Source organism: Saimiri boliviensis, chromosome X, assembly GCF_048565385.1.
Source record: "Saimiri boliviensis isolate mSaiBol1 chromosome X, mSaiBol1.pri, whole genome shotgun sequence".
NCBI classification, from domain to species: Eukaryota; Metazoa; Chordata; class Mammalia; order Primates; family Cebidae; genus Saimiri; species Saimiri boliviensis.
In genome coordinates, this window is record NC_133470.1 from 63,614,302 (window position 1) to 63,902,659 (window position 288,358).

General features: G+C 39.1%; 1 protein-coding gene across 1 annotated transcript; it reads right to left on the minus strand.

The window, feature by feature from the left end:
• Positions 1-30,537: 30,537 nt before the first annotated feature.
• NEXMIF (neurite extension and migration factor) lies at positions 30,538-235,897 on the minus strand. The gene is made up of 4 exons (XM_003936861.3): positions 235,020-235,897; positions 42,457-42,582; positions 37,104-41,478; positions 30,538-36,514 (listed from the first exon to the last, which is right to left on the minus strand). The coding sequence occupies exons 2-4, from the start codon at positions 42,533-42,535 to the stop codon at positions 36,421-36,423; spliced, it is 4,548 nt and encodes a 1,515-aa protein (XP_003936910.1). The 5' UTR covers positions 42,536-42,582; positions 235,020-235,897; the 3' UTR covers positions 30,538-36,420.
• Between the last annotated feature and the right edge of the window lie 52,461 nt (positions 235,898-288,358).

Sequence of the window (288,358 nt, forward strand, 5' to 3'; positions counted from 1 at the left end):
TAACGATCCTAAATATATATGCACCCAATACAGGAGCACCCAGATAAATAAGGCAAGTTCTTAATGACTTACAAAGAGACTTAGACTCCCACACAATAATAGTGGGAGACTTTAACACCCCATTGTCAATATTAGACAGATCAACCAGACAGAAAATCAACAAGGATATCCAGGACCTGAACTCAGACCTGGAACAAGCAAACCTAATAGACATTTACAGAACTCTCCACCCCTAATCCACAGAATATACATTCTTCTCAGTACCACATCACATCTACTCTAAAATTGACAACATAATTGGCAATAAATCACTCCTCAGCAAATGCAAAAGAACAGAAATCATAACAAACAGTCTCTCAGACCACAGTGCAATCGAGTTAGAACTCAGAATGCAGAAACTAACTCAGAACCGCACAGCTTCATGGAAACTGAACAACTTGCTCTTGAATGTTGACTGGATAAACAATGAAATGAAGGCAGAAATAAAGATGTTCTTCGAAACCAATGAGAACGAAGACACAACATACCAGAATCTCTGGGACACATTTAAAGCAGTCTCTAGAGGAAAATATATAGCAATGAGTGCCCACATGAGAAGGAAGGAGAGATCTAAAATTGACACCGTATCATCAAAATTGAAAGAGCTAGAGGAGCAAGATCAAAAAATCTCAAAACCTAGCAGAAGACAGGAAATAACTAAGATCAGAGCAGAACTGAAGGAAATAGAGACACAAAAAACTCTTCAAAAAATCAATAATTCCAGCAGCTGGTTTTTTGAAAAGATCAACAAAATAGACAGACCACTAGCCAGATTAATAAAAAAGAAAAGAGAGAATAACCAAATTGATGCAATAAAAAACGATAAAGGGGAGATCACCACAGATTCCACAGAAATCCAAACCATCATCAGAGATTATTACAAATAACTCTATGCACATAAACTAGTAAACCTGGAAGAAATGGATAAATTCCTGGACACCTGCATCCTCCTAAGCCTAAACCTGGAAGAAGCCGAAACCCTGAATAGACACATGGTCTGAAGTCGAGGCAGCAATAAAGAGCCTACCACCCAAAAAAAGCCCAGGTCCACATGGGCTCACAGCTGAATTCTACCAGACATACAAAGAGGAGCTGATACCATTCCTTCTGAAACTATTCCAGACAATCCAAAAAGAGGGAATCCTTCCCAAATCATTTTACGAGACAAACATCATCCTGATACCAAAACCCGGCAGAGACTCAACAAGAAAAAAAAATTTCAGGCCAATATCCATGATGAACATAGATGCAAAAATCTTCAATAAAATACTGGCAAACCGATTGCAACAGCGTATCAAAAAGCTCATCCACCATGATCAAGTAGGATTCGTCCCGGGGATGCAAGGCTGGTTCAACATACGGAAGTCCATAAACGTAATTCACCACATAAACAGAACCAAAGACAGAAACCACATGATTATCTCAATTGATGCAGAGAAGGCTTTCGACAAAATTCAACAACGCTTTATGCTAAAAACCCTCAATATACTAGGTATTGACGGAACGTATCTCGAAACAATAAAAGCTATTTACGACAAACCAACAGCCAATATCATACTGAATGGGCAAAATTGGAAGCATTCCCTTTGAAATCTGGCACTAGACAAGGATGCCCTCTCTCACCACTCCTATTCAATATAGTACTGGAAGTTCTAGCCAGAGCAATCAGGCAAGAAAAAGAAATAAAGGGTATCCAAATTGGAAAGGAGGAAATCAAATTGTCTCTATTTGCAGATGACATGATTGTATATCTGGAAGACCCCATCATCTCAGCCCAACGTCTCCTGAAACTGATAAACAACTTCAGCAAAATCTCAGGATACAAAATCAACGTGCAAAAATCACAAGCATTCCTATACACCAGTAATAGACTTCAAGAGAGCCAAATCAAGAATGAACTGCCATTCACAATTGCTACAAAGAGAATAAAGTACCTAGGAATACAACTAACAAGGAACGTAAAGGACCTCTTCAAGGAGAACTACAAGCCATTGCTCAACGAAATAAGAGAGGACACAATCAGATGGAGAAACATTCCATGTTCATGGTTAGGAAGAATCAACATTGTGAAAATGGCCATACTGCCCAAAGTAATTTACAGATTCAACGCTATTCCCATCAAGCTACCAATGACCTTCTTCACAGAACTGGAAAAAAACACCTTAAACTTCATATGGAACCAAAAGAGAGCCCGCAGAGCCAAGTCAATTCTAAGCAAAAAGAACAAAGCAGGAGGCATCACACTACCGGACTTCAAACTATACTACAAGGCTACAGTAATGAAAACAGCATGGTACTGGTACCAAAACAGAGATATAGACCAATGGAACAGAACAGAGGCCTCACAGGAAATACAACATACCCACAACCATCTGATCTTCGACAAACCTGACAAAAACAAGCAGTGGGGAAAGGACTCCCTGTTTAATAAATGGTGTTGGGAAAACCGGCTAGCCATGTGCAGAAAGCAGAAACAGGACCCCTTCCTGACACCTTACACCAAAATTAACTCCAGATGGATTAAAGACTTAAACATCAGACCTAATACCATAAAAACCTTAGAAGAAAATCTAGGCAAAACCATTCAGGACATAGGTGTAGGCAAGGGCTTCATGACCAAAACGCCAAAAGCAATGGCAACAAAAGCCAAAATAGACAAATGGGACCTAATCAAACTCCACAGCTTCTGCACAGCAAAAGAAACAGTCAGTAGAGTGAATCAGCAACCAACAGAATGGGAAAAAATTTTTGCAGCCTACCCATCTGACAAGGGGCTGATATCCAGAATTTGCAAAGAACTAAAGCAGATCTACAAGAAAAAAACAAACAAGCCCATTCAAAAATGGGCGAAGGATATGAACAGATACTTTACAAAAGAAGACATACAGGAGGCCAACAAACATATGAAAAAATGCTCATCATCACTGGTCATCAGAGAAATGCAAATCAAAACTACATTGAGATACCATCTCACACCAGTAAGAATGGCGATCATTAAAAAATCGGGAAACAACAGATGCTGGAGAGGATGTGGAGAAATAGGAACACTTTTACACTGTTGGTGGGAATGTAAATTAATTCAACCATTGTGGAAGACAGTGTGGCGATTCCCCAAGGACCTAAAAATAGAAATCCCATTTGACCCAGCAATCCCATTACTGGGTATATATCCAAAGGATTATAAATCATTCTACTACAAGGACACGTGCACACGAATGTTCATTGCAGCACTGCTTACAATAGCAAAGACCTGGAACCAACCCAAATGCCCAACGATGATAGACTGGATAGGGAAAATGTGGTACATATACACCATGGAATATTACGCAGCCATCAAAAACGATGAGTTCACGTCCTTTGTAGGGACATGGATGAACCTGGAAACCATCATTCTCAGCAAACTGACAGAAGAGCCGAAAATCAAGCACTGTATATTCTCACTCATAGGCGGGTGTTGAACAATGAGAACACATGGACACAGGGAGGGGAGCACTACACACTGGGGTCCATTGCGGGGAAATGGGGCAGGGGCGGGGGGGTAGGGAGGTCGGAAGAGATAGCATGGGGAGAAATGACAGATACAGGTGAGGAGACGGAAGGCAGCAAACCACACTGCCATGTGTGTGCCTATGCAACAATCTTGCATGTTCATCACATGTACCCCAAAACCTAAAATGCAATAAAAAAAAAAGAGTTAGATATTTATTATACTATTTGCAGTTTGGACTTGTACCTGTATTTTTTGAAATGTCTTTCCCTGAATTTGAAAGAAATTTGGTATTGTGATGTAAGCCATACCAAAGGCACATAAGTCCAATAATGCTGTGGTTCTTGCAGACATTTAGAGGAACCTCCTTAATGGTGTTGGATAAGATCAGCATGATCTCCTTGGATAACCAGGCAAAGATTCTTGTTCTCTTCCCTTACTTTCTACCAAACAGTCTCTTTCTCTCTCTTTTCCGAACCACCTGGAGGTACGAGTGGCATGACACTAGCACCCCTGTGACCACCACCGCTGTGACTGTGCTTGGTTAGACCTGAAGCCACCACAGCCCTGGGTCTTGCCCAACACCTGGTGTAACAACTACCTAGCTACTGCTTATGTTCAGTCAAGGCCCTGGGGCTCTACAGTCAGCAGGTGGCAAACCCAGCGAGGATTGTGTCTTTCCCTTTAAGGTGATGAGTTTCCCCAGGCCCTGGACATGTACAGAGGTGCCTTCAGGGAGCCAGGGACTAGGGTCAAAAGCCTTAGAAGTTTACCTGGTGTTCTACTGTACTGTAGTTGATCTGACACTCAAACCAAGAGTCACAGTTTTTCCTTCTCTTTTCTTCTTTTACCAAAGGCACAGTTGCCTCTCCTCAAGGTCACTTCCCCCACAAATGCACAGGGAGTATTGCCAGGCTACTGTTGATTTTCCCTTAAGGCCCAAGGGTACTTCAGTCAGCTTGTGGTAAATATCACCTGGCCTAGGACTCACCCTTCAAGGAAGCAAACTTCCCTCTGGCCCAGATCAGGCCCAGAAGTGCTGTTTAAGAGCCAAATCCTGGTACAAGGGATGCCAAGAGCCAGCTTGGTGGTCTATCCCCCTGTGGCCAAGCTGGTACCTAAAGTGTAAGACAAAGTTCCCTTTACTTTTCCCTCCACTTTTCTCATGCAGGAAGAGTCTCTACTTGTAGCTACCACAGCTTGGAATGTGTTGAGTCTCACTTGAAGCCAGCAAGTCTTGGAGTCTTACCCAAGTCCCATGACATACTACTTGGATATTGCTGCTAGTTATTCAGGACCCAAGGGCTCTTTAGTCAGTAGGTGATAGGTCTTGCCAGAACTGGGTTCTTCTCTTCAAGGAGGTAGGTTCCCTTCTGGGTTTGTCTAGAAATACAATCTGGGGGTTAGGATCTGTGACGCGGGACTCAGGACTCTGACTAGTACCCTATCTTACTGTGGCTGAGCTGGTATCCAAGATGCATGAAAAAGTTCTCTTTACTATTCTTTCTCCTCTCCTCAAGCAGAAGGAAGGCTGTCTTTTTTGGAGCCCTGAACTATGAAGCCTGATGTTGAAGGAGGGGTGGTTCAAGCACTCCCTTAGCTGCCTCAGTTGGTGTCTCAGTAGGTCATGTGCCCCCTCAGTTCATTGGCTCTGAGCCCAGCTTGTTACCAGGATTTGCCTAGTAGTTGTAGTCCTTGTGGCCTAGACTGACTTTCAAGTTTATTTAGAACCTCAGAGCATTTTAGCCTGTGGTGACAAGGCTTGCCAGAACTCAATTTCTCATCACTGGGTTGAGTGATTCCCTTCTGGCTAAGGATGCTTTAAATAATCCTTCTGTGGGTGAGTGTTAGCTGGGTTCTGCCCAGTTTTGCCTTCTGCTATGACAGAGAACCACTGAGGCAAATGCAATGTCTGGCAATTGCTGCACTCTCCCAACCACACAGATTCTCTTTCTCCACTGCATGGCTGCTGCCAGGGCATAGGACATGGGTGGTAGCAGTGATTCAAGACTGTCTCTTACCCTCCTCAGTGCCTCTTTCAGCCATTTGAAGCTAAAGCCAAGTACTTTGATTGCCATCTGATTTTTGGTTGTTATGAAGGTGCTTTTTTGTGCATAGTTGTTAAATTTGTGTACTTGTAGGGGGACAATTGGCACATGCTTCTATTCAGCCATCTTGTTCTCTCCCTGCCTGTTTTCTTTCTTTCTTTCTTTCTTTCTTTCTTTCTTTCTTTCTTTCTTTCTTTCTTCTTTCTCTTTTTCTTTCTTTCTTTCTTTCTTTCTTTCTTTCTTTCTCTTTTCTTTCTCTTTCTCTTTCTTCTTTCTTTTCTTTTTCTTTTTCTTTTTTCTTCTTTCTTTCTTCTTTTCCTTCCCTCCCTCCTTCCTTCCTTCCTTCCTTCTTCCCTTCGTTCCTTCCTTCCTTTTCTCTCTCTCTCTTTCTTTCTTTCCTTATCTTTCTTTTTTCTTTCTTTCTTTCTTTTTTTTTTTTTTTTTTTTTTTTTTTTTTTTTTTTTTTTTTGACAGAATCTTGCTCTGTTGCCCAGGCTGAAGTGCAGTGGTGTGATCTCAGCTCACTGTAGCCTCTGTCTCCCAGGTTTCAGCTATTCTCCTGCCTCAGCCTCCTGGGTAGCTGGGATTACAGGTGCATGGCACCACCCCTGGCTAATTTTTGTATTTTTAGTAGAGATGGGGTTTCACCATGTTGGCCAGGCTGGTCTCAAACTCCTGACCTCAGGTAATCCACCTGCCTCAGCCTCCCAAAGTGCTGGGATTACAGTTGTGAGCCCCCGTGCCTGGCCCTCCCTGCTTGTTTTCTAATGTAAGCATTTACTGCTATAAATTTCTCCTCTTACTGCTGCTTTAGCAGCATTCCACATATTTTGATATTTTGTGTTTTCATTTGCACTGCTTTTTATGTATTTTATTTTCCTTCAAGACTTTCTCTTTGACCTGTGGGTTATTGAGAAGTGTGTTTAATTTCCTTACATTTAGAGATTTTCCTATTGTCTTTCTAATATTGATTTCTCATTTGATTCCATTAGAGATTACACTCTATTATTTCAGTTCTTTCCAATTTGTTAAAATTTGTTTTATGGCCCAGAATATGGTCGATCTTGGTGAATGATTCATGAACACTTAAAAAATACATATTCTTCTGTTTTTGGGTAAAGTGTCCTATAATGCTAATTAGATCCTCTTGCTAGCTTGATATCCTGGCTGATTTTCTGTGTAGTAATTCTATCAATTTCAAGTTCAATTATTGAAATCCTTAATTATAATTATGAATTTGTCTATTTTCCCTTCTAACTCTATAAATTTTTGCTTAACACATTTTGAGTCTTGGTTTGTTTGTTTTTGAGATGGAGTCTAGCTTTGTTGCCAAGTCTGGAGTGTAGTGGTGCGATCTTGGCTCACTGCAACCTCTGCCTCCTGGGTTCAAGCAATTCTCCTGCCTCAGTCTCCCAAGTAGCTGGGATAACAGGCACACACTGCCACACCCAGCTAATTTTTCCATTTTCAGTAGAGACGGGGTTTCACCATGTTGGCCAGGATGGTCTCCATCTCCTGACCTCATGATCCATGCACCTCTGCCTTTCAAAGGGCTGGGATTACAGGCTTGAGCCACTGCTCCCGGCCGAGGCTTGGTGTTGATGTGTAGACTTTTGGGATCATTAAGTCTTGTTGGTGAATTGATCTTATTATCATATATAAAGATTTTCTTTGTCTCCAAAGTATATCATTTTTTGTATCTACCTCTCCTCCTTTTAAAATTAATGCTTGCACGATATATTTCTTTCCATCATTTTCTTTTAACATATCTATGCAATTGAATTTGAAATGAGTTTCTTGTAACTAGTATATAGTTAGGTTGTGTATTGTTGGTTTGTTTTTGCTTTTATAGATTTATTTGGACAATCTTTGCTTTTGGAGTGGTGTGTGTGTTTAGATTACTTACATTTTAGGTGATTATTGATGTGTTAATGCTTAAGACTTCCATTTTATTATTTGTTTTCTGTTTGTTCCCACTGTTTCTTTTTCCTCTTAGTTTCTCTCTTCTTGCTGTACTGGCGGCTACTTGACTGATATCCAGAATTTTATCCTGATTTATTTATAACATTTTTGGACATATTAATTTGTATAGCCTTCTTAGTGGTTGCTGTGGGCATTACAATATACTTATGTGTTTTAATACAGCTGTCTGGTAGCAAAGCTTTACCACCTGGAGTGAAATGTGGAAACTTTACTTCCATTTAGGTCTCTGTATTGTACTTGCTTTAAAATATTGTCTGGAGTATCAGATGGAGTCTTATTTTTTTTTGTTTTAATTATCATATATGTTATGGGTTGAATTGCTTCCCCTTTCCAAATGTTGAAATACTAACTCCCAGTATCTCGGAATGCAACCTTATTTGGAAACAGGGTCATTGTAGATGAGGTTATATTGGTGTAGGCTGGACCCTTAATCTAATATAATTAGTGTCCTTAGAAGAACAGAAGAGAGACACAGAGACAGACACACACACAGGGAGAATGCCATGTGATATTGAAGACAGGGATTTAAGTGCTGTAGTTACAAGCCAAGGAATATCAGAGTCCAGAAAATCATTGGTAGCCAGGAAGAGACAAGGAAGGATTCTTCCCTACCCATTTCAAAGAAAATATGACCCTGCCAACACCTTGATTTTGAACTTTGATCCTCCAAAACTGTGATATAATCAATTTCTGTTGTTTCAAGACACACGGTCTGAGGTACTTTGTTATGTCAGTGCTAGGAAACTAATTGCCTGCTGGGAGTAAAGTACCCCACTCTCTATTTCTCCTCTCCTCTGAGACTGTAATGATATGTATGTTGGATATTTTATTACTGTCCTTCAGTTCTCTGAAAGTCTGTTTTTGGGTTGAGAGTGATAAGAGGAGCAAAAGAGGAAGTTTGAAAAGAGAAGACAAAGTGAGATAATTATTTTGGAGTATGGGAGAAAAAAATTATTAGGGGAATAGAGTGGATTGCTAGGAATGAAGTGGGGTATTATTAAGTATGCATTTGGTATTGTGGTCATGAAATTAGTGAAAGACCATATCCTATACTATGCATCCTGTACAGTATGTCACATATTATGTATGCGGTGTTTGTATGTATGTGTGTAACACTTCAGACCCATGCACAACTAAATACTTCCAGACTTAGAGCCATCTATGTTGTTTTTCTTTTAAATAACTCATTTCAATCCAAGTCAACCATAATTTATTAAGGTCTGTATTATTTCTTACAACCCTATTTTATTTCATTTCCCAGGTGAAAGGTAGTAAGAACATAATCTTTTTAAACTTCTCCACACTACAGAATGGAAAATAATTTTAATAATATCACACTATAGTAAAAGTTACCAGAGCCTCTTAAAATGTGTGATTCTTGATTCCCCAGACCTAGCTTTTGATTCAGTCTCACAGACCATTTTGGTTAAAGTCAGATCATCCGGTCAAAATGAGTCTTTGCAAAGCTCTTAATTGGTCATTAGTGAGCTATCATCATAGAAAGTGGGCAGGATGGCTAGATAGTTAGATGCTATGCTATGTAATTGGACAGTCTTACCTCAAATCTTGGCTCTGTCATTTATTATCTTTGGGACCCTAGACAGGTTACTTAACATCTCTATACCTGTTTCAGCATCTGTAAAATAGAGATAATGATAGGCCTGACCTCATAAAGTGTGTGAAATTAACTGATATATGTAAAGAAGTTAGTATGAAGCTTGTAAAACAGCTTGCTGGTCATATTTAGTTTTCAAGGCCACTTTTGTGTATTTTTTTTTCTTTATTTGAGACAGAGTCTCATGCTGTCATCCAGGCTAGAGTGCAGTCATGCGATCTCGGCTCATTACAACCTTCGTCTCCAGAGTTCAAAGCAATTCTCCTGCCTCAGCCTCAGGAGTAGCTTGGATTACAGGCATGCACCACCTCACCCAGCTAATTTTTGTATTTTTAGTAGAGACAAGATTTCGCCATGTTGGCCAGGCTGGTCTCGACCTCCTGATCTCGTGATCTGCCTGTCTCAGCCTCCCAAAGTTCTGGGATTACAGGCGTGAATCATCATACACAGCCTTGTGTATTTCTTGGAGAGCCTACCACTAAGAATCTATGAGTAGCTCACCTGATGGCAGTGACTATTCTCAGGCAGCCCACTTCTTATTCCCTTCCTCAGCCTCAGTCCATTCCACATAAATGCTCTTTTGGGCTTATTTCACCTCTCTTGGGCACTATTACTTTTAAAAGTGATCCCTGTCTAGCTCTCTAACTCCTGGACAATGTCTGTTTCCTGGAAAATCACACCTTTCAGCTCTGCTGTGGATCAGGCAGGGCAAACATGGCCCTGCACCTCTAGTCTTCCCACATATGAATTAAATACTAGTCTTTATGTTTTCTGTACCTCGGGGGATAATTGTTTTTGAAATGCTCCACCTTTTGAGTCCCCTCTCACTTGGCTGAAGTGAGAAAAAAATATCCCATTTGGTCCCCTACAAGAGACAGAGAAGGGAAAAAGTACACCAACAATTCTCCAAAGAAATCCTCCAACTATGGCTCTCCAACCTCAACTCCTTAACTACATGGGAGTTGAGTGATGGGCTAATTCTGTTTCACTGTTCTCTTAGCATGTCTTTTCGGGTGGCCTGGCACTTCACTTAAGGATATTTGGGTTGGTGATAATAGTCATCATGTTCTTGACCAGATCTTTCCTCTTACTTGGCACAGAATAGGATTACATGTCTTTGCCTATGATGAGGTCAGATAAAGCTAAGTGATTTGTTTTGTCCAGTGAAATGTGAGTAAAAAACTTTTGGCCAGAAACTTTATTTTATTATGTATTTATTTTAAAGAAAAGGTCTCGTTCTGTCACCCAGGCTGGGGTGCAGTGGCATGATCACAGTTCACTGTAACCTAGAACTCCTTAGACAGAAGCTTTATAAGTCACTGTTGTAGTGGCCATAACAGTGTTGAAAAAATCCTTCATAAGCATGGGACTCTAAATGACCAGGATGAGCAAGGTGTCCTTGCTGATATGTATTGGTAATGTTGTGTGAATGAGAAACATACTTTCGTGTGCCAAACCACTCATATTTTGGGGTTGTTTTCGTAGCAGATCCTAGTACCCCCTACAGGAATGTATTTGACATTTATTTGTTCTAGTCTTAAGGTTCTCTGTAAAATTCAAGAAAACTTAAGTGATAACATTTTATATTCTTACTAAATTATTATTAATATTATAATTATTATATTTACATTGGAACTTATGTAATTGTTCTGTGTATGGGAAAGTGACTAATCAGAGAAACAAGGAGATAAAAAACCTGATTTCGCACCCTAGTTCTAACACTAATTTTGTATAGCTAATCCTTCTAAATTTTCCTCAAATATAAAACAGAGATGTATACCTCCCCTGCCTGCTTCACTGAGTTGTCTTAAGAATCAGTGAGATCCTGGATAAGAAAGTGCATTGAAAACTCTAAAGCAGACCGCAAACATAAGATAAACTTGTGGTTCATATCCCAGGCTGTGCATCAGAGCATTTAGTCAGATATTATTTTTGCATTTCTTTGCAGTTATTTGTGCAGTGAAATGTATCAATCCCTCATTGGACAGAATAATCTATAGCTTTCTAGTAATCAAAAAGTCTTCCAGACATGTCCATTCTATGTTCAGCACTATACCATGCCACTGGAGAAATGTTAAAGAAGTCTAAGGTATGGCTAATAGCATCAATAGTATATTCATGAAAAATGCTAAGAGTGTGACTGTTTCTATCACAAAATGATAATCAGTTGAGGTAACGCGTGTGTTAATTAGTTAGATTTTGCCATTCCATAACATGTATACATTTCACAACATCATGTTGTACACAGTAAGTGCATATGATTTTATCTGTCAGTTAAAAAATAAATTTTTTAAGCAAGAGGAATAACAAGATTTTTAAAAACTCCAAATGAAACAAAACCTACAATTCAGGTAGAGTGAGAGCCTTGGCAAATTTTCTCCCTGCAAGAATAATGATAGGTTTGGCATGGTGGCTCATACCTGTAATCCCAGTGCTTTGGGAGGCTGAGGCAAAAGGATTTCTTGAGGCCAGGAGGTCTAGGTTATAGTGAGCTATGACTGTACCACTGCACTCCAGCCTGGGTGACAGATTGAGATCCTGTCTCAAAAAAAAAAAACTGTGAGAAACGGATAAAATTATTAAAACAACCATTTCAGATCTCTGAACATTAAGCAGAGGGATGCAATAAACTGAAAAGCATTTATTTAAGAAAAACGACTGAATCTCAGTAAAAACAGTGGTATCTTTTAACTTGAGGTTGCTCCTATTCCTCCTCTCCCTACTCCACCTTCCTAATTCTGTGCTGCAGTATCTATAAAGACCATCAGCTTGGCTGCTGGCTGGAGGTGGCTGACCTGATTTGGAGCTCTGCTGAAGTCCAAATGCTCAAGAGTATTACTGAAAACAATAGTGATCAGTGTCAAAAAATTAAAGGCTAATGCCATAGCTGTCTGAGGCTATGATACTGGTTGAGTAAACTAGAGACCAACCAAAAATATTAAATGGAGATCTGGGCAATGAGATAACTTTAGATGGTTTTGAGAAGGCTGTCATATTCTTGAGGAATCTGGAAGTCTGTGTGCCTATGCAAGGCCAAGAACATACTAAGCAAAGATCAGAGAGAGCCCTAGTTATCTATTCACACCCAGATGATGGGGAGGCTCTGCATAAACAGAAAGTAAAAGCCAAGGCAGTTCAATTAACTGGATTAACTATGAATGCATGCCCCAACTCCAAAATCATCTCAGCAAAAAAGTGCAAGCTTTATTTGCTCAAGGTCTTTAAGTACAACCTATTTAATATTGACCAATATTTGTGGGCCACTAATCAGTGCTGATCCAGGGATTACACCTAGGAAGCTGTCTTAGTCCATTTGGGTGATTGTGACAAAAATGCCACAAAACAAAATGCGTAACAAAAATGCCACAGTCTGGGTAATTTATCATCAACAGAAAGTTATTGTTCACAGTTTCAGAGGCTGGGAAATCCAAGATCAAGAGACCAGCAGATTTGAAGTCTGGTAAGGGCTCACTTTTTGCTTCAAAAATGGTACCTTCTCACTGTGTCCTTTCACAGTGTCCTCACATGGCAGAAAGGCAAAAGGGCTCCTGTAAGCCTCTTTTATAAGGGCATCAGTCTCACTTATGAGGGTAGAGCCCTCATGACCTAATTAACACAAAATCCTTCTTAGGCCGGGCGTGGTGGCTCACGCCTGTAATCCTAGCACTTTGGGAGGCTGAGGTGGGTGGATCACCTGAGGTCAGGAGTTCAAGACCAGCCTGGCCATCATGGTGAAACCCCATCTTAAAAAAAAAAATTCTCATCTCTTAATACCATCATCTTGGCTGTTAGGTTTCAGCATGAAATTTTTTGGGGTAACACAAACATGCAGACCATAGCAGAAGTGAAGCTTAAATATAAGAACAATTAAGAAAAACAATAGATTAGACAATTCAGTGGTTGCACACTGGAGGGAAGACAGGCACAGTATATTTAGTCCAGGCAAATTACTAAATATACAAACAAAATATAACAACATTAACAACAACAAAATTCCCCAGTAGCAACAGTAATCCCTGGGAGAGGTGGGGAGAAGAACATAATCTATAGTGGCTACAATATTTTAACTAAAATATATTCAGTTTTCAACAAAAAATTATGAGACATGCCAAGAAATAGGGAAGTGTGGCCCATACACAGAAATACAAATCTATGAACAGAAACTGTCTCTAAAGGAGACCATATGTTGAACTTAGTAAAAAAAAAAAGACTTCAAGCATGTTTTTATAAATATGTTCAGAGAAGTAAGGGAAGCCAAGCTTTAAAAGTTAGGGGAAAGTATTACAACAATAACTCATAAAATAGAGACTATCAATAAAGAGATGGAAATTAAAAAAAAAGAGCCAAATGGAAATTCTGGAATTGAAAAGTCAAATAACTGAATAAAGAAGTTCACTACAGTGGTACAGCAATAGGTTTGAGCTGAAAAAGAAAGTAATCAGTGAACTTGAAGATAGATCAATAGGGATATACAACCTAAAGAACACAGAGAAAAAAGAACAAAGAAGAATAAACAGAGACTTAGAGAAATTTAGTACACTTTTTGTGATGGCTAATATTAGGTTCAACTTGATTGGATTGAAGAATGCCTAAACAGCTGGTAAAGTATTGTTTGTGGATGTGTCTGTGAGGGTGTTGCCAAAGAAGATTGACATTTGAGTCAGTGGACTGGGAGAGGAAGGCCCACTCTCAATGTGAGTGGGCACCATCCACTTAGCTGCCAGCATGGCTAGAACAAAGCAGGCAGAAGAAGATGGGATAAGCTAACTTGCTGAGTCTTCTGGCTTTCATCTTTCTTCCATGCTAGATGCTTCCTTCTGTTCCTCCTGTCCTTGGACACGAGACCCTAGGTTCTTCAGCCTTTGGACTCTTGTTTTGCTAGGGGCTCTTGGGCCTTTGGTCACAGACTGAAGGCTGGATTGTTGGCTTCCCTGCTTTTGAGGCTTTTGGATTTGAACTAAGCCACTACTGGCTTCTTTTTTTCCACAGCTTGCAGACAACCTATTATGGGAATTTGGCTTGTGATTGTGTGAGCTAATTCTATTAAACTTTTTCATATATACATATATCCTATTAGTTCTGTCCCTCTGGAGGACTCAGACTAATACAACCATTAAACACACTAACATATGCATAATGGGAGCAACAGAAAGGAAGGAGAAAAACAAAAGGAACAGAAAAAAATATTCAAAGGAATATTGGCTGAAAACTCCCAAAATATGGCAAAAACATTAATTTACACTTTCGAGAAGCTCTACAAACTCCAAGTCGTGTAAACTCAAAGAGATCCACACCTAGACACACCACAGAAAAACTTGGAAAACAATCTTGAAAGCAGTAATACAAAATGACTCACAAAAATGCCCTAATAAGAATAGCAGCTAACCTCCCATCAAAAACCATGGAACCAGAAGGCAATGGGATGATATTAAAAGTGTTGAAAGGAAAAAATTATCAACCAAGAATTCTATCTTTCAAAAATAAAAATGAAATGAAAACATTCCTAGTTAAAAAAAGACTGAGAAAATTTACTGCTATCATACCTGCCTTACAAGAAATTCTGAAAGAGGTTTTCAGGCTGAAAAGATATAAAACCAGATGGTAACTTGAATCTGTATGAGGAAATGAACACAGGTAAAGTAATTCCATTAGTAAATATAATAGAATAAATATATATTTAAATCTTTTCTTAATTAGTTTTCAAAACATTGAATAAAATAATTAAATTGTGTAAAACAATTTAAAACTGTATTGTTGGGCATATAACATATAAAGATGGCTGGTGGGGTGGCTCACACTTGTAATTCCAGCACCTTGGGAGGCCGAGGTGGGTGGAATACCTGTGGTCAGGAGTTTGAGACCAGCCTGGCAAACATGGTGAAATCTCATCTCTACTAAAAATACAAAAAATTAGCCAGGCATGGTGACAGGCATTTGTAATCCCAGCTACTTGGGAGGCTGAGGCAGGAGAATCACTTGAACCTGGGAGGCAGAGATTGCAGTGTACTGAGATTTTGCCATCATTGCATTCCAGCCTGGTCAGCAAGAGCGAAACTCCATCAAAAAAATATAAAGATATAATTTGTATAAAAACGATAATATGAAGAAGAGATGGAAGGGAGCTACTGTGGAGCAGTCTGTATATACCATTGTAGTGAAATTAGGGTTAATTAAAAGTAGACTATTTTAAGATGGAAATTGTAATTCCAACAACAACCCTAAGAAAGCAACTCAAAATATATTAAAAACAACTACAAAGTAATTAAAATGACATATTAGAAAATATCTATTCCATAAAAATAGATAATGAAGAAAAATGCTAAGACTAACGAAGGCATGAGACATGTATGGAAAAAATACCCAGATAGCGGACATAAATCCAACTACATAAAGTTGCATTAAATAAATAAACAACCCAATCTAAGCATAGATTGTCAGATTGGATAAGTGAAACACAGGATTCAACTATTTTCTGCTTGCAAGAGATACAGACTTAAAGCCACAAACAGGTTGAAAGTAAGTGGATGGAAAAAGATACACCATGTGAACAGTAACCATAAAAGAGCTGAAATTGCTATGTTAATATCACACAAAACAAGCTTCAAGACAAAAATTGTTACAAGAGACAAAAAGAAATATTTTGCCTTGATAAAATTGACAATTTTTTTTTTGAGACCGAATCTCACTCTGCTGCCCAGGCTGGAGTGCAGTGGTGGAATCTCAGCTCACTGCAACATCCACCTCCTGGGTTTAAGCGATCCTCCTGCCTCAGACTCCTGAGTAGCTGGGACTATAGGCATGTGCCACCACACCTGGCTAATTTTTGTATTTTTAGTAGAGTCAGGGTTTTGCCATGTTGGCCAGGCTGGTCTCAAACACTTGACCTCAGATGATCCACCCACCTCAGCCTCCCAAAGGTCTGGGATTACAGATGTGAGCCACTGCATCAGGCCAAAATTGACAATTTATCAGAAAGGTGTAACTATTATAAATTTGTATCTGACAACAAAGCCCTAAAAATACTTAAAGCTGACAGAATTGAATAAAACAGACAATTCGATAAAACAGAAACTAAGAAATTAATAGAACTGCTAGATGGTTATTCTGTAAGTATTAAAACAACTTGAAGAACACTCTTAATCAGTTTTACTAACTGATATCTATAGAAAACTGCATCCAACCACAGTAAAATTTACATCCTTTCAAAAGTGCACATGAACTATTCCCCAGGATAGACCATATGCTATGCCTATATATGTCTCAACAACGTAAAAGAATTGAAGTCAGGCAAATTATTTTCTTTAACCATAAGGAAATTAAATTATAAATCAATAGAAAGGCATTTGAAAAATCCAGAAATACTTGGAAATTAAACAATGTATAACCAAATAGTCCATGGATAAAGAAGAAATCACAAAGAAGATTAGAAAGTATTTTGAACTGAATAAAAATGAAAATACAACATACCAAAATTTATGGGATGCAGCTAACTTAGTGCTTAGGACAAAATACATAGCTTTAAACACCTTATAAAAGAAGTTCTTAGTAATCTAAGATTCCACCAGCAAAATCTAGAAAAAGAAGAACAAAATAAACCAATGACCAAGATAAAAAAGGAAATAATAAAGTTAGAGCAGACATAAATAAAATACAAACAGAAGAACAACTGGGAAAATCAATGAAACAAAAAAACTTGTTCTTTGAAAAGATCAACAAAATTTGACAAATCGGTGAAACTGACCAAAACAAAAGAGAGATGATACATATCGCAAAAATCAAGAATAAAAGAGGGAACATCAGCACTGAACGTACAGCCATTAAGAGGATTATAAAGAAATATCATAAACAAATTTATTCCAACAAATTAGAAGACTTAGATGGAATGGACAAATTCCCAGAAAGGCACAAATTCCCAACACAGACTATAACAGAAACAGAAAATCTGAATAGATCTATAACAACTAAAGAAATTGAATATATAATTTAAAGTTTCTCATAAAGAAAACTCAGATGTGTGTGGCTTCCCTGGTAATTCAAACATTTAAAGAAGAAATATTGCCAATATTTCAAAATTGTTCATTACTAAAAGTCTCCTATTACTGTATTGTAATCTATCTCCCCCTTTAGATCTATTAAGGTTTGCTTTATATATTTGGGTGCTCCAGTGTTGAATGCATGTAAATTTACAATTGTTTTGTCTTCTTGCTGAATTGATCCCTTTATCATTATATATTGACCTTCTTTCTCTCTTTTTATAGTCTATGACTTGAAGTCTATTTTATCTGATATGAGTATAGATAATCTTGCTCTTTTTTGTTTCCATTTGCATGGAATATCTTCTTCCATTCCATTACTTCCCATCCATGTATATTTTCATAAGTGAAGTGAGTTTCTTATATGCAGTATGTGATTGGGTCTTGTTTTTTGTCCAAGTGCTTCAGAACATTGTTCTGGGCAAAGACTTTTTAAGTAAGATCTCAAAAGCATAGGCAAAAAATGCAAAAATAAACAAATGAGATTAAGTCAAGATAAAATATTAGGTTGGTGCCAAAGAAATTCTCTTTTTTGCCATTAATGGCAAACAACTCGATAGCAAAATAACAAATAATCAAATTTAAATATGCTTAAAAGATGGCCGGGCGCGGTGGCTCAAGCCTGTAATCCCAGCACTTTGGGAGGCCGAGGCGGGTGGATCACGAGGTCGAGAGATCGAGACCATCCTGGTCAACATGGTGAAACCCCGTCTCTACTAAAAATACAAAAAAGTAGCTGGGCATGGTGGCGTGTGCCTGTAATCCCAGCTACTCAGGAGGCTGAGGCAGGAGAATTGCCTGAACCCAGGAGGCGGAGGTTGCGGTGAGCCGAGATCGCGCCATTGCACTCCAGCCTGGGTAACAAGAGCGAAACTCTGTCTCAAAAAAAAAAAAAAAAAAAAAAAAAAAAAAAAAAAAAAAAAAAAAAAAAGATATGAGCAGACATTTCTCAAAACATGGCATACAAATGGTCAATGGGTATATTAAAAATACTCAATATCCCAAATAGACAAATGGGACCTAATCAAACTCCACAGCTTCTGCATGGCAAAAGAAACAGTCATTAGAGTAAATCAGCAACCAACAGAATGGGAAAAATTTTTTGCAATTTACCCATCTGACAAAAGGCTGATATCCAGAATTTACAAAGAGCTAAAACAGATTTACAAGAAAAAAACAAGCAAGCCCATTCACAAGCGGGCAAAGGATATGAACAGACACTTTACAAAAGAAGACATACATGAGGCCAACAAACATATGAAAAAATGCTCAGCATCACTGGTCATAAGAGAAATGCAAATCAAAATCACTTGGAGATACCATCTCACGCCAGTTAGAATGGTGATCATTAAAAAATCTGGAGACAACAGATGTTGGAGAGGATGTGGAGAAATAGGAACACTTTTACACAGTTGGTGGGAGTGTAAATTAGTTCAACCATTGTGGAAGACAGTGTGGCAATTCCTCAAGGACCTAGAAATAGAAATTCCATTTGACCCAGCAATCCCATTACTGGGTATATATCCAAGGGATTATAAATCGTTCTACTATAAGGACACATGCACATGAATGTTCATTGCAGCACAGTTTACAATAGCAAAGACCTGGAACCAACCCAAATGCCCATCGATGAAAGACTGGATAAAGAAATGTGGCACATATACACCATGGAATATTATAAAGCCATCAAAAACGATGAGTTCGTGTCCTTTGTAGGGACATGGATGAACCTGGAAATCATCATTCTCAGCAAACTGACACAAGAGCAAAAAATCAAACACCACATGTTCTCACTCATAGGCGGTTGTTGAACAATGAGAACACATGGACACAGGGAGGGGAGCACTACACACTGGGGTCTGTTGGGGGGAAATAGGGGAGGGACAGCAGGGGGTGGGGAGTTGAGGAGAGATAGCATGGGGAGAAATGCCAGATATAGGTGAAGGGGAGGAAGGCAGCAAATCACACTGCCATGTGTGTACCTATGCAACAATCTTGCATGTTATTCACATGTACCCCAAACCTAAAATGTAATAAAAATATACTCAATATCACTAATCATTAGGGAAATGCAAGTCAAAACTACAATGATGTAACATCTTACCCCAGTTAAAATGGGTTTTATTAAAAAAAAGAAAAATAACAGCTACTGGTGAGGATGTGAAAAGGAACACTTGTACCCTGTTGGTGGGAATGTAAATTAGTACAGCCACTATGGAATATATATATCTATATATCATATATTTACATCTGGAATATATATATATATATATACATATATTCCATATATTTATATCATATACATATGTTCTCTCTCTATATATATTCCATAGTGGCTGTACTAATTTACATTCCCATATATATATATATATATATATATATATTCCATAGTGGCTGTACTAATTTACATTCCCATATATATATATATATATATATATATTCCATAGTGGCTGTACTAATTTACATTCCCACCAACAGGGTACACATTTCCTCTTCTCTACATCAATATATCAAAGAAATGTCTGTACTCCCATGTTTATTGCAGCACTGTTGGCAAAAGCCAAGATATAGAATCAACCTTAGTGTCCATCGACAGGAAAATGAATAAAGAAAATGTGGTATGTATTCACAACGGAATGTTATTCAGTCATAAAAAAGTGAAATCCTGTCATTTGCAGCAACGTTGATGGAACTGTAGTTCATTACATTAAGCAAAATAAGCCAAGAACAGAAAGACAAATATCACATGTTCTCACTCATCGCTGAAAGTTAAATCAGATCTCATGGCGGTAGAGAGTTGATTGGCAATTTCCAGAGGCTGGGAATCATAGAGAGGAGGGGAAATGTATGTTAATGGGTACAAAAATACAGTTTGATAGAAGGAATAAGATCTAGTATTTGATAGTACAATAGGGTAACTATAGTTAACAATAATATATTGTATAGTTCAAAATATCTACAAGAATTGAAATGTCAACACAAAGAAAGATAAAAGTTCGAGGTGATAGATATCTCAATTACACTGATTTGATCATTATAAATTGTATGCCTGTATCAAAATATTGCATATACCCCCAAAATATGTACAAATCATGTATCGATAAAAAAAGAGAAGTAGATAATCACTGTACAGGGTAAAATTTTGTAAATCATATTTCTTTTTAAAATAATATTTCTGAAAAAGAAGTTGCATTTAGAACATAAAAGAATTGGCCGGGCGCGGTGGCTCAAGCCTGTAATCCCAGCACTTTGGGAGGCCGAGGCGGGTGGATCACGAGGTCGAGAGATCGAGAGCATTCTGGTCAACATGGTGAAACCCCGTCTCTACTAAAAATACAAAAAACTAGCTGGGCATGGTGGCGCGTGCCTGTAATCCCAGCTACTCAGGAGGCTGAGGCAGGAGAATTGCCTGAGCCCAGGAGGCGGAGGTTGCTGTGAGCCGAGATCGCGCCATTGCACTCCAGCCTGGGCAACAAGAGTGAAACTCCATCTCAAAAAAAAAAAAAAAAAAAAAAGAACATAAAAGAATTAAATAACGAAACAAATAATCCAATTAAAAATGGGAAAAAATATTGGAATAGACATTTTTCCAGGGAAGATAGAGGAATGGCTAATAAGCACATGAAAAGATACTCAGTGCCAGTATGGAATACTACTTCACAACTGCTGGAATGACTATGATCAATACAACAGACAAATGTTAATTACAATGTGAAGAAACTGAAACCCTCAATCATTGTAAGAATATAAAATATCACAATTGCTTTGGAAAACAATGTGGCAGTTTCTCCAAATATTAAACATAGAGGTCCTAATGACCAAACAATTCCACTCCTAGTAATCTACCCAAAAGAACTGAAAACATATGTCCACACAAAAACTTGTACACAAGTGTTCACAGCAGCACTATTTACAATACTCAGACAGCGGAAATGACCCATTTGACTCAGTTAATGACTGGATAAACAAAATGTGCCACCAGGCACAGTGGCTCACACCTGTAATACCAGCACTTTGGGAGGCCGAGGTAGGCTGATCAACTGAGGTCAGGAGTTCGAGACCAGCCTGAGCAACATGGAGAAACCCCATCTCTACTAAAAATACAAAACTAGCCAGGTGTGGTGGCACATGCCTGTAATCCCAGCTACTCGGGAGGCTGAGGCAGGAGAATTGCTTGAACTCAGAAGGCAGAGGTTGCGGTGAGCTGAGATTGCGCCATTGCACTCCAACCTGGGCAACAAGAGTAAAACTCTGTCTCAAAAAAACAAACAAACAAACAAACAACAACAAAAAACCCCAAAATGTGCTATAGCCATACAATGGAATATTATTGAGCCATAAATAAGAATGAAATAATGATACATGCTATCACATGGATGAAACTAAAAAACATTATGCTGATTGAAGTCATACACAAAAGACTACATATTATATGATTCAATTTAAATGAAATGTGATGTAAAGGCAAATCTATAGAGACAGGAAGTACATTAGTGGTTGCTCTTATATGGAGCTGGAAACAGGGATTCAATGTAAATAGGGATAAGATATCTTTTTAAAATAAACTTTTATTTTATGTTCATGGGTACATGTGCAGGTGTGTTGCGTAGGTAAACTTGTGTCATGGAAGTTTGTTGTACAGATTATTTCATCACCCAGGTATTTGGTTTTCTGTTCCTGTATTAGTTTGCTAACGATAATGGCCTCTAGTTCCATCCATGTCCCTGCAAAGGACATGATCTTGTTATTTTTTTTATGACTGCATAGTATTCCATGGTGTATATGTAGCACATTTTCTTTATCCAACCTACCATTGATAGATATTTATTTAGGTTGACTCTATGTCTTTACTACTGAAAACAATGTGGCAATAAATATATGTCTGCATGTGTCTTTATAATAGAATGATTTATATTCCTTTGGATATATATACTCAGTAATGGGATTGTTGGGCCAATTGTACTTCTGTCTTTAGGTCTTCAAGGATTTGCCACACTGTCTTCCACAATGGTTGAATTAATTTATACTCCCACCAACAGTGTATAAGTGTTTCTTCTTCTCCACAACCTCACCAGCATCTGTTATTTTTTGGCTTTTTAGTAATAGCCATTCTGACTGGTGTGAAATGGTATCTCACTGTTGTTTTAACTTACATTCCTCTGATGATCAGTATTGTTGAGCTTTTTTTCCATAGGCATGTAGGCCACATGTATTTCTTCTTTTGAAAAGTGTCTCTTCACGTCCTTTGCCCACTTTTAAATGTTTTTTCTTTCTTGTAATTTTAAGTTCCTTATAGATGTCAGATATTAGAACTTTGTAGGATGCATAGTTTGCAAATATTTTCTCCCATTCTTTAGGTTGCCTGTTTACACTGTTGTTTCTTTTGATGTGCAGAAGCTCTTTAGTTTAATTAGACCTCAATTGTCAATTTTTGCTTCTATTGCAATTGCTCTTGTCTTCGTCAAAAAATTTTTGTCAGGGCATATGTCCTGAATGGTATTGCTTATGTTGTCTGTTTTAGTTTTGGATTTTACGTTTAAGTCTTTAATGCATCTCAAATTAATTCTTGTGCATGGTGTAAGGAAGGGGTCCAGTTTCAATATTCTGCATATGGGTAGCCAGTTACTCTAGAAGCATTTACTGAATAGGGAATTCTTTCGTCATTACTTTTTTTTGGTCAGGTTTGTCTAAGATCAGACAGTTGTAGGCGTGTAGTCTTATTTCTGGATTCCCTATTCTGTTCCATTGGTCTATGTGTCTGTTTTTGTATATCATACTCTTTTGGTTTCTGTAGCCCTGTAGTGTCGTTTGAAGTTAGGTAGCATGATGCCTCCAGCTTTGCTCTTTAGCATTGAATTTATAAATTGTTTTGGGGACTATTGCCATTTTATTTTATTTTATTTTTTCAGTTTCTAAAAGCAGAGAAAGTATGGCCATTTAAAAGATATTAATTTTTCCTTTCCATGAGCATGGAATGTTTTTCTGTTTGTTTGTGTCATCTCTGATTTCTTTGAGCAGTGGCTTGTAGTTCTCCTGTGGAGATCTTTCACCTCCCTAGTTAGCTGTATTCCTAGGTATTTTATTCTTTTTGTGGCAATTGTGAATGGGCTTTCATTTTTGATTTAGCTCTCGGTTTGACTGTTGTTGTATAGAAATGCATGGAATGCTAACAATTCCTGCACATTGATTTTGTATCCTGAGACTTTGCTGAAGTTATGAGCTTAAGAAGCTTTTGGTTGAGACTGTGGGATTTTCTAGATATAGGATCATGTAATCTGCAAATAGGGATAGTTTGACTTCCTCTCTTCCTATTTGGGTGCACTTTATTTTTTTCTCTTGCCTGATTGCCCTGGCCAGGACTTCCAATACTATGTTGAATAGGTGTGGTGAAGAGAGGGAATTGTTATTTTGTGCCTGTTTTCAAGTGGAATGCCTCCAGCTTTTGCTCATTCAGTATGATCTTGACTGTGGGTTTGTTGCATATGTCTCTGGAATAAGATATCTTATGGGGGTAATGAAAATATCATAAAATTGGATTATGGCAATCGTTAAATAATTTGGTAAATTTACTAAAAATTATTAAATTTTACACTTAAGTGGCTTAATTTCATGGTATGTAAATTATATCTCAATGCACGTTTTAAGAATCTATCATTCAGACCTCCATTTTTCAATCATCTAGCCAACAGGCAGAGTATACCATAACTATGAGGTTATGAACAACTAATTCCTCCAATTTTTAATTTTATCCATTATAGAATCATGGGGAAATCACTAACTTCTAAAATAATTCGTTCCAAAGAATCAATGCAAAAGAATTTATTTTAAGAAAGGCAAACTCAGGAGGCTGAGGCTGCAGTGAGTCGTGATCATGTCACTGTGCACCAACATGGGCACCAGAGTGAGACTCCGTCTCTAAAGACAACAACCAAAAAGGCCAGGTGTGGTGGCTCAGGCCTGTAATCCCGGCACTTTGGGCAGGTCATCTGAGGTCAGGAATTCGATATGAGCCTGGCCAACATGGTGAAACCCAGTCTCTACTAAAAATACAAAAAATAGCTGAGTGTGGTTGTAGGCACCTGTAATCCCAGCTACTTGGGAGGTTGAGGCAGGAGAATCACTTGAACCTGGGAGACAGAGGTTGCAGTGAGTTGAAATAGTGCCATTGCACTCCAGCCTGGGCCACAGAGTGAGACTGTATAAAAAAAAGTAAAAAAAAAAAAGGCAAAAATTTTAGAGTTTTATACCATAAAAAGGTATAAATATTTAGGTGTTCTGATCAGCAGGACATATTGGGGAAGAGTTGGTAAGCAGATGTAAAGTTACTGATTTGCAGAAGAGCGGATGCTGCTTGATTTAGTTGATCTATTGTAAATCAACTTTCTCACTTTGGTAGTTTCAATACTTTAAAAATATTTGTAAGCAGCTTTAATTTAAGCATGTGATAAAAGCTTTAGAGAGTTGCAAAACCATACCTGCTTAACATGAGTTTGTGTAGTGAGAATATAAATTTTCCTTGTTTAATTTTAAGCTTAAAACAGTAAAAAGGAAAAGTGTATTTGTTTTCTAAGAATCTGAGGCAAATTTAATTCCCAATGCGCACTTTCCTGTGGGGATCCAGTGACTGAGTTGTTAATTGAGTAACTCTCTCATAAAATGCAAAATGATGGGTTTGTTTCTTTTCTAGAACTTACTAAGAAAATGTACAGAAACATGCATATTTTAAAAATTTTATGCTTCAGAATAGTTTGGCATATTTAGTTACACTGATATAAGTTACTGTACATTAATATTTATGTATTTTATGGTTTGAAACAATGCCCAAGCTGAGCAGAGTCTTGAAGGTCCAACTATCAGGGGATCAAATTAGGGCCATTGAGATTAACTCAGAGCCAAAGATAAGTGAGGCTTGTCTGCATTTTATTTAAAGATCGTGTCCATAAATAATTTTCATAATCCAAAGTTAGTATAATACTGACAAAAGACAGAAGGTATTTCTATTTAATGACTAAAGTGATACCAAACTGTGGCAATAGCATAACACAGCTTATCTTTTCACATACCTGCCCACTTTGAAATTATGTTCTTCCTGATGAATTTTTTTGCTTGAACGATTTCAAAAGTTGCATGCCTAGTCAAACTTTCAATATTTTGTATTGTATGATCTTAAATTTGCATAGCTAAAATTCCATAAATTTTGAACAAATTGGAACATGTAAAGTAGTACTCTCTGATATCATCTCTCTACTCCTTTGCAGCCATGCTGGCTTCTAGTTCCTTGAGTACTGCATGCTTCTTCCTGACAAAGGACCTTCACATGTGCTCCTTCTGGGATGTTACCCACTCTCATCCCCGACTTCTTCACCTATGTAAATCCTACTCATGCTTAAGGTGCCATTCTCAGTATCAGGTCAAGTTTCTTTATCAGCGCTTCTCGTGAAAGTATATTATTTTAGAGTCCTTATTTTGGTTTTAAATTATATGCTCATAATTGAAGTGCGTTTTGATTAAGTTTTCTGAGGAGAGAGTCAAAGTCCCATTTTGTTTACCATGCTATCCTCAGTAGCTAGCATGGCTGCTGACACAGATGGTGCTTAAAAATAATTTGTTGAATGAATTAATTAAATAATGAACAAATATCCATAGTTGCTTCATTAAATTCTAATCAGCCATAGCAGCCCAGATAATAAAATGAATCATGGGTTTTATTTATTATTTATTTATTTATTATTTTTGAGATGGAGTTTCACTCTTGTCCCCATGCTGGAGTGCAATAGCGCAATCTTGACTCACTACAACCTCCACCTCCGAGGTTCAAGTGATTCTCCTGCCTTAGCCTCCTGAGTAGCTGGAATTATAGCCGTGCACCACCATGCCCAGCTAATTTTTGTATTTTTAGTAGAGACAGGGTTTCACCATGTTGGCCAGGCTGGCCTCAAACTCCTAACCTCAAGTGATCCACCTACCTGTGCCTCCCAAAGTGCTAGGATTATAAGCATAAGCCACTGCACATGGCCCATGGGTTTTAAAACAAAGGGAAGGACCCTTCAATACAATGATAGGTAATATTTATTGAGCCTTTTATACATGCACCAGTAACCCCTATTTTAAATGCTTTTTGTGCCTTATCTCATTTAATTCTCCCTCAAATCCTGTGAGATAGGCATCATAATTATTCTCACTTTACTGGTGGGGAAGTTGTGGTAGGTCTTGCTGTTAGCAAGAAGAAAGCTTGGATTCAATCTGGGCAGTCTGACTTCATTCACACTTTATGCTCTTAAATGTTATCTAGCCCAACCTCGCCATTTTATAGATGAGGAAATTAAGGCCCAGAAGGAAAGTATCTTGTTTAAATTCTTAAATAAATATCATGGCAAAGCTAGGAGTAGAACCCAGGCAATCTGGATTAATAATGTATAGATTTAACTAGTTTATTCAGCTACTGATAATAAATTAACTCTAATACTAAATGTTTAACATAATGATTCTTCTAATTTTATCTTTAACATGTTGTCTTTCTCCAAATGAAGATCAATGGCTTTTTGAACCACGAGTTTACTAATTTTCTTAGATGAACACCTAATAAAAGGAGAAATATTTGGGGAAGGGAGATGAAGTTATTTCTAAGGAATCAAAGTAAGAACTATTAGTTAAACACTTTACATCTAGTAAACAATTGTTAAGTATGACCTGACTGCTCACCTGGTGCCAAGGCTTTAATACTAGGTTTGTTGTTATTGTTGTTGGTGGTAATTAAAGGGTCTGGGATATAGAGAGATTAATGTAATTGGTCCCAAATCACATAGCTAGTAAGTGATGAATCTAAGCTTACTCTCAACTCTGATTACAAAATAAGGAGAAGAACAGAAGGTGAAATATTGGCTACTGGCATTTCGTAACATTGGTCCCTCCATAACAATGGACAGAGGTTCTTTTCTACTAAGGTACTTAAGGACAGCAAATCATTAGTTATTTTATATGTGATTATTTATCTTAAATTGGCCACTGCATGTTCTCACTCATAGACGGGTGTTGAACAATGAGTACACATGGACACAGGGAGGGGAGCACTACATACTGGGGTCTGTTGGGGGGAAATAGGGGAGGGACAGTGGGAGTTGGGGAGTTGGGGAGTTGGGGAGAGATAGCATGGGGAGAAATGCCAGATATAGGTGATGGGGAAGAAGGCAGCAAATCACACTGCCACGAGTGTATCTATGCAACAATCTTGCATGTTCTTCACATGTACCCCCAAACCTGAAATGCAATAAAAAAAAAAGAAAAAAAAATTGACCACTGTGTGTTTTTAAGCTATTAAATTATACCTGTCTGTTTTGTCTATGAGCTCCTAGAGGGAAACACATGTGCTTTATATTTCAATTTAATTTAAAACAATTCTTTGTTTTCCTAACATCTAGCACAATACCTGACACAGAGTCAACTAATTATTGAATAATGGCTATAAATAATAATATTTATCATATTTTTGACATGGTATAGTTAATATGGTTATGGTAGGAAATGAATTTTGAGTTACATACATGGGATTGTGATAAGACATAAAGGGTTTTGCCAGCTCTGGTGAAAGTCTTTGAAGATTATCAGTTGTGCAATATTGAGGAAGTTTACTGCACCTCTCTTTGTCCCAATTTTCTTATATGTAAAATACAAAAGATACATCCTTTGTAGGGTTGTTGTGAGAAATTATAATTCAGGTAAAGTAGCTAGGACATAGTAGACAATAAATAAATGAGTTATCATCTTGGGTCAGTAAAGAGGAGATAGACTAAGAGATTTCATTATGATGTAGGGAAGATGTTTCAGGGAATTCATGCCCCTAGTATAGCAGTTTTTATTTTGTGACTTCCCCAAAATTCTATGTAAAATTCTGAATATGTTTGTTTTTCTGGGGAGAAGACCCACTGATTTAATTTATTTCTTAAAGTGGTATGTGGCCTAAAAGTTTAATAACTATAGCGCCAATTACTTTTAAGTAGAAATATATATTAAAACAGTGCCATAATCACCCCTCCCCAAAATTAGGTCCATCAAAAGCTCAAATCCAAGACAGATCAAATGTCTTTAGACAAAGGATTTACCATTTTCCCTCTAAACTCTGGTATATTGCAAATTTTGCCAGGGAAGAACAAAAAAGGAAACCACAGGGAAAAGAATGGAACCACTCCCTTACCCCAACCCTACCACTAGTTTAGTGCAAGAAGAAACTTTATCTAAGCCATGTTCACCAGAATATACCTGTGAATCCTGCATAGAGTGAAGAATATGCATTTGGAATCTCTATCACATGTGAAACTTCTAGAAACTGGGAGAAATGAAGACTCAGAGCAATAAATAGGTCTGATCATAGGGGCTTTAACTGCTTTGCCCCTCATTCTCCATCCTTTCCCACCCCATTAGCCCTGAAATTCGAAACCTCCTTTACTTGTTATATTAATGAGTTGGGATTTGGTTTCAATGTCTGATGGTCCACGGTGAAGTGAAAAAGACAGTACAGTGCATATTAAACAAAGGAATGATTGTCTTTTGGTATTAAGTATTCTGTGATTTGACAATAAGTAGTTTTGTTTTTAAATACTCCCTACTGAGCACAATAAAAAGTTGGCTACTCTGAAGACTCTCCTTTCCATTTTTCTCATTAAAAAATTTCCAGGTCCTGCCTGGGTAACATAGTGAAACACTGTCTCTACAAAAAATACAAAAATTAGTCAGGTGTGGTGGTGCACACCTGTAGTCCCAGGTCCTTGGGAGGCTGAGATGGGAGGATCACTTGAGCTGGGAGGTGTAGGTTTCAGTGAGCCAATGTTGTGCCACTGCACTCTGCACTCTAGTCTAGGGAGCAGAGCGAGACACTGGCAAAAAAAAAAAAAAAAAAAAAAAAATTCCAGGTGTGAAATCCAAGTTCAAAAATCACTGAATTAGGGCAATATTGCAATAGTCCAGGTGAAATACCATGAAAGCTTGAATTAAGGCAGTGGCAGTGGTGATAGAAAGGGAGGAGAATTGAGAGTGACCAGTTGGATGTGAGGTTGGAAGAGGCATGAGTTGCTGGCTTGGATGGATGGCAGCATCATTCAATGAGCTAGGGCACATTCAGAGGGTAAAGAGCTAGAACAAACTCAGACTTGAATAAATGTCTGAGGATGTTGCAGAATGTCAAACTAAAGACAGCCAGCCTACAAATGAAAATGTAAGCCAGGAACATGGGGGAGATTTGTGGACATCTAGGTGGCAGCTGAAGTGGTAGAAGTGGATGAGATTATCTAGTGAGAAGAGAGACATTTCCTCATGCACGTTTTCCAATTTCTTTGAGTAGTGGTGTTCAAAACCAAGGAAGTGACTGTTGGCTCATGTTTTCCTCAACAACCTTGCTATGGTTAGCCAGAACTTCAGGCTCTGATGGGTGACTCAAATAGTTTGGGCAGTTGAAAACAAAGATCAATTTTTCTAGACATAACAAATATTTTGAAATACCAGGTACTGTAGGGACTCAGTTTGGAAAAGTCCTGAATAAAGGAAACAAGGTCCATGAGTGAGTGGTAAGTGACATGATGTAAGAACTGTAGGGAATTATGGAAAATCTGACATCTTTTGGGTACCAGGCAAATCAGCATTTATTACTTTCAATAAACAGCTTTAACATTTTGAGAGGACTGCATCTCTGCAGATTCCATCTGGATCACAAAACAAAGACACAATTTGTTTTAAGGTCTTTGAAGACTGGACACACTAGAAGATGATTCCTCAATTTGAGGGGCAAAAGAATCCCCTACACAAAACTCTAGCCCAGTGCTTCTCAAACTTCAACATGCACACAAAACACCTAGGGATCTTGTTAAAATTCAGATTCTCATTCAGCAATACTGGTGTAGGGCTTGGAATTTAGCATTCCTAACAAGTTCCCAGATGATGGTAATGCTGCTGGTCTGTTCAAAGTGTTACTCAAAGTATTATTAGAACCTTCTATGGCAATTTGACATTGATGAGTGGACTTGTCTCCAACAGGGTACCAACATTTTGCAATTCGTTTATTTCCCCTTATGTTATGTTTGTCTTGAAATGTAATTTTACATATTAAATCGAATACATTTGGGCTTTTATTTTGCATATCTTTTATTCCATTTAACTTTCTTAGAAATTCATTTTTATTGTGTTTTATAATAGTATTGGTCTGTGATGGATTGCAAAAATTATTGGTCCCTCGCCACAGATAGTTTGAGAAACACTGCTCTAGATGATAAAGAACGTTTTATTTGGGACACAGACGTAATTATAAATGGTTTGATTTCTATTACATATGATTCTAAAGCAGTATTTTAAACTTTTCTTTTTATTTATTTCATAAACAATAACAAAACTCAGCTAGGTAACATTATGACAGTTTCACCGTACATTCAGTCACAAATATTTGAAACCTTCGCAACAAGAACAACAAAACCAGAAGTGTTACAAGAATAATTTACAAGAAAATCTATAAAACAGCAAGAAGCTCACAAATGTTCATTTTCTTTTGCACAAGATCACTACACTCTTTCACAACATGTTTTGCGTTACAAAATTTTCAACAAAAGTGTATTTTTTTCTTTGTATTGTGGTTTCTAAAACCAGAAACTTTGAAGTAAATATCCTTTTATTAGCACCTAGTGGTGCAGAAAAAGGAAAACTCTCACATACAGACACTTCACAGCACTTTTCTAAGAAAAATATACACTTACAAAATATGTTACAAATTGGCACACTTAAAAATATACAAGATTTTGTAGGCGTCTTAAGAGTGATCCTTAAGCTTTATACTTCAATTGACTCTACAGGTTATTTATAAAGCTTAACTCTAAAAGAAAAAAAAGGCAAATAATTTCCTAACATTTTTAAGTTGCAGTGTCATATGTCAAACAGAAACTTAGGTTACATTCATAAAAAGGGCTTCTAACGCTTTTGTTTTAAATTTTCTTAAATGCTTAAGGGGCTTGGGGAAGAAGAAAAAAATGGGATTAATTGTTTTCTTTAGCACCATAAATCAGCAACTTAACTAAAGAGGTGCATTCAATTTTATGGAAACTAAGGACTAGTACATTCAAAACTCTGTAGGCAGCAAACTCCAGTCAGTGCTACAGGTATCCCAGTAGAGCATCTTAAGATTTCTACCCTCTTCACTGGGAGTGAAAAACAAAAGGCCTCTTCTAGTTTTCATTCTAAGCCTTTTTTTCTTTTGTGCTGTAAATAACCAGTCATCTCTCAAAGAGGCAGAATGTTTTCAGTATCTCTTTTCTTTTTTTTGAAATGGGATGTCATTCTGAGACTCAGAACCCCTGAGCTTGTTAGATGGACAGACATCCTTTCCGTCTTATGTGTATGAGTATTTCTTCAGTGTCTTTAGTATCAATTTACCCAGATACTGATTTTGAAAACCTCATTCACACCCTGAACTTTGTACTAAACCTCTATCTTTTACATTGTCCTTCTCCAATGTCTTACCTCTTAGTTACTTTCTGAAACCAAGAGTACATCTCAAGTATCATGTAGCTGCAATAGGAGATCTGCTTCACGACTGTAGCTAGTGTTTAATGCTGAGTAAAAAATGTGCCTTAAAGGGTAGCCTGAGTACTGTCATCAAAATAATCACATGCTGGTTGAGGACCCTCAAGCTGATGACAGTGTTTCCCAAGTTAAACAGCCCAACTAAAATTTTTTTCTCCCTTATTTGAGTCTTTGAGAAACCTTTACAAAATCCCTGGCCTACAATGTGTTGACAGGATTCCTGTGTGTTACTAAAAGTTTGATTTTGGTACTAAATCTTCCAAATATAACTACAGGCATAGTAAATTTTATGATTCGAAAACAAACCAACCTCACATTAGTTTTATTTTATAAAAAGAACATGTTTCTTTAGTGATGGGCAGTCATTAAAAAAAATCCCTAAATGAAAATGGGAACTCCTTAAATTAGATAATTTCTCAATAATAAAGGAGAAAACAAACATTTCTATTTCTAGCAATAGTTAGGACTAGCTAGTGCTCCATGCTCCTCTTCAGCATAGAAACTTAGCTCTCTTCAATTCTTGGAACTGTTCTGAGAGCATCTGTAAGCTGAAGACATGTTGGATCTACATCACACTGGTCCATCTTGTTAATAGCAAGCATGGCTAAAAGTCCTTGGATATGGTTTTTCTCCTTTAGGCAGTAAATACTATTAAAACCTAAACTAAAACAGAAACTCACTAGAACTGCAAAACCTCACATAACAGGACTTAGGATGCTTGCTAGGGTTGTTTATAGCTTTCGAAGCATCCTTTTGCCTCTCTCTTACAGACACATACTCTCCTTCCTTGCCCCCTCACACACGCAGATGCTTCCCAGCAAGGAAAAAATTCAGAGAAGGTGAAAGTTGTCACAAAAGCCCACCTAGCACCAAGGACTTCAGTGAGATGGCTGAAGAAGTGATGGTCAAAGTAATGCAGGAGGTTTGAAAACATTAGGAAAAGGTAAGGCCTTGACACATAGTTGCACAGAGTAATAAGAAGTCAGAAGGGAAAGCTGGGAGGAAGCAGCATATGTGAAGAAGCTGGTATAAGAGACCTTGGAGAGGCAGAGGGGATGGTCACTGGTTCAAGCCAGTTATCACAGCCCAAACATGACCCTCAAAGTCTCATTTCCCTGCTCCATATAGTATAGCACCTAACCAGGGCAGGAGATGAGACCTATTCTTACAGATGTTCAGGGAAAAGGAATTTCTAAGTTTCCTAGTCATGTGATACAATGTGTCCATGTGTGGATGAATGTGTGTTTAAGATTATATTTGAGGGATGAAATACCACCTATTGGGTACAATTTACACTATTTGGGCAATGGGTACACTAAAAGCCCAGATTTGACCACTAAGAAATATATCCATGTAACACAACTGCCCTTGTACCCTAATCCATACAAATAAAAAATTAAACAATTAGATTTGAAAATAGACAAAGCAATTAAAGGCAATTAAGAATGAGAAGGTTTCCCTCTGAACTTCCAAAGAAAGCAGCCTGACTAAGGTTGTTGAGCCCTGACAATTTTGGGCAGGTAGGATATAAGACCATAAAAGAAGAATTCTAAGAATTTTCTTAAAAATTCCCAGAATTTCTTGGTCCTAAGAAAAGATCAAGGTCTGAGATTAAGTAAGAAGAATAAGGGAGATTACTATTTCCAGGAAAGTAAAGATTAAATGGAACTCTGTTAGAGAGGCAATACTAGGAAACAGCTTCTCAGAGAGGCGAGGTTAGAAGGGAGTGGTAATCAGGAATTTCAGAGCAAGGATAATATATATTTCTGACTTGAGATATCAGTGATAGAGCAAAACACTATTTTTATACTCGACTAAGGCAGCTGGTTATGACAGGAAGAAAAAGAACTGTGAGAGCAGAGACAGGACCAACAAAATGCTAAATGATAAACATCTCAGAACACAATGTACTGAGAGGGATATTAAATGCAATTAAGAGAATAAACATCTTCTGCCTTGGCCTATTGCTCATTTCTCAAACTCTGTTTCTTGTTATGCTTCAGTACAAAGTGACTGGTTATGTGTCACCAATTTATATGTTAAAAACATATAATACACTGCAGGCCAATTAAAAAGGTGCTTTAAAATAACAATTCTCTTTGGAGAAAGGGATGAGCTATGCCCTAGAATTGGCCCTTAACGGGCTCCATAGAAGCAACGGAAAGAGTTTCCATTCCAAAGGACTTATGATAGCAAGTTCTCACAAGGAAATTGTTTCCAACAGTTTCAGGCTGTCATTCTACCCCACTCACACCCCATTCTCCAAAGCTGAACTGATACTGAAAAAAAAAACTGGGACAACTGCTCCCATATTTATTTTTATAAAAACACATTGCATTAATGGAATCTTTTCTTTATTTTTTCATTAATTGCCACCTTTTGATTACATAGACAGCACTCCACTCTTCTAAACCAGCAGGTGACTTTCAGGTCTAGAGTCCTGGGGATCACAATACAGGCAGAGTTGGTGATTCCAAGCCAAAACTCAGCTGCAAAACAGAAAAACAAAAACGAAAACAAAACAAATACCAGTTCCTAGGGACTGGCCATAGCATTTAGTACAGCTAGCTATCAGAGCAGAGAAATAGAAGAAGGTTTTCCAGTTTGACTATTTTCCCTTTTAGATAGTAGCTATAGGGCAGGAGAGATGTTTCATCTGGTGCCTTTCCACTAAGTAATTTTCCAGGGCTCACTGCACATAGAGCATCAAAGCCTAGGAATGGGCCTCAACAAGCCTCACAGAATGCTCCTCAGCCACTCATCCCCACAGACACAAGAGACTGACGCTAGGAACACACACGATCAAGAACACAGGCTTGTTCATTTTAAGATCCAGCTGTAAGGAGTAGAGCAGGCTGGTGAAAGGAATCATGGACCAGGAAGTGTATATGCTTATGTACATGGCAGGCTTCCTTCCATTTCTCTCTGACTACTTTCAAATGTTGCTTCTCTGTTTGTGAATACATTTAGGTGGCATTGACTAGGTAGGTTCATATTTTGCTTAAAATTTTCCTTTTGAAACACCTTCCCTTTTTTGTTAAATCCCCTTTTTCCCTTCCCACTTATTCTCCTCCCTCCCACCCCAGCCTATATATTCACAAGTTAGTAGGTTAGTAACAATATTAATAAGAATAGTAACAACGACAACAACTAACAATATTAATAATATTAATCCCCTATATCTGTATAGCACTTTATGATCTACAAAGCGCTTTCACATCCATTATCTCATCTGTGCCATAATACATCAATCATGATGCATAGGCCTTCAATTGTGCAAAAAAAAGAGATCAAGTGTTAGAAGTCAACTGGTGAATAAAAGGGAAGAAAAATTAGTAGTGAGGAATGTTAGAGATGTGAATGTTTTTTAAAAAGTATGGGGAGGACTAAATTAAAAATATGATTTAAAAATTTGTACTAAAAATTGAGATTTAAATTTAGTGTGTGGCATCAAATACTGGTTGTCCTCAGACTAAGTATATAAGGCCAAAATCAGTTGTTGCCACAAATTGTTCACCTTATCTAATAGTAAATGTACTTTACTCATAGGAAGAAAAATTTGGTTGAACTGGGATGCCTTAACATTTTCTTTAAATGACATTGGCATTGCAAGATTAAACACTGAAAGAACACTAAAGCCATGATATGAGTGCACTTTTGACAAAACTGGAATAAAACATTTAGGAAACTATTTAAATAAAAGCATTCTATATACTTCATTTATCATTAGTGTTGATTTTATAGCTATTTTTATAATTTATCCCAGACTATTATAAAATATATAAAACTGAGATATAAAGTATCAGCTATATAACTTTGCACTTTAAATAATTTTCAGCTACAGATTTTGCTTTTAAAAAACAAACTTTCAAAGCAGCTGTTTTGTCTCCTTGTAAAAGGTTCTGTAAATGCATATACTTGGGTCCCTGATGGACTTAGCTGTTGTGGCCTTCAGACTTTTCCAACATTTTAACCCTTAGACAATGGAACAAACAAATCTTTATTGTGCCTTGTTTAGCTGTTCATGTTTCCACACAGGACAGTAGAGTTTAAAACTTTAAAAGAATGTATGTGTGTGTGTGTATACATACATATATATATATACACACACACACACATATATATATATATATACATATACATATATATGTTTGGGTGTGTATATATCCATTTAAAAATTATTAATGAGCTTTAAACTATGGGTGAATCTGTGAGATGAGGTAAGAAAATTTGGCACATTTCAAACAGTATCCTCTACATTTTGGTAAATTGTGTAACACAACATATTTTTCCACCATGATCTACAGGTGCTATCCACATAAGTGGGGGTTGTTAATAGCAAGAATCACTGGAATGTTTCTAGTAAATTAACAGGGACAAGTTCCCCAAACACAACCAAATGTTGATATAGAAATAAAAATATATACAGTACAGTCACTTGTTTGTAGTTTGGCACAATGTTTTCCATTTTTTCCTTGTGAGTAAATAGTGCATAAACTACTTGTGCAACTGTATGACTTTTTAAGTCTTTTACATAGAACATGAGATTAAAGTTTGCTCCAAAGACGTATTCCCACAATGTAAAATTCTTTTCTTTAAGCACTTACATATTAACATACATACCACAAGGCATATTTTGAAAGAAATAAAACACAAACATCAAATGTCTTTCTGGAAAATGCGAGTCTCTTCTTCAAAGACAGGTAAAACCCAAAAGGTTGTTTCTGCTTTTAGGAGATTGTAGTTAGAATCCCTGCAGAAAAATCAAACAATTTATGCCATCTTAGTTAGTTTTAGTGTATGTCCCACAAAGGGATCATATAAGCTAAATTTGTTAACATCATAGATGCCATATGATGTAGAAAAGATACAAATAGCACGGGGCACTAGAAAGCCCTCCTGATTGCCACATGTCCAGATTTTGTTTTCCAACTAATGCTCTTTTTGTTTAAATGATCTTGGTTTTTTGTCTACATGATTTTAAAATTCTATTTTCCAAAATCTGTCTTACTGCAAAGACTTTCATTTCCAAAAATCATTCAAGAGCATATTTTAGTTCTGTTTTCTTAATATGTAATAACTAGTGATGAATAGCAGAAGAAAAAATAGCTTTGTTAGAGCTTATCCCTAGCCAAGCCACAACAAAATTGCCCAATCTTTTGGGTGGCTTAAAGGTATAGGGATTTTCATGCACTTTAAAATTTTCTTTTTAATTTTAAAAATAAGGGAATGGGACAGTCTCTTTCATGCAAATTTTTGCTTTTAAGAGGGAAAAAATGAGGGACTGCCGGCTTAGTAGGTAGTAAGGGTGTATCATCTCAGCCATATTGGTGCAGTATTACCTCAGTTTTTCAAAAGAAGCTGTCCCAGATTCATCCTTGTGGACCTGCTCTCGCTCCATGTGCTTTCCCTTACATTTCTCATCTCTCAGGGCCTTGGAACTGGATTTGTGACGATACAACTTTTTGTGTGTCGGTCCGTTATTGCCTAAAGTGCTCATGTTACTATACTTTTTATCAAAGAAGGTAGAGCGAGAGTCCTCGTTATAACCAGGCATGTTTGCACGGCCGGGATCACCTGTTGCTGCTTTCCCATTACTTTTGCTGACACCCTTGATTGACCTGTGATTCTTAGCGGCTCCTGGTGACCCACTGTTGATCTTTTTCTTAGACTCCAGTGGTGTCCCAGCCAATATTTTGAGGGTTTTTAATTTTAGACTATTGGACTCAGGGGAATAGAATATGTTGGGATCCCCATGGTGCTCCATGGGTTCCCAAAGGGGCTCTATGGAGGCCATCATGAATCTCTGCACATCTGCCATACCAGAGGCAATGTTGGACAAGATATAGGAAGGCTCCTGAAATTCCCGTTGGTCATCATCCAGAAGGCTGTTGGTGTTGGTGCTCATGCTCATTTCACTCCAGCCTGGGCTGCTTTCCTTCCCCAAGGCCCAATCTCCACAAAGTCCCTTTTGACTTGGCATCTTCATAGAGGCCATAGGGCCGTCATGTTGGATACATTCAGCCAATGTCTTCCCAGTGGAGGATATGCTGTTGGTTTGGCCTCCTCCACGGCCAACGCCAATTTGCATTTTCTCACCATTGATGGCAGCCATATATTTCCCTTTCTTTGTGGACTTAGGCACCTGGCGGGAGTTTTTTCCAGGTGGCTTTTCAATCCCCTTGTTGCCTTTGAGGGACTTTTTCCTGGTGTTTTTCTGAGAAGAGCTTTGGTTCACAGCCCCATTCTTGCTGGGTGAACTTTTCTTTCTTGATTTTGACACTTTGTTGTTGGTACTAGTTTGACCAGATGGATCATTAAATGTTGACAGGCAAGGGTTTTTTTGGAGCAGGCTGACAGAATCCTCATCATTAAACATATGGAACTGAAACTGGTGGTTATTTAAAGTAAATCCATCCTCTATTTGGACCTGCCGTGAAAGAGTACCACAGTCCCACTTGATTTTTTCCACACTGTCCAGTGGTCCTGGGACACCCTCTTGGAACCCCTTCAGTGTTCCTAGTGTCTTGATACTCTCACATCTGGTAATTTGAGGGGAAAGACTAGGGGTGTCCGGTGGGGACATCTCTGAAAGGGAAGAGTGGCGGAATTTGTCAGGGGTGAAGTTGGATATATCCAGGAGGTCAGTGGACTCCTTTAGTGGTGCTATCTCATCAATGCTCTGCTGGATCACCAGCTTAGGGCTGCAATGGGCCAGGAAATCATCAGTGATATCATCATCGCCATCCTTTTCACAGGACTTCAAGCTTAAGGAGCAATAATTACTTGAGCTGACAGAGAGTGGGGCCATTGAATCAAAGCTAAAGAGCCGACCATCATCCATATTGACTGGCCCCTGCTGGAAAGGAAAGCAGATCTCTCCATTATTAAAGTGACATAATTGGTAAGAATCATCAGATGGGATCTGGGTGTCTTGTACAGAGTCATACAGGACCTTGTTGCAACTACTGCCACCACCATTGAGGCAGATTGGATTGTATGTCGTAGGTGTGAGATTATTTTCCATGGACACTACTTGGGAGGCTCCAAATTCACCGGATTGGGTTGGAGCTATCTCCCTTGAGACTTCAGCCATGAATTCCTGGGTGCCAGAAGTAGTCTTGTTGGGCCATACATTTCCATAGTTGCTTGATTCCATTTTAAAGTTATGAGATGACCGCTGCAGCTCAGAATCAGAGGATGAGGTGAGCACACAATCCTGGGTAGGCTGGAGAGGTACAAATGATTTTTCGGTTTGAGTGAGGTTGCCTTCATTTTGGTCTGGAGAATGGTGGCTGAAGTATGAGATACTAGTGTTATTTGACAAATCAGAGGCATCTAACAATGTCTGCAGATACCCTCCAGGGATAACAGGTAAATTAGTGGTAACATTAGCAGATGATAAAGGCATTTCAGAAGAGCAGGTCGTTGGTAGAAAAGTGGAATTCTTAGTAACCTTTCCCTCATGAAATTCAGATAGATGGGAACTGTTTGAGATCCCAGTAATAATTTCATTCTTTAAATTGGCCTTAGAGGATTGGTCTTCCAAGAGAGGGCTCATTTGAACAATTGGCTTGCTTTCTTGCCCAGCAGCTTTGACTTTCTTAGATTTTAACCTAGCTTCACTTTTAAATTTGATTTTGTTGAGCACTTTCCTCTCTGGCCCCTTGAACTCTGTGTCTTGGGCTTTGACTTTCACTGATTCAGAACCTGTGATGTCATTTAAATGTGATCCATTTGCACAGCTAGGGGAAGCCAGAGTTGCTGACTTCAGTGTACCTTTTAGGCCTCCATCTTCTTTACGATTGCTAGCTTGCCTCTGATCATTGCATAATGAAACCTGTTTACTACTTGCTGAAATTTCAATGGATGGGATTCTTTGAATTCTGTGCCTATTTCCAAGTTTAGATTTTCGTTTCCGAGCAGGTGGCAGAAATGACACCTCAAAGCTACCTGGTTCAAAGCTTTGCTTTTGGGAAAAAGGTGTCTTGATGGAGTCCATGTTGGTGTTTCTCTGCTTCTTCTTCTTTTGCCAGAAGCCTTTCAAGGGTGCCAGCTTGGCATATTTGTTAAGCTGATTCTCACTCAAATTCACTGTTGTCTCACTGGCATCCACCTTACCCAACTTCACCAGCATGTTCTTCTCACCTTTAAAGCGATTAATGATGATATATTTGATAATAACAGGGGGCTCCTTACGGGTTACTTTTCTTCTCTTTTTGGGACACCATTCATCATCATCTTCCTCTTTGGAACCAACTGGCAGCCATTCCTTCCTCTCATTTACTTTTTCACCCTCTAGTGAGTCAACATCATATAGATAATCTTCACTGTATCTGACTTTTCTCTTGGCTCGCAGCCCATAGTTTTGCTGGGAGGAGGAGCTGCCAGAGTTAGTGTCCCGAGCCATATAGCGACTACAGTCCTTGATCTCACCCATAGCATCATATGAGACCTCAATGAAGGAACTATCATCACTGAAATTCCCTGATGTCTCCAAGGAATTGACAAGATGGCCCTGCTTTGGATTCTTAAGTTGCTCTACTTCAGTCCCACTGCATGGTTTATTTAAGGCAGATTTTTCTCCATTATCCTTTCCATTTTTCTTCTCTACACCTTTGTCTTCCTGTCCTTCCTCTTTGCCTTTCTTCTTGTCCAAGTTTTTATCTTCCTCCCCCAAGATGATGCTCACATCAGGGACCTTGAATTGGGAAAAATCACTGCTCTGCTTCAGGGCCCCACTCTTAGACTCTCGCTTGGGGCAAGTAGTAAAGACGCTGGGGAAAAAGTTGAATTGAGCATCTTCCTGCATCAAAAGAGTAGTCTTGTCTCGAACATTGTCCTGAAAGGACTCATATCGAATTTTCAGGGAGCAGACATCACTGCCTAGTGTTGATTCATCATCATCAAACATGTAGTTATCCACGTCTTCTTCAGAGAATAGGTTGACAGACAGCTCATTCTTGGAACAGAGGTCAAGCAGTTCAATCTTACTTTCACTAATGAAAGTCTCAAAGTAACCCCAATCCTGATTGGAATTTGCAAGCAAAGCTTCTTCTGTGTTGCACTTGTCTAATAGTAATGCCTCATAATAGCTTTTCTGAGCTGGATCCTCCAAGTCAATGTCAGGTTTTTCAGTTTCTCGTCTGTCTCCTACCCTTGATTTATGTAAGGGGAAGCCTAGGAGCTGGTCTGAGAGCAGCTGCTCTCCATATTTCATATTTTCTCCAGCATTAATACACTGAATCCCTATATCAGAGACTGCACATGTTTCATAATCCCTGTTTAGATCACCAACTTTCAGACTGATCCCTGGCTCAGGATCTACTGCATCCTTGGATTCCATGAAACAGCCTAAGCAAGTCCGACTTGGCTGCATGAGGCAGTCCCCATTCAGAGCTGACATGCCTGCAGGCTCCATTATGGCAAATGGAGTTTTCTCACACTCATTGGGAAGTGACCATGTGTTCAGGCCTTTTGCAATGCCAGATGTGAGGGAGATGGCATTCACAGAGGCACTATTAGCAGCATGCTCGGGTGCTTCAATCAGGCCCAAAGGAGAGGGTGGGCTCTGCATACAGGGCTTCTTAGAGGGTAGAGGCAGAAGACCTCTGGGATACATCACGGTTTCCTTTTGTGCCACCGGTATAGGCTGGATAGGTGCAGCAGCTTCTAGAGCTGCAAATGATTTCATTGCCACATCTTGGTCTTCTGAGTCTAGAGAAAAGGGAAAGAAATGACAGGAATAAAATTAAGGGTCTTAGACAAGACTCATTAAATCTCTTTCCCTTGATGAGTTTGGTACTTGATCTTATTATATAAGCTAACCCTTCACATCTCTAGCTTTACAAATAAAAACTACAATGTTAAAGAACAATGCTGATTTTATATTGAACATTCATGCAAGTGAAAAATAATAATTATTTAGGCCGAACTTCTTCCTCAGAGAAATACAGAGCTCTCCTCAGAAATGAGAAAAGAACTGGACTACATGATCAATTAGAAAGTAAAGGCTTTCAAGGAGAAAATGCTCAGATGGCACATTAATCGTTTTGAGCTATGAGGCTCAGGCCTGTCCTTTAGATCCATGTTCTGGAAGCTCCTAGTGACTCTAGAAGTTCTTTTTTTCTTTTTTTTACACTGAGTCTCACTCTGTTTCCCAGGCTAGAGAGCAGTGGTGTGATCTTGGCTCATTGCAATCTCTGCCTCCTGGGTTCAAGCGATTCTCATGCCTAAGCTTCCCGAGTAGCTGGGATTACCGGTGCCTGCCACCACATTCGGCTAATTATTTATATTTTTGGTAGAGATGAGGTTTCACCATGTTGGCCAGGCTGGTCTCAAACTCCTGACCTCAAATGATCTGCCCACTTCAGTCTCCCAAAGTGCTGGGATTACAGATGTAAGCCACTGTGCCCAGCCACTCTAGAAGTTCTAAGCCTTACATCAGAGCAGATTTCTAATTCACTAGGAATTTTGAGAAACTTCATCTGACGGATATGATTTGGGAGGGTAAAGGGGTCAAATTCAATGCTTCTTAAAGACTCTTATAGCCCAGTAAGATATTTGGCGGAATAAAGTTTACAATTAACATTCATTTCAGAGGCATCCTGGACTCAACCTGTCCCAACTTTGTGGGCATTGAAAATCCATAGTAATAACAGAGAGATATTATATACTATAATTAAATTTTCTTACCATTTTCTTTGACCCCATTAATCAGAGTGTTTTCTCCGTTGGCTGAGGCAACAATAGCCTTATCTTGCTGGTTATCCATGAATGTAACCTCTTATTGTTTCATTCCAAGTCCAAATGCTGTCCAACCTGCATATTTCAAATATATAATATCAGTCATTAAATTTGTTTTATTTTGTGTTTTATAGGTTATTTCAGCTAGAGGAGTCTTAAAAGGCTTACTGGGATTTACCTGTTTCCAGACTGACTTCATCACTGCTATTGTTTTTGTTTCACAATTTATACCTACCATATAAAGTCAATTTGGAAACTCACTTCATTCATACATCCTAGATCCTTCCATTGCCTCTGGACTACCATATTACTCAAAACTGAAATCTGAGGAAGCACACAAACTTATCCCTTCCTCCAAATAGTAACACATTTAACCTAATCATGGTTGCCTGATTAAGAAGAACACAAAGCACAGATTAACCTGAGATAAGGTGTGTTTGTGTGTGTGTGTTTGTGTGTGGCAATTAACTTTATTTTTATTTGCCTCATTTCTATTTCAAATGATCCGATGCTCTTGAAAAACAAGGCAATTCATACATATACACACACATACATCATATTCAGATTTTCTCTTTCTGTGCCTTACAATTTGACTGCTAAGAGTGAAGGAGGTAGAGAATTTCTTGGTTTCTCAACTTTCAGAACTTTAACTTGAACACTGACAAGTATTCTTCCAAACCCACAGCAAGATTTTTTAAAAATGTGATTACAAAGAAGATTAGATTTTCTGAAAAGTCCCTAGCATGGTCTGACATTTTTAGGGCATAGTACATATATCTATCTATAGCTCCTCAGCTCCTGCCCACCTACTTGAGTGGTATTTACATGGAAAATGATAGGCAATGAGAAGGGGAAATCTGCCACATGTCACTGCAATATCCAGCCCACCCCCTGTCCCTAGACCTTCTCCTCAGCTGAGCACTAATGCTACTAATGCTACTATGCTACTAATAATCAAGCATCTATTATAAGAATCTCAATTGTATAGTCATTTATCCTAATGCATGCATATACTATAAAAAGTAGGTCCAGCATCGAGAAACAAGAAGCCATAACAGTTTCACATGATTCAATCTATAAGATATTTTAGCCATCTGGGCTTATTTCCTTATCTATAAAATATGAAGATTGTATTAGGCAGTCTCTCAGTTTTAAAAATGTTAGATGACTCTGGGTTTCCCTTAACACTTATATACAGTATTAGAATTGCCACATTTCCTTCTCATTTTATATGAGATCTGATTTGATGCATAGGCAATAAACCATGAGTGCCAGGGAAAAGAGAAAAAGTATGCTTACTTGTATTTACACAGAAAAGGGATAGAGAGTTTTAAAAGATGGAGAGGAGTGGCTAGCAATGTTCAAGTCCCCATTCGTTGTCAAGGAGGGCTCATTTGTAATAGAACTGAATGAACAGATTGGATAGCTGCCTCTGCTTCAAAGAGGACCCTGTGAGTCAGATGGAATCATACTGCCATCATGTGCATTTTTGTTTTGGAGTTCAGTAGAACTTCAGGTATCATTTACCTCTCTTTTTCCCCTTCACTAAGTCCATTTTGGCAGGAACTTGATAAGTGGTAAATTACCTTTAGATTTCAATAATCTAATGTCTTCTTATCCTTTATGTCTATAGTTAACTACAAGCAAGTCCATTTTTTATCATCAGAAGACCAAGATATGGAAAGACAGACTGTGACAGCCAAGGTTGTAAAACAATATAATGATAGATCTATGAAAACCCCCCCAAGTCTCCTGACCAAGAAACCAGGTGTTTTTTCTTAAAACACAAAATGCCATCTCCATAACTCTTGCCATTTCCAACCCCTGACTAAAACAGGGCTAGAGAAATACAAGTTTCCACATGTTACTGATTTGTACTTCTATAACTTTTCAAGCAGAAAAATAAAGAACAGTTGCTACATATAAGCATTAGTTATTAGTAAAAATTAATGTATCATGAAATATATATAGGAACAATATGCATAGGTATCAACAATTATCTAATTTTTTTTTTTTGAGACAGAGTCTCATTCCATCACCAAAGAGGAGGAAGGCAGTGGCATCTCCAGAGTTCAAGCAATTCTTGTGTCTCAGCCTCCCAAGTAATTGGAATTAATGGGTGTGCACCTCCACGCCCGGCTAATTTTTGTATCTTCAGTAGAGAGGGGGTTTCACCATATTTGCCAGGTTGGTCTTGAACTCCTGACCTCAAGTGATCCACCTACTTCAGCCTCTCAAAGTGCTGGATTACAGGCATGAGCCACCATGTCTGGCCAATTATCCAATCTTTGGAGACAGGACAAGAACACTACATCTGGGGACATATTAGTGCCACTGTAACTTTACTCTGGGATGTTATTTCTCTAAGAAAATAAATTTCCTCTAATGGAAAAATCTGGCCAAGCACCCAGAATTTATGACTCTGAAGTAAAAGGAATCTTATAGGGCTGAGAATAGAGAGGAGATATACTTTGGCAAGAGAAAAAGAAGAGTTAGAGTGGGGGCATGGGAGCTTGGATGTATAATTAATTACCTCATAAGTGTGGTTATATTAGGTTCCCATTTTATTGGAAAGAGGAAAACTGAGTATCACAGATATTAACTTAGACATTATCGATAATTTGGGCCTTTGTTCTCCAGAATTAGTAGGCTAGACCCTGAGCAGACAATCCTTTAGTGCTTTCCTATAACTTTTCAAATCTCAGCTATAAACAGGACAACTAAAGGTACATATTTTCCTACATATATATTTACTAATTCCTTGGCTGTTTATAAAAATAATTTTGTGGGGGAATTATGATTTCTTACAGTTACAATACAAACAACTCTGGACTTGCTTTAGCTTTCCCCCACTGATCAGCATTTTAGGACAGTAAATTAGGTGGGGTTTTAACATCTATTTTGAGCTAAAATTGATTAACACTTTTGGAAGAATGTACAACAAATTGCTTTGCTGATCACAGTAAATTGCACAGCATAATGGCATTAAAATAACATTAGCATGGAGATAGTATTTTGAAGCAAAGAAATGCTCCATTAAACTGGAAAAGCAATCTCTCCTATTTGCCCTTCTCCTCAGTTGGGCCTGAGAAAGGCTCATAGATCCTGTCCCAATAGGCTGCTATCCTCTTTCCTAGAGGCCTTGAAGTCTCAGGTCTCAGAGTCTAGATGACCCACACCAGCATTTGTGTTGAGGCTGTCCCTGGCTTTTCCCAACTGGGGAAAAAAAATCAAGGCAAGAAAGTAAGTCATGTTTTTGCTTATGGGCACAGGGCAATATAGCCTTTGGAGTTTGATTAGAGCCAATCTCTGGGATGCCAGTTTAAATCAATTCATCAAAATTATTAGTACAACCTGTGATCATGGTACTGTATCAGGTACGGCATAGAAAAGACAGATAAATGAAGCTACATCTCTGTTCTCAAGATGCTCAGAGTCTAGAGGAGAAAAGCAAGCCATAGACAAATTGTAAGTATAATACATTGAAAGAGAGGCAGAAAGTTTCTATGGGGATCCAAAATAGACGGAAATTATTCCAATTATAGAGAAGAGGGAGATTTGGGAAAGCTTTACTAAAAGCAGCAACATTAAGGTGGACCTTGAAGGATGATCTTCTGGAGGTGAATATGGGGAAGTTCAGTAGAGAGAAAAGTGTTCCAGGCAGAAGGACCTTCATAAAATGATAAAAGTCTCCCTCCCACACCAGTCTATCTTCTAAACAACTGCTATAGAATCATAGCAAGTTGACAAGTTACCTTAAAACTTTCTGTTTTGTTTTACAAAATATTCTCCTCAATCAATCCTCACCTTCTCCAGTTGTATCCTCTTTTCATTTTGTTCACTTCCCCCTATGCTCCCAAATATTCTAATGCTCTCTGCTCCCTTAATATTATACCACTTGTTTTTGCTTCTGGGTGTCTTGCACTTGATATTCTCTTTGTTTGGAATGCCTGTCCCCTTTTCCCATTCCTTCCTTTCCTTCCTTTCCCAACCTCCGTTCACCTCTCTGTCCTCTTCCCTACTCAGTTTTTCCTTGACACAGTCCTTGACTTCCTACTCCAAACAAAATTAGTCTCTGTCATTCTCTGTATTCTCAAATACTTTTAATCTCCTCTGTGTTCATCATATTATACAAGTTTTACTACTTTGTATCTGATGCCCCCCAAAGACTAAGCATCAACACCCCCAACTCCATAGGGCCTAACTCACATAGTGCTTATAACATGATATGTACTTTGTAAAAATTGGTTAAACAATGATGTTTAATGGTAGGAAAAGATGGGAGATAATTTAGGGAATAGTAAGTATTTGGCTGAAATAGGTACAAACAAGAAAACAGAGTGGAAAGATAAACCGAAGTATACTGTGGAGGCCAACTAAATTGTAATTCAGGAAGATGCTGAAGGGTTTTGAGTAGTGAAGAATACTAGGACCAGTGAAAGTAGGAGAGACAGAGGGTAGGGAGATAGGAAAAATATTAAGGTGTTAGATGTCAAAAAGATTAGAATTCAGGAGGAGGACATAGGAATGAATAGGAGATATTAGACATAAGCAGAACTGCATAAGTGTGCTGTACAGACCTGGAAAATGATTTAGATGTGACAGGTAGGGGAGCAAAAGTCAGAATATAGAGAGAAGCAAGAGATGAAACAGTTAATAGATTATTGTGAAGGAAGAATGGGTGGTTGGATTCCAGACCAGAGTAGCCTCAGATATATTGGTGTCAGGATATTCTTATGAATAAAGGAAGGCCAATATGAAGACCAACTGTCAGGTCTAACATGTCTAATGAAGCTGACCAGGACCTTAGCTGTCACGCTGGAAAGAAGGCAACTGAGCAGCAAACTGTTACAGATGGGGAATCTACAGGTTGGGTTAGGGACTGTAATGAAGCAAGGAGATGGTACTGCTATAGGAAATAGAACCACAGACAGTTTTCCAAGCTAGTCCAGCTAGCTCTATGTAGTCTGATTTTTCCCAGTCTTGCTATAGTCAGTATAATGGATGGCAGTATCAGCAACAGTACAGAGAACACATTCTGATCCATAATTCTGCTTGGCTAATTCTATTTTCTGATACATACCAGGATTTTAAGACCCTAAGCTAGAATTACAGAGGTATGATGATGTTAAGTAGAGAAAACATGCTTAAATGAGCAGCAATACAAGTTTTTAAAATATTGAGGATGAGAAAGACATCAAAAAGATATTACCACAGCTACACTCTAAAGTATTTGATATATTTCTTAAACATAAGACCTAACTCCATAACAACCCTAGAAGAAAACCTATATAATACCATTCAGGACAAAGGCATGGGCAAGGACTTCATGACTAAAACACCAAAAGCAATGGCAACAAAAGCCAAACTTGATAAATGGGATCTAAGTAAACTAAAGAGCTTCTGCACAGCAAAAGAAACTATCATTAGAATGAACTGGCAACAAACAGAATGGGAAAAAAATTTTTGCAATTTACCCATGTGATAAAGGGCTAATATCCAGAATCTACAAGGAGCTTAAATTTACAACAACAAAAAACCCAATCCCATCAAAAAGTGGGCAAAGGATAGGAACAAACACTTCTTAAAAGAAGACATTTTTGCAGCAAGCAAACAAACATTAAAAAAAGCTCATCATCACTGGTCATTAGAGAAATGCAAATCAAAACCACACTGAGGAAGATGGCTGAATAGGAAAAGCTCTGGAGTGCAGTTCCCAGCAAGAACAATGCAGAGGGTGAGTGCCCACTGCATTTCCAAGCAAATTTTCACTGCCCACAGACCAGGAGATTCCCAGGTTGAAAAGTGCCACTAGTTTTCAGCATGGTGGTCTCAGCTGGCGCTGGGTTGGCAGCACACAGAAACTCACACAAATCTGGGCAGCCATTTCAACTGGCGCCTAGAATGCCTGGGAGACAGAGCCACCCATTCAACTGAAAGGGAGGGTGCAGAGACAGGGAGCAAGGCGATCTGGCTTGGCAGGTACCACCCCCACAAAACAAGCAATTTGATACACTCTGAATTGAGGATTTCACAGCAAGTGCAGCTGGACCCAGGATGGTCCAGCTCAGTGGCAGGAAGGGCGACCACCACTACTGAGGCAGTCTGCCACTACCAACACAGTTCACACAGCAGCTGGGCAGAACCTGCAGCAGCACAGCAACACCTCTGTTGGCAGACTGTGACTAGACTACTCTGTGTGGGGCAGGGCAGGGCATCTATGAAAAAAGGCAGAATGACAGGAACTTATAAATAAAGCTGACTTTCCTAGGACAGAGGACCTGGGAAAAGAGGCAATTATGAGTTTCACTGCAGCAGACTTAAACGTACCTGCCCAGCAGCTGTGAATGAACAATGGAGCTCACAGCTCAGCACTTGAGCTCCTATAAAGGACAGACTGTCTCCTCAAGCAGCTCCCTGACCCCCGTATATCCAAAGAGTCACCTCATAAAGGAGAGCTCAGACTGACATCTGGTGGGTATCCTTCTGGGATAAAGATAGCAGAAGAAGAAACTGGCAGCAACCCTTACTGTTCTGCAGCTGCTGCAGGTGATCCCCAGGCAAGCAGGGCCTGGAGTGGACCTCAGAAGTCCTACAGCAGAGGGGCCAGACTGTTAGAAGGAAAACTAAGAAACAGAAAGAAACAACTTCATCATCAACAAACAGGACGTCCACTCAGAGACCCAATCTGAAAGTCAACAACTACAAAGACGACAGGTGGATAAATCCACAAAGATGAGAAGAAACCAGTGCAAAAAGAATGAAAACACCCAAAACCATAACGCCTCTCCTCCTACAAGGGATCACAACTCCTCATCAGCAAGGGAACAAGGCTGGATAAGGAATGAGTGTGATAAATTGACAGAATCAGTCTTCAGAAGGTGGGTAAAGAAACTTCTGTGCGCTAAAAGAACATGTTTTAATCCAATGCAAAGAAACTAAGAATGTTGAAGAAAGATTTGATGAAATGCTAACAAGAATAAACAACTTAAAGAGGAATATAAGGGCATTGATGGAGCCAAAAAACAAAAACAAAACAAAACAAAACAAAACAAAAAAAACCACAACTTCCAAAGCATACACAAGTTTCAACAGCTGAATTGACCAAGCAGAAGAAAGGATATCAGAGGTCGAAGATCAACTCAGTGAAATAAAAAGAGAAGGTAAGATTAGAGAAAAAAGGGTAAAAAGGAATGAACAAAGTTCATATTCAAGAAATACGAAACTATGTGAAAAGACCTAATCTATGTTTGATAGGTGTACCTGAATGTGGTGGAGAGAATGAATCCAAACTGGAAAATACTCTTGAGGATATTATCCAGGAAAACTTCCCCAACCTAGCAAGGCAGGGCAATATTTAAGTCCAGGAAACACAGAGAACACCACAAAGATATTCCTCAAGAAGAGCAACCCCAAGGCACATAATCATCAGATTCACCAGGGTTGAAATGAAGGAGAAAATGCTAAGGGCAGCCAGAAGGAAAGGTCAGGTTACCCACAAAGGGAAGCCCATTAGACTCACAGCAGATCTCTCAGCAGAAACCCTACAAGCCAGAAGAGAGTGGGGGCCAATATTCAACATCCTTAAAGAAAAGAACTTTCAACCCAGAATTTCATAAGTGAAGGAAAAATAAAATCCTTTGCAAACAAGCAAGTACTCAGAGATTTCATCATCACCAAGCCTGCTTTACAAGAGCTCCTGACAGAGGCACTAAACATATAAAGGAACAACCAGTACCAGCCACTCAAAAAACATACCAAATGGTAAAGAGCATCAAAACAATGTAGAAACTGCATCAACTAATGGGCGTAACAGCCAGCTAACATTAAAATGGCAGGATCAAATTCACACATAACAATATTAACCCCAAATGTAAATGGGCTAAATGCCCCAATCAGAAGACACAGACTGGCAAATTGGATAAAAAGCCAAAACCCATTGGTGTGCTGTATCCAGGAAACCCATCTCACATGCAAAGGCTGAAAATAAAGGGATGAAAGAAGATTTGCTAAGCAAATGGAGAGAGAAAAAAAAAGCAGGAGTTGCAATTTGCATCTCAGATAAAATAGACTTTAAACCAACAAAGATCAAAAGAGACAAAGAAGGACATTAGTAAATAGTAAAAGGATCAATGCAACAAGAAGGGAAAGTATAGTAAAAGGATCAATGCAACAAGAAGAGATAACGATCCTAAATATATATGTACCCAATACAGGAGCACCCAGATACATAAAACAAGTTCTTAATGACTTACAAAGAGACTTAGACTCACACACAATAATAGTGGGAGACTTTAACACCCGATTGTCAATATTAGACGGATCAACGAGACAGAAAATTAACAAGGATATCCAGGACTTGAACTCAAACCTGGAACAAGCAAACCTAATAGATATTTACAGAACTCTCCACCCCAAATCCACAGAATATACATTTTTCTCAGCACCACGTCATACCCACTCTAAAACTGACCACATAATTGGAAGTAAATCACTCCTCACCAAATACAAAAGAATGGAAATCATAATAAATAGCCTCTCAGACCACAGTGCAATAAATTAGAACTCAGAATTGAGAAACTAACTCAGAACCACACAGCTTCAGGGAAAATGAACAACTGGCTGTTGAATGTTGATTGGACAAACAATGAAATGAAGGCAGAAATAAAGATGTTCTTCGAAAGCAATGAGAACAAAGACACAACATACCAGAATCTCTGGGACACATTTAAAGCAGCGTCAAGAGGAAAATTTATAGCAATAAATGCCCACATGAGAAGCAAGGAAAGATCTAAAATCGACACCCTATCATGAAAATTGAAAGAGGTAGAGGAACAAGACCAAAAAAATCTCAAAACCTAGCAGAAGACAAGAAATAACTAAGATCAGAGCAGAGCTGAAGGAGATAGAGACACAAAAAACACTTCAAAAAATCGATACATCCAGGAGCTGGTTTTTCGAAAAGATCAACAAAATAGACAGACCACTACCCAGGTTAATAAAAAAGAAAAGAGAGAATAATCAAGCAGATGCAATAAAAAATGATAAAGGGGATATCGCCACAGATTCCACAGAAATACAAACCATCATCAGAGATTATCACAAACTTCTCTATGTACATAAACAAGTAAACCTGGAAGAAATGGATAATTTCCTGGACACTTGCAGCCTCAAGACTAAACCAGGAAGAAGATGAAACTCTGAATAGACCAATAACAAGGTCTGAACTTGTGGCAGCAATTAAGAGCCTACCACCCAAAAAAGCCCAGGTCCAGATGGGTTCACAGCCAAATTCTACCAGACATACAAAGAGGAGTTGGTACCATTCCTTCTGAAATGATTCCAAACAATATAAAAAGATGGAATCCTTCCCAAATCATTTTATGAGACAAACATCATCCTGATACCAAAACCCAGCAGAGACTCAACAAGAAAAGAAAACTTCAGGCCAATATCCATGATGAACATAGATACAAAAATCTTCAATAAATACTGGCAAACCAATTGCAACAGCACATCAAAAAGCGTATCCAACATTATCAAGTAGGTTTCATCCCACTGATGCAAGGCTGGTTCAACATATGCAAGTCTATAAACGTAATTCACCACATAAACAGAACCAAAGACAAAAACCACATGATTACTTCAATTGATGCAGAGAAGGCCTTTGACAAAATTCAACCGCCCTTTATGCTAAAAACCCTCAATAAACTAGGTATCGACAGAACGTATCTCAAAATAATAATAGCTATTTATGACAAACCAACAGCCAATATCATACTGAATTGGAAAAAACTGGAAACATTCCCTTTGAAATCTGGCACTAGACAAGAATGCCCTCTCTCACCACTCCTATTCAATACAGTATCAGAAGTTCTACTCAGAGCAATCAGGTAAGAAAAAGAAATAAAGGGTATTCAAATAGGAAATGTGGAAGTCAAATTGTCTCTATTTGCAGACGACATGATTGTATATCTAGAAGACCCCATTGTCTCATCCGAAAAGTGCCTGAAACTGATAAGCAACTTCAGCAAAGTCTCAGGACACAAAATCAATGTGCAAAAATCACAAGCATTCCTATACACCAATAACAGACATAAAGAGATCTAAATTAAGAACGAACTGCCATTCACAATTGCTACAAAGAGAATAAAATACCTAGGAATACAACTAACAAGGAATGTAAAGAACCTCTTCAAGGAGAACTATAAACCACTGCTCAACGAAATGAGAGGACACAAACAGATGGAGAAACATTCCATGTTCATAGTTAGGAAGAATCAATATTGTGAAAATGGCCATACTGCCCAAAGTAATTTACAGATTCAGTGCTATCCCCATCAAGCTACCAGTGATCTTCTTCACAGAACTGAAAAAAAAAAAACCACTTTAGAGTTCATATGAAACCAAAAGAGAGCCCACATAGCCAAGTAAATTCTAAGCAAAAAGAACAAAGAGGAAGACATCACACTACCGAACTTCAAACTATACTACGAGGCTACAGTAATCAAAACAGCATGGTACTGGTACCAAAACAGAGATATAGACCAATGGAACAGAACAGAGGCCTCAGAGGCAACACAACACATTTACAACCATCTGATCTTTGACAAACCTGCCAAAAACAAACAATGAGGAAAGGATTCCCTGTTTAATAAATGGTGTTGGGAAAACTGGCTAGCCATGTGCAGAAAGCAGAAACTGGACCCCTTCCCGACACCTTACACTAAAATTAACTCCAAATTGATTAAAGACTTAAACATAAGACCTAACACCATAAAAACACTAGAGCAAAATCTAGGCAAAACCATTCAGGACATAGGTGTAGGCAAGGACTTCATGACCAAAACACCAAAAGCATTGGCAACAAAAGCCAAAATAGACAAATGGGACCTAATCAAACTCCAGAGCTTCTGTACAGTAAAAGAAACAGTCATCAGAGTGAACTGGCGACCAACAGATTGGGAAAAAATTTTTGCAGTCTACCCATTTGACAAAGGGCTGATATCCATAATCTACAAATAACTAAGACAGATTTACAAGAAAAAAGCAAAGAAGCCCATGCAAAAGTGGGCGAAGGATATGAACAGACAGTTTACAAATGAAGACATACATTAGGCCAAAAAACATATGAAAAAATGCTCATCATCACTGGTCATTAGAGAAATGCAAATCAAAACTACATTGAGATGCCATCTCACACCAGTTAGAATGGCGATCATTAAAAAATCTGGAGACAAAAGATGCTGGAGAGGATGTGGAGAAATAGGAACACTTTTACACTGTTGGTTGGAGTGTAAATTAGTTCAATCATTGTGGAAGACTGTGTGGTGCTTCCTCAAGGACCTAGAAATAGAAATTCCATTTGACCCAGCAATCCTATTACTGGGTATGTATCTAAAGGATTATAAATCATTCCACTATAAGGACACATGCACACAAATGTTCACTGCAGCACTGTTTACAATAGCAAAGACCTGGATCCAACCCAAATGCCCATTGATGATAGACTGGATAAAGAAAATGTGGCACATATACACCATGGAATATTATGCGGCCGTCAAAAATGACGAGTTCCTGGCTGGGCTCGGTGGCTCAAGCCTGTAATCCCAGCACTTTGGGAGGCTGAGGCGGGTGGATCACAAGGTCAAGAGATCGAGACCATCTTGGTCAACATGGTGAAACCCCGTCTCTACTAAAAATACAAAAAAAAAAAAAAAATAGCTGGGCATGGTGGTGCGTGCCTGTAATCCCAGCTACTCAGGAGGCTGAGGCAGGAGAATTGCCTGAACCCAGGAGGCGTAGGTTGCGGTGAGCCGAGATCGCGCCATTGCACTCCAGCCTGGGTAACAAGAGCGAAACTCTGTCTCAAAAAAAAAAAAAAAAAAAAAATGATGAGTTCCTGTCCTTTGTAGGGACCCAGATGAACCTGGAAATCATCATTCTCAGCAAACTGACACAAGAACAGAAAATCAAACATTGCATGTTCTCATTCATAGGTGGGTGTTGAACAAAGAGAACACATGGACACAGAGAGGGGAGCATCACACCCTGGGATCTGTCAGGGGGAAATAGGGGAGGTACAGCAGGGGGTGGGGTGTTGGGGAGAGATAGTATGTGGAGAAATGCGAGATATAGGTGATGGGGAGGAAGGCAGCACATCACACTGCCATTTGTGTACCTATGCAACAATCTTGCATGTTCTTCACATGCACCCCAAAACCAAAAATGGAACTAAAAGAAAAAAAAATCTTGTCCTAAACCAATGCAAAGAAACTAAGAACCTAGAAAAAAGGTTAGATGAGATGCTAACAAGAATAAAGAGCTTAGAGAAGAGTATAAACAACTTGATGGAGCTGAAAAACACAGCACAAGAACTTTGTGAAGCATACACAAGTTTCAATAGCTGAATCAGCCAAGCAGAAGAAAGGATACCAGAGATTGAATATCAACTCAATGAAATAAAATGAGCAGGCAAGGTTAGAGAAAAAAGAATGAAAAGAAATGAACAAAGCCTTCAAGAAATATGGGATTATGTGAAAAGACCTACTGTACATTTGATAGGTGTACCTGAATGTGATGGAGACAATGCATCCAAGCTGGAAAACACTCTTCAGGATATTATCCAGGAGAACTTTCCCAACCTAGCAGCAAGACAGGCTACCATTCAAGTCCAGAAAATACAGGGAACACCCAAAGATATTCCTCAAGAAGAGCAACCCCAAGGCACATAATCATGAGATTCACCAGGGTTTAAATGAAGGAAAAAATGCTAAGGGTGGCCAGAGAGAAAGGTCAGGTTGCCCACAAAGCCATCAGACTCAAAGTAGATTTCTCCAGAAAAGCCCTACAAGCCAGAAGAGAGTGGGGGCCAGTATTCAACATCCTTAAAGAAAAGAACTTTCAACCTAGAATCTCATATCCAGCCAAACTAAGTTTCATAAGCACAGGAGAAAGAAAATCCTTTATTGACAAGTAATTGCTGAGAGATTTTGTCACCACCAGGCTTACCTTATAAGCCTGGTGGTGCTCATGAAGGAAGCACTGAACAAGGAAAGGAACAACCAGTAGCAGCCACTCCAGAAATGTACCAAATGGTAAAGATGATTGACACAATGAAAAAAATGTGTCCACTAATGGGCAAAACATCCAGATATCATCAAAATTGTAGGATCAAATTCACAAATAACAATATTAACCCTAAATGCAAATGGGCTAAATGCCCCAATCAAAAGACAAAGACTGGTAAATTGGATAAAAGTCAAGACCTATTGGTGTGTTGTATTCTGGAAACCCATCTCACATGCAAGAACACACATAGACTCAAAATAAAGTGATGGAGGAAGATGTATCAAGAAAATGGAGAGCAAAAAAAAGCAGGAGTTGCAATCCTAGTCTCTGATGAAATGAACTTTACACCAACAAAGATTAAAAGAGACAAAGAAAGACATTATATAATGGCAAAAGGATCAATGCATCAAAAAGGGCCAATGATCCTAAATATATACTCACCCAATACAGGAGCACTCAGGTACATAAATCAAGTTCTTAACGACCTACAAAGAGACTTAGACTCCCACACACAATAGTGGGAGACTTTAACACTCCACTGTCAATATTAGACAGATCAACAAGGCAGAAAATTAACAAGGATATCCAGGACTTGAACTCAGATCTGGACCAAGCGGACCTAATAGACATCTACAGAACTCTCCACCCCAAATCCATAGAATATACATTCATCTCTGTGCCACATTGCACTTACTTTAAAATCAACCACATTGGAAGTAAATCACTCGTTAGCAAATGCAAAACAACAGAAATCATAACAAACAGTCTCTAAGACCAGAGTGCAATAAAATTAGAAATCAGAATGAAGAAACTAACTCAGAATTGCACAGCTCTATGGAAACTGAACAACTGGCTCCTGAATGTCCACTGGATAAACAGTGAAATGAAGGCAGAAATAAAGATGTTTCTAGAAACCAACGAAAACGAAGAAACAACGTACCAGAATCTCTGGGACACATTTAAAGCAGTGTCTAGAGGGAACTTTATAGCAATAAATGCCCACATGAGAAGCAAGGAAAGATCTAAAATTGACACCAGAACATCAAAATTGAAAGAGCTAGAGGAGCAAGGTCGAAAAAACTCAAAAGGTAGCAGAAGACAAGAAATAACTAAGATCAGAGCAGAACTGAAGGAGATAGAGACATAAAAAACCCTTCAAAAAATCAATAAATTCAGGAGCTGGTCTTTTGAAAAGATAAACAAAATAGACAAACTGCTAGCCAGATTAATAAAAAAGAGAAGGCAGAAGAATCAAATAGATGCAATAAAAAATGATAAAGGGGAAATCATCACAGATTCCATAGAAATACAAATTACCGTCAGTGATTACTACAAGCAACTCTATGCACATAAACCAGTAAACCTGGAAGAAATGAATAAATTCCGGGAAACTTGCAGCCTCCCAAGACTAAACCAGGAAGTTGCAATCTTGAATAGACCAACAACAAGGGCTGAAGTTGAGGCAGCAATTAATATCCTACCAACCAAAAAATGTCAAGGTCCAGACGGGTTCACAGCTGAATTCTACCAGATATACAAAGACGAGCTGGTACCATTCCTTCTGAAACGATTCCAAACAATACAAAAAGAGGGAATCATTTCCAAATCATTTTATGAGACCAACATCATCCTGATACCAAAAGCTGGCAGAGACTCAATAAAAAAAAAAAAACTTCAGACCAATATCCAAGATGAACACAGACGCAAAAATCTTCAACAAAATACTGGCAAACCAATTGCATCAGCACATCAAAAAGGTTATCCATCACGAACAAGTAGACTTCATTCCAGGGATGCAAGGCTGGTTCAACATATGCAAGTCTATAAATATAACTCACCACCTAAACAGAACCAAAGACAAAAATCACATGATTATCTCAATAGATGCAAAGAAGGTCTTCGACAAAATTCAACATCCCTTTATGCTAAAAACTATCAATAAACTAGGTATTAATGGAACCTATCACAAAATAAGAAAAGCTATTTATGACAAACCTACAGCCAATATCATACTGAATGGGCAAAAACTGGAAGGATTTCCTTTGAAATCTGGCACTAGACAAGGATGCCCTTTCTCACCACTCCTATTCAATATAGTACTGGAAGTTTTAGTCAGAGCAATTAGGCAAGAAAAAAAAAAAGCGCATTCAATTAGGAAAAGAGGAATTCAAATTGTCTCTATTTGCAGACAATATGATTTTATGTTTAGAAGACCCTTTCATCTCAGCCCAAAATCTCCTGAAACTGATAAGCAACTTCAGCAAAGTCTCAGGATACAAAATCAATGTGTGGAAGTCACAAGCATTTCTATACACCAATAACAGGCTAATAGAGAGCTAAATCATGAGCAAACTCCCATTCACAATTGCTACAAAGAGAATAAAATACCTAGGAATACAACTAACAAAGGATGTAAAGGACCTCTTGAAGGAGAACTACAAAGCACTGCTCAAAAAAATAAGAGAGGACACAAACAGATGGGGAAACATTCCATGCTGATGGTTAGGAAAAATCAATATTGTGAATATGGCCATACTGCCCAATGTAATTTATAGATTCAGTGCTATCCCCATCAAGCTACCAATGACCTTCTTCACAGAACTGGAAAAAACCACCTTACACTTCATATGGAAACAAAAGAGAGCCCACATAGCCAAGACAATCCTAAGCAAAAAGGACAAAGCTGGAGGCATCACACTACCTGATTTCAAACTATACCACAAGGCTACAGTAATCAAAACAGCATAGTACTGGTACCAAAACAGAGATACAGACCAATGGAACAGAACAGAGGCCTCAGAGGCAATGCCACACATCTACAACCATCTGATCTTTGACAAACCTGACAAAAACAAGCAATGGGGACAGGATTCCCTGTTTAATAAATGGTGTTGGGAAAACTGGCTAGCAGTGTGCAGAAAGCAGAAACTGGACCCCTTCCTGACACCTTAAACTAAAATTAACTCCAGATGGATTAAAGACTTAAATATAAGACCTAACACCATAAAAACCCTAGAAGAAAACCTAGGCAAAACCATTCAGGACATAGGCATAGGCAAGGACTTCATGACTAAAACACAAAAAGCATTGGCAACAAAAGCCAAAATAGACAAATGGGACCAAATTAAACTCCAGAGCTTCTTTACAGCAAAAGAAACAATCATTAGAGTGAACCAGCAACCAACAGAATGGGAAAAAGTTTTTGCAATCTACCTAATCTGACGGAGGGCTAATATCCAGAATCTACAAAGAGCTAAAACAGATTTACAAGAAAAACACAAACAAACTCATCCAAAAGTGGGAGAAGGATATGCACAGACACTTTACAAAAGAAGACATACATGAAGCCAACAAATACATGAAAAAATGCTCAACATCACTCGTCATTAGAGAAATGCAAATCAAAACCACTTGGAGATACCATCTTATGCCAGTTAGAATGGTGATCATTAAAAAGTCTGGAGACAACAGATGCTGGAGAGGATGTGGAGAAACAGGAACGCTTTTACACTGTTGGTGGAAGTGTAAACTATTTCATCCATTGTGGAAGGCAGTGTGACACTTCCTCAAGGACGTAGAAATAGAAATTCCATTTGACCCAGCAATCCCATTACTGGGTATATACTCAAAGGATTATAAATCATTCTATTATAAAGACACATGCACACGTATGTTCACTGCAGCACTGTTTACAATAGCAAAGACATGGAACCAACCCAAATGCCCATTGACGATAGACTGGACAAGGAATGTGTGGCACATATACACCATAGAATACTGTGAAGCCATAAAAAATGACGAGCTTCTGTCCTTTGTAAGGACATGGATGAACCTGGAAACTATAATTCTCAGCAAACTGACACAAGAACAGAAAATCAAACACTGCATTTTCTCACTTATAGGAGGGTGTTGAACAATGAGAACACATGGATACAGTGAGGGGAGCATCACACACTGGGGTCTGTTGCGGGGGTCAAAGGAGGGACGATGGGGGGTGGGGATGTCACAGAGTGATAACATGGGGAGAAATGCCAGATGTAGGTGACAGGGGGATGGAGACAGCAAACCACATTGCCATGTGTGTACCTATGCAACAATCTTGCATGATCTGCACATGTACCTCAGAACCTAAAGTACAATTAAAAAAAAAAAACACCTTGAGATACCATGTCACACCAGTTACAATGGCAATCATAATAAATCAGGAGACAACAGATGCTGGAGGGGATATGAAGAAATAGGAACACTTTTACACTGTTGGTGGGAGTGTACATTAGTTCAACCATTGTGGAAGACAGTGTGGCAATTCCTCAAGGATCTAGAAATGGAAATACCATTTGACTCAGCAATCCCATTACTGGGTATATACCCAAAGGATTATAAATCATTCTATTATAAAGACACATGCACATGTACGTTTATTGTGGCACTGTTCACAAGAGCAAAGACTTGGAACCAACCCAAATTCCCATCAGTGATAGTCTGGATAAAGAAAACGTGGCACATATACATCATGGAATACTATGCAGCCATATAAAAGGATGAGTTCATGTCCTTTGCAGGGACATGGATAAAGCTGAAAAACAATATTTTCAGCAAACTGACACAAGAACAGAAAACCAAACACCACAAATTCTCACTTGTAAGTGGGTGTTGATGAATGAGAACACGTGGACACAGGGAGGGGAATATCACACACTGGGGCCTGTTGGGGGTGGAGGGGTTAGGGGAGGGATAGCAGGGGGTGGGGGATAGGGGAGGCATAGCATTAGGAGAAATATCTAATGTAGATGATTGGGTGATGGATGCAGCAAACCACCAAGGCACACGTATACCTATGTAACAAACCTGCACATTCTGCACATGTACCCCAGAACTTAAATTATAATAAAGAAATCTAAAAAAAGAAAAAAAAGAATTCTATATATCTGAAAAATACAATATGACTCTATTAAATATTTCCTCTTTCATGATAAGGATTCCAAAATTCTGGCTGGGTATAGTGGTTGACATGTGTAATCCTAGCACTTTGGGAGGTTGAGGTGGACTGATTGCTTGAGCTCAGGATTTTGAGACCAGCCTGGGCAACATGGTGAAACACCGTCACTACAAAAAAGACAAAAAAATTAGCCAGGCATGGTGGCACATGCCTGTAGTCCCAGCCACTTGGTGGGTTGAGGCAGGAGGATTGCTTGAACACAGGAGGTTGAGGCTGCAGTGAGCTGAAATAGTGCCACTGCACTTAAGCCTGGGGGACAAAGTGAGACTCTGTCTCAAAAAAAATTCAGAAATTTAACAGACATGCACACAAAACTCATATAGAAGTGGGGATACTGTATAATGTACAGAGTACAATCATTAGCAAGGTGTCCTCAGACAAGCTCCCTCCCCTCTTTGGTACTTACTTTTACTAGCTATACAATAAGGGAAAAATACTAGATTATATCTAAGGGTTCTTTTTGTTCTGAATGCGTTTATATAAGGACTGTATCCTAATCTATAATTCATTTCTTTCTTTCTTTTCTTTTCGAAACAGAGTCTTGCTTTGTCGCCCAGGCTGGAGTGCAGTGGCACGATCTCAACTCACTGCAACCTCCGCCTCCCAGGTTCAAGCTATTCTCCTGCCTCAGGCTCCCCAGTCAGGCCTCCATCACCACATCTGGTTAATTTTTGTATTTTTAGTAGAGATGGGGTTTCGCCATGTTGGCCAGGGTGGTCTGGAACTTGTGACCTCAGGTGATCCGCCGGTCTCAGACTCCCAAATTACTAGGATTACAGGGGTTAGGCACTGCACCTGGCCTATGTTTTCATCTTTAAAATTGAAATTAATTATATGTACAAGAAAAATTGACCTGCAAGAAGAAATTCTGATTTAAGTTTTGTGTGATACCAAGATGAGCCTGAGGAACTATTTATTTCCTTCCATCTCATGTCCCTTCCTGTATCCCTCTGATTTGTATACATTCATACCCCAATCCTGTCAGGGGTAGCAAGTAGGGTGCTGCTGGTGGTAACAGGGCTCTGTATGTTTCACCTACCTTCATTTTTGGCAGCCACCAATCTAAGAGGAACCCTATTTGCCATCATGTTCCTTGGCAGAAATGGTAGTGGCTGCATTTTTGTCCTAGCTCAGTGCCTAAACATTTGGGTCTCTCTTCCTCTTCTTTTCTTCCTTACCCTTCCAGTTTTATCTGTACCGTCTTTGTGACATCACTCTAAAGAAATTTTCAAGAAGACCAGGTGCATAAGGCCACAAATCGACAAGAAATCATGTACAAATGCATTGTATATATTAAAGCACTATACAAATGCTAGAAAACAATATTCATTAAGACCCGAATTAGGGCTAGAAAGAACAAGCAGAGGCACTAATAGGTTCAAGATAAGAATAGCCAGTCTTCTCACTAGTCTTAACTTTTAAACCTTAAAACTATACGTAGCTCAACTTCGCTGGCATATCTGAGTCCCTTTGCCTTTGTGAAAGAATTTTATTTTCAGGACTTCTGCCTGCTTTCTTTCTCAAATCTGAGGAAAGAGTGTTAGAAGAGTATAATCACTGTTTTTCAGGTGGGGTATTTCTTTCTAAAGAAAGTCACTTTCTCCTTGACTCTAGACCCATATAGGCGGTATAACGGCATAGTAGGAACATCAACTTGGAAGACCCATTGGTGTGTGGAAGATGATGAGTACTTTGAAGAACGATGCCACTGTAGCCTGGGTCTTTTTGAGAATGCATATATATAAGGACTGTATCCTAATCAAAGAGTGCTTTTGTTGCCAGGCAGCACTGAGTTACATTTAATGCTTGAGTGCAATAAATTTAGGCTAAATTATCTTTTGGCTTTCTCCATATGGTTTCTAATCTATTTTCTTATTACTAATTTATCCTGTTAATTGCATTTTAAAATGTTATTAAGTTCTTTTCAGAAATATCACCAAACCACAGGGCTGGAAGGATCTTGAAAGATAGTCTCATCCCAAACTCCTGACTTGACAAATGGGGTAATCAAGTTGACACCCTTCAGGAAGATGCTGAAGATGCCCAGCTAGTTTTTGTATTTTTCATAGAGACGGGGTTTCAGCATGTTGGTCAGGTTGGTCTCCAATTCCTGATCTTGTGATCCGCCTGCCTTGTCCTCCCAAGTGTTGGGATTACAGGGGTGAGCCGCCACACCCGGCCTAAATTTTTAATTTTTGTGAGTACATAGTAGTTATTGCCTATTTGTATATGGGGAAAATACTTTAAGGTAAGTTTGACAATCTGTCAAATAGTTTTACACCTGCTGTATAATTTTTATTCAACACATGAAAGGAAAATTTCAATAATCCCACAAAAGCACCCAGGAACCCAAACACATGTATTAATAAGGCCATATCCCCCCACCCTATTAGAAGCATTTTCCTTATACTCCTTTTATTTTCTACATGGGACAAGGAATGGGCTATCCAGAAGGAAGGGAAAGGAGAGAGGCATAAGAAGAAGGGTGGAATATCAGGAAAGAAGAGGGGTTGGGCCTAAGAACAAGTATGTTGCCATTCTAGTTAGAATTCTGTAATAGTCTAGCAATCATCTATTGCCATTAGCTCTCTATTCTGAACCCTCACAACTCATTACTGTTATCCATATCCAAGGGAGCAAAAGAGTCCACAGAGCACCATAGTTTGAAATAGTACACTAGGTGGCATCCAGCTCAAGCCAATCCTGGCTGATGCCCAAAGCCATACACATGGCGTTCTGGGGGTGCTGTGCTCATTAAAGTCTGCATAGGAAACACCCATTGCACCTTCAACTCCGAAGCCCCCATTTCTTAAACAATAGTCAGCTCTGCAGGACTTCTCCCAATTCTAACAGTCAAATCCACAGTAGGAGAGAACTTGTAAGGGCCAGGCTTCTGGAAGTTCAGCTATTGATGGGCAAAACGAGTCCTGGAGAGGGCAAGGATGAACACTGTTTCCTGTAACTACAGCGACCATTTACCTTTCCTGTGCCAGGATCTGTGCTCATTTACAACATCCAACCTGCCCACTCCAATACAATAGCCACTAGTCATACGTAGCTATTTAAATTTAAATGTAAATAAATTAAAATTAAAACTTCAGTTCTTAAAACAACATGTGGACACATATTGGACAGAGAAGATACTCAACATTTTCATTATCACAGAAAGTTCTACTAGACAGTATTGTTATCCTTACTTCCTAACTAACTAGGCACCTTGTCTATTTGGATGGGCTGGCCTAGGGTTTTATTATTTTATTTTATTATTTATTTTATTGGTCTCAAGTGCAGAGGATTGATGTCATCATATTCTGTAATTCATCAGTGATTCAAGAAAAGCTTCCCTTTTGCCATTATTCATTTATTCTGGTTTATTTCCACAGTCTGTCTTAGGTAATCATTCTAATGTGGTAAATTGCTGGTATCTTAACTCCATGGAATATAGAGTCTTGTCCTGTACTTCAATATTCTAACTTACCAGACTTACTCTTTGCCTGTAATTAACCGTTGTCCTTTTTTCTTTTTTTCTTTTTTTTTTTTTTTTTTTTTTGCTTGGCTCTGATCTTGCATGAGGTTTGTTTCTTACTCTTAATTTCAAATAATACGTTTCCATTAATCTTTGGTCTTGATTATCTAGACTCAGGTTATTAGCTCCCAAAGTCCCTTATCTCTTTTGTTTATTTCTGACTCTTTCTACATCTTTTCTTTACCTTGCTGCCACTCAAAATTCAGTGTTAAGGGTAGTTTCTTGACTAAAGTTTTCTCGGCAGTTGGGGGTTGGGAATTTAATGGAGACAATGTTGCTATACTGACAGCTGGAGATGTCCAGGGCCTGATGGGAAGTTTCATGTTCTCTGTTAGCTTGACACACTAGGGAAATAACCTTTCAATCCAGTGCAGCATGTTTCATTTATTGTCGTGTTATCCAGTTCGAAGATGTTATGAAAAACATCCCCAGAGAGACTTAACATTTGAAAGACCTCCTGAGTTTGAACTTAATGCAACTATTTCAAAAGGCTGAAACAATGGAAGATGACCTTTTAGGCAATTCGTATGCCAGGCACTGCTAGGACAGATAATGTCATGCCAAATTAGAATGTTTGTCTCTGGGGGAAGAGGAGCATGGGTGGGAAGAAGGGGTTGTGGGTATTATTTTAATTAAAATCATCTTTCAGTGCTAAGGATCTAACATAAAAAATTAATAATCTACAGAGACACAAAGACAGGATTGAGCAGGGGAAACATGATGTCATTAAGATGGCAGAAACAGAATGAATGTATGTTCTAATCAACTTTGATAAGTGATATAGACAAATTGGAACTCATTTAGATGAAAAAGTCTAGAACAAGAGGACTCAAAATTGATTTTTTAGAAACTTACATTAGGTTCAGGGATACATATGTAAATTTGTTATATAGGTAAAGTCATACTATGAGGGTTTGTTGTACAGTTTATTTTGTCACCCAAGGACAAAGACTAGTACTCAATAGTTACTTTTTTTGATCCTCTTCCTCCTCCCTCCCTCCCTCCATTCTCAAGTAATCCCTAATGATGTTACCCTATTGGCATCCATGTATTCACATCATTTAGCTCCCTCTTCTAAATGAGAACAAGTGGTATTTGATTTTCTGTTCCTGCATTAGATTGCTAAGGATAATGGCCTCCAGCTCCATCAACGTCCCTGCAAAGGACATGACCTCATTCTTTTTATGGCTACATAGTATTCCATGATGTATATGTACCACATTTTCTTTATCCTATCTGCCACTGATGAGCATTTAGGTTGATTTCATGTCTTTGCTATTGTGAATAGTGATGCAATGAACATATGTATGCATGTGTCTGTATAACAGAATGATTTATATTCCTTTGTGTATATACCCAGCCATGGGATTGTTGGCTTGAATGGTAAGTCTGTTTTTTTTTTTTTTTTTTTTTTTTGAGAAAGAAAAAAAGAATAATAAAAAGAATAAAGAAGAGGAAGAAAGAGAAAGAGGAAGAGGGAGAGAGAATGGGGGTATTGCTTTATTGCCCGGGCTAGAATGCAGTCTAAATATGGGTATGCCTATAATTGTCCTTAATAATGGAGACATAAAATAAAATGAGGGAAGAGAATAACAAACAAGGAGCCAACCAACATTTCGTTTAAACTTCTAAGTTGATATGATGTGGTACTGATAAGAGTGTATATTTTGTATATTTAAAGTGGAGAGTTCTATAAATGTTAATTACGTTTACTTGTTCCAGATCTGAGTTCAAGTCCTGGATATCATTGTTAATTTTCTGTCTCATTGATCTGTCTAATATTAATGTTGAAGTCTCCCACTATTATTGTGTGGGAGTCTAAGTCTCTTTATTAGTCTTATATGTCTGGGTATTCCTGTATTGGGTGCATATACATTTAGGACCTTTAACTCTTCTTGTTGTTGCATTGATCCTTTTATCATTATATAATGTCCTTCTTTGCTTCTTTTGATCTTTGTTGCTTTAACAACTATTTTATCAGAGGCAAAAATTGTAACTTCTGCTTTTTATTTATTTATTTTAGCTCTCTGTTTGGTTGGTAAATCTTTCTCCATCCCTTGTTTTGAGTCTTTGTGTATCCTTGAATGTGAGATGGGTCTGGATGCAGCATACTGATGGGTTTTAGTTTTTTATCTAAATTGTCTGTCTGTCTTTGGATTGGGGGATTTAGTCAATTTAAATTTAGAATTAACAATGATATATGTGAGTTTAATACTGCCATTTAATATTAGCCGGCTACTTTGTCCATTAGTTGATGTAAATTCTTCATTATATTGATGCTCTTTTTGGTATTTTTTAGAAAGGCTGATACTGTTTATTCCTTTCTATGTGCAGTGGTTCTTTCAGAAGCTCTTGTAAAGCAGGCCTGGTGGTGATGAAATCTCTGAGTGCTTGCTTGTTCACAAAAAACTTTACTTTTCCTTCACTTATGAAGCTTAGCTTGGCTGGATGTGAAATTCTGGGTTGAAAGTTCTTTTCTTTAAGGATGTTGAATATTGGTCCCCACTCTCTTCTGGCTTGTAGGGTTTCTGCTGAGAGATCTGCTGCAAGTCTGATAGGCTTCCCTTTGTGGGTAACCTGACCTTTCTCTTTGGCTGCCCTTAGTATTTTCTCCTTAATTTCAACCCGGGTAAATCTGACGATTATGTGCCTTGGAGTTGCTCTTCTTGAGGAATATCTTTGTGGTGTTCTCTGTATTACCTGGAGTTGAATATTATCTTGCCTTACTAGGTTGGGAAAATTTTCCTGAATAATATCCTGAAGCATGTTTTCCAGCTTGGATTCATTCTCTTCGTCACATTCAGGTACACCTATCAAGCGTAGATTAGGTCTTTTCACATAGTCCCATATTTCTTGGAGACTTTGCTCGTTCCTTTTTATCCTTTTTTCTCTAATCTTGTCTTCTTGTTTTATTTCATTGAGTTGGTCTTCGACCTCTGATATCCTTTCTTCTGCTTGATCAATTCGGCTGTTAAAACTTGTGCATACCTCACGTAGTTCTTGTATTGTGTTTTTCAACTTCATCAATTCACTTATATTCCTCTCTAAATTGTGTATTCTTGTTAACATTTCGTCAAACCTTTTTTCAAAGTTCTTAGTTTCTCTGGATTGTGTTAGAACAAGTTCTTTTAATTCACAGAAGTTTCTCATTATCCACATTTTGAAGCCTGCTTCTGTAATTGGAACACACTCGTTCTCCATCAAGCCTTGTTCCGTTGCTGATGAGGAACTGTGATCCCCTGCTGAGGGAGAGGCGTTCTGATCTTGGGTATTCTCAGCCTTTTTTGGCTGTTTTCTTCCCTTCGTTGTAGATTTATCCATGTGGTCTTTATAATTACCGTCTTTGTAATTGTGTTTCTGAGTGGACGTCCAACTTATTGATTCTCAGCACCGAAATCTGAGCAACGCACTGCGCCGACTAAATCAGCGGCGTTAAGATTGATGGTGCTTTTCTGACTCTGCACCAAGAACCGACGCTCCGAGGCGCCGGCAAAACCGCCTCGCCGGTCACAAGAGTCGTGCTGGCGACCCGTGGGGCTCCTCCGCTGGGAATCTCCTGGTGCGTGAGCAACAAGAATTCATGTGAAGGTGTGGCGTCCTCTCCTTCTTTGCGCTTTCACTGGGAGCTACAATCCTGAGCTGCTAGTGATCAGCCATCTTGGATCTCTCTCCAAAAGCAGGATTGTCAATTCTGTTTTTAGCTCTTTGAGGAATTACGACACTACTTTCCACGTTAGTTGAATTAATTTACCCTCCAACTAACAGTGGATAAGCGTTGTTTTTTCTCTACAACCTCACCAGCATCTTTTATTTTTGACTTCTCAACAGTAGCGATTCTGACTGGCATGAAATGGCATCTCACTGTGGTTTTGATTTGCACTTCTCTAATCATCAGTGATGCAGAGCTTTTTTTTCCATACGATTGTTGGCTGTATGTATGTCATCTTTTGAAATGTGTCTATCCATGTCCTTTGCCCACTTTTTAATAGAGTTTTTTGTTTGTTTTTTCTTGTAAATGTGTTGAAGTTCCTTAAAGATGCTGGATATTAGACATTTGTCAGATGCATAGTTTCTAAAATTTTTCTCCCATTCTGTAGCTTGTCTTTTTACTCTGTTGATAGTTTCTGTTGCTGTGCAGAAGCTCTTTAGTTTAATAGGTCCCATTTGTCAAATTTTGCTTTTGTTGTGGTTGCTTTTGGCATCTTTGTCATGAAATCTTTGCCCGTTCCTTTGTCCAAAATGGTACTGCCTAGGTTGTCTTTATCCTATCCAGGGATTTTATGGTTTTGGGTTTTCAATTTAAATCTTTAATTCATCTTTAGTTGATTTTTGTATATAGTGTAAAGAAGCTGTCCAGTTTCAATCTTTTGCCTATAACTAGACAGTTATTCTAGCATTATTTATTGAATAGGGAGTCCTTTACCCATTGCTTGTTTTTCCCACTGTGTTGAAGATCAGATAGTTATGTGTGAGAAGGCTTACTTCTGAACTCCCTTTTCTGTCCCATTGGTCTATGTCTCTGTTTTTGTACCAGTACCATCATGTTTTGGTTACTGTATCCCTGTAGTATAGTTTGAAGTTGGGTAACCTTGGTGCCTCCAGCTTTGCTCCTTTTGCTAAGGATTGCTTTGGCTACTTGTGCTCTTTTTTTGGTTCCATATGAATTTTAAAATATATTTTCTAGTTCTACGAAGAATGTCCCTGGTAATTTGATAGGAATATTACTGAATCTATGAATTGCTTTGGGCAGTATGACCATTTTAATGATATTGATTCTTTCTTTCCATGAGCATGGAATATTTTTCCATTTGTTTGTGTTATCTCTTTTTCTTTGAGCAGTGTTTTGTAATTCTCAGTGTAGAGATATTTTACTTCCCTTGTTAGCTGTATTTTTAGGTATTTTATTCTTTTTGTGGCAATTATGAATGGGTTTGCATTCCTATTTGGCTCTCAGCTTGGATGTTGTTAGCATACAGGAATGCTAGTGATTTTTGTACATTGATTTTGTAACCTAAGATTTTGCTGAAGTTGTTTAACAGCTGAAGGAGTTTTTGGCCTGAGACAATGAGGTTTTCTAGATACAGAATCATGTCACCTGCAAGTATAAATAGTTTGACTTCCTCTCTTCCTCTTTGGATGCCCTTTACTTCTTTCTCTTGTCTGACTACTCTGGCCAGAACTTCTAACAATATGTTGAATAGCAATAGTGAGAGAGGAGATCCTTGTCTTGTGCCAGTTTTCAAGGGAAATGCTTCCAGCTTTTGCACATTCAGTATTATGTGGGTTGTGGGTTTGTAATAGATGGCTCTCATTATTTTGAGGTATGCTTCTTCAATATCTAGTTTATTGAGAGTTTTTAACATGAAGGGATGCTGAATTTTATCAAAAGCCTTTTCTATATCTATTGAGATCATGTGGCTTTTTTGTCTTTAGTTGTGTTTATATGATGAATAACATTTATTGATTTGTATATGTTGAACCTACTTTGCATCCCAAGGTAAAGCCCAGTTGATCATGATGGGTTAGCTTTTTGATTGCTCCTGGATTGTGTGCAAGTATTTTGTTGATCATTTATGTATCAATGTTCATCAGGGTTATTGGCCTTAAGTTTTATTCAATTATTTATTTGAGACAGAGTCTTACTCTGTCACCCAGGCTGCAGTGCAGTGGTGTGATCTTTGCACACTTCAACTTCCACCTCTTGGCTTCAAGCGATTCTCCTGCCTCAGCCTCCCTCAGGAGGCTGGAACTACAGGAATGCACTACCATGCCTAGCTAATTTTTTTTTTTTTTTGTATTTTTAGTAGAGACAGGGTTTCACCAGTATGGTCAGGCTGTTCTTAAACTCCTGACCTCAAATGATCCACCCATCTTGGCCTCTCAAAGTTCTGGGATTACAGGCATAAGTCACCATGCCTGGCCCAAAGTTTTATTTTTTTGTTTTGTCTCTGCCAGCCTTTGGAGTAAGAATGCTGCTGGCCTCATAGAATGAGTTAGGGAGGCATCTCTACCCCTCAATTTTTTGGAATAGTTTTGGTAGTAATGTTACCAGCTCTTTTTTTGTATATCTTGAAGAAATTGACTGTGAATCCATCTGGTCCTGGGCAATTTTTCAGTTGGTAGGCTGTTTATTACTGATTCAATTTTAGAGCTTGTTACTTATTCCCTGTTCAGAAAATCAATTTCTTCCTGGTTCAGTCTTGGGATATGTGTTCAGGAATTTATTCATCTCTTCTAGGCTTTCCAGTTTGTGTCTATAGAGGTGTTTGTAGTAGTATCTGATGGTTGTTTGCATTTCTGTGGTATCAGTGGTAACATCCTTTTTGTCATCTCTCATTGTGTTTATTTGGATCTTCTCTCTTTTATTATTTGTCTAGCTAGTGGCTTATCTATCTTAATAATTTTTTTTTCAAACAACCTACTCCTGGATACATTTCTCTTTTGAGTGGTTTTCTGTGTCTTGATCTCCTTCAGTTCAGCTCTGATTTTGGTTATTTCTTGTCTTCTGCTAGCTTTGGTGTTGGTTTGCTCTTGCTTCTGTATTTCTTTTAGTTGTGATGTCAGGCTGTTAATTTGAGATCTTTCTAACTTTCTGATGTGGGCATTTAGCACTATAAATTTCTCTTTTAACACTGACTTAGCTGTGTCCCAGAGACTCTAGTATGTTGTATCTTTGTTTTATTAGTTTCAAGGAACTTCTTAAATTCTGCCTCAATTTCATCATTTACTTAAAAGTCATTCAGGAGCAGGTTGTTTAATTTCCATGCTATTGCATGGTTTTTTGTGATTTTTTTTTTTTTTTTTTTAGTCCTGATTGCTATTTTTGTTGTGCTGTCATTTGAGAGTGTGTCTGGCATATTCTGGTTCTTTTGCCTTTGCTGAGAATTGTTTTATGTCTGATTGTGTGGCTGATTATAGAATATGTGCCATGTGGCAATGAGAAGAATATATATTCTGTTGTTTTGGGGTGGAGAGTTCTGTAGAGGTCTATCAGATCCATTTGGTCCAATGTTGAGTTCAGATCCTAAATGTCTTCCTTAACTTTTTGCCTTGATGATATGTCTAATACTGTCAGTGGTGTGTTAAAGTCTACCACTATTATTATGTGGGAATCTAGGTCTCTTTGTAGGTCTCTTTTTTTTTTATGAACTATTTTAAACTGAACATTTTGTGACATTTAGAACATTCACAGTCTTGTACAGCCACCACTCCTAATTCCAAAATATTTCCATTGCTCCAAAGTAACATTTCCATTACTCCCTTACCCATTAAGCAATTTCTTCCCCATCCCCCAAATGTCTGGCAATCACCGATATGCATTCTGTCACTATGAATTTTTCTATTCTGGATATTTCATAAAAAGGGACTCACACAATGCATGGCCTTTTGTGACTGAGTTCTTTCCCTTAGCATCATGTTTTCAAGGTTCAGCCACATGGTAGCTTGTGTTAGTACTTTATTCATTTTTATGGCTGAATAATATTTCATTGTAAGTTTATACCATATTTTGTTTATCCATTCACCTATTGGTGGACATTTGGGCTGTTTCCATTTTTTGAGCATCGTGTGCTAGGAACATGGATGTTACATGCTGGGTCGCATGTTCCCTACTTTGGATACCTCTGGTTTGGGGGTAGGATAGGTCAAGTGTGCTAAAGTTATTAGGAAAGGTCTCAGAAGAGGAATAGGAGGAAGGAATGAGTCTGAAATGGTTTGGAGGAAGAAGAGACATGCCATGATGTCAGATCAGAGGAGGAAAATAGGCCGGGAGCAGTGGCTCACGCCTGCAATCCCAGCACTTCGGGAGGCCGAGGCGAGTGGATCACCCGAGGCCAGGAGTTCAAGACCAGTCTGGCCAACATGATAAACCCTGTCACGACCGAAAATACAAAAGAGAGAGAGAGAGATCCAAGATGGCTGATCACTAACAGCTCGGGATTGTAGCTCCCACTGAAAGCGCAAAGAATGAGAGGACGCCACACCTTCACATGAATTCTTGTTGCTCACGCACCAGGAGATTCCCAGCGGAGGAGCCCCACGGGTCGCCAGCGTGACTCTTGTGACCGGCGAGGCGGTTTTGCCGGCGCCTTGGAGCGCCTTAGAGACCTTTGTAGGTCTCTAAGAAGTTGCTTTATAAATCTGGGTGCTCCTGTGATGGCTGCATATATATTTAGAAGTGTTTGGACTTCTTAATTAAACTTTGTACCATTATGTAATGCCCTTCTTAGTCTTTTAAAAAGCCTTTGTTGGTTTAAAGTCTGTTTTGTCTGAAATTAGGATTGCAACCCCTGCTTTTTTTCTGATTTCCATTTGCTTGGTAGATTTTCCTTCAACCCTTTGTTTTGAGCCTATAGGTGTCACTGTGTGTAAGGTGGATCTCTTGAAGACGGCATATCACTGGGTCTTGCTTTTTTATCCAGCTTATCACTCTGTGCCTTTTAAAAGAGGCATTTAGCCAGCCCATTTACATTCAAGATTTGGATTGTGGATTTGATCCTGTCATTATGTTGTTAGCTGGTTATTATGCCTACTTGTTTGTGTGGTTGCTTTATAGTGTCATTGGTCAGTGTACTTAAGTTTGTTTATGTATTGGCAGCTAGCAGCCTTTCCTTTCCATATTTAGTGCTCCTTTCAAGATCTCTTGTAAGGCAGTTCTGGTGGTAATGAACTTCCTTAGCATTTACTTATCTGAAAAGGACTTTATCTCTCCTTTGCTGAGGTAGCTTAATTTGGCTGGGTACGAAATTCTTGGTTGAAGATTGTTTTTTTCTTTAAGAATGTTGAGGCTAGGTGTGGTGGCTCATGCCTGTAATCCTAGCACTTTGGGAGGCTGAAGTGGGCAGATTGCCTGAGTTCAGGAGTTCGAGATCAGCCTGGGCAACATGGTGAAACCCTGTCTCTACTAAAAATACAAAAACAAAAAAATTAGCCAGGTGTAGTGGTACACACCTGTAGTCCCAGCTACTCAGGAGGCTGAGTCAGTAGAATTGCTTGAACCTAGGAGGCAGAGAAGGCAGTGAGCCAAGGTCGCACCACTACACTCCAGCTTGCGTGACAGAGTGAGACTCTGTCTGCAAAAAAAAAAAAAAAAAAAAAAAAAAAAGAATGTGTAGGTCCCCAATCCTTCCGGAGGGATCTCCTATTAGCCTGATGAGGCCCTCTTTCTAGGTGACCTGCCCTTTATCTCTAGCTGCCTTTAACATTCTTTCTTTCATTTTGACCTTGGAAAGTCTGATGACTATGTTCCTTGGGATGATCTTCTTGTGTTGAATTTTGCAGGGATTGTCTGTAGTCCCCAAATTTGACTGTTGGCATCTCTAGTAAGGCTGGCAAAGTTTTCATGTATGATATCTTGAGATATGTTTTCAAGTTGTTTGGTTTCTCCCCCTACCTTTCCAGAATGCCAATGATTTGTAGCTTTGCCCTCTTTACATAACCCCATATTGCTCAGAGGTTTTGTTTTTTCCTTTTTATTCTTTTTTCTTGATTTTTGTCTGTCTTATTTCAGAGAGCCAGTCTTCAAATTCTGAGATTCTTTCCTCAGCTTGGTCTATTCTGCTGTTAATAGTTTCGAGCTATCACGAAAGAGTGAAACGAAATGTGTTTAGTTAGACTACAATGAAAAGTAACTTGAGGGAGGAAGACTGTAGCTCAACAGATTTGTCCAAAGATGAATTGGATACTATGAGAAGGGCATAGGGAAAACAGTGAGCTCCCCATCACCAGAAGTACTAAAGCAGTGGCTGGGCAAAACTTCAGCAACATTAAAGAACAGTTTTAAACACTGGATGAAGAAGATGAACTATATAATTTTAATTCTATGTGACAGTGAGAAAATCATGTGTACAAATCTTAAACTAATTCAATGAGTTTTAAAAAAAGACATAAAAGAAAACACAGCAAAGCTAATAAAACTGGGTCCCACTCAGGCTACCCAGCCTGGTGTGTGACAAGCAGAAAAACAGAAGACATTCCTACACTCTGACACAAAGTACAGTCTTTATTATGGGCCTATAGCAACAAGGTGCATGGTCTTTGTATGGACTCAAGCCATGTTGGGCATGTTTTTATAAAGCACAGAGAGATTTTTGTCAGGAACAACAGGCATAGGGCACTGGAAGAATGCTGTAGCTTTTAAAAAATCTTAAAGAACTGATCTATAGTTTTTTATTTTTTTCTCAGCCAAAGTCATGGTAGTGTCTCCAAAGCAATTAAGATACATGTAAATTGGCCTAGGCAGATAAGTGTTCATGCCTTTAGCATCTTGGCACCACCTCTCTCCCATCTAAACAAAATAAAAAAACTAACAAAACACACCTGTGTTTCCTCCCAGAAGGCTATGCCACATATCTCCAGGACTCTGTATGAGTTTGAAAGCTGGATAAAATGACACTACTTGGCTGGATTTTATTGCTTGCTGTACTCTTCAATTTTTCTTATGGCCCAGATTTGATTATAATCAAAGTATGCAGAAGGCACACAACATGCAACGAAACTGCCACAGTGCCAATTAAGTGCAAACATACCCTGAAAATTAAAATGAAAATCAAATGCCAACACTATGAAAATAAACTAAAAGCTTCTACAGAAACTATAAAGAAATAAAGGCAAAGAGGACTTCCAGTGTCACTTGCACTCCAGAGCACTGGCTCTGCCGGCACTGAGAAATAGACCAATTTTGAAAAGATATAGTACGACAGCGTGTCTGACAGGAGATATTCAGTCATGGCATCTGAACTTTTTAAGATGATCTCTGTGGCAAGGCTGGAAAAGTACAAGAATTTGTTCTTAAATTATAGAATCTGCACCATTTTCCATCAGAATTACTGAAAGGTGAAAGACTGCAGTACTTGGAGAGATTGTAAATAAAAAGGAACTCTCTGACAACCTTGGTACAGTATTATACTACAAAAAATCATTTATAAATGTGGTCCTGATCAAGATACATTTTACATACCCTAAGATATTCAATCCAAGACTTATATCCCCTGTATATATATATATATATATATATATATATATATATATATATATGTGTGTGTGTGTGTGTGTGTATATATGTAATATAAATACACACACAGGGGTTTCTTATTGGCTTTGAATTTGTTGTCCAAGTCCTTGCTATTATGAGGTTGAAGGAGAAATTGTGTAGGGAAGCAAAATATTTACTCTTATACTATTTATAAAGTTAGTACCTGTTCATAAACCTCTCTTCATTTAGTGTGTGAATCTGACCTGACTTGTAATCTGTATGTTAAGCTTCTGAGGTGATATTTGGATGTTATGGCATTCACCAGACCAGTTAAAAAGTAAACAAGATAAAGAACAACAATGCCTTTGAGTTATAGGCATTAAAAAGGGAATGATTTGAAAATTAAAGCATTAAGAGGGGAATTTGGGAAGTTTAATTTAAACTTTGAGAGTTTTGAAAACAGAACCTTTAAGATTGCCCTCTGAAAATCCAATTATTTTGAATTGAGTTAGGATACAATGTGTTGGAAAAAGTTTTGCCAGAAGAGGAACATTTAATTTGTTCTTTTTATGTTCTAAGGATAAGCACATAGTTTTCATTATAACCTGAATTGTATAAGATAAACTATTTAAAAGTTTTTCAAGATAATGTCCAAATCAAGCTTTTTATTGCCACTATTTATTATAAAATTTGGTCTCTGTATTAAATGGATTTACTTTGTATGGCCTTCTCTGGTTATCACTTAATCTCATTTGAATCTTGTATTGAATTCTAGTTCTTACTCATTTTAGATGATTTATGATATCTTATTACCTTGTGAATTCACCCATTCTTCATTCCCTTCTCTATATTGGACTTTCCTAAATATGTGTGAAGTATATCTTATTGGCTTCATGTATATGGCATGTTTTCCTGGAAAAGTTTTATTTAATCTGTGTACAATACCTATAGTAGGTAGAAAGCATTACAAAATTAGTTTATCTTTGCTATGTCTGGAAATACAAAGTAAATAGATATGTATGTTTCTTTTTTGTGATTGGCTTATTGATATATATGTTGAGTGCCTACTTATATTTTTGAAATTAGATTTTTCAGTTTTCCAACTTGGAAAATCTATGTACAGTTATATGGATCTTTTTTGCAAAGTCAGTATTGCATGATGTGCAACCATACTAGTACTTTTTTAACCCTTTAGGCAAGAAGTGGTGTAAGAAATATCTTGTCAAGGATTATGGCCCAGATTTTCCCATGTTTGCTCTTCATGTATAAAGAAAAAATTGCAAGTGGATTACTTATTAATTATCAGTAATAACCCAATGAGATAGACTTTGTTCAAAGAATTGACCTTTGCTTGTAAAAGTTAAAAAAACTTTTGGTCTTGTGGTAGTTTCTTAGCTTCAGTTTTTTATTTATGAAAATAAGAACCTACTATACAGTAAATTGATGTTTATAATAGCTTATGCAAATACATTTTAATTCTCTGCAACCTTTCTAATTATCAGAGATTAAATTGTACATGCTTTTAAAAAAGAAATAAAGGCAAAGAAAATAAAAGAATCTTCTTTTAGCCTAGCAATGCAGCTCCAGTCCTGTTATATAACATTCTATCATTTCACACATCTGCATACTCTATACCTTTATCAAATTGGTTATGTTTTAGTATATTTATAAATATACCTATAAATTAAAAATAATCTTATAAAGTTGATTTCATAAATTTATTTAGTGGCACATGGCTGCTCTAGGTTTCTAAGACAACAAAGGTACTTTACCCCAGCCACCCAGTATATCATGACTGGTTGCAATCTTTAGGTCTTGAACTTGGGTGTTGACAGGACAGAGATATTTTTTGGCCTAGGGAATGGCTCTAGAATGAAGGTGGTGGTGTTGGCTAACATTAGAATTGGTTAGTTTGAAATCCTTGATTTCAGCTGTATAAATCTGGGTTGTGGAATAAAAAATCTTAAATCAACCTTAGGGATATTGTCCAAAAGCAGTGTCCTGTTACTGCTATACATCCTCTCAGTGCCCATTACAGGGTGTAGTAGTTTAGTTTCTTTCTCTCTACACCTATTTTGGTTCCGAAGGCACAGGGTACATGATATAATAATAATAGTGAAAATAATAATAATAGCTAATATTTAAGTAGTGTCATCTTCTTTTGGAGCTGGGTAGAAGTGAGAGTGGGGAGAAAAAGAAATTAAACAGTATTGAATGAAATGAGTAGGCTGCTTTCTAGTCTCTGTTTGACACTTAGTAGCTATGTGATGCTGGATAAATCGCTTAAACTCTCCAAACTCCAGTTTCCTTATCTGTCTAATAAAAGTAATAGTTTTTATTAAACTATTTATTTAAATGTCAAAGGCTTACATGGTTATACAATTTTTACATACAAATAAAATTTAACTCTCTCTGCGTGTGTGTGTGTGTGTGTGTGTGTGTGTGTGTAAAGAAATACAGCACTTGGCTCATAATAGATCCACAAAAGTAGTAGTTCTTATCTTCCTCTCTCTCCTTGCCCTCAGAGTACCATTTAAAGAATTCCTGATAGGACATTCTTAAATTGCAAAGTGGAATCTCCAGGATCTTGAGGTAATGCAAGGAGGGAGACACAGAAACCAGTGTTTAAAGCAATTAAATGGAACTACCTGAATGGGGAAAACTACCTGAATGGGACAATCTGGTCCTTCCATCATCTTTTCTGTTGATGTCTAAGATGTTTTGTGATGACAAAACAATGGGATTGATAAAGTTCCTACAACTTATATGGTGTCTACAAAGTATTTGCTGAATGGAGACAGGGCTGTGGAACATTATGGGACACGGTTTATGATAAACTGAAAAATCTTGCCTTCTGTCATGCAGTAGAGCTCCTCCAGAGCTACAGTGTGGATAGTTTTACATGACGCTAGTATAATCCTACTTTTTATCCCTCCATCTTCTAGCCTCTCTCCACCAGGGTTATCCTGGAAGACCATACTTTGCCTTTCCCCAACGTTGTAACAAACTTATGCTATCAACGTTCAAAACAGCCTGAAGTAGAATCCAGAATCTAGTCAGGTTTTTACGTAGAAAGGGAGGACAGAGGAGAAAGGAAACAATGGTTTCTGCCCCAGAAAGTTGATGACAAAAATCTCTGCTACTTTTTCCCTCTGGACCTTCCTTGGGGAAAGAAAGAAACACCTTAATTTCCATGACCTACTCTATTTAGTCTCCTTTAACCAATGACAGATTCAATCTTGGTTATTATTCCATCCAGTTATGCAACAAGGAGAAAGTAGGCTTTGATGTGATATCTTTAGAGTCATCTGCTCCTTGCAGACATGATGGAAGCAGGAACTTCTGAAAAAAAGATATTAGTCATTAAAGCTTTTACTTTAAAGTCCCCAACTTCTTACCTCTTCAGGTATCCACTGTCCTCATGTCTTTTAAATGCTTATTCAGCTTCTTATTCAAATTTTTAAAAGGCCCCTTTTTTTTGGGAAAATAGCTGGGGGGGGTTGGGGGGAATCAAGCTACAATTATACCTTTTAGCAATGAAAAAAAGAAATCAGATGGCGACAAAATCTCAGGAGAAAACATAGATTAAAGTCTGCACTTTCTAAATCTGTTACTCAACTAAACATAGCTGTTAAAAATGATGTCTGTGCTGCACATGTATATCTATAATGTGCTGGCACTAGTATTCAAATAGGATATAGGTAACCTGCCCCATTTTACAGATATGCTCTCAGAAAAACTTTCTCCCAAAGTTGGGGAGTGGGGGATTCTACAAGGATCCATCCATAAGCTCACCTAGTTACACAGTATGTCCACAATACAGGAAGGAAAGATTAACATTTATTAAGTGATACTCTACTAAGCACATTAAATATATTTATTACTTTAATTCAAACAATGGTCTTACCAGATAGTTGTTATTATCTCCTTTAACAAATAAGGAAACTGAGACTCAGTAAAAGTTAAGCAACTCTTTCAGGCCCACCTCCCTTGCAGGAGGGGAATCAGGATTTAAACTTAACATCGAGTTAGTACAAAGCTCATGGTCCTGCTACTCAATCACAGGCTTCTGAGATACCTGGGCTGAGAGCTAGGGTTGTCTTTGGTGGGCCTATCAAGGTGGACTGACTTGCTCCAAGACTGGTAGGGCAACTTTCAACTCATTAACATGCTGCTCTATACAATCAAGTTGAACTCTTTGCATATAAAACATCCTTTAAAAGAAAATTAATGGCCCAGGTGTGGTGGCTCACGCTTGTAATCCCAGCACTTAGGGAGGCTGAGGCAGGGGGAATCACCTGAGGTCAGGAGTTTGAGACCACCCTACCCATTATGGTGAAATCATGTCTGTACTAAAAGTACAAAAATTAGCCGAACATAGTGGCAAGCACCTGTAATTCCAGCTACTCAGGAGGCTGAGGCAGGAGAATTGCTTGAACCCAGGAGGCAGAGGTTGCAGTGAGTCAAGATCGTGCCCCTGCACTTCAGCCTGGGTGACAGACTAAGACTCTGTGTCAAAAAAAAAAAAAAAAAAAAAAGTAATAAGAAAAGGAGAGAAGAGGTTGCAATAGGTTCTGAACTTGATGAACATCTGTAATTTAGAGTTGACATTTATTTGAGGTACTTTTGTCAGTTCAAACTTACCAAAGGTACACAATAGTGTCTTATCCATGAACAGCTTTTTGCACAGCTTAGAAAGTCATACTTATTATTTTTTTCCAATGCTGCTTTTAACTAGAGTTAAGGAATTAATAAGTAAATATGGTAACAGGACTATAGAGGGCTTTACAGTTTAATAAAACTATCATATCCATCCTACCACTTGAAAATCACTACACTGTGAAAGAAAAATAATTATCATCTCGATTTACAGATGAGAAAACTAAGGACAAGGGAAATAATAATGTAATATTGCTTCCCTGGGCTCTGATGGGCTCTAAAGGCTTTGAGTAGTATCCCTTCTTCAATACATTTTAAAATAAGGGAGTGACATGATCATAGTGGTACTTTAGGAAGATCAGTCAACTCAGGATGAGACACAAAAGTGAAGACTGTAGTGAAAGGAATGTTGGACTAGGAGTCAGGGGCTCTGGATTCAAGTTATGGTTTTATCACCTTAGTACGTGGACCTGTAAAATAAAGATGAAGATCCCTGCCATTTCTACTTAACAGGGCTGTTTGGGTTTCAGATGAGAGAAATAATGAATGTAAGAGTGCTTAATGTCATCAACTACTTTGAATGAAATCAGACCTTTGGAGCCCAGAGGAGTTACAGTGAATTTTAAATATTCTGTGGATCATGCATTCTGTTGTCACTTATGATGCATTGTCCTATCAGCTCAAAACATTCTTTGTGAAGAAATAAGACGACAGCTCACCTTAAAATGTGCTCTGTAGCTTTTTGATACTTTAGGAAGTACGTTTTAAAATTGGTTGAGAATAAGATAAATGTAATGACATTGCTGACTCTTTATTACATAGCCTGTTTCCTCTGAATTGTAAGGATCATTAGAGTCCAAAGGAAACAGCTTCATTTAAAGGCCAAGATACCACCAGTAAGAAGGCAGGAATAGTGAGTAGGATGAGTCAAAAGATAGAGAGGTGCAGCAAAATGCCTCCTAACATCTGCCATTATGGGGTAAGGAATGAACCAAAAAAACTGCACATTCACATTTTGATCTTTTCCCAGTGCCAGTGACAGCTTAATCACCACTCATTATATACTAAGATAAAAATATCATTATATATGTAGATCAAATGAGTCCACTATTAGGCCACCTATGGACTAAGCAGTGTCATGTTGGTCCCTGTTAAGATATTTTTTTGGGGAGAAAGCAGACTGTTATCCCGACCTATGTTGGTCCCCCCCCACCCATTGGTTAATGGATAAGCTGACCCAAGTTGTTTTTATTCCTCTCTTCCTGCCTTATTCTGTTCTAGCTCCTTTTCATTTTTGCTTCAACCATTTTGTAATTTTCTTGTCTCAAGCAGTTCTGTACTGTCATTTACCTCTTCTCACAAAATGTTCCAGCATATTTACAACAATGCTGAAATAATTGTACCACACTCAGACATGGCATTTTCATCTCCCTCCTATTCCATAATATGTCCATATTGGTGTTTTTGCCAGGATACTAGGCCTTGAAAAGGTGAAGGCCTGTATTATTATAAAGACAGAGCTGAAAATATGATCAAGTAATTAAAGACCCAGAATCCCTATGGAGACTATCTAATAGGAGGCATCTTGGGATTTGCAAACACATCACAGAATTAGTTTGAGCTGGTCATTTTGTTGATGCCTTGAACACTACCAAGATTGCTCTATAAGAGAGGCAGTCTTAGGTTCTTGGATTATGAAGAACTGAGATTAAGGAGCTGGAGATTTCCAGCCAATGGGTATGAAGACTTGAATATTTTTTAGGTGGGTTAACATGACAAAATTTGCTGCTACTTCTCACCTGTAACCTCATCCAAGAATACTAGGGTTCAATCCTGTCACCTCAGAGTGACAGCTCTACCTACTAACACTAATTAAAATCTGTGCAGTCACCCAAACAGTTGCCACTGAGAAGCCACAGAAAGATAAATTAATATTGTGACTTGATTCCATTTTGATGGAGAGGCCACAGTAGGCTCATTGCTAAATTACTGTGAAGGATAATGTGGCACCTTAGAGCCAATGATCTCCAACCGTTTAATCACAGTAAGTGATTTAATTTGGTATTTTCTGTATGATTTATTTATACTGAAAAACGCATTTTATTTATTTACTTATTCATTTAATCATAAAAGTGATAAAGGGCAAGGGGCCAAGATGTACAGAATCTTACCTGGAGAAGGCATAGTGGCCTTTGTACTCCCTTTAGATAAAATACTGGCCCTGTTGAACAAAGAAGGAAACCCAACCAAGTAGAAGGGGAGTTTCTCCAAAAACATGAGCATGTCATCATTTCTCTACGTACCTTAAATAAATGAAGAATGTTTGAGTATCTGATATGCATGAAAAGGCGGTACAGACAGTATTTGCAGGTGAGTGGCAATAAACAGCTCTCACTGTCAATGCCTCTCATATGGCATCTTTTGTTCCTTTTTGGGCTTTTCCAAGTGAAGCTATACCATAATCAAGGTCCATGGGGAAATACAGGGATGAAGATTTTGAATGAGCTAAACTGCAGTCAAATCAAGGAGTGTGCTCACTTTTTTCCTAGAAAGTAGGACTATTTTATGCTGGGAAGATGGCCGCCTAAGAACAGCTCAGGACTTCAGCTCCCAGTGAAAGTGCAGAGGGTGAGTGGACGCCGCATTTCCACATGAATTTTTATTGCCCACAGACCAGGAGATACCTAGGCAGAGGGGTCACCAGCGCTGCAGTACCGGCCAGTGCGGCTGTTTTGGCCCCCCTGGGGCTGATTCAGCCCGCGTGGCTGCTGTGACCACGCCCTGTTGCGGCGGCTCTCCGGACAAAAGCCACTGGTCTGGGAACCCTCTTAGCTGGCCATCAGAGCCCTGAGACGGCAGAGTTGCCCATTCATCTGAAATAGCGAGCCAGGCCAGGAGATTCCTAGGCAAAAAATCCGCCAGGAGCCGGCACCGCTGTTTGAGCTGACTCAGTGAGTCGCAGCATGAGAGATCTTGGTGCCTTTTCAACAAGTGACTGGAACGCGGGGTCGTTCAACTTAAATGAAAAGACTCTGAGTTAGGGAGCCAGGTGATCAGGCTCGGTTGGTCCCAGCCCCCCACCCCCAACAACAATGAAAACAAAAACAGTAATTGGAAACCCTCTGGGTTGAGCCCTTCAAACCAAGCACAGCTGAACCCGGGACAGTCCTGCTTGGTGGGGGAGGGGCGTCCGCCATTACTGAGACTCTCCACCACTACTGGGGCAGGCCACCGTCGCCGAGGCAACCTGCCACAACAGAGAAAGTCCACCATAACAGAGGTGGGGCCACTGTTGCCGAGACAGTTCTAACTAGGCCCATATAAACAGGACTGCAGGGAAGAGCACAGGGCAGCAGGGCGGAGCCCATAGCAGCTCAGTAAAGCCTCTGCATGCAGGCAGTGGCTAGGCCTGCTGCTATCTGGGTGGGTCAGACCTGAAAGAAAAATCAAAAAAGGCAGTAGTGCAATGGAAACTCATAAAGCACCAACTCCCCGGGACAGAGCACCTGGGAACAAAAAGTGCTTTATGAGTTCAGCTGCAGCAGACCTAAACGTACCTGCCCAGCAGCTCTGAACGAACAACGGAGCTCATAGCTCAGGACTTAAGCCCCAATAAAAGATAGACTGTCTCCACAAGTAGCTCCCTGACCCCCATAGATCCAAAGACTCACCTCATACAGGAGAGAATGGACTGACAGTAGGGAGCATCCTTCTGGGACAAAGATAGCGGAAGAGGAAACTGGCAGCAACCCTTACTGTTCTGCAGCTGCTGCAGGTGATCCCCAGGCAAGCAGGGCCAGGAGAGGACCTCAGCAGTCCAACAGCACAGGGGCCAGACTGTTAGAAGGAAAGCTTAAAAAAAAAAAAAAAAAAAAAAAGAAGTAACTTCAGCATCCACGAACTAGAAGCTCACTCAGAGACCCAATCTGAAAGACAGTAATTACAAAGACAACAGGTGGATAAACCCACAAAAATGGGAAGAAACCAGTGCAAAAAGGATGAAAACTCCCGAAACCAGAACACCTCTCCTCCTAAAAGGGATCACAACTCCTCACCAGCAAGGGAACCAGACTGGATGGAGAAGGAGGGTGATGAAATGACAGAATCAGACTTCAGAAGGTGGGTAGTAAGAAACTACAGTGAGCTAAAAGAACATGTTCTAACCCAACGCAAAGAAAATAGGAACCTTGAAAAAAGATTGGACGAAATGCTAACGAGAATGGATAGCATAGAGAGGAATATAAGTGAATTGATGGAGCTGAAAAACACAACACGAGAACTTCGTGAAGCATGCACAAGCTTCAACAGCCGAATTGACCAAGCAGAAGAAAGGATATCAGAGGTCGAAGAAGAACTCAATGAAATAAAAAGAGAAGGCAAGAACAGAGAAAAAAGTACAAAAAGGAATGAACAAAATCTTCAAGAAATGTGGGACTATGTGAAAAGACCTAATCTACGTTTGATAAGTGTACCTGAATGTGATGAAGAGAATGAATCCAAGCTGGAAAATACTCTTCAGGATATTATCCAGGAAAACTTCCCCAACCTAACAAGGCAGACCAATATTCAAATCCAGGAAATACAGAGAACACCGCAAAGATATTCCTCAAGAAGAGCAACGCCAAGGCACATAATCGTCAGATTCACCAGGGTTGAAATGAAAGAGAAAATGCTAAGGGCAGCCAGAGAGAAAGGTCGGGTTACCCACAAAGGGAAGCCCATTAGACTCACAGCAGATCTCTCAGCAGAAACCCTACAAGCCAGAAGAGACTGGGGGCCAATATTCAACATCCTTAAAGAAAAGAATTTTCAACCCAGAATCTCCTATCCAGCCAAACTAAGCTTCATAAGTGGAGGAAAAATAAAATCCTTTGTGAACAAGCAAGCACTCAGAGATTTCATTATCACCAAACCTGCTCTACAAGAACTCCTGAAAGAGGCTCTACACATATAAAGAAACAACCAGCATCAGCCACTCCAAAAACACACCAAATGGTAAAAGAGCATCACCACAATCAAGAAGCTGCATCAACTAACCAACAAAACAGTCAGGTAGCATCAAAATGACAGTATCAAATTCACACATAACAATACTATCCCTAAATGTAAATGGACTAAATGCCCCAATCAAAAGACACAGACTGGCAAATTAGATAAAAAGCCAAAACCCATCAGTGTGCTGTATTCAGGAAACCCATCTTACATGCAAGGATACACAAAGGCTCAAAATAAAGGGATGGAGGAATATCTACCAAGGAAATGGAGAGCAAAAAAAAGCAAGAGTTGCAATTCTCATCTGATAAAATAGACTTGAAAGCAACAAAGATCAAAAGAGACAAAGAAGGACATTACATCATGGTAAAAGATCATAGCAACAAGAAGAGCTAACGATCCTAAATTTATATGCACTCAATACAGGAGCACCCAGATACGTAAGGCAAGTTCTTAATGACTTACAAAGAGACTTAGACTCCCACACAATAATAGTGGGGGACTTTAACATCCCATTATCAATATTAGACAGATCAACCAGACAGAAAATCAACAAGGATATCCAGGACCTGAACTCAGACCTGGAACAAGCAAACCTAACAGACATTTACAGAACTCTCCACCCCTAATCCACAGAATATACATTATTCTCAGCACCACATCACACCTACTCTAAAATTGACCACATAATTGGCAATAAATCACTCCTCAGCAAATGCAAAAGAACGGAAATCATAACAAACAGACTCTCAGACGACAGTGAAATCGAGTTAGAACTCAGAATGCAGAAACTAACTCAGAACCGCACAGCTTCATGGAAACTGAACAACTTGCTCCTGAGTGTTGACTGGATAAACAACGAAATGAAGGCAGAAATAAAGATGTTCTTCGAAACCAATGAGAACGAAGACATAACATACCAGAATCTCTGGGACACATTTAAAGCAGTCTCTAGAGGAAAATATATAGCAATGAGTGCCCACGTGAGAAGAAAGGAGAGATCTAAAATTGACACCCTATCATCAAAATTGAAAGTGCTAGAGGAGCAAGAGACACAAAAAACTCTTCAAAAAAATCAATAAATCCAGGAGCTGGTTTTTCGAAAAGATCAACAAAATAGACCACTAGCCAGATTAATAAAAAAGAAAAGAGAGAATAACCAAATTGATGCAATAAAAAACGATAAAGGGGATATCACCACAGATTCCACAGAAATCCAAACCATCATCAGAGATTATTACAAACAACTCTATGCACATAAACTAGTAAACCTGGAAGAAATGGATAAATTCCTGGACACCTGCACCCTCCCAAGCCTATACCCGGAAGAAGTCGAAACCCTGAATAGATCAATAACAAGGTCTGAAGTCGAGGCAGCAATTAAGAGCCTACCACCCAAAAAAAGCCCAGGTCCAGATGGGTTCACAGCCGAATTCTACCAGACATACAAAGAGTAGCTGATACCATTCCTTCTGAAACTATTCCAGACAATCCAAAAAGAGGGAATCCTTCCCAAATCATTTTATGAGACAGACATCATCCTGATACCAAAACCCAGCGGAGACTCAACAGGAAAAGAAAATTTCAGGCCAATATCCATGATGAACATAGATGCAAAAATCTTCAATAAAATACTGGCAAACCGATTGCAACAGCATATCAAAAAGCTCATCCACCATGAACAAGTAGGATTCAACCCGGGGATGCAAGGCTGGTTCAACATACACAAGTCCATAAACGTAATTCACCACATAAACAGAACCAAAGACAAAAACCACATGATTATCTCAATTGATGCAGAGAAGGCCTTTGACAAAATTCAACAGCCCTTTATTCTAAAAACCCTCAATAAACTAGGTATTGACGGAACGTATCTCAAAACAATAAAAGCTATTTACGACAAACCAACAGCCAATATCATACTGAATGGGCAAAAACTGGAAGCATTCCCTTTGAAATCTGGCATTAGACAAGTATGCCCTCTCTCACCACTCCTATTCAATATAGTACTGGAAGTTCTAGCCAGAGCAATCAGGCAAGAAAAAGAAATAAAGGGTATTCAAATTGGAAAGGAGGAAATCAAATTGTCTCTATTTGCAGATGACATGATTGTATATTTAGAAGACCCCATCATCTCAGCCCAAAATCTCCTGAAACTGATAAAGAACTTCAGCAAAGTCTCAGGATACAAAATCAACATGCAAAAATCACAAGCATTCCTATACACCAGTAACAGACTTAAAGAGAGACAAATCAAGAACGAACTGCCATTCACAATTGCTACAAAGGGAATAAAATACCTAGGAATACAACTAACAAGGAACGTAAAGGACCTCTTCAAGGAGAACTACAAGCCATTGCTCAATGAAATAAGAGAGGACACAAACAGATGGAGAAACATTCCATGTTCATGGTTAGGAAGAATCAACATCGTGAAAATGGTCATACTGCCCAAAGTAATTTACAGATTCAACACTATTCCCATCAAGCTACCAATGACCTTCTTCACAGAACTGGAAAAAAACACCTTAAACTTCATATGGAATCAAAAGAGAGTCCGCATAGCTAAGTCAATTCTAAGCAAAAAGAACAAAGCAGGAGGCATCACACTACCGGACTTCAACCTATACTACAAGGCTACAGTAATCAAAACAGCATGGTACTGGTACCAAAACAGAGATATAGACCAATGGAACAGAACAGAGGCCTCACAGGAAATACAACATACCCACAACCATCTGATCTTCGACAAACCTGACAAAAACAAGCAATGGGGAAAGGACTCCCTGTTTAATAAATGGTGTTGGGAAAACTGGCTAGCCATGTGCAGAAAGCAGAAACAGGACCCCTTCCTGACACCTTACACCAAAATTAACTCCAGATGGATTAAAGACTTAAACTTCAGACCTAACACCATAAAAACCCTAGGAGAAAATCTAGGCAAAACCATTCAGGACATAGGCGTAGGCAAGGACTTCATGACCAAAACGCCAGAAGCAATGGCAACAAAAGCCAAAATAGACAAATGGGACCTAATCAAACTCCACAGCTTCTGCACGGCAAAAGAAACAGTTAATAGAGTGAATCGGCAACCAGAAGAATGGGAAAAAATTTTTGCAGTATACCCATCTGACAAGGGGCTGATATCCAGAATCTACAAAGAACTAAAACAGATCTACAAGAAAAAAACAAACAAGCCCATTCAAAAATGGGCAAAGGATATGAACAGATACTTCACAAAAGAAGACATACAGGAGGCCAACAAACATATGAAAAAATGCTCATCATCACTGGTCATTAGAGAAATGCAAATCAAAACCACATTGAGATACCACCCCACACCAGTTAGAATGGCGATCATTAAAAAATCTGGAAACAACAGATGCTGGAGAGGATGTGGAGAAATAGGAACACTTTTACACTGTTGGTGGGAATGTAAATTAATTCAACCATTGTGGAAGACAGTGTGGTGATTCCTCAAGGACCTAAAAATAGAAATCCCATTTGACCCAGTAATCCCATTACTGGGTATATATCCAAAGGATTATAAATCATTCTACTATAAGGACACATGCACACGAATGTTCATAGCAGCACTGTTTACAATAGCAAAGACCTGGAACCAACCCAAATGCCCAACGATGATAGACTGGATAGGGAAAATGTGGTACATATACACCATAGAATATTATGCAGTCATCAAAACCGATGAGTTCACGTCCTTTGTAGGGACATGGATGAACCTGGAAACCATCATTCTCAGCAAACTGACACAACAGCAGAAAATCAAACACCGCATATTCTCACTCATAGGTGGGTGTTGAACATTGAGAACTCATGGACACAGGGATGGGAGCACTACACACTGGGGTCCGTTGGGGGAAATGGGGGAGGGGCGGGGGGATGGGTAGGTGGGAAGAGATAGCATGGGGAGAAATGACAGATACAGGCAAGGGGATGGAAGGCAGCAAACCACACTGCCATGTGTGTACCTATGCAACAATCTTGCATGTTCTTGACATGTACCCCCAAACCTAAAATGCAATAAAAATAAAAAATAAAATAATAATAAAAATAAAATAAAATTCTTGTCCAAGATAAAAAAAAAATAAAGAAAGTAGTATTATTTTATATAACAATGAATGAGTCAACTTTTCAAGGTTAAAAATATGGTATTTTCCCAGACCAGTTATATGTTAGACTTACTATTTACTGTCCATTTCTCCAACATAACCTTGGCCCAATTGTATGCAGTCAAATAAACTGAAACCCAGGCTGCTAGTTTAGCAGCTGCTGATGGGGCTGGGTTAAATTCTACACATTAGCAACTACTTAAACAACAAGCTGAGAGAAATGTTTGCTGCCTTAAGATGAGTGCAAGTTTAAGTCCCTACACTAAGCTGATCTATCCTTTCATGATGTCTAATGATAAGGATATTAACATTTATCAATTACCTGCTGTATGCTGGAAACTTCATGTTGATACACATTTAACCCTTACAAAAACTCTGTGAGGTAGGTAGGAATTAGCATTACTATATTATAAATGAGAAGCTCTAAAGCTTCTCAGAGTTTAAGTAACTTGCTCAGAGTCATACAGCTTTACCATACGTATAGGCCAATATGTTCAGGTTACAGTAGACATTTTTGACCCTTTAAAAATATTTAAAATTGATATATTATAGTTGTACATACTTTTGTGGTACACGTGATATTTGATATTTTGATATATGTATACATTGTGTAATGATCAAGTCAGAGTAATTGAGATATCCATCACCTCAAACCTTTATCTTTTCTTTGTGTTGGGAACATTACAATTTTGCTCTTCTAGATATTTAAAAAATAAAATAAATTACTGTTAAATATAATTTCCCTACTGTACTATTGAATCACGTATAGACAGTTTAAGGAGGGAAGAGCTGTGTGTGTGTGTTAAAGTGAACAGCAGTTTCCTGAGTAACTAAGAACACATTGCTACTTCAATATTTTTCTCTTGTCTTCCATGTAATTTTCCCTTAGTTTACAGTCTTTTTGTGCTTGCGTTTTGCTCAGTTTGTCTTTTGTACTGTTAAAATATGTCCCCACAGACAGACAAAATGGCTCCCTGTGGCTAAAATGAGACACACCAAAAACAGAATTTCATGGCCAGCAGGATTAGGGCTTAGTTAAGTAACTCTGTTATTAACTGCCATAAGCTTTCCCTGTAATTAAGCAGAAACCAGCTCTTGAAAAGCATTACTGAAACAACTACAGCTGGACAATTTCCCAGCTGACCAAGATAGACTGCCTGATGCCAACCTACTGAATCCACTGACCTCCTCCCTTTATCCCAAGCCCCTGCCTTGCAGTCCTGCCATGCCACAGCTCTGACTGGACAAAGGACTGGTCTTATAAACATTCTTTACTGATAAATAGCTGCAGACCTTGAGGCAGTTTCAACCAGCTTATAAAGACTGTGCATAAACTTTGTGTCCTATAGTTCATGTAAAGAGCCAAATTCCACCTCATTTTAATATTAAAACCTCACCCCAAAGTGAACAAGAAATGCATGTTACATATATGTTTACCCACTCTGTATGGTGCCTGATTCTTCTTATAAATATTCATAAATTTTTCCGAACCTAACTCAATTATGTATGTAAGGCTGACCCCAGCTCCCTGTCCCTTCTGTGGGGCTTATACTTCTGGCTTTTTCTGAAGCTCCATTCCCCAATCTACAGATTGCATCTTGCTCTGAAAATAAAGTCTCCTTTCCTTCCTCCATAGATCTCATCATCTTTTTTCTTTTTCTTTCTTTCTTTTTTTTGAGTCTTGCTCTGTTGCCCAGGCTGGAGTAAAGTGGGTGATCTTGGCCCACTGCAACCTCTGCCACCCGGGTTCAAGCAATTCTTCTACCTCAACCTCTGGAGTAGCTAGGATTACAGATGCATGCCACCACACCTGGCTGGGGTTTCATTATGTTGGCCAGGCTGGTTTCGAACCCCTGACCTCAAGTGATCTGCCTGCCTCAGCCTCCCAATGTGCTGGGATTATAGGTGTGAGCCACCATGCCTGACCAATCTCATCATCTTTTAACAGTGCTTCCTCAATTTCTTTTCAGAGACAACAGAGGCTTTCATTTTAACCCAGTCACATTAACACAAATGCTGAGTCCTCTAGCTCTAAGAAAGCCTGGAGAAGATTCTTGCACATTCTTGCTGCTGGAGAAAGGTCAAAATCAGAAGCCATTCACCAATTCAACTCTGAGAACTTATATTTTAAGCCTATAAGCTAACCATTTCATGTTAAAAGCTTGTTTCCAACAAATAGACATGTTTTCACTAAAATTATCTATGATGCCAGAGTTCTGACTGACTGAATAACACATAATCTGATCTTCTGATCCCCCAGTGTTCTTATTATTCTCTTTTCTTTGGCCATATCTTGTTTTCAATCATCATTTTCCATTACTACCACCATATCTTATAACGGAAGCTAACAAATGGGTTTCTGGTAGTAGGTGTCTTTCTCTGTTCTAATTCACCCAGCATGCTGCTTTTTAACACACTACTTTCTCAGCAGTCTCCTGGCTCAAGAATTCACAATTAGTCAGCATTGGTTACCATGTACAATCCAGTCTCCTTTGCCAGGCCTTCAGAGACTTCCATAATCTGGCTCTATTATACCTCAGCAGTCTTACGTGGCACCGTTCACAGCACCTGACATTTTCTTTTCAACTCAGAGGCTCCTGCCCTTGCTTTCCCAACATAGGCAAGATCTTTCTGCCTTCTTCCTCTGTCTTTCTTAAGCTGACCCTTCAAGGTCCAGCCCACGTTGATCTCCACTTTTCTGAATGCCTTTTGCTCCACACTATTTGACACCTGATGCTATTTTTTCTTAGATTCTTTGATTTCTTCTAGCAAAAAACTTAATTTTTCTGTTTTGTAGACCCAACCAGAACATGAGCTCCTGGAAAGCAGGCTTTTTGGATATTACATCTACCACCATACCCTGCCCCTAAGCACATAGCTGGGCTGCAATAAGGATCACTAGATCTTTGCTACTTGATTCCCTCAAAAATATTTCCTTTGGTGAATTTGGAGCACAGGTTTATATAGTTTATACTTGGAAATGGCTGAGGGATGTAGATTCAGTTACCATTTAAGTTTGTTACATTTTACTAATTGCCTTTATATACTTCTCCAACAAAGCCAGCCTGCTTTAATTATTCCTGGGCACTCATTTGGGAACTTCAGCAAAATACCAAAGGAAAATAAAATCTAACTACATTCAAGTGATGTAATTGCTACTGGTGTTTGTATCAAACACAGATAAAGGTTACATTTTTGTCTTTCCTAATGTTAACTTTAATCAGTGTTCAAATGAACTGAACCTAAGCAAACCTGGGTCTATAAATAGACCTGGAACTATACCACATGATCTAGTTGGTGGCATGGTTCATGGATGTAAGACAAATTGTGTGCCTTTTGACATTTCTTGATTAATTGGATAAAACCATCTTACTGTTTTTTATTATTATTATTCTTAGAGATGGGATCTGACTCTGTCATGCAGGCTGGAGTGCCGTAGCATGAACATGGCTCACTGGGATTCACCTCCTAGGCTTAAGCAATCCTCCTGCCTCAGCCCCCATGTAGCTGGGACTACAGGCGTGTGCCACCATGCCTGGCTAATTTTATTTTTGGTATTTTTTTGTAGAGATGAGGTTTCACTATGTTGCCCAGACTGGTCTTTAACTCCTGAGCTCAGGCAATTGGCCTGCATGGCCTCTCAAAGTGCTGGGATTACAAGCATGAGACACTGTGCCTGGCCCCATCTTAATATTTTCACAGCACTTTATAGGGTATAAAACATTTCATGTCTGTTATTTTATTGGACCTATACAACAAAGCTATGAAGCATGTATTATCTATTTTAGGGAAGATGAAACAAACTTAGAGAAGTTAAGAAACCTACCAAAGCCTCAAGGCTAGGACGTGGTAGAAACAAGACCTAAATCCAAGGTGTAGAGAAGTTGGGCAGGAAAAGGAGAGTACAGCACAGTGGGGATCCTGGTGACTCAACTGAACATAACTTGTGTGATAGGTACTGTCAGATGAGACAAATACAAATGATTATCCTTACCATAAAGATACATAAATTTGTGAGAAATATAGATAAAGCCTGGGCAATCATTAAGTCCAAAGTGAAGTCTTCAGACCTATGGTCCTTCCATTATTTCATACTGCCTCCCACAGTTCTGTTGCTGGGCCTAGTTCCCACTTACCACCTTCTAGTTCTTCTCCTTTTAGATTTCAGAGGCTAGCTTTTGGCATAGTTACAAAGTAGATTTTGATGAAGTTTCACTGCTCCCCTAAGAAATAGTAAGAGAATGTTGGTTGGAAATGAACATTGTGAGAAGTTGCTACGATCTCCTGCAGAGAGAACTGAATCAGGTCAGTGGCATGAATTGATGAGGGCAGGAGTTTTGTATTTTTGTCTAATGCCAAATGTGCAGTTGGTATGAAACAACAAATCATAAGAAGAATGTTTGAGAGACAGATCAGAGGAAGAGTGGAGGGACAGGTGAAGGAGGAGAAAGAGCTCTATAGAGTTCTACAGAGCTCTTTCTACTATACTAAACTGCTCCCTATATAATTTTTTTTTGTGGTTAAGGGGTAGATAAAATGGTATCAGAGGTACCTTTCAGCTCTGACAGATATTAACTGCATGTCTGAAGTCCATATGAAAACAAAAGGAGGATGTAAAACTAAAAAAAAAGAATACAAAATTTATTCAAGTTATCTCCAAACATTCCCCCTTTGCACAGTTCACTTCTATCTTAGGGTGTCCAGGGGTCTACTCACACTACAAAAGGGAAGCCTTAGGTTTTGCTTATGTGAAATTTAGACTAAGATTTTCCCTCTTACCAGGGTGTGGTATAGCTCAGTTTAGGGGAAGCCGTTGGTTTTTTGGTACTTGCTATTCTGGAGGACAGGACAGGAACTGAGTGACTAAATGACCGAAAATTTGTTAAGTCCTCACATTATAGGGAACCAACTAGATGACATGGACATTTGAAGGGTTGGATGATAGGCAAGAACTTGAGAGAGCTGAACCAAATGGTAGCTGAATGACAGCGTTTTCCAGATGATAAACCCAGAGATTTAAAAGGATGAGGTGAGGGTGGTTTAAGGACTCATATTTTAGAGTGCCAGAGAGACCTCTCGGAGTTGGCAGCTTCTTCTAGTCCAGGCAAAATCCTTATTAGCGTGAAAAAGAGTTCTGAAACTCAGACTTGCAAAAGAGTCCCCTCTAGGCTCAGGGCTGAAAATTTGGCAATTAACATTAAATGCTAGTGAGCAAATTAGAATGTCTTAATAAAATAAACTTCATATTCAGAGTTGGCCAAATCAAGAGGCAGGAGTTTCAGGGTCTTAGGTCCCTGCCATGATTTCCAACTTTCAAAAGAGCCAGCAGACCAGAAAGCCTTAAGTCCTCCCTACTACAGACTCTTCCCCCATATAAGGCCTTCTGTATGGGGCCCTTACTTCCTACTACATCACATTCCAACATTTCTGTATGGTTTTCAAGACTTGCCCCAAACAATTCCTGCTGCCGTGGTTCTTAGGCTTGGCCTTATTACTCTACAGACCATGTTCTTTCTCTCAAGCATTTGTTTGTTTTCTATTCTGTTTCATCTTCATTATTCATTACTTGTCTGCTATATATAAGTTGTTGATGAATCCTATCTAGATCTTGCCATTGAGGATTTTGGAGTCTAATAAATCAGAGATATACATATATATGTGTATATATCTATATATCTCTATATATGTATGTATATATATGTATACATATATATGTATGTATGTATATATATGTATACATATATATATATATAAAATTAGATTAAAGTAGGAAAAATGGTTAAATACCATGACAGCATCATGTAAAGTTCCTCAAGAGGTCAGAGGAAGTTAAAATTAATCTCTCTGTAGGAAATTGCATCTGAGCTTGGCCTTGGGGCACGAATGAAAATATGTAAGAATAAAATAGTAAATAAGAAACTGTTAGAGAAGTATAAAATGTGATACAAACACAAGGGGTAGTATTTTAATTGAAGTGAAGGGTAGAAGAAGCTGTTTTAAGAAAAGACATGGTAGGGAAAGGAGTGATTCAATCCCTTAATTCTAGGCAAAACCTGCCAAATACTTTATTTAAAAAGAAGCAATGAGTTCCCTTAATGCAAGGCCAACATTTAATCTCTGTCATTTTCTGCTAGCACATAAAAGAGCCTTTATTACATTGTACATGAAGTTTTAATTTATTTATTTTTTTAAACTGCATTTTAGGTTTTGGGGTACATGTGAAGAACATGCAAGATAGTTGCATAGGTACACACATGGCAGTGTGATTTGCTGCCTTCCTCCCCTTCACCTATATCTGGCATTTCTCCCCATGCTATCTCTCCCCAACTCCCCACCCCCCACTGTCCCTCCCCATTTCCCCCCAACAGACCCCAGTGTGTAGTGCCCCCTCCCTGTGTCCATGTGTTCTCATTGTTTAACACCCACCTATGAGTGAGAACATGCAGTGTTTGATTTTCTGCTCTTGTGTCAGTTTGCTGAGAATGATGGTTTCCAGGTTCATCCATGTCCCTACAAACAAAACGAACTCATCGTTTTTGATGGCTGCATAATATTCCATGTACATGAAGTTTTTAGGGCCACCTGGAGCAGGGGGCTCAGAAAAAGCCTCATATAGGTATCAATAAAGTCTGGCAACAGAGTCAATTTGAGGAGAACCATTGACATGGGTCCAAGGTAAAGGATAAAAGAACATACCAAGAAGACAATTGAGCCATTTCTAGCTTACATGCAGAATAAAGGCAGCTGCCTTAGGCCCCATTCATGAGTTGGGGGAAAGCTACAGCTTGGGGGTATAAAGCAGAGGAAGAAGCTTACAGCAGCTAAAATGCTATTAATGTGTACTCCATTACCACAGTTCCATCAGGAGGTTTGTCGTCCATCTGTAAGATATGCCCACTTTCTAAAACTATTCTCCAGTCTACTAGGTGCCATTACCACCTGAGTTCAGAGAGTACAGGCTACCCTTAACAAATGCTTTCAGCAATTTTAGGTATAATGCCTGAACTTCCTTTCTACAGTCATTTCCTTTGTCTTTAGAGGGCAAATTTTTATAGAATGATCAGGCCTGCTGGGCATCTAGTGCAGTATTTAGCTCAAAATTATATTTCAATAGTATTTGGGTTCACATACATTCACTTCAATTCAATTCAGACTAAAATTCACTGTTGGTATTAGTTTATACAGTATAATTATAGTATAATTCACCATAGTCTTTCATTGGGACTTGCTCAAGATTTTCTAAGAAGCACCTGTCTATGCCTTCTTCAAAGGGTCAATTCTGCACTTTCCTTGAGAGGATCACATCCTTGCCAAAACTCCACAGGGTGTAGCGAAACAATTTGGCTTATGAAAAAACCCCAAGAAATAGATAGCTATGATAAGAAAGTACAATGTGAAACTGATGAGGGACAGAATGGTTGTGGTGATGAAATTATCTCTAATCACAGAGAAAAATAAAATTCTCAGTGGAATTGTTTCCAGTTTCCCCATTCATTGCCCTGGAAAGTTATCTTGCATATTTCCATTCTTACTGCATTCAATCACACCCCAGAATAGCTCTAGCTCTCTTTACTCATATGTATAATAATAATCCCTCACATTTACTGTACTGCTTTATACTATGTGTATGTATATGCAATATTTTATATACATATATAGACATACAATAATTTAATACCTATCTGTCTGTGAAAGAAAGAGTTAACCTAGCAGTCTTGAGTTGCTCAAATCTTATACATTTTTAGAAGGGTCCACTTGTGTGAGTGGTCCTTGGCCAGCTCCTGGGAACTGAGGTCTTAGACTGTTCTCTATTCTAGTAACTGATAAGGGGTATTGTGTATGCTTAAACCCTTCAACCATGCTGTAACAGCCTGTCTAGTTATCTTGAGCAAAAAAATATATGATTTATGGTGAATACATGCTTTCTTTCCAAGGGATATGGAGTTTCAGTCACTAGCTACCCCAATAAAAATCCTAGAGTTTTAGGCTCAAGCAAGCTTCACTAGCAGAAAACATTTTGCATATATTTCTGCAGTTCATTGTTGGAGGATTAAGCACAACCTGTGTGACTCTATTGGGAGAAGACTCTTGGAAGCTTGCACCTGGTATCCTCCAGTCTCTGACTGATGTACCTTTTCCCATTATTGATCCTACTTTGTATCCTTTTCATATAATAAATTGTAGCCTGATTGTAACAACTTCTGAGTCCAGTGAGTCCTTTAGAAAATCAGTGAACCTGGGGCCACCAGTACACTGCTTTACAATGTCATTATGAGGATTATCACCTCTATTTTACATATAAAGAAACTGAGTTTCAGAGAGATCAAATGGCTTGAGCTGAAAGTAGAATTCAGTTCTTCTTTCCAAATCCCGTGCTCTTTCTACTACACTAAACTGCTCCCTATATAATTTTTTTTTTTGTGGTTAAGGGGTAGATAAAATGGTATCAGAGGTACCTTTCAGCTCTGACAGACATTAACTGTATGTCTGAAGTCCATATGAAAACAAAAGGAGGTTGTAAAACTAAAAAACTAGTGTCCAGGGCTCTACTGACACTACAAGAAAGCATAGGCAAGGAAAATTAGACCCTAAAGAATGACTAGTTCTATTAGCATGCCTTCCCCCAGGCATTCTGCTTAGTCTCTGACAAATAAAAACTGTACACATGGATTTGAGAAAGATCCTGGTTAGCTCTGTTCAGTAGCATTATTAGGGTAAAGATTAAAGGCAAAGTTTATAGTCTTCTCTGACCTGACCTTGCCAACATAACCCTGCCTTGCTCCAAACTCCTAAAGGGTTGACTTTGTCGCTCAACACTCTGCATTCATCTGTGTAATCTGTCTGACTAACTAAGCCATATGTCCTGAGAATGGTGGAAGAAGAGAATGTGCTTAGATATGGTAACAGACAAAACTTTTGAAATTTGGTGTTTATAAAATATATGTTTTATATTTTATAGAGAACACTAAAGCAAATGAATGAGTTAGTCTCCAGCCTTGCTTTTATCCCCAACACTAAAATCTCATTTGGTGGGTTTCAAGGCCCTGGGATGGGCTATTTTTTTGTCACGGTGGGCCAGATTTTCCACTGAGCGAGGGAAATGAGCAGATACTTGCCAGTGTAGTAATCAATCTTATCCTTGGCGATGGTTTCCTAGAGGGTCTTTCTGCTCAGAGTTTGGAATCAGCAAGTCCAGTTGCACTATAATTCACGGATTTATATCACACAGAAAAGAAGCATGTTTGTTTATGCAGAGAATGTTGGGTTGGTTGTACCGTGAGGGTGGGTATAGAAATTGTCTTTTCAAGAGCTAGAAAAATCCCTTGATAAAGTGCTTAAAAAAGAGATAAACACACCAAGATTGGTTTTTATCATACATAGGAAGGAATATCTAAAGAGAAAGGAAGAAGAGTCAGATCAATTACTTATAAAGATATTTTCCAGCACTAACTAGCACACAGCATGTTACATCCAGTTAATGAAACTGGGCTCTGCAAGAAAAAAGGTAGACAATTTTCTCTCATTAAAAAGCTCCAGTTTTGAGGAACGATTACTATTCTTAATCCAGTAAATTCCCTCGCACACTATTACACACACCTAGCCAAATGAGCACACAACATTCCTAACCTAAGGACACTCTTTAACCCAGCCTCCATTTACAAACTCAAAAAGGCACATATTTACTAAATGAATCTGACAGGAGAAGGGGAAAATATGCACGATTTAGAGGCCAAAGAGAAGTAGGTAATTGAAAACAAGATTGTACACATAAACACACCCACACACTTGTGCACACACACACACACACACCCCATCACTAGTTCCTCCCATGTCCTACATTATTACATCAACTATTTTCAAATTTCCCATAGCTATGGGAATTACAGTGTCCCTTCTCTACTTGACCAATACCTTCTTTGGCTTCTGTTAAGATGCACTCTCTGTGACCAGTAATAATAAAGTAAGACCTACATAGCTAAATAGTTATTACTTTTTAGTCTGGGTTTCAGTTTCCCCAATTGTAAAATGAAGTGTAGAAACTGGACCTCCCACTTCAGGTCATATCCTATGGTTCCCTGACTCTATTACAAACCATTGCATGTACCCCATGCCACATGACAGATGCCAAGGATGCCTTCAAGACTTACTTTACATACGGGCCCATACATACACATGGAGCCTTTCTTTTTGGCTCTGATAGGCAGTGGAGTTCAGAGAGCTGAGACTTTCTAAATGCAGATAAGTAAGCTGAAAAGATTATAATGAGTAGATGCTGTTTTCCCCAGCTTACCTCTTTCAGCGAGAGAGTAGTGCTGAGCTGCAAGGGCAAAAGGTTGAAAAAAACCTCACCATGGTTATGGTGACAATGCTTTGATGATTATTGGTTTTTGCACTGCTGGAAAGAGAGAGTACACTCCTCATAAGAGAGTACGCTCCTCAAACCTTGAGAGTAAACTCCGAAAATCTTCTTTTAAGCTTTGAACTAGAGCAACTACAAATGATTTCTAAGCTAAAGATAAAGCCACTTCTATAACTGAGGCTTGCTGTCCCCTGGTGCATACCAAATGATCTGGATCTAGAGCACCAGAGTCAATCATGAGTACCAACTGGAACCCCAAATAGTAATATCTACTGAATGTGCCAGTATTTACTTGGTAAACTAAAATAATGTGGATTTTATGAGGGTGAAGAATTACCCTGTAATATCGGTTCAATCTGGAATCGAGTATTTTCTATAACTGCTAGACCAAAAATTAAACAAGTAGATAACAATACATTACCCACCCACTAAGTTCTGAGGAAAATACTGCACCATTTCAGAGACTAAATATCTACCTCTCATGATCAAGGTGAACAGATTCTATTTTCTTCCCCCCCACCTTTTTTTTTTTTTTTTTTTTTTGTTTGAGATGGGATTTCACCATGTTGGTCAGGCTGGTCTCAAACTCCCGACCTCAGGTGATCCACCTGTCTCGGCCTCCCAAAGTGCTGGGATTACAAGCATGAGCCACCACACCCAGCCTAACAGATTGTATTTTAAGTCAGATTTATTAATGTATGATGCCACCTAATATGAATAGTATTTCATATTCTATTTTGTTTGATCATTAATAATTAATAATTCACATTTGTGTGATGTTAAACTCATAAAGCCCTTCAATGTATTTCATATTACATATCTTATATTGATCTCTGACAACAGCCCTGTGAGCATGAATGGGAAAGTATTATCCTTATTTTACAGGTGATTAATATGAGGCCAAGAGAGGTAGGACAATAGATAGTTGGCATTAGACCTCAGGAATCAAGGTTCTATGCTTCTTTTACTTTGCAATGAGGTCAGCAAGGGGGCACAAACATGATATAATGTTGCTTACCCCATTTCAGGTCAATACTCATTATCTAACCTAAAGTTTACCGCTATATAAATTTATCTGTTGAGATACTTGTCAACATGAAACCCAAGCCTAACTTCCTGAAGCAGTAGAAAGGTACATGCTAGGAGTCAGAAATCATATATTTTATTTCCTGAATGTGGCTAGAATATCCCTTTGCCAAGAAGCGGGAAGGAGGGTAGAGTGATATAATCTTCATAGTCTCCTGCAATCTCCCAGACAGACTTCCAGCTCTCAGGGTGTCAGTAAGTGCCCCGCCATCTAATGGTCATTTGCAGAAACTTCATCTTCTTGGTAGGAGAAGGAGAAGACATCCCATTGATATTCTATTTTCCATCCACGTGGAATATCGTATAAAAGTGATCACTATTTCAGTCCAGCTGAGAAACAGATATTCTACTGCACCATACATACATTCAACCCAGACTTCTTGGAAAGAAACTGTGTTAAAAGTTAGACCTACCATGATACAGCAAATGCACTTCTAGGTATTTACCCAAGTGTATTGAAAACTTACATCCACACAAAAACCTGCTTGTGGATGTTTCTAGCAACTTTATTTGTAATTTCTCAAAGCTAAAAACAATCAATATATCCTTCAAAAGAATGGATAAACAAGTATGCTTACAATGAAATAGTATTCAGTGATTAATGGGAACTACTTATATGAAAAGAGCTATTGATTCACACAACATGAATGAGTCTTAAATGCATTTTGCTAGAAGACAGAAGCCATACCCAAAGGCTACAAGTTGTATTATTCCATTTATATGATGCACTGGAAAATATACAACTATAGGGATGGAATACTTACCAGTAGTTTCTGAGTGTTAAGGGTAGGGGAACTGGTTGATAACAAAGGAGATTTACAGAGGAATTTTTAGAGTGATGGAACTCTTCCCTGTTCTATTGGGGTGGTGAGCACATGACATTATGCATTTGTCAAAACTTATAGACTTGTAATTTACAAATAATAAACCTTAATATATGCAAATTCAAACATCAACCAGATGTCAGAGGATTCCAGGATGGAGTGCAGACTGTGACAAATAAATTTAACTGTATTACAAATGTGTGACATAAGTGCACTGAGGAAGTGGGTACGAAGCTGATTTAACTTTGAAAAATCGTGTTTTAGCTAGAAGCTATAAGGATAAAGACAAATAACGATGCATAAACACTGTACTATAGTTGGTAAAGCTGTTTATCATGGTGGTATAGATGAACAATTGTGAGACTGGTTTGAATGTACTGGGTTTGAACAAGTAAGTAAATGGATGGTGGGTAATGGAAACTAGGTTTCTCATTGTTATAGAGGGAAGTTACAGAAAAAAAGAAAGGAAGGCTAGAAAGAACCCTGTAATATTGGATTAGAGTTAGAGACATCAATATAAACTCACGTTTAGCTTAATATATATACAATGGATAGATACACAAATGATTATAGATATGTATGTATATAAAGATTAGTACATAAACAAACATATATTACCTAGTTATGTTCACTGAGAAAGTCTGGAAGCAAAGACAGCTTGGTAATAATGACCACTCCTAGATCTTGGCTTCTAAATACCATTTTCCAATAAAAGGAATCTGAGTTCTTTGGATAAATAGTTCATTCTAGGGCTAGGTCAGGGAAAATACAAGATGAGCCTGGAGTATCTTGTAGTACCAGAAAATTAGCAAGTACTAAAAAGATAAAAGGAAGAGGGAATGTGTTTAAAGGGACGCAGGAATCAACCCGAAATAATTCCTAATGGCTAAAGCAGGAGCATTTGAGCAACAAAATACATAAGGTAGTATCAGATTAAAAGTCAAAGTATAAAATAAATAAATATTAGCCCATACATATACAGTAGAAACAAATGATCAAATAAATACATAAATGGTGGAGAAAAGACAGGTTTCCTAATGGAAAATTCTAAATAATATATGTAGATATTCCCCTTTGAAGGAGGTTGAGCTTGGGTTTGGGCTGGACTTACTTCCAAATAACAGAGAATGAAAAAGGAAAAAGTAGTTGCTTTACATTGCAAAAACATGGCAAACATAACCTTAACCAAATGGCCAAAGTTAACTAGTGATAATTACTAGTGATGTCTTGTTAAAGGCTATTATGTGCCCCTTGAAGTAATAAAATAAAAATGGAACTTTACCTCTGTGTTATTCTTCTCCAAAATCCATAGCCCCAGTGCAATAATAAGAAAAACATTAAACTACCATGAATTGAGGGACTATCGGTAAAATACCTGACAAGTACTCTTAAAAATGTTAAAGTTATGGAAAAGCAGAGACAATGCCACAGACCAGAGAAAAAGAAAACTAAGGACACATGATGATTAAATGCATTGTATTATCTTGGATTGGATCATGATATTTTAGAAAAATAATCATTAATGGAAAAACTGATGAAGTCTGAATGAAGTCTGGAGTTTAGTTTATAGCAATATACCAGGGTTGGTTTCTTAATTTTCATAAATGTACCATAGTAATGTGCAGATGTTACCATTAGGAAAAACTGGGCAAACAGTATATTGAAACTCTTTGTACTGGCTCTGCAACTTTTCTGTAAGTACAAAAGTCATCCTAAATAAAGTTTAAAAATTAAACCATGTATACACACACACACACACACAGGTGTGCACACATGTGTGCACGCACACACACATACACACACACTCTGAATTAATAGTTTAAATAGATACCTGTCAGATTCCTCCTTAACATACAACGAGAGAGGAAGAATAGTCTTCTGAAGTCAGAAGGTAACCATTATCTAACTGTGTGACCTTAAGCAAGTTCCTTTTTTCAACTTTGGGCTTGAATTTTCCACCTGTACCATGAGGGGTGGAACTAGATGGTCTTCAAATGCCCTTTCAGATCCACCTAGCTTGGGCTTCCTTTTGGCTGTGTGGGAGGTGGGAACAGAGGCCAAAGCTTTTCCTGGGTTTTCTTAACAAAATCATCTGCTTTACCAAGCTCAAAGTAGAATGTTCCATGTGATTTCCAATCATCAGCAATCCCAGGGACATGGATTCAGTAAGGAGGATGGAACTATGCATGACATAAACGTCTTTTCATGGGAAGTGTTCTGTGTTCTCCTGGAAATGAGGGCAACATGAAAGCCAATCTAAAGGTGGGGTTTAAGAAGAAGAAAAAGTAAACCAAAACTTGAATTACTATGGTCAAGATATGTTACTTCTTTTCAAGCCATGGCCATCCAACCACGCTGGCTAAGCAAGGATGCATTGCCAGTAAACCCAAGTGCCTTCAAAATGCCATTCTTGGGGGAGAGAGAACATCAGGAAGAATAGTTAATGGATGCTGGGTTTAATACCTAGGTTGATCTGTGCAGGAAACCATCATGGCGTATGTTTAAATATGTAACAAACCTGTACATCCTGCACATGTACCCCAGAACTTAAAAGTTGATGAAAGAAATGCCACTCTTTCTGTTTACCAGATATGGGAAGGTGATGATCAGTAGTAATACCTACTTCCCAGAGGATAACTAGGGCCACTCAGGACAATTGCATTATTACTACTCCCTACTCTTGAAGGTCTTTAGTCAGGCTAAATCCTTCAAGGATATAACCCTTGACTTCCTAGAACCAGAATGTGCTTTCTTCAAACGGTGGCATTACTTCAATGCTTTACAAGAAAGACATGGCTGAGAAAGATATGCACCCTCACTTTTAAAGACAGTGACTGTGTGTGATAAATATGTATACTCACACACAATACACCAACCTCAAAACGAAAGGGCTAGATCACCATCTTGTAAAAGATTTAAACCGCCAAAAGTCTTCTAGCTCATTCCAGCTGTCTACAGCCTAAGATATGATTAAAATAACAAAGGAGGAAATAAACCTAAAATTCAGTGAAGATTTCCACATCTTATCAGCCCGCAAGAGAACTGAGGAGTGTCTGGCTGGGTGCAGTGGTTCATGCCAGTAATCCCAGCACTTTGGGAGGCCAACAGGAGAATCACTTGAGCCCAGGAGTTCATGACCAGCCTGGGCAACACAAGAAAACCCTGTCTCTACAAAAACTTTTAAAACATTAGCCAGGAGTGGTGGTATGAGCCTGTAGTCCCAGCTACTTGGGGAGGCTGACACAGGAGGATCACTTGAGCCAAAGAGGTCGAGGTTGCAGAAAGCTATGATCACACAACTGCACTCCAGCCAGGGTAACAGAGTGAAACCTTGTCTCAAAAATACCAAAAACCAAAAATCAAAACAAAAAACTAAAACAAAATAATAAAAGATTGCTTAACTCAGAAAGGTACTCAAGACTATCACTGCTACCACTACACTTAGCTGTGCTTAAACCCAATAGCTGCTTTTATATTTCATTCTTCTCTCAATCAGAACTTATAATAGACCCAACTATCAGTATGGCACACAACCTGAGACACTCTGGCCTTCCCATAAAATTCATAGCTTTGATGCCAAAGGGGGCTTTTTGCAGAGATTTGTTTCTTGGAGAAGAGTCTTGCTTTCATCTTTGTATTTAGATAATTCTAATAAAGAGCAAGGTGGACATTTGGGCCTAGTTACTATGCTTTTCTTATCAAGTATTTTTGGTTCACTTTTTTCCAGTGCATTTTCTGCCAGGACAGAAGCTCTAATTAGATGGTAATAGAGTATAGGCCTTTTATTTTGATGTGTTTATTTATCCCAAAAAGAAACAAAATTATAGTTATGTTTTCTATTAACATATCCCTATTGATGCTAACTTAAAATATTTAGTCTTACTGCCAGTGTGCAGTAATGCAACAGTAATAGGGTGAGACGTTGACCACCACCCGGGGAGGTTTGTCCTGCAGATCCTGACTTAACGACAGATGAATAAATACACTCTCACACCTGGTTCAGTGATTCAAGTGGGCTAGGGATGGTTGTTGGCTGCTTTCAGAGGGAGACTGCCACCAATCGACCAAGACCCCCTGTACAACCACACATTTATTCAGCAAAGATTTCACAAGAGAGGCTCTAAGTTAACACACTTGTGGATAATTAACATGGTTAAAAGAGTAGTTTTATGAATAATAAAAGCTTTAGGCTCCAGGCCCAGAGTAAATACTATTAACGGGTAATTCCCGTTTAATTTTCCCCCAAGAGGACCATTTAGCACAAAGTTTACATGAGTAAACAGAGTAGAAACAAAGGGATGCGGGGTAAGCAAACTTAACCGGGGAAGCCTCTTATCATCTCTATGTTTCCTAATGCCTTTGGCCTGCCCCAATAAAATCTTTTGGCCTTTCAGAAGGTTTGAGACTAATCTATAACTTTCCCTAATATTCTGCTAATATTTTGCCAGCCACCCAAGTGAATCTCAACAACAGGGTAAAGAGAATAATATAGAAAAGGAGAAATCAGAGAGAAAGATACATGGGAGGAAAGGGTAAAGAGAAAGGGAAGTAAAGAAAAAAGGAAAGATGAAAAGAAAATAGGAAAAATAAAATAGTTGGAGAAAAATCAGAGAAAGAAAAGGGAATAAAGGAAAAAAGATAACAGTGAAACAAGGGAGAAGTGAAGAAAATCCTCAAAGTGCTACTGCTTTATTTTTTATTTTTGTAGAGATGGGGTCTTGCCATGTTGCCTAGGATGGTCTTGAACCCTTGGCCTCAAGTGATCCTCCCATCTCAGCCTCCCAAAGCACTGGAATTATAGGAATGAGCCATTGCATCTGGTCACTAATGCTTTTAAATTTATTGACTAGTTGTTGAGTCAATAAAACTAAGACTTGTTGTTGAGTGTGAAGTAAATTGCATTTCAATTGTTATCTGGGTGTAGCAGAGATTTTCACAAAGGCCTCAATAAAGACCTGGTCTCCTTCACAGTGAGTCCCCTGACTCATTCTCAACTATAAGATCTTATTAGAATAGAGAGCTTAGGATTCCAATTTGTGCTGGTATTAGAGCTTCCAGCAAAATAAATAAATAAATAATTAAAAATTTAAAAAAAGTTTCTCACTTCCCATGGAATTAAAAACCAAGCAGAGTATCCCCTTGCTATTTGCCACACTGTTCAAAAGCACATGCATGCATCCACATACACACAAACACATACATACTTCCTCAAATTGAGGGGTTTAGTTGCCTCAAAACAATAATGAACTCTCAAAACCAAGTAAAAGAACATTTTTCTTTTTGGAGACAGGCTGGAGTGCAGTGGGACATTCATGGTTCACTTCAACCTTGGCCTCCTGGGCTCAAGGGATACTCCTGCCTTAGCCTCCCAAAGTGCTGGAATTACAGGCATGAGCCACTATGCCAATCCAGGAACATTACACATTGATAAAAGTGTCAATTCATCAAGAAGACACAATAATTATAAACACGTAAGTATCTAACAAGAAAGGCCCAAAATACATGAAGCAAAAACTCAGAGAATTGAAGGGAGAAACAGGCATTTCTATAATAATAGCTGGAGACTTCAATACCTCACTTTTAATGATAGACAGAACAAGATAGACAGAACAATATCCCACTTTTAATGATAGACAGAACAATACCCCACTTTTAATGATAGACAACACAAGATCAATGAGAAAACAGAGAACCTAAACACCAATAAGACCTAACAGACATACAGAGAACAGAAGACCCAACAGCAGCAGAATACACATTCTCCAAGAAAAGACATATATGTTAGGCCAAAAAATAATTCTCAGTAAACTTCAAAAGACTGAAAGTATACAATGTATCCACTAATTTGCATATAATCTTGGGAAACTCCCTTCTTTCTGGGCCTGTTTCTCCCTCTGTAAAATGAGGGTGCATGTTGGGGGTTTACTGATCTTGAAGGACCCTTCTATCCTAAGTAATCATTCTAAGTGAAGCATTTGTTAACTGAAAACAATGCCCTTGCCTGCTGTGAACTTTCACAATTGTAATGTTATTACTTGCTTTTTTTTCATAAAAAACTTTAAAAAATTCCCCAATCTATTTTTATTTACTTTAAAAAATCATGCATAGTAAAAATAATTTTTCATTCTACAATTCTATGAGTTTTTACAGACACACACAGTGGTATAATTACTACCACAATCACAATTCAGAACAGTTCCATCATCCCAGAAATTCTCTCAAGCTACTCCTTCATAGTTAATCCCTCCCCTAGTTTATTTATTTATTTATTTATTTGTATTTTTAGTAGAGACGGGGTTTCACCATGTTGACCAGGATGGTCTCGATCTCTTGACCTCGTGATACACCCGCCTTGGCCTCCCAAAGTGCTGGGATTACAGGCTTGAGCCACCGCGCCCGGCTCCTCCCCTAGTTTAAGTAACAACTAACCTGTTTCCTGTCCCTACAGTTTTTCTTTTCAGAATGTATCATCCTTTTTTAATAGCTGCAAAATATTCTATTTGTGAAAAAATTAAAATTAAAAATATATTCTATTGTATATATAGGCCATACAATAGAATTTACTTAGTAAACTTACTACTAATTTTTATTTATTATTTTTTCTTTTTCACCACCCCAAACTAATGTTGATAGACTGTTAACTAAAGTCTATAGTCTATATGAAGGCTCACTCTTTGTGTTGAACATTCTATGGATTTTGAGGAATGTAAAATAATAAGTATCCACTATTACAGGATCATACAGAATAGTTTCACTGCCCTAAAAATGCTCTGTGCTCCACCTACTCATCCCTCCCTCTCTTCCCCCAAACACCTGGTAGCCACTGAATTATTTTATTGTCACTGTAGTTTTGCCTTTTCCAGAATGCCGTTTGGTTGGAATAATACAGTATGTAGCCTTTCAGATTGACTTCTTTCATGTGGCAATATGCGTTTAAAGTTCCTCCATGTCTATTTGTGGCTTGATAGCTCATTTCCTTTTAGTGTTGAATAATATTTCATTGTATGGATGTAACACAGTGTATTTATCAATTCACTTATTGGAAGATATGGTGGTTGCTTAGAAGTTTGGGCAATTATGAATAATGCTGCTATAAACACTCGTGAAGGTTTTTTGTGGATACAAGTTTTCAACTCATTTGGATAAGTACAAGTAGCATGATTACTGGATCATATGGTAAGAGTATGACAAGCTTTGTAAGAAACTATCAAACTGCCTTCCAAAATGGTCACACTGAGGAAGGGTCAGAGCAAGATGGTGGATGACATTTCTAGACACAATCTGGGCCATAAGGGAACATGTTGCCTTGAAAGGAAGAAGCCAGTCCTAGTGGCATTCATCAGCTGCTAACTGAAGAGCCCGTGGGCTCTCCATAACCACCAGTGATACCCAGATACTACATCAAAAGTCTTGATGAGTCTCTGAGACTCTCTGGGTTGAGGTGAGACTCAGCACATTCCCAGCTTTGGTGGCTATAGAGCAAGACTCCTGCCTGAGAAAAGCAAAGGGAAAAGTAAAGGGGACTTTGTCTTGCACCTCAGGTATCATCTTGGACACAGGGGCATAGAGCACCAAGCAGACTATCACGGTCCCCAGTTACAGTATCTGGTCCTTGGATGGCATTTCTGGACTTGCCCTGGGCCAGAATAGAGCCCACTGCTTTGAAGGGTGAGTCTCAAACCAGGCAGCATTCACCACAAGCTGACTGAAGAGCCCTTGGGCCTTAAGGGAACATTGGCGCCAGTCTGGCAGTACTCTCTGTGGGCCTGTGGTTTTGGTGGCCATGGGGTGAGGCTTCTCTGCCTGTGGAAAGGGAAGGGAAGAGTGGGAAGGACTGAATCTTGTATTTTGAGAGCAAGCTCAGCTGTAGTACAATAGAACACCAGGTAGACTTCTAAGGTTTTTGGCTCTACTCCCAGCACCTGTACAGCACCTCTGGACCTGCCTGGGGCCTGAGGGGAGCATTCCATCCTAAAGGGAAGGACACAGGCCTGGCTGTTTTTGCCACCTATTGATGTGAATTCCCAGGTACTGTGAACATAGGTGGTAGCCAGGGAGTGGTTACAGCAGGCCTTGTGTAAGACCCAGTGCTGTGGTGGCTTCAGATCTGACCCAGCACAGTCCTGGTGCTGATGGTCACAGTGGGTGCTTGTGTCAGGCCACTCCCAGCTCCATGTGGCTCAGAACAGAGAGAGTGCCTCTGTTTGTCTGGGAGAAAGTAAGGGAAGAGAACAAGAGCTTCTGCTTGGTAATCCAGAGAATTCTTTCAGATTCTTATTCAAGACCACCAAGGTGGTACCTCTATGAGTCTGCAAAAACCACAGAATTATTGGGCTTGGGGTGCCTCCTAAAGGAGATAGAGCTTAGATGACAACACCTAAGTCCTTTTGGATGTCTGGAAAGCCTTTCTAAGAAGGACAAGTACAAACAAACCCAGACTGCAAAGACTATAATAAATACACAACTCTTAAATGTTCATAGACGAACATCTACAAACATTACAACCATCCAGGAAAACATGACCACAGCAAATGAACTAAATAAGGCACTAGAGACCAATGCTAGAGCAACAGAGATATGTGATCTGTCACACAGAGAATTCAAAATAGCTGTTTTGAGGAAATGCAAATAACTTCAAGATAACAGAGAAGAAATTTAGAATTCTATTAGATACATTTAACAGATATATTGAAATAATTAAAAAGAATAAAGTAGAACTTCTGGAGCTTAAAAATGCAATTGGCATACTGAAGAAGACATCAGACTCTTTCATAGCAAAATTGATCAAGCTGAAGAAAAAATTACTGTGCACTTGAAGACAGGCTATTTGAAAATACACAGTCAAAGAAGATAAAATAAAAAAAATTAAAAACAATTAAGCACACTTAAAAGATCTAGAAAATAGCCTCAAAAGGACAAATATAAGATAGAGTTATTGGCCTTAAAGAGGAGGAAGAGACAGAGATAGAGGTAGAAAGCTTATTCAAAGAGAAAATAACAGAGAACTTCCCAAACCTAGAGAAAGATATCAACATTTAAATCCAAAAAGGTTATAGAAGACCAAGTAGATTTAACCCAAAGAAGACCACCTTAAGGCATTTAATAATCAAGGTTAATGATAAAGAAAGGATTATGATGAATGATAAAGTTAAAAACTGGGGAGATGAAGTTAAGGAGTAGAGTTTTTATTGGGTTTCTTTTTGTTCATTTGTTTGTTTATGCAGTGTTAACTTGTTATCAGCTTAAACTAATGGGTTATAAGCCTCACCTAAGGTGCAAGACAAAGTCTCCTTTACTTTTCCTACCACTTTTCTCAAGCAAAAGGAGCTCTCCCCATAGCCACCACAGCTGGGGATGTGCCGAGTCTTACCTGAAGCCAACTAGTCTCAGAATCTCACCCAAGGCCAATGGCATGGTACTTGGGTATCACTGCTAGTTATTCAAGGTCCAAGGCCTCTTTATGGAGCAGGTGATGGGTCATGCCAGGACTCTGTCCTTCCCTTGAAGGTTTCCTTTTGGCCAAGGTTGTGTTTCAAAATGTTATCCAGAAGCTAGCACCTGGAAAGGGGGTCTCATGACTCTGCTGGGTGCCTTAGCCTACTATGGCTGAGGTGGTATCCAAGATGCAAGACAAAGTCCTTCCCACTCTTCCTTCTCCTCTCTTCAAGTGGGCGGAATGGGTCTCTTTTGTAGCCACAAGCTGTGCAGTCTGGGGTTGAGGGTGGGGTGTTGCAAACAATTCCTTACCCACCCCAGCTAGTGTCTCAGAAGGTCGTGTGCCCCCACCCAATCCACTGGCTCTGAGCCCAGTTCTGCAAAAGGATTCACCTAGGTGTTGCAGTCCTTGTGACCTAGACTGCCTTTCAAGTTTATTTAGAGCCCCAGAGCATTTAGCCTGTGTTGCAGAGGCTATCTGGAACTCAAGTTCCAACCACTGGGATGTACAATTCCCCTCTCGCTAGTATTAGTTTAAATACTCCCTCTATGGGTGGGAATCAGCTGAATTCAGCCTGGTTTTGCTTTCTGCCGTGACAGAGCAGCACTGAGTTCAATGCAATGTCTCACAATCACTCTGATCTCCCTTTCTCAAACTCAGATTCTTTAAGCCCCATGGCTACAGCGAGGGCATAGAGGAGGGATCACATCTAGAATTCAAGACTCTTTCCCACCCTTTTCAGTGACTATTTCAGCAATATAAAGTTGAAGCCACGTACTGAGAGTGCTTGCCTGATTTTTGGTTCTTATGAAGGTGCTTTTTGTGTGTGTGTACATAATTGTTAAATTGATGTCCTTGTTGCACAGAATGATTGGTAAAGACTTCTATTTGGCCATCTTCCTCCACTCCTCCCTTGTCCACTTTTTAATAGTTTATTTGCTTTTTGCATGTTGATTTAAGTTCCTTATAGATTCAGGATTAGACTTTTGTCAGATGCATAGTATGCAAATATTTTCTCCCATTCTGTAGGCTGTTTACTCTGTTGATAGTTTCTTTCGTTGTGCAGAAGCTCTTTAGTTTAATCAGGTCTCACTTGTCAACTTTTGTTTTTGTTACTATTGCTTTTGAGGTCTTAGCCATAAATTCTTTGCTAGTGCTGATGTTGACAAGGTTTTTTCCTAGGTTTTCTTCTATGATTTTTGTAGTTTGAGGTCTTGAGTTAATTTTTATATGTGGTAATAGGTAAGGGTCCAGTTTCATTCTTCTGCATGTGGCCAGCCAGTTTTCCCAGCCTCATTTGTTGAACAGGGAGTCTTTTCCCCATTGTTTATGTTTGTCAGCTTTGTCAAAGATCAGATGATTGTAGGTGTTTAGCTTCATTTCTGGGCTCTCTATTCTGGTCCATTGGTCAATGTGTCTTTTTCTTTTTTTTCTTTTCTTTTCTTTTCTTTCTTTTTTTTTTTTTTTTAATACCAGTACCATGCTATTTTGGTTACTATAGACTTGTAGTATAGTTTGAAGTTGGGTAAGATGATGCCTATGGCTTTGTTCTTTTTGCTTAGGATTGCTTTGGTTATTCAGTATTTTTGCCCATTTTTCATTGGGCTGTTTGTTTTTTCATTGTTGAGTTTTGACAGTTCTATATATTTTCTGGATATCTGGCCTTTATCAGATATGTTATTTACAAATATTTTTTCCCACTCTATGATTTGTTTTTTTATTCTCTTAACAGTGATTTTCTCAAAGCAGAAGTTTTAAATTCAAATGAAGTCCAACTTACCATTTTTTTCTTTCATGTTTTATCTAAAATGTCATTACCTGGCAACAGTAGACACAGAGGACTACAGGAGGTGGGATGGAGGGAGTGGAGCAAGGATTGAAAAACAAACTATTGGGTACTAGGCTTAGTACCTGAGTGATGAGACAACTATATTCCAAACCTCAGCATCATGCAACATATCCATGAACAGACTTGCACAGGTCCGCTTTGAATCTAAAATAAAAGTTGAAATTATAAAAAACTCAGAAAATCTCACTACACTATAGCTAATAGTTAATAATAATGTTTCAGTATTGGTTCCTTAACTGTAACAAATGTATCATCCTATAAGGGAAACCAGGTTCAGGGGATATAAAAACTCTGTGCTGCCTGCTTAATTTATTCATTTTTTGTAAATCAAAAACTATTCCAAAAAATAAAATCTATTTTAAAAAACAAAATATCATCACCAGGCCCAAGATCATCTAGATTTCCTACTATGTTTTCTTTTTCTTTTCTTTCTTTCTTTCTTTCTTTTTTTTTACATACATAATCCTTTTTTAAAATTGTTATTTAGGTTCTGGGGTACATGTGCAGATCATGCAGGATTGTTGCATAGGAACATACATAGCAAGGTGGTTTGCTGTCTTCATCCCCCCATCACTTATATCTGGCATTTCTCCCATCATTATCCCTCCCCACCCTCCCCATACCCACTGTCCCTTCCCTAGTGCCCCCACTGACCACAGTGGGTGATGCTCCACTCCCTGTGTCCACATGTTCTAATTCTTCAACATCCACCTATGAGTAATAACATATGGTGTTTGATTTTCTGTTCTTGTGTCAGTTTGCTGAGAATGATTGTTTCCAGATTCATTCATGAATGTGAAGGACTCAAACTCATTGTTTTTTATGGCTGTGTAGTATTCCATGGTGTATATATGCCACATTTTCTTTATCCAGTCTATCAATGATGGATATTTGGGTTGGGTCCAGGTCTTTGCTATTGTAAACAGTGCCACAATGAACATAACGTGTGCACGTGTCTTTATAATAGAACAATTTATAATTCTTTGGGTATATACCCAGTAATGGAATTGCTGGGTCAAACGGAATTTCTATTTCTAGGTCCTTGAGGAATCATCACACTGTCTTCCACAATGGTTGAACTAGTTTACACTCCCACCAACAGTGTACAAGTGTTCCTATTTCTCCACATCCTCTCCAGCATCTGTTGTCTCCAGATTTTTTAATGATCATCATTCTAACAGGTGTGAGATGGTATCTCAATGTGGTTTAATTTGCATTTCTCTAATGACCAGTGATGAAGAGCATTTTTTTCATAGGTTTGTTGGCCTCATAGATGTCTTCTTCCGTAAAGTGTTTGTTCATATACTTCTCCCACTTTTGAATGGGTTTGTTTGTTTGTTTGTTTTCTTATAAATCTATTTTAGTTCTTTGTAGGGTCTGGATATTAGCCCTTTGTCAGATGGGTAGATTGCAAAAATCTTTTCCCATTCTGTTGGTTGCTGGTTCACTCTAATGATTGTTTCCTTTGCTGTACAGAAGCTCTGGAGTTTAATTAGATCCCATTTATCTATTTTGGCTTTTGTTGCCATTGCTTTGGGTGTTTCAGCCATGAAGTCCTTGCCTATGCCTATGTCCTGAATGGTTTTGCCTAGGTTTTCTTCTAGGGTTTTAGGGTGTTAGGTCTTATGTTTAGATCTTTAATTCATCTGGAGTTAATTTTTGTGTAAGGTGTCAGGAAGTGGTCCAGATTCTGCTTTCTGCACATGGCTAGCCAGTTTTCCCAACACTGTTTATTAAACAGGGATCCCTTTCCCCATTGCTTGTTTTTGTACAGTTTGTCAAAGATCAGATGATTGTAGACGTGTGGTGTTGCTTCTGAGGCCTCTGTTCTGTTCCATTGGTCCATGTCTCTGTTTTGGTACCAGTACCATACTGTTTTGATTACTGTGGCCTTGTAGTAAGTATAGTTTGAAGTCAGACAGTGTGATGCTTCTAGCTTTGTTCTTTTTGCTTAGGATTGTTTTGGCTATGTGGGCTCTCTTTTGGTTCCATATGAAGTTTGAAGTGGTTTTTTCCAGTTCTTTGTATAAGGTCCTTGGTAGCTTGATGGGGATAGTATTGAATCTATAAATTACTTTGGGCAGTATGGCCATTTTCACCATGTTGATTCTTTCCAACCATGAGCATGGGATGTTTTTCCATCTGTTTGTGTCCTCTCATTTCCTTGAGCAGTGGTTTGTAGTTCTCCTTGAAGAGATCCTTTACATCCTTTGTTAGTTGTATTCCTAGGTATTTTATTCTCTTTGTAGCAATCGTGAATGGGAGTTCACTTTTGACTTGGCTCTCTGTTTACCTGTTATTGGTGTATAGAAATACTTGTGATTTCTGTATCAGTTTCAGGAGATTTTGGGCTCAGATGATGGTGTCTTCTAAATATACAATAATGTCATCTGCAAATAGAGACAATTTGACTTCCTCTCTTCCTGTTTGAATGCCCTTTATTTATCTTGCCTGATTGCCCTGGCTAGAACTACCAGTACTATATTGAATAGGAGTGGTGAGAGAGGGCATCCTTGTCTTGTGCCAGATTTCAAAGGGAAGGCTTCCAGTTTTTGCCTGTTCAGTATGATATTGGCTGTGTGTCTGTCATAAATACCTTTTATTATTTTGTGATACGTAACTTCTATACCCAGTTCATTGAGAGTTTTTAGCATAAAGGGCTATTGAATTTTGTTGAAGGTTTTTTCTGTGTCTGTTGAGATAATCATGTGGTTTTTTTCTTTGGTTCTGTTTATGTGATGGATTACATCTATAGACTTGTGTATGTTGAACCACCCTTGCATCCCCAGGATGAAGCCTACTTAATCATGATGAATAAGCTTTTTGATGTGCTGATGCAATCAGTTTGCCAGTATTTTATTGAAGGTTTTTGAGTCGAAGTTCATCATGGACACTGGACTGAAGTTTTCTTTTTTAGTTGTATCTCTGCCCGGATTTGGTATTAGGATGATGTCAGTCTCATAAAATGAGTTGGGGAGGAGTCCCTCTTTTTGTATTGTTTGGAATAGTTACAGAAGGAATGGTACCAGGTCCTCTTTGTAAGTCTGGTAGAAATTGGCTGTATTCCATCTGGACATGGGCTTTTTTTAGTTGGTAGGCTATTAATTGCTGCCTCAACTTCAGTCCTTGTTATTGGTCTATTCAGGGATTCAACTTCTTCCTGGTTTAGTCTTGGGAGAGTGCAAGTGTCCAGGAATTTATCCTTTTTTTTTCCAGATTTACAAATTTGTGTGCATAGAATTGTTTGTAGTAATCTCTGATAGTAGTTTGTATTTCTGTGGAATCAATGGTGATGTCCCCTTTGCCATTTTTTATTGCATCTATTTGATTCTTCTCTCTCTTTTCTTTTTTGTTAGTCTGGCTAGTGGTCTATTTTGTTGATCTTTTCAAAAAACCAGCTCCTGGATTTGTTGATTTTTTGAAATTTTTTTGTGTCTCTATCTCCTTCAGTTCTGCTCTGATCTTAGTTATTTCTTGTCTTTTGCTGGCTTTTGAGTTTTTTTTTGATCTTGCTCCTCTCTTTCAATTTTGATGTAAGGGTGTCGATTTTAGACCTTTCCTTGCTCCTCATGCAGGCATTTATTGCTATGAATTTCCCTCCAGATACTGCTTTGAATGTGTCCCAGAGATTCTGGTATGTTGTGTCTTCATTCTTGGTTTTGAAGAACATCTTTACTTCTGCCTTCATTTCATTATTTATCCAGTCAACATTCAGGAGCCAGTTGTTCATTTTCCATGAAGTTGCACAGTTTTGAGTTAGTTTCTTATTCCTGAGTTCTAATTTGATTGCACTGTGGTCTGAGAGACTGTTTGTTATGATTTCTGTTCTTTTGCATTTCCTGAAGAGTGATTTACTTTCAATAATGTGGTTGATTTTACAGTAAGTGCGACGTGGTGCTGAGAAGAATGTATATTCTGTGGATTTGTGGTTGAAAGTTCTGTAAATGTCTATTAAGTTCGCTCGGTCCAGATCTGCATTCAAGTCCTGGATTTTCTTGTTGATTTTCTGTCTCACTGATCTGTCTAACATTGACAGTGGAGTGTTAAAGTCTTCTACTATGATTGTGTGGGAGTCTAATTCTCTTTGTAGTTCATTAAGGATTTGCCTTATGTATCTAGGTGCTCCTGTATTGGGTGCATATATATTCAGGATTGTTAGCTCGTTAGCTCTTCTTGTTGTATTGATTATTTTACCATTATGTAATGCTCTTCTTTGTTTCTTTTGATTTTTGTTGGTTTAAGGTCCATTTTATCAGAGACTAGTATTGTCACTCCTGCTTTGTTTTTGCTCTCCATTTGCTTGGTACATCTTCTTCCATCCATTTATTTTGAGTCTATGTGTGTCTTTGCACATGAGATGAGTTTCCTTAATACAGCACACTGACGGGATTTTACTTTTTATCCAATTTACCAGTCTGTGTCTTTTGATTGGGCATTTAGTCCATTTACATTTAATGTTAATATTGTTATGTGTGAATTTAATCCTGCCATTTTATTACTGGTTGGTTGTTTTGCTCTTTGGTTGGCATAATTTCTTCATTGCATCATTGGTCTTTACCATTTAGTTATTTTTTGCAGTGGCTGGTACTGGTTTTTCTGTTCTGTGTTTAGTGCTTCCTTCAGGAGCTCTTGCAGGGCAGGTCTGGTAGTGACAAAATCCCTCAGCAATTGCTTGTCCATAAAGGATTTCATTTCTCCTTCACTTATGAAGCTTAGTTTGGCTTGATATTAAATTCTAGGTTGAAAGTTCTTTTCTTTAAGGATGTCGAATATTGGCCCCCACTCTCTTCTGGCTTGTAGGGTTTCTGCAGAGGGATCTGCTGTGAGTCTAATGTGCTTCCCTTTGTGGATGACCCGACCTTTCTCTCTGGCTGCCCTTAGTATTTTTTTTTCTTCATTTCAACCTTGGTGAACCTGATGATTATGTGTCTTGGAGTTGCTTTTCTAGAGAAGTATCATTGTGGTGTTCCTCTATTTCCTGTATTTGAATACTGGCCTGCCCTGCTAGGTTGGGGAAGTTCTGGATAATATCCTGAAGAGTGTTTTCCAGCTTGGATTGATTCTCCCCATCATCTTCTGGTATACCAATCATGCGTAGGTCTTTTCATGTAATCCCATATTTGAAGGCTTTGTTCATTTCTTTTCACTCTTTATTCTCTTTTCTTGTCTTCTTGTTTTATTTCATTGATTTCATCTTCAGTCTCTGATATCCTTTCTTCTGCTTGATTTGTTCAGCTACTGAAGCTCGTGTATGCTTCATGAAGTTCTTGTGTTATGTTTTTCAGCTCCATCAAGTGGTTTATGCTCTTCTCTAAGCTGGTTACTCTAGTTATTATTTCATCTAACATTTTTTCAAGGTTTTTAGTTTCTTTTCATTGGGATAGAACATGTTCCTTTAATGCAGAGAAGTTTGTTATTACCCACCTTCTGACGCCTGCTTCTGTCAGCTCATCAGATGCGTTCTCCATCCTGCTTTGTTTCCTTGCTGGTGAGGAGTTGTGAACTCGTGGTGGGGGAGAGACATTCTGGTTTTTGATGGTTTCATTCTTCTTGTACTGATTTCTCCCCATCTCTTGGATTTATATAGTTTTGATCTCAGATAGCTGCTTGGGGAGGCAGCCTTTCCTTTGTCTGCCTGAAGAGGCGCTGCTGGGCTGCCACAGATTCAGTGGAGCTGTTGCGTCTTTTATTTACTCAGGAAAATTAGGCCGGTTTCTGTAATGGCAGCTTCCCTTCTGCCCACCAAGCTGGAGCATTCCTGATCGCTCTCTAATTGACATTCTGGGTGCCTAACTCTGGAGTGAAAGTTTTTTGGCCTGCTGGGCTTTGTGTGGTGGTGGGGGGACCCATCCTGCTGTTTGGGCTATTTCCCTGTGTTCTGTTCCCCTTCTTAATGCAGGGCGGGTAGCTGCGTTCCACTGGCTTTTTGGCTTTCTTGGCATCAGCGAGTGCTTCTACCTAGATCTATGCTGACAGCCCCAGGGCCGAAGATGCTGTTTTGCCCTGTTCAGGCAGGTCACTAAGGCTTTTCAGCCCAGTGAAGATCTCCTGTTCTGTGGGTTGTAGAGGGTTTGGGTAGAGTGCTGTATCTGAACTGAAGTCCCAGAGCCAGAGATCCCCCAGTCCTCCAGTCGGCTCCTCCTGGGTGGGGCAGTGTCCCACCTTGCCATAACTTGCCTTATTTGGTTTATACCCACTGTCCGACCAGACCCACAAAATGAACCTGGTACCTCATTTGGAATTGTGGAGACCTCTCGGCTTCTGCATCTCTCTCGCTGGGAGCTGCTTTCCGAAGCTGTCTCTTATTCGGCCATCTTCGGATCCCCCTCCTATGTGTTTTTCTAGAAGGTTAACAGTTTTAATTTTATATTTAGGTCTGTGATGCTTTTTATGTTAATTTTTGAGAAAGGTGTAAGGTCTGTGTCTAGATTCTTTATTTGCATATGGTTGTCCAATTGTTCTAGCACTATTTGTTGAAAAGTCTATCTTTTCCTTATTGCATTGCCTTTGCAGCTTTGTGAAAGATCAGTTGATTATATTTGTGTATCTATTCTATTCCATTATTTAGTTGTCTATTGCAAGTTCCACAGTGTCTTGATTACTGTACCTTTAGAGTAAGTCTTATAATTGCATAGGGTTAGTCCTCCAATTTTGTTTTTCTCCTTCAATATTATGTTGGATATTCTGTCTTTTACCTCCCCATATAAGCTTTAGAATTACTTTGTTGATATCCACAAAGTAACACTGGGATTTTTATCTGGATTGTGTTGAATCTAAAGACTAAGTTGGGAAGAACTGATGTCTTGATAACATTGAGTCTATTTATCCATTTATGTGAAATATATCCATTTATTTAGGTCTCCTTTGATTTTCTTCAATCAGAGTTTTGTAGTTTTCCTCATATAGATTTTGCATATATTTTGTTAGATTTATACCTAAATATTTCCTTTTTTGGATGCAAATACAAATGGTATTTTTTTCTTTTCTTTTGTTTTGGTTTTGAGGATCTCTGTCATCTAAGCTGGACTGCAGTAGTTTGATCATAGTTCACTGTAACCTCAAACTCCTGAAGTGAGGCAATACTCCTGCCTCAGCCTCCTGAGTAGGTGGGACTATAGGCATATGCTACAGTGCTCAGCTAATTTTTTTTTTTTATCAATTTTTAAGAAATGGTATCTCACTGTGTTAACCAGGCTGGTCTTGAACTCCTGGCCTCAAGTGATTCTTCCACCTTGGCCTCCCAAAGTGCTGGGAATACAGGCAAGAATCACCATGCCAGCCTTCTTTTCCTTGTCTTACTGAACTAGAACTTTAGTTAGTTAGAACTTCCAGTACAATGTTGAATAGGAGTGGTAGGAGTGAATAGCCTTGTTTCATTCTCAGTCTTAATGTGAAAGCATCTAGTTTCTCACCATTCGTATAATTTTAGCTGTAGGTTTTTTTGTGAATGTCCTTTATTAAATTGAAGAAGTTTCAATCCATTTTTAGATTGCTAGCTTTTTTTTTTATCATGAATAGGTGTTGCATTTTGTCAAATGCTTTTTCTGCATCTATTGATATGATTTTATGATTTTTTCTATTAGTATGATGGATTACATTAGTTGTATTTCAAATGTTGAACCAGCCTTGTAAATCTAGATGGCAATATATGATACACACAAAAAGGGATCATGAAAATTATCACAGAATTTTAGAGATTGACAGAACTTTAGTATTATAATATCAGTCATGGATACTACTACTCAGAACGAGAATTTCCGAATAGATTTGCAGAAAGAGTCAATGTCATCCCTGTAGTACATCCCAAGAAAATGGATAACAGTTTATCTGTTCTCACTCCAAGGAACTGGTTCTGCCAGAATATTGACATGATATTGTATTTAATCATCACAACCAGTTGCCAAGAAGTTGCCAAGATAGGAATTACTATCCCATTCTGCAGGTAGAAAAACTCTGAGCCCAGAGTTTAATTGGTAAACACAAAAGGAAAAACCAAGAGCAGGCCATGAGTCAGTTAGATCCTCCCATTTTAAAGACAAGTATATATTTCTACTTTGTAGTTTGTATCCTGCATGATTGTATATTAACAGCGTCTCTAGAAACAACTCTATAAGGAATATAAAGTCATGCTACTGTTTTAAGTCAACATTCACAGTGCTACTGTAGAATCTAAAGTGTTTTAGGGGATCCACAATAGTACTACGGATCTAGACTTAAGTATTCTGAAATACCTTATCCTAGTTCAACACTCAAGACATGTGCCAGGTCTCTTGCTATTTCCTGGGGGAAACAAAAGAGAAGGATGGTCCCTGTCCCTGGGGAGTTTCCAGTTTAGATAGGAATACTGTGACTGATGCACATGAAACAATTTGACAACAATATAAGGAAGTATATGTAATCGACAAAAACAAATTAGCCAACAATATACAACTAAATATATAATTGATGCAAAACAATTACAGAACAATGTGAGACTTGTATATAATTTACTTCCTGCTTTTTAATTCCCTGTTGATTCACAAATGAAACCCCATACGTTCTTGTATTGTAATGGAACCTCAGGAAACTTTCCATTTTGTTTAATTCCTAAACAAAGTAGGCTGAGCTCTGGGACTAGCTTGGCAATATTCCAGTCACCGCTGTCAGTGAGCTGCTTTGCTCTTCCAGACAAAGTCCCCAGAGGGCACAGAATCTTTGCATTAATGGAATAAATCATGTCAATTTAAATCACTAATCAGGAAGAGTCAATTTAATCAATATTTCTGTAAAGAATGCATACTTGTTTGATTTACCCTTAATAGTCTTTATAACTCAGACAGATGTAGGATTTATTTTTAGAAGATACATAGATACATAATTAGTGATTTATATTTTACATTATTTAGATTAACTTTCCAGCTTCATCAGGAAACTGAATGATGATTTTTTTATTTTGTGTATCAAAGCTAATTGAAATAAATCATTTGAAGATCACTGGAGAATAGCTAGGATTAAGGTCACTATCTTATTTCTGTCAAAGTCATGGATCATGGGTTTTAAATCTAAGTGACTAGGAGTCATCCTTAAGCCTTAAGCTATCCTTTTCCCATATATCTAGTGCAGCTACCAAGTCTTACCTCTCTTGCATCTTTTTTTTTTTTTTTTTTTTTTTTTTGAGACGGAGTTTCACTCTTGTTACCCAGGCTGGAGTGCAATGGCACCATCTCGGCTCACCGCAACCTCCGCCTCCTGGGTTCAGGCAATTCTCCTGCCTCAGCCTCCTGAGTAGCTGGGATTACAGGCATGTGCCACCATGCCCAGCTAATTTTTTGTATTTTTAGTAGAGACGGGGTTTCACCATGTTGACCAGGATGGTCTCGATCTCTTGACCTCGTGATCCACCCGCCTCGGCCTCCCAAAGTGCTGGGATTACAGGCTTGAGCCACCGCGCCCGGCCGCATCTTTTTATTAATAGAATGCTAGCAATACCCTATATTATTCCATCATTGTCACATTTGGGTTAAGGCAGGAACTTTTTCCCTGCCTCTAAAACATTTCCATACTGGTAGCAGAACATTCTCTTGAAACAGATCCCTTTCCACACATCGTCATCCCCCTATTAAAATCCAGTGGTTCCTACTGCCTACTGGCATTAAGACAGTTCATGATCTGACCATAGTATATTTTAACATTTTCTACAGCTACTTCTTAGTATGAATTCTTGTCCTCTAACAAACTAATCTACTTATTGCTTCCCCCATATGACATGACACTATTACCATTTCTGTCTGCACCTAACACTGTTCATTAACCTCATAAGAAATTCCATTCTTTTCCTTCTTTAAGTACTAGTCTTCCTTTACCATCTTGTTCAAATCCTACCTTTCTCAGAAAGTTTTCTCAAGTAACCTAGCTCACAACAACCTCTTTCTTTCTTTAAACTCCAGAGTACGTGCTACCTTTGATTCTCGTATATTTTAGTTACTTTATATTGTTTTTCTTTTTGTGTAAGTTGAGTCTTCCGAAGTGGACAGATCCTTACAAATCTATACTGGGAATATTCCTGTCATCAAAAACAATGCATATTTATGCTATTTTTATTTAGAGCAAAAATATGTTAGGTTAAATGAACACATCTTTCTTTAATATTAAGAATCTACTGTAAGTCTCTAAATAAAAAAATAAAGCCCAGTAAATATAGGAAGAGATAAAAATATTGGCGTTTGTAGTTAATTTATTCAACCATTTCTTTTATAGATTGAAAAAGATGAGTTCCTACTTTTTAAATTCCCAAGTGTTTTATTCTATTTAGAATGAACAGATAATGAATAAGCAAACACTCTCTTTACACTCAGAGATAAAAGCATTGCTTTTAAAAGCTAGATTAACATTTTAATGGTTTTCAATAATCCTTATGCTTAAGTGCATCCCCTTCACATGGCATGACTTCCTTTAAAATCTCATTAGTAAACATAGATTCCCGAATGAGTTATCTTTAACCCTGAAATTTCTTACTTTTGTATGAAAGGGATGACAGGAAAATACCCATATCACAAGTAACTCCTCTTCTTCAGCACTTCAGGACTTGGCAAGAAAATGGGTCTGAGATAGTATACCATCTGCCATGACCTATTAAACTTTTCCAATAACTTAAATAATGTTACAATCTGTGAGCACTAACATATTAAAAAAGTCTTAGATTTCTTACACAATGCATTTTAATACACTTGAAAGTCCATTTTGAAATCAAATTTTTCCATGTATACTATTAATTCTTATTCATCCACTCATCCTATTTTGTCTTCATTTGCACTGTTAGAATATAAAAGTTCACTGGTGTGAAATAAAAGGACTTGAGAAATTCAGATCTTATTTTTAAGTAAGACTTCTAATCTAGACAAAAGCCCTAAGTAAAATAAATAATTAGTATTGGGAATAGCAAGCTAAACAGAAATTCAATTCATGAATTTGCTATTTATGCCATTGGTCTTTAGCTACTTAAAAGAGCCTGAAAAGAATGGAAGGTTACTATAGCATTAATGCCATGGCCTAAGTCTTAAACTGCCAGTTCCTATTGAAGGAGGCCCATTCTGCACTAGCCATTGCACAAGTTGCATAATCATGACCCACTTCAAGAAGACTAAGGCAAGGCAACAAACATTTTCCAAATTGTCACTTATGAATAGTGAAAAAAATACACTAAACTTCTTTAAATACAGTCCATGTACTAAAGGGTCAGGAAGACCTTAATAATTATCTAAACTGAAGTTCCATCAGATGTTAAAGTAACTTTAGTGAAGACTATGATCCTTGCTTCCTGAAAGTAGACTTCCTATCATCCCATTCCATTGCTCACTTATGTTGAGAAAAACTTCCTTTCCCTATAGCTTCTGCCCTAAAATAGAAGTCTAATTCCTCTTTTCCTTTAGGGATTTAAGATAGACAAAAGCAGTAATCATGCCACTTTCCCCTAATCTTCTCTTCTCTGAGATAAACAATCCTAGCATCTCCAATCTTCCTACAATTCCATTTTCCTAATAATAAGTCTTATTCTCTTTAGTTCTTGGTGATCTTACACAGTAGAAACATTAACTTTCAATCTGCTATGCTTCAATAGCCACAACTTAATAAAATACTTAGGAATATAGCTAACCAAGGAGGTTGAAGATCTATACAACAAAAATTACAAAATACTGCTGAAAGAAATTTAAGACACAAATAGAAAAACATTCCATTCTGATGAATAGGAAGACTCAATAATGTTAAAATGGCTATACTGCTCAAAGTAATTTATTCCTATTAAACCACCAATGACATTTTTCACAGAATTAGGAAAAAACTTATAAAATTTGGAACCAAAAAGAGTGTAAATAGCCAATGCCATTCTTTTTTTTTTATTGCATTTTAGGTTTTGGGGTACATGTGATGAACATGCAAGATTGTTGCATAGGTACACACTTGGCAGTGTGGTTTGCTGCCTTCCATCCCCTCACCTGTATCTGTCATTTCTCCCCATGCTATCTCTTCCCACCTACCCACCCCCCCGCCCCTCCCCCATTTCCCCCCAACGGACCCCAGTGTGTAGTGCTCCCCTCCCTGTGTCCATGTGTTCTCATTGTTCAACACCCGCCTATGAGTGAGAATATACGGTGTTTGATTTTCTGTTCTTGTGTCAGTTTGCTGAGAATTATGGTTTCCAGGTTCATCCATGTCCCTACAAAGGACGTGAACTCATCGTTTTTGATGGCTGCGTAATATTCCATGGTGTATATGTACCACATTTTCCCTATCCAGTCTATCATCGTTGGGCATTTGGGTTGGTTCCAGGTCTTTGCTATTGTAAACAGTGCTGCAATGAACATTCGTGTGCACGTGTCCTTGTAGTAGAATGATTTATAATCCTTTGGATATATACCCAGTAATGGGATTGCTGGGTCAAATGGGATTTCTATTTTTAGGTCCTTGGGGAATCGCCACACTGTCTTCCACAATGGTTGAATTAATTTACATTCCCACCAACAGTGTAAAAGTGTTCCTATTTCTCCACATCCTCTCCAGCATCTGTTGTTTCCCGATTTTTTAATGATCGCCATTCTAATTGGTGTGAGATGGTATCTCAATGTGGTTTTGATTTGCATTTCTCTGATGACCAGTGATGATGAGCATTTTTTCATATGTTTGTTGGCCTCCTGTATGTCTTCTTTTGTAAAGTATCTGTTCATATCCTTTGCCCATTTTTGAATAGGCTTGTTTGTTTTTTTCTTGTAGATCTGCTTTAGTTCTTTGTAAATTCTGGATATCAGCCCCTTGTCAGATGGGTAGGCTGCAAAATTTTTTTCCCATTCTGTTGGTTGCCGATTCACTCTACTGACTGTTTCTTTTGCCGTGCAGAAGCTGTGGAGTTTGATTAGGTCCCATTTGTCTATTTTGGCTTTTGTTGCCATTGCTTTTTAGCCAATGCCATTCTAAGCAAAAAGAACAAAGCTGAAGGTATTACATTACCTGACTTCGAACTATGCTACAAGGTTACGGTAACCAAAACAGCATGGCACATAGGCCAATGAAGCAGGTTAAAGAATCCAGAAATAAAGCCACACACCTACAACCATCTGATCTTCAACAGAGTCATCAGGAACAAGCAATAGGGAAAGGACTCCCTATTCAAAAAATGGTGATAGGATAATGGGCTAGCCATATGCAGAAGATTAAAACTGGACCTCTTCCTTTCACCCTATAAAAAATCAACTCAAAATGAATTAAAGACTTAAATGTAAAACCTAAAACTATAAAATCCGTAGAAGAAAACCCAGAAAATACCATTCTGGACATAGGCCCTGGAAAATATATCATGATAAAGCCCCAAAAGGAATTATAACTAAAACAAAACTTGATACGTGGGACCTAATTAAACTAAAGATTTTCTGCACAGCAAAAGAAACTATTAACGAAGTAAACACACAACTCACAGAATGGGATAAAATATTTGTAAACTATGCATCTGACAATGGTCTAACATCTAGCACCTATAAGGAACTCAAATCAATGAGCAAAAAACAAACAACCCCATTAAAAAGTAGGCAAAGAACACGAAGAGACACTTTTCAAAAGAAGACATGCACGTGGCCAACAAGCATATGAAAAAATGCTCAACGTCACTAATAATTAGAGAAATGCAGATCAAAACCACAATGAGATACCAATCTCAGACCAGTCAGAATGGCTACTATTCAAAAGTCAAAAAAACAGACACTGGCAAGGTTGTGGAGAAAGGGAATGCTTATATACTATTGGTGGGAATGCAAATTAGTTCAGCCATTGTGGAAATCAATGTGATGATTTCTGAAAGAACTTGAAACAGAATTACCATTTGACCCAGCAATCCCATTATTGGGTACACACCCAAAGGAATATAAACTGTTCTACCATTAAGACACATGCACGTGTATGTTTGTGACAGCACTATTCATTTAGCAAAGATAAGGAATCAACCTAGGTGCCCATCAACGATGGACTGGATAAAGTAAATGTGGTACATATACATTATGGAATACTATGTATCCATAAAAAAGAATGAAATAATGTCCTTTGCAGCAACATGGATGTAGCTGTAGGACATTATCTTAAGCAAATTAACACAGGAACATTTCTGTTCCTAATTTCCTAATGTAAAACCAAATGCCACATGTTCTCACTTATAAGTGGGAGCTAAACAAATGAATGTAAAAAAGGAAACAATGGACACTGGGGCCTACTTGAAGGCAAAGGGTGAAGGGTGAACACTGAAAAACTACCTATTGAGTACTATGTTTACTACCTGGGTGATGAACTAATTTGTAACCCAAACCCCAGCAACATGAAATTTACCAATGTAACAAACCTGTACATGTGTCCCCTCAACCTAAAAGTTTGAAGGAAAAAATAAGAAATAAATGTGGTTTATTTTTTGCAAAGACAGAGTCTCATTATGTTGCCCAGGCTGGTCTCCAGAAAGAACAAAAGAAGTCTCCTATGCTTTAGTAGAAAACAACTGTTTGTCTCTTCTGACATAGACCTTTTCCTGGCCTCTCTTCTTATAGCTCTCCCATTCCTTTTCCAGCATTATCTTCTTTCTCTCACCCTTTTCTTTTTCTTCTTTAACCTTTAACTATCCATGACATAAAAGTAAAGAACATTTCAATGATTTGTTATACATACCTTGACTCCTATTCTCTATTTTAGAAATCAGGTGAGTTTGTCCCTGTGGAGGTTTTATGAGGGAAAAAAAAATCACAAAAACCTATAAGTCAAATATCTTGCTTTTTGACTTTTATTTTGTCTCAGATTGAATTTTGGGTCAGTGATTCCTGAAAGGGGAAGAAGTCCCTTGTTTCTGTCACAGGACATATTTTTAGCACTATCAAGTTTTCCATTACTCTTATAGATGATCGGTTTTCAGTATCCTAAGATATCAGGGGACAGAGAGAAAATGAATGATGACTGCATCAAAACTTCATTTAACTCATTAGTTTTCAATCTTCTCCCTTTTTCCTTTTTATCTAAGTAGCAAGATTAACTGGAGGCAAGGACAGAGGAAAATAAAAACAAAAAAGTTAATAAAATTTAAAGGGATTGGAAATTGTGTGTGTGTGTGTGTGTGTGTGTGTGTGTGTGTGTGTGTGCATGTGTGTTTTCTGAGACAAAGATCTTGTCACTCAGGCTGGAGTGCAGTGGCACAATCCTGGCTCACTGCAGCCTCGATCTCTCATTTAGTCAAACTGATTAATTACAGATTAAGCTATCCTCCCACCTCAGGCTACAAAGTAGCTGGGACTACAGGCATGCACCACCGTGCCTGGCGAATTTTTGCATTTTTTATAAAGAGACGAGGTTTTGCCATGTAGCTCAGGCAGATGTGGAATTCTTTGGCTCAAGTGATCCTTCATCTCGACCTCCCACTGTTGGGATTAAGGAGTGAGCCACTGTAACTGGCCTCAATTGATTTTTTTGAGTGCCAAGATCATTCAAGGAAGGAAAGAAGATTCTTTTCAAAAAATGATGCTGGGATAACCAAATAACCACACGCAAAAGAATAAAGTTGTACCCCTTCCTCACACCATACTTAAAAATTAACACAAAGTGAATCAAAGACCTAAATGGGAGCGCTAAAACTACAAAACCCTCAGAAGAAAACATGGAAGTAAATCTTCATGATCTTGATTAGACAATGGTTTCTTAGATATGGCAACAGAAACGCAAGCACCAACTGTATAAATAGACAAATTGAACTTCAAAATTAAAAACTTTTTCTTTGAAATTTCAATAAGGCATTTAAGAAAATTATTTCCAAAAGTAAAATCTTTTGTGCTGCAAAAGACATGACCACAAAATGAAGAAACAACTCACAGAATGTAAGAAGGTATTTGTAAATCATATATCTGATAAGGGACATGTATCTAGAATATACAAAGAATACCTATAACTCAACAATAAAGAATCAAATCAATTAAAAATGGGCAAAGGGTTTGAATAGACATTTCTTCAAAGAAGGTATACAAATGGCCAATATGCACATGCAAAGATGTTTCACATCATTGGTCAGCAGGGAAATGCAAATAAAAATGACAATGAGATACCACTTCATACCTACTATAATGGGTATTACAGAAAAGACAGATAATAACGTTGGCAAGGATGTAGATAAATTGGTCCCTCTGACTGGTGGGAATGTAAAACGGTGCAACTGCTCTAGAAAACAGTTTGCTAATTTCTTATAAAGTTAAAGTTACCATGTGACCCAGCAATCCCACTCAGTTGAAAACATATGTCCACAGAAACACTTGTACATGAATGTTCATAGAAGCATTTTTCACAATAGCCAAAATGTGTTAAAAACCTAAATGTCTCTCACCTTATGAATGAACAAATAATGTGGTATACCCATACAATGGTATAATATTTGGCTTTAAAAAGGGATGAAATACATACTATAACATAGGTAAACCTCGAAAACATGATGCCATCTGAAAGAAGCCAGACACAAAAGGGCACATACTGTGACAAATCCATTGATAAACTATGTCCCTAATAGGCAAATATATAAAAACAGAAAGTAAAGTAGTGGTTACTTAGGATCAGAAATGGTAGGGAGTAACTGCTAATGAATAACGATTTTGTTTTATCAAGGACAAAATGTTATAAAATTAGATTGTGGTGATGGTTGCACAGTCCTGAAAATATACTAAAGAACAAATGAACTGTATACCTTAAATGCCTTAAATGAGTGAATCGTGTGGCCTGGTAATTACACCTTAATAAAGCTGTTAAAAATAACTGGTCTATACTCTTCAAAAAAGCCAATGCCTTAAAAGACAGATTGAGGAACTATTCTAAGTTAAAGGGCACTAAAACATTGTGACAACTGAATGCTACACATGATTTGAGATGTCCATTTTCTATAAAAAATATAATTATGACAATTGATGAAATTCCAAATTTTGATTGTAGTACAGTGGTTATGAAAGAGAATTATCTTGTTTTTAGGAAACATACACTGTAGTATTGGGGACACCATGTATGTTACTTTTTCTCAAATGCTTCAGAAAATAGTGAGGAAAGAGAGGGAGAGACAGAAAGACAGATAGAGATAAAGAGAGAGAGAGGAAGGTAGGGCAACATGAATACTGTTTGACTGTGAATGAGAAAATAGATGGGGGAGGAAGAAGAAGGATCAAGTAAATGTGAAAAACATTGACACTTGGGAAATCTGGGAAAGGTGTATACAGGAGTCCTTTTTTATTTTTTATTTTTTATTTTGAGACAGTCTCTTTCTGTTGCCCAGGCTGGACTGCAGTGGCATGATCCTGGCTCACTGCAATCTCTACCTCCTGGGTTCAACTGATTCCCCTGCCTCAACCTCCTGAGTAGCTGGATTTACAGGCATGCACCACCACGCCTGGCAAATTTTCATATTTTTAGTAGAGGCGGGGTTTCACCATGTTGGTCAGGCTGGTCTCGAACTCCGGACCTTGTGATCCGCCTGTCTCAGCCTCCCAAAGTGCTGGGATTACAGGCGTGAGCCACTGCGCCCGCCCCAGGAGTTTTTTTTTTTTTCTTTTACAATTTATTATTGCAAATTTTCTGTAAGTCTTAAATTATTTCAAGATTAAAAATTAAAGGAAAACCCACTTATATCAACTGTATACATTTAGAGTTATATCTCAGAGAACAAATTTGAATATCTAGGGAAATATTCAGTCTTCTCAACCAAAGTTTAATTGCTTCCCCTCCAGTTGGTCCTCATACCATCCAAGTCCTGGGGCAAGTTTCTATATTCAGTATGAAAAAAGTGTTCTGTTCAAGTGTTCTCCAAGAAACAATAAAATCTAAGATGTATGTCTCTTAAAAATTTTGAAATGTACAGTATATTATTAACTATAATCACCATGCTGTGCAATAGATCTCAAAAAACTTGTATTTCTCTTATCTGACACTTTGTATCCTTTGACTATCATCTCCCCATTCCCCACAACCCCCAGCCTGTGTAACTAGCATTTACTATCTGATTCCATGAGTTTGATTGTTTTAGATTCCACAGATGAAAACATGCAGTATTTGTCTTTCTGTGCCTGGCTTCTTTCACTCAGCAAAACTCCAGGTTCATTTACATTACTGCAAATGACTGCAGTTCCTTCTTTTTAAAGGCTGAATAGCATTCCATTGTGTATATATACTACATTTTCTTTAGCCATTTATTCCTTGATGTACACTTAGGCTGATTCTATAACTTGGCAATGAACACGGGAGTGCAGACATTTCTTTGACAAACTGTGTTCAAATATTTTGGGTAAATACCCAGAAGGGGATTGATGGATCATATGGTAATTCTGCTTTTAGTTTTTAAGGAATATCCATTTGGTTTTCCATAAAGGCCGTACTAATTTACGTTCCTATCAACCGTATACAAGGGTTTCCTTTTCTTCACAACCTCACCCATACTTGTTAACGTGCATCTTTGATAATAGCTATTCTGATAAGTATTAATACTGTGATTTTAATTTGGATTTCCGTAACAATTAGCAATACTGAGCACTTTTGCATATATCTGTTGGCTATTTTTACAAGTCCTTTTGAAAATTGCCCATTTTGTTCCCTTGCCTATTTTAAAAAAACTTTTAAGTTCAGGAGTACATGTGTAGGTTTATTAACTAGGTAAACTTGCATCATGGGGGTTTGTTGTACAGTTTATTTCATCACTCAGGTATTAAACCTAGTACCCATTTGTTATTTTTCCTGACCCTCTCCCTCCTCCCACCCTCCATGTCTTTCCATCATTTAGTGGCAACTTATGAGTGAGCACAAGTAGTATTTGGTTTTCTGTTCCTGTGTTAGTTTGTTAAGGATAATGGCCTCCAGCAACCATGCAACCATGTTCCTGCAAAGCACATGATCTTGATTTTTTTTTTTTTTTTTTTTTTTTTTTTGAGACGGAGTCTTGCTCTTGTTGCCCAGGCTGGAATGCAATGGCATGATCTCAGCTCACCGCAACCTCTGCTTACCAGGTTCAAGTGATTCTCCCGCCTCAGCCTCGCAAGTAGCTGGGATTACAGGCAACTGTCCACCATCACACCCAGTTAATTTTTGTTTTCTTTTAGTAGAGATGGAGTTTCACCATATTGGTCATGCTGGTACCATTCCTTCTGAAACTATTCCAAACAATATGAAAAAAAGGAATACACCCTAACTCCAGATAGATTAAAGAGTTAAACATAAGACCTAACACCATAAAAATCCTAGAAGAAAACCTAGGCAATACCATTCAGGACATAGGCATGGGCAAGGACTTCATGACTAAAAAACCAAAAGCAATGGCAACAAAAGCCAAAATTGACAAATGGGATCTAATTAAACTAAAGAGCTTCTGCACAGCAAAAGAAACAATCATTAGAGTGAACCAGCAACCAACAGAATGGGAGAAAAGTTTTGCAATCTACCTATCTGACAAAGGGCTAATATCCAGAATCTACATAACACTTAAGTAAACTTACAAGAAAAAAAAAAAAAAAAAAAAAACCCCATCAAAAAGTGGGCAAAGGATATGAACAGACACTTTTCAAAAGAAGACATTTATGCAGCCAAAATCTCATCATCACTGGTCATTAGAGAAATGCAAATCAAAACCACAATGAGATACCATCTCACATCAATTAGAATAGAGATCATTAAATCAGGAGAGAACAGATGCTGGAGAGGATGTGGAGAAATAAGAATGCTTTCACAATGTTGGTGAGAGTGTAAATTAGTTCAACCATTGTGGAAGACAGTATGGCAATTCCTCAAGGATCTAGAACTTAAAATACCATTTGACCCAGAAATATCATTACTGGATATATACCCCAAAGATTATAAATCATTCTGTTATAAAGACACATGCACATGTACGTTTACTGCAGCACTACTCACAATAGCAAAGACTTGGAACCAACTCAAATGCCCATCAATGATAGACTGGATAAAGAAAATGTGGCACATACACACCATGGAATACTATACAATCATAAAAAAGAATGAGTTCATGTCCTTTGCAGGGACATGGATAAAGCTAGAAACCAGCATTCACAGTAAACTGACACGAGAAGGGAAAACCAAACACTGCATGTTCTCATAAGTGGGTGTTGAACAATGAGAACACATAGGCACGGGGGGTGGGGAACATCACACACTGGGGCCTGTCGGTGGGGGCGGGGGGTAGGGGCAGGATAGTAGGGGGTTGGGGAACTGGGGAGAGATAGCATTAGAGAAATACCTAATGTAGATGACGGGGTGATGGATGCAGCAAACCACCATGGCACGTGTATACCTATGTAACAAACCTGCACGTTCTGCACATGCACCCCAGAACTTAAAGTATAATAAAAAAAATGCACTCCTACCAACAGTGTATAGGTGTTCCTTTTTCTCTACAATTTTGCCATCATCTGTTATTATTTGGCTTTTTAGTAACAGCCATTCTGACTGGCATGAAATGGCATCTCTTTGTGGTTTTGATTTACATTTCTCTAATTATCAGTGATATTAAGCCTTTTTTTTTTTTCATATGATTGCTGGCTGCATGTATGTCTTCTTTTGAAAAGTCTGTTCCTTCTTAAAAAAAAGACATTTATGTAGCCAAGAAACACACAGAAAAAAAAGCTCATCATCACTGATCATTAAAGAAATGCAAATCAAAACCATCAAAACCACATTGAGATACGATCTTATGGCAGTTAGAATGGCAATCATTAAAAAGTCAGGAGATAACAGATGCTGGAGAGGATGTAGAGAAATAGGAATGCTTTTACACTGTTGGTGGGAATGTACATTAGCTCAACCATTGTGAAAGAGAGTGTGGCGATTCCTCAAGGATCTAGAATCAGAAATACCATTTGACCCAGCAATGCCATTACTTGGTATATACCCAAAGGATTATACATCATTCTACTATTAAGACACATGCACATGCATGGTTATTGCACGGCTGTTCACAATAGCAAAGACTTGGAACCAACCCAAATGCCCATCAATGATAGACTGGATAAAGAAAATCTGGCACATATATACCATGGAATACTCTGCAACCCTAAAAAAGAATGAGTTTATGTCCTTTTCAGGGACATGGATGAAGCTGGAAATCATCATTCTCAGCAAACTAACACAAGAACAGAAAACCAAACACTGCATGTTCTCACTCATAAGTGGAAGTTGAACAATGAGAACACATGGACACAGGGAGGGGAACATCACACACTGGGGCCTGTCAGAGGGTAGGGGACTAGGGGAGGGATGGCATTAGGAGAAATACCTAATGTAGATGATGGGTTGATGAGTGCAGCAAAACACCATGGCATGTGCATACCTATGTAAGGAACCTTCATCTTCTGCACATGTACTCCAGAATTTAAAGTATAATAATAAAAAAAAGAAAGACAAAAGAAAGAGAGAAGTGTCTGTTCACGTACTTTGCCCACTTTTTAATGAGGTTGTTTTTTTTCTTGTAAATTTGTTGAAATTCCTTGTAGATTCTGAACATTAGACCTTTGTCTGATGCAATTGCTTCTTGTCCATTTTTTAATTGAGTCATTTGTTTCCTGGTTACTAAGTTGTTTGAGTTCCTTATATATTTTGGATAGTAAGCTCTTATCAAATGTATGGCTTACAAATATTTTCTCCCAATCTGTCGGTTGTCTCTTCACACTGTTAATTGCGTCCTTTGCTGTGAAAAAAGTTTTTTGTTTGATACAATCCCCTTTGTCCATTTTTCTTCTGTTGTCTGCACTTTGGGGGTCAAATCCAAAAAATTCCCGCCCAGACTAATATACTGTAGTTTCCCCGTTTTATTTTTTTCTAGTAGTTTTATAGTTTCAGGTTTATATTTAAGTCTTTACTCCATTTTAAGTTGATTTTTATAGCCATGAATCTTTCAAAATAAAGGCTATTGGACTAGATGAATCTGTAACGGTTCCTTTCAATTCTGAAATGTTATGATTCTGTTATTAAATTTATTGTTGGGAGAATTAACTCTTCTTGAAATATACTTAGTAAATCCCTCTCCAAATATTTTACAGTATAAAATTAGTCAAAGACATAGACCTTGACCTCCAGGGACTTATTTGCCAAGAAAGCTAAGTCATATCTTTGCCACTATAGACTATACTTTCTACTTATCTACCCACTTATAATCAGTGGGTATTATCTACCCACTTATAATTAGTGGGTAATAAATACAAATTAAGGTCTACTCTATCTGTCCCCCTTCACTGACAAGAATAGCTGAGGCCCAGGCAACATAAATGATCCCAAAGCCTATCAGCACTAAAGCTGAGGTAAATACTAGTTTGCATATTTCATATCTATTCCTTGTGAAGGGTCAGATCCCCCAACCTCTACCAGCAAGTTGTTTGATGAATCAACAAGAGAGGCAGGCCTGAAACATGTAATAAGAGAATCTGGCACTGGAAGGTACAGTAAGTCCGAATTTCTACCTCACTACCACCTTCTAATTCCCACAGCTAAAGTCAAGCTCCAACAGGTAGGCCCAACTCCATTTCAGTTGTTGGGCCATTTCATCCCCTGGATAGGGTAAATAAGTATTCTTGGACTGAGAACTCAGAAGGATAGAATCAAAACAGCTATATTACTTCCCTGATCTACCATGATGCCCTAGTTTTGTTGCCCAGGTTCTTGCCTAGTTGATTCCAACTGGACAGGTACTTAAGATAGACTTTCTTATCAAAACTGGCTTTGAAACAGGTAGTAGTATGCTGATAAATATTTAGCAACAAGGCTGATGGGTGGAGAGCATTTATTTGTTAGCTTTGCTGATTTCCATGGATTAAGCAATTCCATTGTGGTAAATTTCAAGCTACCAACCACTAAACATGAAATTGAAGTTGGGAAGAAATATGTACAATTAGTTGTCAAAAGCCAATACAAACCAATTCTAGTACACCACTAGATATAGACCAGAAACAAATCAGAAAAGACCCCTCTCCAACCCACCCCATCCCCGTGAGAAAGAAAAATGATTCCCAAGATATTTTTTGTCTTGTTGCCTTAATGGGTGAAGAGCAGAGGAGCCAGATGAAAACAGATATCCCATGCAATTGGTGCATATAGTTTCTTAATTACATAGTGGAAAAAATAGCATGTCCCATACCATATCAATAAGGAGTTAAGAAAAGAGAAAGCAAACTACAAAGATAATGAAAACAAGGGATGGAGATGGTTCTAAATTACTAGCATCTTTCAGCATGGAATAGAGAAAGGAGGTGAATGGGTGGGTTTGTAGAGAGAAAAATCATTGTTTAATTGGAAAGGCTGTTCATTTGTTTAGGAAGAGATAAAAGGAAGAGAGGAAGGAGTGTGACTAGTGAACAATCTCCAATGAGAATTGAAAAAGAAAACAGAGCTTAAACTGCAGAGGAAGTTATTTGCAGTATTATGTTGAAATAGATGATAGAGCAGTTAGGAATACACACTACATAAAGTTCCAAGTACTACAACACTTCAAATACTCCAATTCTGTTGCTGTGCTACAGGTATCCAGTAAAAGTTAAAACATTCATGCTGATTATCATATAATTAACCATATAATTGATCAACCTACCCTAGGTTTCAATAAGAAAAAAGTGGAAGTCTAGGTTGGTATCGTAATAAAATGAATGTTATCAATTTGCTGTGGAATCTCAGGTCAGTCCCTTGCTTTTTGGCATAGGATGTCTTCTTAAAAATAGCGGACTTTAAGTAATAGTAATATGCTCTAACTTACAGATAAAATAGCTCTTGACTGCATCTGGTTTTAGTGGTCCTTTTACCTACCAGGCAACTGTGAAATAATAAATTAAGTTGAGATGATTCAGGGCAAGAAGTCATTGCCTGAAAGCAGTGTTACTTTGAGGTTTTCTTATCCTAGCCTTAAAAAAAAAAAAAAAAGAAAGAAAGAAAGAAAAGAAAATTTCATCTTTATTACAGCCTCTGAAATCTTCCCTTATCTAATCTCTTCTTTCCTCATTTGTGCTATGGAATCAGCAGTCAACAATCCTTATTGGGGCCACATTTACTGCTTTGCATCTAAAACTAAGGCACTCATGACTGACAACATCTGCGCATGCTGGGAATACACCTTGCATAATTATCTAGGAAAGGCAATACATAATAGGTCTAAGCAGGACAAATTAATTTTCCTCCAATCTTCTACACATTCCAAGTTTTTAAATTTTTTTTATTTTTATTTTTTGTAGGTACATCTGTTTATTGGGTACATGAGATATTTTGACACATGCATGTAATGCACAATAATCACATCATGATAAATGGCATATCCATCTACTCAAGCATTTATCCTTTTTGTTACAAACCAATTATACTCAGTTATTTTTAAATGTACAATTATATACATGAGTTCAATTGTTTTAATTATTAGACCCCACAAACAAGTGACAGAACGTACAATGTTTGTAGTTCTGTGCTTGGCTGATTTCACTTAACAAAATGATCTCCAATTCCATCGACATTGCTGCAAATGACAGGGTATCATTCTTTTTTATGGTTGGATAGTACTTCATTGTGTATATATACCATACTTTCTTTCTCCATTAATCTGTTGATAGATACTTAGGTTGCTTCCAAATCTTGGCTATTGTGAACAGTGCTGCAACAAATGTGGGAGTGCAGATATCACTTTGACATACTTATTTCCTTTCTTTAGGATATATACCCAGCAGTGAGATTGCTGGATCATATCATAGCCCTATTTTCATTTTTTTGAGGAACCTCCAAATTGTTCTCCATAGTGCTTGTACTAATTTACATTCCCACAACAATGTCAGAGAGTTCCCTTTTCTCCACATCCTTACCAGCATTTGTTATTGCTTGTCTTTTGGCTAAAAGCCATTTTAACTGGGATGAGATGATACCTTCTCATTGTGCCTTTGATTTGCATTTCTCTGATGATCAATGATGTTGAGCACCTTGTCATGTGACTGTTTGCCATTTATATGTCTTCTTTTTAGAAATGTCTATTCAAATCTTCTGTCAGTTTTTAAATGTGATTATTAGATTTTTTTTTCTTATGAAATTGTTTGAGTGTCTTATATATTCTGGTTAATAATACCTTGTCAGATGGGTAGTTTGCAAATATTTTCTCCTGATCTGTGGGTTGTCTCTCCACTTTGTTGATTGTTTACTTTGCTGTGCAAAATCTTTTTAACTTGATGTGATCTCCTTTGTCCATTTTTACTTTGGTTGCCTATGCTTGTAACATTATAATATTCTGTGTTTTTCTGTGTACTTATTACCAGTGAGTTTTGTACCTTCAGATGACTTTTTTTTTGCTCATTGACATCCTTTTCTTTCAGATTGAAGAACTCCCTGTAGCATTTTTTGGAGAACAGGTCTGGTGTAGAAATGCCTTAGCTTTTGTTTCTCTGGGAAGGTCTTTATTTCTCCTTCATGCTTGAAGGATATTTTCACCAGAAATACTCTTGTAGGATAAAATATGTTTTCTTCAGCCCTTTAAATATGTCATGACACTCTCTCCTGGTCTGTAAGATTTACACTGAAAAGACTGCTACCACAGGTATAGGAGTTCCATAGCACATTATTTGTTTCTTTTCTGTTTCTGCTTTTAGGATTCTTTCTTTATCCTTGACCTTTGGGAGTTTGATTATTAGATACCTTGAGGTAGTCTTCTTTGGGTTAAATCTGCTTAGTGTTCTTTAATATTCTTGTACTTGAATGCTGATATATTTCTGTAGGTTTGGGAGTTCTCTGATATTATCCCTCTGAATAAAATTTCTACTTCTATCTCTTTCTCTATCCCCCATTTAAGCCAATGGCTCTTAGATTTGCCCTTTTGACTAGATACTGTAGGTGTGCTTTCTTTCTCTTTCTCTGTCCGCCATTTAAAGCCAATAGCTCTCAGATTTGCCCTTTTGAGGCTATTTTCTAGATATTATAGGTATGCTTCATTGTTTTTCATTGTTTTTTTCTTTTGTCTCTTCTGTGTATTGTCAAATAGTCTGTCTTTAAGCTCACTAATTCTTTCTTCTGCTTGACCAATTCTGCTAAGTGGTTCTGATGCATTCTTCAGTATGCCAATTGCATTTTTCAGCTCTAGAAATTCTGCTTGATTCTTTTTAATTAATTAATTAATTAATTAATTTTGACATGGAGTTTCACTTTTCTTGCCCAAGCTGGAGTGCAATGGCGTGATATTGGCTCACTGCAACCTCCACCTCCTGGGTTCAAGTAATTCTCCTGCCTCCACCTCCCGAGTAGCTGGGATTACAGGTGTGAGCCACCATGCCTGGTAATTATTTTAATCTCTTCATTAAGTTTATATGATAGAATTCTGAATTCCTTCTCTGTGTTAACTTGAATTTCTTTGAGTTTCCTCAAAATAGCTATTCTGAATTCTCTGTCTGAAAGGTCACATATTGCTGTTTCTCTAGGATTGGTCCTGGTGCCTTATTTAGTTTGTCTGATGAGCTCATGTTTTCCTGCATGATCTTGCTGCTTGTAGATTCATTGGTGTCTGAGCATTGAAGCGTTAGGTATTTATTGTAGTCTTTGCAGTCTGAGCTTATTTGTTCCTGCCTTTATTGAGGAGACTTTACAGGTATTTTAAGAGACTGGACCCCAAGCCCAATATTTCTCTGGTTTTTGCAGATTCACAGAGGTACCACCTTGGTGGTCTTAAATAAAATCTGAAAGAATTTTCTGGATGACCACAAAGTGACTCTTGTTCTTTGTCCTTACTTTCTTCCAAACAAACAGTCTCTATCTCTGAGCTGAGCTGCCTGGAGGTGGGGGAATGATGATGCAAGCACTCCTGTTGCCACCATCCCTGAGACTGTACTTATTCGTTCATACCTGAAGCCAGCACAACAGTAGATCTTACCAAAGGTCTGCTGAAACCACTACCAGGCTACCACCTATGTTTACTCAAGTCCCTTGGGCTCTACAACCAGCAGGTAGGAAAGTCAGACTGTTTGGTGTCCTTCTCTTCAGGGTGGCAAGTTCCTCCATGCCACAAGCTGGTCAGGAGATGCTGTCTGGGTGCTGGGGATTGGAGTTAAAAAAAGTCAGAAATTAGCTTGATGTTCTAGCCTACTAAATAGATAAATGGCTAAGTTGGTGCTAAAACCATGACATGCAGTCTTTCCCGCTCTTCCTTCTTCTTTCCACAAGCAGAGAGGCCTCTCCCTGTGACCATCACCACTACTTGTCTATGGTTGGGGGAGGAGGGGGAAAGGCTTCTGCCTGGCCATGCTGTCAATGTTCGTTAAAGCCCAAAGCCTCTTTAGTTAGCTTGTGGTGAATACTGCCAGGCCTGTGATTCACGCTTCAGGGCTGTGGGCCCCACTCTGGCCCAGGGAAGGTCCAGAAATACCGTCCAGGAGCCTAGGCCTGGACTCAGGGAACCCAAGTGCCTGCTTGTTTCTCTACCCCACTTTGTTCAAGCTGGTACCTAAGATGCTAGACAAAGTCCCCTTTACTTTTCTGTCTGCTTTTCTCAAACTGAAGGAGTCTTTCATTGCAGATAACACAGCTGGGAATGTGCTGGGTCACATCTGTGGTCAGTACATCTTAGAGCCCAAGGCCCATAGCATACTACTTGGGTATTGCTGCTGGTTATTCGGTCCCAAGAGCTCTTTAGTTAGCAGGTGATGAATCCTGACAGGAGTGAGTCCTTCTCTTCAAGGCAGCAGCTTCCCTTTTGGATCAAGGTGTATCTAGAAATGTTGTCCAGGCCCTAGGCCCTGGAATAAAAGCCTCATGACTCTGCCTGGTGCCCTATCCTATTGTGCCTTAGCTGGCATCCAAGATGCAAGACAAAGTCCTCTTTCATCTTTGTTCTTCTCCCCTTAAGCAGAAGGAAGGAGATAATTTCGTTGCTGCGAGCTGCACTACCTGAGGTTGGGAAAGGCATGGGGCAAGCACTCCTTTAGCTGCCCTGGCTGGTGTCTCCCTAGGTCACATGACACTCTAGTCCTAGTCCTCTGGCTCTGTGCCTAGCCCAGCACTAAGGGCTACCTGGAAACTGCAGTCATTGTGTCCTAGACTGCCTTTCAAGTTTACCTAGGACCTCAGAGCTCTTTGGCTTGTGGTGGTGAGGCTTGCCGAGAAACTGGAGTTCTATCAAGGATGGATGACTCCTCTCTGCTAGGGCTGCTGCAAATGCCCCCTCTGTGCACAGGCGCTGCCTGAGCCCAGAATGGCTTTTTTTCTCCATTGTGACAGTATAGCACTGAATTCACTATAGTGTCCCCAGTCACTGCACATTCCCTCCTTAAAGTTCACACTCTGTGCTACATGGCTGGGCAGAGGGGTGGAACTGATGATTCAAGACTGTCTCTCTGACTTTCCTCAGTGCCTCTTTCAACAATATAAAGTTAGGTACTGTGATTGCTTACCTGATTGTGTATGTGTGTGTGCGTGTGTGCGTGTGTGACAGTGCTTTTCTGTGTGCAGATAGTTGTTAAAATTTGGTGTTCTTGTGGGGAGTACTAATATTGCAGGCTTGTATTCCACCATCTTGCTCTTTCCCTCCCAACAGTTTTATATACCAGGAAACATAAGGACTGTCTTTTTTCATCTTCCTTAAACTAACCAGATTCTCAGTTTGGTTACCCAATAAGTAAATATTAATTACCTCCTAACAGAAGACCGTATCATTATAATTTTGCTGTTCCCTGCTTTTGTCACATTTTACAATTCAGCCCCTCCAACAGAAAAGTAATGAACAGAAGAATAAGAATCTCTTCACTATCTTGTCCTGCTCCTCTTTATTCCTACCATTTCTGCATTTCTTTTCCAAGATTCTTTTTCATCTACAAAGGCAGAACTGCGAACACCAGAGAAGAGCTAAGGAGACCATTGTGAGTAAAAGAAAACAAGAGCAGCAATACAGGTCTGAAAATGAAAGGGTCAGGCTATCAGAGAGTAGTCATTAAGGGGGACAATTGTTATATGTAACTATCAGCTCAGGTTCTTATAAGAAAGAATAAGTCAGCATCAAAAGGAAAAAAAGAATCCTGAGCTTATGAGAAAGGCACAATGATTTCTTATTTAAATGGCACAGCATAGTTTCCTGTCTATAAATATGTATGTTTTTATGTATGCATGTGTGCAAGCATGTGTGTCTTTTATAAATAAGTGGTGAAAAAGAAGAATGTAGTGCCCATTGCGGATGGAAGAAGTAATCAAAATAGGCCTCAAATAGCAAATGTCATGGACTTAACAAGCTCTGAACCTTCTGAAGGAAAAACTAGTTTCAGCAGAGAATAAATTGGAATCTGAGCAATTATAAATTTTAACTAAAGGTATAAAATATTGAATCCAGAAAATCCTGATGACTTAATGTAGGGGTGTGTGTGTGTTCAATGTGCTAAACCTGCATATGGGCAAACCTGCTCCAAACAATCTGGGTGATAATTCTAACTAGCCTGAACTCAGGAAAAGCAAAGGGTTTAGAACTCCCAATTTTAAACTTAAAAACATTTTAAATCGAGCTTTTTACCAAAGAAAAAATATGATATTACTAGACACTAAGTTAAATAGAAAATTAGTTTGAAGCAACTTAATCAAAGTGGGATAAATTTACATTAAATTTAATTTTTAAACCAGGTTTTTAAAGCACACAATAATATCTTTTGATTGTCATTTTATTATGCTCCCAATGAAGTTTATATTTGAACTGGACAGCCTCATCAACCAGTGTGCCAATGGGTTTTTCCTTGAATGAGTGCCATTAACGACATTTGGTAACAATACATGGATGTCTTTTTAAACTTCAGACAGCATACACAGCTTTTGCTCTGCTCCAAGGTCCCTTGTTTTTCTTTAAATTGTTGGTTTTTAACGCTCTGCTACAACAACTCACTCTTGCTGAAACTGAAGATCTCTCCCCATCCAACTGCACCCTACCACCCCAAGTTATAAGGAAAACATGATTCTTATATATCATTTAGTATCATCCTTATATATCATTATGGTATAAAGAAAACATGGAATGAGAAAAAATATATAATGAAAATCTGCAAGTATGTGAGTATAAGCCTACAGTTTTAATTCCTCTGTATATTTTTGTGGTAAAGTTCTAGTAACCTGTTGAGTCCTTACTTAGGATATAAATCAATATCCTTTTCTCAAAGGAATGCTGTCAATTGTCAGTATAAACTAAGTTCAGTTACCATTAAAAATAATTACCCTTAGAAGAAAAAAAATTACCCTGGAAAAGTAAGCGTGCATCCCCTACCTTGTGATAATCTCACTTACTGAATCGTTACAAATCACTCTTACCTTTTCTCAGCACCTTGTACCACTTAGAACAGTTAATACATTCTGCCTTCCATTGTTCCTTCATTCATCTTTACCTAAAACACTATAAACCAATAGGTGGAAAGAGGGTGGGAATCCAGTTCATCACTGCATTCCACACAGAGCTTTTCATATTGCAGTTATTCAATGCCTACTTATAAATGACATTTGGGTCCTTTCCTAGAGATATGAGAGAAATATCCCAGACTCACACTCTTCTTTAGGTGGTATCACTAGAAGAGCCTTCTAAGTACAACTGTAGCATTTTTCATTGCCCAAATTGGGATTTTTTTGTAACTTTTATTTTGGGTTTAGGGGTACATGTCAAGGTTTATTACATAGGTAAACTTGTAACATTGGGGTTTGTTTTACAGATTATTCCATCACACAGTGTATTAAGCCCAGTATCTAATGGTTATCTTTTCTGCTCCTCTCCCTCCTTCCACCCTTTATCCTCAAGTAGACCCCAGTGTCTGTTGTTTCCTTTTTTGTGTTCATACGTTCTTATCATTTAGCTCCCACTTACAAGTGAGAACACGGTATTTGGTTTTCTTTTCCTGCGTTAGTTTGTTAAGAATAATAGCCTCCAGTTCCATCCATGTTCCCACAAAAGACATGATCTTCTTCTTTTTATGTCTGCATAGTATTCCTTGGTGTATCTGTATCACATTTTCTTTGTCCAGTCTGTCATTGATGGACATTTAGACTTATTCCATAACTTCACTACTGTGAATAGTGCTGCAATGCTGCAATGAACATATTAGTGCAATGAATATAAATCATCCTCCCATAAACATTCATTTATGGGAGGATGATTTATATTGATTGCACTAAATGAATGTTTATGGGAGGATAATTTATATTCCTCTGGGTATATACCCAGTCATGGGATCACTGGGTTGAATTACCTCTTGTTGCCCAGGCTGGAGTGCAATGGTGCTATGTCAGCTCACTATAACCTCCACCTCCTGGATTCAAGCAATTCTCCTGCCTCAGCCTCCCAAGTAGCTGGAATTATAGTCATGTACCACCACATCTGGCTAATTTTTTGTATTTTTAGTAGAGATGGGGTTTCTCCATGTTGGCCAGGCTGGTCTTGAACTCCTGACCGCAGGTGATCCACCCACTTCGGCCTCTCAAAGAGCTGGGATTACAGATGTGAGCTGCCATACCCGGTGCTTAATTTGCATTTCTCTAATTATCAGTGATATTGAGCTATTTTTCATATGCTTGTTGACTGCATGTATGTCTTCTTTTGAGAAGTATCCCCCACTTTTAAGTGAGGTTGTTCATTTTTCTCTTGTAAATTTGTGTAAGTTCTTTAAGACGCTCATTATGAGAACTTTGTCAGATGCATGGTTTGCAAATATTTTCTCCCATTCTGTAGGTTTTTTACTTTGTTGATAGTTTATTTTGCTGTGCAAATTCTTTAAGTTTAATTAGATCCCACTTACCAATTTTTGCATTTGTTGCGATTGCCTTTGTTTTCTTTGATATGAAATCTTTGCCTATTCTTATGTCCAGGATTGTAGTGCCTAGGTTGTCTTCCAGCGTTTTTATAGTTTTGGTTTTTACACTTAAGTCTTTAATCCATTTGAGTTAATTTCTGTATATGGTGTAAGGAAGGGGTCCTGTTTCAATCTTCTGTATATGGCTAGCCAGTTATCTAATCACCATTTATTGAATAGGGAGTCTTTTCCCAATTGCTTGTTTTTGTTGGATTTGTCCAAAATCAGATGGTTGTGGGTGAGAGGCTTTACTTTTGGGGTCTCTATTCTGTTCCACTGTCCTATGTGCCTGTTTTCTACCAGTATCATAATGTTTTGGTTACTGTAGCCCTGTACTATAGTTTGAAGTCAGATAATGTGGTGCTTCCAGGTTTGTTCTTGCTTAGTATTGCCTCGGCTATTCAGGCTCTATTTTGGTTCCATATGAATTTTAAAATAGTTTTTTCTAGTTCTGTCAAGAATGTCATTGGTAGTTTGATAGGAATAGAATTGAATCAGTAAGTTGCTTTGCCAGTATGGTCATTTTAATGATATTGATTCTTCGCATCTAAGCACGGGATGTTTTTCCCTTTGTTTGTGCCCTCTATGATTTCTTTGCAGTGTTTTATAATTCTCATTGTAGAGATATTTCACCTTCCTGGAGAGCTGTATTCCTAGGTATTTTATTCTTTTTGTGGCAACTGTAAATGAAATTGTCTTCCTGATTTGGCTCTCGGTCTGGCAGTTGTTGGTTTATAGAAATGCTAGTGATTTCTGTACATTGATTTTGTATCCTGAAATTTTGCTGAAGTTGTTTATCAGCTGAAGGAGCTCTTGGGCTAAGACTATGGGGTTTTCTCGACATAGAATCATGTTGTCTGCAAATAGAGATGGTTTGACTTCCTTTCTATCTGGATGCCTTTTATTTCTTTCTCTTGCCTGATGGCTCTGTCTAGGACTTCCCATTACTATGCTGAATAGAATTGGTGAGGGAAGGCATCCTTGTCTTGTGCTGATTTTCATGGGGTATGCTTCCATCTTTCCCTCATTCAGCATGATGTTGGCTATGGGATTGTCATAGATGGTTGTTATTATTTTGAGGGATGCTCCTTCAATATCTAGTCTATTCAGAGTTTTTAACATAAAGTGATGTTGAATTTCATCAAAGGCTTTTTCTACATCTATTGAGATAATGATGCGGATTTTATTTTTCATTCTGTTTATGTTATGAATCACATTTTTTTGATTTGCTTATATTGAACAAGCCTTGAAAGCCTCACATCATAGTGACAAAGCCTGGTTGATCATGGTGAATTAGCTTTTTGGTTTGCTTGTGGATTCAAGTTGCAAGTATTTTGTTGAAGATTTTTGTGTCAAAGTTCATCAAGGGCATGGGCCTGAAGTTTTCTTTTTTTGTTGTGTCTCTGCCAGGTTTTGAAATCAAGATGATGCTGCCCTCATAGAACAAGTTGGGGAGGAGACGCTCTTCCTCAACTTTTCGGAATAGTTTCTGTGAGAATGGTACCAGCTCTTCTTTGTAATCTGGTTGAATTTGATTATGAATCTATCAGGCCCTGGGCCTTTTTGGGTTGGTAGGCAACTTATTACTGATTCAATTTTGTAGTTTGTTATTGGTCTGTTCACGGAATCAAGTTCTTTCTGGCTTAGTCTTGGGAGAGAGTATGCTTCCAGAAATCTATACATCTCATCTAGATTTTCTACTTTTTGTGCACAGAGGTGTTCATAGTAGTTTCTGATGGTTGTTTTTACTTCTGTGGGGTCAGTAGTAACATTTCCTTCATCATTTTTAATTGTGTTTATGTGGATATTCTTTCCTTCTTTATTAGTCTAGCTAGAGGCCTATCTATCTTATTACTTTTTTTCAAGAAACCAACTTCTGGATTCACTGATCTTTTGAATGGTTTTTCATGTCTCAATTTCTTTCAGTTTAGTTCTGATTTTTATTTCTTGTACTCTGCAAACTTTGGGGTTGATTTGTTCATACTTCTCTAATTCTTTCAGTTGTGATGTTAGGTTGTTAATTTGAGATCTTTCTAACTTTCTGATGTGGGCATGTAGTGTTATTAGTTTCCACATTAACACTGCACTAGGTGTGTCCCAGAAATTCTGGTATTTTGTATTTTCTCATTCTTTTCAAATAACTTGATTTCTGCCTTAATTTCATTATTTACCCAAAAGTTATTCAGGAGCATGCTGTTTTAATTTCCATGTAATTGCATGGTTTTTAGCAATTTTCCATCTTTATTTCTATTTTTATTGTGTTGTGGTCCCAAGAGTGTGTTTGGTATGATTTCAGTACTTTTGCTCTTGCTGAGGATTGTTTAATGTCCAATTATGTGTTCAATTTTAGAGTAGGTGCCATGTGGCAATGAGAATAATGTATATTCTGTTGTTTTGGGGTGGAGAGTTCTGAAAAGGTCTAACAGATCCATTTGGTACAATGTTGAGGTTAGGTACTGAATATCTTCGTTAATTTTTTGCCTTGATGATCTGTCTAACACTGTCAGTGGAGTGTTGAAGTCTCCTACCACTATTGTGTGGGATTATAAGTCCCTTTTTAGGTTTCTAAGAACTTTCTTTATGAATCTGGGTGCTCCTTTGTTGGGTGCATATATACTTAGGATGGTTAGGTTTTGTTGTTGAATTGAAATCTTTAACATTATGTAATCCCCTTCTTAGTCTTTTTTTGATCTTTGTTGGTTTGAAATCTGTTTTGTCTGAAATTAGGATTGCAACCCTTGTTTTGTTTTTCTGTTTTCCACTTGCTTGCTAAATTATCATGTATCCCTTTATTTTGAGCCTATGAGTGTCATTATGAATGAGATAGGTCTCTTGAAGATAGCATACCATTGGGTCTTGCTTTTCTATGTAGCTTGTCACTCTCTGCCTTTTAAGTGGAGCATTTGGCCCATTTGTATTCAAGGTTAGTATTGATATATGTGGATTTGATCCTGTTGTGCTGTTAGCTGGTTATAATGTTGGTTTGTTTATGTGGTTGCTTTACAGTGACACTGGTCTGTGTGTTTAAGTGTGCTTTTGTGTTAGCTGGTAGCAGCCTTTTCTTTCGATAGTTAGTACCCCTTTCAAGACCTCCTGTAAGGCAGGTCTGGTGTTAATGAATCCCTTCAACATTTGCTTATCTGAAAAGGATCTTATTTCTCCTTCATTTAAGAAGCTTAGTTTAGCTGGATATGAAATTCTTGGTTGAAGATTTTTTTCTTTAAGAATGTTGAATATAGAGCCCCACTCTCTTCTGGCTTGCAGAGCTTCAGCTGAGTGGTCTGCTGTTAGACTGATAATCCCTTTGTAGGCAACTTGCCCATTCTCTCTAGCCACCTTTAACATTCTTTCTTTCATTTTGACCTTGGAAAATCTGATGACCATGTGTCTTGGGGACAATCTTCTTGTTTAGAATCTTGCAGGAGTTCTCTGTATTTCCTGAATTTGACTGTTAACTTCTCCAGCAAGGTTAGGGAAATTTTCATGGATGTATTCTGAAATATGTTTCCCAACCAACCTGGAATTTTAAATGATCATTAATTCTTATACTCTCAATACTAATGGGTTGTGTTTTGGGTTTCAATACTTTCTCCACCTCCCAGTTCCCCTTACTCCTTGTATCACTTACCTCAAAAGAAAAAAGAACAGCTGTTTGCAGTAAACCTCCTCAACTCCCCTGGCGAGCCTCATGAACACCTAATACAGGGGGGCTAGAGAGGAGAGACTGAGGAGATTTCTAGTCCACGGATGACTTGCCTGATTTCTCTTTAAGTGAGCTAGGTAGACTCTGTTACTTATCTAAACCATAATAACAAATCTCTATACTTCTGTCTTTAACTGTACCATAACTACAAAACATTTTTGGGACAGATAATGCTAATAACTGTGATCCTTAAGACCTGCAATCCAGCTCAATAATTCAGGAGGCATTTTCAGAGTGCCTCCTATATACAAGGTGAGAAGGAATACAAACATGAGAGAACTAGGATACTCCCTTAATTGTATCTATTAATACATCCAACACCATTTGTTTTTTCAACAAAACTAATTGGACATGGATTATTTTAAGTGGACTAGGGCTTTCCCTGATTAGTTAGTGTTCATATATACAGTAATGAATTTAGCTAAATAATGTTACTAAACAAACCCAACCAGGGTAGCTATTGGTAGAGAGAATTAATGGTCATGTACATATATCACTTCTTAACTATTAGGTGCTCCTAGGCTCTAGGAAACAGGAGCCCTGAATTAGACCTATTTGAGTATCTACTAGGTGCCTGACTCAGTAATACATGCTGAGTGGGAGGAGTGTCATAGAGTATTAGAAGCCATCTTAAATAAGAATGATCCCATCATAGTCTCCCCTGTGGGATAAAAAATATCCCACATGCATTGTACTGTCACTATTATACTGTGTGTTGTTAGCCCTTTTTAGAAAATAGTCTACTTTGGGGATACACATGGATCAAAAATAAACAGAAATAAAGGTGCTCTTCTAGGAAACCAAATTCTCAATTGACACATTGTTCAAATAACTCACATTCTGTGTCTTTGTTTGCTGTGGAGGCTAGAAACCCAAACCAAAAGATAGAAACATGTTGGTATACAACAGATACAGATCAAGAACTCAAGGTATATTTGGGGGAGAGTGTAAAGAAGATGGTGGGCAAGAAAGAAAGGGAGCATGTAGATGCTAAGTATATGGGTTTATATGGCCAGTCAGATAATAACAAGTGAAGCAAGCTCTATTGCTCTCAGTATACATAGTGCTACTCTAACATCTTACAAACCTATTTGTGATATAATTCAATAATTTAAGTGGACAATGTATAATGGTGACTTTTTTGACCACTGAAAAAAGTTGAGTCTTTCCTCCTATAAGCGAACCACAACTTATTTGCCTTAAAAATGAACATAAAAATTTAAGGGCACTAAAAAACAAACAAACAACAACAACAAAAAAAAACTATATATCAAACCCCCAAACACTAATTATAACCTCTCTTAAAATATTTCAGATTATAAGCTCCCAAGAAAGGTATAAGAGAAGAGGAGGCACCAAGCACATTTCCTTATGTAACTGTCTTCCCACACTAGTAGTAAAGAAGATTCTTTATCAGCAGTGATTTATTACCCACCTAATGCTTACTTATCATAAATGTTTTCAGAAAAGCCACTACTAGAATTTCCAAATAGAAACAATTAGCATCCATTGTAAATCATTTATTCTTTCCCAATGCTAGAGGCTCTATTTTGTCAGAAACCACTGGTTCTTCTCCCAGTTACCCTAAACTACTACAGCTGCTTGCAAAAGGGCACAGCTTTAAAGTGTGAAACCATCTTCCATTTTATCTCCTCCCTTTTGTTTAGGGTTTGTTTCAAAACTTTCATCTCCAGGGAGATAGAACAGATAATAAACATATCTATCACTGTACCAGACTAAATTAAAAGGCCCATCACCTCACTTAAGGGACATATTCTAATCTATTTTTAGTCCTTCCAAATTCTACTTTAACTTTAAGGCCTGGCCTAAATTCCACTTCTACCACACAACCTTCTCAAGACCATTCTAGCCCATGGATATCTTGTCTATGGACTAGTTACTAGCTCTCAATACCACTTATTTCTCCCTTATTATATACTATTCAGTATTATTACCTAACTGTTTCAAATATGTCCTGTCTAGAAATTCTGACATATGAGAATGACAGGTGTTTGGCCTGGAGGGGAGATGTTTCAAGGACACATTAAGTATACATATTTTTAAATGATTGAAACTTTGTCATATAGAAGAATAAGAATTAACTTTTGTTGCTCCAGAAGATGGAGTTTGAAGGAAACACATTTTAGGGCTACATGAACAGGTTATAAATATTTATCATGTATTTACTATGTTCTATGTGCTATATTGGGCATGTACCTATATCTTGTTTCATTTAACTATAATAGGTTTTTCTAACAGTATAACTGGTTAACAGTGGACTAGTGTGTCTTATAAAGTAATAAACTCTTTTCATCAGAACTGTTGGAGGCAAGGATTCTGTGCTGGGTGAGGAGGATGGAACAAGAATATTCATAATGTCCCATTTTAATGCTGATTATATATGGGGTGTGCCCATTAAGTAATAAAATAAATCCATCTTTAGAAAAGAAACCCATTAACACTTGTGCAGGGCCCAACCTGTCCATGGTTTGAGGCTGCTATCTGCCTCATAAAGCAAAGTGAAGGGTTCATTTTCTGAAAAACAAAGTCATTTTCTCTTCTGAAAAAACCTCCTACATATTTGGCTTTGTAATTTTCCAGGAAGATGAGGATAAGGATGGAGGCCTCATAAGTCTGGGTTTTCAGTTGAGGTCAAGATAGAAAATGAATTGAAACCAGAAAATTCAGATTGGGAAGTAGGTACCTCTAGAACTCATCACTGTTAACTCATCCTGGGCTTCATGACAGTCATAGAAGTGGATTCCTTGATAATAAAATATAGTTTCTCCCCCAAAGAAACAAACCCAAGTATATGCAAACATATAAATGTTCTACTTTAAAGAAGTTAACCTAGAAAATGTGAACTTTGTTCTAAATGACATAGCTGCTCCACCCTCAAAGGAAAAAGGACTGCCATTTCTTTTTCTTTTTTTATTTTTATTTTTATTATACTTTAAGTTTTGGGGCACATGTGCAGATCATGCAGGATTGTTACATAGGTAGACACATGCCATGGTGGTTTGCTGCATCCATCCCCCCATTACCTACATTAGGTATTTCTCTTAATATTATCCCTCCCCCACCTCAAGACCCTACTATCCCTCCCCTAGCTCTCCCATGCCCCAACAGGCCCCGGGCATGTGATGTTCCCCTCCCTGTGCCCATGTGTTCTCATTGTTCAACATCCACTTACTTATGAGAAAATGTGGTGTTTGGTTTTCTGTTCTTGTGTCAGTTTGCTGTGAATGATAGTTTCTAGCTTTATCCACGTCCCTGCAAAGGACAGGAACTCATCCATTTTTATGACTGCATCATATTCCATGGTGCATATGTGCCACATTTTCTTTATCCAGTCTATTATTGATGGGCATTTGGGTCAGCTCCAAGTCTTTGCTATTGTAAACAGTGCTGCAGTGAACACATATTTCTTTTTTTAATTTATTTATTGCATTTTAGGTTTTGGGGTACATGTGATGAACATGCAAGATTGTTGCATAGGTACACACATGGCAGTGTGGTTTGCTGCCTTCCGTCCCCTCACCTGTATCTGTCATTTCTCCCCATGCTATCTCTTCCCACCTCCCCACCCCCTCGCCCCTCCCCCATTACCCCCCAACGGACACCAGTGTGTAGTGCGTGAACACATATTTCAAAGTAAATTCTAAGCAACATACTGGAGGCTCTGGAGATGATCTCAAAAACCTTCTTAAGTAATAGCAGTTTTGTAAAAATTATGTAAGTTTCCTAAAGCAGCCAATTTGGAAAGTGACAGTATGAATTTTCATATGTAATTGCTGATTTTTTAAAGCAAATATTTATTATTTTGTAATCACAGACCATATACCTTGTCTCTCTACCTCAATTATGAGGGCCTGTTGGCAAGGACATTTTCAGTGGCAGTATACACAGTCTTTAACATCCTCTTCATTGTTGTTAAAAGGTATCCATGTCAACTCAAGGCTGTAAGTTATTTAATGACAGTAATAACAATATTAAATTAAATTTTGAGTACATACCATGTCAGACACTTGCTGAGCATATATATTCATCTCACTCATCTCATCAAATGTCTACTTAGTCAAGTAAATGGTCAGACAATCCAGTTAGAGGCTTGACTGACTCTTCTCCCTTCTTCCAACTGAATTAATCAATTCTAAGGCAGAAATATTTATTTGCCTTATAATCACTGACATACAGCTCTTGTGTTGCCTAGACTGCTTGTTTATCAATTTTCTTTTGCATTCCCATAGATAAAAATCCCTCCTGTTGAATATTATTCAAAGGTTATGATTATTCTCTATGCCTGAGTTTTCTCCTGTGGTCAAAAAATGTGTCCTTGTTTATTTAAAAAATGAAAATTACTTTTAGCAAAACTACTAGTTGAGCAAGTAATTAACACAAATGACCTACTCCACTATAATAAACAAACAAATTTCAAGCTAGCTGGCAAGGAAGCCAGATGCTTCTCATTGAACCTGTATTTGAATTGTATTCTCAAAACACCATTGTTTTAAAACACATTAATAATTGTATTAGATTTCTATGGCTGTTGTAATAAATTACAACAAAGTCAGTGGCATAAAACAACAGTAATTTATTCTCTTACAGTTAAAGAGGCCAGAATGTAAAATTAAAGTATCAGTAGGTCTGTGTCCTCCTCTGGAGGTTATGCAAAGGTCCTTTTTCCAAATAAGGTAACATTCATGGGTTCCAGGGATTAGGACATTGACAGACTTTTTAGTGGGCCACTATTCAGCCCATTACAATAATCGATACTTAAAACATAAAAACACTTATTAGCATCTCCTATAAAGGTCAAAATAGCTGAGTAATTAATAAGTAGGTCTTGGTAAAAAAATGAATATTAAAAGATCAATTTGTTTCCCTCCAAATTAATATGCTGAAATTTAATCCCCAATGTGATGGTACTTGAAGGTGGGGCCCTTTGGGAGGTGATTAGGATTTGAGAGTGGACCACTCATGAATGAGATTAATGCCTTCATAAAAGTGACCCCAGCGAGTTCCCTCATTTCTTCTACCACATGAAGAAACAGCAAAAAGGCATGGTCTATGAACCAGGAAGTAAGCCCCCTCACCAGACACTGAATCTGCTAATTTCTTGATCTTGGGCTTGCCAGCCTCCAGAAGTGAAAAATAAATTTCTGTTGTTTCGAATCCACCCAGTCTGCGGTGATTTGTTATTGTTTAAAAAGCAAACAAAACCTACAAGACATATGGGACGCCATATAGTGACCAAATACTTGAACTTCAGTGTTCCAAAAAGTGAAGAGAAGAACAAAGGGGGTAGAAAACCTAATGAACAAAATAATAGCTGAAAATGTCTCAAGTCTAGCAGGAGATTTAGAGATCCACACATGGGAAGCTCAGAAATTTCCAAACGCTATCATCTAAAAAAGTCTTATCCACGAAAAAACTTAATGGGGGGAGGATCCAACATAGCAGATTGGACACAATGCCAGTGCATGACACCCAGGGAAAGAGATGCAGAAACCCAGAGATCTCTTAGCTCCAACAGAGGTACCAGGTGCATTTCAATGGTTCTGTTCCCAGGGTGAGCAAGGACCACTCAGGGCAGACCGAGGTGGGGAGGGGTGCTGCTTCACCCAGAAAGTGAATCTGACTGGCAAGTCGGAGGCTCCACCTCTGCCACTCCAGTCCAGATACAGCTCTTCCCCCAAAGCCTCAGCAATACACAGAACAGGGGATCTTAGCCAGTCAAGACCCAGGAATTACAAGTGTGGAGTTGCATAACAGTCTTCAGACTGAGCTATTGCCCCATCTCCCCACCCGGAGAGAGAGGGAGCTGTAAGTGGGAGCAGCTGGGTGGCCCCTACCACATGACCGGAGAGAAAGCTGAAAGGTGGAGACTGTCGGATGCCCCTGGGCGAGTCCGTAACCTCCCTCACAAACCCTAGAGGGCTGAAGCTCTCACTCTAGTGGGTTGCATAGCCAGTGCCACAGTCTGAGATGAACCCTGAATGATCCAGCCCAGTGGAGGAAGGGCACAACCCACCACTAGAGGGGTGGGATTGGCTACATGTTTTAAAAAAACACAGGAAGCCTACGGAGCAATGGGGATGGTGTTCTTGACAACCAGGCAGTCCCTACAGGTCAGCTGAAGAGGTGGGCCTAATCTTCCAGCATAAACAATAAAGGCAGAGGAAGCTTCCCTAGCAACGTGAAGGAGTCCCTAGACATCCAGTAGCACTCCCACAGGCAGACAAGTGACCTCATCAAGCAGCTCTCTGAAGCCACAGCCAGGCAAGTCCACAAAGATGGGAAAAAAACAGCACAAAAAAGGTGAAACCATCAAAGACCAGAACACCACTTCTCCTTCAAGAGATCACAACTCCTCAACAACACAGGACCAAAACTTGACCAAGAAGGAGTGCAAAGAATTGACGGAAACAAGATTCAGAAGGTGGATAATAATAAACTTTTCAGAGCTAAAGGAACACGTTCTAACTCAATGCAAAGAAACCAAAAACCTTGAAAAAAAGGTTAGACAAAATGCTAACTAGAATAACCAGCTTAGAGAAGAACATAAACGACTTGATGGCATTGAAGAACACAGCATGAGAACTACGTGAAGCAAACACAAGTTTTAATAGCTGAATCAATAAAGCAGAAGAAAGGATATCAGAGATTGAAGATCAACTCAATGAAATAAAAAGAGAAGGCAATACAAGAGAAAAAAGAGTGAAAAGAAATGAACAAAGCCTCCAAGAAATATGAGATTATGTGAAAAAACCTAATCTACACTTGATTGGTTTACCTCAATATGATGGGGAGAATGAATCCAAGCTGGAAAACACACTCCAGGGTATTATCCAGAACATTCCAAGCATAGCAAAGCAGTCCAAATTTCAAATTCAAGAAATACAGAGAACTCCACAAAGATATTCCTCAAGAAGAGCAACCCCAAAGCACATAATCATCAGATTTACCAGGGCTGAAACAAAGAAGAAAATGTTAAGGGCAGCCAGAGAGAAACGTCAGGTCACCCACAGAGGGAAGCCAATCAGACTCACAGCAGATGTCTCAGCAGAAACTCTACAAGCCAGAAGAGAGTGGGGGACAATACACAACATCCTTAAAGAAAAGAACTTTCAACCCAGAATCTCATATCCAGCCAAACTAAGCTTCATAAGTGAAGGAGAAATAAAATCCTTTACAGACAAGCAATTATTGAGAGATTTTGTCACCACCAGACCTGCCCTACAAGAGCTCCTGAAGGAAACACTAAGCATGGAAAGGAACAAGTACCAGTCACTGCAAAAGCAAAACAGCTGGCAATGACCAAAAATGCAATGAAGAAAATGAGTCAACTAATTAGAAAGAAAGCCAGCCAGTAACAAAATGGCAGGATCAAATTCACACATAACAATATTAACATTGGATGTAAATGGCCTAAACACCCCAATCAAAAGACACAGACTGGCAAACTGGATAAAAAGTCTGAACCCGGCCGGGCGCGGTGGCTCAAGCCTGTAATCCCAGCACTTTGGGAGGCCGAGGCAGGTGGATCACGAGGTCAAGAGATCGAGACCATCCTGGTCAACATGGTGAAACCCCGTCTCTACTAAAAATACAAAAACATTTGCTGGGCATGGTGGCGCGTGCCTGTAATCCCAGCTACTCAGGAGGCTGAAGCAGGAGAATTGCCTGAACCCAGGAGACGGAGGTTGCGGTGAGCCGAGATCGCGCCATTGCACTCCAGCCTGGGTAACAAGAGCGAAACTCCGTCTCAAAAAAAAAAAAAAAAAAAAAAAAAAAAAAGTCTGAACCCACTGGTGTGCTTTATTCAAGAAACCCATCTCATATACAAAGGCACACACAGACTCAAAACAAAGGGATGGAAGAAGATTTACCAAGTAAATGGAGAAAAAAAAAAGCAGGAGTAGCAGTCCTAGTCTCTGATAAAACGGACTTCAAACCAACAAAGATCAAAAGAGACAAAGAAGGGCATTACGTAATGGTAAAAGGATCAATCCAACTGGAAGAGCTAACTATCCTAAATATATATGCCCCCAACACAGGAGCACCCAGATATACAAAGCAAGCTCTTAATGACCTCAAACGAGATTTAGACTCCCACACAATAATAGTGGGAGACTTCAATACTCCACTATCAATATTGGACAGATCAATGAGGCAGAAAATTAACAAGGATATTCAGGACTTGAATGCAGAGCTGGACCAAGAGGATCTAATAGACATACACAGAACGCTCCATCCCAAATCCACAGAATACACATTTTTCTCAGCACCACATTGCACTTACTCTAAAATTGACCACATCATTGGAAGCAAATCACTCCTCAGCAAATGCAAAAGAACAGAAATCATAACAAACAGTCTATCAGACCACAGCGCAATCAGACTAGAACTCAGGAGCAAGAAACACACTCAAACCCACACAACCACTTGGTAACTGAACAACTTGCTTCTGAATGTTGACTGGATAAACAATGAAATGAAGAGAGAAATAAAGATGTTCTTTGAAACCAACCATAATGAAGACACAACTTAACAGAATTTCTGGGACACCTTAAAAGCAGTATTGAGAGGGAAATTTATAGCAATAAATGCCCACCAGAAAAGAGAGGAAAGATCTAAAATTGACACCCTATCATCAAAATTAAAAGAACTAGAGGAGTAAGATAAAAAAAAAAAAACTCAAAAGCTAGCAGAAGACAAGAGATGACTAAGATCAGAGCAGAACTGAAGAAGATAGAGACACAAAAAAACCTTAAAAAAATCAATAAATCCAGGAGCAGGTTTTTTGAAAAGATTAACGAAAGAGACAGACCACTAGCCAAAGAAAAGGGAGAAGAAGCATCAAATAGATGCAATAAAAAATGATAAAGGGGATATCATCACTGATCCCACAGAAATATAAGCTACCATCAGAGATTACATAAACAGCTCTACTCACATAAACCAGTAAACCAGGAAGAAATGGATAAATTCCTAGACACTTGTACTCTACCAAAACTAAACCAGGAGGTAGCTGAAATCCTGAATAGACCAATAACAAGGGCTGAAGTTGAGGCAGCAATCAATAGCCTACCAACGAAAAAAAGTCCAGGTACAGATGGGTTCACACCCGAATTCTACCAGATGTACAAAGGGGAGCTGGTTCCATTCCTTCTGAAACTGTATCAAACAATACAAAAGGAGGGAATCCTCCCTAACTCATTTTATGAGACCAACATCATCCTGATACCAAAACCAGGCAGAGACTCAACTAAAAAAGAAAACTTCAGGCCAATATCCATGATGAACATCAATGCAAAAATCTTCAATAAAATACTGGCAAACAGGTTGCAACAGTAAATCAAGAAGCTTATCCATCACGACCAAGTAGGCTTCATTCCAGTGATGCAAGGCTGGTTCAATATACACAAATCCATAAATGTAATCCATCACATAAATGGAACCAAAGACAAAAACCACATAATTATCTCAATAGATGCAGGAAAGGCCTTTGATAAAATTCAACAGCCCTTCATGCTAAAAACTCTCAATAAACTAGGTATTGATGGAACATATCATAAAATGATAAAAGCTATATATGACAAACTTACAGCCAATATCATACTGAAAGGGCAAAAGCTGGAAGAATTCCCTTTGAAATCAGGCACTAGACAAGGATGCCTTCTCTCACCACTCCTATTCAACATAGTATTGGAAGTTCTAGGCAGAGAAATCAGGAACGATAAAGAAATAAAGGGTATTTGGTTAGCAAAGGAGGAAGTCAAACTGTCTCTATTTGCAGATGACATGATTGTATATCTAGAAGACCCCATTGTCTCAGCCCAAAATCTTCTCAAACTGATAAGCAACTTCAGCAAAGTCTCAGGATAAAAAAATCAATGTGCAAAAATCACAAGCATTCCTATATACCAATAACAGACAAACAGAGAGCCAAATCAAGAGCTAACACCCATTCACAATTGCTACAAATAGAATAAAATACCTAGGAATACAACTAACAAAGGATGTAAAGGACCTGTAACTATAAGCCACTGCTCAACAATATAAGAGAGAACACAAACAGATGGAGAAATAGTCCATGCTCATGGTTAGGAAGAATCAATATCGTGAAAATGGCCATACTGCCCAAAGTAATCTATAAATTCAATGCTATCCCCATGAAGCTACCAATGACCTTCTTCACAGAACTGGAAAAAACCACTTTAATCTTCATATGGTATCACAAAAGACCCCATATAGCCAAGACAATCCTAAGCAAAAAGAACAAAGCTGTAGGCATCACATAGCCAGACTTCAAACTATACTACAAGGCTGAAGTAATCAAAACAACATGGTATTGGCACCAAAACAGAGACATAGACCAATGGAACAGAACAGAGACCCCAGAAGAAACACCACACATCTACAACCATCTGATGATCTTTGACAAACCAGGCAAAAACAAGCAATGGGGAAAGGACTCCATGTTTAATAAATGGTGTTGGCAAAACTGGCTAGTAATGTGCAGAAAGCAGAAACTGGACTCCTTCCTGTCACCTTACACTAAAATTAACTCCAGATGGATCAAAGATTTAAGCATAAAACCTAACACCATAAAAACACTAGAAGAAAACATAGGCAAAACCATCCAGGACGTAGACATAGGCTAGCACTTCATGACTAAAACACCAAAAGCAACAGCAATAAAAGCCAGGATAGACAAATGGGACCTAATTAAACTCCAGAGCTTCTGTAAAGCAAAGGAAACCATCATTAGAGTGAATTGGCAACCAAAAGCATGGGAAAAAATTTTTGCAGTCTACCCATCTGACAAAGGGCTAATATCCAGAATCTACAAAGAACTAAAACAGATACACAAGAAAAAAGCAAACAACCCCATTCAAAAGTGGGTGAAGGATATGAACAAACACTTTTCAAAAGAGGACATATATGAGGCCAATAAACACAAAAAAAATACTCATCATCACTGATCATTAGAGAAATGCAAATCAAAACCACACTAAGATATCATCTCATGCCAGTTAGAATGGTGATCATTAAAAAATCGGGAGATCTAGGCAACAAACTTGCATGTTCTTCACATGTATAGTTTAAAGTTTTAACTTAAAAAAAAATTACCTGCCACTATTTCAGAGGTTAAAAAAAAAAAAAAATCGGGAGACAACAGATGCTGGAGAGGATGTGGAGAAACAGGAAAACTCTTACACTGTTGGTGGGAGTGTAAATTAGTTCAACCATTGTGGAAGACAGTGTGATGATTTCTCAAAGATCTAGAAATAGAAATTCCATTTGATCCAGCAATCCCACTATTGGATATATACCCAAAGAACTATAAATCATTCTACTATAAAGACACATGCACATGTATATTCATTGCAGCCCTGTGTACAATAGCAAAGACCTGGAACCAACTCAAATGCCCATCAATGATAGACTGGACAAAGAAAATGTGGTACATATACACCATGAAATACTATGCAGCCATAAAAAACGATGAGTTTGTGTCCTTTGTAGGGACTTGGATGAATCTGGAAACCATCATTCTCAGCAAACTGACACAAGAACAGAAGGCCCAGCACCATATGTTCTCACTCATAAGTGGGTGTTTAACAACAAAAACACGTGGACTCAGGGAGAGGAGCATCACACACAGGGGACAGTTGGGGGGGTAGGGGAGAGACAATGGGGTGTGGGGAGGGAGGGGAGGGTGGGGACGGATAACATGGGGAGAAACGCCAGATACAGTATGCAACTAAAGTAAAATAAATACATTATAAAAAAAACTTACCCACAGCATATTATAGTCAAATTGCCAAAAGACGAAGAGAGAATTTTAAAAACAGCAAGAGAAAAGCATCTAGTCACTTACAAGGGAAGCCCTAATAGACCAACAGTTGATTTCTCAGCAGAAACCTAACAGGCCAGAAGATAATGGGATGACATATTCAGAGTGCTTAAAGAAAAAAAAAAAAAAAAACTGCTAGCCAAGGATACCATACCCAGCAAAGTTAACATTCATAAATGAAGGATAAATAAAATATTTCCCATACAAACAAAAGCTGAGGGAATTCATCAGCACAACACCAAGCCTCCAAGAAATGTTTAATGCAGTTTTATACCTGGAAGCAAAAGGACAATATTTACTATCACAAAAAGACACAAAAGTATAAGACCACTGGTAGAGCAAACAGACAAACAAGGACAAGAAAGGACTCAAATGTCATGACCACAGAAAACCACTAAACCACATTAAGTAAACAATAAGACAGAAAGAAAGACACAAAAGATATACAAACAATGAGAAAGTAAGTAAAATGATAGGAATAAGCCCTCGCATATTAATAATAAGCTTGAATGTAAACAAATGAGACACTCCACTTAAAAGATATAGACTAGCTATGGATTTTTAAAAAATGACTTAGGTATAGAATGGCTATAAGAGCTCATTTCACCTGTAAAGATACATATACAGGTATTGATTGACTTACAACCTATGCAAGTTACGACCATTTGACTTTACGACCACAATCGCTAGCCATGACTGCTCCGTGTTTGGCAGCGCAAACGTTGCCCAGTTGGGCGTATGACAGTGCGGACCAGCTTCTGGCAGCACTACCATCTCCGCATGCACCATTTCAACTGTACATATAGCCTACTCAACTTATGACCAAATCGTATTACGAATGTTCTGCGGTCCCGACTGTGGTTGTAAGTTGAGCACTGGCTGTAGTGTGTGTGAGAGACCCTATAAGTGCCAAGGCAGGAGTCAGAAGCCTCAGCCTATTCCCATTAAATAATGAAGAAGAAAATAACTTGAGCTATAACCACAGTAGTTATTCATAGGTGATCTTATTCATATGTGATCTTAGTTATTAATAGGTGATCTTAGTTCTTTTACTAATGCTTCTCAGGTCTCTTAAGTGTGAACCTGGGGTGAGATTGTGAAAGGAATGACCCTAAGGTAAGATGCTTTAAGCCCTTTGTCACACCCACATAAGAGCTGCTAGAGGGCACCTTGGAAATGTGGCAGCACCTGTGCTGGGAAAGCACCTGCTGCTTAGCAAGCTGTGGAAGGAGATGCCAGAGATGTCTCCTTCCCTGGAGGAGTTAGGAGAAAACTCCGCTCCTCCAAGCATCTTGTGGTAGGCCTGACAGATGTCAGACACGCCTACAGACATCCAGGAGCTTAATTATATCTATGTGATGCTGTGCTTCAGTGGTCACATCCCATGTCCACTCTCATGTTCCACTTCTGCACCTGGTTCCTTTTTTCTTAGGAGAGATAATCAGTAAAAGTAATATAACTATTAATGTCTTTGTTCTTTCTTGACAAGTATGGAAAAGTGCTGATGCATTATGCTCCTTACCTCATCTCAACTACTACAAAGTCTTGAGCCCCTGCTTATATGACACATGATGTACTTGACACTATCACTGACCACCAATGCTATGCCCTACCTACCCTGCCCCCAGCTTTGTACTCAATAAATTAAGTCAGAGTGTGTGGACACTTGGGGCCACTTGGTGAACTCTGCACTTTGGTTGGCAGTGGATCCCTGGGCCCAAACTCCCTTTTCTCTATCTCTGTGTCTTGTGTGTTTTATTTCTACAGTTTCTCATCTCCACACTAGCAGAGAGGGGCTCAAAGGACCCAGTAGGGCTGGATCCTACAATATAGATTGAAAGTAAAGAGATGAACAAAAAGATATTCCATGCAGATTGAAATAAAAAAAATGAGCAAGGGTAGCTATATTTATATGAGACAAAAGAGACTTTAAGTTGAAAACAGTAAAAAGAGAAAAAGAAGGTCAATATATAATGATAAAGAGATTGATTCAGCAAGAAAATATAACAATTTTAAATACATATGCACCTAACACCAGGCCACTCAGTTATGTAAAGCAAATATTATTAGATCTAAAGGGAGAAATAGACTCCAAAACAATAATAGTTGGGAACTTCAACATTCTACTTACAGCATAAGAAAGATCATCTAGACAGAAAATTAATAAAGAAACACTGGATTTAAACTGCACTTTAGACCAAATGGACCTAACAGACATTTACAGAACATTTCATCCAACAGCTACAGATACACATTATTCTCATCAGCACATGGAACATTCTCCAACATACCACATGTTAGTTCACACAATAAATCTCAACAGTTTTTAAAAAATCAAAATCATATCAAGATCTCAATGACCTAAAACTCTAAATCAATAAGAGGAACTTTAGAAACTACAAACACATGGAAATTAAACAACATGCTCCTGAATGACCACTGGATTAAAGAAAAAAATTAAGGAAAAAATGTTTTAAAAATTTCCTGAAACAAATGAAAATTGAAACACAACACACAAAAACTTACAGAATACACAAAAACACTGCTAAGAGGGAAGTTTATAGCAATAAGCACCTACATCAAAAAAGCAGAAAGATTTCAAATAGTTTAATGATACAACTCAAGTACTAGAAAAGCAAGAACAAATCAAACCCAAAATTAGTAGGAGGAATAAAATAATAGAAATCAGAGAAGAACTAAATGAAATAGAGACTAAAAAAATTACAAAGGACAAACAAAATGAAAAATTGTTTTCTTCAAAAAAAGATTAAAAAAATGATAAACTGCTAGTGAAATGGCTCTGTGTTCTGGGGTATATACCCTGGTTCTTTGCCACAGTTGAGAAAGAATGCAAGACGAGGATAGGGATAAGGAGTGGGATTAGTAGCGAAAAGTTTAATAGAAAAAGAAGAGAGAAAAAAACTTCCTCATGCTTAAAAAGTGGGTTGCCCAGAAGATGGTCCCTGGTTTGTGGCAGAAGGCAATCGGTTTTGTGCAGAGGCTTGAGGAGGCAATGATTGATTTACATAGGGCTCAGGGGATTGGGTTTACCAGGTGTGCTATTTAGACAGCCTGCAAAAAAACTGGCCCTCAGACCCTAGTCTTTTATTATGCAAATGTGGCCTCCACCTGGGGACAGCCACGATGCCTGTACACATGGTTTTACTTGGAGGCTGCCATGATACCCATAAATGTGATGACAAGGAAAAGAGGGCAGGAGATGCCATATTGAGTGTACCTGGCTACCAGGTATAGCTGTCAGCATTTACATATAAAAGCTCCTAGTTTGCATATCTATTACTGACTTATCAGGCTGCTTCCTGTTAGAGAAGAAATGGTTTCTGGGCTGTTTTTTATTAAAGAAAAATTCCACTGTCAATTTTCACCCTTTCTAGCTGACTAAAAATAATTTCTTAATAACTCCTGTATTACTAGTTAGGCTAACCAAAAAGAGAAGACTAAATAAATGAAATGAGAAACAGAAAAGGAGATATTACAACTGATAACACAGAAATATAAAAGATCACTAGAGACTATTAAGAACAACGATACACTAACAAAGTGGAAGACCTAGAGGAAAATAATAAATTCCTGGACACATACAACATACCAAGATTGAATCAGAAAGAAGTAGAAAACCTGAACCTACTAATAATGAATAGAGATTTAATCAGTAATAAAGTCTCTTAACAAAGAAAAGCCCAGGACCGAATGACTTCACTGTTGAATTCCATCAAATTCAAAAAGAACTAACATCACTTCTCAAACTATTCAAAAAAACTGAAGCAAAGGGATTTCTCCCTAATTAATTCTATGAGGCACCATTGCCCTAATACCAAAACTAGACAAGAAGACAACAACAACAACAACAACAACAACAACAACAACAAAAACCTACAGGCCAATATCCCTGATGAACATGGATGCAAAACTCCTTAACTAAATATTAGCAAATCAAATCCAAAAACAGCACGTGAAAAATATAATACACCATGATCAAATGGGACCTATCCCAGGGATGCAAGTATGGTTCAACATATACAAATCAATAAAAATATATCAATAAAAAATTCTGTTGATGTATCAAATCAACAGAAGGAAGGACAACAATATAATCATCTCAATAGGCAGAGAGAAAACATCTGATAAAATTCAACATCACTTTATGATAAAAAACACTCAAGAAACTAGGCACAGAAGAAACATACATCAACATAATAATGACCATATGTAACAAGCCCACAGCTAATGATATACTGAATGGGGAAAAGTTGAAAGCCTTTCCTCTGATAACTAGAACAAGATAAAGATGCCCACTTTCACAACTCACCACTTGGCTAGGTATTTTTGTACCTAGCCAAAGCAATCAGGCAAGAAAAAGAAATAAAAAGCATTCACATTGGAAAAGAGGAAGTCTAACTGTCCATCTTTGCAGACAACATGATCTTGTATCCAGAAAAACCTAAAGACTTCACCAAAAACTCTTAGTAAAGTTGCAGAATACAAAATCAACACACAAAAATCAGCAGTATTTCTACACATGAATAATCAACTAGTTTAGAAGAAATCAAGAAGACAATCTCATTGACAATAGTTACAAAAAATAGTTACAAAAATAAAATACTTATATTTAACCAAGGAGGTAAATGACTTCTACAAAGTAAACTACAAAACACTGATAAAAGAAACAAAACAGAACACAAAGCAAATACAAATACCCATATTCATGGATCAGAAAAACCCATATTCATGGATCAGAAAAATTAATATTTTTACAATGACCACACAGCACAAAGCAATGTAAAGAATCACTACAATCCCTATCAAAATATCAATGTCATTTTTCACAGAAATAGAAAAAAGTCCTAAAATTTATGTGAAACCCAAAAGTAGTCCAAATAGCCAAAAGAATCCTGAGCACAAGGAACAAAACTGGAGGCATCACACTATCCGACTTCTATTACAGAGCTATAGTTCCCAAAATAGTATGGTATTGGTATAAAAACAGACACACAGATAAATGAAATAGAACAGAGAACCCAGAAACAAAGCCACATATTTACAGTCAACTGATTTTGCATGAAGGCACAAAGAACATATATTAGGGAAAATACTCTCTTCAATACATGTTGCTGGGAAAATTGGATATTCATATGCAGAAGAAGGAAACTGGATTCCTATCTCTCACTGTATACAAAAATCAGTTCAAGATAGATTAAAAACATAAACATAAGACCACAAACTATAAAACTACTAGAAGAAAACATATGGGAAATCCTTCAGGACATTTGTTTAGGCAAAGAATTTATGACTAAGACCTCAAAAGCATAGACAAAAAACCAAAAATAGGCAAATTGACTATACTAAATTTAAAAGCTTCTGTAAAGCAAAGAAAACAATCAACAGAGAGAAGAGACAACCTGTTAAATGGGGGAGAAGATATTTGCAAACTGGTCATCCAACGAGAGACTAATATCCAAAATATACAAGTAAATCAAATAATTCAAGGGTAAAAAAAGAAAATATTTGCATTAAAAAGACACTTCTCATAAGATGACATACAAATGGCCAACAAGTATTTTTAAAAAGCTCAACATCACTAATCCTCAGGAAATGCATATCAAAACCACAATGAAATATTGTCTTGCCCCAGTGAGAATGGTTATTATTAAAAAGACAGGCAATAACAGGTGCTGGCAAGCTTGCAGAGAAGGAAACCCTTATGTACCATTGATGGGAATGTAAATTAGCATAGTCATTATGGAAAACAGTATGGAGATTTCTCAAAAATCTAAAAGTAGAACTACCATATCCAATCACCTCACTACTGGTTATTTATCCAAAGAAAAGAAAATCAATATGTCAAAGGGATACCTGAAACCCCAGTTTGTTGCAGCACTATTCACAATAGCAAAGATATGGAATAATCAATGAAGAAATGGATAAAGACAAATGTGGTATATAAACATAATGGAATACTACTTGGCCTCAGCAAAGAATAAAATTATGTCATATTAAGTAACATAAGTACCATGGATGGAACTGGAAGTCATTATGTTAAGTAAAATAAGCCAGATACAGAAAGACAAATATTGCATGGTGTGTACAGAATGGCATTGGACCTCCTTCAAGATCCCATTGTCAGATAATTGGCATGATTTGATGTAGCTGGTGGTTGCCTGGACTATCCCACTCACAAGGCTTGTCTGTATTTGACATGACTGGGAGCTATCCAGTACTACCAGACTTTTCCCCAGTGGAATTTGCTGAAAACAATAAGTGGCAATTGTGTATTATCATTGCTGTCTGAGGCAATACATAGTAAATGAGGCAAAAAATAGGCTAACCAAATAGCTTAAAGCTGAGGACTAAAATTTCTATAGAGAGATTTGAAAAATTCACATATTCCTGGAATTCTCCATGGCCGCATACATGTGTAAGGCTGTGCTGTTGACCAAGGCTGGGTGCATGTTCAGGAAATGTCTGAAAAAGTCCTAAGCTCTCACCTGTGACTGACCCTGAGGTTCTAAGCAAGTGGGAAGTGAAGGCTAAGGCAAAGCTGTCAACTATCTGCCTGAGCACTGATGGCATGCCTCCAACATGCACACAGAGCCCCTTCACAAAGACTAGGAGATTTATTGGTTCCAGGTGCTTAAATAAATCTCTGTCTATTCATTAGCTGACCTAACCAAGCAAAGATTTCAGTGACCACATATGACAAAGAATACAGACTTTACAGTATTAGTTCAGGAAAGTCACTAAACAAACTACAGGAGCAACAAAAAGCTCTGGGGAGATAGGAAAAGAATCTGATTTGCAGATATGCTACATTGTATTATTCAAAATATCTACTTTTCAACGAAAAACCATTATGAAACATGCAAAAAACCAAGAAGGTATGGCCCAAACACAGAAAAAAGCAATCAATAGAAACTGTTCCTAAGGAAGCCCAAATATTAAACTTGCTAGACAAACACTTTAAACCCGTTATTATAAATGTGTTCATGAACTGAAAGAAACCATGTCAAAAGAACTAAAAGCAACGTCTCACCCAATAGACTATAAATAAAGACACAAAAGTTGTAAAAGTAAACTAAGTAGAAATTCTAGACTCAAAAGTATGAAACAGATAGGAGAAATTCACTAGAAGAATAAGACTGCACATTTCAGCAGGTAGAAGAAAGCATCAGTGAACTTGAAGATATATCAATTGAGATTAACCAGTCTAAGGAACACAGACAATGAAGAAAAACAAAGAGAGCCTAAGATAACAGTGGAACCATCTAGTGCCCCAACATACACATGAAGACATGCCCAGAAAAGGAGGAGGGAGAAAAAGGACCAAAAGAATACAGTAATGCACCACATAATGACGTTTCAGTGAACAACAGACCACATATATAACAGTGGTCATATAAGATTATAATGAAAGGGTGAGGGCAGAGCAAGATGGGTAAATAGAAGGCTCTACTGATCATTCCCCATCCCACAGGAACACCAAAATTAACAAATATCCACATAGAAAAAAGCACCTTTCTAAGAACCGAAAATCAGGTGCCCCCACAGTACCTGTTTTAACAATATTTCTGAAAGGCACTAAAGAGAGTAAGAAAGACAGTCTTGAACCACTGACACGACCCCTCCCTCACCCCTCCAGCAGTGACTGTGTGGCATGGAGTGAAAGTCTCTGTGCTTGGGAAAAGGAGATTTAAACAACTGTGAGACTGCATTGAACTCAGTACTGTCTTGTCCCAGTGGAAAGTAAAATTGCACAGAATGCAGCTGACACCCATCCATGGAGAGTGCATATAGAGCAGTCCTACCTAGAAAGGAATCCCATTTCCCAGAATTTGGGACATGAGTTCTGGCAAGCCTTACCATCATATGCTTAAGTGCTCTGGGGCTCTAAGTAAATTTGAAAGGTGGTCTAGGACACAAGATGTGCAACTCCTAGGTGAGTATGTGTGCTGAGCTGGGCTTAGAGCTAGTGGACTTGCGGGGCATGTAACATACACAAGCCAGGACAGGTAAGGGAGTGCTTGCACCACCATTACCCAAATTCCAGGCTGCACAGTTTGTGGCTCCAAAAGAGACCCCTTCCTTCTTCTTCAGGAGAGGATAGGGAAGAGTAAGAGGACTTTGTCTTACATCTTAAATACCAGCTCAGCCAAAGCTGAATAGGGCAGTTGTTTGAGTCTTAAGGCCCCCATTCCAAGACCTAGCTCCTGAACAACTTTTCTAGATATATTCTGAAACAGAGGAGAACCCGTTGCCTTCAAGGGAAGGAATTGGTCCTGGAAGGACCCTGAATAACCAGTAGTGATACTCAGGTAGTACACTATGTGCGTTGAGTGAGACTCTGAGATGTGCTGGCTTTGGGTGAGACCCAGCACATTCTCAATTGTAGTGGTTATAGTGAGAGACTTCTGCTTGAGAAAAGCAGAGGAAAAAGTAAAGGGAGTTTTGTACTTTAGGTACCAGCTCAGCCAAAGGGTTGTAGGGTACCAACCAGGCTCTTGGGGTCCCTGATTCTAAGCCCTGGCTCTTGGATGGCATTTCTGGACCTGCCCTAGACCAAAGCAAAGCTGACTTCCATTAAGAATGAGTCCCATGCCTGGCAGCATTTGCCACAAGCTGATTGAAGAGTGCTTGGGCCTCAAGTGAACATTTGTGGTAGCCTGGCAGTACTCCTTGTGGGCCTGTGCAGGTGGAAGGCCATGGAGTGAGGCTCTTCTGCCTGTGGAAAAAGGAGAGGGGAAGAGTGGGAAGAGTTGTATCTTCTGATTTCAGTGCCAGCTCAGCTGTAATACAATAGAACACCAGGTAAATTTCTAAGCTTTTTGACTCCAGTCCCTGGCCTGGATGGCATCTCTGGAGCTACCTGGGACCTGGAGAAACTTGCTTCCCTAAAGGGAAGAACAAGATTGTCACTGGATTTGCCACCTGCTGACTGTAGAGCTCTGGGACCTTAAGCAAACATAGGCAGTAGCCAGGTAGTGTTACAGGGGAGCTTGGGTGAGACCCAGTGCTGTACTGGCTTCAGGTCTGACCCAGTGGAGTCTCAGTGGTGGTGGCCACAGAGGCACTTGTATCACCTTACCCCAAGCTCCAGGTAGCTCAGCACAGAGAGAGACTCTATTTGTTTGGAATAAAGTAGGGAAGAGAACAAGAGTCTCTGTCTGATAATCCAGATAATTTTTGTGGATTCTTATCTAAGACCAGCAAGTCAATACCTCTATATGTCTGTAAGAATCAAACAGTATTAATGGGCTTGGGGAGCCCATTGATGCAGGCACAGCATAAATCACAACACCCAAGACCTTTTAAATACCTGGAAAGCTTTCCCAAGAAGGATGGGTACAAATAAACTCAGACTATGAAGATTACAATACATACTTAATTCTTCAATTACTAGACACTGATGAATGTACACAAGCATAAAAATCATACAAGAGAAATATCAAATCAACAAGCATACCAAATTAGGCATCAGGGACCAATCCTGGAGAAACTGATATGTAAACATTCAGGACAAGGTGCAGTGGCTCCCATCTGTAATCCCAGCACTTTGGGAGGCCGAAGTGGGCAGATCATAAGGTCAGGAGTTCGAGATCAGCCTGATCAATGTGGTGAAACCCCATCTCCACTAAAAGTACAAAAATTAGCTGGGTGTGGTGGCATGTGCCTGTAATCCCAGCTACTCAGGAGGCTCAGACAGGAGAATCGCTTAAACCTGGGAGGCAGAGGTTGCAGAGAACCGAGATTGCACCACTGCACTTCAGCATAGGCAACAGAGTGAGACTCCATCCCATAAAAAAAAAAAAATTAGACACAGTTCAAAATAGCTGTTTTGAGGAAACTCAAAGATAACACAAAGAAGAAATTCAGAATTCCATCAGATAAGATTAACAAAGAGATTAAAATAATTAAAAATCAGGCAGAAATTCTAGAGTTAAAAAATGCAACTGACACACTGAAGAAAGCATCAGTCTTTTAATAGCAGAATTAATCAAGCAGAAAAATTAGTAAGAATGAAGACAAGTTATTTGAAAATACACAGTAAGAGCAGACGAAAGAAAAAGTGAAAAAGAATGAAGAGTACCTACAAAATATAAAAAATAGTCTCAAAAGGGGAAATCTAAGAGTAATTGGCCTTAAAGAGAAGGTAGAGAAAGAGATGAGGTAGAAAGTTTATTCAGAGTTAATAACAGAACTGCCCAAACTAAAGAAAGATATCAACATCCAAGCACAAGAAGGTTATAGAACACCCAGCAGATTTTACCAAACGAATACCTCAAAGCATTTAATCATCAAACTTCTAAAGATCAGGGATAAAAGAAAGCATCCTAAAAGCACCAAGAAAAAAGAAGCAAATAACACACAATAAAGCTCCATTACATCTTGCAGAAGGCTTTTCAGTAGAAACCTCCAGGAGATAGTGGCATGACATATTTAAAGTGATGACAGAAAATAACTTTTACCCTTAAACAGTGTATCCTGTGAAAATATTCTTTAAACATGAAAGAGAAATAAAGACTTTCCCATACAAACAAAAGCTAAGAGATTTCATCAATACTAGACATGTCTTATAAGAAATGCTAAAGGGAGTATATGAATCAGAAAGAAAAGGACATTAGTGAGCAAAAAATAATCACGTGAAGGTACACAAGTAATACTAAGTATACTGAAAAACTAGAATATTATAACACTGTAACTGTGGTGTGTAAACTACTCTTAAGTAGAAAGACTAAACAATAAGCCAATAAAAAATAATAACTACATGTGGTTGGCAAAATGGCCAAATAGGAAGAGCTCTGGTCTGCAGCTCCCAGAAAGATCAATGCAGAAGGTGGGTGATTTCTGCATTTCCAACTGAGGTACCAGGCTCATCTAATTGAAACTGGTTAGACAGTGGGAACAGCTCATGGAGGGTGAGCCAAAGCAGGGTGGAGCATTGCCTCACACGGGAAGCAGAAGAGGTTGGGGCACTCCCTCCCCTAGCCAAGGGAAGCACAAGGGGTTCGGGAACTCCCTCCTCTAGCCAAGGAAAGCCATGAAGGACTGTGCAGTGAGGAACGGTGTACTCTGGCCCAGATACTACATTATCCCCACAGTCTTCACAACCCACAGATCAGGATATTCCCTCCAGTGCCTACACCACCAGGGTCCTGGGTTTCAAGCACAAAACTGGGCTGTCATTTGGGCAGACACCAAACTTTTCTTTTTCATAGCCTAGTGGCACCTGGAATGCCAGCAAGACAGAACTGTTCACTCCCCTGGAAAGGAAGCTGAAGCCAGGGAGCCAAGTGATCTATATCAGTGGATCCCACACCATGGAGCCTAGTGAGCTAAGATCCACTGGCCTGAAATTCTTACTGCCAGCAGAGCAGTCTGAAGTTGACCTGGGACTCTTGAGGTTGGTAGAGGGAGGGGCATCCACCATTGCTGAGGGGTATTTAAGCAGTTTTCTCCTCAGAGTGTAAACAAAAATGCCAGAAAGTATGAACTGAACAGAACCCACCACAGCTCAGCAAATTTTCTGTAACCAGACTGCCTCTTTAGATTCTTCCTCTGTGAGCAGGGCATCCTTAAAAGAAAGGCAGGACCCCCAGTCAGGGGCTTATAGATCAAACTCCCATCTCCCTGGGAAAATAACTTGGAGGAAGAGGCAGCTGTGGATGCAGAATCAGCAGACTTAAATGTTCCTGTCTGCCAGCTCTGAAGAGAGCAGCAGATCTCCCATCACAGTGCTTGAGCTCTGCTAAGGGACAGAATGCCTCCTCAAGTGGGTTCCTAACCCCTGTCCCTCTTGACTGGAAGGCACCTTCCAGCAGGGGTCAACAGACACCTCATACAGGAGAGCTCCAGCTGGCATCTGGTTGGTGCCCCTCTGGAATTAAGCTTCCAGAGGAAGGACCAGGTAGCAGTCTCTGCTGTCCTGTAGCCTTCATTGGTGATACAGGCAAACAGGGTCTGGGGTGGACCTCCAGCAAACTCCAGCAGAGCTGCAGGAGAGGGCCTGACTGTTAGAAAGAAAACTAACAAACAGAAAGGGATAGCATGAACATCAACAAAAAGAACATCCACACAGAAACTCACCAACATCAAAGACCAAAGGTAAATAAATCCATGAAGATGAGGAAAAACCAGCACAAGAAAGCTGAAAATTCTAAAAACCAGAAAGCTCTTCTCATCCAAAGGAACACAACTTCTCTCCAGCAAGAGAACAAAACTAAACAGAGACTGAGTTTGATGAACTGACGGCAGTAGGCTTCAGAAGGTGGGTAATAACAAACTCCTCCAAGCTAAAGGAGCATGTTCTAGCCCAATGCAAGAAGAACCTGGAAAAGAAGTTAGAGGAACTGCTAACTAGAATAACCCATTTAGAGAAGAACATAAATGACCTGATGGAGCTGAAAAACACAGCATGAGAACTTCGTGAAGCATACACAAGTATCAATAGCTGAATCGATCATGCAGAAAAAAGGATATCAGAAATTGAAGATCAACTTAACGAAATAAAGCGTGAAGACAAGATTAGAGAAAAAAAGAATTAAAAAAAAATGAACAAAGCCTCCAAGAAATACGGCATTATGTGAAAAGAACAAACCTACATTTGATTGGTGTACTTCAAAGTGATGGAAAGAATAAAAACAAGTTGGAAAACACTCTACAGGATATTATCCAGCAGATTTTCCCCAACCTAGCAAGACAGGCCAACATTCAAATTCAGGAAATACGGAGAAAAACACAAAGATACTGCTTGAAAAGAGCAACCCAAAGACACATAATCATCAGATTCACCAAGAAAAAGTGTTAAGGCCAGCCAGAGAGAAATGTCAATTTACCACAAAGATAAGCTCATAGGACTAACAGTGGATCTCTCAGCAGAAATCCTACAAGAGTGGGGGCCAATAGTAGTCATTCTTAAAGAAAAAAAATTTCCAAAAAATAATCAAAAAAGAGGGAATCCTTCCCAAATCATTTTATGAGACCAATATCATGCTGATACCAAAACTTGGCAGAGACTCATCAAGAAAAGAAAACTTCAGGCCAATATCCATGATGAACATAGATGCAAAAATCTTCAATAAAATACTGGCAAGCCTATTGTAACAGCACATCAAAAAGCTTATCCACCATGATCAAGTAGGATTCATCCCGGGGAAGCAAGGCTGGTTCAACATATGCAAGTCTATAAACGTAATTCACCACATAAACAGAACCAAAGACAAAAAACACATGATCATCTCAATTGATGCGGAAAAGGCCTTTGACAAAATTTAACAGCCCTTTATGCTAAAATCCCTCAATAAACTGGGTATGGATGGAATGTATCTCAAAATAATAAAAGCTATTTACGACAAACCAACAGTCAATATCATACTGAATGGGCAAAAACTGGAAGCATTCCCTTTGAAATCTGGCACCAGACAAGGATGCCCTCTCTCACCACTCCTATTCAATATAGTACTGGAATTTCTAGCCAGAGCAATCAGGCAAGAAAAAGAAATAAAGGGTATTCAAATAGGAAAAAAGGAAGTCAAATTGTCTCTATTTGCAGATGACATGATTGTATATCTAGAAGACCCCATCGTTTCAGACCAAAATTTCCTGAAACTGATAAACAACTTCAGTAAAGTCTCAGGATGCGAAATCAACGTGCAAAAATCACAAGCATTCCTATACACCAATAACAGACTTAAAGAGAGCCAAATCAAGAATGAACTGCCATTCACAATTGCTACAAAGAGAATAAAATACCTAGGAATACAACTAACAAGGAATGTAAAGGACTTCTTCAAGGAGAACTACAAGCCACTGCTCAACAAAATAAGACAGGACACAAACAGATGGAGAAACATTCCATGTTCAAGGTTAGGAAGAATCAATATCGTGAAAATGGTCATATTGCCAAACATAATTTACAGATTCAACGCTATCCCTATCAAGCTACCAATGACCTTCTTCACAGAACTGGAAAAAAACACCTTAAACTTCATATGGAACCAAAAGAGAGCCTGCATAGCCAAGGCAATTCTAAGCAAAAAGAACAGAGTGGGAGACATCACACTACCGGACTTCAAACTATACTACAAGACTGCAGTAATCAAAACAGCATGGTACTGGTACCAAAACAGAGATATAGACCAATGGAACAGAACAGAGGCCTTGGAGGAAACACAACACATCTACAACCATCTGATCTTAGACAAACCTGACAAAAACAAGCAATGGGGAAAGGATTCCCTGTTTAATAAATGGTGTGAGAAAACTGGCTAGCCATGTGCAGAAAGCAGAAACTGGATCCCTTCCTGACACCTTACACTAAAATTAACTCCAGATGGATTAAAGATTTAAACATAAGACCTAACACCATAAAAACCCTAGAAGAAAATCTAGGCAAAACCATTCAGGACATAGGTGTAGGAAAGGACTTCATGACCAAAACACCAAAAGCATTGGTAACAAAAGCTAAAATAGACAAATGGGACCTAATCAAACTCCACGGCTTCTGCATGGCAAAAGAAACAGTCATTAGAGTGAATCAGCAACCAACAGAATGGGAAAAAATTTTTGCAGTCTACCCATCTGACAAAGGGCTGATATCCAGAATTTACAAAGAACTAAAACAGATTTACAAGAAAAAAACAAACAAGCCCATTCAAAAGTGGGTGAAGGACATGAACAGATACTTTACAAAAGAAGACATACAGGAGGCCAACAAACATATGAAAAAATGCTCATCAGCACTGGTTATTAGAGAAATGCAAATCAAAACTACATTGAAATACCATCTCACACCAGTTAGAATGGCGATCATTAAAAAATCTGGAGACAACAGATGCTGGAGAGGATGTGGAGAAATAGGAACACTTTTACACTGTTGGTGGGAGTGTAAATTAGTTCAACCATTGTGGAAGACAGTATGGCGATTCCTCAAGGACCTAGAAATAGAAATTCCATTTGACCCAGCAATCCCATTACTGGGTATATATCCAAAGGATTATAAATCATTCTACTATAAGGATACATGCACGCGAATGTTCATTGCAGCACTGTTTACAATAGCAAAGACCTGGAACCAACCCAAATGCCCATCAATGATATAATAGACAGGGAAAATGTGGCACATATACACCATGGAATATTATGCAGCCATCAAAACGATGAGCTCACGTCCTTTGTAGGGACATGGATCAACCTGGAAACCATCATTCTCAGGAAACTGACACAAGAACAGAATATCAAACACCGCATGTTCTCACTCATAGGCGGGTTTCGAACAATGAGAACACGTGGACACGGGAAGGAGAATATCACACACTGGGGTCTGTTGTGGGGAAATACAGGAGGGACAGCGGGATCAGGGAGTGGGGAGAGATAGCATGGGGAGAAATGCCAGATATAAGTGAAGGGTAGGAAGGCAGCAAACCACAGTGCCATGTGTGTACCTATGCAACAATCTTGCCTGTTCTTCGTATTTACCCCCAAACGTAAAATGCAATAAAAAAAAGAAAAAAAAGAAAAAAATTTTAACCCAGAGTTTCATATCCAGCCAAATTAAGCTTCATAAGTGAAGGAGAAATAAAATCCTTTACAGCTCAGAAAATGCTGAGAGATTTTATCACCACCAGGCCTCCTTTATGAGAGCTCCTGAAGGAAGCACTAAACATGGAAAGGAAAAACCAGTACCAGCCACTGCAAAAAATGCCAAATTGTAAAGGCCATCAACATTATGGAGAAACTGAATAAACGAATAGGCAAATAACCAGCTAGCATCATAATGACAGGACTAAATTCACACATATGAATATTAACCTTAAATGTAAATAGGCTAAATGCTCCCAATTAAAAGACACAGACTGGCAAATTGGATAAAGAGTCAAGATGCATTGGTGTGCTGTATTTAGGAGACCCATCTGATGTGCAAAGATACACATAAGCTCAAAATAAGGAGGTGGAGGAATATTTACCAAGCAAATGAAAAGCCAAAAAAAAAAAAAAAGCAGGGGGTGCAATCCTAGTCTTTGATACAGCAGACTTTAAACTAACAAAGATCAAAAAAGACAAAGAAGGGCATTACATAATGGCAAAGGGATCAATGCAACAAGAAGAGCTAACTATTCTAAATATATATGCACCCAATATAGGAGCACCCCAATTCATAAAAAAGGTTTTAGAGATCTACAGAGAGACTTAGACTCCCACACAAAGCAGTGGGAGATTTTAACACCTCACTGTCAATATTAGACAGATCAATGAGATGGAAAAATAGCAAGGATATTTAAGACTTGAACTCAGCTCTTGACCAAGTGGACCTAACAGACATCTGCAGAACTCTCCACCCCAAACTGACAGAATATACATTCTTCTCATCACCACATTGCACTTATTCTAAAATTGAACACATAATTGGAAGTAAAACACTCCTCAGCAAATGCAAGAGAACAGAAATCTTAACAGATTCTCAGACCACAATGCAATCAAATTAGAACCCAGGATTAAGAAATTCACTCAAAATTGCACAATGACATGGAAACTGAACAATCTGCTCTTGAATGACTACTGGGTAAATAATGAAATTAGGCAGAAATAAGTAAGTTATTTGAAACCAATGAGAACAAAGACACAACATATCAGAATCTTTGGGACACATCCAAAGCAGGATGTGTATTTAGAAAGAAATTTATAGCACTAAATGCCCACAAGAGAAAGCAGGAAAGATCTAAAATTGATATCCTCAAATCACAATTAAAAGAACTAGAGAATCAATATCAAACAAATTCAAAAGCTAGCAGAAGAAAAAAAAATGAATAAGATCAGCAGAGCTGAAGGAGATAGAGACATGAAAAACACCTTCAAAAAAATCAATGAATCCTGGAGCTGGTTCTTTGAAAAGATTAACAAAATAGATAGACTGCTAATCAGACTAATAAAGAAGAAAAAAGAGAAAAATCAAATAGATACAATAAAAAATGATAAAGTTGATATCATGATCCCATGAAAATACAAACTACCATCAGAGTACTGTAAACACCTCTATACAAATAAACTAGAAAATCTAGAAGAAATGAATAAATTCCTGGACACATACACCCTCCCAAGCCTAAACCAGAAAGAAGTCAAATCCCGGAATAGACCAATAACAAGTTCTGAAATTGAGGCAGTAATTAATAGCCTACCTACCAATAAAAAAATTCCAGGACCAGATTAATTCACAGTTGAATTTTACCACAGGTAGAAAGAGGAACTGGTACCATTCCCTCTGAAACTATTCCAAACAATATAAAAAGAGGGACTCCTAACTAACTCATTTCGTGAGGCCAGCATCATCTTGATACCAAAACCTGGAAGAGACACAACTAGAAAAGAAAATTTCAGGCCAATGTCCCCGATGAACATTGATGTGAAAATTCTCAATAAAATGCTGGCAAACCGAATCCAGCAGCACATCAAAAAGCTTATCCACCACAATCAAATTGACTTCATCCCTGTGACGCAAGGCTGGTTCAACATATGCAAATCAATAAATGTGATCCATCACACAAACAGAACCAATGACAAAAACCAGGATTATCTCATAGATGCAGAAAAGGCCTTTGATAAAATTCAACACCCTATTCATTCTTAAAACTCTCAATAAACTAGGTATTGATGGAACGTGTCTCAGAATAGTAAGAGCTATTTGTGATAAACCTACAGCCAATATCATACTGAATGGGCAAAAGTTGGAAGCATTCCCTTTGAAAACTGGCACAAGACAAGGAATCCCTCTTTCACCACTCCTATTCAACATAGTATTGGAAGTTCTGGTCAAGGCAATCAGGCAAGTGAAAGAAATAAAGAGTATTCACATAAAAAGAGAGGAAGTCAAATTGTCTCTGTTTGCAGATGACATGATTGTATATTTAGAAAACCTCATTGACTCAGCACCAAATCTCCTTAACCTGATACACAACTTCAACAAAGTCTCAGGAGACAAAATCAATGTGCAAAAATCACAAGCACTCTTAGACACCAATAATAGACAAACAGAGAGTCAAATCATGAGTGAACTCTCATTCACAATTGCTACAAAGAGAATATCTAGGAATATAACTTCCAAGGGATCTGAAGGGGCTCTTCAAGAAGAACTACAAACCACTGCTCAAGGAAATAAGAGAGAACACAAACAAATGGAAAAACATTCCATGGTCATGGTTAGGAAGAATCAATATTGTGAAAATGGCCATACTGCCCAAAGTAATTTATAGATTCAGTGCTATCCCCATCAAGTTACCATTGACTTTCTTCACAGAATTAGAAAAAAACGACTTTAAATTTCATATGAAACCAAAAAAGAGCACGTGTAGCCAAGAAAATCCTAAGCAAAAAGAACAAAGCTGGAGGCATCACACTACCTGACTTCAAACTATACTACAAGGATACAATAACCAAAAGCGCATGGTGCTGGTACCAAAACAGAGATATAGACCATTGGAGCAGAATAGAGTCCTCATAAATAATACCACACACCTACAAGCATCTGATCTTTGACAAATCTGACAAAAACAAGCAATGGGGAAAGAATTCCCTATTTAATAAATGGTGTTGGAAAAAATGGTTAGACATATGCAGAAAACAGAAACTGAATCCCTTCCTTACACTTTATACAGAAATTAACTCAAGATGTATTAAAGACTTAAATGTAAGACCTAAAACCATAAAAACCCCAGAAGAAAACATAGGCAATAGCATTCAGGACACAGGTACAGGCAAAGACTTCATTGCCAAAAGCAATGGCAGCAACAGCCAAATTGACAAATGAGACTTAATTAAACTAAAAAGCTTCTGCAATAGCAAAAGAAACTATAATCAGAGTAAACAGGCAATCTACACAATAGGAGCAAATTTTTGCTATCTATCCATCTGACAAAGGGCTAATATCAAGAATCTACAAAAAACTTTAAAAAATGTACAAGAAAAAACAAACAACCTCATCAAAAATGGGTGAAGGATATGAACAGACACTTCTCAAAAGAAGACATCTATGCGGCCAACAAACTTATGAAAGAAAGCTAATCACTGGTCATTAGAGAAATGCAAATCAAAGCCACAGTGAGATACCATCTCACTAGCAGTTAGAATGGCGATCACTAAAATGTTAGGAGACAACAGATGCTGGAGAACATGTGAAGAAACAGGAATGCTTTTACACTGTGGGAGTGTAAGTTACTTCAACCATTGTGGAACACAGTGTGATGACTCCTCAAGGATCTAGAACCAGAAATACCATCTGACCTGGCAACCTCATTACTGTGTATATACCCAAAGGATTATAAGTCATTCTACTATAAAGCCAAATGCACACATATGTTTATTGCAGCACTGTTCCCAATAGCAAAGACTTGGAACCAACCCAAATGCCCATCAATGATAGACTGTATAAAGAAAATGTGGCACATATAAACCATGGTGTACTATGCTGTCATAAAAAAGGATGAGTTCATGTCCTTTTCAGGGACATGGATGAAGTAGGAAATCATCATTCTCAGCAAATTAACACAAGAACAGAAAACCAAACACTGAATGTTATCACTCATAAGTGGGAATTGAATAATGAGAACACATGGACACAGGGAGGGGAACATCACACACTAGGGCCTGTCAGGGTTGGGGGGCTAGGGGAGGGATAGAATTAGGAGAAATACCTAATGTAGATTATGGGTTGATGGGTGCAGCAAACCACCATGGCACGTGTATACCTACATAATGAACCTGCATGTTCTGCACATGTATCTCAGAATTTAAAGTACAGCAGTAATAAAAAAGAAGCAAAAGAAAAAAAAGCAATTTAAAAATGCTATGAATATATTTGCTTAGATATAGAAAAATAGGTCTTGTTCTAGTAGTATCAGGCCTGCATAAGCTGGATGGGGGCTGAATGTACTTCAACATAGGAAGTCTTAGAGACATTTGAAGGCAAATACAGATTTCTACAAGAATCTAAAGTTAACCAAGTTTCAGGTTTTTTTTTTTCTTTTTTTTCTTTTTTTTTTTAATGGAGTCTTGCTTTTTCACCAGGCTAGAATGCAGTGGCATGATGTTGGCTCACTGCAACCTCCATCTCCTGGATTCAAGCAATTCCCCTGCCTCAGCCTCCTGAGTAGCTGTGACTACAGGTGTGTGCCACCACACCTGGCTAATTTTTTGTATTTTAGTAGAGATGTGGTTTCACCATGGCCAGTATGGTCTTGATCTCCTGACCTCATGATGTGTCTGCCTTGGCCTCCCAAAGTGCTGGGATTACAGGCATAAGCCACCATGCCCGACCTTAGTTGGTTTTATATATGCAAGTCAATGGAAATGATAGGATTTCCACAGGCATTTTGGAAGATTCTCATGGCTATTTTATCTTAAAAAAAAAAAAAGACTGTACACTCAAAAAAAAAATAATAACTACAACAACTTTTCAAGACATAATCCAAAAAGAAACAACAAAAAATTAAAAAGCAGGAGAATGAAGTTAAGGGGTAGAATGTTTATTAGTTGACATTTTGCTTGCTTGTTTATTGAAACAATGATAAGTTGTCATCAGCTTAAAAAGCCTCATGGTAACCCCAAATCAAATAATATATACTTGATACACAAGAAATAAATGAAAGAAATTAAATCATAACATCTAAGAAAATTATCTTTACCAAAAGCAAGACAGGAAGAAGGAAGAAAGAGAAGGCCACAAAACAACCAGCAGACAAGTAGCAAAATGGTAGGGCAAGTTCCTACTTATTGATAATAACACTGAATGTAAATGGACTAATCTCTCCAGTCAGAAGATAAAAAGTGACTGAATAAATTTTAAAAAGGTCCAGTGATCTATCTGTGGCCTAAAAGAAACATACTTCACCCATAAAGATGCAGATAGAGTGACAATAAAAGTGGTAAAAGGTATTCCATGCCAATGGAAACCAAAAAACAGCAGAAATAGCTATACTTATATCAGAGAAAGTAGATTTCCAAGCAAAATATATAATGAGAGATGAAGAAAGTCACTATATAATGATAAAGGGTCAATTCAACAAGAGGATATACCAATTTTAAATACATATCCACTCAACACTGGAGCACTCAGATATATAAAACAGATGTTATTACAACTAAAGACAGAGATAGACTCCAATACAATAAAATCTGGAGACGTCAACAACTCACTTTCAGCATTGGACATATCTTCCAAACAGAAAACCAACAAAGAAACATCTCACTTATTCTGCACAATAGACAAAACGGATCTAACAGATATTTACAGAACATTTCATGCAATGGCTGCAAAATATATATTATTTTCCTTAGCACATGAATCGTTCTCAAAGAGACCATAAGTTAGGTCACAAAATAAGTCTAAAAACACTCAAAAAATTAAAATAATGTCATGCATCTTCTCCACCACAATACAATAAAATTAGAAATAAATAATAAGAATTTTGAAACCATATGAAACATGGAAATTAAACAACATGCTCCTGAATTACCAATGGTCAATAAATAAATTAACAAAAAGTTAAAATACATTGTGAAACTAATAATTACGGAAATACAACATACAAAAACCAATGAGAGATAGCCAAAGCAGTACTAAGAGGGAAATGTGTAGCCATAAGTGTGTGCATTCATTAAGAACAACTTTAAATAAACAACTTAACAATGAATCTTAAACTAGAAAAGAGCAAAACAAACCCCAAATTAGCAGAAGATAAATAACAAAGATTAGAGCAGAAAAAAATGAAACTGAAATAAAGAAAATAACAAAAGATCAACAAAACCAAAACTTGGTTATTTGAAAAGATAAATGAAATTGACAAACCCTTAGTTAGAAACCTTTACTCAGAACATTTTCTCAGAAAAAGAGAGAATGCACAAATAAACAAAACCAGAAATTAAATAGGAGATTTGAAAACTGATGCCACAGAAATTCAAATGATTATTAGTGGCTACCATAAGCAACTGTATGCCAATAAATTAAAAAAACTCGATGAAACTGATAAATTCCTAGATACATACAACCTACCAGGATTGAGCTATGAAGAATTCAAAACTCTGAACAGATCAATAACAAGTAATGAAGGGACTGACTAAGTGTTTGGCATTACCCACAGAGAGTGAGGAAAAGCAGGGTGGTGTGACTGCGGACCTGGGAGCCAGAGGGGGCAAGGGAAGCTCCCACCTCTAGCCAAAGAAATCAGTGAGTGTGCTACCCTGCCCAAGAAACCATGCTTTTTACATGGATCTGTGCAACCCATGAATCAGGAGATCCCCGTCATAAGCCCACTACCAGGACCTTGTGTCCTAAGCACAGAGCTGTGCAGATTCTCAGCTGTCACTCAGTTGGAGACTGTCTAAGACTACCGAGTTTGTGGGGGAGGGGCAGCCATCATCACTGTCGCTGCCTGCTGCTTAAGATGACTGAGCTCCTGGGGGAGGGGTGGTCATGGTCCCTGTGGCTGTTTTTCTTGTAGTTTGATAGTTTGATTTAATTTGATTTGCCTGAAATAACAAAAGCATTTCAAGCATCTTCCATTGTGTAGTTGATGTCCTGCATTAAACAATCTACTAAATTCTGAACAAAAGGTTATTAGCAAGTTTTCAAAAATTTAAAAAATTAAACAGTTGCTTCAAAACCATTAAGTAGTAAATGTAGTTAAGAAACTAATTAGGACAGATGTCATAACTTCATTAGAACACCACTGCTCAGGTTTTTTTGTTTTGTTTTGTTTTTTCATTTTTTTTAAACAAAGCATTAGTGTTATCTATTTGGCTATTAGTATTAGCAATTTATCTACAATATTTAACAAGGTAAATTGTAGGCAAAAATTTAGTACAGTTTCAATAGAAACACCCCCCCCCCTTTTTTTTTCCTGAAAATACAGCAGTATTTGAAGGACTAATTTTTCTCTGCATCAGTTATAAGGAAGCTTCCCATCTATGAACAGGAACAAAAAAAGTATCTACAAACCTTGTAAACAGATCTGTATCATTTATAAACATAAATAATCCAAATTATTAACAGCCAACAGCAGAAATTAAAGTATCAATTCAATGATCCAGGGCTCTTTGTCTTGCCCAGCTTTACTCCTCCCTCTCTCCCATCCAGGGCTGAGATAAACTAAAGCTCTGCTAATACACTGTTCAGGACCATGCCTGGGTACTACTGATGATCCACGGGTCACTTATGCTGAGTTACTGTTTATCTGTCAGTTCATTTCTCCCACCCCCCAAAAAGCACCCTCAGTCTGGCAGAAAGCTTTGCTTTTTTTAAAAAAAATAAATCTACATTCGTACAAGTGTGTCTTCTGTTGAAGTCCAAAGACAAGAATACTAGCTTGTCCATCACAATATGTGAAAAGACCCAGTTTCAATTTGTTTCTTTACAATGCAGCTAGTGTGTTAACAATCAGCTTACAATCAGAGTGATTGTTGCTCTTATCACTCAGCTCCGTCACTGTGTCCACAAAACCCTGCAGCTGCAGCTCCCTGCACAGATAAACCTCCAGAGGCACCTGGGTGCAGGGAATGAAGATGCAGGGGGCCACCCGAAATACCACCGTGTCTTTGTACAGTGGAGTCTCTGGAATTAACGGGTCTTCAGACTCCTCCATCAGGGATACAGAGTAGGTGATCAGGCCTGAGAATTCGGCAGACGGGAACACCATAGCTTCGAGGTAGAAGGTCTCTTTCAAGTGGTCCCTGAGGAGGGCCAAGGTATAGGCATGCTGGCTGGGCCCCAGCACCAACTCAAAGGTACTGGAGTTGTCTTTTCGGGGCCAGTAGACTCTTCCTCGGAGGTATGCAGGACCAGCCGATATTTCTTTAGGAGGCAGCCCACCTCTGCCACTCCGCAGCCCCTGACCTTTTCTTAGGGATCTCTTGTGGCAGCTCCCAAGTGGCATAGCAGCCTGAGGGCCACCCATTCCTAAGGCTAAACAGGTTTGGACCTGGCTGAGGCTTGGATGAAAGACCACCTCGGGGAAAAGAAGGCTGGAAACTTTGGTTTCCCTCTCTTTTTCTGTGTTCTTCTGCTTGTCACAGCGCTTCCCAACCTCCTCCCCACTCTCTGGTCCCCTCTTTTGTACCAGCCTGCACGTGACCTCCCCGTGGGATTCGTGCCAGCAGCCCCTGGTGCCATAGCAGCCTCAGGGCACCCCAGCCCAGAAGCAAAGTAGGGATGGGCCTGGCTGGAGCTTGATGGGGGACAGCCTTGAGAGACCGAGGGCTGGAGGCTTTGGGTTCGTGCTCCCTTCCTGCTTTCCCTCGCTTGTCACACTGCTTCCAAACCTCCCCGACTCCCTAGCTCTCCCTTTCCCCCATGCCTGGCTCATACCAGATACCTCCCTGTGGTGGGCCATCCTGGCAGCCTTTGAGTGCCATAGCAGCCTGAATGTGCCCCTTCCTGGAAGCTAAGCATGGTCAGTTCTAAGACTTGGATTGGGGACTGCATGGGGAGACCGGAGGCTGTAGTATTTTGGCTTCCTACTCTTTTCCTGCTTTCTGCCATATGTTGCAATGCTTTCCACCAGCCCCCTTATTTTTTGGCCATCCGTTTCCCATTCCCCTGCTCCCCCATTTTCACAGGGGCCTCCTGTGGAAGTCTGATGCAGCAGCTTTCAGACGCCATAGCAGCCTAAGGGTGCCACAGCATGGAAGCTAACCTGGGTCAGGCCTAGCTTGGGGTTGAATAGGGGATTACCTGGAAAGACCGGGGGCTGGAGGTTTTGTACTTTCTGTTGCCCTCCTGCTTTCCTCCATAGCAAACACAGGTCCCAGTGGGTCAAAAAATCTACATGAGGAAAGGAGGCTGAAATAATGTGGGACACCAGGGGGGTACTGTAGCAAACTGCAAGGTATTCACTTCAAAGATTTTTCAATACTGTGATGGGCAAACCAAACACAGAAACAGGAAGCCCAGTTCAGTCACCAGCAGCCAATGTGGGATATCTGACATACATGCTACAGGGCAAACTGCATGGGATGAAAGATCTGGTCTCCACCAACCTGTTCTTCAAGTCCAGACACTCCTGCGCAAGTCCCCACACTCTAGTGGGGACTGACACCTTTGCTTGTTGAGTCTTCTTGTTACCCTTTATTTAAAAAAAAAAAAAACTGATCTCCTGAGGGGAGGGGTAGCAGCCATCACTGAAGCTCCAGTCTGCCTTTTCTCCCCTGCTGGTGTTGGGGAGACAGGATGGCTTGGACCCAGGAGGAATTCTTCACAGCACAGTACAACGACTGTGGCAGATCCCGGCCAGACCACCTCTTTTATTTTTATTTTTATTTTTATTTTTATTTTTTTGCCGGGGGGACAGAGACTCACTGGAGTGCAATGGTGTGATCTCAGTTCACTGCAACCTCTACCTCCTGGGTTTGAAATTCTCCTGCCTCAGTCTCCCAAGTAGCTGGGATTACAGGTGCCTGCCACTATTCATGATGAATTTTTGTATTTTTAGTAGAGATGGGGTTTTACCATATTAGACAGGCTGGACTCAAACTCTTGACCTCAAGCAATCCACCTGCCTCAGCCTCCCAAAGTGCTGAGATTACAGGAGTGAGCCACCGTGCTCAGCCCAGACTTCCTCTTTAGGCCAGGCTCTGACACATGCCTTCTCAATGGGTGGAGACTCTCTGCCAGAATTTCAGCCACATCAGCCAGGGATTTAGGCCCAGAACTCTGATCTCCCTGGGACTGAGCCCCTGGGTGGAAGGGTGGCCACAGTCTCCATGGATCAGCATAACTAGTCTTTCTCCCTGCTGGCTCTGAGGAATCTGGGTAGTCCAGACGAGGTTTCCCCTCTAGCAGAGTGCACCTCCTCCACCAAGGGGCAGCCAGAGTGCTTTGTTAATCAGGTCCCGGATCCTGTATCTTCTGACTGGGTGAGACACCCCAACAGGGTGGTTGCAGTGAGTGGAGATTGTGCCACTGCACACCAGCCTGGGTGACAAAGTGGGACTCCATCTAAAAAAAAATAAATAAATAAAAAATAAAAGCTAGAAAGATCTCCAATCAGCACCATAACATCACAACTAAAAGAACTAGAGAACCAAGATCAAACAAACTCCAAAGCTAGCAGAAGACGATAAATAACCAAGATCAGAGTGGAACTGAAGGAGGAAGAGACATGAAAAACGTTGAAAAAAATCAATGATTCCAGGAGCTGAATTCCTAAAAAATTAATAAAATAGATAGACCTTTAGCTAGACTAATAAAGAATAAGAGAGAGAAGAATCAAATAGATACAATAAAAAATGATAAGGAAGATATCACCATTGACTCCCACAGAAATACGAAGAACCATCAGAGAATGCTGTTCAATATAAACACATCTCTGCAAATAAACTAAAAAAAATCTAGAATAAATTAATAAATTCCTGGACACATACACCCTCCCAAGATTGAACAAAGAAGAAGTTTAATCCCTGAATAGAACAATAACAAGTTCTGAAATTGAGGCAGTAATAAATAGCCTATCAACCAAAAAAAGTCCAGGATCAGACAGATTTAGAGCTCAATTCTACCAGAGGTACAAAGAGGAGCTGTTACCATTTCTTCTGAAACTATTCTAAACAATTCAAAAGGAGGGACTTCTCCATAACTCATTTCATGAGGCCAGCATCATCCTGATACCAAAACCTGGCAGGGACATAGCAAAAAAAGAAAACTTCAGGCCAGTATCCCCGATGAATATCAATGCAAAAATCCTCAGTAATATACTGGCCAAGAAAATCCAGCAGCACATCAAAAAGCTAATTCACCACAATCAAGTCAGCTTATCCCTTGGATGCAAGGCTGGTTCAACATAGGCAAATCAATCAACCTAATTGGTCACATAAACAGAACTAAAGACAAAAACCACATGATTATCTCAATAAACACAGAAAAAGCCTTGAATAAAATTAAACATCCCTTTATGTTAAAAACTCTCAATAAACTAGATATTGAAAGAACTGCATCAATCTAATAAGAGCCATTCATGAAAGCTGGAAGCATTCCCTTTGAAAACTGGCACAAGACAAGGATGTCCTGTCTCATCACTCCTATTCAACATAGTATGGGAAGTTCTGGCCAGAGCAATCAGGCAAGAGAAAGAAATACAGGGTATTCAAATAGGAAGAGAGTAAGCCAAACTGTTTCTGTTTGCAGATGACTTAATTCTATTTCTAGAAAACCCCATCATCTCAGCCCAAAAGCTTCTTAAGCTAATAAGCAACTTCAGCAAAGTCTCAATGATGTGGTTTGGCTGTGTCTCCACCCAAACCTCATCTTGAATGGTAGCTTTCATAATCCCACGTGGGAGGGACCCTGTTGGAGGTAACTGAAATATGGGGACAGGTTTTTCCCATGCTATTCTTATGATAGTGAATAAGTCTCAAGAGATCTGATGGTTTTATAAAGGGCAGGTCCACTACACACGTGCTCTTACCTGCTACCATGTAAGACATGCCTTTACTCCTCCTTTGCCTTCCACTATGATTGTGAGGTCTTCCCAGCCAGGTGGAACTGTGAGTCCATTAAATCTTTTTCCTTTATAAATTACCCAGACTCAGGCATTTTTTTTTCTGAGATGGATTTTTGCTCTTGTTGCCCAGGCTGGAGTGCAGTGGCATGATCTCAACTCACTGTAACCTCAGCCACCTGGGTTCAAGCAATTCTCATGCCTCAGACTCCTGAGTAGCTGAGACTATAGGCACGCACCACCACACCCAGCTAATTTTTAGTAGAGACTGGGTTTCACCATGTTGGCCAGACTAGTATCAAATTCCTGGCCTCAGGTAATCTGCCTACATTGGCCTTCCAAAGTGCTGGTATTACAGGCATGAGCTGAGCAACCACACCTGGCCATCAGGTATTTCTTCCTAGCAGTATAAAAATAGACTAATGCAGTCAATTGGTACCAGTAGAGTGGGTACTGCTATTACGATACCTGAAAATGTGGAAGCAACTTTTGTACTGGGTAATAAGTAGAGGTTGCAACAGTTTTGAGGGCTCATAAGGCAGGAGGGCCGGGCGCGGTGGCTCAAGCCTGTAATCCCAGCACTTTGGGAGGCCGAGGCGGGTGGATCACGAGGTCGAGAGATCGAGACCATCCTGGTCAACATGGTGAAACCCCGTCTCTACTAAAAATACAAAAAATTAGCTGGGCGTGGTGGTGCGTGCCTGTAATCCCAGCTACTTAGGAGGCTGAGGCAGGAGAATTGCCTGAGCCCGGGAGGCGGAGGTTGCGGTGAGCTGAGATCGCGCCATTGCACTCCAGCCTGGGTAACTCCGTCTCAAAAAAAAAAAAAAAAAAAAAAAAAAAAAAAGAAGGCAGGAAAATGTGGGAAAGTTTGAAACTTCCTAGAGATTTATTAAATGGTTTTGAGGAAAACGCTAATAGTGATATGGACAACAAGGTGGTCTTGATGGAGATAAGGAATTTGTTGGGAACTGGAGCAAAGGTGACTCGTTATGCTTTAACAAAGAGATGGGTGGCATGTTGCTCCTGCCATAGAGAAGTGTGTAACTTTGAAGTTGAGAGAGATGATTTAGGGTATCTGGCAGAAGAATTTTCTAATCTGTAAAACATTCAAAAGGAAGCAGAGCATAAAAGTTTGAAAAATTTGCAGGCTGACAATGCAATAGAAAAGAAAAACCCATTTTCTGGGGAGAAATTCAAGCCTGCTGTAGAAATTTGAGTAAGTAACAAGGAGCTGAATGTTAATCACCAAGACAATGGGGAAACATCTTGAGGCCATGTCAGAGACCTTCATGGCAGACCTTCCCATCACAGGCCCAGAAGCCTAGGAGGGAAAAATGGTTTCCTAGGTCAGGTCCAGAGCCCCCCTGCTGTGTGCAGCCTAGGGGTTTGGAGACCTGTGTCCCAGCCTGTTTAGCCATGGCTAAAAGGGGTCGAGGTACAGCCTGGGCTGTGGCTTCAGAGGGTGCAAGCCCCAAGCCCTGGAAGCTTCCATGTGCTGTTGAGCCTGTGGTGCACAGCAGTTCAAGAATTTAGGTTTGGGAACCTCTGCATAGATTTCAGTGGATGTATGGAAATATCTGGATGTTCAGGCAGAAGTTTGCTGCAGGGGCAGGGCCCTCATGGAGAACCACTGCTAGAGCAGTGTGGAAGGCAAATGTAGGGGGGAGCCCTCACACAGAGTCCCCACTGGGGCACTGCCTAGTGGAGATGTGAGAAGAGGACCACTCTCCTTCAGAACTCAGAATGGTAGATCCACTGACAGCTTTCACTGTGTGCCTAGAAATGCTGCAGAAACTCAAAACTAACCTATGAAAGCAGCTGAAAGGGGCCATATGCTTCCCAGCCACAGACATGGAGCTGTCTAAGGCCATGGGATTCCACTGTTTGCATCAGCATGAACTGGATGTGAAACATGGGGTCAAAGGAGATCATATTGGAACTTTAAGGTTTATAACAGCTTTATTGGATTTTGGACTTCCATGGAGCCTGTAGCCTCTTTGTTTTGGCCAATTTCTCCCACTTGGAAGGGGTGTATTTGCCCAATGCCTGTACACCCATTGTATCTAGGAAATAATTAATTTACTTCTGATTTTACAGGCTCATAGGTGGAAGGGACTTGTTTCAGATGAGACTTTGGACTGTGGATTTGTTAGTTAATGCTAGAATGAGTTAAGACTTTGGGACACTGTTGGGAAGGCATTATTGGTTTCAAAATGTGAGAAAGAACATGGGACTTGGAAGGGGCCAAGGGTGGAATGATATGGTTTAGTTTTGTCCCTACCTAAATCTCATCTTGAAATGTAGCTCCCATAATCACCATATGTGGTGGGAGAGACCCATTGGGATGTAATTGAATCATGGGAGTGGGTTTTTATCATACTGTTCTCATGATAGTGAAAAACTCTGAAAAGATCTGATGGTTTTATAAAAGGCAGTTCCCCTGAACATGTGCTCTGGCATGCTGCCATGTCAGATCTGCCTTTGCTCCTCCTTCACCTTCCACCATGATTGTAGGCCTCCTCGACCATGTGAAACTGTGAGTCCACTAAACCTCCTTCCTCTATAAACTACCCAGTCTCAGGCATGTCCTTATAGCAGCATGAGAAAGGACCAGTACCCTCAGGATACAAAATCAGTGTGCAAGAATCACAGGCATTCCTACACATCAACAATAGACAAGCAGAGAAACAAATCATGAATGAACTCCCATTCACAGTAGCTACAAAGAGAATAAAATACCTAGGAGTACTGCTAACAAGGGAAGTGAAGGGCCTCTTCAAAGAGAACTACAAACTACTGCTCAAAAATAATCAGAGAGAACACAAACAAATGGAAAAACATTCCATGCTCATGGATAGGAAGAATCAAAATCGTGAAAATGGCCACACTGCCCAAAGTAATTTATAGATTCCATGCTATTCCCATTACACTATCATTGACATTCTTTACAAAACTAGAAAAAAAACTTTTGGAGAGAGATACAAGATGGCTGATCACTAGCAGTTTGGGATTGTAGCTCCCAGTGAAAGCACAGAGAACGAGAGGACGCCACACTTTCAGATGAATTTTTGTTGCTCACGGACCAGGAGATTCCCAGCGGAGGAGCCCCATGGGTTACCAGGGTGACTCTTGTGGCCAGCACAGCAGTTCTGCCGGTGTCTTGGTGTGGTGGTTCTTGGTGCATAGTAAACGGGACTGGGTCCCCTTTTGGCTGACATTTGAAGTTCTGGGAAGGCAGAGTCACCTATTCAGCTGATTGAAGGACGGACTCAAGAAGGAAGCCAGACCAGAGATTCCCGGGCAGAAAAGCACCATCAATCTTAATGCTACTGTTTTAGCCGGTGGAGTGGGTTGCTCAGATGCCAGCGCTGGAAATCAACAAGTTGGACATCCACTCAGAAACCGAATTAGAAAGTTGGTAATTACAAAGATGACAGATGGATAAATTTATAATGAAGGGAAGAAACCAGCCTAAAAAGGCTGAGAATACCCAAAATCAGAACACCTCTCCCGCTACAGGGGATCACAGTTCCTTATCAGCAATGGAACAAGGTCTAATGGAGAATGAGTATGTTCAATTAACAGAAGTAGGCTTCAGAAGGTGGATGATAAGAAACTTCTGTGATTCAAAAAAACTTGTTCTAACCCAATGCAAAGAAACTAAGAACTTTGAAAAAAGGTTTGATGAAATGCTAATGAGAATAGACAATTTAGAGAGGAATATAAGTGAATTAATGGAGCTCAAAAACACAACATGAGAACTTCGCGAAGCATGTGCAAGTTTTAACAGACAAATTAATCAAGCAGAAGAAAGGATACCAGAGGTTGAAGACCAACTTAATGAAATAAAACAAGAAGACAAGATTAGAGAAAAAAGGATAAAAAGGAATGAGCAAAGTCTCCAAGAAATATGGGACTATGGGAAAAGACCTAATCTACGTTTGATAGGTGTACCTTAATGTGATGAAGAGAATGAATCCAAGCTGGAAAATACTCTTCAGGATATTATCCAGGAAAATTTTCCCAACCTAGCAAGCAGGACAATATTCAACTCCAAGTAATACAGGGAACACCACAAAGATATTCCTCAAGAAGAGCAACCCCAAGGCACATAATCGTCAGAGTCACCAGGGTTGAAATGAAGGAGAAAATACTAAGGGCAGCCAGAGAGAAAGGTCAGGTTACCCAGAAAGGGAAGCCCATTAGACTCACAGCAGATCTCTCAGCAGAAACTCTACAAGCCAGAAGAGAGTGGGGGCCAATATTCAACATCCTTAAAGAAAAGAACTTTCAACCCAGAATTTCACATCCAGCCAAACTAAGCTTCACAAGCGAAGGAAAAATAAAATCTTTTGTGAACAAGCAAGTACTCAGAGATTTCACCACCACCAGGCCTGCTTTACAAGAGCTTCTGAAAGAAGCACTACACATAGAAAGGAACAACCAGTATCAGCCTTTCCAAAAATATACCAAAAAGTAAATAGCATCAACATAATGAAGAATCTACATCAACTAATGGGTAGAACAGTCAGTTAGCATCAAATGGCAGTATTAAACTCACACATATTATTATTAATTCTAAATTTAAATTGACTAAATCCCCCAATCAAAAGACACAGCCAAAACCCATCAGTATGCTGCATCCAAACCCATCTCACATGCAAGGATACACAAAGACTCAAAACAAAGGGATGGAGAAAGATTCACCAACTAAATGGAGAGCAAAAGTAAATAAATAAATAAAAAGCAGGAGTTGCAATTCTCGCTTCTGATAAAATAGACTTTAAAGCAACAAAGATCAAAAGAGGCAAAGAAGGACATTACATAATGGTAAAAGGATCAATGCAAAAAGAAAAGCTAACGATCCTAAATATATATGACAGGAGCACCCAGATACATAAGACTTATAAAGAGACTTGGACTCCCACACAATAATAGTGGGAGACTTTAACATCAATATTAGACAGATCAAAGAGACAGAAAATTAACAAGGATATCCAGGACTTGAACTAAGATCCAGAACAAGTAAACTTAATGAACATTTATAGAACTCTCCACTTCAAATACACAAAATATGCACTCTTATCAGTATCACATCACACCTACTCTAAAATCAACTACATAATTAGAACTAAATCATTCCTCAGTAATTGCATAGCATTTCACAGGTTTAAATGAAATATTGGTTGGCTGTTTGTCTGTTGTTTTCTTCCCTCATTTCTTCCTGTCTCCATTATTAAGCACAATTATGGGCATAAAAGAGGTTTTCAATACCCATTTTTAGACTGCATTCTAGCCTGGGCAATAAAGCAATACTCCCGTTCTCTCTCCCTCTTCCTCTTCCTCTTTCTTCCTCTCCTTCATTCTTTTCTTTATTCTTTTCTTTCTTTCTTTCTTCTTTTTCTTTTTTTCCTTTAAAAAACAAACAAACGAACAAATAAATAAGTGCATAAATAAGTAAATGAAGGCTGGGTGTGCTGGCTTTAGCCCATAATAGCAGTGCTTTGGGAGGCCGAGACGGGCAAATTGCGAGGTCAAGAGATCGAGACCATCCTGGCCAACATGGTGAAACCCCATCTCTGCTAAATATACAAAAAAACATTAGCCAGGCATGATGGCACACACCTGTGGTCCCAGGTACTTGGAAGGCTCAGGTGGAAGAATCGCTTGAACACAGGATGCAGAGGTTGAAGTGAGTGAAGATTGCATTACTGCACTCCAGCCTGGTGACAGAGCAAGACTTTGCCTTAAATAAATAAATAAATAAATAATTGCAAGCAGGCCTGCCTGCCTCTAAGTAAATAAATATAGAAGAATGTAAATAAATAAGTAAATAAATAAAGGCCGGGCACTGTGGCTCTTGACTGTAATACCAGCACTTTGAGAGGCCGAGACAGGCTGATCACGAGGTCAAGAGATCAAGACCATCCTGGCCAACACAGAAAAAAAAAAGTAGAAAAAAACTAAAATTCTTATGGAACCAAAAAAGAGCCTGTATAGCCATGACAATCGTAAGCAAAAAGAATGCTGTAAGCATCACATCATGACTCCAAACTTCAAACTATACTACAAGGCTACAGTTACCAAAAGAGCATGGTGTTGGTACAAAAGCAGACACATAGACCAAGGAAACAGAATAGAGATCTCAGAACTAAGACCACACATCTACAACCACCTGACCTTCAACAAACTTGACAAAAACAAGCAATGAGGAAAGGAGTCCCTATTCAATAAATGGTGCTGAGATAACTGGCTAGCCATATGCAGAAGATTGAAACTGGACCCCTTCCTTACACCAGATACAAAAATTAACTGAAAATGGTTTAAAGACTTAAATGAAAAACCCCAAACTATATAAACCCAGGAAGACAACCTAAGCAATACCATTCAGGACACAGACATGAGCAAAGATTTAATGACAAAGACACCAAAAGCAATGGCAATGAAAGTAAAAATTGACAAGTGTGATCTAATTAAACCAAAGAGCTTCTGAACAGCAAAAGAAACTATCATCTGAGTGAACAGACAACCTACAGAATGGGATAAATTTTTTGCAATCTCTCCATCTGACAACATCAGGTATCCAGAGTCTACAAGGAACTTAAATAAATTTACAAGAAAAAAAAAGTTGTAAGTGGGCAAAGAACATTAAGACATTTCTCAAAAGTAGACATTCACATGGCCAAGAAATAGATGAAACAAAGCTCAATAGCACTGATCATTAGAGAAATGCAAATCAAAACCACAATAAGATACCATCTTATGCCAGTCAGAATAATAATTATTAAAACGTCAAGAAATAACAGATACTGGTGAGGCTGTGGAAAAATAGGAGAGCTTTTACACTGTTGGTGGGAATGTAAATTAGTTTAACCATGGTGGAAGTCAGTGTGGCAATTCCTCAAAGACCTAGAAATCAGAAATACCATTTGACCCAGCAATCCCATTACTGGGTATGTATCTAAAGGAATATAAATCACTCTATTATAAAGATACATGCAGGCATATGTTTATTGCAGCACTATTCACAATAGCATAGACATGGAATCAACCCAAATACCCATCAACCCAAATGCCCAGATAGACTGGATAAAGAAAATGTGGTATACGTACACCATGGAATACTATGCAACCATAAAAAGGAATGAGATTATGTTCTTTGCAGGCACATGGATACAGCTGGAAGCCATTATACTCATCCAACTCATGCCCGAATGAAAATTAAACACTACATGTTCTAACTTATGTAAGTGGGAGCTGAACAATGAGAACATATGGACACAAGGAGAGGAATAACACACACTGGGGCCTGTTGGGGGGTGGGGAGAGGGAGAGCATCATGATAAATAGCTAATACATGTGGGGCTTAATACCTAAGTGATAGATTGATAGGTGCAGCAAACCACCATGGCACATGTTTACCTATGTAACAAACCTGCCCGTCCTTCACATGTATTCCAGATCTTAAAATAAAATAAAATAAAAATTAAAAAAGAAAACAAGTAATGAGTTCAAAGCCATAATAAAAAGTCTCTAATGACCCTACAGCAAAGTGAAGCCAATGACCCTGATGGCTTCACTGCTGAGTTCTACCAAACATTTAAAGAAGAACTAATACCAATACTTCTACAACTATTCCAATAAATAGAGGAGTAGAAAATACTTCCAATCTCATTCTACAAGGCCAGTATTATTACCCTGATACCAAAACCAGACAATGACCCATCAAAAAATAAAACTATATCCCAATATGACTGATGAATATTGATGCAAAAACCCTCAACAATATACTAACAAACAAAACTCAAAACACATTCAAAAGAGCATTCATCATAACTAAGTGAGATTTACCTCAGGGATGAAAGGATGGTTCAACATATGTAAATCAATCAATATCATACATTATACCAATAGAATAAAGGACAAAAACGATGTGGTCATTTCCATGGATGCTCAAAAAGCATTGAATAAAATTCAACATTCCTTCATGATAAAAATCCTCAAAAAACTGGGGATAGAAGGAAAATATCTCAACATAATAAAAACCATCTATGACAGACCAAAAGTTAGTATCATACTGACTGAGGAAAAATGGAAAGCATTTCCTCTAAGACCTGAAACGTAACAAGGATGCCAACTATCACTGCTGTTAATCAACATATTACTGGAAGTCCTAGCTAGAGCAATCAGACAAAAGAAAGAACTAAAGGACATCAAAATTGGAAATGCATAAGTCAAATTATCCTTATTTGCAGATGATATGGTCTTATATTTGGAAAAACTAAAGACTCTACAAAAAACTATTAGAGCTGAAAAAGAAATTCACTAAAGTTGCAGGATATGCTATCAACATACAGAAATCAGTGGTATTTTTATATGCCAACAGCAATCTGAAAATGAAATCAAGAAAATAATTCCCATTTACAATAGCTATAAATAAAATTAAATACCTAGAAATTAGCTTAACCAAAGAAGTGAAGTATCTGTGTAATGAAAACTATACAACATTGATGCAAAAAAATTGAATAGGACACCAAAAAATGGAAAGATATTCCATTTTAATGCATTGCAAGAATCAATATTGTTAAAACGTCCATAGTACCCAAAGAAATCTACAGATTCAATGTAACCACTATCAAAATATCAATGACGTTACTCACAGAAATAGGAAAAAACAATCCTAAAGTTTATCTGGAACTACTACAGACCTAGAATAGCAAAAGCTATCCTGAGCAAAAAGAACAAATCTGAAGGAGTTGCATTATTATTAATTTCTCAAATTATACTCTAGAGCAGGCATCCCCAAACTTTTTACACAGGGCGCCAGTTCACTGTCCCTCAGACCGTTGGAGGGCCGCCACATACTGTGCTCCTTTCACTGACCACCAATGAAAGAGGTGCCCCTTCCTGAAGTGCGGTGGGGGGCCAGATAAACGGCCTCATTTGGGGTCGCCTGCTCTAGAGCTATAGTAAACAAAAGAGCATTGTGTTGTCACAAAAAAAAACAGATATATATCAGTGGAACAGAAGAGAGAACCTAGAGAAAATTCATACATCCACAGTGAACTCATTTTGGACAAAAGTGCCAAGAATATACATTGGAGAAAGGAGAGCCTCCTCAATAAACGGTGCTGGGAAACCCGATATCCATATACAGAAAAATGAAACTTGACTCCCCATCTCTTGCCATATACAAAAATCAAATCAAAACAGATTAAAGACTGAAATCTAAGATCTCAAGCTATGAATCTACTAACAGAAAACCTCAAGGAAACTCTCCAGATCAGTCTGTGCAAGGATTTCTAAAGTAATACTCCACAAGCACTGGTAACCAAAACAAAAATGGACAAATGGGGTCACACCAAGCTAAAACACTTCTGTAAAGCAAAGGAAACAATCAACAAAGTGAGGAGACAACCCACAGAATAGGAGAAAACATTCGCAAAATACCCATCTGACAAGGGATTAATAACTAGAAAATAAAAGGAGCTCAACCAACTTTACAAGAAGAAATCTAACAATCCAAATAAAAAATGGGGCATAGATCTGAATAGACATTTCTCAAAATAAGACATACAAATGGCAAACAGGTACAATGGCTCGACATCATCAATCATTAGAGAAATGCAAATCAAACTACAATGAGATATCATCTCACCCCAGTTAAAGTGGCTTTTATCTAAAAGACATGCAATAACAAATGCTGGTGAGAATATGGAAAAAAGGGAATCCTCCTACACTGTTGGTGGGAATATATTATATATTAGTACAATCACTATGCAGAACAGTTTGTAGGTTCCTCAAAAAACTAACGATAGCTATCTTTAGCAATACATCTAGCAATCCCACTGCTGGGTATATACCCTAAAGAAAGGAAACCAGTACACTGAAGAGATATTGGCACTCTTAGATTTATTGCAGCACTATTCACAATAGCCAGGATTTGGAAGGAACCTACCTGTCCATCAGTAGATAAATAGATACAGAAAATGTGGTACATTTACATAATGGAGTGCTATTCAGCCACAAAAAAATGAGATCCTGTCATTTGCAACAACATGGATGGAACTGGAGGTCATTATATTAAGTGAAATAAGCCAGGCATAGAAAGACAAACTTCACATGCTGTCACTTATTTGAGGAAGCTAAAAATAAAAACAATTTAACACATGGAGATATACAGTAGAAGGATGGTTACTAGAGGATGTTAAGAGTAGTGTGTGGGTGGGGGGTTGTGGGGGAAATGAGGATGGTTAATGGTTACAGAAAAAAAAAAAACAAACAGAAAGAATTAGTAAGGCCTAGTATTTGCTAGGCCATCGAACTGACTATAGTAAAATATAATTTACTACAGCCACTTAGTAAATATAGTAAATACTGTAACTGTAGTAAAACATAATTCACTACATAATTTGCTATAGTCACAATATTTACTATATTTTAATATACATAACTGTAAAATAAGTAAAAAAATATAATTAAATTATAGCACAAAGGATAAATGCTTGAGGTAACGGCTACCCCATTTACCCTGATTTGGTTATTACCCATTGTATTCCTGTGTTAAGACATCTCATGTAACCACAAATATATGCACCTACCATGTAACAACAAAAATTAAAAATAAATGATATTTTTAAAAGATTATAATGGAGTAGAAAAATACCCATCACCTAGTGACACTCTAGCTGCCATAATGCTGTAGTGTAATGCATTATTTTTTCTCTGTTTAGATATGTCTGTACACAGAAATACCACTGTGCTACAATTTTCTACAGTATCCAGTACAGTAACATGCTGTGAGGTTTGTAGCCTAGGAGCAATAGGTTATACCATATAGCCTAAGCGTGTAGTAGGCTATATCATCTATACTTGTACTTTGTGCAAGTACACTATATGATGTTGGTACAAGGGTTAAACTTCCTAAGAACATATTTCTCAGAAAGTATCCCTATTTTTAAGTGATGTGTGACTGCATTGAATAATAGCCCAAACTATCAAAATTTGATGACAAACATTAATCTATACATCCAAGGAGCTCAACAAATTCCAAGTAGGATAGATTCAAAGAGATCTGCACCTAAACACATTATATATCTATGATGAATTCATCTGAAATTATTTCATTTATATGATAATGTAAGATTAGAGAAAAAAAGGTTAGTGAGAATAAAGTGAAGAGAAAAATAAAGGGGGAAAGTTAATACATTTGGACAATTATTCATCATTTAAAGATCAAGGCTGCGGTATTTAGTATATGAGAACACGTGGAAGTAAATTTCAGGTAAGCTGTACAAAGCATATATAGTAAAGACCACTCCCATTTCAAGAATGTACTGACATTTGGAATAGGGTTCTGATACTGAGCTATTGCCAAACACTGGTCTTAACATTTACAGGCCACATAATTGAACTATTCGCTTTTCAGAATGTTTCCCTTTGTGGATTATTTGATATAATTATTTCATATTTTCTTTTTAACCTCATTATGACTTTCCATGGTCTCTTGACATGTATAGGTGAGCGTCACCTAAAAAATCATAATAATTCATTCTGAAACTTGATAGAAAATGTTTTAAAATCTCCTAGTGCTTGAGATGATTTGTACTACTGCTTTTCTCCATTGTCATGAATAATGGGGAAATGATCATACATTGATACTCAAACACATCTCCAATTAACATACCAATGACATATCCCCAACATTATATATGCATGCATAAGCTAATAAGTACTCACCATTGAACTATATCACATTTGCTAATGCCTGCCAGGCTCAACCGTAACTCTTCACCTTTAAGAACTTAAATGCATGTATTTCCAATGGCACAGTTTTTATGTAAGTTACTCTGTAATTAGAGGACTACTCATTTCCACATCACCTTACCTTACGCTCATTGTGGATAAATCTTTACCTCTCCTCCTGCTGCATTTTAAAGCATTTTCATAGTAAGTAGTTTGACCTAATAAAACATTTTCATAGCAAAAAAACAAAACAAAAAAAACTCTCTACTCCCCAGTGGAGCAACACCACAGAAATCCAGAGGGAAGAGCAAAGAAGGAGAAGCGGAAATCAAATGTAACTTCCACAGACAGACTGAACCACCCTCTTTCACCAGCAATGAAAATCATAGCTCAGCATTGTGCCATTCATGAATTTCATGTGATGGCCTAAGAGAAGAGGGAAGGAGAAAACTGGGGCCAGTTTTCCAAGACATTGCCAACACTTACCCTTGGTTATAACATTTGGTAATTCCCAGAGCCCAGGTCCTACATTACAAACCCTAAAATTCTGTGTGCCACAGGCAGACTGCATTGAATAATAGCCAAAACTTTCAAAATTTGATGACAAACATTAATCAATTGTGAACAAAGGTTCACAATTACTTTAGGGCCACAATGAATGCAAGCAATTGTTATCCCAGTCTTTGTTTCTATTCAAAAAGCAGCATTTTGGTAAAGCCTAATGGAATGAGCATCATTTGTTATCTTTAATGTCAAAGTTGAAAAGATTAATCACTATTAATCAATAGAAATTAGGAGTAGGAAAGAAATTATTCTCATACAAAATGAAAGGAGCTTAAATTGGAGCCCAAATACAAAACTGTAAACACATACCCAGATGCTCAGGCATTCCTTCTGCACATCAAACGACTGTACTTCTTCTTTCCGTATACACTGCTCTCTCTTTAGATCCCTCACATTCCCAACTTCAGTGACTGGGTTTGTCTCGGTATCCTCTGACACATAAGGAGTACAACAGTTGGAGAAGAGGAGAAACAATCATCATGAACACCGTCCCTCACCCCTCATCTCAGCTCTACCTATCTAAGAGAAAGAATCCAAGCCATCTCTAGCTCCAAAAGCACTTCTGCAGACAGCTTCAAGGCACTTCTCACTAGATGTATGCCCTAAAACTGACAGTAAACTCTCAAGTAAGAATTGAGGCCTGTAAAGTTTGGGAATTGCTAGGGAGTCAGAAGATAGAGACTAAAAGACACACCCAGGTGAGTGTTGGCAAATGTTTCTGTGTTTTCAGGCATGTTGTGTGCTGTACGTACAACCTTTTGGGAGCCTGGTGCCCCAAGTGAATCTCCCCTCAAGTTCACTGTAAAGCACAGTTATTTCTTCATAGCACAGTGATACTCTTAAAGTGCTCTGAGGGCTTTCCTACACTTACTTAAATGGATAAACTCCAACGCGCGCGCACACACACACACACACACGCACACACACACACAGAGCAAGTACAGGGGAAAAGGTAGAGACTAAATAAAAATAACTTCCCTGGGACCCAGGCTTCTTCACTTAAACCAGTGTTTCTCAATCTAGGTACTGTTGACATCTTGGGTCAGGTACTTTTTTTGTATGTGTGGTGTAGGGAAGAGCTGCCCTATGAATTGTAGGGAATTTGAAAGTATCTGTGGTCGCTACCCACTAGAAGCCAGTCGTAACCTCCAGCCTAGTTGTGACTGAAAATGTCTCCAGGCACTGCCAAATGTCCTAAATGGCAAAATTTCCAACATTGAGAAGCACAGCCTCAGACCGTAAACATTCCCACAGCCTGGCTCCAATCAGCATGTAAATTGCCACATTACAAAAATAGATGCAGGATTAAAGAGTTACACTTGGCAGTCCTTTTAGTACACAGTCAAGAAGGTTATGGGTTTTCATGACTAGAAGTCTCTGAGCAACAGGAAAGAGCCTCTGCCATTTAGTAGTGAGTCTTTTCTGTGATGGCCTAATCTCGGATTCTCTTGGATTCCTTTTCAACATAGTCTCCCATGCAGTGTTCAAAAACCAAGTGACCCAGTTGAGCCCCTCCATGTGTGATTTCCTGCTGAACAATTTCTCACATTTTCTCTCTCAGCAAACTTTCATATTTGCTAAGAAAATTCCTATATATACTCAGTTTCAAAAAAGATAGCAGGAAAAAAAATTAGGCCAGGGAACTGATGGTAGATGAAGTGTAGTGAAACAGATTCATCTAGAAACTTTATTGGCTCTGCCCTTAGTTAGCTCTATGATCTTGAGCTAGAATGGGTTAATAATCAGGTCGAGCGCAGTGGCTCAGGCCTGTAATCCCAGCACTTTGGGAAGCCGAGGCAGGTGGATCATGAGGTCAAGATATCGAGACTATCCTGGTCAACATGGTGAAACCCCATCTCTACTAAAAATACATAAATTAGCTGGGCATGGTGGCGCATGCCTGTAGTCCCAGCTACTTGGGAGGCTGAGGCAGGAGAATTGCTTGAACCCAGGAGGCAGAGGTTGCAGTGAGCCGAGATAGTGCCATTGCACTCCAGCCTGGGTAATAAGAGCGAAACTCCATCTAAAAAAAAAAATGGGGTAATAATCCATGCCCTGCTTATATAGTGAGGTGTGAAGAGGATCATCCAAGATAATGGATGTGAAAATACATTGAAAATTATAAAGCACTATAACATTATAAAGTGTTTATTATTTCCATTAATGCCCAGATCTGAAAAATTGAGAGGCAGAAATAAGCTGTGAGAGACAGGATGCAATATTTTAATTTCCAAGGCCAAAGTAGAATGGTAGAAACAAATGGAATGGGATGGGAAAGCAACTTATTGTGTGAAAATGAACATCACAGTGAGATGAATGGACACCAAGTACACACTGCTCTTGAGTCTGCTTAGTTTTCTTCTCTTTGTCTGATGTTTCAGGTCCTTCTTGACCTCCTCTCTCTCTCTCTCTCTCTCTCTCTCTCTCTCTCTCTTTCACTCTCTCTCTCTCCCCCACTCAAAACTATACCTAGTTTCTCCCTTCTCCCCACAGCTCAGTGCAACACACATTCCAGTTCTTGTCCCATGAGCCTCTAACCCTATTTTGGTTGCATTTCCAACGACTCTAATCCTGTCCTAGGACTTTGATCCTAGACCTACAAGTCTCTCTTAACCAACTACAAGAGAAATATGCATTCAATGTAAGGAAGATGTTCGTAACAGAGAATGTATGAGTCACACTTTATACACAGTATTAAAATTGAATAATCATTTACCTTTATTAATTGGGTACAACGTTATTTTGAGGAAAAACCATAAACTAGAAGAGAATGAGGGCCAGAAAAGGCCAAGAAAACTCAAAAGCTCTATTTTAAGGCACTTAGAAATTGAAAACTGATCTGAAAAAATTATTAAGGAACCCAGATACAGGCACTTTAAAGAATCCTAGACAAAAATAAAAAAAAAAACTTACAAAGAGAAACTCCAATATTAAATAATGCAGGTATGCCTTAAAATGCATTATGAATTATGTACACATCATCAAACACATTCTTAATTTCTAAGTAGACATTTTAATATTTTTGCAAAAATACTCAACAGAACCCACAGCCACAAGGGTAAATACACCTTCCATAGCCACACTTGGGCATTTCCAAACTCAGAAACTAAATCTCCAACTCTTTCAGGACATATGTCAGAGAGACAATGCCCAAATACTGAATGAACAAGTCTGAAAACAAAAGAGACGGTGAGAACTGTGGCCACAGTCATCATTTGAAACTTTGACTCTGCTCACCAGACCAGGAACCAAGGGAGGGGACCAAGCAGAACAGTGACAAGGCTCCACACTGTCACTGCATCCTGCAGTAGACATGCTGCCACTGCTACGAAGTAAATAAGGGGAGAAAAAATATCCCTTTCTCAAAACAGACCTAGAGTGGGTGTGTGGCTTTGATCTGACAGTCTCATTTTACTTCAGTGCTTTTGGAGAGGATGGAGAGGAGGAAAGGGAGAGAGGAGGAGGTGAGAGAAAAAACAGAGCCATTTTTGTAATTAAATTTCAGAATCTTTTCATTATGCAGTTTCAATTCATTGAAAGTTTTTTTCCTTCCAGCCTCACTCCTTCCTTAAAACTCTCGCTCCACTTGCTGCCCTCTCCTGTGTGAACACACACACATACATATGCACACACACACACACACACACACACACACACACACACACAGAGTGTTGCCCTTGATAAGAATCAAAGCAGGAAGAGGAGCTCCACCTCAGTACTGGCCTTTGTAACCAGGGATGTAAACAATATTCAGAAGGGTTTTTTTTTTTGGTTTTTTTTTTTTTTTTTTTTTTAGCCTTCAGAACAGTTTAACAAAATGGTGCAGTTCCACATTTATTAGAGAAAAGCCTAAAGGAAACTAAAACTCTTAATAGGTACAAATATTGTGCTTCTGCTACAATCAATAAATAATGGCAAAGTGAAAGAATGGCAGTGCATGGCAACATACTGAATGATGCTGCTTCTGGTAATCCTCCAGTGAAAGCCTTTGTGAAGTTTTATGCTGCTAATCACATTAAATTGACCTCTGAGGGCCAGGACATAATGTCCTGTTATTATTGCTGCATTTGTTTGTTTTGCTATTTAATGGCTCCTATTTTTAAGTTTAACTTAAATTAGGGGATGGTTCAGAAAAAACCCAAGCAACTCAAAGTCTGACTTGATGAACCCATTTAGGAAAGAGTATGAGATATGGACACAGATGCTTAGGCCTCTGGCCAACAAGAAATTATTGCTGTGGAACATGAGACTGGAGAGGCCAGGGCTTCAGTTTTGAATTAATCAAGCTGTGTTCTCTAGACATTTGATTCAGTCTCTTCTACTTCTCTAATAGGGCTCCTTTTCCTTCACCTTTTCACAGCTCAACCTGGAGGGAAGTAATAAAGAATACAATGAAGAAATGTGGATGATGTTCTCAAGCTGGGCTACAACAAAAAATTTCCACATGGTCAGCAATGCTGGCATTTACAAGGAGACATAGTTTTACCAAGTCCTAAATATTTTTTTCTCTCAGAAATTTTATAAAGCAAAATTCGTTGACTTGGCCACAGGCAATAAAGCCTAATTAGTCCTGTAAGGTTGCCTAATGTTTAAACCTATCATTGGACAGCCCTACAGACCCAAATAAATTTTCTCAATTCAAAGCCTCAATGCAGAGGGACAAAAGTTAAACACAAGATGGAAAGAAATCAATTTCCCTTTAAACTGGGCATCAGGGGAAAACAAAAACCTGAAGAGGGAAAACAGAAATTTGTTACAGGGCTTTCAGGACTTTACAGGGCTCTGGGGAACTAACCAAAGATCTTACATAGGTCTAATAAAACATCTAAATTTTTCTTTCCAGGTACTCAGGTCACTTTACACATATTATTCTCCTTATTCTCCCCACAGCCTGGTAAAGCAGGAGAGGCACGTATTTTATGTCCATAACTCTAATATAGTCCTAGAGGCTTTGTCCTCCTGTCAATCTGAAAGATTTCACTACGGAGTTATAGATACATATATACATATTGCTTAAACAGAGTTGAAATGCTGCCTCTAATACAATCTCTTCATCAAAGCTCAGATCCATAGAACGATGATCAACTTTGCATTCATTTTCTAACACCAGCCACTTCATTTGAAGGACACTATTTTAATGACAATAAATGTTGCATGGGCACCATGAAGTGAGAAACATCACCCTGCATTAATACCCCATCTGCCTGCCATCTCCCTAAGATCCTGAGGCATGTATCAAAGCGAGCATAGGAGAATTTACACCTAATTAAAACCATAGGGGGAATGGAATGTCAGAGGAAGAATTTACTTTCTTTCTACAAACTAGAGTATTTTTGAGGCATCAGACTAGTCGGTCCACAAGACTTGCTGAGGAGGAAAGGACACACAGAGAGGGAATGTGTATGTATAGAAAAAGAAATGGACAAGGACTGGGAGCTAGACAGTAGTGTTTAAAAATAAGGATGCTGACTTAGGTCTTAAGTCTAGAAAATAGACTGATTTCTGTCCCTAAAATTTTCTGTTTCCTCCTACATTCCTAAACCCTGTGACTGCTCTTCCAGTGGAATCAGAAAATATATTTTAAAAAGCTGTGGAAGAAGTGACACCAAGCAGTTAAAGGATAAAGAAACAAGAGTCTAAGTAATCCACCAAGCAGATGACTTCAGATAACAGAAAATTGAAGCTATCTTATTTTATCATTCAAGAAGCTAAGGTACAAGGGGGAAAATGACCTTGTTTTGTTTCCTTCTAGTTTACTGTCTATCTTTGCCACCTACTTCTTAGTCCTCATGCTACAGAACAAATAGCTGAAAATTTAAAAAGGTTTCCTTGTTTTTCATCCTCACCTTTTTAAAGGACTTCAAGGGTTCCTCTGATGAGGGAGGTAAGATTTGTATAGACCATCTCATGTGTGGCCTTAAATTCACAGCTAAACAAGCCATTTTATTTTGAGTGCAATGGTATACTTAATCTTGTACACTCAACAAACAATGGAGAGAAAGAAGAAACGAAAGAGAAGATGAGGCGATTCAGCACCCAAGATGGAGATGGAAAAAACTCTATTTAGGTAAGTTGGAAGATTTTAAAAATATTCAGGACACATGTACACACAGTGCTTAGATGATGTGGAAGTTTTTTCTGAAAGTCTAATCTTGGGCTCATAAGATGCTTGCAGAAATTATAGCATCCAAAATTTATGCTAAGTTGCCCAACCAGGAGGATCATACAGGGCCATTTGGACCTGGAGTCATGACCTGGCTTTCCCATTAACTTAGATATACCCCCATCTAGGGAAGAGTATGTTAATCTAATTTACAATGAAAAATCCTTTTGTGGTTGAGGGAAGATTAAAAAGTTCAAGTTTTCAAAACAGTTGACTTTTTGAAAAGTTAAGGAAAATAGACAAACCTTTAGCCAGACTAACTGAGATAAAAAGGGCCAGGCATGGTGGCTCACACTTGTAATCCCAGAACTTTAGGAGGCTATGGCAGGCAGATCACTTGACTCCAAGAGTTCAAGACCAGCCTGGCCAAACAGTGAAACACTTTCTCTACTAAAAGTACAAAAAATATAGCTGGGTATGGTGGCACACACAGCCCCAGCTACATAGGAGGGTGAAGGAGAGGATCACTTGAGCCTGAGAGGCAGAGGTTGCAGTGAGCCAAGATCACACCACTGCACTGCACCCTGAGTGACAGAACAAGACCCTGTCTCAAAAAAATAAAAATAAAAATAAAAAAAGATCAAAATAAATATAATCAGAACTGAAAAAGGAGACATTACAACTGATACTGCAGAAATCAAAAGGATCATTAGTAGCTACTATGAGTAACTATATGCCAATAATTTGGAAAATCTAAAAGAAATAGACAAACTCCTAGATATATGCCTTAACAAGATTAAACCAAGAACTAAAAAACCTGAACAGACCAATAATAAGTAACGAGATCAAAGCTGTAACAGTCTCCTGCTAAAGAAAAGGCCAGGACCTGATGGCTTCACTGCTGAATTCTACCAAATATTTAAAGAAGAATTAATATCAATCCTACTCAGACTATTCCAAAAAAATAGAGGAGGAAGGGATACTTCCAAACTTACTCTATGAGGTCAGTAAAACCCTGATACTGAAACCAGACAAAAACACATCAGAAAAATAAAACTGTAGGCCAATATCTCTGATAAATATTGATGCAAGAATACTCAAGAAAATACTAGCAAACTAAATTCAGCAATATATTAGAAAGATCATTTACCATGAATAAGTGGGATTTATCCCTGGGATGCAAGGATGGTCCAACATTAATCAACGTGATACATCATATCAACAAAATGAAGGATAAAAACAATATGATCATATCAATTGATGCTGAAAAAGCATTTTATAAAATTCGACATTCCTTCACAATAAAAACCCTCAAAGAAGGAACATACTTCAACATAATAAAAACTATCTATGACAGACACACAGCTAGAATCATACTGAATTGGGAGAAATGTAAAGGCTTTCCTCTGAGACAAGGATGCCCACTGTCATCACTGTTATTCAACATAGCACTGGCAGCCCTAGCTAGAGCAATCAGACAAGAGAAAGTTAGAAAGGGCATTCAAATAGGAAAGGAAGTAGTCAAATTATCCTTGTTTGCAGAAGATATGATCTTATATTTGGAAAAACCTATAGAAAACTACTAGAATTAGTAAACAAATTTGGTGCTGTTGCAGGAGACAAAATCAACATACAAAAAACGATAGCATTTCTATATGCCAACAGTGAATAATCTGACAAAGAAATTAAAAAGTAGTCCACTTACAACAGCCAGAACTAAAAATAAATACCTAGGAATTAACCAAATAGGTGAAAGTTCTCTACAGTGAAAAATATAAAGCACTGATAAGAGAAATTGAAGAGGACACCAAAAATGGAAATATATTCCATGTTTGTGGGTTGGAAAAATCAATACTGTTAAAATGTCCATACTACTCAATGCAATCTATAGATTCAATGCAATCTCTATCAAAATATCAATGACATTATTCACAGAAATAGAAAAAAATCCTAAAATGTATATGGAACCACAAAAGACCCAGAATAGCTGAAACAATCCTAACCAAAAAAACAAAACAAAACAAAACAAAACAAAACTGGAGGAATCACATTACCTGACTTCAAATTATACTACAGAACCAAAAGGGCATGGTACTGACATAAAAATCAGGCACATAGACCAAATGGAACAAATTACAAAACCCAGAAACAATTCCACATACCGACAGTGAACTCATTTCTGACAAAGTTACCAAGAACATACACTGGGGAAAAGACAGCCTCTTCAATAAACGGTGCTGAGGAAACTGGATATCCATGTGCAGAAGAACCAAAGTAGACCCCTAACTCTTGCCATATACAAAAATCAAATCAAAATAGCTTAAAGACTTAAATCTAAGACCTCAAACTATTAAATATTACAAGAAAACATTGAGGAAACTGTCCAGTACATCGGTCTGGGCAAACATTTCTTGAATAATACCTCATAAGCATAGGCAACCCAAGCAAAAATGAACAAATGAGATCACACCAAGTTAAAAAACTTCTTCACAACAAAGGAAGCAATCAACAAAGTGAAGCAACAACCCATAGAATCGAAGAAAATATTTGCAAACTATCCATCTGACAAGGGATTGATAACCAGAGTATATAAGGAGCTCAAACAACCTATAGGAAAAAGTTTAATAATCTAATTTAAAAACTGGCAAAAGATCTGAATAGACATTTCTCAAAAGAATACATACAAATAGCAAACAGCCAATGAAAAGGTGCTCAACATCACTGATAATCTAAGAAATGTAAACCAAAACTATAGTGAGACATCTTCTCACTCCAGTTTAGATGGCTTATATCCAAAAGACAGTCAATAACAAATGCAGGCAAGGATGTGGAGAAAAGGGAACACTCACACACTGTTGGAGAGAGTACAAATTCGTACTACCACTATGGAGAACACTTTAGAGGTTCCTGAAAAAAAAGTTAAAATAGAGCTACCATGTGATCTAGCAATCCCACAGCTGAGCATATACCTGAAACACAGGAAATCAATCTAATCTTAGAGATATTTGCACTCCCATGTTTGTTGCAGCACTGTTTACAATAGCTAAGACTTGGAAGCAACCTAAGTGTCCATCAACAGATAAATGGATAAAAAAAGTGGCACTCATACACAATGGAGTACTATTCAGCCATAAAAAAAAATGAGATTTAGTCATTTGCAACGACATAGATGGAACTGGAGGTCATTATATTAAGTGAAGTAAGCCAAGCACAGAGAGATAAACATCACATGCTCTCACTTGTTCCTGGGATTTAAAAATCAAAACAATTAAAGTCATGGAGATAGACAGTATAGTTACCAGAGGCTGGGAAGGGTAGTAGGGAGACGGGATGGTTATTGTGTAAAAAAAACATAATTGGAGTGAATGAATAAGGCCTAGAAATGAATTTAAATAGAAAAAAGTTCAAGTTTCCAAAGAACTTAGTTTTTCTTCAGTAAAAGGAATCTTATTGGCTCAATTCATATTCTTCATTCAATTCATCCCAGAACTTCTTTTAGGTGGCAAAGAAACAAAGTACGTAGGTTCAAATAAGTGCCCCATTTCACCCTTTTTCCGTAGCAGATTCAACTACTTAGTCATGCTCCCTAGGTTCTTCTATCAACTCTCCATCTCAGAGATTCAGAAAATATTAATGCTAAGTTTCAATATAAACTAATAAGTCCTCCTCCTCAAAAACCACCACTCTCCAAGTAAGGATAATGTCTGTTCTCACTTACTCCTCTCCAACCTTGTTACCAAAGTTGAAAATCTCTCAGCCCCTTTGCTGCCTTCCTCCTCTAGATACCATACTTCCCCTTCCTCAACCCTGAAATTCAGCATTTGCTAACTAAACTTCAGACCACTTTCTCCATCCCACTCTTGCCAGTAGGTAGTGCCACAGATACCTGGCTATTTCTTTTCAACTGATCACTCCTTAAAGGCAGAAGGCTCTTTGGGTATGGACACCATTCATTCCAGAAAGTTGTGACTTGAAATATTCTGTACATATCAAAATTTCTGGTTTGCATGAACTGGTTTTTAGATTGAAGGAGTGGTCAGGTAGTAAGAGAGAAAAGTTTTCTAGCTCTTTCTTTTCTCTCCTAATCAATGATATAAAAGAATACATGACAAGGCTCCCATTAATTCCTTACCCTGGATGTGAATGAGCAGAGACAGCCCAGGAATAAAAGTTGGTGCCATCTGCCAAATCTAGTGCAGTTTCTGCAACCTCCAAAATAGAAGAGCAGAGACTGGGCACTGGAGTGTGTATGTGTGACAGGATATTACTGTTTAAATTATTTGGGGATTATACACTGTTTGGGATTAGCCACACCTCGGCACCTTTCCATTAGAATTTGATAAGTGGTGAAAAAGACACAAAGCTAGCTGCCTAATACCCGCAGCAAGCAAGGACAATTAGAAAACATTCATTTTTGTTCTTTTGACACTTCTATTCCCAAAGCTAAACCATATGCTTTCTAAGTTCTGGCTTGATCACCTAATTGATATTTACTAGCATACAAAAATGATTTTGATTTCTAGAAACATTTCTTAAATGTTTGCATTTCAGACTTACCTTCCCTATCTCATATTATATTGGAAGGTTAAGTTCAGCTAAAAAGCAAATGTACTGGCAATTCTGATTAATGGTTGAAGGTCTGACAAACAAAAATTAGCCTACACAGTTAAAGTTTAAACAAAATGTTAAGGTTACTGGAATAAGAGTCAAGAGAACCCAGTCTGTCTAACTCATATGGTGACTTTGAATAAGGCATATTCTCTGAGCTTTGGCTTTCTGGGCAAATCACTAACTGCCCTACCTACTTCACAAATGGGTCAGGAGAGTCAAACTAATAGGTTCCTAAATAGATTTGAAAAAATAGTAAGCTCTGCACAAAATGGTAACATATATTTCTCTTCTAATTTCTAGGAGTCTTCATTCTAATACAGGGATTATTTTTTATTCAGTGACACAGTCTGGGTACTATTTGCTATCATACATAGTTTCCAGTAGAAGAACTGTCTTTGATTTCCCTTAAATTTTATAATTGTTGTGGAGGGTTAGGAGAGTGAAAGGAGGTATTTCAGGTAACTGACAAAATGGAATGTTTCCAGAAGAAAGCTGCTAGAAGAATAAAGGGTCAATAAATCTGTCACATGAGGAATGTGTAAAGGAATGAGTGGGAAATGTTTAGTCTGGAGAAGACTAGAGGTGGTAATGGTGGATGTTTTTATAACTCTGACAGGCTGTCACATGCTGGAGAGGATTAAGTTTTTCATGGCAGAGGCAGAACAAAAATCAATCTCAAAAGAAAAAAAAATTAAACCACATGGTGAAGGTATGTCAAAAGGACACAGGAGTCAACCAAAAAAGCTCCCAATGGCCAAAGCTGAAACAATTTGAGAAACAAATAAACAAAATAAAGAAGTACTGGACTACAAAGTTTAAAATAAATACGCATGATATGCATGTGTCCATACTTACATAAATAAATGATTGAAGAAGTAAATAAATGAGCAAGAATAGACACATCTCCAGTGCACAAGAATTCCAAATAATGTATGTGGATACTCCATCCTCAAGGAGGTGGCACATAACTCCCCAATCTTAAAGTGTGAATTGCCCAAAGTGATTCTTTCCAGAGAGTACATTATGGAAACGAGAAAAATGTAACTTTATGTTTTTCTAATTTTTACTAGAGAAACCTGATAAACACTACCTTAGCAAGATGATTACAGTCAACATCAGCAGTTTTTAGTCATGTTGATAGCATATGTCCTTAATACAATGTAATGATAAGGGCACTTTTTCCCTGTGGTCTTCTTCAAAATATATTACCCCAGTCTAATCATGAGAAAAACATCAGTTGAACCCAATTAAGGGACATTCTACACCATGAATGCTCAAAGCTATCAAAGTCATCAGAAACAAGGAAAGCCTGAGAAACTGTCACAGTCAAAAGGACCCTAAAGAAACATGATAGCTAAATGTTACATGGTATCCTGGATGGGATCTTGGAACAGAAAAACAACATTAGAAGAAAACTGAAGAAACATAGACTTTAGTTAATTATATCAATATCAGTTCATTAATTGTGGCAAATGTACCACACTCTTGGAAAATGTTAATAACAGGAGAAGCTGGTGTGAGGTATGTGGGAATTTTCTGTATTATCATTACAATAACTATGTAAATGTAACAGTTCTAAAATATTTTTTAAATAGAAAAAATAATAATTCTACAAAAAGCTGTTATAAGTAGTAACAAATTCAGCAAAGTTGCAGGATACGAAATCAGCACGCGAAATTTAGTTGCATTTCTATATACTAACAAGGAACAATCAGAAAAAGAAATGAAGAAATCAATTCGATTTACAGTACCATCACAAAGAATACTTAGGAGTAAATTTAACCAAGGAGAAGAAAGACTTGTATATGGAAAAGTACAAAATGTTGATGAATGAAATTAAAGAAGACACCAATAAATGGAAAGACATTCTGTGTTCATGGATTGGAATACTTAAATGTTAAGATGTAAATGCCACCCAAAGAGACCTTACAAATTCAATACAATCCCTATCAAAAACCCAATGATGACAAGCCCACAGCTAACATCACACTTATCAATAAAAAGTTGAAATACTTTCCTCGACAATCAGGAACAAGACAAGGATGTCCACTCTCACAACTTCTTTTCAACATAGTACTGAAAGTCCTAGCCAGAGAAATTAGGCAAAAGAAAGAAATAATAGGCACCAAATAGGAAAGAAAGAAGTTAAATTGTCTCTCTTTGCTGATGACATGATCTTATATATAAAAAACCCTAAAGATCATCCCCCCTCAAAAAAAAAAAAAAAAAAAAAAAACCTGTTAGAACTGATCAGTGATTTCAGTGAAGCTGCAGGACACAAAATCAACATACAAAAACCAACTGTATTTCTATACACTAATAATGAACTACCCAAAAAAGAAATTAAGAAAACAATTCTGGGGCTGGGCATGGTGGCTCATGCCTGTAATTGCAGCACTTTGGGAGGCCAATGTGGGCAGATCACGAGTTCAGGAGTTCAACACCAGCCTGGCTAGCATGGTGAAACCCCATCTCTACTAAAAACACAAAAAATCAGCAAGGCATAGTGGCATGTGCCTGTAGTCCCAGCTACTTGGGAGGCTGAGGCAGGAGAATTGCTTGAACCCGGCAGGAGGAGGTTGCAGTGAGCTGAGATTGGGCCATTGCACTCCAGCCTGGGAGACAGAGCAAGACTCCATCTCAAAAAAACAACAAAAAAAAATCTGTTTACAGTAGCATCAAAGACAATAAAGTAAGTTAAGAATAAATTTAACCAACGAGGTGAAAGATCTATACATGGAAAGCTATAAAACATTGATGAAACAAATGGAAGAAGACACAAGTAAATAGGAAGATATCCCATTTTCATGGATTAGAAGAAGCACTTTGGGAGGCTGAGATGGGTGGATCATGAGGTCAAGAGTTCAAGACCAACCTGGCAAGCATGGTGAAACCCTGTCTCTACTAAAAATACAAAAAATTAGCCAGCATGGTGACATGGTCCTATAATCCCAGCTAGTTGGGAGGCTGAGGCAGGAGAATTCCTTGAATCTGTGAAGTGGAGATTGTAGTGAGCCAAGATCACGTCACCGTACTCCAGCCTGGGTGACAGAGACTTCATCTAAAAAAAAATAAAGTGTCCATACTACCCAAAGTGATCTAATGTAATCCCTACCAAAGATTGAATGCAATCCCTACCAAAATTCCAATGACATTTTTCACAGAAATAGAAAAATACAACCCTAAAACTCACATGGAACCACAAAAGACCCTGAATAACCAGAGCAATCTTGAGGAAAAAGAACAAAGCACAGGCAGCAAAAGAAAAAATAAATAAATTAGGCTATATCAAAATCAGACTTCTGTGCATTGAATAACACTATTGTCAACTAACATTGTAAAAGGGCAATGTACGAAAAGAAATACTTGCAAATCATATATATGATGAAGTATTAATATCCAGAATATATAAAGAGCTCCTATAACTCAATAACAAAAAACTAAACATCCTAAGTTTTAAAATGAACGAAGGTCTCAAATAGACATTTATCCAAAGAAGATATATGAGTGGCAAATAATCACATGAGCAGATGCTCAACATCTCTAATTATTAGGAAAATACACATCAAAATCACAATGAGATACTTCACATCCATTAGGATGGCTACTATTGAAAAAACAGAAAACAACAAATGTTGGTGAGGATCTGAAAAAATGGTGCAACCACTATGGAAAACAGTATGGAAATTCTTCAAAAAATTAAAAATAGTCACCATATGACCCAGCAATCACACTTCTGGGTATATACTCAAAAGTACTGAAGGCAGGGTATTGAAGAGATATTTGTACACCCGTTGTCATAGCAGCATTATTCACAATAGCCAAAAGGTAGAAGGTAATCAAGTGTCCATTGATGGATGAATGGATAAGTATAATGTGGCATATACACACATGGAATATTATTCAGCCTAAAAATGAAGTAAATTCTGACACATGCTACAACATGGATGAACCTGAAGAACATTATGGTGAAGAACATTAAGTGAAATAAACCAGTTACAAAAAGACAAATACTGTATGATTCCACTTACATGAGGTACCTAGAGTCTGAGGACAGTTGTGAGCTTTCCGTGGTGTCCCCTACTTACCTCTTTCACCCATGAATTTGCATTCAGACCTGTGTAGGTGGGGGTCTTTGGATAAGCAAAAAATGACAAGGTGTCCCATACTCCAACTGGTCAGCATGCCCACAAGTTCTTTGGAGGTTAGATTGCAGTAAGCACCACTTCATATTTCCCAATACCTGTGTGATAGGGGTGGCAGGCTCAGACTCCCCCCAGAGAAGCTGTCTGCCCAGTTTGAAGGCAGCTTTACCTCAGCTGCCTTTGCCAGAAGGAGGGGAAAAGTGTGTGGAAAGGAGCTCCCCTGAATTGAAACTTGAATGTGGAGGTAAACACATCTGGGACTTGTTCCAACATTGGCTTCTACAACCTGGAAGCAAGAGCACCCTATGGCCTAGGAAGTACATGTTCACTCTGCCTATTTCTAAATGTCAATGAACTGCAGAAGTAAGTATCATTAAGAAGAAAATCTTATGGCAGGGGAGAAGGTTTCTTTATAGAGGAATTTACATACATACACACACACACACACACACACGCACAGAAAACCCCAGATCTGAGCAAGTTTGGGTCAGAGACACAGCTAGCCACTATCTGGAGGTAAACACAGTGGGACTTGTTCCAACATTGGCTTCCTCAACCTGGAAGCAAGAGTACTCTATGACTTGTGGCTTTCTAGCCCTGTGAGAAAAAATAGAGCCTGGAATTGAAAAGCTGAAACTGTCAAGCATTTCAAAACAACTACTGCGAACTGATATTTGGTGGATGCAAAGACAATCAAAGGTGGTAAGGGCACGCTAGCAACAAATTAAACTGATTAAAGCAGAAGTACAGTGAGCTTCAGCGGGCTAAAGCCCAGCTTTCAAGACCCAAGACCAAGAATAAGGGTGCTTTCATTTTTTATTAATCTCAGAATCATACTTTTTGCTGTGTGACTGAGCGAGCAGCCTAATCTCTTGTTGCTTCACTGTTTCAAACATGCTGAACTGACTAGAATAATAAACCATCACCTTCCTTTCTCCCAGCAGGCCTTCATAGTTAAATGCACTTTTGCACATATTGCAATTACACAATGCAACCAAAACTGTAGGCAATAATTCTAATTGTGTGTGTGTGTGTGTGTGTGTGTGTGTGTGTGTGTGTGTGAAGTGGTGTGGCTTTGGGGGGATGAATGTCTCGCTTCTCATAGTAAGTGCTGAAGAAGTTTTAATGACTGTAACTGTCTTTGTGCTCAGGCTCTGGAAAAATTGAGCACCCCACCTCACTCTATGGACTGGGGAAAAGGACCACAGTCTTTTCCTCAGGGTCAGCTTCCATGACCCAGGTAGCTCTGGAATTGGTTCCTGTTAGGCCCCAAGGGCAACTCCTGCCCTCACCTTGTAAGTGGAGGGGAGTATATTAGAGTGACCCTTGGTCAAACCTTAAGCCATTTGAGAGAGTAATGAAACCTCTCTGAATGAATACTTCAATAGCAGGAATCATAGAAATGTCTACCTAGGTTTAGTGTTATTGTTGTTTTGTTTTAGAAGAAAAAGATCTGGCCAAAGGACAGGAACAAACTCGCTAGAAAATATACCACATCATTGTTTTATTTTCTACACAAGTCCCTTCCTATGCCATTTCAAATGGTTAAATAGCAATTATGTGCCTTAAAAATATTTACTGTCAAGATTTCAATGTAGAAGTCTGCTTTTTGAAAAAAAAAGTGCATTATGACATTATAAAGTTAAGTGAAAAAAAGGTACAATCAGAGAAATAAAAATTATATAATAGAAAAGATCAGAAGTTCAAAATAGGAAAATGGGCAATCCTTGATATATTCATTGTTCTACTCTTCTGTGTTACCCACACTTTATTAAAATGGATGATTTTTACAATGAAAAACTGCAGTTTTAGGTTTCCTTCCCTCTCTCCCTCTCTTTCCCGACGTCTCTCTCTCTCTTTCCTTGGAAAGGTTTCAAGTTCAAGACAGGGAGCCAGAAGCCTAGTGTACAATATTCAATTAATGTGTGCCCTTGTTTAGTCATTTTCCTTCTCTTGGCCTCTGTTTCACTACTTTATGGAATGGGGTAACAGACAAGCAAGAAAGTGTCCCTAGAGCCCCTTCCAATTTTGCTCTTCAGTATTTTATATGCAGAACCACTAGGCTAGCCTAGCTGCCTAGAACCTTTGCAAATCGAAGTCTACAGCAGGACACTGAGCTCTCTGGTCCTAACAGCCATCAATTGGTTGGATTTTCCAATTTACCTGTAATGTGATTATATATTATTATCATGAAAAAGTAATGTACATGTCATCAGCTTCAGGGCACAGTTTGAGTAGAAAAGGGGGTTGTAAAAGAAAATAGAATAAATTCCAAAACAAGATGTTGAGTAAAAATAAAAACAAACAAACAAAATCTTGTTGCAGAATGATACATACATTAAGATATTACTTATATAAATTTTAAAAACATATGGACAAGTTTTATACGTTATTTATGGGCAGAGGGGAGAGGAGATGCATACTTTCATGCAAAAGTATAAAACAAAATGGAAGAATCCATACCAAGTTTATCTTAGTGCTTGGTTCCGAAAATGAAAGGAGAGGAATGTGACTGAAAATAGGGGACAGAATTTAACTTGTCTGTAATGATTTATTTCTCCGAGTAGAGATCCAAGTGTGTTTCTTATATTATTCCCAGTCTTTTAAGTACTTTTATAATTATTCAAAATAAAGACAAAGGTTGGGCACAGTGGCTCACACCTGTAATCCTAGCACTTTGGGAGGTCGAAGCGGTCAGATCACTTGAGGTCAGGAGTTCAAGACCAGCCTGGCCAACATGATGAAACCCCATCTCTACCAAAAATATGAAGATTTGCCAGGTGTCGTGGCAGGTGCCTGTAATCCCAACTACTTGGGAGGTTGAGGTATGAGAATTCCTTGAACCAGGGAGGTGGAGGCTACATTGAGCTGAGACTGTGCCACTGCACTCCAGCCTAGGCAACAGAGTGAGACTCCATCTGTCTCAAAACCAAAATGAAACAAAACAAAAATAAAAATAAAGACATAAATAATTTCTAAAAACAAAAGATTGAATTATTTATTTTATCTATTTTTACATATTTGTGAAATGTTCACAGATTATTTTGATAAATGACAAATGAATTTATTCTTAAAATGAGAGAAACAGGAAAAAAAGGCTGGGCAGGGTGGCTCATGCCTGTAATCCCAGCACTTTGGGAGGCTGATGTGGAAGGATTGCTAGAGCCTAAGAGTTTAAGACCAGCCTGGGCAAGATGACAAGACTCTGTCTCTATAAAAAAATTTCCTTTTAAAAAATTAGCCAGGCATGGTGGCACACACCTGTAATCCCAGCTACTTGGGAAGCTGAGGCAGGAGGAGGTCTTGAGCCCAGGAATTAAGACTACAGTAAACTGTAATTGTGCCATTGTACTCCAGCTTGGGTGACAGAGTAAGACCCCATTTCTTTAAAAAAGAAAAAAAAAAAGGAAAAGAGAAATGAAAGAAGGAGTAAAAGGATGTGGACTGGCATAAGATAGAGAGAGGCTCTGGAGCCTAGAGACCTTTTTGTCCCAAGGAAATGAACAAAATCCTGTTCTAGATCATAGCCAGGAGTTTAACAAATGAACCTATTACAAGATATGGGTTCCGGGTGTCCCAGATTTCACTCTCCACCATGTGTTTTTAAGCTTTTTTCTGTTTCATTTATTTTCTCTGGACAGAAACTTCCAGTGAGTCTCCTCCAACCGCATAGCCTTTCAGGGACAAATTTTCCAACTTGGCATCTAAGGCGGCTGTTATAACACCACAAATCACCTTCTGCCATCCCTTCTTGAGCCAAATTCCTACTGGTTTCTAGGAGTCATATGGGGAATATGGTTCTCTGGATTTATTCCCTCAAAGTACTTAGCTTGCATTTCTTAAGTCAAATGTCTTACTACAAAAGCTGAACTTGCTGAAAAATGAAGGTTTTCATTTTCCCCTTACTGCCCTCTCCCAAGATAAATCCCTGTCACAGTCATAAATGCCATGTTTATCCTCCAACTCCAAAGAAATCTCAGGTATCCTAGTCTCTTTGCTGCATATTAATTGATCACTGAATGTATTTGCTTTCATCAACTCACTATCTGCAGATTTCCCCCATTGTACCTTTGGCCAGGTCCTTTTCCCCAGCCCTAATCTATAGGCCCTCCTTGCTTTTTCAGGGCACCTTATAATATGATGTTTTTGAATGGATTTTCTTACTTTGACCCCCTGCCACACCCAGGAGGCACAGCCTCTCTTTCCTGATGTAACTGAAGTGCTAGCTCCAGACTTTACTCTCTAAGGGTAGCAATGACCTTGCATCTAGTCACACAATATGCCAGGAAAACAGCTGCAGTCAAACAAGATATGAATCCCGAAGAACATCAAGGGAAAGGTTGAAGGCCCTGCTGCTAAGTGACAAGAGGTAGTTTGGGAAGGTGGTCAGGTGAGGGGAGAGTGTTAAATACAATGAATAAGTACAGCCTTTGTGTGTTCAGAAGCAAGAGCCCCCCCTTACCTCACTGTTCAAAGAGACCACTGACAGGGCAAGCTAAGGGAAGAGATCATGGCCTGGGCCTGTAATCATCACTCTGTACCTGATAGTGTAGTTGTGTGCAACTCACTTTAAAGTGTCTGAGACTTAATTCCTCCACCTGGTAAACGTTGCTATTATAGAAGCTGTTACTGTGGGAAAAGACCTTAGAGATCATCATCTCTAGACCAAACCTTCATTTCACAATTTGAAAATTTTGAGGTCCAGGGAGGGAGAGCAGCTTGTCCTATACGGTCATCAATATTAACCTTTCCGTGAAGATGTTTGTGAGGCCAAATGAAATCAAACATAGAAGTCCTTTGAATCCGTTAGAAGAAAGGAGCTATAGGATGATAAGGTATTATTATTGGCAGCCTAAATGCCTATGGTCCCTTAACATCAGTCTGTCTCCTAAAAGAAGAAACATCAATATATGATTTTACTTCCTCAGGACCAATGAGCAAACAACCGTCCCTCAGCTGGCCATCTCAACAACAAAGGGAGATGGCAGCTCTGACCTATCATCCACTGCTTCTTCTCCCACCTCAGGCTGTCTCAGCTGCTTGAGCACTCCCTCTATTTGAGGATCTGGAAAAAGGCTGCTCCCCTCTGCAAACATCCTCTTCTGGGCCCCTTGTGGTCATGTGACACCTTATACCATGTGACACCTGGTATTTCAGTGCCATAGTACATGACATGGAGCAGGGACTCCTAGAGGGTTACTGGGAATGGGGCCAGAGCCATACAGATCAGAGAAAGGCTGATGAAACCCAAGAGAACAGTCCAAAAGGCGAAGTAAAGAGCACACTTAGGAGCACACTTTTCCTTTCAGTGCATATTATGCCAAAATAGGCTTTCATTTCAAAGTGTAATCAGAGTGCTCTTGTCTAGTATATGACCTGGTTGTCTCAGGCAGGCCTGTGAATTCTTCCATCTAATGAACTATAACCTGAATTTTCAGAAAATAAAAGGAATTCCGTTCCTGGTGTTAACTGCATCCACTCTGGCCTTCCCTTAACCAATGGTACTCAGTGCTGGAAGATATTGAAGTCATATATAAGGGTATAATATTAAAGGTGAAATTCAAAGGAAAGAGATGAATTCACTTACCTGCTTTTCATCTTTCAGTGATCGTCTAGATTAAGTATCCTGTCCTTAATGAATCATGAATCATGCGAGTTAGCAATGTCATGGCATCCCCACTTTATTTGGACAATAAACAAATGGGTTTTTCTGTTCATTCAGGTGATAAATCCATGTAAGTGTAGCAACCAAAGCATTATTGAACTAGGGAAAAACATAACATGTGCACACATGTGCATGCACGTGCACACACACACACACACACACACACGCACATATCTCACAGTGGCTGATATGGTTTGGCTCTGTGTCCCCACCAAATCTCATCTTGAATTGTACTCCCATAATTCCCACATGTTGTGGCAGGAACTCGGCAGATAATTTGAATCATGAAGGCAGTTTCCCTCATACTGTTATTGTGGTAGTGAATAAGTTTCGTGAGATTTGATAGTTTTATCAGGGGTTTCAACTTTTGCATCTCCCTCGTTTTCTCTTGCCACTGCCATGTAAGAAATGCCTTTCACCTCCTGCCATGATTCTGAGACCTCCCCAGCCATGTATAACTGTAAGTCTAATTAAACTTCTTTTCCTTCCCATTCTCGGGTATGTCTTTATCAGCAGCATGAAAATGAACTGATACAGTAAATTGGTACCAGTAGAGTGGGGTGTTGCTGAAAAGATACCTGAAAATGTGGAACTGGGTATTAGACAGACTTTGGAACTGGGTATCAGACAGAGGCTGGAATAGTTTGGAGGGCTCAAAAAAAGACAGGAAAATGTGGAAATGTTTGGAACCTCCTAGACTTGTTGAATGGCTTTGACAAAAATGCTGATAGACAATAAGGTCCAGGCTGAGGTGATCTCAGATGGAGATGAGAAACTTGTTAGGAAATGGAGCAAAGGTGACTCTTGTTATGTTTTAGCAAAGAAAATGGTAGCATTTTCCCCCTGCCCTAGTGGTTTGTGGAACTCTGAACTTGAGAAAGATGATTTAGGGTATCTGGCAGAAGAAATTTCTAAGCAGCAAAGCATTCAAGAAGTGACTTGGGTGCTGCTAAAAGAATTCCCTTTTAAAAGGGAAACAGAGCATAAAAGTGCAGAAAATTTGTAGCCTGATGATGCAGTAGCAAAGAAAAAACCATTTTTTGAGGAGAAATTCAAGCTGGCTGCAGAAATTTGCATAAGTAACAAGGAGTCAAATATTAATCCCCAAGACAATGGGGAAAATGTTTCCAGGGCATGTCACAGGTCTTTACGGCAGCCCTTCCCATCACAGACCTGGGAGCCTAAGAGGAAAAAATGGCTTCACAGGCTAGGCCCAAGGTCCAGCTTAGGGACTTGGAGCCCTGTGTCCCAGCTGCTCCAGCTATTGCTAAATGGGGCCAAGGTACAGCTCAGCCCATGGTTTCAGAGGGTGCAAGCCCCAAACCTTGGCAGCTTCTACATGATGTTGAGCCTGTTGGTGCACACATGTCAAGAAGTGAGGTTTGGGAACCTCCACCTAGATTTCAGAAGATGCATGGAAATACCTGGATACCTAGGCAAAAGTTTGCTGCAGGGGCAGAGTCCTCATGCACAACCTCTGCTAGGGCAGTGCAGAAGAAAAATATGGGTTCAGAGGCCCCACAGAGTCCCTTCTGAGGCACTGCCTAGTGGAGCTGTGAGAAGAGGCCCACCATCCTCCAGACCCCAGAATAGTAGATCAATTGAAAGCTTGTAACATGTGCCAAGAAAAGCCACAGACACTCAATGACAGCCTGTGAAAGCATCCAGGAGGGGTGCTATACCCTGCAAATCCACAGGGATGGAGCTGCCCAAGACTATGGAAACCTACTTCTTGCATCGGCATGACCTGTATGTGAGATATGGAATTCAAGGAGATAATTTTGGAGCTTTGGAATTTGACTGCCATGCTGGATTTTGGACTTGCATGAGCTCTGCAACCTCTCTGTTTTAGCCAATTTCTCCCATTTGGATGGCTGTATTCACCTAATACCTGTACCCCCATTGCATCTGGGAAGTAACTAGCTTGCTTTTGATTTTAGAGACTCATCGGCAGCAGGGACTTGCCTTATCTCAGATGAGACTTTGGACTGTGGACTTTTGGGTTAATACTGAAATGAGTTAAGACTGTGGGAGACTATTGGGCAGGCATGATTGGTTTTGAAATGTGAGGACATGAGATTTGGAGGGGCCAGGGATGTAATGATATGGTTTGGCTCTGTGTCCCCACTCAACTCTCATCTTGAATTGTATTCCCATAATTCACTCATGCTATGGGAGGGACTTGGTGGGAGATAATTTGAATCATGGGGGCAGTTCCCCCATACTGTTGTCATGGTAATGGTAGTGAATAAGTCTCGTGAGATCTGATGGTTTAACCAGGGGTTTCTGCTTTTGCATCTCCCTCATTTCCTCTTGCAGTGACCATGTAAGAAGTGTCTTTCATCACCTGCCATGATTTTGAGGTCTCCCCAGCCATGTGGAACTGTAAGTCCAATTAAACCTCTTTTTCTTCCTGAGTATGTCTTTATTAGCAGCATGAAAACAAACAAATACAGTGGTTTATAGGAAAATGGTAAGATCAATGGCAAGAAAGGCTGATTCCAGGTTCTCTTCCAAGATTTGTATAGCAGTATTCTGACTCTTTGGTCCCTCAGCACAACTAGTGACTACTGTCTTCAAAAGTAAGTGGCATATTTGGAGCCTTCTTAAGAGACAAAGTGACAAATTTGGATTTTGGTTGCTCCTATAATATCATCTCTATATCTCTGAGAATCAGACCAGCAATGCTCATCTCCTCCCCACATATACACATACTGAAAGGATCTGGGTGAGCTGAGGTCTAGGATTTTACAACCAACACCTCGACTTTGGGTTATAAAGCATGTTTATTTTCTCTTTACAGCCTAACTCTGAAATGGCTTCTTTCTCAAATGAGTGTGTATATTTGTTTCATTTTAAGTCAAATCACATAGATCTGAAAATCCCACTATAGCCTTGGCTCAACTCCCTTTCTCTTTCACCTATTTAGCCAAGTGGATTTGACTGTGTTATGAAATCTTAACATGCCAAAGCCACAGCTTTGCACATATAGGTCTTGCTATGAGAAAAGGCCATGTGACCCATATACCATACATACAATACATATTCAATAGACACCGGGTATTCCTCTTCCCTTGCCAAGAGATACAGAACACAGGCAGCCCATAAATACAAGCACATTAGATGTATACACAAATAGAGCCAGTAAGAGAAAATATAACAAACTGCCCCAAAGGGAGATTGAAAACACTGAATCTACATTGAGTACACCCCCACCAATCTAAGCAAAGGAGACTTGAGAAGGCAACAGTTATTTTAGTGTACAAAGAAGCTATGTAACAGGATCTACTAACTCTCTGGGACTTGGACAAAAAGTGCCAACAAGTCAACACAGAGCTCAGTGAAGGACAGAGCTCTTACACAAATGCTCCCCATATGGCTGAACATGCTGGAAGCCTCAAGGATTAGAACATTAAGGCCACCAAGATGCCAAATAAACCCTAGATCCTATTAACTAAATGAATACCCTTTTCATAACTTGCTCTCTTCTGTTAATGTTTCCTCAATCAATGGTTACTTCAGTCATGGAGGTAGAATTTGTTGCTACAAATAAGCAAACTAACTGCCCTCTAATAGGGAAAACTTTCCCTCTACTCAAATGGAGTGGTACTAGGATCTGCAGCATGCCACTCCATGTCTTTTACAATGGCTAAGAGGAAAAAAACTTGGCTAATAATATGGATACTAACTCTGCTCTACTGGATCCATATTAAGCAGATGAGTTATCTGTGCCCATATTTTTTCTCTAGATAGAACTCACAGCACCTCAGGTTTTGGAAACAAACCCTAGTCAGGGACCTCAGATCCAATAACTAGGTCCTTGTTTTATTCCACCTCTGCCATAGTAATCTCAACTCCAATTCCTGTAGTGTCAAGCTCTTTGACTGCTCCCTCCACCAACCTTAGTCTTCCTAGAATAGTGATAGAAATGTTCCACATATATGTTGTCCAATATGGTAGCCCCTAAACATACGTGGCTACCAAGCACTTAAAATGTGGCTGAATTCCAACCCCTAACAAGCAATAATGAGAAGTGCTGCCCTCCAACTGTCAACAAGCAAGAGTGGGAAACCCGGACTTCTACTTCCATCTGGCAGTGACAATACAGCAATTCCCTTCCCCAGGAATTGGAGCTCCTGGAGCTAGAGCAGGGCCAGAGAGAGCCAGGTAAAACAGAAAGTTTAAATAAGATCCAGTCTCATAACATACCACAAAATGTCCTTATTTCTATAAAAATCACTTATCATACCAATGACCAGAAAGATCTCAAACTGAATGAAAAAAGGCAACCTATAGGTGGCAAAACCAAGATGAAAAGATATTAGAATTACATGACAAAGATTTTAAACCAACCATCATAAAAATGTTTCAATAAGCAATTAGAAACACTCTGGAAACAAATGAAAAATAGAAGTATCATAAAAGAAAGAGGATATGTAGACAAACCAGGTAGAAATGTTTGAAATGACAAATATAATAACCAAAACATAGATACTCAATGTATGATCTCTACAGCAGAATGAAGAAGACTGAGAAAAAAATCATTTAACTTGAAGATAAAATGATATAAACTGTCTAGTCTGAACAAGAGAAAAAATAGACTGAGAAAAATGCACAGGTCTTGGGGACCCGCAGAACTACAGAAACAAGATCTAACTTTTCTGTCATCAGAAAAAACCGGGAAGAATAGAAGACAGGACAGAAACGTTATTTGAAGAAATAATACTTGAAAACTTTCCAAACTTGGCAAAAGACATAAACCTACAGACATAAGAAGCTTAGCATATCCCAAACCAGATGAACCCAAAGAAATCTATGCCAAGGCACATCGTAGTCAAATTACTAGACTAAAGAAAAAAAAGACCTGAAAAGCAGCAAAAGAGAAATGACACCTTAACTACAAGTGTAAACAATTCAAATAAAAGCAGATTTCTCATCTGAATCCATGAAGACCAGAAAGAAATGGCACATTTTTCAAGTGCTTTCGGGAAACAACAACAACAACCTCTCAACCAGGAATCCTACATCAGGTGAAAATATCCTTCAGGAATGAATGGGAAATCAATAAATTCTCAGAAGAAGGAAAATTAAGATAATCTGTTGCTAGCAAACCTGCATTAAAAGAATAACTAAAGGAAGATCTCTAACAGAAAGGAAAGTATAAAAGAAGGAATCTTGAAACCTCAGAAAGAAACAAAGAACAACAGAAAGAGTAAAAGTAAGGGTAAATATAATTGACTTTGCTTCTCCCACTGGGTTTCTCAATTATGTTTGAGGGTTGAAGCAAAAATTAAAGCATTGTTTAATGTAGTTCTAAATATATGCAGAGAAATTAAGGCAATTGTAAGTGGGGAAAGTTAAAGGAACATAAAGAGGGGTAAGGTTTCTATAATTTACTCAAACAAGTAAAATGATACTAGTAGACTATAATAAATTATGTATTTACAGACACTTTGGAAAATAGATTTTCAGCTTCTGAAAAAAAACTGGAAAATTAGTTTTTAGTTTAAAAAACTACACATACACTTACCATACAATGCAGCAATTGAACTCCTGGGAACTTCTCCCAGAGAAATGAAAACTTACATTCACACAAAAATGCTAGGCCAAGTGCAATGGCTCATGCCTGTGATCCCAGCACTGTAATCCCAACTCTGTAATCAGAGGCTGAGGCGGGTGGATCACCTGAGGTCAGGAGTTTAAGACCAGCCTGGTCAATATGGTGAAACCCTGTCTCTACTAAAAATACAAAAATTAGAAAAATTAGCTGGGCATGGTGGCATGCTCCTGTAGTCCCAGCTACTTGGGAAGGTGAGGTGAGAGAATTGCTGAAACCTGGGAGGTGAAGATTGCAGTGGGCTGAGACTGCAGTACTACACTCCAGCCTGGGCAACAGAGTGGGTCTCCATCCCACTCCACCGCCCCCCACTAAAAAAAGAAAGAAAGAAAAAAAAGTGTATGCTAGTATTCATAGCAGCTTTACTTGTCGTAACCAAAAAATGGAGACAAGCAAAATTTCTCCCTACAGGTGAATGATTAAATAAACTGTGACATAGTCATACCATGGAATACTGTTCAACAGTAAAAAGAAATGAATTATTTATGCACAAAACAACTGGGATGGATCTCAAGGACATTATGCTGAGTGAAAAAAAAGCCAACCCCCCAAAGTCACACACTCTGATTCCATTTATATAAAAATCTAGAAATGATAAAACTTTAGATATGGAAAATATATTGGTGATTGCAAGAAATTTGAAATGGCAAAGGAGTGGCAGTGAATGTGACTACAAAAACTGTAAAGGTATAGCACAAAAGAGATCTCTAGCAGTGATGAAATAATATTTTATCTTGATTATGATGGTGGTTGCACAAATATACACATGTGCTGGCCTGGCACAGTGGCTCACACCAGTAATCCAAGCAATTTGGGAGGCCAATCAGGAGGATTTCTTAAGTCCAGGAGTTCAAGACCAGCCTGGTCAACACAGTAAAACCATGTTTCTATAAAAATAAAAGTAAATAAAAAACACAAATATACACATGTGATGAAGTATCCTTGCAACTTGCCGTGAATCTATCATTATTCCTAAATAAAAAGTAACAACAAAAAAGATCAAGTCACTGTGGCAGGCCAAATAATAGCCTTCCAAACATGTCCACATCCTACTCCCAGACCCTGTGAATATGTTTGGTTATATGGCATAGGAGGAATTAAAAGTTGCAGATTGAATTCAGGTTGCAGATCAACAAAACTTGGGATGGAAAGATTATCTCAGATTATCCAAACAGGTAGACAAAATATAATTATAGGGATCATTATAAGCAGAAGAGAGAGGTATATGAGTCAGAGTCAGAGAGGAAATATAATGACAGAATCAAGATTGAAGTGATGCAGTGTGAGGAAACAATGTCCCATCTCTAGCTTTGAATATGGAATGGGGCCATGAGCCAAAAAATTCCAGCAGCCCCTAGAAGCCAGAGAAACAAGGAACTGGAGTCTACACCTAGAGCCTCCAGAAAAAATGATAGCCCTGACTACACCTTGATTATAGCCTGACAAATGCCTAGTTCAGACACTTAATCTCTGACCTTCGAAACTGTAAAATTGTACATTTGTTATTTTAAACCATTAAGATTTTGGAAATTTGTTACAGCAACCATAGTAGAAAACTGATAAAGCTACAAAATAGGGGTTAAAAACCAACCCACTCAAAGATGGACAGCTGGATTTTTGCAGAGTACATTCAATTCATTCATCAGAATCAATAATTCCATACTATAATTTTAAGGCAATAGTCAATACAACACGGCTAATGATATTTGCAACTCCACATCACCAATGATAGCAGTGAGAGAAATATTGCCTCAGAATTGCAGGGAAGCAATCACATTATTCCCTAGCAAATGGGGCCTGCTAAACTAATGCAGGGATAAGAACAGAAGCATTTCGCCATAGGGGCTGGAAATCTTGTCTTAACCCAGCTAGAGATATCTATTTGCCAAGAAACTCCATGTTGGAAAAACAGGACATCTATGCTTATTTTTTTCTATGGTTTGAATATTTGTCTCTTCCAAAACTTATTTTGAAATTTAATCTCTGATGTGATATTGAGATGTGGAGCCTATAAAAGGTGAATGGATTAATCCGTTCATAAATTAATGGATTAATAGGTTAATGGATAAATGGGTTATCATGGTAGCAGACTGGTGGCTTTATAAGAAGAGGAAGAGAGACCTGAGGTAGCACATTCAGCCCCCTTGCCATATGATGCTGTGGTATTGCTTCAGGACCCTACAGATAATTCACCAGCAAGAAGGCCCTCACCAGATGCATCCCCTCTACTTTGGATTTTTCAGCCTCCATAAAAAATAAATTCCTTTTCTTCATAAATTACTCAGTTTCAGGCATTCCATTATAAGCAACAGGAAACAGACTACCAAGGGGTAGAACATAGAAACAATAGAAGAATACATTGAATTAGAAAAATGGTAGGGTAAATTCATGCAGATAGTAAAAAGACCCAGCCAGGAGCAAAGCTAATTCCCTATAAGACAGAAAAACTCATTTTGTTCTTTTATCTGTCCCCAATATCCCAGGGCTTAGCACATAGTAGATGTTCAATAAGTATTTGCTGAGTTTAATTATCAATTATCATTAATGAACCCCTCCAGTCTTAGGGTTCTATTAACCCACATGCTCTGCAATAGTCTAAACTACCAAGACAAGAAAAAATAAACATTTATTCATGAATCTGAATACCACTTGATATGGTTTGGATTTGTGTCCCTGCCCATATCCCACGTTGAACTGTAATCCCCAATGTTGGAGGACAGGCCTGGTGGGAGGTAACTGGATCATGGGGGCAGATTTCCTCCTTGCTGTTCTCATGGTAGTGAGTGAGTTCTCATGAGCTTTGGTTATTTAAAAGTGTGTAGTACCTCTTCCTGTGCTCTCTTCCTCCTGCTCTGGCCATGTAAGACATGCTTGCTTCCACTTCTGTCATAATTGAAATTTTCCTGAAGCCTCCCCAGCCATGCTTCCTTTACAGCCTGTGGGACCATGAGCCAATTAAACCTCTTTTCTTTGTAAATTACCCAGTTTCAGGTATTTCTTTATAGCAGTATGAGAACAGACTAATACACCACCTATTACTACCATCCAAACTGCAAGGTAGAGACGTGGCATATATTCGTGTTTGCAGATCTTAAGGAGCTTTGTCATTAATATATAATGTTAGATATCCAGGATGAAATACATTAACTCTCTCCAAGATGGTTAATACTCCAAAAGGCTCACCATCTCCCTCTCTGACTCCATCACTATATCTAATGATTGGTGCTAGAAAGAGTTCCCCATATTTGTCAGACCCTTGGCTAAGAGAAATAGAGAGACAGATGAAAGAGAGAGAGGTAGGGGCAGATGAAACGTGAGTGAGCTTTTATGGAATATATTTTATATATTTGTGATGAACTTGTGTGTGGGGGTGTGTGGAAGCTGAACAGGCATTTTGAAGAATTACAGAGTTGACAAGTCAATAATTTGGGGAAACTAGTCTCGACTTGTTTTTGGTGAGAATGGTAATGTAAAAGTGAGTGCTAAGTGGCTCTTTTTCATAATAAAAAAAATGCCAGCGAAGGCTAATCAGAAAAATGCTTGTAACAGTAGCTGAGGGCTGTGGACCATAAATATGCCAATAACATACTTTTTTGAGAGAGTCATTTCATGGTTTCCATTTCAAGCTACCATGACCATGAGAGCCATACAACGAAAATTCTGTAACAACTAGAGAAAGGTTAGTACTGAGGCTTTAAACTCACAGTGCATGGTTGGGCTTCCTGAAAATGTATGTGTAAATATGCACTTTTCTGAAGACAGCATCCTTGGCATGCATTGATTTTTCACAGGGTTCGTGCCAAGGTTAGGGACCATTGGCTAGATGGTGATGGCCCATTTTTTTCTACTCCCCTACTTAGTAAAACAGCACATCTTCAGAATGTGTTCCAGTTATTTAGTAACTAAAGACAAAGCAGGTTCCTATTCAAGCAGTCACAGGCATGCATGGAATAATACGGCAAATATTGGGGAGGAAGGCATAAAGAATTTAGTGGCACAACAAAGTTTGGATTATTCACCAAGGCAGGAAAGAAAAAATAGCTATTGACATTTTGACTCAAACAAAAAATTCATTTGTGGATTTCACTTTTCGGGTCACCCTCTGCTACTCTACCAGGCTCTGGACAATCTTCAAACCCTTGATATGAGCTGAAATATAATCACAAAATGTGCACTCATTCTAACACTGAACTAAGTGAAGCTCAATTAAGAAGAGGAAACTTGAAAATGTTTGTACAAGCAACTCTAAATGGTTCCATGTTTTCTTCTTGTATGCATTATTTCTCTTTCCATAGCAGGCCAGATTTGATCTGTGGGCCATAGTTTCTTTTAACTCCTGCCCTGGATCGATGAAAGCCAATCATGGATACTGGGAAGACTGGGAGGCAATTAAAAAGATCATCATGTTTATTATGGAAAAGGCAAATTGAAAATCTATATACACAAGACTCAAGACCACATGCAAACTATCTGAAACTGAAAGTTGCCTGTGCACTTCTCAAACTGATTCTGAAAAGAACGAACACTTCTCTTGGTGCTATGCCCTTCTATCTTACAACTACCATGGTCAGGATGTTATTTCTAAACTTAACTTTCTCCTGATAAACTTCAAACTTATTAACTCTTACCAGTCTTTCATGAAAGTTAGAGCAGTCATTTTCCAACATGAAGATACCACCCCTTTATGTGCATATGTATGTGCAAATACACATAGGCATTTTGGAGAAATACCTTTGGAGTCAATAATCCAATTCTGTTGGGCCCAAAGCCTGAGTCATTTCAGGGGATCTTCTCCAGAAACATCTTTTAGCTAGGAAAAAGATAGGCTGAGCTGGGTTAGGGGATTACAATATCTCCAAAGCTCATTATCCACTCAAGTTTTGCAAATATAATTACCTCCCCAAATTGAGAAGCATGGTTCCTTTAGAAGGTGGCTTATAGTAAGGTGATCACAAAATTCTTTTCCAAACTGGGACATTTTCAAGGGTAAAATAAGTATGCTGGGACAACAGGCATAAACCACAACATACGGCCACTCTACTTATAGTCCTCCATAGAAGAAATGTTTTAACTTCCCCCAAATAAAATGAATCTCTACACCTGTTCTTGACAGAGGATGACTTCGCACTACTTTAGCAGTCAGGCCCAAGGTATAATTAATCTTGGCCTTAAACCTCTAAATCCCTTCAGAGTAAACATCAGGAGGAACGTCTTGTTTAGGCTAATGGTATAACACTTAAAATGGGCTACTGAGGGTGAGAAGCTGAAAAAATTTTTAATGGGGCTTGGGGGTGCTAGAGAAAACAGTAGATAATTGTTTATATCAAAATTATCACACTGGGGATAAATAAGATTACATATTGAAGTGCTCTTTGGAAAAGTAATAATTGTGTCCATAGTATTCATAGTTGGTCATGAAGACTTCAGCTTCTTTTCCACCAGAGAAGATGATAGGGAAAGAAATCAGATCATAGTACTTACCTACAGAAAAAGACCAAAATGAGCACTTTCCCTAGCAGAGGCCTGTGAATCACTGTGGCAATGAGGGACTGAAGGGAACGGAGACAAAGAAGTCCTCATGCCTACCTGTAGCTGGCCCATGAAAGACCCTGTCATCACTAAAAGGCAGCTTCTCCAAACCTTCCGCTTTCCCAGCTGACCACACCCCAGACCAGATTTCCCCGAGGTTGTGATCTACTTACAAACAGAGCCACTGTCATTTAAGAAGAGAGAAATGGTCATCTTTGCCTAAAAAGAAATTTTCTGGTAAAGAGAAATGGTGTGAACTTAAAGGTAGCTCCAAGTAATCAATCTCATTTGGTGCTCTTTGTTTTTATTTTTATGGGTACATAGTAGGTGTATATATTTTTTATTGTTTTCAACAAGCCCTGAAGAAATGGCATAAAGAACCTAAGAAGTTCTTTATGTCTGACCCTATGACCTTGGGTTTGAAAAGGTGCTCTGTTGGAGCATTAGGGAGCTGGTGGCCAACTCTTCAGAGGAAGTAAAAGAAAAAAAAAAGAAAAGAAAAAATGATTTTTCTTTTCTTTTACTTCCTGTGAAGTAAAAGAAAACCTAAAATCTCTTAAGATGGGAAAAGGAAGCCAAATGACCTACTCTTCAGTGAACCATTCTCCTTCCCTCTCACCCACTTTGGTCCTTTTCTCCTTTTGCTTACTCCTACCAGGAACACTTAATATATGCACCATCAGATAAAAGCTTAAAGGTAATGTAACAGTCAAATGCCAAATAGAATTTCTTTTTCTCCCCTTACTAAGGGATTTACAGATAAAAAAATTATTTACTAAAACTGGATTTAGGAAAAGAGAAACTGCAACCAATGCTTCTTTGGATAGGCCAGTCCTCCTATGCAAATACACCATAGTGGTCCGTGAGACCTGGACCTCCATAGTGACCATGTTAGGGATCCATGAGCAGGTCTTTGAGTGCCCCAGCATTTAGCACTTTTCTTATCTTTCTCCCACCTCCTAAACACAGGCAACACCACCACACCCTTAGTTCTCTCTGCTCACTGGGTAGCTTACAGGTAATCAGAAGATTAGAAAATCTGTAGAAAAAAGAAAAAGAGGGAAAAGAGAGGTTGAAGTAAAACAGAAAGTGGCAGTGTTGCAGTTGTTTGACTTTGGCAACAGGGTGTTATAAGTTTGTGTGTGCATGTGTGTGTGTATGTGTGTGTGTGAAAAAGCACTGATGCATCAAAGATTCATTCACTTTATTCACTGAACAGGTTGATTTATTTAAAAATCTTGACATATGTCAAATTCTGCCATGTACTTACATAATTGTTACCAATTTATCAGAGCTCTTATTTAGGCAAATATTTGCTTTAAAAGTATTTTCCTTTAAATGACTTTCTCTAGCTTACTGCACAATCAATCTATGGTTCATTTCAATTATGTTATGTTAACAATAGCTATTTGGTGGAGGTCTCTCAAATCTAATCTTCCCAGAGCCATTTCATCTCTATTCAAACTCTATCCCTCTTTTTTCCTAGTAATAAATTTCTCGCTAAAATCACACCTAGGGGAAACTTTATATATATGTACAATGTTTTTTTTTTTTTATGTCATGGTATTTTACACTTACGATTTACAAAAAAAGCAGTTTATCAGTTTATTGTTAAAATCACAGATCTAAACACCATTAACCTTAAAAACTGGCTAAAAGGACAAAAGGATGTGTTTTTGTATGAGTTTATGTCCGGGGGTGGGGGGGGCGGCAGTTGGGAGAGCCATGCAGAGAACTCATCAGACTAAAGGAAAGTAAATAAAGAAATTTCAAGTCTTACAAATTTTGTTCAATCACCCTACCTCATTTGAACACATGTGCACCAAAAATTATATTTTTAAAGTCGCATGCATGCAATCTATCTAGATTTGTGGGGAGCTAAAATATTGGAAAGTACTTCTAAAAAAACAAAAATGTCTAATCACTAGCCAGCAGGGCTGGTTTCAGTTCCTCTATTGTAAAATGCTGTTTGCAAAAACAAGAGGTTCATTTTGACCTCCTAGGTTAAGCAGTGTGGGGACTATGAAACACACCGGGGAAGAGAGGGAAATACCATCACCACACCAAGTAAATTTTTGACCTAGTAAGCAAATACGTTTTTGTTGTTACTGCTGGGTAAAATGTACGTCTTCCAAAAATTAGACACTGTAATAAAAATGTACCAGCCCAAATTTAAATTGCTCACTAGACAGATGGTTAATTATATTCACAGCCACATATTTCACTGAGATAGAGTTTCAGACACTCAGCCAGTTTTATTTGATTAGCCGGTTTCCCAGTTAATATGTAAAATGACAGTTACTTAGGACTTTTTTGTTCCCTTCTAAAAATATTTTTTTCAATAAGTGTAAATTCTCCACAGCCATAAGAACGTCACTGCTGTAAATAAAACGTTTGGTCATATGTTATCTCATGCATAAAAGATGTAAGGGAGATTCACCCCCCAAAACACAAATGGTCGTAAGGAGTTCAGGGAAGACCATTAGAGCACCTTTTCTCACCAAGCAAAATATTCCAGGAACTCCTCCACCAAAAACAACCAAGGATATATTCAAATCCCGGGATTAGAGTGCTTTAGACATTTTATAAAAACAGCCCTGCAAGCCCTACAACACAAATCATGTCTTTTCAGATAACAGTCTAGAAAATGCAACATTAGAAAAAGGCCACATCGCTAAGTGTAGTGCTGTGCACAGAATTCAACAATATGCTGGGAACCAAAACCCAGAAGCAAAATATGAGACCACTTATTGCAAAATGCAACCAGAAGCTTAACAAAAATCAAGAGTGCTGTTGTCGAAATGTGGATGCCAATTTTTTTTTTTTTTTTTTTTTTTTTTTTTTTTTTTTTTAACTTCGAAAAAGACAGAAAACCTTGCGCGGGTGATTCGGTCCCTCACGAATCAGACAGACAGAAGCAGTCATGCTGAAATCGCTGAATTCCTCAGCGGAACGGCGCCAACTCAGCGGCGCGGTTTCCACACTTTCCTGGAGCGGATCTCCGCTCCCGGCGCCGGCTCACTGCCTTCCCGCCCTGCAGGGTGTACAACATGCGAGCCGACGTGTTCTGCGGGGCGCGGCAGAGAGAAGTGCCAGAAGCCACACAGGAAAGCGTCAATTTGACAGCCACCGAGAGCGGGAAGGGGCCACCAGCCAGTTTCAGCAAAGGTGATGAGCTGGGCGAGGCTCAGTCTGGCCCCCAACTTAAACCTGTCCGCAGCCTCGGCCGAGTGGCGCGTGTCCTGGGGGTGCTCTGTAGTCACCACCGCCGCCCGGCTTCGCACCTTTGCGGCTTTGGTCTGAGCACCCGGCCTCGGCCGCCGCGTGGGTTTTCCCGCTCTCGCCAAAGCGTGCCATGCCCATGCCCCATTCCCTGGCCAGGCTCTACCCTGCACCAATCCGAAAGGAAGCGGCACTCTGCCGGGCTATGTGCGTATAAACGCTGCGGCTCCGGTCCGCTCGCTTCCCCTCCCCCCGCAGTCCCCTTCCTACGGCGCAAGCACAGAGGCCTTTCCTAGATTGCAGTGCCTGTCACGGCGAGCCGGGATCTCTCGCCCTCGCGGCCTTGTTACCTCATACACAGACGCACACATTCGCACACAAACGTCCTCTCTTCCGTTTTCCCTTCCTTCTCTTCTTGTTCGACTTCCCCCAATTCGTTCCATCCCCTGCCGCCGCCACCCCTAGCCAGCCAGGGAGCCGGCGAGAAGGCCAGGGGGCTTTATGGCAGCGCTCGTACTCACCTCACAGGCCGACTCCTGAGGCGCACGTCGCTGGCGGGCTCAGGCAGCAGGCGCTGTAGCTAGCGCGGTCGCAGTCAAGGCTGGGCTGTCGCCGTCGCCTCAGCTGTTCGAGCTGTCTTCGCCGCCACCGCCGCTGCTACTGCTACTGCTGCCGCCGCCGCCGCCGCCTCTGCCTCAGCTCCATGCGCAGGGCCCGCCAGGTGGACGCGCCTCTCCCCTCGCTCGCTCCCTCAGGCTCCGCCGCCGCCACGCTAGATGGAGTCAGAGCTGTTGGGCTCTGGCCCTGAAACTCAGAGCTTCCGCGGCTGCCCGGCTGCTCTAAGGGTCCCTGTTTCGCCTGCACTACCTCTCGCCCCGGCTGGAGCTACCTAGCGAGAGGGCTGCGCGCGCGGCGCCTGGAGCCCGCTCTGTGTGGTGGCTGCGGCCGTCCGCGAGAGGGAGAGAGGAGGGCGGCTGCTACTGTCGCTATAGCTGTAAAAGCTATTGCTAAATGCTGCTACTGCCGCTAATGCTACTGCTGTGGCGGCGGCGGCGGCGGCTGCTGCTGCTGATGCTACTGCTTTTCCTTCCCAGGTTCTTCCCCTGCCTCGTTCCCCCTCCTCCCCCTACCGCCTCCTCCTCCTACTCCTCCTCCTCTTTCTCCTCCTCCTCCCTCTTCTCCTCCCTCTGCCGCTTTTCTCAGAGCCTCTGCAGGCACTGCCTAGTCCCCTCTTCTCTCAGAGCTGTCTCTGCCCATTCAGAAAGGTGCCCAGAGTGGGGCTGCCTCTGCTGCCACCATCGCTATTGCCCCTGCCATTGTTTCCTCCAACACCAACACGGCTGTTCTTGCTGGACGCCTTCCCCCCTCTACCCTCCTTCCCCACCACAGCCCTCCCTTTCCCTCTCGCTCTCCTTGCCCTCTCTAAGGTCCCTTCCTTATGTGCTCCCCCCAACTCTGTCCGTCTGTCTCTTCCTCCCCTTAAGCATCCGGGAGCGCGCACTGCGCGGCCACCTGTCATAAAGGGCGCGCACCCCCCTTCCCCACTTCCACCCCGCCCCCCACTCGCGTTCCTGCTGCCCTTCCAATTCACCACGCCACTGGTGCGTTTTTCCCCTGGCAAACACGCAACCGGACACCACTCTCCCAAGCCGTTTGGGGCAGTTGTGTGTGCGGAGAGGGGTACTCTGAAGTTTGGGGAAGAATATTTGAATGGCTTCATCCACCAAGCCACTAACCATTCAACCTCTACCTACTCTTAACTTCAGGGCCTGGGCCCCCAGGAACGTGGGTCCTGTTTGAAGCGTTGGATGAAGGCACACAATTGGGGAGGGATGTTTGGGGAATAAAGGAAAGAAGGAAAATTGAATATGGCTAAGAAGGAAAACAGATCTGCCTGATGACTGTCATTGAAAAATCTCTCAGGTGGTCATTTTCCTTCAGACGTCCTGGGAACTCAACAGTAAGCAGCAAAATGATTGCAGAGCAACTCAGGAGGAACCATTTAGTACTTCTGGAGCCCTGGGTGCAAGGTTGGGCCTGAGCCTTGGGAGTTGTCACCACTAGGAGCTAAGGCAAGAGATGAAAATGTTGGTACTAGAACAGAAGGGGTAAAACTAGCTACTTTGTGTGTGCTTCCTCCAATATCATTGTCAAAGCACAGCTTCTCGAGTCAGCCAGGGCCCAATTTCAGATTTCTCTGCTGCCACAGCTATGGTCTCATATGGCTACCAGGGCTTAGGCTTTGAGATCCGATATGTGCAACTTCTCACCATCATTTGTCGTACAACCCCTCCCCAGAAACAGCACAGAGGTATATTTTCTTTTCCCTGGAAAAGTACTGGAGACAAATGTTCCAGATATCCCATTGACAATAAGGTCTGGGTCACTTTACCAAGTTTGAGGCTATCTACCATGGGTCTTTCATTCCTGGACCATAAAGTGTCTGTATGGCTTTTACAGCTCCTCATCTCTGTGCCTTTGTTTCTGTCATTCCACTTGCTTAAAACACTTTTGTTATTTCTCCCTCTCATTTTATTTCTATGAAACTCATCCACAAGTGGTATCTCAGCCTGAAATAATCACACTTATTGAGTCCTTACTATATGCCAGACACTGTGCTAAGCAATCTACACTAATTATTTAATCTTCACAACAAACACAATTTTACTATGTCAATTTTACAAGTGAGAAAATTAAGTCATAAGGAAGTCAGGTATATGGTCCTGAGAATAGGGATATCTTATTTGTCTTGTATTTGTGAGACACTGTGCAAATATATTTGCATCTTTCAGGCACTGGAATAAATAAAAAGACAAATAAAATTTGGCTTCTGCTCTCAAAAACAAAAACAAAGAAAGAAGCAAAAAAGGTTAACCATGCAAAATGCCACCCATCTTTTGGCTGGATCTCAATGTCCAGAATGAATTGTTCTTTTTCCGTTGTCAGAAAGCACATGGTTTTCATCTGTATTAACCACATATGCTATTCTTCCTTCATAAAGTTAATTGATTACTAGTTACCAGTTATAATTTTTGTCAATGCCCTCCAGCCAAAAACTACCAGAAACACAACTGTAGTTGAACAATTTGGGTTTACTGCTTGTTAGAGTGAGGGAAAGCACACACTATGGCTGTTATGGGCTGATTTGCCTTTCCGCAAAAATTCATATGTTGATGCTCTGACTATTCCCAGTAACCCAGAATGTGGCAGTGTTTGGAGACAGGGCCTTTAAAGAGGCAACTAAATTAAAATAAGGCCCTGAGGATGGGCCCTAATCTAATATGACTGAGATCCTTGTAAGAAGAGAAAATTAGGACACAGACAACACAAAAAGACCAACTGCAAGCTAAGGAGATGGTGATCTCAGGAGAAACAAGACCTATTAACACCTTGATCTTGGATTCTTAACCTCCAGAACTGTGAGAAAATAAATTTCAGTTGTTTTAATCACTTAGTCTGTAATATTTTGTTATCGCAGCCAGAGCAAACTAAAAAAACAGGAGTGGGATATCTCAGATAAAGGGTGGTAAAAAGCATTTATTATAGGATTTGGGTTTTGGTTGGATAATTGGGGGAGAGTTTAAGAAAATGGGAATTAATTATATATTGAATGCTGTCAGAAAGCAAGGGCAATTCTATGACTGGGCATCTTAATCAATCTTATCTATAGGGAGGTAGACTAAAGTGGAGATAAATCTTTTGTGGGGGTTTTTATCTGTCCTTAGACAAAATTATGAAGGGGTCTTGTTCTGTTTCATTTTGTCATGTTTTCAGTGTAACATTGTCTGATGTCAGTATTTCGTAAGAGTGCTTATGTCCATCAGGAGACCAGCCATGGTCTACCTGTGAGTGCCAGGTCATCTTCCAGATGGCTTTTCTTCTTCTTTCAGACAGGTTTAAGTGTGACTACTTAACAATATCCATTAGTTGTGTGACTTTGGGCAAATTACTTTACTTGTCTGTACTTCATTTTCCTCATTTATGTTAATAATTGAGAAAAATTGTATTAACCACAGGTTTGTTGTGGGAACTAAATGAAGGAATAAATATAATGTCCTGAGAATAGTGCTTGGCACATAGGCAGCGTTCACTTAATGTGAGTTATTATTCATGTCTGTTTTCTCCAAGAGACCATATAGCTTAAATTGCATATTATTATTGTTATATATTGGTATGTTTTCCTTTGTTAGACCATTAGTTCCTTGAGGGCAGTGACAATGTGTACTGTCATAGTGATAATAGCTAACTTTTACTGAATATTTTCAATGGGCAGGCACAGATATTAACTGTAGTTACTCCCTAAAAACTTTTGCGGGCCCATCCCTACCTTTAGACTAGCCTTGGCATCCTCTTTGTGCTCCCATAGCATTAGTGTTTACTGCAATAATTACACTTAGTATATGATATTGACATTGTCTGATTATGTGTTTTCTTCCCTTTCTAGAGTGTTCACTTATGGAGAGTAGAGCAGATACTTTCAACTCTGATGCCCATATCTGAGCACAGTGCCTAGCACAACAGAAGCACTCAATATAAAAACACAAATAGGATGTAAAACACTGATTGGATTCAGTACATTCCTTGCTTCATCTAGAGTGGTACTAAAGTCAGGCCTCTCTTAGCCTCCATCATCCCTTTCCCTGGGGTCTTATTGATTAAAAACGTAACAAAGACTCTCTTTTAGAGTGGTCCTCCCTCTAAGGCAGATCTAAAGAAGAGAATCACTGTGAGACTTCAATGCAAGAAGGTGCCATCTGGGAATAATTGGCCTGTGCTATTTAACAACCAGTGGTAGTATATCCATTAGACAAAAGTGGAGTAATGAAGTACGGGACTAGAACCTAGAATCTTGGGTGTTAACCTTAATTTGGCCATAAGCAAACTGTATGGTTTTTAGAAAATTATCAAACCTCTCTGAACCATAGTTTCTCCATAGGGGGCATGGAGAACATAATCTCTCCACTGGCTGATATATTAGATAGCAAAGATTAAAGAGAGTTTACTGGAGTTTATATTTGGGAAAAACATTTAATTCCCTGATTACTTCCATGTTACATGCCTATATGATTCTCAGCCTCTGGAACTGGTATCACAAAATGGCTACATTCTTTCAGATGCCAGCAAAAAGCCAAGGGTGCTGTAGCTTTTGGCCTGCCATATCATCTCCCTATCAGTCCCAAAACTCAGCCTGCTCCCAGTGAAGGGAGCTACAGTGTCTGTATATTTCTGGGACATAAGAGATGTTGCCATTCTGGAGATGGACCCAGAAAGTTTCTATCATGCTGAGGCCAGACACAGGATGTCTTTCAGCCCAAATGTACGTTTTTATCTTAGCCAAGAAGGCTAAAAGAAGGTGAATGACAGAAATAACATTATGATATCATATGCATATGCAAAAACTATCATATTATGAAAGAAACTACCATATTACTTTTCACATAATGTACCACTATTGTGCCCAGAGACTATATGCTAATTATACTAATGGCCTCTGGCTGGAACTTTATGGTGCATTTCCCTGGTGAATGTCAAAGAATGGCCCAAAAGAACTAAAGGGGGGGGTTCCAGAATTGAGTGGCCAATGAATCAAAACCAGCATCAGCCTGTTCCTCTTGTTTGAGGGGCAGCATCCTGCATGTTGAGGGCTCCAAATAAATACAATGGAACTGATATTTAAATTAAATATATCTTAATTTATTGAGCTGGCTCAATACTTCTCTTTTTTGTCCTAAACAGGATTAGAAAACTATAGCTCTCCTGACAATAGACAGATGTCTCATTTTATTCTCCTTACAGCAGCCCTTGGAGGGACAAGAGGATCCGTGTTCTATAAGTTGTTCAGCTAGTGTTTGATTTAGGCCCTGTATTAGGTCTCAGGAGGAGAAAACAGAGACAATTAAAGACACTTTTTTTTTTTTTCCCCTCAAAGGACTCTATAGTCTGTAAGGGGAACTGGAAACACAGGAAGACAATGCTCCGAGGCTGTGCAGATTCAGGGCTGAGAGAGAGGTGAGAAAAAGGGCTTTAGGGAACCAGAGGAGTTTGGGGGTCCCAGGGCATGCCCCAGGCGTGGTAGCCCAGGAATAGAAGTATGACTGTACTAGGCAGTAAGGAGAAGAGCATATCGAGGATGAGGAAGAGCATGAGCTGAGGAAGTGCTGAGGCAGAATAATGAGCAATATATTTGGGAGTTGGTTGACACGTACAACATGTCTGGCGCTAAGGGCTTGTTTCATGGAGCAAGGAAAATTCGAAGAGGTTGAATGGGGCCAGTCATGAAAGGCTTTGAAGCTCTAGGATATATTAACCTTAAATTCTCACTTCCTACTTTATGAATGTGGAAAAGAAAGGTCGTGGTCACATACTAGATAGGTAGATGGCTGAGAAAGTGACCCTTGGGGTTCAGAGGATAGACAGTGATGAAAATTTATGATTTATGATCTACTTTCACACACATCATGTCTTTTATTCATGACAATCTATTCTAACAGAGTGGCATACAGCAGATATTCCCTTTCCTACTACTTTCTTGAAGCCTTATAACAAACAAACAAAGAAACAAACAAACAAACATAACTTGTTGATTGAGCTCAGTGTCCTATGAAGGTAGATCTGAGTTGTTGAGAGAGGAGGTAAACAGTAGGGCTCACAAATCGAGCCCAGATGAACAAAGGGCTGGTTCCAATCCAGAGTGTCTGGGGTGTCCTGCCCCAATTTGTCCAACATGCTCAGGTGCCTTGCCTGCTGTGTTCAAAGCTAGCCTAGACAAGGACAGCTCCTGCCACTTGAGTACTTCCCCTCTCGGGGTGAGCCTTTAAAACATGCTGGGACAGGCTTCAGTGACTCGAAGTTGGGGAACTGAGGTCTAGAGAAAACCACTTCCATCTTTAGTTGCCAACAGCCATTGGAGAAGCCCCAGATGAAGCCAGGCCAAACGGCCCAGTACACAGGGCCCTGTTACACAGTTTTAGCCACAAGCCAAAGATGTTTGTGGCTTTGGCAGCACTGAGCAAGGTGGGAGCTGCGATGCCTTAAGACAGGACCATGGACAGAGATCAGTAGGCATCTTTAACCGGTCCCACAGTGAAGTGCAGCCTTCCATCATGTGGCTACATGCCTGGATGAGGCTGAAGTTCTGTGGGTAATGTATGGAGTGTGTGATGTGGGTTTTGGTCTTCTCAAAGTTTATTACCACCAGGGTATCATGTACAGTATGAGCTCACTCTCTCTCAAACACAGACTTACAGGCCTTATTCACTGTGGGAAATATTAGTGCCAAATGTGCACTGTTGAAAATTTCAATGTAGTCTCATGGTTTGAAGAGGAGACACAGACTGAGCTCACTTAGCTTCAGAAACATCTGGCCCAGGGTTTCTTGGACATGGTAACCTCTGCTCCCTTAAGAAAATGACCTCAACTCGTCTTCTTGTGAAATCCAGTATCTCAGTGTGTAACACTCCCACATCCCCACCAATCCAGGTAAAGGGGTGGAGGATTGAGCTGTATTGTAGTAGAAAAACACTAGAAGTGGAATTAAATAACATGGGGTTATTTATTTATGTGATCTTTACTAATGTGATCCTGGGTGCAGTGGCTCATGCCTGAAATCTCAGCACTTTGAGAGGCTGAGGTAGAAGGGTCGCTTGAGGCCAGGGGTTGGAGACAAGCCTGGGAATCATAGTGAGACCCCCATATCTATAAAAATCAAAAATAAATAAATTCATAGTATTCTAATCTGTAAAAAAGGGGGGAGCAAAGGTAATAATCTCTATCTTACAGAGAACATGTGAACAGTTTGTGAGTTAAGTTGTATGAAAACATCTGCAAAATGCTTATATAGAGAGGTATATAATAAATGTGCTTATTCATGCATATATTCCAAAAGTTCCTAAAATCTCCCATTCTGCAAGAAGACTTTCCTAGTACATTGATGGAGGTATGTTTCCTTCTATAAATACTAGCATTCCTATGATACTCTTTTTTTTACCCTGTTAATAACTGCTCTTCCTGCTGATGTTGACAATGATGGTGACAGTGATAGTATAATGTGAATAATAATTGCTGGCTGAGACCATAGAATAAATAATATGGGTAAAAGAGAGTGAGGGAAGAAGAATATCTTAGGAAGGAAACAGAAGCTCTTGCTGGTTTGGAGGTCTGATCTTTCCTGAACTAGCCTCTTTGAGTCCATTTACATAGAAATTCACGCCAAATTTCTAAGAACATTGCACCAAAGATTATTCAGCAAACGGCATCCTAAGAAGCTCCTACCCAGAATGGAGGATATATTTCAAAAGTGAATGCATAACAAGCCAGGAAAAGAGATGTTTTCATTCATCTACAACAAATGCTTCCTTAATATCTTTTTCAGCTACATACAAACCAATCCATTGGCATCTAGAAAGTGTAGAGACAACATACACCCAGTGTGACTATCTGTTCAGAACAGTCCATGAGTGTCTTCAACTTTGCTAAACAACATATGGACACTCTCTATTTTATATCCCTACGTCTTTTCTCAGGATGTTGCCCCAGCATGGAATGCCCTATGTGTGCTTCCATAATCAAAATCCTTCTCTTCCTTTGAGGTCTAGTTGAAATGTTATAACCTTTCTAAGGTCTTTCTTTAATCCCCCTGTGTTATTTTCCCAGGGCTGCTGCAACAAATTATCACAAACTTGGTGGCTTAAAACAACAAAAACGTATGCTTTCAAAGTTTTAGAGGCCAGAAGTCTGAAATCAAGGTGTCAGCACAGCCATACTCCTTCCAAGGCCTCTGTAAGACAATCCTGCCTTATCTCTTTCAGATTCTGGTAGTTCCTGGCATTTCTTGGCTTGTGGAAGCATAACTACAATCTCTGCCTCCATCTTCAAATGACCTTCCCTGTATCTCTGTATTTCTCATCTTGTTATGTAGGGACTTGTCATTGGATTTAGGTCCTACTGTGCTAGTGTAGGATGATTTCATCTCAATATCTGTCACCTAATTACACTGAAAAGACTTCTTTTCTTTTTTTTATTGCATTTTAGGTTTTGGGGTACATGTGAAGAACATGCAAGATTGTTGCATAGGTACACACATGGCAGTGTGGTTTGCTGCCTTCCTTCCCCTCACCTGTATCTGTCATTTCTCCCCATGCTATCTCTTCCCACCTCCCCACCACTCGTCCCTCCCCCATTTCCCCTCCAACGGACCCCAGTGTGTAGTGCTCCCCTCCTTGTGTCCATGTGTTCTCATTGTTCAACACCCGCCTATGAGTGACTTCTTTTCTAAATAAGGTTATATCCACAGATAGCAGAGGTTGGGACTTGGGCACATTTTTTTTTTATGAGTCACCATTCAACACATTGCATCCTTCCAGACTAAATTAATATATTCTTTTGACGTTACATAGCACATATTTTTGTTCATAAGAGCATGGCTTTATTTTCCCGTCTATATTATAGGTATGTGAATGCAAGTCTGTCTCTCTGACCAGAGGGCAAGATCTTCAAGAGCAGGAACTGTGTCTTATTCATTTCTGTGGAACTTATTGCTTATCCCAGTGCCTAACATATACTAGATGTTCAAGTAATGATTGTCAAATGTTTTACATGGCTGATTTACATTTCAATTCCAGGATTGAGGGAAATGGCTATGAAAGGTAGGCTGAGAGCAACAATGTACTACCTAACCTTCAGAGTTATAATTTAGAATAAGTTCCTGCCCCTGGGAAAGTATCACTTACCCTATTGCCAGGAGGCAATTGTAACTCCTTGTATTATTATAGTCCAAGCAGCGATGTTGTCTTGAGAACCCCAAATTAAGGCATCATGTCTTCCAAGCTTATTTACTGATTTACTAAAGTGTCTATAATGCAATTAACTGAGCCCCTGTGTGCCAAACACTAGGCTAGGCATAAATATATACATAAATCCATAAGGAATAGACATTGTCCTTTACAGGCTTAGAGTTATCCAAAAGGGAAAAGCATATACACATGACAGTTATGGGGCCAGATATGATCATCTGTCCATAGGCACAACTGATGAACTACTGGATAAGTTAGGATAAGTTAGAGAACCTATTGGCTCAGTAGAACTTAGGACCATGAACTTGGCCAGGAAAGCCTGCCATGTTTCTCTTCTGAAACATTCATATTATTTGGGTTTCCTGTGATACAACACTAATTACTCAGGGCACATATTCTCTGCCTGTTTCATGGATCAGAATAAAACATGCCTCTTTACCAAATTCTGTCACTAACTCTTCCAACACAAGAGCAACCCAACTGTTTATTCTATACTGAAACCCTGAGAAGTTAAGGCAGATTGCCAGGAGGTTTATTTGCATAATGTCTCCCTGATATATACACTACATCACTCCAAACCCCAGAAAACACTGTGAATAGAACTTTACAACTGACAATTAGGGTCCCAGATACTGAAATTAAGATGCCTGAATAAAAGAGAACTAAAGGCTGCCTGAAACTCTCAGAATAAAGTGAGGGAGGGTGGAGTGAGGAAGGGAAAATTAATGGATATATGTCCTTATTTGGGGCCCAGAGACAGAACGATAAAAAGGTAAGAATAGGTTGAATAGGCAGGTATAGGGAAATAGTCTTGCTTACATATCATCCTACATAAACTGATGAAAAGCCATGATGGGGTTGAAAGGCTGGAGTGGGAAGTCTTAACACCAAACTAGGTGGTGAGGAGTTAGAGCCCTGTGGCTAAAAACTATGGCTAAAAAAAATTAACTCTTAAGCTTCCCTGTGGGGATATGGTTTTAGCCCATGTGATTTACAATATTACCAATGCACACGTGTATGATGCTTTACAATTTACAAAATTATTACTCTCACATAGCCTTTAAAGGTTAGAATGGCTAAATCCACACCCTCACGTGATGCTGGGATTCCATGTTAACCATTTTATTTCCTCCTCATACAATCTTAGTGAGATACATGTGTGGATAAAATTATCATTACTATTATACTAACCATTTAACAGAGGAGAAAGCAAACCAACAGGGGCAAGTGACTTGGCCTGTCAGAAAGTTGGTAAGTGATGGAGTTAATCCTTTACTGGAAATACTAAACTACCTACTATCCTCAGAAGCTGTGCATTTTTTCATACCTCTGTTCCTTTGCACAAGTTATTTGTCCTTCCTAGAATGTTCTTTCCTCCTTCTCTGGTGATCTGCCCCTCACTTTCCAAGGCCTAGCTTGAATGCCACCTCCTCACTGAAGTCTTCCTTGATTTCCTACCCTCCCAAGAAGAATGAGTGGCTATTTTTTCTGGTCTCTTATGTATCTTTTACAAATCTTTATGAAAACATTTATTTTTGTGTATTATATGTATTTGGGCATGTGTCTGCCTCCACATTGGACTGAGAATTTTTAGCTCTTGGAGGGTAGGGACCTTGCTGCCTTCTTTTTATCTCTTTATTCTTCAGGTTGTGCCAGGTACTTACATTTGAAGAATAAAATGTCTTAATAAGTGAATGAGCTGGAGATTTTATGCACACTCTTACACCAGCTATGGCCCCACAAATGTTTGCTCCTAAGACATGTCTTCAATAAACAGTGGGATCTTTTTTGAGACTGGCTTGGTCAACATGTTCATCAAAATCTGGATGAAGTTGAGTCCATTGTCAGGCTCCTCATCCAATATTAGGTGACCCTGACCAGGACCACTGTCTCTGCAAGAGATTCATTCAGTTCCAGGATTGGTGTAACCCTGAAGAAACCTGAAGATGCCCTCATATTCTCCTGCCTGAACTCAGATGGTTCTAGAGTAGAGAGAAGATTGGAGGAGAAACAAGAAGAGAATAAAAAGAGTAGAGAAAAACAGAAAAAGGAGACAGAGGGAGAGATGGGAAGGAGAGAAAGAGCTAGAAGGGAGGGCACAGTAAAAAAAGGCAAATGTGCCACCTTAAATCAGATGGGAAGCACTGTAGGAGTTGGAAGATGACAGCTAATTGGTACCATTTTCATGTAAAATCATATCACTGAGTTTCCACAGGCATATAGCTGATGCTTATACTCATACACTCTGACACATACAATACCAACAACAAACACCTGTATCCTCTACATTCCACAAGAATAGTAGCAAGGTGCAGTAGACACAGGGTCTGGTGTGAGGCAGATGTGGATTCAAATCCTAAACTGTGTGTCTTTGATCAAGGATCAACTCTCTGAGGGTTATTTTCCTTTCCCGTCAAATGAAAACAGTATTTACCTTGTAGGGTTATCTATCTTATGAAGATTAGTGGTACTGTACATAAAGTGTTTGGTAAATAGGCAGTCAACAAATGATAGCTACTATTATTACTGTGCTATCAGAATTCTGTGTAATGAATAAAAGCAGACTTTGGAGTCAGACTGCATTTGAATTCTATTTCTGCTATTTACTAGTTAGATTTCATACCCACATTCTGAGAAATTAGCTCCCGTACCCTTAGAATCGTTACCTAGGCAGTGTAGTGCAAGAGCATTATCTCTAGAGTTTTAATCCTGGCTCTTCCATTTACTGTGTGACACTGAATAAATTATTTGACATTTCTGAGCCTGTTTCCCCATCTGTAAAGTGGGAGAATAATAATAGTATCATTTCCCTAGAGTTGTTGTGAAAATTTAATGAGTTTATTTTTATATATATATATAAATATATATATATATATATATATATATATATATATATATATATATTATTGCATTTTAGGTTTTGGGGTACATGTGATGAACATGCAAGATTGTTGCATAGGTACACACATGGCAGTGTGCTTTGCTGCCTTCCGTCCCCTCACCTGTATCTGTCATTTCTCCCCATGCTATCTCTTCCCACCTCCCCACCCCCCCGCCCCTCCCCCATTTCCCCCCAACGGACCCCAGTGTGTAGTGCTCCCATCCCTGTGTCCATGTGTTCTCATTGTTAAACACCCGCCTATGAGCAAGAATATATGGTGTTTGATTTTCTGCTCTTGTGTCAGTTTGCTGAGAATGATGGTTTCCAGGTTCATCCATGTCCCTACAAAGGACGTGAACTCATCATTTTTGATGGCTGCATAATATTCCATGGTGTATATGTACCACATTTTCCCTATCCAGTCTATCATCGTTGGGCATTTGGGTTGGTTCCAGGACTTTGCTATTGTAAACAGTGCTGCAATGAACATTCGTGTGCACGTGTCCTTGTAGTAGAATGATTTGTAATCCTTTGGATATATACCCAGTAATGGGATTGCTGGGTCAAATGGGATTTCTATTTTTAGGTCATTGAGGAATCGCCACACTGTCTTCCACAATGGTTGAATTAATTTACATTCCCACCAACAGTGTAAAAGTGTTCCTATTTCTCCACATCCTCTCCAGCATCTGTTGTTTCCCGATTTTTTAATGATCGCCATTCTAACTGGTGTGAGATGGTATCTCAATGTGGTTTTGATTTGCATTTCTCTGATGACCAGTGATGATGAGCATTTTTTCATATGTTTGTTGGCCTCCCGTATGTCTTCTTTTGTAAAGTATCTGTTCATATCCTTTGCCCATTTTTGAATGGGCTTGTTTGTTTTTTTCTTGTAGATCTGCTTTAGTTCTTTGTAAATTCTGGATATCAGCCCCTTGTCAGATGGGTAGGCTGCAAAAATTTTTTCCCATTCTGTTGGTTGCCGATTCACTCTACTGACTGTTTCTTTTGCCATGCAGAAGCTGTGGAGTTTGATTAGGCCCCATTTGTCTATTTTGGCTTTTGTTGCCATTGCTTTTGGCATTTTGGTCATGAAGTCCTTGCCTACACCTATGTCCTGAATGGTTTTGCCTAGATTTTCTTCTAAGGTTTTTATGGTATTAGGTCTGATGTTTAAGTCTTTAATCCATCTGGAGTTAATTTTGGTGTAAGGTGTCAGGAAGGGGTCCTGTTTCTGCTTTCTGCACATGGCTAGTCAGTTTTCCCAACACCATTTATTAAACAGGGAGTCATTTCCCCATTGCTTGTTTTTGTCAGGTTTGTCGAAGATCAGATGGTTGTGGGTATGTTGTATTTCCTCTGAGGCCTCTGTTCTGTTCCATTGGTCTATATCTCTGTTTTGGTACCAGTACCATGCTGTTTTGATTACTGAAGCCTTGTAGTATAGTTTGAAGTCCGGTAGTGTGATGCCTCCTGCTTTGTTCTTTTTGCTTAGAATTGACTTGGCTATGCGGGTTCTCTTTTGGTTCCATATGAAGTTTAAGGTGTTTTTTTCCAGTTCTGTGAAGAAGGTCATTGGTAGCTTGATGGGAATAGCGTTGAATCTGTAAATTACTTTGGGCAGTATGGCCATTTTCACGATGTTGATTCTTCCTAACCATGAACATGGAATGTTTCTCCATCTGTTTGTATCCTCTCTTATTTCGTTGAGCAATGGCTTGTAGTTCTCCTTGAAGAGGTCCTTTACTTTCCTTGTTAGTTGTATTCCTAGGTACTTTATTCTCCTTGTAGCAATTGTGAATGGCAGTTCGTTCTTGATTTGGCTCTCTTGAAGTCTATTACTGGTGTATAGGAATGCTTGTGATTTTTGCATGTTGATTTTGTATCCTGAGACTTTGCTGAAGTTGTTTATCAGTTTCAGGAGATTTTGGGCTGAGATGATGGGGTCTTCCAGATATACAATCATGTCATCTGCAAATAGAGACAATTTGATTTCCTCCTTTCCAATTTGGATACCCTTTATTTCTTTTTCTTGCCTGATTGCTCTGGCTAGAAATTCCAGTACTATATTGAATAGGAGTGGTGAGAGAGGGCATCCTTGTCTAGTGCCACATTTCAAAGGGAATGCTTCCAGTTTTTGCCCATTCAGTATGATATTGGCTGTTGGTTTGTCGTAAATAGCTTTTATTGTTTTGAGATACGTTCCGTCAATACCTAGTTTATTGAGGGTTTTTAGCATAAAGGGTTGTTGAATTTTGTCAAAAGCCTTCTCTGCATCAATCGAGATAATCATGTGGTTTTTGTCTTTGGTTCTGTTTATGTGGTGAATTACGTTTATGGACTTGCGTATGTTGAACCAGCCTTGCATCCCCGGGATGAATCCTACTTGATCATGGTGGATGAGCTTTTTGATATGCTGTTGCAATCGGTTTGCCAGTATTTTATTGAAGATTTTTGCATCTATGTTCATCATGGATATTGGCCTGAAATTTTCTTTTCTTGTTGAGTCTCTGCCGGGTTTTGGTATCAGGATGATGTTTGTCTCGTAAAATGATTTTGGAAGGATTCCCTCTTTTTGGATTGTCTGGAATAGTTTCAGAAGGAATGGTATCAGCTCCTCCTTGTATGTCTGGTAGAATTCAGCTGTGAACCCATCTGGACCTGGGCTTTTTTTGAGTGGTAGGCTCTTTATTGCTGCCTCGACTTCAGACCATGTTATTGGTCTATTCAGGGTTTCAGCTTCTTCCAGATTTAGGCTTGGGAGGTTGCAGGTGTCCAGGAATTTATCCATTTCTTCCAGGTTTACTAGTTTATGTGCAGAGAGTTGTTTGTAATAATCTCTGATGATGGTTTGGATTTCTGTGGAATCTGTGGTGATATCACCTTTATCGTTTTTTATTGCTTCAATTTGGTTATTCTCTCTTTTCTTTTTTATTAATCTGGCTAGTGGTCTGTCTACTTTGTTGATCTTTTCAAAAAACCAGCTCCTGGATTTATTGATTTTTTGAAGAGATTTTTGTGTCTCTATTTCCTTCAGTTCTGCTCTGATCTTAGTTATTTCCTGTCTTCTGCTAGGTTTTGAGTTTTTTTGATCTTGCTCCTCTAGCTCTTTCAATTTTGATGATAGGGTGTCAATTTTAGATCTCTCCTTTCTTCTCATGTGGGCACTCATTGCTATATATTTTCCTCTAGAGACTGCTTTAAGTGTGTCCCAGAGATTCTGGTATGTTGTGTCTTCGTTCTCATTGGTTTCGAAGAACATCTTTATTTCTGCCTTCATTTCATTGTTTATCCAGTCAACATTCAAGAGCAAGTTGTTCACTTTCCATGAAGCTGTGCGGTTCTGAGTTAGTTTCTGCATTCTGAGTTCTAACTCGATTGCACTGTGGTCTGAGAGACTGTTTGTTATGATTTCTGTTCTTTTGCATTTGCTGAGGAGTGATTTATTGCCAATTATGTGGTCAATTTTAGAGTAGGTGTGATGTGGTGCTGAGAAGAATGTATATTCTGTGGATTTGGGGTGGAGAGTTCTGTAAATGTCTATTAGGTTTGCTTGTTCCAGGTCTGTATTCAGGTCCTGGATATCCTTGTTGATTTTCTGTCTGGTTGATCTGTCTAATATTGACAATGGGGTGTTAAAGTCTCCCACTATTATTGTGTGGGAGACTAAGTCTCTTTGTAAGTCATTAAGAACTTGCCTTATGTATCTGGGTGCTCCTGTATAGGGTGCATTTATATTTAGGATCGTTAGCTCTTCTTGTTGCAGTGATCTTTTTACCATTATGTAATGTCCTTCTTTGCCTCTTTTGATCTTTGTTGCTTTAAAGTCTATTTTATCAGAGATGAGAATTGCAACTCCTGCCTTTTTTTGCTCTCCATTTGCTTGGTAGATCTTCCTCCATCCCTTTATTTTGAGCCTTTGTGTATCCTTGCATGTAAGATGGGTTTCCTGGATACAGCACACTGATGGGTTTTGGCTTTTTATCCAATTTTCCAGTCTGTGTCTTTTGATTGGGGCATTTAGTCCATTGACATTTAGGGATAGTATTGTTTTCTTTTTTTCTTTCTTTTTTTTTATTGCATTTTAGGTTTTGGGGTACATGTGATGAACATGCAAGATTGTTGCATAGTTACACACATGGCACTGTGCTTTGCTGCCTTCCGTTCCCTCACCTGTATCTGTCATTTCTCCCCATGCTATCTCTTCCCACCTCACCACCCCCCGCCCCTCCCCCATTTTTCCCCAACGGATCCCAGTGTGTAGTGCTCCCCTCCCTGTGTTATGTGTGAATTTGATGCTGTCATTTTGATGCTACCTGGCTGTTTTGTTGGTTAGTTGATGTAGATTCTTGATTGTGTTGATGCTTTTTTACCATTTGGTGTGTTTTTGGAGTGGCTGGTACTGGTTGTTCCTTTATATGTGTAGAGCCTCTTTCAGGAGTTCTTGTAGAGCAGGTTTGGTGGTGATGAAATCTCTGAGTACTTGCTTGTTCGCAAAGGATTTTATTTTTCCTTCACTTATGAAGCTTAGTTTGGCTGCATAGGAGATTCTGGGTTGAAAGTTCTTTTCTTTAAGGATGTTGAATATTGGCCCCCAATCTCTTCTGGCTTGTAGGGGTTCTGCTGAGAGATCTGCTGTGAGTCTAATGGGCTTCCCTTTGTGGGTAACCCGACCTTTCTCTCTGGCTGCCCTTAGCATTTTCTCTTTCATTTCAACCCTGGTGAATCCGACGATTATGTGCCTTGGGGTTGCTCTTCTTGAGGAATATCTTTGTGGTGTTCTCTGTATTTCCTGGATTTGAATATTGGCCTGCCTTGCTAGGTTGGGAAAATTTTCCTGGATAATATCCTGAAGAGTATTTTCCAGCTCGGATTCATTCTCTTCATCACATTCAGGTACACCTATCAAACGCAGATTAGGTCTTTTCACATAGTCCCACATTTCTTGAAAATTTTGTTCATTCCTTTTTACCCTTTTTTTCTCTGTTCTTGCTTTCTCTTTTTATTTCATTGAGTTGATCTTCGACCTCTGATATTCTTTCTTCTGCTTGGTCAATTCGGCTGTTGAAGCTTGTGCATGCTTCACGAAGTTCTCGTGTTGCATTTTTCAGCTCCATCAATTCACTTATACTCCTCTCTATGCTGTCCATTCTCGTCAGCAGTTCGTCCAATCTTTTTTCAAGGTTCCTGTTTTCTTTGCGATGGGTTAGACCATGTTCTTTTAGCTCATTGTAGTTTCTTACTACCCACCTTCTGAAGTCTGATTCTGTCATTTCATCACCCTCCTTCTCCATCCGGTCTGGTTCCTTTGCTGGTGAGGAGTTGTGATCCCTTTTAGGAGGAGAGGTGTTCTGGTTTCGGGAGTTTTCATCCTTTTTACGCTGGTTTCTTCCCATTTTTGTGGGTTTATCCACCTGTTGTCTGTCTCTGTCCCAGGGAGTTGGAGCTTTATGAGTTTCCGTTGCACTACTGCCTTTTTTGATTTTTCTTTCAGGTCTGACCCGCCCAGCTAGCAGCAGGCCTAGCCACTGCCTGCCCGCCGGGGCTTTGCTGAGCTGCTGTGGGCTCCGCCCAGCTGCCCTGAGCTCTTCCCTGTAGTCCTTTTTATATGGGCGTAGTTAGAACTGTCTGGGCAATGGTGGCCCCGCCTCTGTTATGGTGGACTCTCACTGTTGTGGCAGGTTGCCTCGGCAACGGCGGGTTGCCTCGGCAACGGCAGCCTGCCTCCGTAGGGGTGGAGAGTCTCAGTAATGGCGGAAACCCCTCCCCCACGGAGCCGGACCGTCCAGGTTCAGCTGTGCTTGGTTTGAAGGGCTCAACCCAGAGGTTTTCCAATTACTGTTTTTGTTTTTGTTGTTGTTGGGGGTGGAGGGGTGGGACCAACCGAGCCTGATCACCTGGCTCCCTGACTCAGAGTCTTTTCTTTTAAGTTGAAGGACCCCGCGTTCAGGTCGCTTGTTGAAAAGGCGCCGGGATCTCCCGTGCTGCGACTCACGGAGTCGGCTAGAACCGTGGCGCCGGCTCCTGGCGGATTTTTTGCCTAGGAATCTCCTGGCCTGACTCGCTATTTCAGATGAATGGGCTATTCTGCCGTCTCAGGGCTCTGCTCGCCAGCTAAGAGGGCTCCCAGACCAGTGGCTTTTGTACGGAGAACCGCAGCAACAGGGAGTGGTCGCAGCAGCCGCGTGGGCGGAATCAGCCCCGCGGGGGCCAAAACAGCCGCACCGGCTGGGACTGCGACGCTGGCGACCCCTCTGCCTGGGTATCTCTTGGGCTGTTGGCAATAAGAGTTCGTCTGGAAATGCGGCGTCCACTCACCCTCTGCACTTTCACTGGGAGCTGAAGTCCTGAGCTGTTCTTAGGCGGCCATCTTCCCAGCATTCCGAGTTAATTTATACTTAAAACTATAATGCTTGAATATGTATCTGGAAGATAGTAAGATCTCAATAAAAATCAGCTATTTCAGTATCCAGAAATACTTTCCAAATTCATTGCCTCATTTATTTCTTACAATACTCTGTGAAATATATATTCTCAGTCTCATTTACGGATGACGAAACTGAGGCTTAGAATTGTTCAAGATCATATAGGTAGCATTTGACAGGGCCAGAACAAAAGGTGTTTGCTTGTAACCATATGTAATGCCTCTTCCTACTTCTCCACTTTAAACTCTGACACCTAGACTATTTCTCAGTGCTTTTCCTTGAATGCCATGCACTGTGTTAGGTGTGTCAGGAACTCATTTTGATAATGCAGTATAGCCTCATTCTCAGCAAACATGCTGGATGGGCTTTGAATTGCCTACTTTTTCTTCTGAATGCTTGCTTTTGAACACTCACCTACATATCACCTCCTATGAAAGTCAGATCTATTGCTTCCCTGCTTTGCAGAGTCACTTAACATTGCCTTTTCTCAGAAATTAGAGTTCTTCCTTTGCACATTTGGTCATTGTGGCAAAACGCTTTTACCCTTAGTCTGACCTAATTAGCTAGAATTTAAAGCTCTAAGATATTAATTTCCACAAACACACTTTTGACACAGCAAAGTTGGCTAAAAACATATTTCCGTAAAGAGAATCCTACTTCTCTAATTCTCTATTGGCTTTCATTGTAAAGTTGCAGGCGTGTTCCCATGGCAACTGTCCCCACAACACGCTGAATCAAAAGCTTTTGGTGAAGAAGGGTCAACTATGCTGTGCTGGCAATGATTGGGCAAGACTGGGCAGTGTATGAAATAATGTATATGAAAACAAAGTGCCGTATAAATAGAAGATAGTACTAGTAGAAACAGCAGGACAAGGATCAACTCTTGGTCCCACAGCCTTGCTTGCCTACTTTCATCATCTGGAAAGTATTAGAAGTCATCCTACCTTAGATCTTTGCAAACTGCACTCCACACCCACTCCCCACACCTATCATCAGCCCTCTGTATCACCTTTTGTTACTTTAAAAAAAAACTCCATAGCACTTACCACCACCTAGCATACCAATTGTTTTATATATTTGTTTTTTATATTCAGCCTCTTCCCCCATTAAAATGTAAGCAATATAAGAATATGAATTTCATTTATTTTACACTACTGTATCTTCATCACTTGGGACAATGCCTAATATATTATATATGCTTAATAAATATTTCTTGAACAAATGAAGGAATGAATGAATGGAGGTTGTTTGCTCTGCCTATAAAGTTCATTTCTCTGCCTCAACCTCCTTCACCTGGTTAACTCCTTTGCAGCCTCCAGAATACAGCTGAAATATCACTTCCTCAAGGACAGTTGCCTTATCCTTGGTTGGATCCTCCTATCATATCTTGTCACAACAGCCTATACATTTTTCCTATAGAGCACAATTAAATACTAAGTCATGTAATTCCTGGTTGTCTACCCGATTCAAGACAGAAGCTCCATGAGGGCAGGGATTTCATTGAGTTTACCTCTCAGTGCCTGGAATAGGGTCACAGGTGCTTATTAAGTAAGGTATGAATTATCAAATACAGATTGTGTCAGTTAAGGAATGGCACCCAGGCAGCAGGGTGGTCTCAGCTTGAGTACATACTGGTTAGCATAAGATTCAGACATGTTTAGAGGACTGATGAGATGGTCTCTTAAGGGATCTGTTTAGATGAAGGATTGAGAAGCCTTCTGGGAAAGAATCCAGTAAGAACAACAACAACAACAAAAAGAGTGGAGACTCGCAAGGTTGGATCAACAGCAATACGGTGGTGAACAGCACGAGAGAGAAAGGTAAAGCCCAACATGGCACTGGTTACCATTTCTATCACTCAGCTGTTTCTTTGGCCCAGATCTTGGGGCACTCAAGCCTGAGCTTTAAAGACAGTATGACAGGAGGAAAAACAAGGAAAGCTCTCCTAAGCAGATATAAGAAATATGAGGCAGACCTGCTTTGGGAGCTTTCTTTTTAAATATAGCCTAAAAATGAAGGCATAAGCTGGCTCAAAGGAAGATCCACAATGCACACAATAAAGCCCTCAACATTAGTTCCCAGGGGCAGCACCATCTTTGGCAGTGGTGACAGTGGCCAGGGCAGTGGCAGTAGCATCTCTGTAAAACCAGAGGCTGTCACCTAAACACTACAGGGAAGAAGAGAATGGTGGAAGAAAAACTTCAGCTGAGAGATCTGTGCTTGTGAACATGTTTCCCAGCAAATGCTTGGAAAGAATTAGGTTATGGTATTCTAATCTTTGTCCAGTAATTTACTTTGTAGAATAGAACTTTGCCAACTCTAACATATTCTCTCTCCTGTAATCACCAGGATCACCTAGCCTCAATGCCATGGTCACTCCCGGAATTTTCAGCAACACTCACATCTCTCTCTCTCCATACTTCCAACTGGTTATGTTACTTTTAGTTAAATATAACAGATTTACTGAGATGTAATTTGCCTACTAAGCAAAACACCATTTTAAAGTATATAATTCAATGGTTTTTTTGTATATGCATAGTGTCATGACCATTACTGCAATCAATTTTAGAACACTGCTATCACCCTCAAAAGAAACAAGGAGGCCGGGCACAGTGGCTCATGCCTGTAATCCCAGCATTTTTGGAGGTTGAGGTAGGAGGATCACAAAGTTGGTAGTTCAAGACCAGCCTGGTCAACATGGTGAAATCCCATCTCTATTAAAAATTCAAAAGATTAGCCAGGAGTGGCGGTGTGCATCTGAAATCTCAGCTACTCAGGAGGCTGAGACAGGAGAATTACTTGAACTTGGGAGGCAGCGGAGGTTGCAGTGAGCCAAGATTGTGCCACTTCACTCCAGCCTTGGTAACAGAGCAAGACTCCATCTCAAAAAAAAAAAAAAAAAAAAAAAAAAAAAAAAAAAAAAAAAAAAAAAAGGAAATAAACAAGAAACCCAGTACTCACTAGCAGTAACATTCCATTTATTCTCAACATTCCCTCTCCAAGCCTAGGCAACCAATAATCTACTTTCCAAATCTATAGATTTGTCTATTCTGGATATGTCATTTTGAAGACAGTCATAATATTGTATAATCCATTTACATGACATATCTCTCTTTTGTATTACCAGAACTTCATTCCTTTTTACTAATGAATAATATTCCATTGTATAGATATACTACATTTTATTTATCTATTGATCATTTGATGGACATTTGGGCTGTCTTTTTGGCTACTATAAATAATGCTGCTATAAACGTTAGCATGCAAGTTTGCGTTTTCAGTTCTCTTCTGTATATACATGGGAGTGGAATTTCTGGGTCATAGGGAAACTACGTTACTGTCAGACTGTTTTACAAAGAAGCTGCATCATTTTACATTCTTAACAGAATTGTCTTAGGGCTCTAGTTTTTACATACCCTCAACACTTATAATCTGCTTTTTTTCTTTTTTTAAAACTTTTATTTTAGGTTGAGGGGTACATGTGCAGGCTTGTTCTATAGGTAAATTGCATGTCATGGGGATTGACATAGAGATTATATCATCCAGGTAATAAGAATAGTATCAAATAAGTAGTTTTTTGATCCTCTCCCTCCTCTCACCCTCTACCCTTAAGTAGACCCTGATGTCCATTGTTTCCTTCTTTGTATCCATGTGTACTCAATGTTTAGCTCGTAGTTGTAAGTGAGAATATGTGGTATTTGGTTTTCTATTCCTGTGTTAATTCACTTAGGATAATGGCCCCCAGTTCTTTCTATATTACTGCAAAGGATATGATATCATGATATATATGTACCACATTTTCTTTATCAAGTCTATCATTGATGGGCATTTAGGTTAATTTCATGCATTTTCTATCGTGAATAGTGCTACAATGAACACATGCATATATGTGTCTTTATGGAGAACTATGTATATTCCTTTGGGTATATACCTAATAATAGGATTGCTGAGTTGAATAGTACTTCTGTTTTAAGTTATTTGAGAAATTGCCAAACTGCTTTCCACAATGGCTTAACTAATTTACATTCCCACCAGCATTGTATTAGAACCTAGCCAGCATCTGTTATTTTTCAACTTTTGAATGATAGCCATTCTGACTGGTGTGAGATGGTATCTCATCGTGGTTTTGATTTGCATTTCTTTAATAATTAGTAATGTTGACCACTATTTTATATGCTTGTTAGCTCCATGTATGCCTTCTTTTTAAAAGTGTCTGTTCATGTTCTTTGCCCATCTTTTAATGGAGTTGTTTGGTTTTTGCCCTCAAATTTTTTAAAGTTCCTTACAGATTCTGGATATTAGACCTTTGTAACATGAATAGTTCGCAAATATTTTCTCCCATTTTGTAGGTTGTCTGTTGAATCTGCTGTTAGTTTCTTTTGCTATGTAGGAACTCTTTAATTATGTTCCATTTGTCAAATTTTGTTTTTGTTGCAATTGCTTTTGTCATCTACCTCATGAAATCTTTGCCAGATCCTATGCACAGAATGGTATTTTCTAGGTCATATTCCAGAATTTTTATACTTACAGGTTTGGAATTTAAGTCTTTAATCCATCTTTAGTTTATTTCTTTGTATGGATATAAGAAGGAAGTCCAACTTCAATCCTTTGAATATGGCTATCCAGTTATCTTAGCACCATTAATTGAATAGGGCATCCTTTCCTCATTTCCTGGTTTTGTCTGCTGTGTGAAAGATCAGATGGCTGTATACGCGTGGCTTTATTTCTGGGATATTTCTTCTGTTTAATTGGTCTATGTGTCTGTTTTTTATCAGTATCATTCTGTTTTGGTAACTACAACCTTTAAGTATACTTTGAAGTTAGGTAATGTGATGCCTCGAGCATCATTCTTTTTACTAAGGATTGTCAAGCCTATTCTGGCTCGTTTTTGGTTCCATATCAATTTTAAAATAGATTTTTCTTTTTTTTTTATTGCATTGTAGGTTTGGGGGTACATGTGAAGAACAAGCAAGATTGTTGCATAGGTACACACATGGCAGTGTGGTTTGCTGCCTTCCTTCCCCTCACCTGTATCTGTCATTTCTCCCCATGCTATCTCTTCCCACCTCCCCACCTCCCCGTCTCTCCCCCATTTCCCCCCAATGGACCCCAGCGTGTAGTGCTCCCCTCCCTGTGTCCATCTGTTCTCATTGTTCAACACCCACCTATGAGTGAGAACATGTGGTGTTTGATTTTCTGCTCTTGTGTCAGTTTGCTGAGAATGATGGTTTCCAGGTTCATCGATGTCACTACAAAGGACGCAAACTCATCGTTTTTGACGGCTGCATAATATTCCATGGTGTATATGAACCACATTTTCCCTATCCATTCTATCGTAGATGGGCATTTGGGTTGGTTCCAGGTCTTTGCTATTGTAAACAGTGCTGCAATGAACATTTGTGTGCATGTGTCCTTATAGTAGAATGATTTATAATCCTTTGGATATATACACAGTAATGGGATTGCTGGGTCAAATGGGATTTCTATTTTTAGGTCATTGAGGAATCGCCACACTATCTTCCACAATGGTTGAATTAATTTACACTCCCACCAACAATGTAAAAGTGTTCCTATTTCTTCACATCCTCTCCAGCATCTGTTGATTCCCGATTTTTTAATGATCACCATTCTAACTGGTGTGAGATGGTATCTCAATGTGGTTTTGATTCGCATTTCTCTAATGACCAGTGATGATGAGCATTTTTTCATATGTTTGTTGGCCTCCTGTATGTCTTCTTTGTAAAGTGTCTGTTCATATCATTCGCCCATTTTTGAATGGGATTGCTTGTTTTTTTCTTGTAGATCTGTTTTAGTTCTTTGTAAATTCTGGATATCAGCCCCTTGTCAGATGGGTAGACTGCAAAAATTTTTTCCCATTCTGTTGGTTGCCGATTCACTCTACTGACTGTTTCTTTTGCCATGCAGAAGCTGTGGAGTTTGATTAGGTCCCATTTGTCTATTTTGGCTTTTGTTGCCATTGCTTTTGGCGTTTTGGTCATGAAGTCGTTGCCTACGCCTATGTCCTGAATGGTTTTGCCTAGATTTTCTTCTAGGGTTTTTATGGTGTTAGGGCTGATGTTTAAGTCTTTAATCCATCTGGAGTTAATTTTGGTGTAAGGTGTCAGGAAGGGGTCCTGTTTCTGCTTTCTGCACATGGCTAGCCAGTTTTCCCAGCACCATTTATTAAACAGGGAATCCTTTCCCCGTTGCTTGTTTTTGTCAGGTTTGTCGAAGACTGGATGGTTGTAGGTATGTTGTATTTCTTCTGAGGCTTCTGTTCTGTTCCATTGGTCTATATCTCTGTTTTGGTACCAGTACCATGCTGTTTTGATTACTGTAGCCTTGTAGCATAGTTTGAAGTCCGGTAGTGTGATGCCTCCTGCTTTGTTTTTTTTTTGCTTAGAATTGACTTGGCTATGTGGGCTCTCTTTTTGTTCCATATGAAGTTTAAGGTGGTTTTTTTCCAATTCTGTGAAGAAGGTCACTGGTAGCTTGATGGGAATAGGATTGAATTTGTAAATTACTTTGGGCTGTATGGCCATTTTCACGATGTTGATTCTTCCTAACCATGAACATGGAATGTTTCTCCATCTGTTTGTATCCTCTCTTATTTCGTCGAGCAGTGGCTTGTAGTTCTCCTTGTAGAGGTCCTTTACGTTCCTCGTTAGTTGTATTCCTAGGTATTTTATTCTCTTCGTAGTAATTGTGAATGGCAGTTCGTTCTTGATTTGGCTCTCTTGAAGTCTGTTACTGGTGTATAGGAATGCTTGTGATTTTTGCACGTTGATTCTGTATCCTGAGCCTTTGCTGAAGTTGTTTATCAGTTTCAGGAGATTTTGGGCTGAGAAGATGGGGTCTTCTAGATATACAATCATGTCATCTGCAAATAGAGACAATTTGATTTCCTCCTTTCCGATTTGAATACCCTTTATTTCTTTTTCTTGCCTGATTGCTCTGGCTAGAACTTCAAGTACTATATTGAATAGGAGTGGTGAGAGAGGGCATCCTTGTCTAGTGCCAGATTTCAAAGGGAATGCTTCCAGTTTTTGCCCGTTCAGTATGATATTGGCTGTTGGTTTGTCATAAATAGCTTTTATTATTTTGAGATATGTTCCGTCAATACCTAGTTTATTGAGTGTTTTTAGCATAAAGGGCTGCTGAATTTTGTCAAAGGCCTTCTCTGCATCAATTGAGATAATCATGTGGTTTTTGTCTTTAGTTCTGTTTATGTGGTGAATTACGTTTATGGACTTGCGTATGTTGAACCAGCCTTGCATCCCCGGGATGAATCCTACTTGATCATGGTGGTTGAGCTTTTTGATATGCTGTTGCAATCGGCTTGCCAGTATTTTATTGAAGATTTTTGCATCTATGTTCATCATGGATATTGGCCTGAAATTTTCTTTTCTTGTTGAGTCTCTGCCGGGTTTTGGTATCAGGACAATGTTTGTCTCCTAAAATGATTTGGGAAGGATTCCCTCTTTTTGAATTGTCTGGAATAGTTTCAGAAGGAATGGTAGCAGCTCGTCTTTGTATGTCTGGTAGAATTCGGCTATGAACGCATCTGGACCTGGGCTTTTTTTGGGTGGTAGGCTCTTAATTGCTGCCTCATCTTCAGACCATGTTATTGGTCTATTCAGGGTTTCGGCTTCTTCTGGGTTTAGGCTTGGGAGGATGCAGGTGTCCAGGAATTTATCCATTTCTTCCATGTTTACTAGTTTATGTGCATAGAGTTGTTTGTAATAATCTCTGATGATGGTTTGGATTTCTGTGGAATCTCTGGTGATATCCCCTTTATTGTTTTTTTATTGCATCAATTTGGTTATTCTCACTTTTCTTTTTTATTAATCTGGCTAGTAGTCTATTTTGTTGATCTTTTCGAAAAACCAGCTCCTGGAATAATTGATTTTTTTGAAGAGTTTTTTGTGTCTCTATTTCCTTCAGTTCTGCTCTGATCTTGGTCATTTCCTGTCTCTGCTACGTTTTGAGTTTTTTTGATCTTGCTCCTCTAGCTCTTTCAATTTTGATGACAGGGTGTCAATTTTAGATCTCTTCTTTCTTCTCATGTGGGCACTCCTTGCTATATATTTTCCTCTAGAGACTGCTTTAAATATGTCCCAGAGATTCTGGTATGTTGTGTCTTCATTCTCTTTGGTTTCAAAGAACATCTTTATTTCTGCCTTCATTTCATTGTTTATCCAGTCAATATTCAAGAGCAAGTTGTTCAGTTTCCATGAAGCTGTGCGGTTTTGAGTTAGTTTCTGCATTCTGAGTTCTAACTCGATTGTACTGTGGTCTGAGAGACTGTTATGATTTCCGTTCTTTTGCATTTGCTGAGGAGTGATTTATTGCCAATTATGTGGTCAATTTTAGAGTAGGTGTGATGTGGTGCTGAGAAGAATGTATATTCTGTGCATTTGGGGTGGAGAGTTCTATAAATGTCTATCAGGTTTGCTTGTTCCAGGTTTTATGTATCTGGGTGCTCCTGTATTGGGTGTGTATATATTTAGGATTGCTAGCTCTTCTTGTTGCAGTGATCCTTTTATCATTATGTAATGTCCTTCTTTGTCTCTTTTGATCTTTATTGCTTTAAAGTCTATTTTATCAGAGATGGGAATTGCAACTCCTACTTTTTATTGCTCTTCCTTTGCTTGGTAGATCTTCCTCCATCCCTTTATTTTGAGCCTTTGTGTATCCTTGCATGTAACATGGGTTTCCTGGATACAGCACACTGATGTGTTTTGGCTTTTTATCCAATTTGCCAGTCTGTGTCTTTTGATTGGGGCATTTAGTCCATTGACATTTAGGGATAGTATTGTTATATGTGAATTTGATACTGTCATTTTGATGCTACCTAGCTGTTTTGTTGGTTAGTTGATACAGATTCTTGATTGTGTTGATGCTCTTTTACCATTTGGTATGTTTTTGGAGTGGCTGGTACTGGTTGTTCCTTTATATGTGTAGAGCCTCTTTCAGGAGTTCTTGTAGAGCAGGTTTGGTGGTGATGAAATCTCTGAGTACTTGCTTTTTCGCAAAGGATTTTATTTTTCCTTCACTTATGAAGCTTAGTTTGGCTGGATAGGAGATTCTTGGTTGAAAGTTCTTTTCTTTAAGGATGTTGAATATTGGCCCCCAATCTCTTCTGGCTTGTAGGGGTTCTGCTGAGAGATCTGCTGTGAGTCTAATGGGCTTCCCTTTGTGGGTAACCCGACCTTTCTCTCTGGCTGCCCTTAGCATTTTCTCTTTCATTTCAACCCTGGTGAATCCGACGATTATGTGCCTTGGGGTTGCTCTTCTTGAGGAATATCTTTGTGGTGTTCTCTGTATTTCCTGGATTTGAATATTGGCCTGCCTTGCTAGGTTGGGAAAATTTTCCTGGATAATATCCTGAAGAATATTTTCCAGCTCGGATTCATTCTCTTCATCACATTCAGGTACACCTATCAAACGCAGATTAGGTCTTTTCACATAGTCCCACATTTCTTGAAGATTTTGTTCATTCCTTTTTACCCTTTTTTTCTCTGTTCTTGCTTTCTCTTTTTATTTCATTGAGTTGATCTTCGACCTCTGATATCCTTTCTTCTGCTTGGTCAATTTGGCTGTTGAAACTTGTGCATGCTTCGTGAAGTTCTCGTGTTGTGTTTTTCAGCTCCATCAATTCCCTTATAATCCTCTCTATGTTGTCCATTCTCGTTAGCTTTTCGTCCAACCTTTTTTCAAGGTTCCTAGTTTCCGTGAATTGGGTTAGAGCATGTTCTTTCAGCTCACTGTAGTTTCTTCCTAACCACCTTCTGAAGTCTGTTTCTGTCATTTCATCACACTCCTTCTCCATCCAGTCTGGTTCCCTTGCTGGTGAGGAGTTGTGATGCCTTTTAGGAGGAGAGCTGTTCTGGTTTCAGGAGTTTTCATCCTTTTTGCGCTGGTTTCTTCCCATTTTCGTGGGTTTATCCACCTGTTGTCTTTGTAGTTACTGTCTTTCAGACTGGGTCTCTGAGTGAGCTTCTAGTTCGTGGATGCTGAAGTTACTTCTTTTTATTTTTTAAGCTTTCCTTCTAACAGTCTGGACCCTTTGCCGTAGGACTGCTGAGGTCCTCTCCAGGCCCTGCTTGCCTGGAGATCACCTGCAGCAGCTGCAGAACAGTAAAGGTTGCTACCAATTTCCTCTTCAGCTATCTTTGTCCCAGAAGGATGCTCACCAACTGTCAGTCCGTTCTCTCCTTTATGAAGTGAGTCTTTGGATCTATGGTGGTCAGAGAGCTACTTGAGGAGACAGTCTATCTTTTATTGGGGCTTAAGTCCTGAGCTGTGAGCTCCGTTGTTCATTCAGAGCTGCTGGGCAGATACGTTTAGGTCTGCTGCAGCTGAACTCATAATCCACTTTTTATTCCCAGGTGCTCTGTCCCAGGGAGTTAGGGCTTTATGAGTTTCCATTGTGCTGCTGTCCTTGTTTTCAATTTCAGGTCTGCCCCACCCAGCTATCAGCCCACCTGGCCACTGTCTGCCTGCAGAGGATTTGCTGAGCTGCTGTGGGCTCTGCCCAGCTGCCCTGTGCTCTTCCCTGCAGTGCTGTTTATATGGGTGTAGTTAGAACTGCCTCGGCAATGGTGGCCCCGCCTCTGTCATGGGGGACTCTCTCTGTTGTGGCAGGTTGCCTCAGCAACGGAGGGTTGCCTCGGCAAAGGCGGCCTGCTTCCGTAGTGGTGGAGAGTCTCAGTAATGGCGGACGCCCCTCCCCCACTGAGCCAGGCTGTCCCGGTTTCAGTTGTGCTTGCTGTGAAACGCTCAACCCAGGGCGTTTTCAATCACTGTTTTTGTTTTCCTTGTTGTGGGGGTTGGGGTGGGACCAACCGAGCCTGATCACCTGGCTCCCTGACTCAGAGTCTCTTTTTATATTTTTTAACTTGAACGACTCAGCATTCCAGTCTCTTGTTGAAAAGGTGTCGGGATCTCCCATGTTGCGACTCACTGAATCGGCTCAAACAATGGCGCTGCCTCCTGGTGATTTTTTTTTTTTTTTTTTTTTTTTTTTTTTTTTTTTTTTTTTTTTTTGCCTTGGAATCTCCTGGCCTGGCTCGCTATTTCAGATGACTGGGCAACTCTGCCATCTCAGGGCTCCAATTGCCAGCTAAGAGGGCTCCCAGACCAGTGTCTTTTGTATGGAGAACTGCCACAACAGGGCATGGTCAAAGCAGCCACGTGGGCCAAATGAGCCCCACGGGGGCCAAAACAGCTGCACCAGCTGGAACAGTGGTGCTGGCGACCCCTCCGCCTGGGTATATCCTGGTCTGTGGGCAATAAAAATTCGTCTGGAAATGTGGTGTCCACTCACCCTCTGCACTTTCACTGGGAGCTAAAGTCCTGAGCTGTTCTTAGGTGGCCATCTTCCCAGCAGTCTCATCTAAAATAGATTTTTCTAGTTCTTTGAAGAATGTCATCAGTAGTTTGATAGGAATAGCATTTAAACTATAAATATCTTTGGCATCATGGCCATTTTTAATGATTCTTCCTATCCATGGCATGGAATGTTTTTCCATTTGGTTGTGTCATCTCTGATTTCTTTGAGCAATGTTTTGTAATTCTTGTTGTAGTGAGCTTTCACCTCCCTGGTTAGCAGTATTTGTAGGTATTTTATTCTTTTTGTGGCTGTTGTGAATGGGATTGCATTCTTGATTTGGCTCTCACGTTGCATGTTGTTGATGTATAGGAATGCTATTGACTTTTGTGTATCCATTTTTGTATTCAGAATCTTGCTGAAGTTGTTTTTCAGATCTAGAGCTCTTGGACAGAGACTATGCCGTTTTCTAGTTAGAGAATTATATCATCTGCAAACAGGGATAGTTTTACTTCCTTTCTTTCTATTTGGATGCCATTATTTCTTTCCTTTTCCTGGTTGCTCTGGCTAGTACTTCCATAACTATGTGGAATAGGAGTGGTGAAAGTGGGCATCCTTGTCTTGTTCCCATTATCAAGGGCAATCTTTCCAGCTTTTGCTCATGTTGTATGAAGTTAGCTGTGGGTTTGTCATAAACGGCTCTTATTGTTAAGAGGTATGATTCTTCATTGCCCAGTTTTTTGAGGGTTTTATCAAGAAAACATGCAATTTATCAGAAGCATTTTCTGCATCTATAGAGATGATTATGTGTTTTTTTGCTTTTAGTTCTGTTGATGTGGTGAATTTTATGTATTGATTTACATATGTAGAACCAACCTTGCATCCTAGGGATAAAACCTACTTAATCATGGTGGATTATCTTTATTATGTGCTATTGGCTTTGGTTTGTTAGTATTTCATTGAGGATCTTTTTCATCTATGTTCATCAAGGATATCGGCCTCAAGTGTTTTTGTTTTTGTTTTTGTTTTTTGGTGCATCTCTGCCAGACTTTGGTATCAAGATGAGGCTGGCTTCATACAATGAGTTAAAGAAGAGTCCCTTCTCAATTTTTGGCAATAGTTTCAGCAGGAATGGTACCAACTCTTCTTTATACATCTGGTAGAATTTGGCTATTAATCTATCTGGTCCAGGGCTTTTTTTTTTTTTCTCTAATTGGTAGGCTTTTTATTACTGATTCAATTTTGGAACTTGTTACTGGTCTGTTCAGGGCTTCAATGTCTACCTGGTTCAATCTTGGGATGCTGTATGTTTTCAGGAATTTATCCATTTCTTCTAGATGTTTTAGTTTGTGTGCATAGAGATGTTCGTAATCATCTCAGAGTTTGCTGTATTTCTGTGGGGTCAGTGGTAATGTCACCTTTGTCATTTCTGATGGCGTTTATTTAGAGCGTGTCTCTTTTGTGTTATTAATCTAGCTAGCCACCTATCAATCTTACTTATTCTTCCAAAAAACAAACTCCTGTATTCGTTGATCTTTTGTGTGATTTTTTTTGCATCTAAATTTCCTTCAGCTAAGCTCTGATTCTCGTTATTTCCTGTCTTCTGAGAGCTTTGTGTTTGATTTGCTCTTATTACTCTAGTCCCTCTAGGTATAATGTTAGGTTGTCAATTTGAAATCTTTCTAACTTTTTGATGTAGGCATTTAGCACTATAAACTTCCCTCTTAACAGTGCCTTAGCTATGTCCTACAGATTCTGGTATGAAGCCTCTTTGTTCTCTTTAGTTTCAAAGAATTTCTTGATTTTTTGCCTAATTTTATTATTTACCCCAAAATCATTTGGGAGTAGGTTGTTTAATTACCATGTAATTGTATGGTGTTGAGTGATTTTCTAAGTATTCCTTTTAATTTTTATTGCACTGTGGTTGGAGAGTATGCTTGGTATAATTTTGATCTTTTTGAAATTTTCTGAGATTTTTAAAAAAATGGCTGATTGTGTAATAGATTTTAGAGTATGTGGGATATGCAGATAAGAAAGATGTATATTCTGTTGTTTTGCGTGGAGAGATCTGTAGATGTCTACTGGGCCCATTTGGTCAAATGTTGAGTTCAGGTCCCAAATAACTTTGTTAGTTTTTCTGTTTTGATGATCTAATACTGTCAATGGAATGTTGAAGCCTTCTAATATTATTGTGTTGTTATCTAAGCCTCTTTGTAGTTCTCCAAGAACTTGTTTTATGAATCTGGGTGCTCCTGTGTTGGGTACATATATATTTAGGGTATCTAAGTCTTCTTGTTAAATTGAGCCCTTATCCATTATACGCTTCTTTGTCTTTTTTGATGGTTATTGGTTTTAAGTTTTTTTTTTTTTTCCTGAAATCAGAATAACGAACCCTGCCTTTTTCTGTTTTCCATTTGCTTGGTATATTTTTCTCCTTCCATTTACTTTGAGGCTGTGGGTTTCACTGCATGTGAGATGAGCCTTTTGAAGAAAGCATATCATTGGGTTTTGTTTCTTTGTCCAACTTGCCACTCTGTGACTTGGGCATTTAGTCCGCTTATTAATATTTATCAATATTAATAAATGTGGATTTAATTCTTTCATATTGTTAGCTGGTTATTATACAGACTTGTGTGGTTGCTTTTTCTTTTCCTCATCTGTGTGTGCTGATGCTCCTTCAATCTTTAAAGTTGTCCTTAAGATGGTTTTTGTTCTTTTAATTTCTTTGATATCCTTGAGTGTTTGATTGCCATATAAACTGGGTTCAGTCAACTGGCTTTGATTATAGTGTGCGCCCAGATCTTGGAGGAGTCCCCTTGCATTACTGTCTGCATGCCCATGTTTCTTTTGTTGGGCGTTCTGGTCAACAGTGCTCCTTTTGGTAGGGTCTGCTATTAGCAGACATGCTATATCCTTGCCATGTCAGTGCTGATTTGCTGTCTGAGTGCTTCCTGTGGGGGAACATGAGGTTGTGCCTGTTTGCAGAGTTGAGACAGAATGGGGAACCTTGGACTGGAAGCTCTTGTAGGTGTGGTCCATCTGGTTATGAGAGGCAGGGTTAGATTGAGTTGCCTGAGATGTTGGCTGAGTGTTTCTAGGGCAACAGGAGGCTGTGCCCTTCAGCAAATTCAGGCAGAAATAGGACCTCTAAGCTGGAAGCTTTAGCAGGCAAGGCTCACCTAGCTGTGAGAGACAAGGGTAGGTGGAGTCACTCACTTTGCTGTCCAGGTGTTTCCCATGACAACAAGAGGCTGTGCCCACCAGCTAAATTCAGATAGAATTGAGACTGCTGGGTTGGAAGCTCTAGCTGGCATTGCCTTCTTGTCTACCAGCAGTGGGGATGGATGGGGTCATCTGCCCTGCCATCTGGGTGTTTTCCAGGATAACAGGAGGCTGAGTATGCTAGCTGGGTTTAGGCAGAAGAGAGATCACTGGGCTAGAAGGACTAGCAGACATTAATTATTTGGCTACCAGTGTTGGGGGTGAGTGAGGTCACATGCCCTTCTGTCCAGGTGCTTCCTGTGACAGCAGGAGGCTGCAACTACCAGCTGAGTTCACAGAGAAGTGGGACTGATGGGACAGAATCTCTAACAGACATTGTATGCCTGGCTACCAGTGGCAGGGTTGGGTGCAGTCACCCTCTCTGACATTTGGGTACATCCCAAGACAACAAGAATTGCTAGATGAATTCAGGCATAAGTGGAACCACTGGGCCAGAAGCTGGTGCCAAGCACCATCTGGTGAGGGGGTGTGGAATAATCTTCCTGCTCCCAGCATGACAACTACAGCCTCTACTGGGTTTATGACACTGGTGATGGTCTGCTCCCCAGTCCAAGGCTTTTAGAGGTCCCCCTGGACTCAGGAGTTGCCCCTGCAAAATGTCTAGTTGGCTCTCTGGCTAAGTCTAGAAGTATAGTGGGGAGAGGTGCAGAGGGTGAGGGGAATTCTCCCATTCCCTGTCTTGCACAGGTCTCTGTTGAGAGTGGGAATCCCACAAGGGTATTTTACTCAATCACCCTTTCACATATCGGAGAGGTTCTCCTGGCCCCATAATGAACCCAGAAAGGCTGGTGCCAAGCTTCACTTCTCTCTGCTCTCTGTGTTTCCCTGTTACCCTGATGGATCCCAACGTGGTGTCTAAGATGATTGTCCTGCAGGGTTACTATTCACTAGCCTTATTGTTTCCTCTCCATGAGAGCAGTGCACAGGAACTGCTTCTAGTCTGTCATCTTGGCCCCTCTCCTCTGCCCTTTTTTAATTATAGACATCCTAGTGGATGTGAAACGGTAGATCATTGTGGTTCTAATTTTCATTTCCCTAGTGGATAATGATGTTGAGCATCTTTTTATGTATTTATTGGCCATTTATATATATTCTTTGGAAAATGTTTATTCAGATTCATTCTGCATTTTAATTGAGTTATTTCTTTTTATTATTTAGCTGTAAGAGTTCTTATATATCCTACATTAAACCCTTTTGGCAAAAATGTGATTTGCCAGTATTTTTTTCTTTTCTTTTCTTTTTTTTTTTTTTTTTTTGAGATGGAGTCTTGCTCTGTTTCCCAGGCTAGAGTGCAGTGGCGCTATCTCAGCTCACTGCAACCTCTGCCTCATAGGTTCAAGCGATTCCTCTACCTCAGCCTCCTGAGTAGCTGGGACTACAGGCATGTACCACCAAGCCTGGCTAATTTTTGTATTTTTGGTAGAGATGGGATTTCATCATATTGGCCAGGCTGGTCTCGAGCTCCTGACCTCATGATCTGCCTGCCTTAGCCTCCCTAAGTACTGGGATTACAGATGTGAGCCACCGTGCTCAGCCTCTTCTATTCTTTAGGTTGTCATTTTACTTTCTAGATGACACACAAAATACCTTAATTTTTATGAAGTCCAATTTATCTATTTCTGCTTTCTTCCCTTGTACTATTGATGTAATATCTCAGAAACTATTGTCTACTCCAAGGTCACAACGATTTATTTATATGTTTTCTTCTAATAGTTTTATAGCTTCATCACTTACATATAGATCTATGATCAATTGGACTTACTGTTTTTATGTGGGGTGAGGTAGGCATCCAACCACATTATTTTGCAGATGGATATTCAATTGTCCTAGTTCCATGTGTTGAGAACACTATCTGTTCCTCCACAAAATTGTCTTGGTACTCTTATTAAAAAGCAAATGACTCTCAAATATATTCCACTAATTTAAATTTCTCTCCTTAAACCAGTATCACACTGTCTTGATTACTGTATCGTTGTACTAAATTGTGAAATCAGGAAATGTGTATCCTCCAACATTTTTCTTTTTCAAGAATATTTCAGATTCTTGAATTTTCTTATAAATTTTATGATCAGTTTGTAAATTTTTATTATTATTATACTTTAATTTCTGGGGTACATGTACAGAATGTGCAGGTTTGTTACATAGGTATATATGTGCCATGAAGGTTAGCTATATGCATCACCCCATCATCTACATTAGATATTTCTCCTAATGCTATCCCTCCCCTAGCCACCCACACCCCTGCTATCCCTCCCCTATTGCCCCAACAGACCCCAGTGTGTGATGTTTCCCTCCCTCTATTTGTTCTCATTGCTCAGCTTCCACTTATGAGTAAGAACATGTGGTGTTTGGTTTTCTGTTCTTGTGTCAGTTTGCTGAGAATGATGGTTTCCAGCTTCATCCATGTCCCTGCAAAGACATAAACTCATCTTTTCTGTGCCTGCATAGTATTCCATGGTGTATATGTGCCACATTTTCTTTATCCACCTTATCATTGATGGGCATTTGGGTTGGTTCCAAGTCTTTGCTATTGTGAACAGTGCCACAATAAACATATGTGTACATGTGTCATTATAATAGAATGATTTATAATCCTTTGGGTATATAGCCAGTAATGGAATTGCTGAGTCAAATGGAATTTCTAGTTCGAGATCTTTGAGGAATCACTTCACTGTCTTCTACAATGCTTGAACAAATTTACACCCCCACCAACAGTGTAAAAGGATTTCGATTCCTCCACATCCTCTCCAGCATCTGCTGTCTCCTGATATTTTAATGATCACCATTCTAACTGGCATAAGGTGGTACCTCATTGTGATTTTGATTCGTATTTCCCTAATGACCAATGATGATGGCTTTTTTTCATGTTTGCTGGCTGTGTAAATGTCTTCTTTTCAAAAGTGTCTGTTCATAAAGCTCCAACTCCCTGGGACAGAGACAGACAACAGGTGGATAAACCCACAAAAATGGGAAGAAACCAGAGAAAAAAGGATGAAAACTCCCGAAACCAGAAGACCTCTCCTCCTAAAAGGGATCACAACTCCTCACCAGCAAGGGAACCAGACTGGATGGAGAAGGAGGGTGATGAAATGACAAAATCAGACTTCAGAAGGTGGGTAGTAAGAAACTACAGTGAGCTAAAAGAACATGTTCTAACCGAACGCAAAGAAAATAGGAACCTTGAAAAAAGATTGGACGAAATGCTGACGAGAATGGACAGCATAGAGAGGAGTATAAGTGAATTGATGGAGCTGAAAAACGCAACACGAGAACTTCGTGAAGCATGCACAAGCTTCAACAGCCGAATTGACCAAGCAGAAGAAAGGATATCAGAGGTCGAAGATCAACTCAATGAAATAAAAAGAGAAGGCAAGAACAGAGAAAAAAGGGCAAAAAGGAATGAACAAAATCTTCAAGAAATGTGGGACTATGTGAAAAGACCTAATCTACGTCGGATAGGTGTACCTGAATGTGATGAAGAGAATGAATCCAAGCTGGAAAATACTCTTCAGGATATTATCCAGGAAAACTTCCCTAACCCAGCAAGGCAGACCAATATTCAAATCCAGGAAATACAGAGAACACCACAAAGATATTCCTCAAGAAGAGCAACCCCAAGGCACATAATCGTCAGATTCACCAGGGTTGAAATGAAAGAGAAAATGCTAAGGGCAGCCAGAGAGAAAGGACGGGTTACCCACAAAGGGAAGCCCATTAGACTCACAGCAGATCTCTCAGCAGAAACCCTACAAGCCAGAAGAGATTGGGGACCAATATTCAACATCCTTAAAGAAAAGAACTTTCAACCAAGAATCTCCTATCCAGCCAAACTAAGCTTCATAAGTGAAGGAAAAATAAAATCTTTTGTGAACAAGCAAGCACTCAGAGATTTCATCACCACCAAACCTGCTCTACAAGAACTCCTGAAAGAGGCTCTACACATATAAAGGAACAACCAGTACCAGCCACTCCAAAAACACACCAAATGGTAAAAGAGCATCAACACAATCAAGAATCTGTATCAACTAACCAACAAAACAGCCAGGTAGCATCAAAATGACAGTATCAAATTCACACATAACAATATTATCCCTAAATGTCAATGGACTAAATGCCCCAATCAAAAGACACAGACTGGCAAATTGGATAAAAAGCCAAAACCCATCAGTGTGCTGTATCCAGGAAACCCATCTTACATGCAAGGATACACAAAGGCTCAAAATAAAGGGATGGAGGAAGATCTACCAAGCAAATAGAGAGCAAAAAAAAGCAGGAGTTGCAATTCTCATCTCTGATAAAATAGACTTTAAAGCAACAAAGATCAAAAGTGACAAAGAAGGACATTACATAACGGTAAAAGGATCACTGCAACAAGAAGAGCTAACGATCCTAAATATATATGCACCCAATACAGGAGCACCCAGATACATAAGGCAAGTTCTTAATGACTTACAAAGAGACTTAGACTCCCACACAATAATAGTGGGAGACTTTAACACCCCATTGTCAATATTAGACAGATCAACCAGACAGAAAATCAACAAGGATATCCAGGACCTGAATACAGACCTGGAACAAGCAAACCTAATAGACATATACAGAACTCTCCACCCCAAATCCACAGAATATACATTCTTCTCAGCACCACATCACACCTACTCTAAAATTGACCACATAATTCGCAATAAATCACTCCTCAGCAAATGCAAAAGAACGGAAATCATAACAAACAGTCTCTCAGACCACAGTGCAATCGAGTTAGAACTCAGAATGCAGAAACTAACTGAGAACCGCACAGCTTCATGGAAACTGAGCAACTTGCTCTTGAATGTTGACTGGATAAACAATGAAATGAAGGCAGAAATAAAGATGTTCTTCGAAACCAATGAGAACGAAGACACAACATACCAGAATCTCTGGGACACATTTAAAGCAGTCTCTAGAGGAAAATATATAGCAATGAGTGCCCACATGAGAAGAAAGGAGAGATCTAAAATTGACACCCTATCATCAAAATTGAAAGAGCTAGAGGAGCAAGATCAAAAAAACTCAAAACCTAGCAGAAGACAGGAAATAACTAAGATCAGAGCAGAACTGAAGGAAATAGAGACACAAAAAACTCTTCAAAAAATTAATAAATCCAGGAGCTGGTTTTTTGAAAAGATCAACAAAATAGACAGACCACTAGCCAGATTAATAAAAAAGAAAAGAGAGAATAACCAAATTGATGCAATAAAAAATGATAAAGGGGATATCACCAGAGATTCCACAGAAATCCAAACCATCATCAGAGATTATTACAAACAACTCTCTGCACATAAACTAGTAAACATGGAAGAAATGGATAAATTCCTGGACACCTGCATCCTCCCAAGCCTAAACCTGGAAGAAGCCATAACCCTGAATAGACCAATAACATAGTCTGAAGGCGAGGCAGCAATAAAGAGCCTACCACCCAAAAAAAGCCCAGGTCCAGATGGGTTCACAGCTGAATTCTACCAGACATACAAAGAGGAGCTGATACCATTCCTTCTGAAACTATTCCAGACAATCCAAAAAGAAGGAATCCTTCCCAAATCATTTTATGAGAGAAACATCATCCTGATACCAAAACCCGGCAGAGACTCAACAAGAAAAGAAAATTTCAGGCCAATATCCATGATGAACATAGATGCAAAAATCTTCAATAAAATACTGGCAAACCGATTGCAACAGCATATCAAAAAGCTCATCCACCATGATCAAGTAGGATTCATCCCGGGGATGCAAGGCTGGTTCAACATACGCAAGTCCATAAACGTAATTCACCACATAAACAGAACCAAAGACAAAAACCACATGATTATCTCAATTGATGCAGAGAAGGCTTTTGACAAAATTCAACAACCTTTATGCTAAAAATCCTCAATAAACTAGGTATTGACGGAACGTATCTCAAAATAATAAAAGCTATTTACGACAAACCAACAGCCAATATCATACTGAATGGGCAAAAACTGGAAGCATTCCCTTTGAAATCTGGCACTAGACAAGGATGCCCTCTCTCACCACTCCTATTCAATATAGTACTGGAAGTTCTAGCCAGAGCAATCAGGCAAGAAAAAGAAATAAAGGGTATCCAAATTGGAAAGGAGGAAATCAAATTGTCTCTATTTGCAGATGACATGATTGTATATCTGGAAGACCCCATCATCTCAGCCCAAAATCTCCTGAAACTGATAAACAACTTCAGCAAAGTCTCAGGATACAAAATCAACGTGCAAAAATCACAAGCATTCCTATACACCAGTAATAGACTTCAAGAGAGCCAAATCAAGAACGAACTGCCATTCACAATTGCTACAAAGAGAATAAAATACCTAGGAATACAACTAACAAGGAACGTAAAGGACCTCTTCAAGGAGAACTACAAGCCATTGCTCAACGAAATAAGAGAGGATACAAACAGATGGAGAAACATTCCATGTTCATGGTTAGGAAGAATCAACATTGTGAAAATGGCCATACAGCCCAAAGTAATTTACAGATTCAATGCTATTCCCATCAAGCTACCAACAACCTTCTTCACAGAACTGGAAGAAACCACCTTAAACTTCATATGGAACCAAAAGAGAGCCCGCATAGCCAAGTCAATTCTAAGCAAAAAGAACAAAGCAGGAGGCATCACACTACCGGACTTCAAACTATACTACAAGGCTACAGTAATCAAAACAGCATGGTACTGGTACCAAAACAGAGATATAGACCAATGGAACAGAACAGAGTCCTCAGAGGAAATACAACATACCCACAACCATCTGATCTTCGACAAACCTGACAAAAACAAGCAATGGGGAAAGGACTCCCTGTTTAATAAATGGTGTTGGGAAAACTGGCTAGCCATGTGCAGAAAGCAGAAACAGGACCCCTTCCTGACACCTTACACCAAAATTAACTCCAGATGGATTAAAGACTTAAACATCAGACCTAACACCATAAAAACCTTAGAAGAAAATCTAGGCAAAACCATTCAGGACATAGGTGTAGGCAAGGACTTCATGACCAAAACGCCAAAAGCAATGGCAACAAAAGCCAAAATAGACAAATGGGACCTAATCAAACTCCACAGCTTCTGCACGGCAAAAGAAACAGTCAGTAGAGTGAATCGGCAACCAACAGAATGGGAAAAAATTTTTGCAGCCTACCCATCTGACAAGGGGCTGATATCCAGAATTTACAAAGAACTAAAGCAGATCTACAAGAAAAAAACAAACAAGCCCATTCAAAAATGGGCGAAGGATATGAACAGATACTTTACAAAAGAAGACATACAGGAGGCCAACAAACATATGAAAAAATGCTCATCATCACTGGTCATCAGAGAAATGCAAATCAAAACCACATTGAGATACCATCTCACACCAGTTAGAATGGCGATCATCAAAAAATCGGGAATCAACAGATGCTGAAGAGGATGTGGAGAAATAGGAACACTTTTACACTGTTGATGGGAATGTAAATTAATTCAACCATTGTGGAAGACAGTGTGGTGATTCCTCAAGGACCTAAAAATAGAAATCCCATTTGACGCAGCAATCCCATTACTGGGTATATATCCAAAGGATTATAAATCATTCTACTACAAAGACACGTGCACACGAATGTTCATTGCAGCACTGTTTACAATAGCAAAGACCTGGAACCAACCCAAATGCCCAATGATGAGAGACTGGATAGGGAAAATGTGGTACATATACACCATGGAATATTACGAAGCCATAAAAAACGATGAGTTCACGTCCTTTGTAGGGACATGGATGAACCTGGAAACCATCATTCTCAGCAAACTGACACAAGAGCAGAAAATCAAACACCGTATATTCTCACTCATAGGTGGGTGTTGAACAATGAGAACACATGGACACAGGGATGGGAGCACTACACACTGGGGTCCGTTGGGGGAAATGGGGGAGGGGCGGGTGAGTGGGGAGGTGGGAAGAGATGGCATGTGGAGAAATGGCAGATACAGGTGAGGGGACGCAAGGCAGCAAAGCACACTCCCATGTGTGTACCTATGCAACAGTCTTGCATGTTCATCACATGTACCCCAAAACCTAAAATGCAATAAAAATGTGTCTGTTCATATCCTTCACCCACTTTTTGATGTTTTTTTTTTTTCTTATAAATTTGTTTAAGTTCTTTGTAGATTCTGGATATTAGCCCCTTGTCAGATGGGTAGATTGGAAATATTTTTTTCTCATTCTGTTGGTTGTTGGTTCACTCTAATGATAGTTTTCTTTGCTGTGCAGAAGCTCTTTAGTTTAATTAGATTCCGTTTGTCAATTTTGGCTTTTGTTGCCATTGCTTTTGATGTTTTTGTAATGAAGTCCTTGCCCATGCCTATTTCCTGAATGGTATTGACTCGGTTTTCTTTTATTGTTTTCATAGTTTTAGGTCTTATGTTTAAATCTTTAATCCATCTTGAGTTAATTTTTGTATAAGGTGTAAGGAAGGGATCTAGTTTCAATTTTCTGCATGTGGCTAGCCAGTTTTCCCAACATCATTTATTAACTAGGGAATCCTTTCCCCATTGCTTGTTTTTGTCAGATTTGTCAAAGATCAGATGGTTGTAGATGTGTCGTGTTATCTCTGAGGCCTCTATTCTATTCCATTGGTCTATATCAGTTTGGTACCGGTACCATGCTCTTTTGATTACTGCAGCCTTGTAGTATAGTTTGAAGTCACGTAGCATGGTGCCTCAAGGTTTGTTTGTGTTTTTTTGCTTATTATGGTCTTGATTATGCCAGCTCTTTTTTGGTTACATATGAAATTTAAGGTAGTTTTATCCAATTCTGTGAAGAAAGTAAATGGTTAGCTTGACGGGGATAGCACTGAATTTATAAATTACTTTTGGCATTCTGGCCATTTTTATGATATTGATTCTTCCTATCCATGAGCATGGAATGTTTTTCAATCTGTTTGTGTCCTCTATTATTTCCTTGAATAGTTGTTTGTAGTTCTCCTTGAAGAGGTCCTTAACATCTCCTGTAAATTGTATTCCTATTTATTTTACTGTCTTTGTAGCAATTGTGAATGGCAGTTTGTTCTTGATTTGGCTCTCTCTAAGTCTGTTTTTGGTGTATAAGAATGCTTGTGATCTTTGCACATTGATTTCATATTCTGAGACTTTGCTGAAGTTGCTTATCAGCTTAAGGAGATGATGAGGTCTTCTAAGTATACAATCATGTTGTCTGCAAATGGAAACACTTTGACTTCCTCTTTTCCTAATTGAATATCATTTCTTTCTTTTTCTTGCCTAATTGCCTTGGCCAGAACTTCCAATATGATGCTGAATAGGAGTGGTGAGAGAGGGCATCTTTGTCTTGTGCCAGTTTTCAAAGGGAATGCTTCCAGTTTTTGCTCATTCACTGTGGAATTCACTGTGGGTTTGTCATAAATAGGTCTTATTATTTTGAGATACATTCCATCAATACCTAGTTTATTGAGAGTTTTAAGCATGAAGGGGTGTTGAATTTTGTCGAAGGCCTTCTCTGCATTTATTGAGATAATCATGTGGTTTTTGTCTTTGGTTCTGTTTATGTGGTGGATTACATTTATAGATTTGTGTATGTTGCACCACCCTTGCATCCCAGGGATGAAGATGACTTGATTATGATGGTTAAGCTTTTTGTTGTGCTGTTGGATTCAGTTTGTCAGTACTTTATTGAAGATTTTTGCATTGATGTTAATCATGGATATTGGACTGACGTTTTCTTTTTCAGTTGTATCTTCCAGGTTTTGGTATCAGGATGAAGTTGGTCTTATAAAATGATTTGGGAAGGACTCTCTCTTTCTGTATTGTTTGGAATTGTTTCAGAAGGAGTGGTACCAGCTTCTCTTTGTACTTCTGGTAGAATTTGACTGTGAACCTGTCTTGTCCTGGACTTTTTTTTTGGTTGGTAGGCTATTAATTGCTGCCTCAATTTCAGACATTTTATTTTTCAGGGATTCAACGTCTTCCCGGTTTAGTCTTGGAAGTGTGTAAGCGTCCAGGAATTTATCCATTTCTTATAGATTTTCTGGTTTATGTGCATAGAGGTTTTTTATAGTATTCTCAGATGATAGTATGTATTTCTGTGGGATTGGTGGTGATATCCCCTTTATGACTGCATCTATTTAATTCTCTTGTTTCTTCTTTATTAGTTTGGCTAGCAGTATATCTATTTTGTTGATCTTTTTAAAAAAGCAGCTCCTGGATGACACAGATGACACGATCTTACATTCCAGAAACTCTGAAAAGACACAGACTGGCAAATTGGATAAAAAGACAAGACCCATCAGCTTGCTGTATTCAGCAAATCCATCTCAAGTGCAAGGACACACATAGGCTTTAAATAAAGTGATAGAGAAAGGTTTATCAAGCAAATGGAGAGCACAAAAAAGCAAGAGGTGCAATCCTAGTCTCTGATAAAATGGACTTTAAACCAACAAAGATCAAAAGAGACAAAGAACAGCATTTCCTAATGGTAAAAGGATCAATGCAACAAGAAGAGCTAATGATCCTAAATACATACACACCCAAAACAGGAGCACCCAGATACATAAAGCAAGTTCTTAAAGACCTACAAAGAGACTTAGACTCCCACACAATAATAGTGGGAGACCTTAACACTCCACTATCAATATTATACAGATCAACAAGACATAAAATTAACAAGGATTTCCAAGACTTCAACTCAGATCTGGACCAAGCAGATCTAATAGACATCAACAGAACTCTCCACCCCAAATCCACAGAATATACATTCTTCTGAGCACCACATTGCACCTACTCCAAAATTGACCACATAATTGGAAGTAAATCACTCCTCAGCAAATACAGAAGAATGGAAATCATAATAACCAGTCTCTCAGACCACAGTGCAATCACATTAGAACTCAGGATTAAGAAACTAACTTAGAATTACACAAGTTCATGGGAACTGAACAACTGGCTCCTGAATGTCAACTGGATAAACAATGAAATGAAAGCAGAAATAAAGATGTTCTTAGAAACCAATAAGAATGAATACACAATGTACGAGAATCTCTGGGACACATTCAAAGCAGTGTCTGGAGGGAAATTTAAAGCAATAAATGTCCACGTAAGAACTGAGGAAATATCTAAAATTGACACCCTATCATCAAAATTAAAAGAGCTAGTGGTGCAATATCAAAAAACCTCAAAAGTGAGCAGAAGACAAGAAATAACTAAGATCAGAGCAGAACTTAAGGAGATAGAGACACAAAAAAACCTTCAAAAATGAATAAATCCAGGAGCTTTTTTTTTTTTTAAAGATCAGCAAAATAGACAGACCAGTAGCCAGATTAATAAAAAAGAAAGGAGAGAAGAATCAAAGAGATGCAATAAAAAACGATAAAGGGGATATCACCACTGATTCCACAGAAATGCAAACTACCATCAGAGATTACTACAAACAACTCTATGCACATAAACCAGTAAACATGGAAGAAATGGATAACTTCCTGGACGCTTGCACACTCTCAAGCCTAAATGAGAAAGAAGCATTCCTTTATACCAATAACAGACTAACAGAGAGCCAAATCAAGAGCAAACTCCCATTCACAATTGTTACAAAGAAAATAAAATACCTAGGAATACAATTAAGAAAGGAAGTAAAGGACCTGTTCAAGGAGAATCACAAACCACTGCTCAAGGAAATAAGAAAGGACACAAACAGATATAAAAACATTCCATGCTCACGGTTAGGAAGAATCAATATTGTGAAAATGGCCATAGTTCCAAAAGTAATTTATAGATTCAATTGTATTCCCATCAAGCTGCCAACGACCTTCTTCACAGAACTGAAAAAAAACAACCTTAAACATCATATGGAACCAAAAAAGAGCCCTCATAGCCAAGACAATCCTAAACAAAAAGAATAAAGCTGGAGGCATCACATTACCTAACTTCAAACTACACTACAAGTCTACAGTAATCAAAACAGCATGGTATTGGTACCAGAACAAAGATATAGACCAATGGAACAGAACAGAGGCCTTGGAGGCAATGCCACACATCTACAACTATCTGATCTTTGACAAACCTGACAAAAACAAACAATGGGGAAATGATTCCCTGTTTAATAAATGGTGTTGGGAAAACTGGCTAGCAATGCACAGAAAACAGAAACTCGACCCCTTCCTGACACCTTACACTAAAATTAACTCCAGATGGATTAAAGGCTTAAACATAAGACCTAACATCAGAGGACTGCTGGGAAGATGGCCGTCTAAGAACAGCTCAGGACTTCAGCTCCCAGTGAAAGTGCAGAGGGTCAGTGGATGCCACATTTCCAGACTAATTTTTATTGCCCACAGACCAGGAGATACCCAGGTGGAGGGATTGCCAGCACAGCTGTTCCGGCTGGTGCAGCTGTTTTGGCCCCTGAGGGGCTCATTTGGCCCACGCAGCTGCTGTGACCACGCCCTGTCACGGCGGTTCTCCCTAAAAAAGACACTGGTCTCAGAGCCCTCTTATCTGGCGATTGGAGCCCTGAGATGGCAGAGTTGCCCATTCATCTGAAATAGTGAGCCAGACCAGGAGATTCCTAGGCAAAAAAAACCACCAGGAGCCGGCGCCGCAGTTTGAGCCGACTCAGTGAGTCGCAGCACAGGAGATCCCGGTGCCTTTTCAACAAGCGACTGGAACGCTGGGACGTTCAACTTAAAAAATATAAAAAGAGACTTTGAGTTAGGGAGCCAGCCAGGTGATCAGTCTCAGTTCGTCCCATCCCACACCCCCAACACAAGGAAAACAAAACAGTGATTGAAAACGCCCTGGGTTGAGTGTTTCACAGCAAGCACAGCTGAACCTGGGATGGTCTAGCTCAGTGGGGGAGGGGTGTCCGCCATTACTGAGACTCTCCACCACTACAGAGGCAGGCCGCTGTCGCCGAGGCAACCCGCCATTGTTGAGGAAACCTGCCACAACAGAGAGAGTCCCCCATAACAGAGGTGGGCCACCATTGCCAAGGCAGTTCTAACTATGCCCATATAAACAGGACAGCAGGGAAGAGCACAGGGCAGCTGAGCAGAGCCTACAGCAGCTCAGCAAAGCCTCTGCAGGCAGACAGTGGCCAGGTGGGCTGATAGCTGGGTGGGGCAGACCTGAAACTGAAAACGAGGACAGCAGCACAACGGAAACTCATAAAGCCCTAACTCCCCGGGACAGAGCACCTGGGAATAAAAAGTGGATTATGAGTTCAGCTGCAGCAGACCTAAACGTACCTGCCCAGCAGCTCTGAATGAACAACGGAGCTCACAGCTCAGGACTTAAGCCCCAATAAAAGATAGACTGTCTCCTCAAGTAGCTCTCTGACCACCATAGATCCAAAGACTCACCTCATAAAGGAGAGAACGGACTGACAGTTGGTGAGCATCCGTCTGGGACAAAGATAGCGGAAGAGGAAATTGGTAGCAACCCTTACTGTTCTGCAGCTGCTGCAGGTGATCCCCAGGCAAGTAGGGCCCAGAGAGGACCTCAGCAGTCCTACAGCAAAGGGGCCAGACTGTTAGAAGGAAAGCTTAAAAAATAAAAAGAAATAACTTCAGCATCCACGAACTAGAAGCTCACTCAGAGACCCAGTCTGAAAGAGAGTAACTACAAAGACAACAGGTGGATAAACCCACAAAAATGGGAAGAATCCAGTGCAAAAAGGATAAAAACTCCCGAAACCAGAACACCTCTCTGCCAAAAAGGGATCACAACTCCTCACCAGCAAGGGAACCAGACCAAATGGAGAAGAAGGGTGATGAAATGACAGAATCAGACTTCAGAAGGTGGGTAGTAAGAAACTACAGTGAACTAAAAGAACATGTTCTAACCCAACGCAAAGAAACCAGGAACTTTGAAAAAAGATTGGACAAAATGCTAATGAGAATGGACAGCATAGAGAGGAATATAAGTGAATTGATGGAGCTGAAAAACACAACACGAGAACTTCGTGAACCATGCACAAGTTTCAACAGCCAAATTGACCAAGCAGAAGAAAGGATATCAGAGGTCGAAGATCAGCTAAATGAAATAAAAAGAGATGGCAAGAACAGAGAAAAAAAAGCGCAAAAAGAAATGAACAAAATCTTCAAGAAATGTGGGGCTATGTGAAAAGACCTAATCTACGTTTGATAGGTGTACCTGAATGTGACGAAGAGAATGAATCCAAGCTGGAAAATACTCTTAAGGATATTATCCAGGAAAACTTCCCCAACCTAGCAAGGCAGACCAATATTCAAATCCAGGAAATACAGAGAACACCACAAAGATATTCCTCAAGAAGAGCAACCCCAAGGCACATAATCATCAGATTCACCAGGGTTGAAATGAAAGAGAAAATGCTAAGGGCAGCCAGAGAGAAAGGTCGGGTTACCCACAAAGGGAAGCCCATTAACTCACAGCAGATCTCTCAGCAGACACCCTACGAGCCAGAAGAGATTGGGGGCCAATATTCAACATCCTGAAAGAAAAGAACTTTCAACCCAGAATCTCCTATCCAGCCAAACAAAGCTTCATCAGTGAAAGAAAAATAAAATCCTTTGCGAACACGCAAGTACTCAGATTTCATCACCACCAAACCTGCTCTACAAGAACTCCTGAAAGAGGCTCTACACATAAAAAGGAACAACCAGTACCAGCCACTCCAAAAACATACCAAATAGTCAAAGAGCATCAACACAATCAAGAATCTGCATCAACTAACCAACAAAACAGCCAGGTAGCATCAAAACGACAGCATCGAATTCACACATAACAATACCATCCCTAAATGTAAATGAACTAAATGCCCCAATCAAAAGACACAGAATGGCAAATTGGATAAAAAGCCAAAACCCATCAGTTTGCTGTATCCAGGAAACCCATGTTACATGCAAGGATACACAAGGCTCAAAATAAAGGGATGGAGGAAGATCTACCAAGCAAATGGAGAGCAAAACAATAGCAGGAGTTGCAATTCTCATCTCTGATAAAATAGACTTTAAAGCAACAAAGATCAAAAGAGACAAAGAAGGACGTTACATAATGGTAAAAGGATCAATGCAACAAGAAGAGCTAACAATCTTAAATATATACACACTCAATACAGGAGCACCCAGATACATAAGGCAAGTTCTTAATGACTCACAAAGAGACTTACACTCCCACACAATAATAGTGGGAGAATTTAACACCCTATTGTCAATATTAGACAGATCAACCAGACAGAAAATCAACAAGGATATCCAGGACCTGAACACAGCCTAGGAACAAGCAAATCTAATAGACATTTACAGAACTCTGCACTCCAAATCTACAGAATATACATTCTTCTCAGCACCACATCACACCTACTCTAAAATTGACCACATAATTGGCAATAAATCACTCCTCAGCAAATGCAGAAGAACGGAAATCATAACAAACAGTCTCTCAGACCACAGTGCAATCGAGTTAGAACTCAGAATGCAGAAACTAACTCAGAACTGCACAGCTTCATGGAAACTGAACAACTTGCTCTTGAATATTGACTGAATAAACAATGAAATGAAGGCAGAAATAAAGATGTTCTTCGAAACCAGCGAGAACGAAGACAAAACATACCAGAATCTCTGGGACACATTTAAAGCAGTCTCTAGAGGATAACATATAGCAATGAGTGCCCACATGAGAAGAAAGGAGAGATCTAAAATTGACAGCCTATCATCAAAATTGAAAGAGCTAGAGGAGCAAGATCAAAAAAACTCAAAACCTAGGAGAAGACAGGAAATAACCAAGATCAGAGCAGAACTGAAGGAAATAGAGACACAAAATCTCTTCAAAAATTAATAAATCCAGGAGTTGGTTTTTCAAAAAGATCAACAAAATAGACCACTAGCCAGATTAATAAAAAAGAAAAGTGAGAATAACCAAATTGATGCAATAAAAACGATAAAGGGGATATCACCAGAGATTCCACAGAAATCCAAACCATCATCAGAGATTATTACAAACAACTCTATGCACATAAACTAGTAAACCTGGAAGAAATGGATAAATTCCTGGACACCTGCATTCTCCCAAGCCTAAACTCAGAACAAACTGAAACCCTGAATAGACCAATAACAAGGTCTGAATTCAAAGCAGCAATTAAGAGCCTACCACCCAAAAAAGCCCAGGTCCAGATGGGTTCACAGCTGAATTCTACCAGATATACAAAGAGGAGCTGCTACCATTCCTTCTGAAACTATTTCAGACAATCCAAAAAGAGGGAATCCTTCCCAAATCATTTTATGAGACAAACACCATCCTGATACCAAAACCCGGCAGAGACTCAACAAGAAAAGACAACTTCAGGCCAATATCCATGATGAACATAGATGCAAAAATCTTCAATAAAATACTGGCAACCCAATGGCAACAGCATATCAAAAAGCTCATCCACCATGATCAAGTAGAATTCATCCCAGGGATGCAAGGCTGGTTCAACATACTCAAGTCCATAAACGTAATTCACCACATAAACAGAACCAAAGACAAAAACCACATGATTATCTCAATTGATGCAGAGAAGGCCTTTGACAAAATTCAACAGCCCTTTATTCTAAAAACCCTCAATAAACTAGGTATTGACGGAACGTATCTCAAAACAATAAAAGCTATTTACGACAAACCAACAGCCAATATCATACTGAATGGGCAAAAACTGGAAGTATCCCCTTTGAAATCTGGCACTAGACAAGGATGCCTTCTCTCACCACTCCTATTCGATATAGTACTGGAAGTTCTAGCCAGAGCAATCAGGCAAGAAAAGCAAATAAAGGGTATTCAAATCAGAAAGGAGGAAATCAAATTGTCTCTATTTGCAGATGACATGATTGTATATCTAGAAGACCCCATCGTCTCAGCGCAAAATCTCCTTAAACTGATAAGCAACTTCAGCAAAGGCTCAGGATACAAAATCAAGGTGCAAAAATCACAAGCATTCCTGCACACCAGTAACAGACTTAAAGAGAGCCAAATCAAGAACGAACCGCCATTCACAATTGCTACAAAGAGAATAAAATACCTAGGAATACAACTAACAAGGAACATAAAGGACCTCTTCAAGGAGAACTACAAGCCACTGCTCAATGAAATAAGAGAGGACACAAACAGATGGAGAAACATTCCATGTTCATGGTTAGGAAGGAGCAACATCGTGAAAATGGCAATACAGCCCAAAGTAATTTACAAATTCAATGCTATTCCCATCAAGCTACCAATGACCTTCTACACAGAACTGGAAAAAAACACCTTAAACTTCATATGGAACCAAAAGAGCGCCCGCATAGCCAAGTCAATTCTAAGCAAAAAGAACAAAGCAGAAGGCATCACACTACCGGACTTCAAAGTATACTACAAGGCTACAGTAATCAAAACAGCATGGTACTGGTACCAAAACAGAGATATAGACCAATGGAACAGAACAGAGGCCTCAGAGGAAATACAACATATATACAACCATCCGATCTTCGACAAGCCTGACAAAAACAAGCAATGGGGAAAGGACTCCCTGTTTAATAAATGGTGTTGGGAAAACTGGTTAGCCATGTGCAGAAAGCAGAAACGGGACCCCTTCCTGACACTTTACACCGAAATTAACTCCAGATGGATTAAAGACTTAAACATCAGACCTAACACCATAAAAACCCTAGAAGAAAATCTAGGCAAAACCATTCAGGACATAGGCATAGGCAAGGATTTCATGACCAAAATGGCAAAAGCAATGGCAACAAAAGACAAAATAGACAAATGGGACCTAGTCAAACTCCACAGCTTCTGCACGGCAAAAGAAACAGTCATTAGAGTGAATCGGCAACCAACAGAATGGGAAAAAATTTTTGCAGTATACCCATCTGACAAGGGGCTGATATCCAGAATTTACAAAGAACTTAAACAGATCTACAAGAAAAAAAAAAAAAAAAAAAAAAAAAACAAACAAGCCCATTCAAAAATGGGCGAAGGATATGAACAGACACTTTACAAAAGATGACATACAGGAGGCCAACAAACATATGAAAAAATGCTCATCATCACTGGTCATTAGAGAAATGCGAATCAAAACCACATTGGGATACCATCTCACACCAGTTAGAATGGCGATCATTAAAAAATCTGGAGACAGCAGATGCTGGAGAGGATGTGGACAAATAGGAACACTTTTACACCTTTGGTGGGAGTGTAAATTAATTCAATCATTGTGCAAGACAGTGTGGCGATTCCTCAATGACCTAAAAATAGAAATCCCATTTGACCCAGCAATCCCATTACTGGGTATATATCCAAAGGATTATAAATCATTCTACTACAAGGACACGTGCACACGAATGTTCATTGCAGCACCGTTTACAATAGCAAAGACCTGGAACCAACCCAAATGCCCACCGATGATAGACTGGATAGGGAAAATGTGGTACATATACACCATGGAATATTAGGCAGCCATCAAAAACGATGAGTTCACGTCCTTTGTAGGGACATGGATGAACCTCGAAACCATCATTCTCAGCAAACTGACAGAAGAGCAGAAAATCAAACACCGTATATTCTCACTCATAGGTGGGTGTTGAACAATGAGAACACATGGACACAGGGAGGGGAGCACTACACACTCGGTCCGTTGGGGGGAAATGGGGGAGGGGCGGGGGGTGGGGAGGTGGGAAGAGATAGCATGGGGAGAAATGACAGATACAGGTGAGGGGATGGAAGGCAGCAAAGCACACTGCCATGTGTGTACCTATGCAACAATCTTGCATGTTCATCGCATGTACCCCATAACCTAAAATACAATTAAAAAAAAATCATTCTAATATAAGGACACATGCACATGAATGTTCATTGCAGCACTGTTTACAATAGCAAAGACCTGGAACCAACCCAAGTGCCCATCGACGATAGAATGTATAGGGAAAATGTGGTACATATACACCATGGAATATTACGCAGCCATCGAAAACGATGCGTTTGCGTCCTTTGTAGGGACATGGATGAACCTGGAAACCAACATTCTCAGCAAACTGACACAAGAGCAGAAAATCAAACACTGCATGTTCTCACTCATAAGCGGGTGTTGAACAATGAGAACGCATGGACACAGGGAGGGGAGCACTACACACTGGGGTCCTTTGGGGGGCAATGGGGGAGGGACAGGGGGGTGGAGAGGTGGGAAGAGGTAGCATTGGGAGAAATGACAGAAATGACAGATACAGGTGAGGGGAAGGAAGGCAGCAAACCACACTGCCACGTGTGTACCTATGGAACAATCTTGCATGTTCTTCACATGTACCCCCAAACCTAAAATGCAATAAAAAAAAGACCTAACGTCATAAAAACCCTAGAAGAAATCCTAGCCAAAACCATTCCGGACATAGGCATAGGCAAGGACTTTATGACTAAAACTCCAAAAGCATTGGCAACACATACCAAAATAGACAAATGGGATCTAATTAAACTCCAGAGCTTCTGTACAGCAAAAGAAATGATCATTAGGGTAAACCGGCAAACAACAGAATGGGAAAAAAGTTTTCAATTTACGCATCTGACAAGGGGCTTATATCCAGAATCTACAAAGAACTAAACAAATTTACACGGAAAAAAACAAAGAAACCCATTCAAAAGTGGGCAAAGGATATGAACAAACACTTTTAAAAAGAAGACATCTATGAGGCTAACAAACATATGAAAAAATGCTCATTTTCACTCATCATTAGAGAAAGGCAAATAAAATCCACATTGAGATACCACCTCATGCCAGTTTGAATGGTGATCATCAAAAAATCTGGAGACAACAGATTCTCGAGAGGATGTGGCAAAATAGGAACACTATTACATTGTTGGTGGGAGTGTAAATTAGTTCAATCATTGTAGAAGGCAGTGTGGCGGTCCCTCAAGGACCTAGAATAGAAATTCCATTTGACCCAGCAATCCCATTACTGGATATATATCCAAAGAATTAGAAATCATTCTATTATAAAGACACAAGCACACATATGTTCATTGTGGCACTGTTTACAGTAACAAAGGCCTGGAATCAACCCAAATGCCCATTGAGGATAGACTGGACAAAGAAAATGTGGCACATATACACTATGGAATACTATGCAGTAAGAAAAAAAC

Bases quoted from the DNA above. Each gene is read 5' to 3' on its own strand.
- NEXMIF (XM_003936861.3), bottom strand. From the start codon at position 42,535: ATGGATAACCAGCAAGATAAGGCTATTGTTGCCTCAGCCAACGGAGAA. The intron at 41,479-42,456 runs GTAAGAAAATTT...CCTTTTCTCTAG, and splicing joins TAATGGGGTCAAAGAAAATG to ACTCAGAAGACCAAGATGTG. The intron at 36,515-37,103 runs GTAATACTGCAC...ATTTTTCTGCAG, and splicing joins GCTTCTTTTGAAAAACTGAG to GGATTCTAACTACAATCTCC.